The 243,793-nt window shown below is 38.7% G+C and overlaps 4 protein-coding genes across 9 annotated transcripts; 3 read left to right on the top strand and 1 right to left on the bottom strand.

Annotated features, from left to right (window-relative positions):
- Positions 1–62,266: 62,266 nt before the first annotated feature.
- Positions 62,267–82,985, top strand: SLC24A5 (solute carrier family 24 member 5). The gene is made up of 9 exons (XM_012763550.3): positions 62,267–62,411; positions 63,129–63,308; positions 75,112–75,195; positions 75,288–75,391; positions 75,751–75,851; positions 77,568–77,851; positions 79,887–80,093; positions 82,066–82,167; positions 82,663–82,985. Exons 1-9 carry the CDS (start codon positions 62,291–62,293, stop codon positions 82,983–82,985), a joined length of 1,506 nt encoding a protein of 501 aa, XP_012619004.1. The 5' UTR covers positions 62,267–62,290.
- A 119-nt stretch (positions 82,986–83,104) lies between these two features.
- Positions 83,105–120,392, bottom strand: MYEF2 (myelin expression factor 2). Of its 2 annotated transcripts, XM_012763543.3 has the most exons (17): positions 119,427–120,392; positions 111,729–111,937; positions 110,450–110,502; positions 109,218–109,225; positions 109,025–109,118; positions 103,060–103,251; positions 102,253–102,406; positions 101,635–101,684; positions 101,450–101,513; positions 95,680–95,781; positions 94,206–94,256; positions 93,852–93,920; positions 93,440–93,538; positions 93,075–93,146; positions 90,859–91,067; positions 90,728–90,779; positions 83,105–83,718 (listed from the first exon to the last, which is right to left on the bottom strand). In XM_012763543.3, the coding sequence occupies exons 1-17, from the start codon at positions 119,588–119,590 to the stop codon at positions 83,555–83,557; spliced, it is 1,806 nt and encodes a 601-aa protein (XP_012618997.1). In that variant the 5' UTR covers positions 119,591–120,392; the 3' UTR covers positions 83,105–83,554. The 2 variants fall into 2 exon arrangements, with proteins under 2 accessions (XP_012618997.1, XP_012618998.1); XM_012763544.3 differs by lacking the exon at positions 93,075–93,146 and having other exon boundaries at positions 119,427–120,390.
- Positions 120,393–133,942: 13,550 nt separating this feature from the next.
- On the top strand, positions 133,943–145,835 carry CTXN2 (cortexin 2). 3 transcript variants are annotated; one of them, XM_076003635.1, is made up of 4 exons: positions 133,943–134,631; positions 135,785–135,836; positions 136,405–136,439; positions 145,353–145,415. In XM_076003635.1, exons 1-2 carry the CDS (start codon positions 134,320–134,322, stop codon positions 135,791–135,793), a joined length of 321 nt encoding a protein of 106 aa, XP_075859750.1. In that variant the 5' UTR covers positions 133,943–134,319; the 3' UTR covers positions 135,794–135,836; positions 136,405–136,439; positions 145,353–145,415. The 3 variants fall into 3 exon arrangements, with proteins under 3 accessions (XP_075859750.1, XP_012618992.1, XP_012618995.1); XM_012763538.3 differs by having other exon boundaries at positions 133,954–134,631; positions 145,353–145,835; XM_012763541.3 differs by lacking the exons at positions 135,785–135,836; positions 136,405–136,439 and having other exon boundaries at positions 133,955–134,631; positions 145,353–145,835.
- A 4,633-nt stretch (positions 145,836–150,468) lies between these two features.
- SLC12A1 (solute carrier family 12 member 1) lies at positions 150,469–243,068 on the top strand. 3 transcript variants are annotated; one of them, XM_076004333.1, is made up of 27 exons: positions 150,469–150,557; positions 151,825–152,434; positions 162,670–162,801; positions 162,953–163,028; positions 167,674–167,769; positions 171,059–171,198; positions 172,270–172,380; positions 174,319–174,430; positions 176,054–176,181; positions 181,350–181,434; positions 184,280–184,431; positions 185,619–185,726; positions 186,049–186,172; positions 187,932–188,033; positions 190,077–190,232; positions 193,730–193,829; positions 194,545–194,656; positions 203,298–203,438; positions 205,965–206,071; positions 210,784–210,866; positions 223,370–223,513; positions 226,608–226,739; positions 226,979–227,090; positions 231,025–231,111; positions 237,595–237,730; positions 240,121–240,188; positions 241,742–243,068. In XM_076004333.1, the coding sequence occupies exons 2-27, from the start codon at positions 152,015–152,017 to the stop codon at positions 241,875–241,877; spliced, it is 3,300 nt and encodes a 1,099-aa protein (XP_075860448.1). In that variant the 5' UTR covers positions 150,469–150,557; positions 151,825–152,014; the 3' UTR covers positions 241,878–243,068. The 3 variants fall into 3 exon arrangements, with proteins under 3 accessions (XP_075860448.1, XP_075860447.1, XP_012618991.3); XM_076004332.1 differs by lacking the exon at positions 167,674–167,769 and adding an exon at positions 168,304–168,399; XM_012763537.3 differs by lacking the exon at positions 167,674–167,769 and adding an exon at positions 168,930–169,025.
- Positions 243,069–243,793: the final 725 nt, after the last annotated feature.

The raw sequence follows: 243,793 nt of genomic DNA on the forward strand, positions 1-243,793 counted from the left end.
TACTGAAAAATAACATGCAAGAGACAAGAAAATAAATAACCCCAATACACTTTGTTTGTTTGTATGGCAAGATGTTACAAGCATATGTGGCAGAAGAACCTAACTCTACCTTGAGCATGGGTTGGGCAGAGAATGTACCCTGGAAAGGTGACTGGAAAATTGAATAGGAATCTTCTAGCATGGAGAAGCAAGTGGATAATACATATTAGAAGGTGTTCAAAACAAAGAAGGCAAGATGAGGAAACTGAGGCTTGGAGAAGCCAGGCAGCTTGCCCACATTTCTGTAAATCCGAAACTATTCTAAAATTAAAAGCTTATTTAAACAAACACACAAACAAAAATGAAGGTTGACTCAAAGGAAGGAACCAAAAGTCTTAGGACTTACTCCTAGGCCCCAATTCTTAGTGAAAGAATAGCTGACATTTGCCCTGATGGATTTCAGAATTGCTGTTTCTGAAATACCAATGACTTCTTTATGCTTCCAATTTTCCCTCTTTTGAACAGGAATGTCTTTAGCAGTTATGCTATGTCTGTCCCTCTATTATATGTTGGGTGTGGAGAGCAGGTGGTAACTTGCATCTGTAGTCTCACAGGTGAAGAGGAACTGTATGTAGTTGGGCTGTATTTAAGGAACAATACCTGAGAGACTGCAGCTTCTCCTAAACCTGATTTAGACAACAAAAGTCTGGATTTCAAGTGGATGCTTTAAAGAGATGCAACTTGCAGGGGCGGGGGGGCCAGTGTTGAGCAAGAATGAATGATGTACATTGCTTGTGTGAATGATGTGAGTCATTAGAGACCAGAGGGCAGACTATGTAGTCAGCCTCTAAGATAGCCCCCAAGGAACCCACATTCTGTCATTCATACTCTCATGTAGTCCTCTCCCACGTTGTACCAGAGTTGATTTGTATGGCCAATACTATACAGAAAAGATGGTACACCACCTTCCATACCAGGTTATAGAAAATAGAAGCTTCCATCTTGAGCACTCTCTTGCTCACTGGGGAGGAAGCCAGTTGCTATTCTGTGTGAATAGCCTATGAAAGGCCAACATAACAAGGAACTGAAACCTCCAGCAAACAGCCACGTTCATGATTTTTGGAAGTGGACCCTCCAACCCAATCAAGTTTCAGAGGACTGCATTCCTGGCTGACATCTTCACTGCAGCACTGTGAGAGTTTCTGAGTCATAATAACCCAACTAACCCACTTCCAGTTTCCTGGCCCACGGAAACTGTGAAATCATAAATGTCTGTTGTTCCAAGCTGCTAAGTTTGGGGTCATTTGTGACCCAGAAATAGAAAACTATAACATTCACCTTCTACTGCAATCCAAAGTCGGCCTTCTGCAAGCACCTGTGAAACTAAGGTGAGCCGCTAAGTGCAAGGAAGCTGAGTCAGTAACAAATTAGCTGGGAGCAGATAAGGAGGCCAGAAAGGATAGACTTTAAAGCAAGACTCCCAGGAAATTATGGATAAGGATCGATCTGCCTGAAGAACCATAACATACACCTTGCTATAAATCAGGAGCCAGAGATTCCAAACTGTTTTCCAGAGCAAAAGAGTCAGGTAGAAGGTATCAGATAGTTCAATGTAAATAAATAGATACCTGTCCAGTTCTCAGGCTCTAGGCTAATTTAAGGCAGTGATAAATTTTTGAAAATGGGATCTTCATCACTGTCAGGGCGAGAATAGAATTCAATTCAATCCAACAAATTCAATTCAATCCAACTTAGTGGTCACCGTTTCTGGTGCAGAGGAGAACAGCCCGGTGCTCTAAGACAGAAACGGAATCATTGGTGGGTTTGCTACAGAGCATTTAGTCACCCCACTGGGCTGCCCCTTTACATTGATAATAAAAGTGAGCACCTGGGCAGCTATGCTAGGTCATTGCAGTCAGGATTAAAAAGACAAAAATAGGACAAAAAGAGAACACACAACGGGGAAGGCCAGAACTCAGAGGAGGACCTCAAAAAAAAAGGGAGACACCCCCTATGAAGACATAGTGCCAGGAAAAATGTCAAGATCCTAAAAATAGTGCTTAGAGTTGACTCTGGTGTTTCCAAAAGACAAACATAATAGTCATCATCACCATCATCATCATCATCATCATCACAAATGTTACTTCATTCGCCTATGTGCCAGGCATCATTCGAAACGGTTTTCCCAGCTTAATTTATTTAATCCTCACAGTAACCCTATGAGATAGCTAATTCTTTTTTTTTTTTTTTTTCATTTAAAAATCGCTGAAGCATAAAGGCTAAGTAAATTTCCCAGAGTCACAAAGCTGCTAACCAGCAGTGCTAGGATTCAAATCTAGGCTTTCTGACCTCACAACTAGTGCTGGCTGTATTGCCCCTTAGGGAGTCAGTGTGGACTATCGGCCTGTGTCCTTGACCACTTGCCCAACAGAGTCTGTGCTTAGATTTTCACCAAAAGTGAAAGGGCTGACATGGGAATCAAAAGCCCTGAATGTGGGTTTTTGATTCCTACTCAGCAGTCCTGGGTTAGATATGGGTGAAGTCCCATCTAAAAATGCATCTGAGGTCAGCCATGCATGGCTGATGGCCACAGTACACCCCTGTCCCACTGGCACCTGAGGTTTGCCCCTTCCCACCAGGGAAGTTCAATAAAAAGAAATCTCTTAGAGTGCACCCTTTTCTCAGGCCTTGCTGGGAGACCGGCCATTTGAACCCCGTCCAGAGAGCCGGGCTTGCCAAGCTGCTCCAGACCACAGCTTTCAGACTGCGGCACTCAAAAATTCACGGATCTTTACTTTTTAAACTCCATCCTATGTTACATATCTTGAACAAATAATGTTTTAATAATACATACAAGACAACTGGTAATAAAGCAAAATTTATGCCTGTATGTATAAACTGGTATTAAGAGAAAGCTGAAATAGTGTTACTACTAATAATAAAATAAGTAAAACACAGAATAGTTAAGCTGGAAATATAATCATGTATTTCTTCTTGTTCCTTTGGCTTTTTGTTTAGGTGATAGAAAAAAAAATTTTTTTATTCTCTTTTGTTGTTTATACATTTATTCTAGTGACCTTAAGGAAATTGAAAATTGTGCCTCTTTTATAATTCCCTCCTCAACGTTCCAGTAACACCCTTGAGTATATCGTCACCTTCATGTCTTCACATAAACCATGGGCTTGTCTCTTTGGTCGTTCCCCCTCTTAGGCCAGAGGAGGGTAAATATTTGGGGCCCTGTGGTTCATGTAGTCTCTGTCCCAAGTACTCTGCCATTGTACCTTGAATGCAGCCATAAATAGCATATAAATGAATGAGCTTCATTGTGTTTCCATAATACTTTATTTACAAACATTGAAACTTGAATTTCATATAATTTTTACATGTCAGGAAATATTCTTTTGATTTTTTCCTCAACTATTTAAAAATGTAAAAGCCATTCTTAGCTCACAGGCCATACCAAAACATGAGGTGCATTGGATTTTTCCCATGGGCCATACTTGGCTGACTTTTGCCTTAGATGCTAAGCTGCTTACAGGCAGGAACAGGGTCTTATATATCCTCGTATCTCCAGCGATGAATGCAATATCTGTGTCAGAACAGGAGCTCAAGATCTGTATCTTGAAAGGCAGAATAAAATGTAAGTTATAATTCTCCTTTGTGAAGATCTGGGTATAGATCATTTAGATCTTTGCCAATTTAATTATATCTTTGGTGCAAATTCTCATGTTTCTAATTATTGCACCCTAACTTCAACCTCATTTCTAGGTATGGAACTCATCCCAAAATTGTGTCTTGTTGGAAAACTACCTTAAAATAAAAAGTTTATTCTGAAAAAAAAAAAAAAATTGTGTCTTGCCTTTGTGATTGGCTCCTGGCTTGTCTTCCTGTTTATTTCCATAGAATATTAGCCACTCTACCTTGAACTTAGTGTCATTTAGTTTTGGCGTAGTGGCAATATTCCTAAGGCCACCTGCCCAGATTTTCTTAGATAATCTGGTTTTCAAAGATGGATGCATGTGTCACAGGATATTTTAGCCTGGTGGGCTTTGATCTGAGGGGCTCACAATGAGCAGAGGGAGGTGTATCCACTCCCCTTATATGAACTGATGTCCTTAGATTTATGTGGGGCCGAGAAGACCAGATATAGACATCTCAGCTGCAGACATGATTGTGGGAAGAGGCAGAGAGGCTTGAGAAAGAGAATTGAAAGAACTGACTAGCTAAACACTGCGACACTTGCAGCTGAGGCAACCTGCACTCTGTGTGTTGGAAAAGGAGCACATTCACAAGAATGATGTAGGTCACCAGCCCCAGGGCATATGGTGCCATTCCAGTGGCACCAATGTCACAGCCAGAAGGATTTCCAGCCCCACCAGCATTGAGGCTGCAGACATGGAGGCAGCCATGGAAATGGGAGCAATATTTCAGCTCTAACAGCTACTGTATACACTGAGGCTCAAGTCTGCAGACCTCTGGCTTGGCTGGCAGAACAACAAGCAATGGCCAAGGTTGATCAGCAGGCTCCTGGGAGACGTGGGCTCTCTCAGCAATACTCGGGGTCAGAGACTCAGTAACACCTCATTTCCCCAGTAGCTGTGATCACCAGTGTATGTGACTGTGAACTGACAGCGTATCACCCATAGCACATGCCTGGCGTGCAGTTGCCACTCCATCAGCATTTGCTGGCAGAATGATTGAATTCCATCTCCGGGCAGGTGTTTTGTCTGTTTAGTCTATATTGTATTCATCACCAAAACTGTGTCTGGCATAACAATGGCACTCAATAATCATTTGTTGGATGAATCAAAGGTGAGTTTGTGCTTCTTCAGTTCATTTTATTATTTTTTTTCTGTAAATGTGATTTATTGAGAATACTTTTTAAAGTAAATTAAGTAAATTAACAAATCAGGGAAAAGCCCTTTGTCCTGCTTCCTGATTTATGTTTCAAAACATGTGATCACTCTTCCTAATGTTATTCCCGTGATCCACTTTCCTTTGAACCTGCAGCTACCATTATCCCCCTTGTACAGGAGCTTATAAATTAGACCAGCCCGCCATGGATAACAGTGCTGACGATGTCTGAATATCCATTTAATAGCAACTAGTGCTGGCGTTTTTCTTAATGTGGTTTCTCTTGTAATTCTGACAGCGTTATGAATGCTCCAGTAACTTTCAGCTAAATCATCACAGAGTTTCAATTTCCATCTTTAAGCCCCGCAGATAGATCCATAACCATATTATGCTAATAAATAACTGCATTTCAGGTGGATGGTGGAAAATGATCTAAACGAACGTACAAGATAATAATGCAGGGCCTTAAGCTGGAGCCGGCCCTTGTTCACTTATTTCCCCTTCAGTGATCAAAGGCGTATTAGCCAATTAAAAATAAAATTGGTAAATGGTGCTGACATGATTTTATTCTAGCTGTTTACTCTAGAAAGGAGAACATTTCCGGTGAGTCAGTGTTCTCCAGGCAACCTGCTGCCGTTGCAAGCACGGGGGACAGTGGCAAGACTTCGTGGGCAGCTGCGTTTGCAGCAAGAGAAAGAGCAAAGGGACTCTCTGCAGCTATTGTTTAGGGAGCTGACTTTTCCATGCATGGCCCTGGCTCCTCTATGTCTTAAGATGCCCCATATGAAAAACAAAACACAAAAAAGGAATTCTGACCCTCCTGGGATGCCTTTAAGTATTCTTGAGAAATTCTTAGATGTGCATTGTTTACTGGGCTGTCTTCCATTTATTTCAGGGAAACGTGCCTCAAAATGTACTTTTTAAAAAAAAATCCACAGCGTTTCAGTATTTTTAGGGCTTTCAGAGTTTCAAATGTTCGACTGGACCAGGACAAAGTTTTCTATTTTTAAGAGGGGAAAAAAAAAATAAAAACCTCAAAAAAAAAAACCACAAGAGACAACAAAGTCTGTTATGAACAACAAAATGTGTTATGAATGACAACATGTATCTTTCTTTGGAGATCTTTAATTCCTGGCCTCGGAGTCTATCGGGAAAGCTGTAGATAGTGTTTCAGAATACACTGTGCTTAGGAAAATGAATTTGTCATCTCTGTCCAGTAAATTACATAACTCCTTTTGTTCCAAGTGCAGCTTTCTCAGAGGGACTCACTATCGCCTCCAGTCTCCTTGCACTGAATCCTGTCCAACTCTGCTCTACTGCTTAAAAGACTACCAGCCCATCGACAGAGACTTACTGAGTACCAGGGCCATCTAGATGCTGTCCTCATGCTGGCTGAGAGCACATCTTCAGTGTCATGGGCCAAATAGTGGCCTCTAAAAAAATGTATCTATGTCCTAATCCCTGGAACCAGTGAATGTGACCTTATTTGGGAAAAGGGTCTTTGCAGATGGAACTAAGCTAAGGATCTCAAGGATCATCTTGCATTTAGGGTGGGCCCTAAATCCAATGACATGTGTACCTCCTTATCTGAGAAAGGCAGAGGGGGACTTGAGAGACACACAGAGAAGATGGCCATGTAGACATGGAGGCATAGAGTGATGCAGCCTCAAGCCAAGGAACGCCTTGGAGCCACCAAGAGCTGGAAAAGGCAAGGAAGGACTCTCCCCTAGTGAGCACAGAGGGAATTTGGCCCTGGAAACATCTTGATTTTGGCCTTTGGTCTCCAAAACTATGAGAAAATAAATTTCTGTTGTTTTAAAATCACCCAGTTTGTAGTATTTTGTTAATCATCCCTAGAAAACTAAAGCAATGAGGTACCACTTCAACCCCTCATGCTTAAAGACATGTCTAGGATTGGATTCTAATGGATTTATTAGAATCCTTTTTGTTTTGACAAGCGACTCCCCGACTCTGTAATCACTATCACCCTACCATGCTCTGCCAAAAAGAGAAAAAATATCTATTCTTGTATTTACTTTAATCATACACTAACACAGAATGTTACGGGGAATCACTGGCAATTTACTGCTGATAATTAAGTTGTTTAATTATTCCTCTTAGTCTTGGGTGGCCTTTCTTGTCCTTCTGTTTAGGATGAAAAAGATACTGTTGTCATAATATTTCTAGCTGCTCTTTGATGAATCAACAACTCTGAAAGAGAAAGAAGATCCAGAAGGATGAAGTAGAAGAGGGTAAAAGACTAACTCTGGCCTGGCCCCAGCTTTGAGCATCTGAATTTCCATGAATATATTTATGAAACTAAGTAATTTCCATATATTTTCATATATGTCCTGTCACCCACACATTTCATTGTCTCTAAACAGACTTCATAAGGAAAGCAGTGGGAGTTTCACCTCTGGGACAGTGAGTAATTAAAGCAGCCTTCTCAAGGATGTATTATTAACAAAGGTCAAAGCCCGACAGTCGTACTCCGGGCTGGGATGGAGACATCACCTAATCACAGACGTCTTGGCAACTGGTCACAAGCCAGATGGCTTCTAGGCCCGGCGAGAAACCCAGAACATTGTATAACTGAAAACAACTAAACCACAACTTCTAAACCACTTCATTAGATTTCCAACTGTTATGCTTGACTTCATTAACAAAACAAAACAAAACAAAATGCTAGCTATAAACAAGGCCATGCTCGGCCTACGCTGCTTTTGAACAAGACGATAGAACATTCCCCAAACGTGCCCCATGTCCTCTGGCTCCTGGCCCTTGCGCTCACGTTTCTCTCACCAGGAATTCTACCCTCCCTTCCTCCTCCCCCATCTGCCTTTTGAAACCCTGCCCTATGAGATGTCTCTGAAGATGCCCCTCAGCTCCTTCCCCCCGCCCTGCAGAGGGACAAGGACCCCTTTCAGTCCCACACCACAAGCTTTGTGCCCTCCTCCCGGGGCTGGGCCCCTGTGTTCTGGCCGTGCTCCTCTGACCCTCCTCAAAAGCTGGGAGGTCTAGAGCGAGGGTGGAGGGGGGGGAGCATGTTAGAGTCAAAGAAATAGCTACTGAATGAAACAAAGCCAAATGGAATCATTGAACTATCCAGGGCACGCCCAGTGCACTTGGATACCTTTTCCCTCATCTGTACAACAGGAAGGCTATTAAAGAAACTATTTAAAGAAAATATCAATAATCTCTGATCCTCTTTTCCAAAGGGAATAAGGTAGGCCGGCCTAGGTTCTCCTCTAAGTCCCCTTTTTTAATTTTTTAATTTTTTTTTATTTCAGCATGTTAAAGGGGTACAAATGTCTAGGTTACATATGTTGCCTTTGCCCCATCCAAGTCAGAGCTTCAAGAGTGTCCATCCCCCAGACAGCGCACATCACACCCTTTAGATGTGAATATACTCCTCTCCCCTCCCATCTGCCCAACACCCTTTGAATGTTACTACTATATGTGCACTTTGAATGTTACTATTATATTAAGTGTTGGTCAGTTAAATCAGTAATACCAATTTGCTGGTGAGTACATGTGGCGCTTGTTTTTCCATTTTTGTGATACTTCACTTAGTAGAATGGGCTCCAGCTCTATCCCTTTTTTCTGTGGACCCAGTGCTATGTCTTGTTCACCTTTGTTCCTATGTTGCTTATTCTTGCATGAGACACACAGTCAGCACTGATAGATACCTGTGAATACCGAACTGAGGAGCTTCCGGTCGACAGGACCCAGTGTATAGAAGCACAAAATGGCTTCCTGACACCTCAGCTATCTGAGGGGGACGTATCCATCCCCTTCCTCCAAAAAAGTCCCCAGTAAGTCACCAAATTCGGCACAGTCTTCCTCAGGACGATCCCACCATCTCATCTTTTCATTTCTACTCACACTTCTGCCACCACCCTTTTCCTCCCAAGCCGTTGTGTTGATGGTCTTCCCCGTCTAGAGTGGGACTCAGCTTCCAGAAGCACAGTTTGTTGTCACGTTCACTCAGCTGTCTGTTAAAGAATAGCCTTGGAGTTCCACATCGGACCAGCTCAAGTCACAACGCTCGTCTTGCTTCTAAGGCCTTCTGCACCCTTGCCTTGGCAGACCTTTCCAGACTTTTCACGCACTATTCGCCCTCAGAAACCCCAGGCTGTAGCCAAACAAAGCATTATTCGCTTCCCAAATATGCTGGAACCTTCCCATCTCCCTCTGCCTGCTCCGGCCGACTCCAGCCAAGTGCCCACCTTGCTTGTCTGGCTAAGGGGCCCTCACTGTCCTTCAAGGCCAACCCAGTGCCGCCTCTACGTGGACACCTCCCCCAGGCACCGCAGTCAAGGAAGATACTATGCGCCTTTCGTGATTTGTTTAGGGTGTCTCTGTGGCCCTTCAGTCCCTTATATAAGAGTTGCCTACTCAACCCCAGGCCCCGAGTAAGCCACGGGCTCGTGACGTCTGTCCCACCCAGCCTTGTTCCCAGCTCCTCCACCGAGGCCCCAGGCACAGAATGTTCTCAGTGAATATTCACTGAATGAAAGAATAAATTAAAGTGTAAGTCATATATCTGTTCCTGCAAGGAAAAGTCAGCTTTGATCATTTGAAAAAGAAATAAAATATATACCTCCAAAAAGTTAATAAATAGTCCCAGAAAATAGGACCATCCCTTGTGCCTTCTCACCGCCCTCTCCCCGTCCTTGGAGAAGTGACAGCGTGGGAAGACAGAGGACCTTCCCCAGCCCTGGCTCAAAGTGCCAGGGGGGTTTATCTGTACCATGATGGGGTGCTAAGTCTCACACCCCAGATTCACAATGCATCGCCCTCTGACCACTGCCAGCCTCCCAACCTCACCCCGCTGTGGCAAAGGACAGAGCAGGGCAAGGGCTGGGGGCAAGGGGACAGGGTCTGCTAGCCACCAGGTCACAGGTCAGACGACAGACTTTACAGAACCCGTGGTGAGCCAGTGGGGATGGCAAAGGCGGCAGCAGAAACACCAGGAATGTCTGCCCCTTGGCTGCCACTTGGCTGGTTCCTGAGTCTCAAGGGAGGTCTGCCATCAGGGCCGGGCTGGGGCCCCAACATCTCTGACCTCCTTGTCACCATGGGGCATCTGTGAGTCCAGACTCAGAGAATTCTCTCCCACCAACGGCCAGGCCACAGTGCTTTAAGTGGAGGGCTGTGCCCAGCAGTCCTGGCTGGGGCAGCCAGACCAAACACGGTGGTTACACCAGGCTGTGTCAAGCCCTGAGCAAAGGCAGTGGGGAGGGGACCCACATCCTGTGTGGACAGCAACAGTGGAGAGAGCAGAGTGGCAACAGAGCAGCTCAGGGGAGCTGAACCAAACACGAGGAAAAGAGTCCAAACAAGGTGCGGAGGGGGAACCGCCTGCCAAGAGAGGATGGCCCAGCATGTCAGAGGCGTGAGAGCAAGTGCAGCATCTGACGACAGAGGGGAAAAGATGGTCTCCTCACCTGCACCCCAGCCATCCCTTCGTGAGGGGCCACTGGCTGGTGACACAGGGGTTGTGGCTCCCTGGTTTCTCTTGACCAGAACCCAATTTCCAGCTTAGAGGGAATTGCAGGTGAGCTGGGACACAGTTCTTTGGAGAAGACAACCAGCGCCAGTTCTGCTGCGTGAAAAAGGGGGACGAGGTAGAAGAAGACGTCAGAGAAGAAAAATTGTGTGACGGCAGCATGTGGCCAGATCTGGAGGGGAAGGGAGAGCTCCTCAGACCGTGTGGATAGCTGAGCATAGCCAAGGAGCAGGGAAGTCCACGTGTGCTTGGAGGAGACAGCAATTCCTCGTGCAAAGATGAAAAAATTGTCAGGCCTTCAGGGTCAGGGAGGCAGACATGGCCAGTGGGCAGAGGAGCCGAGGAGAGGCAGGATGGGACCTTCCTCCCATATTGGATGCCCAGCTGAGGAATTTGCTCAGTAGACCAGATTCCAGGCTTGCTCAGGGCATTTATTAAAATACAGATCCCCTGGCTCCTACGACAAAAATTCTGATTCCGTAGGTCTGGGTAGGGCCCAGGAACTATGTTAAAACAGCAGGGTCTTTAGGAGTCCATCACAGTAAACACAGCCCTGGTGGCAATCCCGATAATAGTAACTACGACTGCCATCTATTGAACTAGGCTGTATCCAAGCACTGCTGTAAACATGGGAGTTTATGACATCGGATCCACACATCAGACCTATTATTCCCACTATACAGAAGAGAAAACTGAGGCACAGAGAGGGCAAGCCCCTTGCCCAAGGTAGACTGGCTGCATCAGGCGTGACCTCAGGGAATCTGTCTCCAAAGCCCATGCTTTGAGCCACCCTGTTATTCTGCCCCTCGGGGCTGGCCTCCTCTGGCATGCAAGGCTGCCAGGCTCCCGCCCTCGCCTTGCCGTGCCCTGGGGCTCACAGTGCTCCACGTCAGCCCTCTTCATCCTCATTCCCAGCCAGCGCAGCCAGGAGGGATGAGGGCCCCAGCTCGGGAGTCCATGTTTGTCCCTGCACACAGGCGGAAGGCGGCCCCCCCTCTGCTTGACCTCCCCTGTCTTCTTTGTTGATGAAAACTAACATTTCCACAGCAGCATGTGCCATTTTTTCCTTCTGATGTTAATCTAAACAGGTCCCTTATCTCCTTAGGCCAATCAATTGTGCAGACCTGACAGCAAAGAGTCCAGGAATTAAGCACCGGCATCTAGAGATTCAACCAAACCTTCCTTATCTGGGTCAGACACTTCGCCAGGTTTCTCAGCTGCACTTTTTGTAGTTTCTCCCTCTAGGGTTTCTTTAGGATTACTTCCCATTCAAATGTATTCTGCTGAAATTCTTGGTTTTCCCTTGGGTTCTTTCCCCTTGTCTCTAACCTGGATATTCTTGTCTCCTGGCCTCACCCCTAACTGACCATAATGAATTTAAGATGGGGAGGCCATTCCCCCGGGGGATTCAGAAAGATCCTCAGTTTATCTTTCTAGCAGCTGTGGAAGGAGGGCAGCAACTCTGGACTTGGGAACAAAAGGCCAGTGTTGGGAGCCTAGAAAGTGGAAAAGCCACTTCTCAATGTCTCAGGGACAAAATGGGAATGCCGATGTAAAGGTTGAATTAAATAGGCCAGGCATGGTGGCTCACACCTGTAATCCTAGTACTCTGGGAGGCCGAGGCAGGAGGATTGCTCAAGGTCAGGAGTTTGAGACCAGCCTGAGCAAGAGTGAGACCTCTGTCTCTACTAAAAATAGAAAAAAATTAGCTGGAAAACTAAAAATATATAGAAAAAATTAGCCAGGCACAGTGGCTCATGCCTGTAGTCCCAGCTACTCGGGAGACTGAGGCAGAAGGATCGCTTGAGTCCAGGAGTGTGAGGTTGCTGTGAGCTAGGCTGACGCCATAGCACTCTAGCCGGGGCAACAAGTGAGACTCTTGTCTCAAAAAAAAAAAAAAAAAAAGGTTGAATAAAATGATGAGTTACATACATTCTTTATAAGTAGCAAAGCACCATGCAAGTATAAAGCTGTCACCTCCTATCATCCAGTGCCAGGACCAGGACAGTTTACCTAAAAATAAAACACTCCTGGTTCTGGATAGGGTCTATGCCTTGCCTAACATATTTTTTTTCTCTTATATTTTTTCTTTTTTTTTTTCATTTCAGCATATTATGGAGGTACAAATGTTAAGGTTATGTCTATTGCTCATGCTGCCCCTCCCCCCTCAAGTCAGAGCCCCAAATGTGACCATCCCCCAAACGTTGCACATCTCACTCACTATATATGTATATACCCATCCCCTCCTCCCCCCTCCCACCTGCCCGACACCCGATAAATGTTATTCCTATATGTCCACGTAGGTGTTGATCCATTAATACCAATTTGCTGGTGAGTACATGTGGTGCTTGTTTTTCCGGTTGCACCTACTCAGAGAACGTCACCGGTGTCCAAGTTCAAGGGCCTGACCGGTATTCAGGCTGTGACTCAAGAGACCAGACTCAACAGTGGAGTAGAGTAGGAGGAGACTCCACCCCTTGCTTCACAGTTAACCTGTCCTTGAACCAGTAGGTGAGGCTGGGAGGAGTGTCATTCTGACCATGAATGTGGCAAACCAGAAGACAGTTATATTGCTAGGAGGATCTCAGCCCTGTCCCCTCCAACACAGAGACAGGACGAATTGGCCCATTCCATTCCAAGGGCATGTGGGATGCAGAAGCCAGAGCACAAATCATGCCCGTGCATCAGCTCTCGCCCACTAAGCATCAGCGCGCTCGGCAATTGGGAAACACCTGTGCCCAGTAGGGATGATGTTTTGAATGTTTATTAGGCTGGTGGAGGGCTGTCGTTTGTTTCCCAAGAACAAAATTGTCTCATGAAGTTCTTCGCAGTTGCACATATGAGTTCAGAATATGAATATTAATGAAATAAAATGATACACCTTCCACTAAAACTTTATTTGTAGATTTTATTTTCTGCTTACAGGAACATTGATGTTGGTGCTTCGGCCTTTGCTGCATTTAAAGTGCCTCTTTAAAAACCTCATTTGGAGTGAATATTCCATTAATGTTTTGTAGCATTTGGCTTCATTCCTTTGTCTCCTTGTGGTTTGCCTCCCCCTTTCAGGAGAGGGGCAGGAGGAGGGAAAACGGAAGGCAGAGACCAACTGTTGAGAAGACAAGAGATGTGTAATCAGGCAGCAGGGTAGGCTGAAAGGGACAAAGTCCTGCAAGATAAATCTTGTTATTGCAAAGGTGAATCTTGCGGACATTTTTCACTCTCCCCATGGTCTCTCACCACCAACAACCGATTCTTTCTTTTAATTATTCTCTGTATTTATCACCTCACCCTGTTTCAGGATGGATTTTTGGTGGCTTCAAAGAATCATTTTGATTAGCTTATTTTGGTAGTTAATGAAATGATCTCTTGGAGTTGCCAAATCTTTGGCCAAATGAAGTCAGGTCCCTTGGGAGGCAGGTAGGGTATAGAGCCATCTTCCCAAATTAGCTTTAGTGACCCAGGCCAGATCTGTTCAAGGGCTTCTAAAAATAAAACTGTCACTTTGGCTAGGGTCATCCCAGAGTTCGGGTGCAGTACTCCATCAGGCAGAAACCCTGAGGGAAACCCAATCCCTCATTCTTTTCACCAGAGCTCTTTGGAGGGCTGGGGAGTAACTCCCTAATCACAGTCCTGCAAGCCCAAGCAGGCAAGGCCTTAGTGGGAGCCACCCTTTCCCTAAAAGCTCTTTGCAGGACACAAGGGCAGGGGGCACAAGCTCGCCACTTGGTGAGGCAGAGTGCCCTCCCAGGCTGTCACCTCAGGCTGGAGTGCAGTGGCACAGTCATAGCTCACTGCAATCTTGAACTGCTGGGCTCGAGCAATCCTCCTGTCACCCAGGCTCCTGAATAGCTGGGACTACAGGCACATGCCCCCATGCCAGGCTTTTTTGTTTTTTTTTTTCAGTAGAGATGGTTGGTGGGGTGGGGTTATCTCTTGCTATGTTGCTCTGGCTGGTCTCTGACTCCCGGCCTTAAGAAATTCTCCCACCTTGGCCTCCTGGAGCAGAGAGGAGCCTTGCACCATCCCGGGAGCCCCAGGTTACACAGCTAAGACCTGGTGTCTCATAGCTGAGACCTGGTGTCTCATAGCTAACCATACAACATGGCTCTACAGAGAGAAGAAAATAGCCTGGCAGCCAGCTTCAGTCCAGGGCACACTTTGAGGTCGAGGTAGCCGCCGCTGTCCCTAAGCCCCAACCCAAGTAGTTTCTGTGAGTGTCAGAGTCAGTCCACGTATGCGCACGCCTTCTACCGAGAGGCAGTGCGAGGGTGCCGGAGCAATGCGGTGAGAGGCTGATGGGAAGCAGACATGGCCCAGAGCAGTTTGTCCTACTCCATGTGACCATCCGGCTAGCAGCCCCGTCCCCTGGCTAGCCAGGATGTGAAAGATCCTAGAAATCATATAAACACAAAAGGAACAATGTAAAAATTTTGAGGGTGAGGTTCTTGATGTCTCTCCTGTTACCTACCCAGACCTTCCAGAAAGGATATCGTGTCCTTTCCTATCGCAAAGCCTGCCTGGCGGCGGGGAGGAAGAGGCCAGTGACAGCAGAGCTCGCCCCACCTGGCGGGGCCTTTCTCCCAGGCACTAGCAAGCGAGTTCCATGACACGAGGGCTCGTCTGTGTGGTTCAGAGCTGGATCTTCAGTCATAGCAGACTGCCTGGCGATCAGTAAGATATCAGTAACCATCACTAATATCAGTTGAATAAATAAATGAGTGGATGGAGTCTACTCCCAAGAGAAATCTAAAATCCTGCTTCAGCGTACCTTCCACGGATGTATTTGTGGTTAGGGAAGGAAAACTCCAAGGACTGGATGATAAAAGTCAAGTAAGGTCTGAGTTTCTGGGAGCTGAGTTGAACAACCTGAGACAGGCCGGCCAGGCCGCCAGAGGAGGGTGGCAGCGGGCCGGGTAAGGGCAAGGCGCACGGTGTTGCCCGGGAGCCCTCGTGAGCCCACGCTGCTGGGATCTGGACACTAGAAAGGATGGCCATTGCCATCTCCTCCACACTGCCTCTAGAGAAAGGGACTCCTTTCCATGCGATCCCTCACAGTAGGCTAGGAGGAACTGTCCCCAGGCAGAATTCAGGTTGGAAACAGATGGTAAATGACTGCTTGCCTCCCTCCACCCCCTCCAGGTCCTTTCATTTAGGAGTAATATCAGAAGGGTGTTATTTGACTCATCCATTCAACAAATACTTACAGAGTCCAGATACACTGAGGATACAAATGGGTCAAGACCTAAATTCTGGCCTCAATGACCAAGGCAACACTTGCTTTTGTAGAGACAAGGCCTCACCCTGTCACCTGGGGCTGGAGTGCAATGGCACAGTCTTGGCTCACTGCAACCTTGAACTGCTGGGCTAGAGCAATCCTCCGGTCTTGGGCTCCTGAATAGCTGGGACTACAGGCACATGCCACCATGCCAGGCTTTTTTGGTTTTTTTTTTTTTTCAGTAGAGATGGTTGGTGGGGTGGGGGTGTCTCTTGCTATGTTGCTCTGGCTGGTCTTTAACTCCTGGCCTTAAGAAATTCTCCCACCTTGGCCTCCTAAAGTGCTGAGATTACAGGCATGAGCCACTGTGCCCGGCCTGAACAAACTTCTTTATAGTGGGGAGGAGGTAGTCTCCTCCTAGGGTACTAGAACTTAATCATCTGTCACACCTCAAAGTTCCCAGCCAAAGGGCAGCAACCATTAGTCATATTCTCCCCCCAACTTCCTTCTCTTTGCCTTAATCCCTCAGATCAATAGTATAATTACTGCTCTAGTCTGAGGGTCTTTAATTTTCTATTATTCCTGCCGATTGCCAGTCAACTTTTAAAGTTCATTTTTAACGTAATGATTTTTGTAGAGAGATTTTCTGGTTCATTGAAGAGATTTGATTTTGTGGAAGACTTAAAGAAACAAAAGAATATAATTTTACTTGATTTTCTTTTCTGGCTTTCAAATCATAATTTGACGATGTTCGCCAAAGGTAAGTTTCTGTGAGTGGATCTGTTTCCGTGAGCAGTATATCCGTGAAGTTGTGGGAGTTAACTACGAGGCATAGGATTCTGTTTCGTGAAATAACAACTTGGAGTTTCAGGACATGAGGGCAATTCCAGGAGTGAGGATAGAGATGGACTTAATTAGGGGAATTAAGGTATAATAGGGAAAACACAGTCTGGTTTGACTCCCAGCTCTGAGACCTTGAGCAGGCAATTTACTTTACTGAATTTTGCAATTCTCATTTTTCAAAGGATTCCTGCCTAAAAAGGATGTGTCAGCACTCTTGGTAGTGGGCGCGGGCACCAGGTGTTGGCTAGCAGTGGCTCTCACGACAGGGAGCTGCATGGCATGTGGGACTGAGGTGCAAGGGCTGCGGGGATGGTACGTCAGGCCTTGACGTTTGGGGACTGGCTTTCCCCGTGGGATGGCAGGGGCACCCCGGCTGCGATCACACTAGTGTGAACAAGCCTCTGGCATTTCACAAAGACTGAGCTGAGAGTGTGAAGGAGAGGGGCATAATGTTTATCTCAATCTCAGAGAACTGAAAAGAACCTTCCAGAACAAAGAGCCCATTTGATAAGTAAGGCCAACTGCCTGAGAAGGGCTAGAACCCAACACATAACCAATGTGACCCAGAGCTACTTTCACTCCTCCCACCCACTCCCTTGTGCTCCTCAGCCTCCAAACCAGGTGAGATAGCAGAATTACTGCCCAGGTCTACATTATTCCCTGATATTTTAACCTCCCCCCCCCCACACACACACACACACCTATGTAAGCTCACACAGCTCCCATGGAAATCTCTTTAGCACATTTTGGGAAAATTTTGGATGCAAAATCTACACTACCAGCTGTAACAGGGGTTTTCACCAACTCTTCACATCGCACATAGCCCAGCTTGACACAGGAGTGAGTCTGGAATGTTCTTGCTTCTGCTGGCTGCTCCCCAGCCCCAGGGCCCTCTGGCTGAGCTCCTGGGGCAGCCCACGCTCCTGCCCAGCCCCATTCCAGGTCAGAAGGTCCTGCCCCACAGTGCTCTCACCCCAAGCCACTGATTCAAATAGAACCTCTCCCACTTTTCCCAGAGCTGACAAATCCGAATTTATTTGGGAAAAAGGTTTCTTTATTTTTTTTTTATTTGCCCGCAACCTTCTCTTTGGACACCCAGGAATCTTCTTTTGCTCTGTCTGAAAACTCTCAAGTCTAGGATTCACCCGCCTCTTCCCAGCCTCATTGTTAGCAGTCATTTTGTTTTTAAAACCTGTTCATATTTCCTGCCCTTCTCTTCCAGACCATAATCGGTCTCATTCTCTCAAACAAACCGGGTCTAGGGATTCCGAGTGAAACTCTTTCTTATTTTTAACACCATATTTCAAAGCCTTTTTTAAAATTTTTAACACCACCTTAGACCTTCCACTGTCCCTGTCAATTCTCTTCAGCGTCTTTTCCCTTAGGATGCCTTCAGACACAACGGGAGGCCAGTTGGTCCAGGGCCGTGGGCACAATGCAGACCACTTTACTACGGGGAGTGGACTCTGTAAGGCACACACACTCTATTCAACTACATAAAAGTAGATAAATCACAGCTATTCGTTACCCGAAAGCGCCGGCTTTGAATCTGTTTCACTCTCATGTTCTGCTCTTATTTCCGCCTTCTCCCAGCCTGTCCCTCACTCCAGTCCCCTAAAACCCACCCCTTCCTGTCCTCCCTAGCCACACATGGCATCTGTCATGTCTCCGTGGGTCAGGGGGACGTGCAGCCCTCCCTGTCTGGTCTCTCCCATCTCATCATCTTGCGGTTGAATGGAGGTGAGCCTGCACTCCAAGTGGCCTTGCTCTGCGGAAGGGGGATCCTCCCCTGTCTTCTGCAGACTGCTCCCTGGATTCCTTTCCATCTACAATTTTGGCCTCCTCCCTGCTCTCCTAAACTGTCCGTACTGTCCCCTGCAGACTCCCTTGTCTTTGGTCACTCTTGATCACCCTGTAGACATAGTCACATCATTTGGCTTTTGGCTTCCAGTCTCTCAAAAATACTCCCTCTGTTCTTCATCTCTTCCCCACTTTTGGGAGTGCCTTCCCCCAGGCCCGTCATCAGGGCCACAGATGGCAAAGAACGGCCCCCTCTGAGCAGGCAGCGTCTTGGCAAGGGGAAGAACCTGTACTTGTCCCCAGAATGGGCGTCTAATTTCTATAACCATACACAGCAGCCCTGCCCAAGACATAGGCTGAATTTTAGGTGAGGAAACCATAGTAGAAAGTGGAGCCCTCAAGAAGTTGAGTTATTTCCCCAAAGTTATACCTCAATGAGGGGCCAATTCAGAACGAAAGCCTATGTCTCATCCCAGTCCAGGGCTCCAGTATTCTGCAAACATCGGTGATAATCATTCTCTCCTTACATCATTAAGCCATCGTGAAAATGCTGACCTCACATTGAAATTAACTGAGGTTTCTGCCACAGTCAGATTCAGGTCCACGTGCCAGCAATAGCCGAGGGGTAGAAATTCCAAGAGCCCGAGCCCCCGTGGAATAGATACAAGGAGGGGAGTTCTTCGTGTTGGAGAAGGAGAAAGGAAAATGAAGAAACAAAAGGGGGAACAGAGGAACAGAGAGGTCTAAATTTTCATTTCTTTTTTGGGCTAGCATTTTTACAAACATAAAAATGCATTTATTGTAACCCAATTTAATGTCCATTGGCTATTAGGGAAACAAATTTCCGAAGCGATATCTCTTTATGCTCTTCTCCTAAGTCAAAACATCTGGCTTTGTTTGGGAGTTTGGGATTTTGTTTTTTTCTTGTTTTCGTTTCTTTCTTTCTTCCTTTTTTTTTATAGTCCTCAAGACAGCCACCCCAACGCCACAGCGTCATTAACCAGCTGCAGGCTGGATGCTGCCGGCGCTTCACTGCGGGTCCGCAGCTGTTGCCAACACGTCGTCCTGCAGAGAGGTCAGTGGAAGCCCTAACTCACGGCTTGTGGTGCTTGCAAAGATGCCAGGGAACCATCAGCCGGGCTTTCCATATGTGCAAGAAATGCTGAGAACGTTGCTGTGGCAAGGAAGTGAAAAGGAGCGTGCCTCTTGTTGTCTTTATTTGCTTGAGGAATCTTCCCTCCAATGGCCCCTCCAAGAGGAAGAGGAAGTTTCGGGGTGTCTTGACAGCTGGAAAATTGTCTTCTCTTGATGCAAATCCCAGGAGCACCTAGTAGGTACCCAGCACCATGCTGATTGCTCTGCCCATGTTATCTCTCAGTATTTTCCTTATAGTTTCAGGATGAGGCTAAGAGAGAGGAAGTGACTTTGCCTGAAGTCACTTCACCGACAAGAGATAGGCTTGCTTAGGGTGAACTTGTTATATAGGTAAATTAAGTGTGAAAAGGCCCCAGGACGCAAGGTGGGTCATTAGGAAATGAAAGAGGAGAGGAAAAGAGGGAAAATGACCTTATTCACAGGTAGACCTGAAGTATGTGCAGGAACATGAGTTCTCCAATAGCTTGAACTTGATTTCCATCTTGCTCCCTGGTGCTCAGTTGAGATTCAAACGTCCCATGGCTCCTTTTGAAATCCAGCTCTGGGTGAGGCATCAGGTCAGCTAAATCTAAGCGGCCGCCCGCCCAAGCCCCTCTAATCTGGCTTGCTGGCCTGTGTGCACGCGGCTTGCTCCTTGGGACCCAAATTGTTCACATCTGCTTTGTCCAGTATTGTACTAGTATCTCAATGCCTTTCTTCTTCCCACTCCTCAGGGAAGAGACAAACTCCCCATCTGGGGGCTGTTGGCCTCTAGCCCGAAGCTTTATCCCAAATGGATTTGGATCTGTTTGGCCACCCAGGATAGAAAGATGAACTCCATATTTCTAGTTCACCCAGACCATCTGTGCACTTTGCAATAACATTGTCCTCTGGGTCTGAGCTAAGGGACCACTTAAGAAAATGCTGCTTCAGTAACTAAGCACTTTGATGTGAATTTAAGATGATCCTTATTATAACCAACTTGATGTGATAGCCCATAAAATGGTGGTAGGATTCCAAGAGTCCTAATTCTCTCCATAAAAGGAAAGCAAGAAGGAATTAGAAAAGGAGACAGTCTTTTTTTACATCCTACATTGCAACTAAGTCACCACATAAGTAGCAAGGCAGGGTTGCCACCCAACTCACTGATTCCCTCAAGTACTTACTGACTCTCTGCCATGTTCAAAGTTTCCTAGGAAAAACATCAGGAGATACAGTCATGATGAACTGAAACCCTTAGGGATGTTTTATCGGGGTTTCTTGGTGGCAGAAGTGAGGTGGGGTGTTACTTTTCTGAGTAGGGTTTTACTTTCACAGGAGAGAAGTTATAGAGAAGAAGAAAGGAAAAAGTGGACACAAATACTGCCCCATGTAGATATTTGATTGTCTTGCTGGAGAAATTCTACACTTCCATCAATGTGTTGAGAGTGTGGGATTTTTCCGTGGGAATAATGCATGGACATGTTATGTTGGCAGAGGCTGTTAAAAGGGCACAGCCACACGTGTATTGCACAACATAAATAGATGAGGGGCTCCTGCCTTCAAGGAACTTATGATTTGGTAGGATTCGTAAGATAATTAAAAAATAGCGTTGGTGCAGGGGAGAACTTGGTCAGGACCCAAGTTAGGTCCTTTGCACTCAAAGCCATTCAGAGCAGACCAGACATTTGACATTGCTGTTTTTATATCCTAAGTGCCACCTCAGCACTGCATTTTATTGCCCCATCTGGTAAAGTTGGGGGTGGAGAGAATGAGGAACAGTGTGAGGAGGTCTGTCTGGCATCTCATTTGATATGACCTGAAAATGCATGGCTGTAAAAGTAATAGAGGATAACCCGTTATAACCTTGGACTGGGGAGGACTTTTGAGCATTATACCAAAGCCAGAAATAGTAAAGATCGACTTGACGTGATAAACACACACACAAACACACAAACATCAAACAAGTTAAGCAAACAAAAAGACAAACTGGAAAAAGTATTTGCAACGTAGGTCACAGATTGTTGTTTGTTTTTTATTTTTAAATTGGTTTAAGACTGCTCTGATTTTACACTTGGATTCTTACCAAGTTCTGCACTGTGTCAATATAACAATGGTTTATTCAAATCATTAATAAAAAGATATACACCTGAGAAACGGTCATCCATCAATGGAGACATGGTAACTAAATGCAATGTGAGATCCTGGACTGCATCCCAGAACAGAAAAAGAACATAAAGCCCGATAAGAAAATAGACAAAGGATATGTACAGATAATTCAAAGGAAGAAATAAGTAGAAATGAAAATAGTCAATGAAATATGAAGATGTTCAACCGCATCAATTATCAAAGAAAGGAAAACTTTTATATATATATATATATATATATATATAATACATACTATAAATTTTAGATGTATATATACTATGTATTACATAATATATATCAAACATACTCACTTTTGATTGGCAAAGGCAAAAAAGATCAATGATATCCACTTTTGATAGTGGTATAAATTGATAAAATCATACTCTTCCACTCTCCTGTATTTCTGCCTTGACCATCCTGGTCCAAACGATGTACTGTGATCTGTAGTCCAGACCAGTTTGCGCTATTATCATCTGTCTCCCAGACTATGGCAATAGCCTCCTACCTTGTCGACCTGTCTTCATTCTTGCCTCTGTTCATCACTTCTCTCTCTACTCAGCCAAATTTGCCCTTTCAAAACACAAATATGATCCCCAAACCCTGCTTACACCTCTCTTTGCTGTTAGAAAAACAACAAAATCCTTAACCAGACCTACAAATGCACCCATGGTATGCTCTGTGTCCCTGCCTCTGGGCTCACCTTGCCCTACTTTGCTCCATCTTGCCCTCCTCATCTCCACTCCACCCATGCCAGCCATCTTCACCTCCCTGTGCACCCACATTCCCACAGGCTATAGCCGAAGTGTTCTTACCTCCCTTATTAGTTAGGTAACTCCTTTGTTCCTTACCTGAACTGTTACTTCCTCCAGGAAGTCATCCTTGAACTCTCAATGAGGTCAAAGCCTCTCTACCATACTTTCCAAAAGTGCTACGTATCTTTCCCCAGTAACACTGACACCAGACTCCACAAGGCACGGACTGTACCTGGTGTCACTGTCCATCATGCCCTGAGTACTTAGCACATGCTTCTTGGCACATACAATGTTCTCAATTAATACTGTTGAATGACTCATTAATCTTTCCAGAGATGAGTTTGGCAACATTTGTCAAAATTTGAAATATATGTCTTCTTTGACCCAGAAATCTAGGAAATTGATGTTTTCCTTTATTCTACTACACACAGGCATACACACTTATCACACACGCACACATAGGGGAGTGAGTCCTGAGATTTTTCCACTTTTTAAACCCTGTGCATATATCTTATATAATCAGGAAAAGAAAGGAAGATATTTTTATTCTCAGAAGAAAATGTAAGTTAATGATGTCGTAGGTAGATTACATCAAAACAGTTTGCATCAAAGGAATAGTTTGAAAATATCACTGTTGTTCAAGAGACCGCCCCAAATTGCTATGGCGAAAGGGTGACGTCAAAAGTCAGAGAGTTTCATATGTGGATGGGGAATTGTGGAGTGTTCAAGGGTGTTTTCTGGAAAAGCTAGCCCGTGGGTCAGGTTAGGATTCACGTAGATGAGGAAGCAGGGAGACGCTGCAAGTCAGGCAACAGGACCAGCACAAAGAGAGTTATGGAGACAGGAACGTGCTGGGCAGACAGTGTGGGCATTTGCCCCGAGTGTACGAGTACGGAGGGAAGAAGACACGAGAGACACAGGGTAGGCAGACCAGATTACAAAAATTTCCATTGCTGATGGGAAATGATCGGGTGGTTTTAAGCAGAGAATAAACAAACATGGCACGCTCCATGCTTCATTATTGTTTTCGTTTCTTTTTTAAGACGATAAAACATACTATTATACTCAGGGTTGCAATGCATATCTTTATATATTTCTTCAGGCAGAAGTTTAAATATAACTCTAGGAGAAATTCCCGAACGTGCAATTGATATGTGAAAGGGTATGCACGTTCTAAAGTTTTGTAGATATTCTGAAACTGGCCTTTTTTGAAGTTGTATCCATTTACATACCTAAAAATATATATGAATCACTCACTGCACAAGTTCATCAAAATAAGTGGCCAAAAATAGATTTTAAAAATCTTTGGCTATTAGGTGAAAAATGCAGTTTTAATTTACAATTATTGCTTATTGTGTTGAATCTAGGCATCTTTTCAAATACCTAAATACAATTTGTATTTCCTTTTGTGAGCTATTGGTTCATGTCCTTTGCCAATTTTTCTATTAGAGCGTTGATCTTTTTCCTATTGATTTGTAGAAATTCTTTGTATAACAAATTGAGCTCTTCATCTGACATGTTTGTTATAAATATTTTTTCTTTTTTTAGGATTTATATTTTGACTTTATTCATAGCATTTCCTGTCAAGCAGAAATGCTTAATTTTTACCATGCTTAGAAAGGCCTTCTCTACTCTAAGATCACTAAAACTTTTTTTACATTTTTTTCCTAGAACCTCAATAGTTTAATTTTCATGTTGATAGTCCATCTGGCACTTACTTTACTATAAAGAGTTAGGAGAAATACAACTTTTTATTAATATTTTCCAGATGGCTCCCCAATTGTCCCAACACCATGTACTGAATTGCAAAATTTTTCCCCACTGATAAAGATTGGCAAGGTCTATCAAATACTAAATCTTCATTAAGTATTGGTATCAATTTCTGATTCTATCCTGTCTATTGTTCTGCTTGTTTATTCATGCACAATTATTAACTACACTAATGACCATCACTTTGTTATAAATTTACAGTTAGGGTTAGTTTACATTTATCAGTTAGGGTTAGTTCTCCCTTTCCATATCCTCATTTTCAGAGTTTTCCTGGACATTCTGGTATACTTATTTTTCCATTAGTGTCTCAAATTAGCTGGTCTGGTTAGAGAAAAATATTTTAAAAAGCCCTGTTGGCACTTTTACTGGGACCCCACTAAATTTATAGATTAATTTAGGGAGAATTGGCAGCTTTATAATAATTTGTGCTCTTGGCCCTTTCCATTTACAGAGTCTCGTTTGTGTCCCTCTCAGCATCTGCAAGTTTCCCCCACATAGATCTTATGGGCTCCATACTCTACACGGAATATTTGTTAGATGGGAGAGGAAGAAGAGTGAGGCAGGATGGTCAGTTAGGAGAGCACTTCTCAGGCAAGATGTCAAGAGCAATTGAGCCACGTGAAGGCAGTACACTCAAAACGGTAGAATGTTTTACTTATTAAAAATTGGAAGCAAGGAAGAAAGCAGGAATCAAAATCTCCTCCAAGGTTTTGAATGTAAGGGATGGGAAGTTTGGGAGGTGGTATTACCAGAAAAGGGAAACAAGGAAAGAAGAACCAGAGTGTAAGCAGAAAGGTGATGTATTTGGTTTGGGAAATATTGGCCCTCGTGTTTCATCAAGATGTCCAGATGGAAATGGCCATTGAGCAGATGGAAATGAGCGTCCGAATATACAGATATGGACTTGGAAGGCAAACCTTTGGGTGACAGTCAAAATGTCTCCACTTCTCAAGAGGAGAACAAGAGCAGGACCTGGGAGGCATCTTTTTTTGAGAAGAAAAACGAAGGGGTGAGGGATCAGGAGATGAGAAGCCAGAGCAGTGGAAGAAATAGACCAATGCAGAGTCAGGAGAATAGAAGACAAAAGCAGTGAATGAAGCTGTATTTCCCATCCACTAGACTCTTTCATACACTTGCATTAGAGATTGGCCATCTGGGATTCTGTCTTGACCCTGTTAGCTAGGAGTTATAGGACTCCTGGAAAGTTAGTTAAGCTTCTGAGCCTCAGTTTCTTCATCTGGAAAATGGAGATAATAATAGCACCTCTATCAAAGGGTCATCATAATGATTAAAAGAAGTACCTCTGCAAGGACAGCAGGCACTCAGAAATACTAGCTCCCTCCCCAGCACCCAGAGTGGCAAAATTCTAAGCAGCAGAATTTCTTATTGGACTGCACCAGAGCCACCTCACTCTGAAGAACTGCATGGTCAACAATTGGCAGGGACACCAAGGAAGCTGAGGTTTGGCATTTAGGACACTAGAGGTGAGCTAGTAGAAAAACTTTTCTTCAGAACAATGGATACAAAAGCCAGATCCAAGAGCCTAAGAAGTGAGTGGCTTATTCCCCTCTATGGACTGTGTTCTTGCTGTCTCCTCAGCTTACTTTCTTGTGTATCCTTCCAAAATTTCTTGTTGCATATGCAAACAAATATTACAAGGATCTGAAAGGCAGTGCACTGTCCACTCCCTTCTGCACCTGACTTCCACTAACAAATGTCCTGCAGTTCTGTCCAATCTATAAATATATTACAACTTTGTTCTCTATCAACAAACATCTGAGTTTCTTCCAATCTCCAGTTTTTATAAATAATGCTGAAATGGTTAACCATGTACACATGTTATTTCACACAGCAGTTTCTATCTGGAGGATGAATTCCCCAAAGTGAAGTTGCTACAGGACAAAATCTTAATCAGACCTAAAAAAAGAATCAACTCCTGCAAATACGAAAACCAAGGCTGTAATTCTTCTAGGAGATGTCCAGCTTTTAGCACAGGAACAGATAACTAAAAATCCCCATAGGAAAGATATTTCTTACTTCCTCTCTTTATAAAAACAAAAAAACCAAACCAAACACCCATGATGAATGTGCATTTTACTCCCCCATTTAATGTGCTTTACTCCAGATGTTATTGAAATCATCGAACTTGATGAACTCTGTTGTAATTTTTATTCACACTGCTGTTCAAAGTCTTTTGAATAGTATTAGGGAGGTGGCTGGGTTTTGCAGGAATTAATAGACAGAATCCTGGGATGGAGTTGGTTACAATGACAGCTATAGAGCCATTTTATGATCATTACAACTTCAGCAATTGCATATTCCCAAACTGAATTATTGAGTTAGTGGTTGGCAGACATGCAAGTTTAAATTCGTATGCTTCCCCACTCCTTTCCTGGCTGTTCCCAGCACTTTGACCCCATGAACAACTACATAACCCTCATCTACAACAGAGAGCCTCTTCTTCCAGGAGGCCTCAGTACTAAGCCAGCAGTATGTCCATGGCAGCTGGGAGTGAGGATTTGGCACTTCAACTGTGTCGGGTGGAGGAGACAGAAGAAAGAGCCAGGAGATGGCCTGTTCTCCTTATTTCTGACATCAATCATTTCCTTCTAGATGATTCTGACAGTAAAAGAGCTGAGTTCCCAGGGGAGCTCCATCCCGTGTCATGTCCTCGTAGATCAGAATGAGCTGCCCTCCCACCGTCCACACCAAGGACAAGCCCTGTAGACTGAGCAAAAAAGACAGCCCAGGCACCCCAACAGAGAATGCAAGGGGCCCTGCGCCCATGAAGGATTTGAAAAACAAACGAAGAAAAAATGCCAGCCAAGTAGGTGAAAGTACAAAAATACTGGAGTCTTGTGCTTTGTAGCATTCCTAATCAAATTGAACAATAAGAATAAAAAATTAGAAAACTCAGCCCACAGGAAGAAGCGGCAGGCAGATAAACCAGCTAGGTTGGAGGTAGCTAACACCATAGCTCTGAAGATGGTGCCACCTGGTGAAGGTTCAGGGAGACGGCACAGGGTTAAAGAAAACAGCCCAAGCAACTCCAGCAATCTAGGGGACCCTAGAGGAAAGACATCAGAAACCAAAGTGCAGCTGCTCTTTTGTTTGCTGCTTAAATCATTATATATTAGCTGCAAATTTAGTTTGCTGGCCAACACTCAAAAGTGACATATGGCCAATAAAAGGTTTGGTGGAATTGTCCATCTGCTGATCGACTTCACCACGGCCACCATGCATACAGCCCGGTGGCGGAGCAGACTGCAGTTCAGAATCCTGTCATGAGCCATACGCAGGCTGGTATGTGGGCATCATTCTAAACCAGCGCATGCCACCAACCCAGCAGAACGTTTAACAGGTCGATGTGTGCGTTCCCTGAGATCTATCCCACTCTCAGATCCAACCGCCTTCCAGGATTCATAGAACAGAAAGCGCCTGAACGGACGAGCCCTCTGCAATTGCTGCAGGTGGGGATGCCATAAGTCGGTTCCACACTCAGAGTTCCGGGGCATTATCTGGATGTTCAGCAAAAAGACTGTGAGAGACAACTACACTCTGGGTGCTCATCAAAGCCCAAGCCAAATGCAAAGGAACTGGCAAGTGCCAGTGGCTCAGTTTCGGAAACCGTATCCGTTGGCATTAAAATGCAAAGAGAAGAGGTTTATGTTCCTGGCTCTGGGATTGTTCATTGCACCCACCTTGGAACTACAGTTACGTGCAATTGGGCAAATCGAGGCTCGTGGTCCGGTTTGCACTCAGCTTTCACCCGTCAGCAGCCCGTGTGCTCCTTCCTGGTAAATGCTGTGCGGCCACCTCTGCAGCTGATATTCAGTGACATAGTCATGGTCCTGCTGAGCGTCCACTTTTACAGCCACATTGCAACAGGGGTCAAATTTTACCCCAGAAACTTGGAATGAGATGTCCCTCAAAATCATTCTAATCCTTTTCTAATTGTGTTCTTAAAAAAAAAAAATGGACTTGGAGGATGCATGCTATCCACGGTGACTTATTTGTTCAAGTAAAAGAACAAAAACTGTCCCAAAAGGCAATTTCACTGTAACCCAAAGGGATACTAGCGGGAGAGACGACGCTGCACGGAGCCGTGTTTGCTTGCGCCCTGTATCACGCTGTCATTTCTCCTGCCTGCTCCGCACCTGTCAGAATTAGACTGCCAGAGGCAGAGCGAGATTCTGGGCTAGACTCAAAGACAGTCTGTCGCTGACTCCTGTTTCGAATTTGTTGGCAAAGAGATGGCAGAAGGGCAGGCGGGAGACAGGGACAGAAAAGAGACTTTTGAAATACTACGTAGGGATTGATGTAAAAAAATAAAAAGTCCCTGAGTCTGTAAGGAGGTGGCACAAATTATAACAATGAATCATTTGCACAGAAATGGGCCCTCAGTTCTGACAGACAGCGAGGATTTAGGAAGATGGATTCTTCCTGGGTTCAGCAAGAAGCTGAGGAGAGGAGGCCAGCGGCGCTTGGGGTTTGGCAGAGAGTCGCAGGCTCTTCTTCCAGTGTGCTGACTCGGCGAAAACTCCGTCCTCGAGGAGCCAGCCTCTCTGGAGACTGTAACCTTTTTTTTTTTTTTTTTTAACCCATGTGCATTTGAGGGAAAATTTAATCTCTCTGCCTCCTACTCATTTACACTTAACTCATCAAAAAGTTGTTTTGCTTTGGGCTATTTGATGGACAGTAAGTGAAGAGTCTAATTTTAGAAACAGTCTCTGATCCTAGAAAAAGACCCAAACCAAGACCGGAGACTCGGATCCAGCTTCTGCTGTGATCGAAAAGAGTGGGAGGTTATTTTGGGCGGGTAACACTTCAGGGGAAGTGTTCTCTACGTTTCAACTTTTCCCCCAGCTCACCCAGTGCACAAACACACACACTCACACAGACACACAAACTCACACTCACACACTCACACACACATACAAACTCACACACACACTCATTCAACTAAGGAACTGAGTCTGGCCAGAGGTCAAGGGGACAGGGTGCCTGGGTGGCCCTCTTGGCCATGATGAACGTGCAAATAGTAATTAATGGTTAAAACACATCATCCTTGACCATGAACTTAAAGGTGCAGGTCTGCGGCAGATTGCCCTTTTCTCATTGTATCACCTTAGGTAAGTTACTTAATCCTTCCAGGCTTCAGTTTTCTCATTTTTACAACATTGATAATGATAACAGCGTCTGAGGCTGAAATGCGTTGATCCACATATGGTGCTTAGCACACTCACCATACAGGGTAGATACTTACTCAGGGCCTACTGGAAATGAATGAACTGTAACTCTTTTAGCGGGTAGATCAGAAACCCATCTGATTCCTATATGCACCACCACACCTGGTCCTCTGCGCCTCACCTGACTTCCGTCCAGCAGTCACTGCAGTGGCCAGCTCGCCACGTCCTCTGAGCAACTTTATGCAGGTGCAGCATGACAGCACTCGCCACGTGCCTGCGCTGTGCACCTTGCACCTTTGCAAGGGCCTCTCTGTTGCCTTGGGTGGAGTTCTCCCAGAAGCAGATGCTGAGATAAGAAGTTGTAGATGAAGCTAGGAGCACTGATAAGGGAGTAGGAAAGGGAGACCCAGATGAGAAGAAAGCCAATAAAGGATGTGTTCATGGGCAAGTTGTTGCAGCAGGTAACTAGGACCCGATTCCACTAGAAACCTCTGGGAGGCCGGGCGTGGTGGCTCACGCCTGTAATCCTAGCACTCTGGGAGGCCGAGGCGGGCGGATGGCTCGAGGTCAGGAGTTCGAAACCAGCCTGAGCAAGAGCGAGACCCCGTCTCTACTATAAATAGAAATAAATTAATTGGCCAACTAATATATATAGAAAAAATTAGCCGGGCATGGTGGCGCATGCCTGTAGTCCCAGCTACTTGAGAGGCTGAGACAGAAGGATCACTTGAGCCCAGGAGTAGGTTGCTGTGAGCTAGGCTGACGCCATGGCACTCACTCTAGCTTGGGCAACAAAGCGAGACTGTCTCAAAAAAAAAAAAAATAGAAATCTCTGGGAGGCACCACAGCACATACATTATGGTTGGCTCACCCAAGGGACAAGGACACTGGCATATTTAGCCACCAAATCTCACCTCCCAGGTATGTTAACTGCCTGGCATGGGGGTCTGTCATGCACCTGCCACCAGGGAAAGCCTCAAGCAGAGAGCTGCAGGTGTTGCCCTAGAGAGTGAAAGTGCGTGCAGAAATAGGGAGTGACGAGGGGCATGCCGTAAGCATGGACAGAGCGGCTGGGCCTGTGAGCCCTGGGACTTCCAAGGCCCCCACTCAGGGTCTGTGCGTATGTCCAGGAAACACAGGGGAGTTGAGAATGTGTGGCTCAAAACTTTCAGAGGCCAGTGGGGAAAATGGGAGCTAGTGGATAAATTCTTCCCCTTTCTCTCCTCAGGGAGGACTGTCCAGGGACCCAGTTTATGCATCTTCTTGGAAAACGGCCTCGTGAAATCAAGCAATCCATCTCGCTCAAAAGCAGCTAGCACTCCAACCCACCCTTAACTCACCTCTCCTCCTTCCCGCCTCATCCCATCAGCCCCACTCCTGCTCCCTGGAGTTCAGTTGTACCAGCTAGCCTTGGCCTCCAGCTCTGCCTTCTAGGGAACCCAGGGTAAGACAATAGGGCTAATTCCTTATTGCAATAGACTCCCCTTAGCCACGATTTCTCTTGCTGTGGTTTCAGTTACCTGCCATCAACTGCAATTCAAAAATATTAAACAGAAAATTCCAGAAGTAAACAATTCCTAAATTTTGAATTGTGCCCCATTCTGAGTAGTGTGATGAAATCTTCTGCTGTCCTGCTCCATCCTGCCCAGGGTATGACTTATCCCTTTGTCCAGGTATCCATGCTGTGCGGGCTTCCCACCTGTTAGTCACTTATTAGCTGTCTCAGTTATCAGATGAAAAAACATAGAATATATAGGGCTTGGTACTATCTTCATTTCAGGCATCCACTGGGGGTCTTGGGACACATCATGTCCCCTGTGGGTAAGGGGACTACTCTAATTCCAAGTCTCCACCACTTACCAACTTCACAGAGAATGGATCTACCATAGGGTGGTGACAGGCACGATGTGCGATATCAAGTTTTATGGGCACCTATGAAGAAGCTAAGACCTCCTACGTCAGCCAGGAGAAAATATGAGATCCCGGCACTGGGGTACCCCCTAGGAAGGGAAATACAGCTCCTGGAGAGAATGCTCCACAAATGCAAGACCCCTGCTTCTCGAAATTAGAGGAAGCAGAACTTGGGGAGGAGCTGAGGGTTTGTATTTAGTGGCTTCTTGGAATGGAGCTGGAGGCGGGCAACGTCTCTGCAGTCTGGCCATGCGGTTTTGTCCACAGCAACCCCTACCATCCCTCCCCCTGACCAGTGGAAAGCAAGGACTGCATGGTGCACAGTGGTCCTTAACAAAAATGTAATAAAGAAGCAGACGTTGCAGTTAACTTCAAGTGTCAGAAGACTAATTTCGGTTCTTATTATTTTGAACCTAGTTTGAAGGAGACATTAAGTGCCTTCTTTGACGCAAAAATCCATACCCGGCGAAGGAAATAATTCCAGGACACGTAACTGCCCTGCCTCTGTGGCACGGAGGTACAATCCCTGCCTGCCCACTGGCTCCTGCCGGCACAGAGACAGCATCCCCGCCCCAGCTGGGGCTGCCCTGCTGCTTTCAGGCCAGGAAACACTGGCTGCAAAATGAATAATACATCACTTTGTTTCCGTGAGGATGCTTGTCACTCTTGCCAAAGTGCAGATGAATATTCAGCAAGGACTGTAGCCTCTACTGCCTGCCACGAACAGGCAGGGTCAGTAATGACCCCTGTGATGTGATTTCAGAATGCCCCTCCTGCCCAGAACTCACCCCCAGGAAGGAACGTGAAACCCACGGAAGAGGAAATTGGCACTTATTGAGCAGCCGTGCACCAAGTTCTGCACTAGAGACTCTCCACGGATTAACGCGGGAATCCGCAAAGTTATTCTGTGCGGCCCGGGTAGCAGATATTGTATATTTTGTAGTCCACAGGGTCTCGGTGGGCAATCGCTCCCCTCTGCCAGGCTAGCACCAAGGCAGTCACTGATAATAAATACGCGGACGGGTGGAGCTGTGTTCCTATAAAACTTTATTTGCCAAGACAGGATTTGGCCCGCGAGCCCACCCACGTTTGCTGAGCCCTATGCCAGCAATATGCCACCTTCATAAGCACTTGTGCATGGCAAACGTTTTCCTCTTTGTGGCGTTTCTCCTCGAGGGCAGTCACTCCTGGGAGAAATTACACAGCAAGTCCCAAACATCTTAGTATGACTTAAGTTGTCATTAGCTCTTCGAGAGATGAAAAGTGAGGGGAAGAAAGAGAAACAGCTCTTCAGAGTGAACGCTAGTATCAGGAGGTAGCGAGTGGTGAGACGGGGTAGGGTGAGTGCATCGGGGATGGGAGGCAGGTAAGGGGGTGGCTTTGAGGACAAACTGTTACATGATCGCTGCAGCCTCTCACCTTTGACCCGTATCAGACGACAGACAGTGAAAGCAGGGTCTGGGAACCAAGGCATTGACAAAATAGGCTTTGCTTCTGACAGGTGCTGGGACCCTGGCTGAGTCATTAATCCTGGACATCAATTTTCTCATCTGTCAAGTGGGGATCCGGAAGACTGAAGTGAGGATTAAATGAGATAATTCGAGGGAAGGGCTTGGCAGGGTGCCTGGCACAACTTGAGCGCTCAGTAAATGTCGGCTGTTATTATCATTGTTGTTGTATTGTCGTAACCCAGAGTGAGCCCACGGAAGGAAAGGCTACCAGGATGAAAATGCCCAGCATAAACTCATAAATGTTCTTAGCAGATAGTAAGAAACTTACCAGCGAGTCAACTGGACATTCGGAACGAACAATGAGTCGTAAACAGCAACACACACCACAAAACGTGTCCCCTCGACAAACTTGCAACCCATCCATCTCTGCCACTAGGAAGTCTCCCTTCCCCAGCTTCACACGCTTACTCTATTGTGTGTTGGGAGTCGATCACCAATGCTACAGAGTGTGTCCGTGATCAGACCTAAACGCTGGGGCTTGTTTTCTCAGTCATTTGTGTCACCCCTGCTTTCTTGAAGGCTTACACAGAGGCTTGAGTGGAAACACAAGAAAGAGTACAAATTAGATAAAATAGAGTGTTTAGGGTACCTAAGACTAATTGCTTTTTAATTCTCTCTATTTGCATGAAGCCTGGTGAGACTCTGTTCACAGCTCTTGACCCTAAGAGGCCAAAACATGACAAGGACATTTAAGATGGGGATTCAAGTTTCCGGGCAAAAATGTAGCCACCACCAGAAAAACAGAAAAATGTGAATTGGAAATTCAGTGTTTCCCGGGCTGAAAATGCTCATGTACTGTGGAGCCCTGCTGGTCTCGTCACCCCGTCCCAGGCCTGGGGGACCCACACGTCGGCCTCCCGTGGGAAGGAGGCTCGGGCTCACTGCTCTAGCCTGTGCCGGCTCCTGGCCCTTCTCACTGCCTAGGGGACAAACTGCAGGGGCTCTCAGTCCCGGACGCTTAGGAGAATGTAGGGTGCTTAACAATACTAGTGTCTAGAGCCTCCCCCAAAATTCTAACTGATTTGGTCTAGATAGGACAGGGTATCAGAATAGCTTTTTATTAAAATAAAATATATATATACAGAAAAGGGCACATAAATGTTCAGCTCAGTAAATATTCCCAATGGGACACATCCGTGTAACCTGCACACAGCTTGAGACGCAGAACATTATCACCACCCCAGAGCCTCCCTCACATCGTACCCTTTCTGACCCCGCTCCTCCCAGGGTACCATATTGACTTCTAATAATAGATGGATTTTGCCTGTCTTTGTATTGGATATGAATGAAATCAGACAGTATGACTTCTTTATATTTAAGTAAATTATTTTTATTTATTTATTTTATTTTAGCGTATTACGGGGGTACAAGTGTTAATGTTACTTGTATTGCCCATGCCCCCCCTCCCCCTCGAGTAGGAGCTTCAAGCATGTCCATCCCCCAAACACTGCACATCTTACTCGTTGTGGTTGTATACACCCTTCCCCTCCTCCCGCCTCCCACCCTCCCGACACCTGATAAATGTTATTCCTATATGTCCACTGAGGTGTTGATCCGTTAATACCAATTTGCTGGTGAGTACATGTGGTGCTGGTTTTTCCATTCTTGAGATACTTCACTTAGTAGAATGGGTTCCAGCTGTATCCAGGAATATACAAGAGGTGCTATATCACCATTGTTTCTTAAAGCTGAGTAGTACTCCATGGTATACATATACTATATTTTATTAATCCACCCATGAATTGATGGGCACTTGGGTTGTTTCCATAGCTTTGCAATTGTGAATTGTGCTGCTATAAACATTCAAGTGCAGGTGTCTTTTTCATAAAGTGACTTTTGATCTTTTGGGTAGATGCGCAGTAATGGGATTGCTGGATCAAATAGTAGATCTACTTGTATCGCTTTGAGGTATCTCCATATTGCTTTCCACAGAGGTTGAACCAGTTTGCAGTCCCACCAGCAGTGTAGGAGTGTTCCTCTCTCTCCACGTCCACGCCAGCATTTGTTGTTTGGGGACTTTTTGATAAAGGCTATCTCACTGTGGTTTTGATTTACATTTTCCTAACTTTTAGGACACTATTAGACTTACAGAGGAAGTGCAGGTAGTAGAGAGAGTGCCCATACACCTTGCACTGCTTTCCCCTATTGTTAGCATCTCACGTCTCTATGGCATGTGTAAGTGAATGACTCTTTTCTATCTGGTTTCTTTCACTCAGCACTTGACTTAAGGGATTTTTCTATATTTTTATGTTCCGTCGTCGCTCTTTCATTCTCACTGCCGAATGGCACTCCATTATGTGAATGATCCGTAATTACTTATCTATACTACTATTGATGTGCATTTGAATCGCTTCCAGTTTGGAGCTCTTACAAACAATACTGCTATGAACATGGGAGTAGGCATCTGCATTTTTAAAAAGCTCTCCAGGGATTCTAATGTGCAGCCAGAACTGAAAGCCACGGATATAATCTAGCCCAAAGAGTTGATTCCACCTTGGATTGTTGTCCTGTGATTCCGTATCCCCCGGTCTTTCCGTATCCCTCGATCTTTTCTCTTCCGTGGGGCTCTGGCTCCCCCAGTACGTGGTGCAGTGCTGAAGACAAACACCTCTTTCTTGATTAATCAATTGATTATGCTTTCATAGTTCATGTCACCCTCTGTTCCAGGTTTGAGCAAACCAGTTCTAGCAGCCACAGCTCTCCCTCTGATGGAGCAGGTGCTATAGAGCCTCCACCTGGCCCAATGCAGGCCTCTCTGTGCCTGTCAAACAGGCATCCCCCCGTGCACTGGAAAGAGCAAATCCTGAGCACAGGTTTAGCGGGGAGACACGTGCAATGAGCCCTGAGCAACCAGGTGGCTATTGAGTGGTCATCTGCCATTGTTCCTTTGTATACTGATTGCTTCTTTTTTCACTTTTCCAAAAGGCATTTTATCTCTTTCTTATTGACTTTAAAATTATAGCTGTTTACATGTGAGAACGTTAACCCCTTTTTTCTGTCCTATATATGGCAATTATTTTCAGCTTATGGCTTGCCATTGAATGTTGTGTTTTCCAACCTCCGGAAATCCGATGTCCAAGCCTTTTTTCTCCTACCCTCGTCCTCTCCGATACCCACACAAAGCTCTGTTCTGCACGTGGCATCGCGAACATCCCCACCTAATCTCAGCAGTGCATCACACCCAGATTTCTACCGGGAAATGTGGCTGTTCCACTGCTGGGTTTATCTTATGTCTTCATTTATTTCCTAGGGCTGCTGTAACAAATCGCCATCAGCTGAGCGTCTTAAAACAACAGACGTGTATTCATTCACAGCCATGAGGCCAAAGTACAAAATCAGGATCTTGGCAGGCAACCCAGTTGCCTTTCTCTTAACGTCACCTTCATCACTGTGTGTGGGGGTCTCTGTGATGGCTAATTTTGTGTGTCAACTTGGCTGGGCCCCGTTGCCCAGATATTTGGCCAAACGTATTCTGGATGTCCCTGTGTGTGTTCTTTTGCACAAGATTAACATCTGTATCGGTGGGCTTTGGGTAAAGCAGGTTGCCCTCCATAATGTGGGTGGGCACCAGGCAACCAGCTGACGGCCTGAACAGAACAAAAGACTGACCTCAAGGAAGAGGGACTTCCTCCAGCAAGCAGTCTTTTGACCTAAACTGCAACAGTGGCTCTTCTCTCTCCTGCATCTCCAGCCTGCTGGCTCACCCTGCAGATTTTGAACTTGCCAGCCTCCATAATTGCATGAGCCAATTTATTAATATATAATATATATATATTATGTGTATGTGTACACACACACACACACAATTTCCTATTGATTCTGTTACTCTGGAGATCCCTGACTAGCACAGTCTCTGTGTGTCCTCGTCTCTTCTTATAAAGCCACCAGTCATCAAATTTAGGCCAACACTAATCCCGTATGACCTTATCTTAAATAATTACATCCACAAAGACCCCATTTCCAAATCAGGTCACATTCTAAGGTTCTGAGCAGTTGTAAATTTTGCGCGGGGCAGTGTTCAACCCAATACAATCTGCATTTGCTTGGAGTTACTGGATTATAGCCATGGCCCCAGATCTTAGTGGATCCCAGTGCTATCTCCCTTTTCCTACCCATCTTGCAGATGCCATAGCTGTGAAGACCAGAGGTGGCACACCTTGCAGACTTTCAGCACCACCCTGGTCCTCCTTTCCCAGCCATTGCAGGTTGAGCATGTCAGTCTCAGGTATTAATATACTTGTTATGTTTGAGTTGGACCCTTCCTGACTGTGCTGCCTAAACTCAGGATGGTGCCATACACTCGAGTTTTTTTCAGTTCATCGAACACTTACTGGACTGAGCACTGAATTCCTGAGGGCACAAGTGTGGTTTCTGGAGCCACATGGGCTAGGTGTGAATTCTTGTTCTACCCTTTAACTGTGTGATCTTAGACTAGTTATTTTACTTCTCTCTACCATGAAGGATTGTTGTTGGAAAAAAAAAAGAAAAAAGAAATAAAAACACCTTCAGAAAACCAGAGGATGGGTGAGTTTCAATGATTTTCAGTATTTTTATATATATATATATATATATATATATATATATATATATATATATATATACATATACAGGATTCAGATTTCCAGGAAAAAAAGCATTCAATTGGTCTAATTAATTGGCCCAGTACATACCTAGTCTTGACTAGGGGAAATAGTAAAAAATAAAAAATAAAATAAAAACAGAAGACCTGAGAAAAGCACCTGGCAAGAAATGTTAGCTGTTTTTAGATATTATCAGGAAAATAAATGAGACATAGTCCCCACCGGTGGCCCTCTTGCCTCACTTCTTCGTCCTCCCGGTCTTCATACCACATATCCCTCTCCTCCTTGAAAGCCTGCCATGGCCCCCCAGAGCCTCGAGAGTAAGGTCTCGCCCCTAGACCAGCCTCGCTCCCACAGTCTCCCTCTACACACTCTGCAAGCAGGAGCACTCACCACCCACAACCCCAGCCTACTTGTTAGGATACCAGGTTTTAAGGCCGCTCGCGGTGGCTCACGCCTGTAATCCTAGCTCTCTGGGAGGCCAAGGCGGGCGGATTGCTCAAGGTCAGGAGTTCAAAACCAGCCTGAGCAAGAGCGAGACCCCATCTCTACTATAAATAGAAAGAAACTAATTGGCCAACTGATATATATATATAAAAAAAAAAATTAGCCGGGCATGGTGGCGCATGCCTGTAGTCCCAGCTACTCGGGAGGCTGAGACAGAAGGATCGCTCGAGCCCAGGAGTTTGAGGTTGCTGTGAGCTAGGCTGACGCCACGGCACTCACTCTAGCCTGGGCAACAAAGCAAGACTCTGTCTCAAAAAAAAAAAAAGAAAAAAAAAAAAGGATACCAGGTTTTACTCATTCTCTTCACTTTGCCTAGAAGCTGCTTCTTTCCCCTTTAGTTATTTATGTATTCCTTTTTCAAGGCTTCACTCAATTGTTACCAACGTTCTAATGTATTTCTATTTCCCCCAACAATCTTCATGTCTTGTCATCCTCAATTCTGCATCCCTTTCTTTATACTTATTTTATTTTATTCCGTACAATTTCATAATTACTTAGTCTTGTGTCTGTTTCCCTGAAGATGGAAAGTTGGTTGAGAGCAGAATGTGTATTTGATCCCCCAGCCCCGTGCATGATGCATATAGTAGGCGATCATCAGTGTTTGCGTCAGTTGAAAGGGCCACACGAGCTCTGATTGCTGCATGCCAGCTTGAGGTCTACTGTAAGCTTCTCGCTCATCTTATATTATTTGTGTCACATTTCCTAAAATTCTACTGGAGCAAAACCCCTCAACATTTCTTCTCATCACGCTGTATCAGCCACCGGCACTCACCAGGAAAGAACCAAACACCTGGCCACTGTCACCATCCTCACGTGCCATTCTGGGTGGGGCTCAGTCACACCAGCACAGATCAGCCACACCACAGGGCTCTCGTCGTGGCCCTTGGCATTGCCGTTGTGCCCACATTATTGCACAAACATGTTCTCAGCCTATTTAGGATATTGTAAATCTCCCTACCAAGGGTGATCTTGACCTGCCTAATCATAGAGATTAACTAAATTCTTAACTCAAGGATCTTAAAAAAAACACAAGTAGCTGAGACATGACAGAGAATGCCGAAGTGCCTGAGTTCCAGCCCCCAAACAGACGGTAATACACCCGGGTAGTATCACCAAATGGCTAGATACATTTCGTAGGTCCAACATACAGGAAGACAACTGGCATTAAGATTCTTTATGTCTCTGATGAGAGATGATGAAGGATTTACTTCAATTATATTCCTGGATTCTTGGTGCAGCAACGTTTAGGGTTCCTAGCCAGTAAGCATGGTAGAAGCAGACAACCCTGACTTCTTCCTTCAAACCGCCCTCCATTCTGAACTCTGACCACATCTGTCTGCAGATTCAAATGCTCCAAGGCTCCCCACTGCACACAAGCCCGAGTTTCCTCTAGAGAAATGGGTCCCACCACGCGCTCTCACCGTCCCCTCTATGTCCATCACACAGACACACAGGATCTGCCCCGTCCAGGCCCTCCCTCATGCTCTTGCCCTGCCTGCACTGCCCGCTTCTCCTGTCAGTGGACAGAGTAACCATATACCATGCTGCAATGAATCAGAACTGTGAGAAACGTGCTTCAGAAATATGCATGGGCTTTGGGAATGCAAGAACTTCAGTGGAGCCTGGGAGCTCATCCTACGGCAGCCTCCTCCCTTCCCCTCATTCGTGCTGCTCCAGGTGAGCTCGGGGCTGGGTCCCACTGGTGATGGGGGTGGAAACACACAGAATGCCTCCACCGATGGCTTGCCACCAGGGCTTACTCACAGACTCCTGGTACCTTACTGCAGGCAACCAAGTATCCTAATCGGACGCCAAACTCGTCTGAGGGCTGTCACCAAAGCTTTGCTCGCATAAAGCAGGACTTTATAAAGCAGCCAATTTGACTTTTAAAAAATTGGATTTAAAAAAAGTTAATCAGAACAACACACAATCCTGATTCTTACTCCTCCTCTCAGCCTCACCCATCACCAGACTCCCCGCCACCCATGCCTCTCCCTGAACCTCACTGTATCCTTTTCTCCCACCTTCTCCTTTTTCTTGCCCTTAATGGGGTGAGGGTCAGAGTGGTTGTGGAGAAAGAACTGATTAGAAGGGAGGAGGTAGGGAGTGCAGTGGTACACTGTGTATTATTTGATAACTTTTTTTTTTTGAGACAGAGTCTTGCTATGTCACCCCATGTAGAGTGCAGTGGCATCATCATAGGTCATTGCAACCTCAAACTCCTGGGCTTGAGCAATCCTCCTGCCTCAGTCTCCCAAGTAGCTTGGACTACAGGCAGCTACCAACACATGCTGCTAATTTTTCTATTTTTGTAGAGACAAGGTCTCAAACTCTTGACCTCAAGTGATCCTCCCACCTCAGCCTCCCAAAGAACTAGATTATAGGTGTGAGCCACTGTGTTGGGCCCCCCCTGATAATATTTTTAAAGGTGAAAGTTTAAGCATTTATTTATGATATTTTTTTACTCAGGATATTATGGAGGTACAAACATTTTGGTTACATGTAATGCTGTTTGCCTTGCCCAAGCCAGGGCTACAAGCGTGTCCCTCCTCCATACAGTGCATTCTGCTTCCATTAGTTGTGGGTTTACACCGTTTGCCCCCACCTGACCAGCACCCAGTGAGTACTACTACCATGTGAACGCCTTAGTGTTGGTCAGTTAGTACCAATTCGATGGTGAGTACACGTGGTGCATGTTTTTCCATCCTTGTGATATCTTACTTCAAAGGATGAGGTCAGTCTCCACCCAGGATAATATAAGAGATGCTAGATCACCATTGTTTTTTGTAGTCGAGTAGTATTCCATGGTATATACATACCACATTTTTATTAATTCACTCATGTAATGATGGGCACTTGGGTTGTTTCCACTTCTCTGCAATTGTGAATTGTACTGTTATAAACATTTGAGTGCAGATGTCTTTATTATAGAATGTCTTTTTTTTCCTTTGGATAGATGCCTAGTAGTGGGATTGCTGGATCAAATGGTATTTCTATTTTTAACTCTTGGAGATGTCTTCAAATTACCTTCCACAGGAGTTGCACCAATTTTCAGTCCCACCAGCACTGTAAGAGTGTTCCTGTCTCTCCACAACCATGCCAGCATTTGTTGTTTGGGGACTTTTTGATAAGGGCCATTCTCACTAAAGTTAGATGATATCTCATTGTAGTTTTGATTTGCATTTCCCTAATGATTAGAGATGTTGAGTACTTTTTTATATGTTTGCTGATTATTCAAAATATTCTGATATCAAATCACCTGAATCAAGATGTTATGTGACACAAGAAAAGGACAACAGTAATTGCTGTGGCCAGGGGCTGGGGTTGGAGGGACTCTTATGACTCATGCCCTTTGCATTGTGCATTGTGTGCCTGCGTTATCTTTTCACCAAAACATAAATGAGTTTTCTTTAAGGTCATGCATGCCCTTACAGATCCATTGCATTAGGGTCCAAAAGAACGGTGCACACCAACTCCAGGGGTGCAAGGTTAAAATCTCCATTAATTCCAATGTATTTAGACCAGAGTTTCTTTAGAAATAAAAACCTGAAAGCTATCTTAGTAGCATTCTCTCTTTCTAGTATTGGACGTGGAGTCTACAATTGCCTATGACTTATAAATAACAATAACACAGGATACAGGTTCAAGATCAGTCTGGAAGTGTTATCAAAATATGTCTCTGAGAAGCAAAGGTACATTTAGGAATGCAGGCTCATGTTTCCCTGATTGGTGAATAAATATTACAGTCCTGTAACTCAAGACACACAGCCAACAATCTTGCAATAGTAGAGTTTATTGGCTTATTTATTTTTCAGAAACTAAACCAGCAAAATACAACATGCTGCAGATTTGTTTTATTTGCTCTCTTCAGTCAACTCCAGGCAAGTTATAAGAGCATTACTCTTTTACAGGCTATCAATAGTTTTTCCATCAGAAAGCTATTTTAATTCATTATTGATGTTTTTTTTTAAAAAAAATGCCACTGTCTAACCACTACCCTATCGATGGCAGAAGATAAAGGAGAAAATACATGGGGAAATGCAAGAAAATCCTGTGAGTGCAGCCACTGCTTTTGTTTTAATATGGTTCATTAAGTTATCTTCTGGTGCAAGTAAGCTAAGTAATGCCTCCATTACCCACCAGAATGCTGGAAGCACTAACAGAAATTCCCTGCATACACTCCTGCTGTTTTCTCCTGAAATCAGTCTGGCATAAGAATTAAGCTTTGGGGTTCTGAAATCTGACTTCAATGCTACACTAACTACTAGATTAAAACCTTGGCCAATTTTCTCAACTTTTCTACCTAAGTTCCTTCGTCTGTAAAATTGGGATAGCAGCTGTACCTCCCACGTGGGGTAGTTATATGGAGTAAATAAGACAATGCATTGTAAAGAGGTTGGCAGTGAATGAGCACTCAATAAGTATTAGCTATTGTGTTTACATAGTGATGCAGCAGCCCGACCCATTGTGGGTACATCTGGGATCTTCTTGACCCAGGCGCTTTTGCTGTTTGGTCATTGCCTCATTGATGATCCATGCGTGGAGAGCAAGCTTCTATCGATGGCAAGTTCCCTACATTTCACTCCCCCATTCTGCCTTGTTGCCACATTCAGTATTATCTTAGTCTGTTTGTGCTGCTATAACAAAATGCCTGAGACTAGGTAATTTTTAAGAATAGAAATTTATTCCTTACAGTCCTGGAGGCTGAGAAGTCCAAGGTCAAGGCACCAATCAGATTTGGTGTCTGGTGAGGGCTGCTCTTTGCTCCAGAGATGGCACCTTGTTGCTGTTCCTTCTCATAGCAGGAGGCAGAAGTGCAAAGGGGCCTAGCTGGTTCCCCCTAGCCCTTCTACAAGGCACTAGTCTCATTCATGAGGGTAGAGCTCTCAGATCTAAATGCCTTCTAAAGGCCCCACTGCTTGATACTACCATATTGGGTTTTAGGTTGCAACATGTGAATTTTGGAGTGACACATACGTTCGAATCAGAGCAGGTGCCCAGCAATTGCTGAGCAACTTGGAGATCTTGACTCTTTTCTACCCTCTTCTCTCCTGTGCCCTGCTACACTGATGCTGCTCCTAAACATAGGCAGAATAGTGAGGACCCGTGCAGTTTCATTTCAAGGGATAAAGGAGGTCTCAAGCCTCCGCTCATCCCCAATCATACCTGAGCTCTGGGGACTGCCTGAACTTACGCCATTGGCTCAGTTAAATCTTCAGTTAAAAGGAAAGAAAAGGAGAAAGGAAATGGAATTAAAACTCTTCTAAAAAGATATGGAACATGATTTCACCTTGTTTCAAACTACCTCATTCTCAGGCTTAAGCTATGATGGAGAATTAAGACAGATTGGGTTGCCTGTGACATATGGATTACCTTGTCTCCTTCTGCTTACCCAAATCCTACCCATTATTCAAGACTATTCTACAAATATTCCATCTAGGAATAAATGCTCCCTTCCTTAAATGCTTGTAATGCCTTGTAACTTGATTCTAGCCCTTCTCAATTCCCACCTTATTTTAAGTTATTCATGTGTTATTTTTGTTGTTGTTGACCATGTTCTAACTTTTCTGCTGGGCTGTCAGAAACCTGAGCTCAGAGCTCCTGCCTGTATTTCTCGTGAATGGTTTGCAATCCATGCTCCTTTTCATGTCGTGCTGTCCTTCTAGCTCCAGCCTGCATCAATGGCCCTGTTTGCTGCAGGGGCAACAACTATTAGAGCCCCAAACTTACAATGTCTTAGACACAGTGACATTATATCACAGCCTTGGAAACCATGACATAAACCAAGGAATAATCAATGCCATAGTTTTTAATAGTGCAGCTAAAAATGGATTGCCTGCTCCTCAGCATAGGGAAACAATTATAGCTGGAGCTGCTATAGAGGGGAGGAACGATGTTTAATAATATGATATAGGCAATCTCATGATACCACAAAAATGGATCATCTATTTTTAGCTTCAATCTGGATGTGACTTTTCTCACACAAAGGGGTTATAAACCTCATCTGTTACCACAGCCCTTAAAATTTCAGATTCTAGCCCCCAAAGTACTAATATTCACAGAGGGAATGCAGTTGTCCAACCAATCTTCTTGGAGCCACAACACTCAGGAATCTATATGAACATGGGATGCATGTTGGAGGAACATTGAAGGGAAACAAGGTTTTCTAAAGGATCTGATGATCACAGAGCCAGTGATACCAGAGCAAGAAACATCATTTCCTTTGTTTTCTTTTCATCAACTTAAATCTACCTCCAAGTTCATGTGACTCAGGGCTGGGGATACATGGCCTCTTAGGCTGTATTCCCGTGTCTTTATTCTCCAGTATTGAGAAGATTTACAAAGACCCCTGAGCATAGGAGCAGGTTCTCATTGCCCTAATGGTTCCTTCCGGCACCTTCAAGGTTTCACATTTTGAAGTTTAACATGGCCCCTTGAAGTCTATCTGTCCCAAAGCAGAAAACCTCACCCCATCTTGCCCAGGTGCTCAGCAGCTCTGGGGAGCAGGGTATGGGTCCAGCCGCTCTCTGACTGCTGGTCTCCAGACCCTACTTAGTCCCTGGGACTTGTCCTCCGAGGTGTGCCTCTTTTCTCCACCCAGCACAATCGCTTTGATATGTGATGTTCAGTGCTTTATAAAGCACTGGAGGACTTTGGCCCTCAAGCAGCTTCTCCTCTCTGCTCTACAAAAATTTTCAGGATAAAGTAACACAAATGTCTTGTTTCCCATCTGAAACAGGGAAGGAGGAAAAACCAGAAAATACACCCACCAATTAGTATCTCAATTCTTTATTCTTCCATAAACAAAGACTCTGTAATAAAGACATAAGTGGAATACAGGTATTCCAGGGAAGATCAGAACTTTCCAGATAAGAGCAACATGAAATATGCAGAAAAGAAACCAGTTTGGACCAGACTTAGTAAAAGGTGATTTTAAAGTTCCTTAGTGAAGAAAACAGAGGAGAAAAGGGCTAGATCTGCTGCATATCTTATTATTCCTGCTTGAAGTCTACACATAAGAACAGTGAATGGTGTTTTGATTCTGTCTCATCTTCACAAAGCCCACCTCAGACACCTTCCTAAAAGTGTTAGAAACAGATGCAAGGTTTAGATGATACCCACTTGATCATCAGAGTCAAAATAGCATGCAAAACCAGATAAGCAACTCCCCCTGAGAGTACTGCCTTAACCACAGATTATTTCCATCTGCATATGCAGAATATGAAAGTCATACAGCTTTTGAGAGGGAATCCAGGTATCCGGGTGAAACTTTTGCACAGCAGAGATGTTTTGAAAAGTAGCAGATGCTTTCTTCCAACTTATTACACTACTCAGTTACTAAGGAAATGGAAATTTTGGAAGCTGGCCAGCCATGTTTAATCTAAAGATTTGTGCTTTCCAAAAAGGAGCGGAGATAAGCCATGCTTATCTTTCCCATCACAAGCACAACCTACATAAGCCAGAAGTTTCCCAGCCACAATATATGGTCCCAAAACTTTACTTTTACTTCCCACCTCTAGTTGTTGGCCAAATGGTCCCGAATGGAACCACAGAAGAATCATAAATAGGTGTGATGAACAGGCAGGCAGCCAGTTTGTACACACATGGAGAAATAATGTATCATTTTATATTGTTCAAGTAACCCAGTAATACATGTTTATTGTTAAACAAAAAAACTAGAAATCATATAGATAAGCCAATAGTAGAAATTAGGAATTGCTTATTATCCTATCACCTGGTAATAACCACTATTAATATCTTGGCATATATTTGCCTGGACTTTTTTAATGCACACATAAATAGAATATACATCTAATTTGTATAAGAATGGGGTCGCTGTACATTTTATTTCCTAACCTATTTTTAATTTAGGAATATATTTCCATATAAACAAATAAACTTCTATGTAATCCTTTTAACATCTACAGAGCACTCCATTGTACCATAATTATTTTATTAGAAAATCTAGGTTATGTTCAGTTTTTTGACATTATTAACAATATTACCATGAATGCATATACTCTAGATGTATTTCTAGCCATTCTCTTAGTACAAGTTCTTTCAAAAGGAACTTGAGGTCAAAGCTGTTCGGATTTCATAGGTTCTTTTTATGTACGTTGCCAAATTGCCATTCAGAAGAACTATTCCAATTTACTCCCACCTGTGTGGAGTGGGTGAGTGTCCAACACATTAATCTTAATGCTGTGCAGTAAACTCACTGACAGACCCAACTTTTTATGACTATAAGAATCTGAAGCCCTGGCCAAGAGCGGTGGCTCACACCGCGCACTCTGAGAGGCCCAGGAGAGAGGATTGCTTGAGCTCAGGAGTTCAAGACCAGCCTGAGCAAGAGTGAGACCCCGCCTCTACCAAAAATAGAAAAATCAGCCGGGCATGGTGGTGTCCACCTGTAGTCTCAGCTACTCGGGAGGCTGAGGCAGGAGGATTGCTTGAGCCCAGGAGTTTGAGGTTGCAGTGAGCTAGCATGATGCCACTGTACTCTACCTGGGATGACAGAGGGAGATTCTGTCTCAAAAAAGAAGAAGAAGAAGAAAGAATCTGAAGCCCTTACAACATGTTGTCTATCATTCTGCACACAAGCACACGTTTTGTACAAAATGTTTAAGTCCTCAGGAGACTGTCACTTGGCAATAATTCCTAAATCATATTCTATTTTTAAAAATCTAAGTTTAATGAAATCAACATCTGAGTCTCGGGTTCTTTATCAACTAGGTGTTCTCTAAGGTCCCTGGTGTCCTAAAACTATGTTTCCCTCCAGAAAGGGGGAGATAAAAAGGCCAGGTCCTTTATCTGGCCCAGGATCCTCTCCAGCCGTCCCTCCTCCACTTCCCCTCTGGACACCTTTGTGCTGCTGAGCTGTTTCCTGAGCCAGCCAGGCTGTTTCTGAGTTCTGAGTCTTTGGACACACTATCCCCTCCATCTTAAAATATTACCCTTCTTTTATTCCTCCCCTGTCAAATTCTGCTCCTCCTTGAAGATCCACCCCAGTAGCATCCTCTCAATGAAGATATTTGGGTTCTCCAGCAGCCACTCTTGGCTTTTCCCACATCAGCCAGTTTATGCCTCTTTTGCAACACGTAGCACTGAATGCAGTGAGCTGGTGCCTATCTGTCTCTTCCATGAGACCCTCTGCTCTCTTCATCTCCTGGGTTAAGAACTATGTGGTGCATATTAAAGATGTTTATTAAGTACTTGATGAATGTGCAGGTGAGCAAGTGAAACAACAGGTTACAGTTTTTCAGAGTCCATCTGTGACATCTCCAAAAACTTCAGAGATTTTTATGCAAATCTACATCAACTTGAAGTTGTCATTTTACACATCTAAGGGCCAGACTCCTCTCGATAGGATACTTTTCTTCCTTCCTAATAAACAAGCACCTACTACCAGTTCTCATCCCTGGACTAGGGAAGAAGGTGGTTAAAGTCCAATGTGTATACACAGTGCCACGGGCCCAACCAGGTACTATATGCCAACCATAGTGAGGGTACCAGGAGAGAGAAGGGAAGGTTACAGGAATTCTAGTTGAACAAAGAAAAGCTGGTAAATGTAAAGGGGACAGGGTCTTTGCATTCCCGTCTAGCAGCAACTATAGCAAGACAGGAAAAATAAAAGAGAGGAAGTAAAGGGAGAAGTGTATTTCCATTTCTGTTTAGACTCAGGCCAAGGACACAATGTGAGTTATCCTCACGCAATGTGAACATTCTGTAGGTCTGTCATCAAGCAACGCTTTAGAAGTTCTTAACACAGAACAATATGGTTCCCAAAGACATTCTCCTCCACTATATTTACACAGCAAAGCAGATTCCCAGCTGGTTTTGAAAACTGATCTAATCAAAGACATGTTTATCTATTTTCCTTGAAATTGCAGCCTAGCCAGACTGCAGTGGCCATAGCAAGACCACCACTGAGCACTGGTGAGCAGGAAGTCCTGACTTCGGTAGTTGGAATTCCAGGAGTTGAGATCATACATTCAAAACTGCCCTCTATGCCAGCAGTGAAATCAGTCTAGAACTTTTGGGCTAATACATATAATATGGATGTATGTATGTATAATAATTAAAAGTGAAGGTTCCAGGGTTTCACACCCTAAGCTTAAATTATAGCTCTGCCATTTGCTATTTGTGTGAACTTTGGCAAGTTACTTAGCCTTTTTTGCATCTGTGTTACTTCTTTTATAAAATGTCTTACTTTTTCTTACTGTATACAAGTGTCTTCTCAAATGTCATCTCCTCAGAGAGGCACCTCCAGACCACCCTGCCTAAAATGGTGCTTCCTGTCACTATCCATCATTTTCTTGTCTATTTTAACATTCCTCCTGGTATTTATTACAACCAATATTCTGTAAAATTATTTGTTTATTGTATTCTATTAGTAGGAAAGCACCAAGAAAGCAAGTTCTTTGTCTCACTCATTCTAGAAACACATTGTGAATCCAATAAATATTTGTTGAACAAATGAATGAATGGGAATATTAATTGCATCTGTTATTGGATTATTGTGAGGATTAAATAATGCACAAAAATGTTTAGCATATTTCTTATCATATTATGAACATACAATGTCTGATAGCTAATAGTTCTAATAATATTATTAATAATAATAAACATTACATTACCAGAGTCATTTTTAAAAAATCTAATAGTGAAAATGTGACTTTCTATAGTCTTATTTTAGGTAGACCTTAATGAATAACTCAGCTTCTCCCAAGAAAGAATTTCAGGTAGCTTATAAAAATATGTAATACTACCTGGACCAACATAACTTAAACAATTCTAGAAGATTTTTATAGTCATTGATACAATTTTAATGCATTTTATTTACTTGTTCATACATTTCATGGCAAATGCAATTAACAATCTCATTCTTCTCATTTACAACACTAAATGAATCTTAGGAGAAAGAAGCATGCCGTTGTCCCTGACCAAATTCCAAGCAATGGTGTGGTCTCCATCCCAAGGTAGGAGGACCAGTGTTGAGCTGTACTCATGTAGCATGCTTTGTCCTTGCAGGCTTCACATCTGTGTCTGCTGAAAACAGCACTTGTATAGCAGGTGTCTCAACTAGGGTTCTGGAATAAATTTCCCATAATGACAGTATTTAATATGCTTATTCAATGTATTTAGTGACTCTCAACTATCATGTACTGTAGAGCTCACAGCTGTAATACATTTCCTCTGTTTTTCCCTCTTATTATATTTTCTATATCATGTAGATTTTTGTGTCTGGTATTCCCATGTGGTTAGTCCTATAGAGTTTCACATCCTTTTCCATTTCCATTCATTTTTCTCTGTCTGCAGTGGCCTCTGTCCATACTTGTCATCTTGATCTCTGCTTTGCTACTATATTTGCATTTCTTATAAGGTTTCCAGAGTCCTTACTCATAATTTGTTTCTCTTCATACTTCTTAATTTATTTGACTAAACAAATACATGCTTGAAAAAGATCATAGGTGTCTTAATTAAATTAACAAAGGCTCAGCCTTTGATTTGATAAATGCTTAGAAATGCTTTACTTCTTGTCAGCAATTTTGTGCCCACTATTAGTAGAAAACAGGTGACATTTTGACATTATATGCTGTAGAAATTCTAAGCTTTGCTCAAAAAGATTAGCTGAATAAATTCTCAGAAACATGTATTGCTTATAAATGGTCATAATATGAATTTTTACTATCGCATACTATAAAAAACAAACAACCTCTATTTCTAACAGTTTATTCCAATTTTACTTCTACCCACCAAACTCTATTGAAGCTGCTCCAAAGGACACTCACGATCTCTGTGCAGCTAAATATAATGGACTGCTTTGTATTTTACCTTAACCTCTAATGATGCCCTCCTTTAAGGCTGTCCATCTTCCCCTCTGCAATACCACACTCCCCTGGTTGTGCTCCTGCCTCAGTGACCCTCTTTCTGAAGTCCCCTTGCTGGGTCTTCCTCTCCTAGCAGGCTGTGCCTCTGAGCCATGTACTCCTATATCCAACTGCCCATTGACACACAGGTGTTGGAAGGACAGTGGGCTGCAGGGTGGCAAGTTGGGTGACAAGGGACAGGTCAGGAGGCCATTGCAGAACGCTGGGCAGCAGACAGTGGTGGCAGTGGATGTGGAGCAGAGTGCGTTGACTCAGGGATGTTTAGGAGGAAGAGTGATCTGGATTTGGTGCCTGATAGATGTGGTAAGTGATGGAAGGAGTAGGAGTCAAGGATGGCAGCCAAGGTGGTCTCACTCACTGAGAGTGGGAACTTGGAAGGATCATGGGCTCCATATACTACAACCTTTAGAAATTTTTCAGAAACCCAGTTTCTCCCAACTGAGCTTTTAAAAGAAGAATTAGGCAGCAGAGGGTTTGAGGTTTATTTCCCTGGGGAAAAAAAAAAAAAAACAAGCTAAAAGCTGATATGCAGGTATTGGACATCAAGAGCCACCTGCTCTGACCATCCTTGACTTCCAAAAGTACAGGGACCAGGTCTGTTTGCTCAGCACTCTGCCCCCTGTGCTGGTATATGGCAGGTGCTCGGTGAATAGTTACTCAGCAACTGAAAGGAAAATGCAGTTGGCAACTCCTTATGAACAGTTAGGGACCAAACCAGAACGGATGCCTTTTACTTAACTTCTGTATGCTTCTCTTTCCTCATGCATAAAACTAGAATATTAGTGGCAACTTTCTCTTAAGAGTTATTGTAGCATTAAATACAGCAATAACCATAAAGGTTTAGGACAGTGCATGGCTCATGGTGGATGCTCAAAAAAGCTATTTTTATTAATAATATATATATATCTTTTAGGAAACTTCTACTATGCCATGTTGAAGGGCCAATTGACTTTTATGACATTTTTTAAAAGAAAACTGTGGGTCTTAAGTAAGACTTGAGACTTGGGTGGAACGTCTGACCTCTGCTTCAGACTCCCAGGCACATAAAGACCAGGACTCCAAGAAGCACAGTCCTCCGAGAGGCCCAACTCATGGCAGCCCCTGTCCGTGCTTCCCTCGGCGACCCCCTCAGAGGAAGCCACGTTTGCTAGGGGAATGGGTGCTGGGTGAATGCTGAGTGTTGCGATGAAGCAGCATTCCTTCGAAAGGGAATCCGAGGCAGCTTGTCCTTTGAGGTTCTCTGATGGTCACACCCTACAGTGACAGGAGTGTGAGTCCATCTGCAGGGCTTCCCAGTCAGGCTCAAAAGGTAAGCACAGAAGGAAGGCACAGGAAGAGAGCCTGCCCTTTGAAACTGAACCTCTTGTCCCCTTTGTATCCGGGAGCAAAATGTGCAAACCTCAAGATTGGAGGGATCCTCCAGAATCACAAAAATAAGCATGAGTTTACAGGAGAATAGAAAGCGTGGTGCACAAGCATCCCAGCCTTCCAAACTACCCAGAACGACGGAGTCTCTGAGAAAGAGAAGACGAGGCCGTGTTCAGTGGCTGGCACGCAACACGGCTGGGGGACAGCACCCATCTACCAATAACAGCCAACGTCTGCCTGCTGCTCTGGAGCTTACAAAACTCTTTAATATGGATGTAATGGAGATAATGTTTTCAAAATACTTTCCAACATGTTTTACATTTCCGTTTGCCCTGTGGTTACCCGCCCATTGAATCCATGGCTTTTACTGCTTCAAGTAAAGGGCAGCCACAGCCTAGAACAAAGGAGTCATTCCTCAACTTTGAGTTTCAAGTGCAATTTTTTTTTCTTCTATTCATAGAGGAAAACAGTTTTGAAAGCCAAGATTTGTGAAAGGAAAGAAGCATTTTCTAAAATCTAAAACTCACTGTTTACATATCAAGGGTGAAGGTTGGAAGACTGAACACAGAACTCTCCCAAGCTACCAGGCGGGCTAGCACCTACCAGTGAGACAAAGTCACTGAAGACAGGGCTCTTCAGAAACTGTCACTGAGATGGAGTTGGGGGTGGAGATGTTTGCTGGGGCTCAGCACCTGTGAAATGTCAAAGAAATTCCAATGAAGTGTTGGCCAAACCCGTGGGGAGCTCTGAAATGTGTATTTCCCACCAGAGTTTTCTGTGTCCGAAAACTGGGATTTTATGTCCCTGCCCTACTTAGATGTGGGCTGCCTGTGCATGGTGAATGTCGCACCCTTAGGTAAGGTGGCCCCTCTCGCTCTCTGGCTGAGGCAGACAACGAAGGGGCTGAGGGCTGGAGTCTGTCTGCTGCCAGCAAGCCCAACTGCTGGGAAGACATTCCTTCCTCAAGGGGGATCTGGGCAGACCATGTCCATGCAGGCCACAGTGTCCTAATAGTTAGAAGAAGCTGGAAAACAAAGGAGAGAAGGGCAAAAGGGGGGATATGTGTGTCCTCAAGCTCTAGAAAAACATAATGTAGTTCTAGATCCTTGAGAATATTAACCAAGGACGGGGCAGACTGAGTAGCCCAGCAGTCCACAGTGCAAGGGCCCTTGTCACAAAGACTTCTGCACGTTGTGCACTCAAGAGATTGACTTACCAGGAGTGATGGTGGCCCCAGTCCCAAGAACAGTCTTGGACGACATGGGCATGATGTGTTAAGCTACTCAGATTACAGTGGTCAATCTTTATAGTCCACTCCCCTACTTCTCCAGCTCCACCCCACCCCACCTCTGCCACAACAACAACAACAGAGCTATGACAACCTCCATCTCTGATTGCTAAGAAAGGACTTCGAAGCACGTTAAGTAATGTTCACAGCCTACCCCGGCACAGAAGGCGTAACAAAGCATTTATTTGCTTTCTCTCTTCAGGACCAGACTCTCTCATGCTCAGCTCTTATGACCAGGCCTCTGGAGTTCCAAACCTAGGGAAGAACTTCTAAGCCCAGCAAATTCTGAAGCATCCCTGATGAATTCCTTCATCCTGATTATTTATAGTAAAGGTGGCATTAATCTCCCCATATAGGGACGGCAGCCTTCACACAGCAGACTAAGGAAAAATGGTGATGCTAACTCAGGCCCTGAGGGGGTTTATGATATTAAAGTGAGAAAAACAAATATCACACTCTATCATGTTTGAGTCGGGGCCCCTCCACTTCTTATTCTCACTCGCCCCCGCCCCCACGCTCAGAACTCCCCAGCGAAACAGAGCTAGAGGAGAAAACAGCAACACCAAGCCAGAGACAGGCCTTTTTCCAGATCACTCATGAAACCACCAAGTGCTGAGACACCCAGGGAAGCCTTTCATCTACACCCAGAGAACAAAGGCAGAGTAAGGTGAGCACAAATGAAGTGGGAGTCCCAAGTATCAAAAAGCAGGCTAAATGTCAAATTCCATTTGGTGTAAATATAGCTAAATGAAAATCCCTTATCTGTTCATTTTTTTCCCCAGCCTGATGGCCTGCCCAGTGCGTTCCATTTCACTGAGAGCTGAGCACTCTGCCACGTTCTAGTAGCATGCGCTCTCAAGACGTTAGGGTGCAGCCGGAGAGGAGACCCACATTGACGTTCTCTGTCTTTAACCACACAGCCTGAAACTGCGTGCTGTATCCCCACTGACTGTTTTGGAAAGTATGGGGCAAGAGGAGTTTAACCCAGATTTGGCTAATTCTAAAAGCATTTACACCCTAAAATTTTGTTTATATTAAAAAATATGTGATCTAACTAAACTTGAATACTACCAAATAATTTGAATTCCCCATTACCACCAGACCGGGTCCCTTGCCCACTGCCCAGGTAAAGGGCAATACACTGAGACAGCAGGAGTCGAAGCACAGTTTAACATTTCAAGGCACCAGATGAGGAGTTGGAAGTAATTTCTCAATCCAACTCCCGGAGAATTTTGGAGCTAAGATTGTTAAAGGTGGTTTAGTGAACAAAGGGCTGGGGAATTGGGTCTGCTGATTGGCTGGGGAAGAACGCACAGAGGTGGGAAGCAGAAATTGTCTGGGTAGGTAGGGGGTTGCAAGACTTGTTGGATCTGTTCCCACACATGGCCACTGGTCCAGGTGATGTCAGTTGTCCCCCGCCCCCACCCTCACCACCACCCAATGCAAACTCTGGAAAATATCTCAAAGACCAGTCTTAGGTTTGCAACGGCACTGTTACCTATAGAAGCAGTTGGGGAAGTCACAAATCTTGCATCTGTGAAAGAGACGCGACCCTTAAGCTGTGGGCAGCTAATAGCAATAGGAAGTTAAGGAATAATGGCTGGTGGTGCAGGAAATTAGAAATATTTTATCCCAAAATGTGGCATTTTGACATACTGGACTAACTGAAGAAGGCTCGAGATCTCTCTGACCTCTCCCCCCACCATGGGATCTCCCAAAGTCATTGAAGTTTCTTTGTTTGTCTGAGATACAGACCCACCTAGGAGAACAATTGCTCTTGTCTTTCCCTCCCTATAAGACCACAAATGTGAATACACCTGAACAGACTCTTAAAGAAGATAATGGCCCCTCTCTCAGACTCATTTGAATTCCGTAGAGAATTATGTACCAGTTAATCTTCGTTCCCCCTCCGGCCATCCTCCCTAGCAATCCCTTATTGCCCCTGGACAGAATCCTCTTTTCCCCCATCCCATAACCAATTGTACCAGAAAGGCATATATACTTCTAAACCCTGTTGGGGAGTTGAATCTTCATTCTGAGGGTTCCTGAGTAGACACATTCAATAAATTTCTATCATTTCCCTCCTATTAATCAATCTGCCTCATGTCAGTGATTTTTCAGTGAACCTTGGGGGTGAGGGGGAAGAGCCTTGCTCCCTATAAGAGGATTGGAAAATGCCTTTCAGTGAAATTTTTAAAAAGTACAAACTTTGAGAAGGCTATGAAGTCCTTCTAGGAATTGAAAATGTTTTAGACAATTTTCACAGAGTTGGATGCATACAACAGTGGAATGGACCCATCAGAACTGGGTTGAAAATTAGGAAAGGTCACTCATGCTCTAAACCAGAGCTCAACCCAGTTTTTGTGCCCACCCTTAGTGATATGTTGGGAAATTTACTATAGTTGAGGATATGGGAAAGTTGGCAGGTATCTTGTGACTATATGGACCATTGAATGAAATGCTACTCAACACTCAGTCATGGCTGTGGATCAACTTAGCAACTCACATGATAGTGAGAGGCAAAAGATGAAAGATCTCAGCAGGCTAAGCTGAAAGCTCCCAGGCCTGCTGCAGCAGCCTGAAGCCACTCATGGGACAGCAGCAATTGAAAGACTGAAGATTCTACACAACAATGCATTTACATTCAGTATTCACTCTGCTCCAGCTCTTAGCATGGTGACAATCAATCACTTACCTTATTAAAGGTTACCCAGGTGACTTGACTCTGTATATTTAAATTGCAAAAGGTAATGGCAAAACATGTGTGCTCTTCTGTATGTATATTGTCTATTCCAGTAAAAAAAATTAAAAATAAAAGGGTAAGATTAATCAGCTGGATTCAAAGGATGGAAACAGCCCTAGCCATCTGCTTCCTTTCTCTTCCTCAATCTTCATAGTAATTATGAAAACCTTCATTTCGGGGGGTAACCAGCTTTTCTCGCTCTTGTTCAATGGCGAGTCAAACTATCTTTTCAAATGATAGATTTCACAGGTTTCCTAATAGTACATTTTCCTGTATTCCCTCTACCAGGAAGCTGGGAAAGCCCATTCTGTGTTGAGGCATCAGCAGGTGGAGCTGAAGAGCTAACTGAGCCACTGAATTAGGGGACTTCTTGGACAAATGCTGAGAGAACTGAGCAGATGGCATTTTGGATGAGACAAAAAGGCAGACTTACAAAAGATTCAGTGTATTCTTACAGGGTCCTGTGGACATTGTCAAGGAAAAATGCAATGTAGAATACCTTACTGATTTATTAAAATTTCATTCATTCATTCAACAACATTTATTAGATACCCCATGTGCCTGGCACTGTGTTATACACTGAAATTGCAGTAGAAAATTACGCAGACATGGTTTTGCCCTCATGAAACTTAGATTCTGAAGGGTCAGCTCAGCTTAGTGGTTAAGGGTGTTCATGCCCTTGACATTAGACAGATTTTTGTCTCCATCCCAGCTCTGTCACTTAGAGAAAATATGTAACCTCAGATCTTAGGCAATTGACTAAATCTATCATCTATAGAGCAAGGATAGCAATATTCACCTATATATGTAGTCTTCCACTCTCCTAAAATCATCTGGGATTTTTTTACAAATACCCATGCCTGAGCAATCCCTACAGATTTTTATTCATTGGTCTAAGTAAGTACCAAATCATCAGTAACTTAAAAAGCCACCAGGTACTTCTACTGAGCAGCCAATGAGAACTACTTCTCTATTCATTGTGGCTGGGTGAGAATTGCACTGAATAATACATATGGACCCCTCAAAGCTCGTGTAACTGTTGGCTTTGATTCCCAAGCATAACAGGTGCTGCTGAACTCAGCAGAGGTCTAGGTATCTGGGATAAGACTGTTAACCTAAAGCTGGTCAGTGAGTAAGGAAGAGCTAAAGATAATTCTGATGGTCTTGTTACTTTTTTAAAAAAGTGGCTCCCAGTCTCTAACTTGCTCACATCTCAATAACCATCTCTCCACTGATTTTAACGAGTGAATTTAATTGGCTATTTTGAAAGAGGGCTTGTTCTGGGGTTGTTTTTTTTTTTTCACTTCTTTTAATTTCTATTTTTAGTACAAACCACTCAGATCTTAATAATGTTTAATACTAGCAAGCATTAATAAGGGAAAGAATTAAGAACATATTTTAGGATCATATCTAGCCCAGAACTTTCATTTCACAAACGAAGAGGAATAAGGAAGCCCTAAGAAATGAAGTGATTTTCATAAGATCAAACATCCAATAGGTTCACAGTTTTGTTTTGTTTGATCTCAGCATGAATCTATATAACAATTTAGCTGTAGGCAACTTTATATAATACAGATGCTCCTCAACTTACAATGGGGTTACATCCTGATAAACCCATTGTAAGTTGAAAATATCATGAGTCAAAAATGAATCTAAGGCTGGCAACACAACATAGATGGGTTTCTTTCTGGTTGTACAGAGACTCTTTGTAAAGCAAACCATGTGTTCACTGCACTAAAAGAAACTTCTTATTAAAAAATACAACTATGAATCCCCTTGGTTAAAAACAAAAAACAAATATGGAGACAGCAGTGGCATGGTTTTTCAATCTCTCCAAATCCCTGCATAAAAACAGACAAAGCAAATAGACAGCAAATGCAAAGACCCATGGACAAATTTAAAATATCATTGGGTCAAGCTATCCCTATGAACCCCAAATACAAATGAGTAGGAAAAAGATACCCTCATAACACCAAGGGTGCATAGTACCAGCTTCTGTGCAGGAGAAAATATAGGGAAGGCATAGGGAATCTGACTGACCTGAGAACTAGAGACCCCAAAATAGACAGCGCGTATTCACAAAAGTACAAGAAGGCAATTTGAGAACAGCAGCTAAAACTGAAAACAAAACAAAACAACAACAACAACAACAAAAATGCTTGGCTCATTCAATGGTGTATGAATATAGTGGTCACAGTAAGATCTGACCCATATGAACTCTCAAAACTGATCATCCAGAGTTGGGTTCTCTTCCAGCACAGAGCCCAGGGCATGAAGATTTGAAACTACATATTGAAACTGCTAGTTATGGAACAAAAGCTAAGCAGGATAGAGACAATAGAGAAAAAAAGGAAGAAAAGGACAAGATAAACATAGGGGTGGAGGACTGGGCCAGTACACCTAAGAAAGCAAGCCACGTGATTTTTTAATACTGCGAGAAAACAAAAGAAGAGGTAGTTCTGTGAGTTGAGAAACGGTGTAATGAGTAACATCTTCCTCTAAATGTGCAAGAAAAATTAATTTAATATAAAAATGAAAAAAGTGTGGAGGTCAAAGCCCACAAACATTTATTAAAAGAGTAAAAGGAAATAAGGGGCAGAATAACATCTCTCCAGACAGTGGAGGCATGCCATGAAGACACACCCACAGAACCAGATCAAAACTGTAACCTAGAACCAAAAAGACATGAGGAAAATCATACCAGACATAAAGAACAACATAAATCAGAATTAGGGACAAACCTAGAAATGAAGTGGTAAAACTCAGGAAAGAATTAGACATAATAGGAAAAAAGCCATTTGAAAAATGAATATTAAACTAGAAGGGACATAAAAGCATTAACACCATAAAATAATGTCTTAAGAGAAATAGAAGAGAAAAAGCATGAAAATTTTTAAAATCTAAAAAGAAATAAAGAGATAAAAAGGAAAAGAACATTCCTGAAATAAAGAGATTTGAATCTAATAGTGAAAGGGTACACTACATGCCTAAGAATATTGACCTAGAATGACCAATACTATGATATATTCTAGTAAAATTACTAAACTTTAAAGGAAAAAAATCCTTCAGGTATATAGAAAAAAGAGCATGTGACTTGTAAAAGGAAGAAAATTATCAACTTGTCAACACCATGCTTTATGGTAGAAGAAAATAGAATATCTCAGATATTTAAGGGAAAACATGTGAGCCAATGATTTTGTATACAGCAAAGCAGATTTTCAAAGCATCAAGATCAATGACAAAGTGTTAGCAACATGAAAGAACTCAAGAAATATTGTTCCCATGAGTCCTTCCAAGGAATCTACTGGAAAATAAGTTTCAGGCATCAAAATATCTAGAGAAACAACAGCCTAAGGACTAGTGACAAGGATTAAACATGTAGTTACTTGTAGAATCAAGATTAAATAAGGGTTAAATGGAAAAACAGTGCATTTGTCTATGTCTATACACTCAGGCAATGTAGAGAGACTTCTGCTCTTAAAACGAATAGGAGGAGAATGGAAGAATATACGCAAAAATAATTAACTCTTCTCATAACTATATTGGTACTGATAGTACCAATGTTAATTGAGACTGGTATATAGGAAATATGGGACTAGTAAAATTATAAATTGTAAAATATCAGATATTCTAATTCTATCATCTCTTATGTTCTTGAGAATCAGAACCCTTGATATGAAAGGGGATATAGAGTTAGTACCGAAAATGTTCAAATTAAAATAAAAAGCTATAGTTCTGATTTGAATGAGAAGTATCAGTATGAACTTAAGAAGTATTTTATTAAGAGGTAGGAGAATGTGTGTGTGTGTGTGTGTGTGTGTGTGTGTGTGTGTGTGTGTGTGTAGAGAGAGAGAGACAGAGATTTAGAAACAATGACCAATCCAATTGCAATAAGCATCTCTAGCAATCCAGATTCTTAGATCATGGTCTTGAAATACTTTCCACTTAAAAAATAAAGATTTTGAAGAAACAGGTGCTGTCATGTATAATACGAACCTGGAACATCTCTTTATACCATATAGTGAAGAAGCTATCAAAGATGCTTAAGATCATGTCAAAGATGCTCAGAAACCACCTTGAAGAGACTCCCACTGGCTAAACATGAAATAATGTGAGCTTCAAAAAGGACAATAATTGCAATTGATTGGAACCCATCAAACATATTTAAATACATTAATTCATAGTAATTTTAATCTAATTGATTATTTTTAGAGGAAAATGGGGAACTGATTGTCTTGAGAACCAGTAACTGAAGGGAAAGAATCAAGCATGTGTCTAGTTTTTCCTACATAAACTGGGTATTCTTGGGTACCCAAAGAGTAGATGATAAAAATCATCTCTTTATGAAGTATCCCATTTAGTAAATTAAGGATAAATTATAGAATTAGAATGCCACCCCTTCACAATCCCCAAAGAATTAATGGATCTAGGTAATGAGCATGAATGGCTGCTCACATTACAAAAAGATGAGCCTCTGAACACACTACTATCTACAGTCTTGCTGGAGGGACAGAACCAATTCTGATCAAGCCTCTGCATCCAGCTGCCAGTCTACAAAAAGATAGAAAACAGAGGAACATATTGAAGTATACCATATGGATACAATCATCAAAATCAGGACTGTGGGGAAACTCTACAGATCAAATGCCCTGAGCTCTTCTGACAGATAAATTATAAGGAAACGAAGAGGGAGGAGGGGAGATCCATAGACGAAAGAAATTTAAAAAATATTTTTAACACAAAACTAAGCTATAACATCCTAAAGATGCACCCAATTAGGTGATAAACTATGAAACACACACACACACACACACATACACACACAAACATACATGAGCAAAAGGAAGTGATTCCTATACAAGTCAGAAGAGGGATTACTTTCAGACCAGGGGAGGAGATGAGACTGAGGGACATGAAGGGGCTTCTAGGCGGCTGGAAAAGTTCTATCCTCTTGAACTGGGGTGTTTACAAAGTTGTTCATCTGATTAAAAAAATAATAATAATATGATAAACTATAAATGTGTGGGGCTTTATCTGTGTTTTATTTTACAATAAAAAAGATTTTTAAGATCCTTTTGCAAAATGAAGAATAAGTGTGCCAAGCAAATCTAATAAGCCTCCTAAATTCTCTTTTCTTGGTAAATCCATATTTAATTGGATAATTTGTTTACACCAAGTGCATGCCTGGCCTGGGAGTGTTTTCAAGAATCATTACAGTGTACTCAATCAACAAGTGTTGACTGGATACCTACTAGGTGCAAAGCACTCCTGGTCCACTGCAATTGGCTTGTGCCTTCAGGCACTTGCTCCCACTCTTGGTTTAGTTGACAATGTGCATTGTAAGTTTTCACTGTGGGTTTGAGTTTTTGCTATTGTTGGTGATGTATTTGCTTATGATGTCTTGTTTTGTGAAGTCATTGAAATACTGCATGTTGAAGAGAAGAGGCTCCTGAGACACTTTCACTCAGCACAAAACTAAGTGGCCTCTTTCCCTAGTCTGAACCAAGGCTGTTGCTGAGACCACAGGCCAGCGATCCAGGGTGCCACTTCCTGTGGGTGTCAGCAGCTGGGACTCGGATTGTTGAGAATCTTCTCTGTTACGGGGCTATGCTTTGGTGACTCATCATCCCAGCCTCACAACCACACCACACATATGAATATCTAGTTCCTAGAAATGACAGTTTCAGAGTGGTTTATAATGGGTAGCAATTCCCAGCAAAACAGAGGATGTTTGAGAATTTTTACCAACCTAGGATCACAAATATCAGGAAACAACCTAGTCCTTTCCACCAGATAAAGCCAGTTTATAAATCTAAAACTTTGCAAGCACATCAATTTTTTATTATTATTATTTTTTATTTTGGCATATTATGGGGGTACAGGTTTTAAGGTTTCAATAAATGCCCATTTCCCCCGTCCCCCCACAAGTCTGAGTCTCCAGCATGACCATCCCCCAGATGGTGCACATCTCACTCATTATATATGTATATACCCGCCCCTCTCCCCCCTCCCACCTGCCCAATACCCTATTACTATAGTACCTATGTGACCACTTAGGTGCTGTTCAGTTAATACCAATTTGCTGGTGAGTATATGTGGTGCTTGTTTTTCCATTCTTGGGAAACTTCACTTAATAGTATGGGTTCCAGCTCTATGGCACATCAATTTTTATGCTTTTTCTGCACAGAAAAGGAACTATGAAAGCTGCAAAATTATGAAATTTTTTATAACCAAACAAGCTTCTATTTCAATCAAGAGTAATAAATAATGGAAAGAAGAAAGAAAAGAAAAGAAAATTAAAGAAAAGAACTTAACTACATGGCAGAGGCTACTCTAAGCAAATTGCATGCATTCATTTGTATACTGCTCACCACAACCCAAATAAAGGCGATCCCTACTTCACAGATAGTGGAACAGTGGAGCAGAGGTTAAGTACCTTGCACAAGGTCACAAAACTAGTAAGCAGCAGTGCTAGGACTCAAACCATGTGGTCTGGTTCCCCAGCCTGTGCTGTTAGCCAGCCACAGGTTACTTACTATACTGCCACAAGCTCTTAACATCTTGGCAAGCTTCTTAAATGCTAGATAGTAGTCTATATTTGAACGCTACCTGGCTTGCTAAAATTGCATTTTAGATAGCTCCCTCTGACAGAAAGCATGGCTAATCAATAATCAAACAGGATCCACTTTATCTCCTTAATAGATCTTGACGCTGTTGGCTTCTCTCCATCTTCATTGCCACTGCCTTGGCTCAAGCCACCATCATATCTTGGCTAGATTATTGCAATCACCTCCTAACTGGCTTTCCTTCCTTTAGTCCTAAATGAAAATGAAGACTAGAGGCCAAAAAAGAATTATAAAAGGGTGCCAAGCTAGCAAAAGAATATACAAACATCAGCCCCAACAACTTCTAGGAGCTAGGGCTGGAGAGAGAACAGTGGAAGCAGTTACAAACTCAGGTCTTCATGAATCTAGAGAAAGTCAAAAGCAGAGCCAGTATGGAGACATTAACTAAAACCATGCATTTTTATAAACAGCAAGCTGCCTGGCTCTGCCATCAGAGATTGGAAGCCATAGAAATAGCTGCTGGTAATGGTTGTCTGATCCCTCCCTACATCCTCCAGCCTCCCTGGGGCTTGGGTCTCCTGGTCAGAGAAGCTTGGCTTGCTCCAATCTCCCTGTCTCCTGTGCTGGTCTTGCTGAGATGTGCCCTGGGCAGGGCATTGGGCAGGAAGGAGACTCCTCACATGATCCAGCTTAATCCTCCTTTCCTCCCTCCTTCCTGAAGCTGCACACTGCAGTGAGAGCACAGCAGAAATGCAGACAAAAGGGGGCCCAAAATGGACAAGAAGGGTTCTACTGCTCGGCATCCTCTGGACCACCACACACCTGCCTCTCCCAGGAGCCTCCTTGCCCCAACGTCTCCCAAGGGCCACAGGTAGGTGGACATTGGGGTCACTTACCTCTGCTGCCGTTGCTGCTACTGCTGCTACCACATACAGAGGAAGGGACAAAGATAGGGAAATTCTCACATAACTCTTACTTATGCTTCCTGCTTGAAATTTGCTCTAAATTTTAGAATTTAGAAAGATATCAAACACTTTTGATGCCTCAAATAAGTTCTTAAAGATAGTTCTGAAGTAATTCACAGAGATCATGAAGTAAGCAAGTCTCCAGTTCTTATCGCTGGAGACTTCATCATGGAAAAAAAACATCTTTTATCCTAGAAACTCTGCAGTAACAGATGATTCTTTGCAGACCTGTGGACAACTTAGGCTCTGAAATGAATGAAATTGTACAGATATTAGAAATCTTTACTCATCAGAGATACAGTTTTTACTTAGGGAAGGAAAGGAGTTAAGAATTCCCTTTTAGAAATAAAGCAGACAAGGAGGAGTGATTTCATGATTTCTCCTTTTTAATTCTTATACCATCATCATCATATTTCATTAAAGCATCTCTTGCTGGTCCCAAAAACTAATTTTTAAGGCTCTACAACTGTATCATATTTCGAAGTATGTTATACATTTTCACTGGGTTCTTAAAATTCTACCCAGATATCCGACACTTACAGTTTTTTTAAGGACGCTCTCTTAGTAGGCTCAGAATGTGTGACTCCAAATTCTTCAAACTTTCATCTCCTCTTCCTTACCAGAAAATAGCACCCAATGTGTTATTTCTCCATCATCGGAGTTTCCCGAAGGGTTTTTCACAAAACAGGAGCGCAGAGATGGTGGCATCATAATCTACTTCCTAATTATCCTTTACATGTTCCTGGCTGTGTCTGTTGTCTGTGAAGAGTACTTCTTACCCTCCCTGGAAATCATCAGTGAATGTAAGTGGCTGGAAAGCTCCCCTCTAACCTTCAGGAAGAGTGTGTCGCACAGATAAGGCTCTCTTTGAAACAGCTCAGCAATAATTCTCTCCATCTCAACTGGTTACAGAGCAGTGACTTCTGTTTTATGGGGTCCTGTGTCTTAAGGAATTGGTCAAGTGTGGTTTTTCTTGGTAGTTAACATGCATCAGAGCATCTATAAGTTGGTACCCATCAGTTATTATTATACTGCCTATTTCCAGAAACTTCCCGTTTGTCTACTGCTTAGCTGTTTGTTATGAGAACTCTTCCAAGATTTCACTTGTATGCATTTTGTATGTACTGCTAAGACAATGTAATTCCTAATACTTTCCATTTTATACTTCAAAAAACGTTTTTCATTTTTATTCTAAGATCATTATAACTTTATTAAATTTTTATTAACTTTATTAACTTTTTATTATTAACTTTAAAGAGGTAAGTGACAAATGCAATTAAGGACCACCTTCCCCTCTTCCTTTCCCAGCATGTTGCCATTAAGGAAACTAATTGATAAATTTAAGAATCAGTCAATAAATAAATAAAACAGTTAATCCTTCATCCTATGTAAAGTGACTTCAGGCATCAGATAATTATAAATTCAGTTATTAAAAATTAAGCTCCAGTACTGGTTTCTGAAAATAAGATCAGCCAGTCCAAGCCCTGAGTTCTCCTCCTTCAGCAGCGTAAGTTGCCCAGCATTCTGAGGATAGACCTTCACTGGCACACTGGTCCCTAAAATCAGGATATCTGTGGTGTTTTACGCTATTTAAGCGAAAGTGCCCGTGTTTCCAGTCTCTGTCTCCCACTTGGTTAGTTAATTGGTTGAGTGTGCTAACTTCCCAGTAATGTCAAAGCTAAGGGTTGGGTTCCCTAGTACATATCCACAGGACTGCACAGAAACGAAAGCACCCTCAACATCCACCCGCCACACATATGCATTGCTACCATTTCTTCACAAAGGGAAAGAACATGAATGCATGCTCTCCTTTTTCTCATCACCCTACTCCTGCTAACAGGCAAGGCAAGTTATTTTGTCTCCTGCTCACTGCAGTCTAGCAGTATCTTTAGGATAAGTTCACAGTAACTGGCAAAAGCAGAGGCACTCAACACCCATTTCTCTAATGAAAAAAATCTATAGAATAGGTTAACCTAAGTTTGTTACAATTATTATTTAACTTAATAGATGTAAATATATACTTTTTTACATTGACATTACAGCTTACCTTGACATTATTTACTTTAATATGGATTAAATTACTTTAACATATTATTTTTATGTAGATTAATGAAATATAAGAAAAATAGAAGAAAAAGGTAAAATCTCCGATGTTTCCATCACACTGAGGTCACCATAGTTACCACTTGATATATTTTCTTTAAATCTTTTGAATCTTCAACGTGTTGGGTCTTTCTTTTTCCTCATGTAATATTTTAATGTGCACATTTCCCTATATCATTAAATACTCTTCAAAAACATTATTTTTAATAGGGGCATGATAGTCTGTGATTCAACAAATGATTTAAAGCACCTGACACTGGTCTTTAATACATAGTAGGCACCCAGTAGAAATTTATGATAATTTTTAAAAGTATTCTCATTGGACATTTGATTTGCTTAAACTTTTTGTTAAATAATGTTATGCCCATACTTGTATAAAATCTCTGCACACTTCTTTGATCATTTCCTAATTAAGAGGCAGAACTACACATATTTTAAGTTTTATGATCTATAATTGCCAAAAGGCATTCCACATCGGGTGTGCCAATTTAAGCCTCCATAATGCATGGCAGCATCCATTCCAGAAAACCATGGAAAATATATTTGAAATATCTTTGTTAATTGCTTTAAAATGGAACTTTATTTTATAAAACTTGTATTTGTCTTATTATTCATGAGAGTGAATATTTTACATGTTTATTAAATTTTGTGGTTTTGTTTTTGTGGGGGTTTTGTCCATATTCTACTGGGGGGTATTAGCCTTTTCTTATTGATTTTCCAGACTTTAAAAAAAAATAAATATACTGGAAAGGCCTGGTGGCTCATGCCTGTAATCCTAGCACTCTGGGAGGCCGAGGCGGGCGGATTGCTCAAGGTCAGGAGTTCGAAACCAGCCTGAGCGAGACCCCATCTCTACCAAAAATAGAAAGAAATTAATTGACCAACTAAAAATATATATACAAAAAATTAGCTGGGCACAGTGGAACATGTCTGTAGTCCCAGCTCTTCGGGACGCTGAGACAGGAGGATCACTTGAGCCCAGGAGATTGAGGTTGCTGTGAGCTAGGCTGATGCCATGGCACTCACTCTAGCCTGGGCAACAAAGTAAGATTCTGTCTCAAAATAAATAAATAAATAAATATATTAATAATTTTTCTAATATAATCTTTATATCATGTGTTTTCATAGTTTGTTGTTTGCTTTTGTATTTTGTGTTTATCACACTGAAGTTAAAATATTTTTAAGTAAATTTATAAATTTTTCCTTTATAATTCTCCTTTTGGTTTTATACTTAGAAAGATCTTTTTATCCCTATGTCAGAAAGAATGTCATATTTTCTTCTACTTATATTACAGATTTTTTACACATATTTATTTCTTCCACTGAGAATTTGTCTTGCTATAGGATAAAATGGATTTTCCAAAAGTTGATCAATTTTCATATACTAAATTCTTATATACACGTGAATCTGTTTCTTTACTCCCAAATCTATCCTAATAATATATTTATTCATTCTTGTGTCTGGATCACACTTCTAATTAGAAAATGTAAAAAGCTAGAAATTAAAAATATTAATCATATAAAATTAGGAAAATTTAATGTTAAGGTATTATTATATACATTATAAACAATGAATTTACTGAACAATGGCATGACTGAAAAAATTAATTCATCAAGAATTTTAATTATAAAAAACTATCTTGGGAGTGGTAAAAAGTAAATAAACTTTTCTAGCCCTATAAATAAAACTACTGCATTAAAATTTCGATTATGGCTTTGAAATAATCTTCATTAAGTGACTTCATATGTCTAAAATAATGACTTCCACCCTGCCACTTGTGAAATTACTTTGAAACATCATCAGCAAAATTGCATTTCTCAGTGAGTCACTCTGTCCTAAAATATGATATGGTAGTTATTATAGATGTGTGATTGATAGATACCTAGGCAACTGCCAAATCTTCAGCCATTAAAAACTGACCCTGGTCTTCAGTGTCAAAAATACTGGGAACAAAATGAGATAGAAATAGTGCTAGCTCAAAATTTTTTAAGTGCCTATAAATTAATTCTGCCATTTCTCTTTTCAAAGTCTAGCATGGTCTTATCCAAATTATTACTTCAGCAATAAAAAACAAGTCCCCTGCAATTTGTTCACTTCCACAGAAACTGGCTTCAAAAGAGTCTGCAAACACTTTGCATTTCCTTGATAAGCACTGAGTTGTAGTAGTTCCAGCCATTTTGTCCATTAATAATTATTAACATAATCCCCAAAACATTTCACTAAAGCCTTCAGAACAGTTCAAAACAGGTCACAAAACAGTTCATGTAGTAAGCCTGTCTTAGGAACCAGTCCTTGATTTGTGCAATTAGTCAAATTACCCTGTAGTCATAACTGGTATGGTTTGCTTGGGGCATTTTCCACATATTCTGTATCTCTATGTTGATACATACTTGCTGAATGGCCTATGACAATGCTAGAACACCGCCATCCTCTGCTCTAGCGCCATGCTCCTACAGTGAGATGGTGGAAAGTGACCATCCTGGAGACAGACACAGCCAAGGTTCTAATCCTGGCTCTGCCATTTGCTAGCTCTGTGACCTTGGGCAAAGTGCTTAACTTTTCTCTGCTTCAGCTATCTTAGCTGTGAAAGAGGATGATTACAGCCCTTAGTTCACAGTGCTCTGTGCCAAGTACATGAGAAAACATAAGTGAACGGCTTACACAGGTACCTAGCACATAGAAAACATTCACTGAATATTCGTTGTTACATAAGGACAGACTACAAAGGTTAGAATCCTTTACTCAGGAAAGATGCAAATGGAGAGGTGAACGATCAAAGTCAATATAAATGAGTTTGGAGCAAATAACCAAATATATATTGCATCTGCTAGAGCTTGAAAACCAAGTTTAAGGTAACTAAAAGCAAGGACTATTTTACAAGGCAGGAAGTAAGCTCATGAAACTCATTCTTTTATTTCATCTGATAAGCCATGTGGCAACTTTATACTTTAGGCCGGGCGAGGTGGCTCACGCCTGTAATCCTAACTCTCTGGGTGGTCGAGGCGGGCAGATTGAGTTCAGGAGTTCGAAACCAACCTGAGCAAGAGCGAGACCCCATCTCTACTATAAATAGAAAGAAATTAATTGGCCAACTAATATATATAGAAAAAATTAGCCAGGCATGGTGGCACATGCCTGTAGTCCCAGCTACTTGGGAGGCTGAGGCAGCAGGATTGCTTGAGCCCAGGAGTTTGAGGTTGCTGTGAGCTAGGCTGACGCCATGGCACTCACTCTAGCCTGGGTAACAAAGCGAGACTCTGTCTCAAAACAAACAAACAAAAAAAACTATACTTTAAATATCTCTGGAATATTCTGTTTAAAGTTCCTTTTATTTATTTTACATTAGCACCAATACCATTTTATTCCATCTTTACCAATGTTTTATTGCTTAGAAAGTGATACTTTTAAATTATGTTTAATTTAAACATACACCAACATATGTAAGTTTAAAATATAACATAAACCATATTATCTTAAAGGCCAAATAGAACTATTATCATTCATCTCTATAAGCAATTCATTTTTATAAAAGTTAACAAAAAATGAAAACAAAATATCCTTTTGATATGCAATGGGAATCTCAGAGGTATTGAACCACTGTTTGAGTAGCTTTCTTCATATTTTTCCAAGATATATAGAAAATTCCAAAAACTCCTTAAGATCGGTCATTTGAGAGAGCCCAAATTCCACATTAAGTTAGCTATGAAATTTTTCTTTTTAAATGTTACACTAATATGCTATTCAATTAGAAATTATAATCCTCTACCATGCTGATACCTTTGAGTTATAACATGTCTTAAGTAAAAATGATCTTAATAAGATTTGGGTGAAATATGCTTAAATAAAATATTTATATTTTTATTAAAAAATAATTTTTACTTACTGTCCTTTGAACTAATATTTGCCTATGTTCTACTTCGTGTTTCAGAAATAGACAATAAGAAAGAAATGCAAGTTTTAATTCCAGGTAGACTTGTTTCCGAATTGATAAAACTAGGAGTCTAATAATTCTGTGACTATGGCATTTGGATAGCCTACAGTTTCAGGGAGTTGTTTGATTCTTAATCCTCATGAAATTTACAGAAGCAAAAACTTCCCAAAGAACAAAGAATCTAAGAATAGTGCTTTCTCCTTGTTACATAGACACTCATCCTCCTAAGAGCATTTCATCCTCTTTGTTATTCTTTTCTCTCTGATCTAAATTGTGGTCCCCTTGGATTATAGCTAAATCTACACCAGGCATAAGGATCTAAGTAAGTGCTAAGTAGTCTGTGTATTACCAAGATGCTAATGCATGAAAAAGTAACAATAATCATGATAAAGCTATATATTAATCTCTTTACTTTGCCCACAAAGATAACTAAAAGAGCAGCTTCTTGGTGTCAAAAAGATCTAGGTTTCCATCCCACCTCTGCATTGTGACCTTGGACAAATTATGCAGATCCAAAACTCAGGTAATTGTAAGGTTTGGAAGTAAAGGGTCTTGCATATACTTTATATGCTAGGTTCAGGGCAGGTGGAAATTCACTGTAATATTATAGCTATTAGATTGGGAGGGGGGAGAGTCCTTCTTCTTCAGTGGAATCTAGCCTTTACAAGCATTATACTGAGTTTCAGAATTCATTCCTTCATAGCTCAGATAAAATATGAGGTGGTAAATATAAGGCAATCAAATTGTTTTTATTTATTATTAAAAACACCACAGAGCATATACATGCAGATATGTATTCCTAACTCCCAGTAACTATTTTTCCCCCTAGGCACAATAATGCTGATTTCACTGAAAATATTTCTAGAAATACATTTGAAATTAATTGCAGAGCCAGTTTTTCAAATCATAAAAAAAATTTAGTTTGCTGTCACATTTTGTTTTGGAGCCTAAAGAGAATTATTCAGCATGACTGCTCATCTTAGTTACTAGAGTTGGGTCTGAATGACTTTTGATTGTTTCCAAAACTCTAATCCATTCACAAAGCACAAAAATTTACAGGCTTAAAAATTGTGCCAGAGGACACCAAATTGTATCCAGCATGGTTGTAGCTATATTAAAATGTGCATTGTGAAAAGGACTGGAAAGACATTAAAATGATAGCAGTGGTTAAAATACAATGGTAAAAGTATAAGTGACTCTTCCTCCCTGTATTTTCCTCTCCATCCTCTAAATTTTCAATAATGTAGGATTGAGGTTTTTTCAAATTATAGAAGAAATTTCATTAAAAATAAAGAGTAGGGTAGAGTCTTAAGGAATTCATATTCTACATTTTGAGTAAAGACTAAAAAAATTAGATGATATCTTAAAGACTGTATAGTCCAACTCTCCATATTACAGATTGCAAAATATGAGGCTTATCTACATGACTTATCTAAAGTCTCATCAAGTTACTGGCAGGCCAGAATCCAGGTCTCAGTTATAGTTTAATATACTTCCTACTATATCATATTTCCAGAAGACTTTCAAAAACTTATAAACTTTCCAACATGGCATCACAGAACACACTTGAGAAAAAGTCTGATGAATTTTAATAATGAGCTCATTACAATGAAGTTGCACTTTATAAAAACAATGTATTGGTACCTAAACCTATAGAGAAATCTCATCTTGAACATTTCTACTATACCCTGAAGGAAATGTGATTATTCCTTTAGAGTAATAGAGGGGGGGAGAAGAGTAATAGCGATAGAGGGAAAAAAAAAACCAGAAGAATTTATCTTTAATAATAAACTATAGCAGAGAGAAATTCTACCTAAAAGGTCAGGGAAGACAAAGCCAATCTATTCTAAAGTTCAAAGGTATAAACCATTTAACAAAATATTCTTAGAACCTTAAGATTCAATTTGTTAAAATATCTTCAAAGTTTTATACATCCATCTACACAAAATCTTTTTTCATAATTTAATTAGAGCTAAGTGAATAGCAACAAGCTTCATTACTGCCATTTGAGATGGAAAGAGTTCTAAAGCGCCACCTATTTTTCTACCTTGCAACAGCCCAATAGATCACCTTTTCTCTCTCTTGAGATTGAATTTTTCTAAAGTATCATTCTTCAACTAGTGCTAACAAAGATTGGTCAGTATTCACAGAGCACCAAGTCTGAACAGTTATTTCAAGATAATGCATTCTGTTCTTTTTCATTTTCTTCCACAGATTATCTAGCCCTGATTTTATTTGGGAAGATAATTCATGATAATATCCAGTAGCACTAAATTTATAAATTCTCTAGAATATGCTACAAAACTTCCAAAGTACTCCTAACTCCTGGTAACTACTTTTTCCCCTAGGAAAAAAATGGAATGGCATGGTTATGATGCCAGCACCACGAAGCAGGGGCTAAAAAATGATTCAATCACCCATCAAGTTATAATCAGCCTAAGTGCCATTCTTGTATTAGGTTTCTGTGCAAAACAGAAACATTGGACCTAGAATCAAGACACAGGGTTTATGCTCTAACTCCCCACATTTAAGACCCTTACTATCCATGTGACTTAGAGTTACTTAAACTCCTGGACCTCTTTATCCATAAAATGGAATACATACCACCACTCATATCTAAGGATAGTTGATATTATTAATACTAAATTATATATATGAAAGTGAATTGTATACCATGAATGTATATGTGGTTTATATTATTTTGAAGTAAATTCCTAAAATGGAAAAAAAAGTTAATCACTGAGCAGTCTGCTTTATCTTTTTGTTCTATTTTTATGGCCAGTTGTTCTTACTACAGATCACAGAGTTGTAATTAGAATACAGTATATATATTTGTGTATATTTATGTGTGTGTTCATATATATATATATATCATATATATATATATATGAACACACTCACACACACACACATACTGGTTAGAGCAATTATATGTATGTATACACACTCACCAAGAAAATAAATACTATGAAATGTGCTATGGTTCAGATATTTGGTTCCTCCTAACCTCATGTTGAAATTTGATCCCCAATGTTGTAGGTGGGGCCTAACAGGAGGTATTTGGGTCATGAGAGTAGATCCCTCCTGACTAGATTAATGCTCTCTTTCTGGGGGTGAGTTCTCATTCCCTCTACTAGTTCCCTTCCAGAGCTGTTTGTTAAAAAGAATCAGGCACCTCCCCCTTCTTGCTTCCTCTTACCATATGATCTCTGCACACACTGGCTCCCTGTCATCTTCCACCATGAGTGGAAGCAGCCTAAGGCCCTCACCAGATCCCCAGTCTTGAGTTTTTTCAGGCATCAGATTCATGAGCCAAATAAATCTTTTGTTTTTATACATTGCCCAGCCTCAGGTATTCCTTTATGGCAACACAAAACTAAGACAATGTATAAGCTACACAGATCATTACTTCTCTCCCTTCATTAGTCAATGCAGGTAGATGTTCATCAAGTGACATGACCAAAGGCAAATAGTGAGATATACAATAAAGGGCCTGGATTAGATAATTCTATCCTGAGAGAACCTTTCACAATGGTTAATCAAGTGTCAAAACAGCTCCATTAGAGCTAGTTGGGCCTCTGAGACCAAATAACCCTGAGGGATCAAACCAATGACTGGGGCTGGTATCATCAGAAGGCAATATGTAGATGACTTTCCAACCACTTCCCATATCTTTCAGAATAAAAGCCAAAGTCCTTACTAGGATCCATTAAGTCCTTATGTGGTCTATTACCTTAAATCTCAACACCTACTGATCTCCCTTCACACTGGTCATTAAAGATACATAGGTCTTCTGTTTCTTTTTTTGAGACAGAGTCTCACTTTGTTGCCCAGGCTAGAGTGAGTGCCGTGGCGTCAGCCTGGCTCACAGCAACCTCAATCTCCGGGGCTCAGCGATCCTACTGCCTCAGCCTCCCGAGTAGCTGGGACTACAGGCATGCGCCACCATGCCCGGCTAATTTTTTGTATATATATTTTTAGTTGGTCAATTAATTTCTATTTTTGGTAGAGACGGGGTCTCGCTCAGGCTGGTTTCGAACTCCTGACCTTGAGCAATCCGCCCGCCTTGGCCTCCCAAAGTGCTAGGATTACAGGCGTGAGCCACCACGCCCGGCCAGGTCTTCTGTTTCTTGAACACATATGCTAGCTTCCATCTCAGAACCTCTGCAGTCATTTATTCTCCCTAGGATACTCTTATCCCAGGTATACAAGTGGCTAGCTCCTCACTTCAGTCTTTGGTTACTTTCTGTTAACTCCTTTCTGGTTACCCAATCTAAAATTTCAATACTTTCTCCATGACACTTTATATCCCCACTCCCTGCCTTTACTCCTTGCTACTTATCTCTAACGTAATACACATTTTATCTGGTTTGTCTGTTTCCCCCTACTAGAATTAAAGCTCCACGAGAGGAGGAACATGTCTGTATTCATTGCCATATCCCTAAGCACATAAAAAAAAATCTGGCAGATATTAGGTACTTAATAAATGTAACAAATAAATGAACAATAGCCAGATGACTATATATTGCTGTTAAACAAATCACTTTATTACCTTTCACAGTCCTGGAGGTTTACTGGGCTCAGCTAGGTGGTTTGGTTCTTGCTCAGGCTCTCTCTCATGTAGTTACAGTCAGAGGATGGGGCTGGGATCATCTGAAAGCTCACTCCCTCACATTTCTGGCACCTAGGCTGTGAAGAGTCAAAATCTGGGAAATGAAACAGCCAGAGTTTCTCAGGCATCTCTATTTCTTTATGGGGTATTCATGAGGTCTCTCCAGTATGGGGTTTCAAGGTAGCAGGACTTCTTATGTGATGGCTTAGGACAAATGCCCCAAGAGAGGAAATTGTATCACCTTTTATGTCCTAGCCTCACAAATAAATGGCTCTGCCATAGCCCTACTCTATTAGTCAAAGTCACAAAAACGCATTCAGATTCAGGAGGTGAAGACAAACTCTCCTTTTTTCCTTTTTTTTTTTTAAACAGGGAATAGAAAGGTTCTGGAAATGCATGTGGGGCAGAAATATTATAGCTATTATTGTAAAATACAATCTGCCACACCAAGAAACAAAAAAGGAATCAGTAAGCTCAAGGGCCAATGTCCTAGTAGAGAATGAGATGGACCCGGGAGCAGGCAACAGGTGACGGTCCCACAGATAAGAATAAGAAGGAAATATCGACCACCCGTAACAGGAACTCAAACAAGCACACCAGAGTGTGAGGGTCTGGGAAGACTTAACTACCAAGCATCCATAGGTAAACAACAACAAACATCAACAAATAACCGCCATCAAATCTTGAAAACCTGACTTTTAGTTCTGACTTTGACTTTCACTTTGTGACCTAAGGTAGATAATAATTACTTAACATCTAGCATGCTACCTCTACTGACAAGTTAGCCCACCAGTAAGGCCTGGTTAGAGATTTCTGATGCTACCTTATGTAGACTTTCTCAAAGCAAAGACAGAGTAGTTTATTCAAGGCTTTCTCTTTTCCTTTTTCCAAAGTGGGTCCCTCAGCTCTAAAATTGAAAGGTTCAAAGATTTCTTAAGACTTTCATCCTGTCAATGACTGAAGTTAATGGACTTGCATGCTTATAAGTCTGGATGATATACACAAACTATTTGAATAGTATTGCAATGTTTTCTTTTATTTCCTACTCTAGAGCAAAGTTTTAACAGGTCCATGTTTTAAATCAACAGGCTGTATTTGTACAGTATCAGACTTACTGGGCTTTTAGTTAACTAAATTATTTCTTCTCATCTGTAATTAGATAAGGTTGAAATTGCAAATTTGTGAACAAGCTCAATACAGCTTCATTTACAGATCTTAAAAACTACTAAATATAGGCCGGGCGCGGTGGCTCACGCCTGTAATCCTAGCTCTCTGGGAGGCCGAGGCGGGCGGATCGCTCGAGGTCGGGAGTTCGAAACCAGCCTGAGCAAGAGTGAGACCCCGTCTCTACTATAAATAGAAAGAAACTAATTGGCCAACTAATATATATACAAAAAATTAGCCGGGCATGGTGGCTCATGCCTGTAGTCCCAGCTACTTGGGAGGCTGAGGCAGGAGGATTGCTTGAGCCCAGGAGTTTGAGGTTGCTGTGAGCTAGGCTGACGCCACGGCACTCACTCTAGCCTAGGCAACAAAGCAAGACTCTGTCTCAAAAAAAAAAAAAACTACTAAATATCCTTTGTCCCCTCTTTCAAGTTGGGTTGGGATTCCCAAATAATTATACTGTTGCTACTCACCTACAAGCCCTACCAGTTAGAAAGGAGTCACTTTTCTGGGTTCCAAGTGACCCCATATATTGGCACTCAGGATACTGAGTTGCAGTTCCTCCCAATAGTCTCCTGGCCTTCTCATCTTTTCTATAGAACCATCAAGTGATGAATTCATAAAGAAACCAACAATGGATTCCTTTATTTTTTAACCTTCATATTTTAGTTTTCCAGCTTAAGTCAGTATTAGTGTTTTTATGTACAGCTGTAGTTTTGAGTACCTGTTGTATTTAGTTATAAAGACATACTCTTTCACTTTATCAGGCATAACAATAATTTCATTTATGTTCAGCCCTTGGATTGTCTCAGGATGTTGCAGGTGCAACTTTCATGGCAGCGGGTAGTTCAGCTCCTGAATTAGTTACTGCTTTCCTAGGTAAATATTGCTTTTTATACTTTTTGCTTACTCAATGTGATTTTATTATATTCAAGTTAACACTAACTTAGCTACTACTATCTTGCACATAGGTGTATTTATCACAAAGGGAGATATTGGCATTAGCACCATTCTTGGATCTGCAATTTATAATCTCCTTGGCATCTGTGCAGCCTGTGGCTTGCTGTCTAATGTGGTATGTAAGGAAAACTTCAACAAAATTCATTGTCTTGACAGAGTCTAAAAATAACTTTTTATAGTCTGAGACAAACAACAAGGCACTAGTAATGTGTTCAATCAAATTTATTAATCAGTAGAAAAACATGTATTCAATTTAAAGTTAACCCACAAATAAATAGCTCTTGGTCAAATTTATGAAAGTCAGTGTAGGTTTAGAAACACAATTGTTCTTTAAAACTCCTTTTCCTCTAAGCAATATGCAAAAGGTAACAATATGTAACTACAAATATACACGCAATTTTAGTATTAAACTAAGCATTGTACTTGAAGAAGTTACACTATGATGGAAACAATAACTTAACTATCACTTTACAGGTTTCAACGCTCTCATGTTGGCCCCTATTCAGAGACTGTGCAGCATATGCAATTAGTGTAGCAGCAGTTCTTGGCATAATATTTGACAACCAAGTTTACTGGTAAGCTTGAGATAACTGTCACTCTTATATAAAGCACAATTACAGAAAGGGATTTTATGAAATTCTGATGGTTCAGAAATTTTTTGTTCAGAAATATTATTTCAATCTGCCACTTCCACACCGTATTCCAATGAGTCTCTGAACTAACTTACTCATTATAAAACTAGTTGGGTTCTTCTCATTACTTTGCAATTTCTTTTTAGTCACCTCAAGTCTCCTTTTTTCTCTCATTAGTTACTGGAGACCACCACTCCTCCTTCTCTCCACTGGCTGCCTGTTCTGAAAGTATACCAACATTTGTTGTCTGTTGAAGTCCCAATAGTTGGCTTTTTCCCTTCTGCTGGGTTATTGCTTACCTTGCCTTGATTAGAAGTGGTCATTGTCACAAAAGATTGGAGAAAGATGGTGTAGGAAGTAAAGAAGTCCCTTTATATTCCTCCAAACTTCTCTCTGATGCTCATTTAGCAGGAGGAACTACAGCCTTTGTCTTCTAAGACCAACAATGTTTAGCTTTCAATATTAAAAATTGTTTTTCCTGTAATCTCTCTGTGCCCAGCTGGTCCAAGAAAATGAAAAAGGGGGCAACTTAGTGCACAGACATCAACTTTTTCAACTAATGAGCACCAGGCATCTACTAGGTGTCTATTACTATGCTAGGCATCATAAGGGATAAAGAAATGTAAAACTCACAGCCCCACAGGTTGTACACTGCACAACCCCCAGAGGACACCAGAAAAACAGAAAACAATGTAAAGGTGCCCATCTGGAGTAACACGACTTAAGAATACTGTATAATACCTGCTATTAAGACACTGAAAATTTAATAGGGAGCAGAATTTCTAAATTAATCATCCAGTCATCTACATCTAGTCTTTTCCCCAAAGACAGACTGTGTTGGTGAACTGGGAATCCTTCTGGAATTGAGCAGTTTTCTGTAAGGGACAGTGACTGTGAGAGTATCCAAGCTAAGGCTTCCACCATAAGGGAAATCAGAAACTCTGTTCTTTCAGCTGTAGCAGAGAGAGATTTATAGCTACAAAATAACAAGTAAATGCAAGGTTCAAATGTGATAACATTAGCTAACTGCCAGAATATAAATAGTTCTTGGAACCTAAGTAGCAGTTTTTTGTAATGTCCTTATTTTCTTGTGAATACAAACCAAATTCAATATATTACAATCATCAAAAAAATCTCTGTATAACAAACTGAAAAGCCTCAGCCAAAGCCTTACATATTCTGAATATTTTACACAAAGTTCCTATAGCAGAAAATTTGAATGGACATAATTGAAATGAATTAACAGATACTATATTCTCTTATAGTTGTTATGTATTTGGGAAATGTATCATGTCAATGAACTGAGGTAGAAAATGTCCACCACTATTCATTAGTTTTACTTTCATTTTAAAAATCTCCAATTATTATTTTCCAGGCATTTTTTTATGCCTACCATTTGGAAAGAGTTTATACATAAAGACAATGAATTATAATCTTCTTTTTTAAATACAGAAAGAAGTATCAGGCTCTTATCAATAAATATATAGTAATGTTATAACCAACTGGACAAATCTACAAAACAAAAAATACCTAGAAATGTTTGATCATTCTAATGCTGCTTCTGTTAGAAAATCATTAGATACTGCCCAAAAGCTATTAACTTTAAAATGACTTTCTTTTTTAATTTAAAAACACAAATTTATCTTCTTTAATCTATAGGTATGAAGGAACTTTATTGCTTTTGATATATGGATTATATGTATTAGTGCTGTGTTTTGACATTAAAATTAACCAATATATTATAAAGAAATGCAGTCCTTGCTGCACCTGCCTTGCCAAAGCTCTGGAGGAGAGAAGTGAACAACAGCCACTGATGGGATGGGAAGATGAGGGTCAACCATTCGTTCGTCGGCAATCAAGAACTGACAGTGGAATATTTCATGAAGATTCTGGCTACTCTCAGCTCTCTATAAGTTTACATGGTCTTAGTCAGATTTCTGAAGGTAATAACTACATCCTGCCCACCATTAAGTCTAGAAAAATTTAAGCATCTCATTTCAATTTGGCAAGTATTATGTTCTTATTATGTAAAAGGTGAGGAGATTAAGAGTTAATAAAGAGGAAGTCCCTACCCTTAAGGAACTTCAAATATTGCAGGAAAAAGAAAGCAAAACAGCTAAAATATGAAGGTATATAATACCATAAAAAGATAAAGTGTAACTGTGATTCATAAATAGAACACAGTGTACAAAATTTAGTGAAGAGAGTTAGGAGATTATCACAAAGCATTTAAACTTAGCCTTGCCAGATAGGTAAGATTTTAACTAATGACCTGATGTTATGACCAATAAGTAACGGCTACTGAAGTCTTTATATTGTATCAATGATGCAAAGAATAAAGTGTTAATATATAGCACATCATCTGCACAGTAAGGAAGCAGAGGAGGAATGGACAGAAAGGAATAGGATATGAAGTATCTTAAATGCTGGTGTTAAGAATCTTAGGTTTTTGAGGAGGAAAATTATTACGACTGTTAATTTAGGAATATTATTCTGAACTGATGTTCATAAAAGAACTGAAATATGAGGTAACAGACAAGGAGATCTGACAGAACACATCTAGCTAATGTGTTCACTAGATGCCTAGGTAGAGTAAAAGCAGTGGGGAAAAAAGAGAACAGATGTGAGACAATACAGAGAAAGCATCGGCAAGACTTGTCAATTGAGAGACTAGACAAAGCCAGAAAAGGGAAAAAAGACAACTCCAAGGTTTTGATCTTGACGGAGAAAATGGGAACACCACTTATAAAACTGGAAATTCTAGGAAAGAGCCTGGTTTGGAAGAAAAAAAAGAAGAAAACAGTTGAGATTTAAACATCATTAGAAGCAGTAGCAAAACATTAGATAAATATGTTCAATAGGAGGTCAAATTCAGGTAGGGCCAAAATTGTAAGTTTGTGAGTTACTTTTTTATGAAGTGGTTGTATAAAATAGATACTAATTTTAACTAAATGCATTAGTAAGGGAATATGTTCTAATTTGCTATTTAAAAAACTTAAAACATCACTTTTTCCCCTTCTTACAAAAAGTATAGCTTCTAGTCTTTCAGGTACAAGAGTTATGGATTTCTAAGTTAAATTTGTAACAAGAAATTAAAAAGAACCAGTCCAAATTCTTTGATTACATTACAATTATTTCTAATATTACTTAATGGTACATTGGTTAAGGCTTGGCAGACTTTTTTATGAGTTATTTTACTAGCATTAGTTGTAATGTGATCTAATATATGAGTACATTATTTTGTCAATGCCATACAAATTTTAAACAATTTTAAATTCCCCTTTTTATCCAATATATTATCGTTATCCTTGTCTTCCACTAACTTAAACTGAATAAAGGAACATACTCAACTTTCATTAAGTTACACTATAGAATATCCTACCTCCTATTTTCTTAATGTTCTTTCTAAGAATTTGGTAAAGTATGAATTTAGTAAATAAAAGAATAATGAAACAGACCAAAAAACCCCACTTATAAGTAGAATGACATATGTAACTTAATAAAAGGATTATGCAAAAGTTATTTTATATTCCCTAAGTATGCATTACCTGATACATAGGGCAGGCAGAGGCACCATCAATATAGTGGAGACAACTCCAGTACCTGGGTTAGAAGTCAAGTTAATCCCATAAGCAAACAGTCACTGAAGACAACCCATATTGTAGAAAACCAAAAGATAGCCAACTGATACTTCATAAACGCTATCTCTAACATAATTTAGTGAGTGAGCCAAGACATTTTGATGTATTTAAGGCCCCAAATCAAGAAATGCTGAGTATCACATCTTACATTATCTGCCCTAAAGTTTCAATTAGTTTCTTTTTGCCAACAATATCAGTAATGAGGTATTCAACTGTTTTAAGTAGCCTTTTAAAATCTGATACAGCTAATTTATTTCAATATAGCTTTCTAAATGGGCATTTTTAACTTAATTGGCAATTTGAGAAAACTCAAAACTGTTTAATTTTTCCACAACAGATCCACCAAGTGTTTTCAACATGCCTGAAGCAGACATAAAAAGAATTTTTTGGGTATTATCTCTTCCTATTATTACATTACTTTTTCTAACCATACCAGATTGTAGAAAAACATTTTGGAAAAACTACTTTGTGATAACCTTTTTCATGTCTGCACTATGGATATCTGCATTTACATATATCCTGGTTTGGATGGTCACAATTACTGGTATGTATTTTAAGTATAATAGCACAATTTAAAAAGAAAATAATTTCATATGAGAACAAATTGCATATGTTCACTTCAAGTAGTCTAGAGCTAGGCAGCAAATTTCTTTTTCAACAAGACTAAAGATTAATGCTATTTACAAAATGATTAAATATTAATATATTAATAACAACAAGAACACTCAGGTTTTGTGAGTTGCATATTGCATATCAATTATATTTCTCACTACTATACACCCTAGGGTACAAGTCAAGGGATCATCTTAAAAATGCAATCAAATTCACAGGATGTCTATTATGATAATAATTAAATCACATTGAATGGAGTCCACAATAAACTCCTCATATTGAATTCCATTCCATAATGAAAAACAGAGTGAGGAGCCAGTGTTTTGAGAAAATAATGGGTACTATTCAACTGGATTCTGTTTTATTTTGCTTTAGAATATGGCAAAATAAACATATTATGAAATGAGTGAAAAGGGCATAAAATAAAGTTTCATTGTAGGTTTCTACTACCTTTATAAATTAAGACGTTAAGTAATAGTTAATATTACTGTTTAACTGTTACTGCTGGCCATAATCTGCTTTAGTCTCCAAAGGAAAAACTAATTTATAAACACAGACCAAAAAATCAGGAATTTCTCTCAAAATGGTTAACCTGAATTGACTCATATTAACAGCGAACAAACTACTGTCTGTGCCAAAATTACCCAACTTGTTTTTATTAGTAAAGTTTTACTGAATACAGTCATGCCCATTTATTCATATTTTATCTGTGACTGCTTTCAAACTCTACTGGTGGAGCTGAATAACTGCAACAGACATCAAAGTAATTACTATCTGGCCCTTCACAAAAAACAAACAAACAAATAAAAACAAAACTCCTTACCCCTGACTTTTCCCAAATTAGAATATAATATATAAGTCTTAGAATAGTATACTAGCAAAAAGTAGAATATTGGGGTTTTTTTAAATGATAAAGATAAAAAGTCCAATTAGCCTGCATGTTATATCTATCCAGATTTTCTCAGCCAGAACATATTTGATATTAGGAAAATAAAAAGAGCAAAATCAAGTAATAGATCACAGAACAGCTACTAAGATGTAAATATTAGTGTTATTTATGTACATATGAATTCTAGCAAAGCCAGTAACAAAAATTAACCAATTCCAATTCGAGAATCAACATGTAAACATGCAATAAATAAGCAACTTTCTAATTAAGTTCTTTTAATTGGCATTTTAAGGAAAAAAAAAAAGAAAAAGATCCTAAACCAAGTTGTCAACTATAACATTAAAAAACAGTTAAATATCTTTTTTTTTAACTTCCCTCTGGTTCTGTTTCCCATAATGAATACATTTCTGAAAAATGTTGAACTGACATCAAATTTAACAGAAGTATTAATAAATTGGGACCATATGTTAGAAAGACTCGAGTAGAAAACAAATAGGTTTTGTTTTCCTCAAGAGATTTATGGACTTTCCCAAGAAATACACTAAATTAAGGTACATCACTAAAGCAGAACTTTAAAAATGTATATATACATGTTAACACATTTATAGCTTAAAGGTAGCTATAAATAATTTGCTTAACTCTGACTACTTTTGAAGACACTGTTTTAGAAAAGAAAATGAGGACATGATCAGTCTCATTAGCATATATTAAACAACAGCCCTGATGCGAAAAAAGATGGACATCTACAACCTCTATAAGAATACCAAATAGGGCAATTTCTCATTAGTAACATTTTGGCTGCTAAATATCTTCTGTTAAAAATCTGTGCTACATTGGTTGCCCAAACTGCCAACCCGATTCAAATATTTTGCTAACTTAAAAACTAAGTAAAACTCATATTGGTTCTGAAATCTAAATGTGCCTATTTTATTTTTGTTCTGGAAGAAAATATCTATAAAGACTGGTTAAATCAATCTATAAGATTTGTAACTTGTAATGTCTATGTTTATTACAGGGGAAACACTAGAAATTCCAGATACAGTAATGGGCCTTACTTTATTAGCAGCGGGAACAAGCATACCAGACACAATTTCAAGTGTGTTGGTTGCAAGAAAAGGTAAGAACTAGATTCCTCAAGCTGCAGAGCCCATTCGTCAATCCTGGCTGGAATAGACTGAGTAAAGGTAGCTTTAAAAATATTTATTTCCTCAGTAACATACTTTGAAGGAAAAAAAAAGTGACTCTAGAGGAAGAGTTTACTATTTAATAGATTAATTTCACTTACTCTAATCCCCCAAATAATATTCACCTGAAATGTGCATTAAATAGTAATTAACCATGTTAAATTTGAATGAAAAGCAACAAGTAAGCTACATACCTTATTAAAAAATGGTTTAATAAATAAAGATAATTATTATTAAATAAATGTTAAGACTATAAATACTAACTCAAGAAAAATTTTAAAATACAAATTCAATAAGACTTTTGCTCTAATAACAATATACCAAAACCAACCAACAACAAAAAGTATCCAGTGTTTTTTCCTTATGAAGACTATTAATAAAATACAGTACTGGTATGCACATTTTAACAACATATTTTTCTTTTGTAGGTAAAGGAGATATGGCTATGTCTAACATCGTGGGATCCAATGTATTTGATATGCTATGTCTTGGTGTTCCATGGTTTATTAAAACTGCATTTATGAATGCATCAGCTCCTATAGAAGTGAACAGCAGAGGACTAACTTACATAACCATCTCTCTCAACATTTCAATTATTTTTCTCTTTTTAGCAGTTCACTTTAATGGCTGGAAACTAGACAAAAAGTTGGGAGGAGTTTGCCTAGTATTATACTTGGGGCTTGCTACACTATCAATTCTATATGAACTTGGAATTATTGGAAATAATAAAATAAGGGGTTGCGGAGGTTGATATTATTAATAGTGTTATGTGGGAAATGTGAATGGCAGGGAGGGGAAGAGAGGGAAAAATCCATTTCTTCGTTTAAATCAAATAAAAAACATACTAAACTTCAGAATCTAAAACTTACAGTAATTCTTCATCACCAAAGTAACTCAAAACCAACCAAAATCACATCCTAATTTGTCTGAGCCCTTTCTTCTCATGAGCAATTACATATTATAAAACAGAAGTTTTGAAAAAAACATCTATGTTTTACCTCACAATAAGTCGATAAAAGCTGAGGAAACTAGAACAAATCCCACTATGTAGTACTGAAAACAACAACAAAATGGCTTATTTCATTAAAAACAGTATAACCATTCATTTAAACTGAATGACCAGACTTGCTGTCTTTAAAAACCCAAACTTGAGATTAACAAAAATCACAGTATATTTTTAACATTATACTGTTAAAAGCTGGTGGGAGTTTTAAAAGTACATTTTTACAGTTTTTGTAAGCATACAGTGTTACTTAAAAATGACTTCTACTAGGAGATTCAGCAAAACAGATGTAGGAATGTTCCAACCATGGTTTGAAATTATGCATTACGATCCAAGCGAACATCGATTTCTCTGCCACTGATTTTTATGCCATTCATTATTCTGCAGGCTTTTTCAGCTGATTCTGGGGAGTCAAATCTCACTGTTCCACAGCCTTTCGACTTTCCATTCTCCATTTTTATTTCTGCAAACATTACATGACCTATAAAAGAAAAGCCATAGAGTTATTAGTCAGTTTAAATGGGTTCCATTTCACTATACAGGTTTAAAATTCCCCATAGCCAATGAAGTAAAAAGTAATTCGATTAAGAACATTAATATTAATGATTTAAAAATTACAAATCACATAAGCATTATTATCATTTTATATTTTGAATATAACACAATTCACATAAAGTAATAAACAGATACATATTAGAATATACATAATTGGAAATCAGGATAGATTTGTTTAAGATTTAATACATATTATTTATGTTAAATCCCTAATTTCTGAAGTGAATTTTATAGCAGTAGGTCAAGCTAGCACAAAATGCCACCAACTGACCATGCCCCAAAACAAACTTAGATATTTAAACAAAATTATTTTTAGAATTAAATGGCTGCTTACTGCCCAATCCCCCAATTTCTCTTCTTTTCCTTTTATCCTCATTTCACTCCTTCATCCCCTGCAAATAAGTGCAACTGCCCAGAAATCTAACTTCTATCAGGCCACAAAGGGCCTCAACTAATTCACCTGTTCAACCAATGCCAAAGCCATTTACTCACTATCACAATTTGAGCTCAAAGTCCAAGAATGGCACCAAATATGTTATGGAAATAGTCATGGAAGAGATAGCATAAATTTAAATCAATAACAGTAAAAATAGTAATATTAACAGCACAAAGGAGAACCTCAGAGAAATTTCAGGAAGAAAGATGAAAACCAGACAATTATTCCTTGTACAGTTAATAACACTACTAACTATAGAGACTGGTATTTGAAGTAAACCAATACCATTTATAAAAATATAAAGTGGCCATAAAAATTCATTATCTAAACTAGAACACTTCTGAGAATAAAAGGAGGCGTTATCAATAATTACACGTAAGTAACAGATGTAAAGTGAGACTATCCTCAGGCAAACTGGAATGCATGATCACCCAATCCAAACAGGTCATAAATTTCCTTAGGTGTGACTACTTACCATATTTCCCTCCCCTCTAGATGTATGTGTCCAAACAAATCAAGTTAGAGAACTTCAAATAGTATAGTTGCCAGATCACTATAAGCTAATTTAGTCTGACAACCAAATCAGACAACCAGATATATTCAGTTCCATAAAGGGAGGGAAAAAAGGAAAAAGGGGAAAGGTCAAAACAGAGGGCCCATGAAAAAACTGCATAATCCCTTTCCAGGTGACAGAATCAGTTTTTAATCTCAATGCATGAGTTTGATTTTTTTTCCCTTTGAAATCATGATCTGAATGATCTCTTATCTACAATACCCTGGGATACTTTTCTATTTTTGTTTTTTCATCCACCCACATTGGTGGGTTTCTTTTTAAAACCAAATGGTAGTCAACTCCTCACCTACTAAACATGAATCAAATGGTCTAAGATAATGAATGTCATACTGAGCCAAAACCATGCTTTTTTTTTTTTTTTAGACAGAGTCTCACTCCGTTGCCTGGGCTAGAGTTGCCATGGTGTCAGCCTAGCTCATAGCAACCTCACACTCCTGGGCTCAAGCAATCCTGCTGCCTCAGCCTCCCGAGTAGCTGGGACTACAGGCATGCACCACCATGCCCAGCTAATTTTTTCTATATATATTAATTGGCCAATTAATTTCTTTCTATTTTTAGTAGAGACAGGGGTCTCCCTCTTGCTCAGGCTGGTTTCAAACTCCTGACCTTGAGCAATCCTCCCACCTCAGCCTCCTAGAGAGCTAGGATTACAGGCGTGAGCCACACGCCCACCTGGCCCAAAACCATGATCTTGTTACCTAAGCCAGGCAGGCTTTAAATATGTTCTGAAAGTTATAAAACTGTCTAATTAATCTCCAGAGAAATTACATTATAATGGTTAAAATAGACCCAGGTAATATTTAACCTACAACTGGGATAAAAGAAGAAAAAAAAAAAAACATAGCAATCATACTTTCTAATAAACATCATAAAATGAAACTGGAAAATATATTTTTTAAAAAAACTTTAAAGATAAATGCAGCACAGTTTTCAGTCCTCTTAATATCTTGAATGCTCATACTTGAAAAAAAGCAAGTTGAATTAAAGAAGCCCACCTTGGTAAATGGCAGCACTTAATAGTGATTTTGAAAGGGACTGTATAATTTTCAAGGGCAGGTTAAAGGTGCTTCCTTATTCTAATTTTACCTAAAAACTTAGGGTTTTTCTTAACATAAGTATCCCATCATAGGTTTATTATCAATAGTAAAGTTCACCCAAGCAAGAAATCTTCGAAACTTTTAAGGAAAATATGTCACTACCTTTTACATAATCTCTCAATCTGTCAAAACAAGTTTCTCTTTCTTTTTTGTTTTCTTCATAAATTGTCTCCCTTAGTTTAGGAATCAGTACTCAAGACCTCCGCATTCCTGACCTGACAATGATCTCAAGAATTTTCTAGCTGACAAGGCCCCTCAGCTAAGATACTTGAACCTTCTTACAATTTGGACATTCAGGCTATACAGAGAGTAGTCCACAGATACTTGTTTCACGGTTTGACTGTCACCAAAAAATCCCAGAAGGATGGAACCAGAAAGAATTGTAAATTTTCTAAGTTTCTTCCTAATCTTATAAAAATACCAATTGATATATTTTCTAAAGATAACGCAGGAAAAAAATAGTTTCAAATAATTGATTAATATCAGGCCTACCTTTTCACATACTGAAGATTTCCTCAACTGACTTAAATATCTACTGATCTTGTATGATTCCATGAAAACAAAAATAGGACTGCTGTTTTAGCAACAGTAAAGGATAAAACAGCATGCCACGAGAAACCAGTATCACAGAATAAGCAAACACACTGCTGCTACATATACTAGTAATAGAAATGACTTATCCTACAGTAAGAAAAACCTTTCCACTTTATTTAACCCAGCCTATTAACATCTGTGGGGTACACTTTGGGAAATGCTGATAAAAGAGCATACCTAAAGATAGACCAAGTTAAAGCATTTATGAATAAATAACTGGTTCAATAAAATCTAGTGCCTAAGTAAAGCTGTAACATAACCACAGGAGAAAAAAGGAAAATCAGACATTCTACCATAAGAAGCATAATTAAGACATAATGGACAAAATACAAAGTTTTAGTGTTTCTTTATAAATAAAAGAAAGTGACTATCAATGAATATAATTAAATATAATTGAGAGATTATAATATATTCTTCATATATTATTTTTATTGTTACCAAATTATTTTACTGTTAAGTTATTCTAGAGTTAAAGTCCACTCATCATGCTTGAAGCAGCAAGTGCTTAGTAAATAAAATTTACCCCAAGTCTCCATTTTCCATGTGGTTAACTGATATAGAAATACAACACAATGGAAATTTGTGGAACAAAATTATTAATATATTTGTTTATATGTCTTACAGCAAGAATAGCTGGGAACAAGCTTTCCTTGCACTGAAATTCTAAAATGTTATAGTCCTGTAACATACCGAGCCAGAAGGCCAGAATTCAGCTAACATATATAGACAACATGAGAGCAAGTTTGAAAGACTATGCCTATTTGACCCCATTAGCACAAGCCAAACTAATGTGGGGTCCAACTTTGGATAGGTCAGTTAATTTATTTTTACTCAGCCTTCTTGAAAATGCATGTCACTGAGGAATTATACAGGGCAGGATAAAAAGAGAGATATTTTTTACTATAGGAAAGATGTGTGTCTCATTGGCCTGGGGTCCAAAACATTGTCTTTGGGGGCTTATTGGAATTAGAAGGAATTGAAAAATAACAGTTATATTAACTTATTGCTCATCTTGTTATATTTGGGAAGATCTAAAAACACCTTTTCCTGAATTTATAAAGGCTGAGAAAATGTTGTATTGAGGTTATAATCCATAAATAACGTTTTCTCAGCCTTTGTAATTGCTCCATCAAGGACAGCTAATCACTAGAGACATTTTATGAGCAGGAAGGATTGCCAGTGGGACCATTTACTGGCATATATAGTGTAGGAGAGATGCATGGAGTACCACTAGACTCTTATTAAGAAGCAAGCAAGAGAATATACTTACTCACTTTGGGCTCGGGGAAAAAACAAAGAAACAAAACTGCCTTTACTGCCAACGAGGCCATTACTGACTCACAGTAGGTTAAAAAGAAACATCCCATACTAAGAAAAATCGTAAGACTTATAAATAAAGTGATGTGCCAGAAAAATGGATGGTTTAGTTCATATTAGCCAGATAATTTCCATAGTTGTCAATAGCTGGACACTAAATTCTATATTATTATAACTTTCTTTCCCATCAATGCAATTCAGGTTAAAAATAAGAGAGATTAGGGAATTTTATAAATATGCTATTACTGTAATATAAAATCTAAAAGTCAGAAGTTTTTACAATAAATTGAGAATAAACAAATATCATTAATCTTAAGGTATAACTATAGATTGATCAAAAAGGGATATAAGAATATAGCTAAAATAACAAAGTAAAGAATAACTTAACCATTATTTTATATGTCTAAAATACTCTAGAAATTTTTCAAATGTCGATTTGGATGCTTTTTCCTTTCAGAAAATGTCTTTCAACTGGTGATATCCTTCTGTCAAAACAATGCCACTCCAACCAGAAGAAGCCGGCCAAAAGACCAAATTTGCTGCAAGCCTTACTCACACCTGACCTCAAGGAAATCCGCCTGTATAAGATAATGAACAGTCAACTCAATATTGCTCAAATTTTCATTGTAATTTATTTGCCCCCATTTTCTCTTTATCTTGTTAAATCATTTCTACTTTTTAAAATAATGTCACATCTCATTTGGAGATGCTTTTTTCATTGAAACTACATCAACAGAAATTATCCATACATGCTGCCACTGATTCTCTATTTGATGTATTTGACTAAGGCTCTAATATGTTCTTTCCTCTGTAGTCTGGGATTCATGGCCAGATGTTGCTTATACAATCTGGCAGATCTTCTTACTCCTACAAAGACAGCCAATAACTCAAAACAACTTTACTACTTTGCTTTCTCTTAGTGACAAATATTTATGAGTTACCTTTGTTTGCAACAAATTTTTTAATTGAAAAATGTTATTTTTCTTCCTTGAATTTTAGATTAGAGCAAAATAAAAGGATGCTCAACAAAGGGAGTCAACAGAACATCCTAGACAAATTCATGCTGTTTATTCTTGAGGGCAGGGATATCTGAAATTGTTCCACCTTCATAATTCTAGTGCCTACAAACTGCAAAAAATATAATATCTATAGATTTAATGAATGAATAACTGAACAAATTAATCAAGATCTATCTAAAACACTTAACTTATAAATATTTCATAAACTCTTAATATATGGACAGAGATAATGAAAGTTGCTATGATAAAGAGATGACAGTTCTTGCCCTCAAGAGCCTCCATCTGGGATGGAGGAAAACATGAACAAATAATAACAATACAATAAAAACTCATAGTATATGTACACAGGCAATGAAAGGTGCTAGGATAAAAAGATGGCAGTTCTTGCCCTCACAAGCCTCCATCTAGAATGGAAACAAATGTGAACAAATAATTACAATATAATAAAAGCCACAACAGAGTTACATATAAAGAACTATGAGAACCTAGTAGATAATATTATCTCTGATAGCAGCCACAAAGGCTATTTTTATGAGAGAACACTAAACTTATGATATCCCCTTCATGACCTATCCCCTGATTCTATCCCCTTATACTATCCCCTTCATTAATGATATATTCCAAATACTCTTAGCTTTCTGTTAACTCTAATAGGCTGAATGTACCACTTTTAGCCCTTCATCATTATTTGCTACCTTTGTAGTTTACTATTGTGATTATGGTCTCTGGGATTATAATCTTCGCTGTTCCAGGTAACAGCAGAAAAATACTATCAAAAAATCTGTTACTTAGTGACACTCACACTAATTCTCTCAGCATGACAAAAGAAAAGCTAGAATTTTATAGATTAAAATATTTTGTAACAAAATTATTTTTGTTACAAAGTTATTTTTGTATGGTACATAAAAGGATCTCATTTATTTATTATTTATTTATTTATTTATGAGACAGAGTCTCACTTTGTCGCCCAGGCTAGAGTGAGTGCCGTGGCGCCAGCCTAGCTCACAGCAACCTCACACTCCTGGGCTCAAGCAATCCTGCTGCCTCAGCTTCCCAAGTATCTGGGACTACAGGCATGTGCCACCATGCCTGGCTAATTTTTTCTATATATATTAGTTGGCCAATTAATTTCTTTCTATTTATAGTAGAGATGGGGTCTCACTCTTGCTCAGGCTGGTTTTGAACTCCTGACCTTGAGCAATCCCCCTGTCTCAGCCTCCCAGAGTGCTAGGATTACAGGTGTGAGCCATTGCACCCAGCCCAGGATCTCTTTTAAAGGTAATAAATCACCTAATCTTCTACAGACTTAAGAAACACATTAAGGTTGTATAAGCAGCATCATTATAGTTAAGAACAGTTTAAAAAAGAATTAGAAAGGCAACCAAAATATACCTATGTCTAAGGCATTCCTGGTAGTGGCTTCTATGCTACCAGCTAAGTTTCCTATTTTAGGCAGGCAGCGCAGTGTATGCATTGCCTATTAACTACATATCAGTTGGATGTCAGTATCTTACCTGGTCATGCTGACAATCCACTGTACTACACTATAAACAAGAAAGTAAATATACCACTTGTTAATATTTCTCATAAGAAAAAACTTTTTAATGTAAACGATGACATGTTAACCTTTTAAAACTGAGCTAATAAAATAAGCCCTTGTTGACAGGAGACAATGACAAGCTATAACCTAAACCCTATTATTTAGTAGTAATTTGTACTGCTCTAAGTTAGAAAATAGCAAAATAATTCGTTTAAAGTGGAATTGGACCTGACACAATATCCAGACTATCCAGGAATAAACATCTGGACAGATAATGGGCTAAACACGTGTCTAAAAGTTTAAAACCAACGTTTCTCCATAATTATATCAACATATCTACAGTCATTGGCATACTTACCACACTGACTGAATTTCTCTTTTAGTTTCTGCCAAGTCAAGTCAAAAGGCAGCTAGAATGAAAAAAGGTATTAGTAACATATATACAAGAAAAAAAAGAATTTTATTTGTCCTTTACATTTATTTGCTTACATTTCTGACAAATATCTGGTTGCCTTTGGAGCCTATTCTGTCTCTCATTCCGCTTCCCATTGGACCCGATAAAAATCCTCGATCCATATCGATGCTCCTTTCCAGTATAGCTCCTATACCTGGTCCCATTCTATCAAAGCTGGAACTCATCCGGTCCAGTCCTATCCCCATTCCTCCAGTCACACTGTTCATGCCACCCATTCCACCACCTGGATTTTCAAAAAGGGAAGGGAGGATTTGGGAGTTTTGTGTTTGGGTTTCAAAAACATAAGAAAAAGAAGAAGAAAGAGAAGGAAAAAGGGAAAGAAGAGTCATTTTTGAGAGAAAAATTCTTTTATATAATTAAATATTTATAAACATAAAATCATTTTCATACAATTTTCCAAGGAAGAGAATTCACTCTGGTATACAATTGGTTGAGAAATTATAATTCCAGCCAATATATAAATACATTATATAGATATATCTCTATATAATTATATTCTGATCATAAAACACATCATATAAATTATACCAATCACTTTATCCATTAATATTACAGTGGTTTTTAATCCTTATTTTTCATTTTCTAATAATATCAAGCATAATTGCTAAAACAAAGGTATATAGAGATAAATTCAAATTATTACAACTCCAGCACACATGCTACCCTCATTATACTCTACATGTAAATATTCCTTTCCTAGCTTACTTTTTACCTCAGTATCTTCACCTCTGTTTCCCATACAGTTTTTCTTTACACTGCTAATCAATTTTCAATATACAAGAAAATCATAACAACACACAACTTTTAATCTCAATATTATACAGAACTTGTGAAGGGAACAACAAAAGATGGTGCAACTCCCATTTAGCAAGAGCTTGAGAATTTAGCTTCTGGCTCATACCTACCATTTTTATGCACTCTTTCCTGTCCCCTTTATTACAATCTTACCCATTCTCAAAAATATTGTTTCTCATACCTAATATCCCCATACATGGAAATTCTAAAAATTAACATCATCCTCAAATTGGCTTTCTGTGAATAACAAATATAAAATTAGGGAAACAGAAGTATAAACACTGAGATAAAAGAAGAGGGTAAGAACGTTAGGATTAACAGGAAAATGGTGAAGGCTAAAAGATGATAAAAAGAAAAAGGAATAAAATGAGGGGCAGGATATAGTGGAAGTAGATGTCTTCAGCTGATAGGATTTTAGAATTCACTCTTAGAGTAGGTTGTATTCCTATTTGTGAATTTCATCAATTAAACAAAGTCAACATGGGAGGACAAGGCGGGAGGATTGCTTGAGGCCAGGAGTTTGAGACCAGCCAGAGCAAGAACAAGACCCCGTCTCTACAAAACATAGAAAAATTAGCCAGGCATAATAGCATACGCCTATGGTCCCAGCCACTCAGGAGACTGAGGCAGGAGGATTACTTCAGCCCAGGAATTTCAGATTGCAGTGAGCTATTGATGATGCCACTACACTCTAGCCCGGGCAACAGAGTGAGACCCTATCTCAAAAAATAAATTAATTAATTAACGAAGTCAATAAAGTATGGAGAGCTCACAGATATATGGCCCAGTAAGCAACAGAGGTTAAAAAAAAAGGGGGCGGGGGGACAAGAAACCTAAGCCATGTATTAAGGCTTACTGTAAGGCCTAAAATGTGGTACTGGAAATAGATGGGAAACACAGCATTCCCCAGTGTTGCAACTACCTTTGATTCTATCAAAGAAAAGGTTTAAGAGGAAAGGAAATAAGCACCTCTTTCAACCTTAGCTGTCAACCTCAGGAGGTCTCTAAAAGTGTTATATCTACACTTAACAAAAGATGCGAGATGTTCACAGATGAAATGAGCTAGTCACTAACAGCTGTTACAGAAAGTAAGCAAGGAAACAAAGTTGGTGCTAAAGCAAAAGTTGTTCCTGACACACAATCAGAGAAATCCCCAGATTCCTTAATTGGAAAGAAGGTTCTTGGATTGGCTTGTTAACACATACTGTGGTGTTAGTTTAGAGACATCAAAGAAGTAAAATTCAAACAGCTAATTTAGAAATTTCAAACAATGATCAGAAAGGCTTAGCTCAATAACTATCAAAGTTTCTCAAATTATTACAAGACATATTAACACATATGAACAAAGTATTACTATACTACAGTAACTATTCTTGCAAAGTTTTTGCAAGCACTCAAATATTACTAAATAAATTCTAGTAAAATTTAAACCTACTTATTCCAGATCCTACTGGACCCATGTTAGAAGCTCCTATTCTTCCTGCAAACCCTCCAATCATTGCACTGCCTAAACAAGGACGGAAAGATAATATACTAATTAATTTAAATAATCATACTTTAAAATTCCCAAGGTACTATGCTCTCAGAAGATGTACAATAACTGAAAAGTATAAAGTCTTCTGGAAATAGGGTTCAAATGTGTAAGACATGAAAAAGAGAGCAAGTACATTAAAATTCCTAAAATGTTTTAAGTAATAAGTTGCATGAAACATTATAAATTTCTAATTTTTCACAAAAAAGAACAAATTTTAAAAAGTGTAAGCTGTGAAACGAAAAGGAGAAGTATACAGCCAACCCTACCAAGTCTACCAAAGGAATCTCCAAAGCCTCGATTTATTCCAATATCACCACGTCCAAAATCTCGCTCCATGCTACTAGTCATCGCACCACGGTATAGCTCTGAAAAAATTGTGCAACAAATTAACCCTTTTTCAAGTATATCAATGCATGGTAAAACACTCAGGAACATATATCTAAACTAAACTGAAAAGACAGTATAAGTCACAAATACAAAAGTCTGCAATTTACCCAACTTACCTTACATGCCACATAAACCATGCCCATTCCCGCCATACCTGCTCTTATCCCCTTAGTGCCCAAATGCTATCTGAAGACATCTATACCTCCCATTCCTAAGTGATGGGGGGGAGGCAGTTTAATAATAGGGAAAACTAAACACAGCACACACATCCCACTCCATACATTTACCTACCTCCCATTCGGCCAACTCCTCCAAATCCTCCCACGCTATTCATTGCTTCCAGACCACCAAACCCAATTCCTATGGAATAAAGATTAACTTTGAAATGTGACTGTCAGTTATATAACTGAAAGGTACATTTTGTAAATGTTATGTCTCAATAAGCTCTCCAGCCACTCTACCTGTGTAGCTACTTCTTAACACATCACCTATCCTTAAATATGTACTGAGCTCAATTTCTGCTAGCAGCCTTTAGAACATGAGTCAACAATAAACCAAGACTTTTTTTTTCTTTGAATTCTCAAGAGTTCTCAGTTTATTAAAAATGGTGATGGGTACATACAAAAAACAAATGCTTATACATACCTCCTCCAATTCTATTCATTCCTCCAAAACCTGGACCATCCATTCCCATACCTCAAATAAAATACACAGTGCGTACTTTGAGTAAATTTTATTTTTATGACTAAAGAATGACATAATGCATTATAACAAAATAGATACCATTGGTCTAGCCACAATGAAACACTAGAGAAGCAGCAGGGTAGAGGAAGGATGGTTTAAAGTATTATGCCATAGCAGTTTTCTAATCATGAGTCTTCAAAAAGGCTTCTTTGAACATTTATTAGACAAGAAAGCAAAATTCACTAGTCACACCTACAACAATCAGTTAAAGAATATCTAGGACTAGGGTGATTTTGTTTCAGAACAGACACAGAAAGATCACTATAGCAGATTTAGAGATTAGGCCAGAATGTAAGGACTCCTCTTAACATGGCAGTTAAGGGAGTTATAAAAAATTTAAAGATATAAATAGTATGTGTTTAGGACAGTGGGGGGAGAAAATTTGCTTGAATCAGAATGATTGTTATAATTACTCTCAACAAAAGTAGGATTCTGACATTTATCAGTCCATTAATTAAAATAGTAATTCTCAAAGTATGATCTGGGGACCCTTGAGGGTTCAATAGGTCAAAACTATTTCAGTCATCAAATACTACTATGACATTGACTATTTCACTCTCATTCTCTCATAAGTTTAAGGTGTCATTTTTCAGAGACTGTATGATATATATTATCACAATAAACTGAATGCAGAAACAGATAAAACAGCATGGGCTGTCTTGTATTAAGCCAAACATTAAAGAAATATGTGAAAAGGTAAAACAATGCCACTTTTCTCACTAATTGTTCTACATTGGAAAATACAGTTCATTTTCTTAAAAATTATATTTATGTTAACAGATAATGGGTTTATTATTGTTATTTTTAAATAAATATGTAATTTTTTACATTTCTAAGTTTTCATTTATAATACAGTAAATATTGCTAAATATAAGCACATGAACAAAACATTATGGTCCTCAACAAATTTTGAGAATATAAAAGGGTTCTGACACCAGAAAGTTTGAAAACCAATCTCCCAAAATGAACTATGAGTTAGTACAGTTGAACAGCCAAATAGCTACCTGAAAAGCTACCTTCCCAACTAGATACACAAATTTAAGTTGCCTATGATATGGTAGCATTTCAGCCATTTCACAAATACTCTGTGTCCCTCATACATTCTCCTTCTGCCTTAATGACATTTCAAAATCCATGTGGCTAAAAGGCTAGCTACAATATGGCTGGCCCCAGAGGCACCCTCCTGACCTTTGCCTACTCTCTTTCATGTTAGCTGCTTTTAAGGTTTCTTTTCTTTTTCAGACTGAAGTGACACCCTAAATATATCACTATAAAAATAGAGTCCTTTAAACATTATTACAGATTAGTAAATGTTAAGCTTTATTATCTAGCAAATGTATCATTTAAAAAGAAGTAACAAAGTTAGAATACTCACCACTTGGACCTAAATTTCCCATCACACCACCTATATTCAACTGGCTGGCACTAATAGGCTGTCCACCTGGACCAAGTCCCATTCCAATACCTCCAAGACCACCTAAAACACAAAAAAGAAATTAAATAAATGTCTTCTGCAGCAATGGATGGAACTGGAAGCCATTATCCTAAGTGAAATCACACAAGAATAGAAAACCAAATACCACATGTTCTCATTTATAACTGGGAGCTAAACTACCGGTACACAGGGGCATACAAAGTGGTCTAATGGGCACTGGAGACTCAGAAAGGGGGAGAACAGGAGGAGAGTAAGAGAAGAAAAAATATCCATTGGGCACAAGGTACACTGTTCGGTGGTGGGTATACTAAAAACCCAGACATCACCACTATATAATTCATCCATGTTACCAAAAACCACTTGTACCCCCAAATCTATCAAAATTTTTTTAAAAGGCAAAAAAAAAAAAAAAAGAAAGAAAAAAGAACAATATTAGCAAGATCCATATATGATTAAGTAACTGGCACCAAAATTTCAAAAAAAAACTATATGTGTGTAATAGTATCTCTAAAATTTTGCAAATTTGCCAATAAGAGCACTGGTTCTTGCTTTCATTTAGAAAGCAGCACACTGAAGCCTGACTATAATACCATTTATTAAGGAGAAGTGTTTTGTGAAACAGGTCCATTTTATATCCCACTTAACGGTATACCGAAATGACTACCAAAATAGCAAGAGGATTTTGAATAATATCACATCACTTTATAAATGGAATACACATCTAAAAATGAGTATCTTGCCCAAATTTATAGAACCACCTAAAATCTTAGAATCACTTTTAAGATGATTCAAATCAAACTAAAAAGTGAACAATGAAACATAACAATGAATAAATCAAATATTACATTACCCAGTTGTCTCACTGACATATGTATTTTATATACATGTGATACCTTAAGTGTTTACACATCTACTACCCATATAGATGAGGAAATTTTTGAGACCTCTAGTTACTTCTATACAATGTCATTTAGCTATGTGATTAAGCTAAGACTAGAATTTAAGTCTTCTTTCTCTAAATCCAGCATTCTTTTTACTATTTCTCTTAAAATAATTAAATTCTATTTACATATATTAATATGTATTTAATTAAATTGAAATAATTACATGAGTTTGAAAGACTTTAAAAAGTATAATTTGATGACCTTAAAAACAGTAAAACTAATTAACATATAGATGGGGACTATTTTTAGTCCACTAAATCTGAGTATGGTTTTAATGTTCTTGCTAGGAACAAGAATTTATTATAAATTAATAAGTCTTAGGGGCTTAGAAAACCATACACTACATTTAATTTTATAAAATTAGAGTACAGAGCATTTTGTTATTAAACTGTAAAAGATCAACAAAGAAAGAAATATCTTCTTCCCACTCACTCCCTTAAAATGGTCCACTTGAAAGCAATAGCATATCTGACCATCTGACCATCACCAATGCTTATGTGTACACCAAGCACCCAATTTTCATCTCTATCATTCTTCACTAAGAGAACCAGGGCTCCTTGAAGGCAGGTCAATCCCATGTCTTAAAACAAGAAAAATCAAAATGGATCTGGGAAATCTTGTTTTTACCAAAAAGCAAGAATACCAGAAGCATAGGGAATGAGGTTCCCACTTGCCAAGTTATAATTTGATCAAAGGAAAGGAGGGAAGTAAGGAAAGAGGAAAAAAATTATTTGGCAGGGGGGTTATAATGATTAACTTAACTAAAACAAACTGATTTTGTCAAAAATCCATGAGTACATGCTATGTATATCAATAGAGAAGAGTATATAAAAATGTAAAACTCAAGAAGAATAGATATAACATAAAAGTATGAATATAATAGTATAGGGTTTTAATCTAAACAAATAGAAGAATATTAATAGTGAGAAAGTAAATTAGAAGCCCCTGCATAAAGCTAGGATCTTGAAAGATGACACCCTAACTAGGTAATTAGGTAAACCTAATTAGGTAAACCTGGGGAAGAGGAAAAGTACTGTCCTATAAAGGTCAAAAGAGCAATATTCAAAGACATAGCTGACAGATTTTTGACATTTATTTTTTTTTTTTTTTTTTTTTTTTTTTGAGACAGAGTCTCGCTTTTGTTGCCCAGGCTAGAGTGAGTGCCGTGGCGTCAGCCTAGCTCACAGCAACCTCAAACTCCTGGGCTCAAGCAATCCTCCTGCCTCAGCCTCCTGAGTAGCTGGGACTACAGGCACGCGCCACCATGCCCGGCTAATTTTATATATATATATTAGTTGGCCAATTAATTTCTTTCTATTTTTTTTTTATAGTAGAGACAGGGTCTCGCTCAGGCTGGTTTTGAACTCCTAACCTTGAGCAATCCGCCTGCCTCGGCCTCCCAGAGTGCTAGGATTACAAGCGTGAGCCACCACGCCCGGCCTGACATTTATTTTTGAAACTGAATTCTCAGATTGTGAAAGCCCAATAAATAGTAAACTACACCCACACTACAGGAAAACTGCACACCAAAGACAAAGATCTTAAAATCAGCTACATAAAGAATACAGATTACCTATAAAGAAATGACAATTCAGTAGATAGATGACTTAATAGCAACAATGGAAACCAGAAGACTGGAATATTTTCAAAGTGCTGAGAGAAAATAATTACCAATCTTAAACTATACAACAAGTGACACTATCTTTGAAGAGATTTATAGGCAAACCAAAATTGAGAGAAGTTACTAACAGATCCTCATTAAAGGAATTTTTAAAATAAATATTCCAGAGGAAAAAAATTAGTGCCAGTATCTATAAAAGCAGAAGAATGATGACACAAGAAAATAGTATATAATAATAACGTCTAATTTGTGGTACAGGGGAAAAAAAGCAATATAGAACTAAAACACTGAGCAATAATAGCATATAATTCCATAGGAAAATGATGAGAATTAAAGCGTTTGAAGGTCCCTCTACTAGTAAGTGAGAGAATAATTATCTTAACGTCAGGCTTTATACAGACATATTGCAATATCCAGAATAGCCACTAAAAAAGAAAGATAGGAGAAAAATACTTGTAAAACATAGAAAAATAGAACAAAAAAATAACAGAAATTAACCAAATGAACCAATAAATGTAATAAACTCTTTGATTTCATGGAAAGGTCTGTCAAATTGACTTTTAAAAAATCTAATCCTAGCTATAACACTATTTATAAAGGGCACGTGTAAAACAGTAAAAACTAAAAGAGACAGAAAAAAATGTAGCAAGCAAATACTAAATAAAGCTGTTATACTTACATTAACATTAGACAAAAGACTTAAAGGTAATTACTATAGTTAAAAATCACTCTAATGATAAAATTTTTGATTCACGAGGAAAATATATCAATTTAATCTTGGATGCGTCTACCAGTTAGCTTCAAAATATTTAAGTAAAAACAAGAAAAAATAGACAAATCCACAATTATTTGTTTTTTGTTTGTTTTGAGACAGGAATCTCTTTGTTTCCTGGACTAGAGTACAGTGGGGTAATCACAGCTCACGGCAACTTCAAACTCCTGGGCTCAAACAATCCACCTGCATCTGCCTCCCAAGTAGCTGGGACTATAAGCATGTGCCACCATGCCCTGCTAATTTTTCTAGACGAGTCTCCTATGTTGCTTAGGCTGGTCTCAAACTCCTGGCCTAAAGCAATCCTCCCACCTCAGCCTTCCAAAGTGCTGGGATTACAGGTGTGAGCCACCACACCTAGCCCAAATCCAACCATTCTAATGGGAGATTTTCACCAGACACATTTCTCAATAATTGATAGCACAAGTAAACAAAATTATTAGTAAGGATCTATGACAATTTAAATAATTAACAAATTTGATTTAATGGACACATACAGAACACTACACTCACCAAGGACACCTGGAATACTTATAAAAATGTGTCATAGGGTAGGTCATCCATATTCAAGTCAAATTAATTCCAAAGAACCACAATCATATAGACCATGTTCACTGACGACAATGAAGTTAGAAATTAATAAGAAAAAAAATCTGATGCATTTGAAAATTCAAAAATTATATTTTCAAATAATACATGGCTCAAATCATAATCATAATTTTAAATACTTTAAAAACTGAACCATAATAAAAATACTCCATAGCAAAACCTGTGTACACTGGCTAACTTCAGTCATAACTGCTTATATTAGAAAAGAGAGGCTGCAAATTACTGAAGTAAGGATTCAACTTAAGGAGTTAGGACAAGAATAAGAACTAAACTCAAAGAAATAGAAAGAAAAAAATTGTAAAACTAAGAGCAGAAATTAAAGATATAGAAAACAATATTCGGTTCTTTGAAAACACTAACAAAACTGACAATCTCTAGCAAAATGACAAAGAAAAATTGCAAACATTCAGAATTTAAAAGACAAACTATAGATGTGACAGAAATGTAAGAGACAATTTTATGCCAATAAATTTGAAAATGGCAAAAATAGACATACCCTTAGAAAAACAGAAATTACTAAAATTTACTCAAACAGCAATACAGAGAAATATGGTCAATCAGTAGTTAAAAATTCTACCCAAAACAATATATGAAGGCCAAGACAGTTTTACACTCTATTTCTAGCAAATATTAAGAGAACAGATAATTCTAATAAAAAAACAAATACTCCCCAACCCAGTATAGTTTCTAATAACTAAACATTAGAAAAACCTAAAAAACAGAAAAATGTATAAAATGTGGTATCACCAGTTAAAATAAACTAGAGCTATATCTATCAACATAAATGAATTTCAAATACAATTTTAAATAAAAACAAGTTATATAACAATATACAATATTATGTCACTCATACCAAATTTTAAATACAGCAAAACAATTCATATGTTTATGATTTATAAATGTATACTCCAATTATAAAAAAAAACCCAAGTGATAAATACTATATTCATAAGTTGTTTCCTCTGGGTGAAGCATATGTTGAAAAGCGAGTAAAGGAGAGGGGAAATCTCCACTTTATATGTAAAATTTTATTTAAAGAAAAAATATATACAACAAATATGACATGATAGCTATAGAATAGTTTTATCTATATATTTAAAATATTTTATGATAAAAAATTGTAATAATAACCAGAGAAAGTACAGTGAAATAGTAAGACAATAGCTAATATTTCTTGAGTGCTTACATTATGCCAGAAAGGTTCTAAATGCTTTACACATATTGCCTCATGTAATATTCAAGCCAATCCTATGAAATAGGAACTATTATTACCCTCATTTTTCAAATGAGGCATTGAGTCACAGATACTAAGTACATTGCATTGTTGCTTTTTAATCCTTTGGAAAACAGTTTAATGAAACTAATCAATGGACATACACTGAGAACTGCACATATACTTCAGAATATCTATCTTAAGGAAATAACCAAAAACATAACAAAGATTTATATGCAAAAAAGCATGCATTACTCTGTTGGTTATCAAAGGAAATAAAAGTTAAAATACCAAAACAGTGAATTACTTTAGGGCAGCGGTCCCCAACCTTTTTGTCACCAGGGACCATTTTTATGACAATTTTTCCATGGACCCAGGGTGGGGGGTTGAGGGGTTGGTTTCGGGATGATTCAAGTGCATTACATATATTATGTACTTTATTTCTATTATTACTACATTGCAGTATATAATGAAAGAACACAACTCATCATAGGTTGGGGACCCCTGCTTTATGGAGGTCTGTGTTGTTTCTAATACTAGCTTTTACTTACGTGGTAGTTGTGGTGTTTTACTGTCATGTGAACGGTACTCTTCATGAGGAACAGACTTGTCATCCTAATTGCAAAAAAAGTTTATTAATATGGTTAGTATATTACCAAAAAGAACTGTAATGTAGAGGAGAGCAGATAAAAGATTTAAAGAGGCTGGAGGGTTGAAGTGATATATAGCAACTCACCATTTTCACATGCATAGGTCTATCAAATAAAAACTGTCCATTGAACATAGCTGTTGGTTCAGTCAAGGAAAGACAGTTAACTATAAAATTATACCTGAACACAAACTAATTTCTAATAATTTTAAAGTCCAACTATCTCTAATATTTTAATTAACATCTTTAATAGCTATTGGTATTAGCCACTCCTATATACTCAAAAAAAATCTTTAATTCTTTGCTTTATACTTTTATTGCATAAACAAGATACATTCTTTCAAAAACAAAAAAGAAAAAAAAGATATGTTCTTTCAATTCAACCATTAAAAAAAGAAAATTAACAAGGCTTCATTGAAAGCAATTGCATTAATGTGCAATGGATGACATAACTGTCAAAAGTATGTATACATATGATTAGCTCTGGTAGGAAAAGAGAGTAGAAAAAACTTCATACCAGCCTTATAAAAATTGCTAATTCAAGTTTTAAGAGTGACTTTAGTACTTGGACATAGTAAAGGTTTTATGTGCTGGAGACTAAAGTCTAACTTATCTCTAAGCCAGGCAACCTTAAATTCTATTACCCCCACAAAATGGTATCAAGCTTCAACTTCATAAATAATGCTAAAATGTAAATCAGGATACAAATTGCTTGAACTGCTTCAATTGCTTGCTCAAAAGTGACAGTGCCCATTCCTCTGCTCTTGCCATCTTTGTCTTCTTTAATATCTGCCCGCTTTACAGTTCCAGCTATGCTGAACACTTCCTTTAGCTTCTTCCAACCAACTTTGAAGTCAAGCTTAACATAAAATTGTATAAAGTTACAAACCTAATAAATCCCTTTCCCCATTTATAAATACAAAATAATCTTTTCTAAATCCTCAAAACTATAAAGAACTATAATTCTTATTCAATAGTACATCAATAATTTTCAAATAAACATCATCTGTTTAAAATCAGTTAAGCTACCTCTATGTTGTCCTTATCCTTATCATTTTTAATTTCCAAAATCATCTCTCAAGTGCTCAAATCTTTTTTGTACATTTGAAACCTGCATATTTATTTTTACCAAGAGAAATTCAGATTTTAAAAAGTATTAATTTCACCGACTTCCAAAAGCTTAGAACAAATGACAAACCAACCAACTATTATATGCACATTCACAATAATCAAGGCTACAAGAAATCCATTTACCAATATGCAACAAAATACCTATTAAAGTAAACAATTTCAAGAACTGCTTATATGTATATAAATTCTACAGTTCTCTGTTTAAAAATCCAAACAGTCATACTTAAACTCCAATCTTATATGTATATAGACTTAAACTGGATTTGAGAAAAAATAAGGAAAATGTTCTATAAACCTGTAAGTCATTCATCTAATTAAATTACCAAATGATCAGAACTAAGTATCTAAATAACAAAATTTTAAACTAAAGCTTAAACTTACATTAGCAACAAAAATTGTGGAACCAAGTCTACCAGCCTGCAAATTACTGATAACCTCAGGAGGAATGTTTGGATTATTGAGAATGGAAGGTGGTAAATTCATCAACCCCGATCCCATATCAGGGACATGTCCTCCTGGAAATGATCCTCCTGTTCGTTGCAATGCCCTACGAGCATTTTCTCCGTCAGGATCCTATAACACATATTGAATGTTAAATGCCACTAAATACATCAGTAAATCTATATAATTAAAATACAACTTCAAATTCTACAGTAACTATCCCATTTGGCTCAAATTATTGACCCTTTTGAAGAGTGAGCTTTTTTTCTCATCCAGAGAATTGAGTCCCATAAAAACCTGTGGACAGACAAAAGATTTCAGTCTCCAGAGATGTCAGTTAAATACCTCTTTCCAACCACTAAAGTCACTTAAGAACTTGAAATTAGTTTAATTTTGCCCTCATATTAGTGTACAAGTATATGGCACATATATATATATATATATATGAGAGCAAGTACTCACTGTGACTCTTTTCTTTCCAAAATGTAGAAATGGTAAATTCTTACCACTAGATGCCCAATGAAATGCCAAGTTAAGACTAATTCAAAGCTTTTCAATAATGGAACACACAGTTATAAAACCTAGGAATATTGGGGTAGAGAGAGACCTACTATAATCTATAAATTTCATTCCTGAACAATTATCTATCTTCTAACCTCTTACCTTCCTCAGTAATGATTATGATCTGAGATGGGGGCAAAGGAGAGATAAAGGAAGGCTAACTGTCCAAATGGAGAATGATATTAAACATTGTTTTTTGTTAATTTCATTAATTTTATGAGAGAAATACCCTATGTTTAAACAAAACCAAAAAAAAGCAAGTTTAAATGTACTTCTCACTCATTCCGCTATGTGGAATGCAAAAAAAAAAAAAAAAAAAAAAGCAAAGAACCACATAAACAACATTGATAGACTAACATTTGCAATACCAAAGATTATGTTAAAAAGGTAACCATCAAATCTACTCTTCTGGTCTTAGTCTGTGAATACAATACTAATGAAAAGAAAGTTGGATGACCCCAACAAATTCTCTAGGACGGCTGTTCTCTAGGAGAATAAAAGGTGAATGCAAGGATAAAGTTACTCTGGATTCCAATGTATTTCTTCACATGAAGGAATAAAAGGGATTACAAAAGTAAAGAAATAAATGCTATAAAATGTTTAAATAAACAAATAATAAATTCTTTAGGCCAGAGGATTCAAAAACTTATACAAAGTTAGAATAGTAGTTACCTATAGGGAAGGAAGACAACACTATGGGGAAGGTGTTTTTTGAACTACTAAGATATATAGGCTGTGCTTATTACATTAATAAAGCATATTGCTATTTTTTATTTGTCTTTTATATATATGACAAATATATATACACATAATACATGCACATATACATATATAATATATAAAATTTACATAAAACAAATCACCTACTGGATGACTTGGCTCTTATTCCTCTGTTCCCTCACTGTCAGCCTGACAGTCACTGACTGCTATTGCTTTTAGAGGGCTCATAATACATTTACAACTACTACTAATCCCCATTTAATTAAATGAAAATTGTAATTCTTGGATCTGTTAAGGAACATTGGAAATATACTTTCCTTGGACTTCCATCTCAGTAGTAGTTCACCCTAGCCACCCAACTAACTGTAAATCCCAGGAAAGGAACTGCCTGTTGTAATGTTAATACAAAAAAGTTAACTGAATAAATCCCTGATCATTTAGCCAGGCCAAATTTGACCATTTTATCTCTTTAAAAAGTTAAAAATGGAGGCATCCTATATCAACTTGGATCATATAACTTTACTCAAGGGCTTCCAAAATATTACTGAAGATCTACAATGTGCTGCTAAAATTAAAAGAAAGAAATAACGTGGCCCTGGCTTTTAACATCCAATAACGTTTTTTCGAATTAAAAAAAAAAAAAAAGACACTGAGAATCTATAATACTTGTCCTTTGATGAGAAATAGGAAACATAAAATAGCAAATTATAATCCTCAAAATAATCATTCTGGGGATTATAAGAGAAAAGAGAAATTATTCAAGATACCAACAAATATCTGAAAAATTGGCCCTAGCTTATACATAAAAACCACAAATAAATGGCCAACACAAGCTACAACAGTCTAAACTTTTTCTACCAATTCTCCATGTCCCTGTCAAAAAATTTTCAAAAATAGTAATAACCCCCAGGGGCTCTAATAGGATTAGAAGAATTTGGAAGCTAGCTCTAATAGAGATATAGGATACATGTATATATGTTGTAGCAAGGCCTTTAATGTCAAGCTATCATCACATCATGCTCAGGAACAAGACACCAAGCACTCATGGACAGGATTAACAACAATCATTACTATTACTGCTAACATTTTTAGGTAGTTATAGTATTTTGGGCACTGTGCTAAGTGCTTTATATAAATATAATAAATAGCTCACAATTAATTGCTTTATATGTATTAACTCTTTGAGTCCTTATAACACTATTAGGTAGGTTCTATTATTATTATTCCCATTTTAGTTATAAGGAAACAGTGAGGTTAAGTGATTTGCCCAGAGTTGCATAGTCTCTGATGCCAGAGACTGAATTCTTTACCATGTATCTCATTTAATCCTCATAAAAACCCTATTAGGTAAATACAGACATATCTCATTTTATTGTGCTTCATAATATTGTGCTTCACAGATACTGCGTTTTTTACAAATTGAAGGTTTGTGTCAACCCTGTGTCAAGCAAGTCTATTGGAGCCATTTTTCCAACAGCACATGCTCACTTTGGTGCAAAATCTCAAACTTTTTCACTATTATTACATCTGTTATGGTGATTTGAGATCAGTGATCTTTGATGTTTTAATTGTTTTGGGCTACCATCAATCATGTCCACAAACGACAATGAACTAATTAGTAATTGTTAAATGTGTTCTGACTGCTTCACTGACTGGCCATTCCCCTTGTCTCTCTCCCTCTCCTCAGGCCTCCCTCTTCCCTGAGATACAATATTGAGATTAGGCCAATTAATAACATTACAATGACCTCTAAGTGTTCCAGTGAAAGGAAGAGTCTCATGTCTCTCACTTTAAATCAAATGCTAGAAATTATTAAAGCTTAGTAAGGAAGGCATGTTGAAAGCCAAAACAGGTGAACGCTGGGCCTTCTATGCCCCACAGTAAACAGAGTTGTAAATGCAAAGAAAAAGTTCTTGAAGAAAATTTAAAGTAGTACTCCAGTGAACACATGCATAAGAAAGCAAAACAGCCATATTGCTGATATGGATAAAGTTTTAGTGGTCTAGATACATTAAATCAGCCACAACATTCCCTTAACCAAACAAAGCCTAATCCAGAGCAAGACCCTAAACCTCTTTAATTCTACATATGCTGAGAGTAGGGGGAAAAGCTGAAGAAGAAAAATCTGAAGCTAGCAGAGGTTGGCTCACGAAGTTTAAGGAGAGAAGCTGTCTCCATAACATAAAAGTGCAAGGTGAAGCAGCAAGTGCTGATGTAGAAGCTGTAGCAATTGAACCAGAAGATCTAGCTAAAGATCACTGATGAAGGTGGTAAAACTAAACAACAAGTTTTCAGTGTAGATGAAATAGCCTTCTATTGGAAGAAGATGTCATCTAGGACTTTCATAGCTAGAGAGGAGAAGTCAATGCCTGAATTCAAAGCTTCAAAGGGCAGGCTGACTCTTTTGTTAGAGATTAACGCAGTTGGTGACTTTAAGTTGAAGCCAATGCTCATTTCACATTTTGAAAATCCTAGGGCCCAAGAATTACACTAAGTCTACTGTGCCTGTACCCTATAAATAGAACAAAGCCTGGATGACAGCACATTTGTTTACAGCATAGTTTACTGAATATTTTAAGTTCACTGTTGAGACCTATTGCCCAGGGGAAAAAAAAAATTCCTTTCAAAGTATTTCTGCTCACTGCCAATGTACCTAGTCATCTCACCTAAGCTCTGATGGAGATGCACAAGGAGATAAATGTTGTTTTCATGCTCATTAACACAACATCCATTCTGCTGCCACGAATCAAGGAGTAATTTTGACTTCGAAGGTCTTAAGAAATATATTTTGTAAGGCTATAGCTGCCACAGATAGTGATTCCTTTGATGGACCTGGGCAAAGTCAATCGAAGCCTTCTGGAAAAGATTTGCCATTCTAGATGCCATTAAGAACATTCATGATTCGTGGGAGGAGGTCAAAGTATCAACACTAACATAAGTTTAGAAGAAGCTGATTCCAATTCTCATAAATGACTTTGAGAGGTTCAAGACTTCAGTGGAGGATGTAAATGCAGATGTGGTGGAAATAGCAAGAGAAGCAGAATTAGAATTGGAGCCTCAAGATATAACTAAATTACTGCAATCTCATAATAAAACTTAAACAGATGAGGAGTTGTTTCTTACGGATGAGCAAAGAAAGTTTCTAGAGATGTAATGTATTCTTGGTGAAAATACTGTGAACACTGTCAAAAAGACAGCAAAAGATTTATATATTACATAACTTTGTTGATAAAGCAGCAACAGGGTTGGAGGAGTGACTCCAATTCTGAAAGAAGTTCTACTGTGAGTAAAATGGTATCAAGCAGCATTGTATGCTATAAAGAAATATTTCCTGTAAGGAAGAGTCAATCAGTGCAATAAACTTCATTGCTGTCTTATTTTACAAAATTGCCACAGCCACCCCAGCTTTCAGCAGCCACGACCATCCTGATTAGTCAGCAGCCATTAACATCAAAGCAAGACCCTCCACCAAGCAAAAAGATTAAGACTTGCTGAAGACTAATTATCATTACCATTTTCTGCAATAAAGTATTTTTTAATGGAGGTATGTATATTGTGTTTTTAGACATAATGCTATTACACATTTAAAAGACTATAGTATATGTAAACATAACTTTTATGTGCACTGAAAAACCAAAAAATTCATACGACTTGCTTTATTGCGATACTCCCTTTTATTGTAACCAAACCCGCAGTATCTCTGATATATGCCTGTATTATCAGTAGTAGTATTACAGTTACTGAGGTTTATCAAGTTAAGTAACATACCTACTCACATAGCTAGAAACTGATGGAGGTGGGACTCAAATCACTTGTTAAATGCCAAGGCATACAGACAGTACTGCTGTACAATCAACAATTAGCACAGTGTTAGTAAAGAATCTTCAGCATCCCAAAGTTAAATCATCTCTCTCTCTTAGCACAGACTTTATTAGCAAGGATATGTGTATAACTGGTATGTAATCAAACTATTAGGATAAGAATAATACAAAGCTGACCATGAAAATTAGTGCTTTACAAACTAATAATTCCAATGTCAATTATACCTAACTGTAAATAATATTTTTATGTATCTTCTGGTTATTTTTTTGCCAACCTATTTATATGCAACAATTCCATATAAAGAGAACATTTCCACTTTAGGGGTTTCTGAGTTCTAGTTATCAATTTCACTAATAAAGTTATAACTTTCCTTAAATTTTTAAATGGAAGTTCCCAAGTTAATTTTATTAAAAGTGAACATCAATTTTATTCAAATCCCTAAGATATTTGCATTATTAAGCAATCTTTAATTATCAACTACAACACAATCTAAAATTTAAAATGTCTACACCAAATAAAGTCAGCACTTTGAGTTTGTCATCTTTAAATTTCTGGGTCCTGAAATATTTTTAAATTTCATACCTCTGTTTATAATAACTTGAAATAAATTAAAATATATAGAATAACTGCTTAAGGGCAAATAGAAAATCATGGACAAGTAAAACTATTACCAAGATACAATGCTTTATAACCATCTATGCATAAAAAAAGTTGTAGCTCAAATACATTACCAAAAATGAAAGTCCAAAGAAAGCATGTCCTTATAGTCAAATGTTTAAATTCCAAATATAAGAAATCTTACCTCTTTAATATTCAAGGGTCTTCCACTAAGATCATATTTGTTCATAGTTTCTAGTGCTTTCTTTACAAATTCTTCATCTTTGAATTCAACCACACTTAATGGGGGAAAAATGTATAGTAAATGTTTATGTACTAATTTTTTTCCAATCAGAAGTTTAATTTGACTTAAGATACTTAAAGAAAAAAATTCTTACCCACAACCCTATATCCAGGTAGATTTGTCAAAATATGCAAAAGAAAAAAAAGTTTTAGATCAGTAGATGAAGGTAATGGTAGATTCTAACATTTAAATCATTAAAAGTAACAATATAGTACAGTAATATAGTACAATGACTTTTCATCTTTTACACCTCCAGGACATAACAGGCAAGTGACCACAAATTTTCAGTAAATCTTTAAATCTATCTAAGATAGAATATAGCATGTAACAAGCTTGGAGCACATTTTTACTTTCAGATAACTCTTAAGTTAAAACTAATGTCACTGCACAAATAACTTACTATTCAATCAATAGTAAGTTAAGGAAACAACTGAAGGCTCCAATATACCTACCCTTACATAGTAATAAATATTTTCCAAAAATGTATTGTGTACAATATATTTTTCAACTCTATTAAAATCAAAATAGCAAATAGCAATTTAATTTTGAACAAAGTTCTCTATTAGATTAAAACTGGCTGTATATAATTTTAACAGCACCCAGCTGTAAATATGTAAAAATTATCTATGCTAAAGAAACTAATTTGTAGAATCATTTTTAAAAATACTTCCTTATGATTACTGTTCAAAATGTCATTCGAATATGATGACAAAGTTTTTATTTCTCATGCACCTGACTAGTTTTTTAATATAATTAAACACTGTAAAGAGCTTTCATTGTATTCTTCAGTATATTGCATTCTCGTTGCTAAAAATCAAAATCTACTATCAACCAATTTCTTTTATGTCAATTTATTCATAAATGTCATTCATACCAATTGGTCAGAGCACTGCCTCTTATGTAGTCCTGCAGGCTACCAAACTAAGCTTTTCAGTAAAAGTTTCAAATATACATTCTGATTGACACCTTTAAGCTATAGGCCTCTCAAAAAACTCTTAAAGAATAATATCAACTCAGTATTTTTAAAATTTCCTTGAAGACATCAAAATACAACAGAAATCCTATATTGAACTCTTATTAGCTAAAAAGAAGCATTACCTTAGAACATTAGAAAAGTGAATGCCCTTTATGAGCATTTAAAAAACCCATCCCTAGCTAGTTTGGTTTGGATAAGTGTCAGACTTGCTAGTATAAAGCCTCAAATCTTGCATAATAAAGTAAAACAAAATGAAACTTAAGTTTCCGAAAACTGGTACAAGTATTATACAAAAGTAAACTGCTGAGGAACTTTTAAACCTCAAGCAGATTATTGCCCACAGCACTTACCCTTGATTTTCCTTCCGCATCCTTAAAGAGCTCCACGTATGTAACCTCACCAACTACATAAGACATACAAAAGGAAGATACCAAGAAACAATACATTTAAACACCAATATCTTGCTTTACTGCACACCTGTGCACAACTCTACAAAGAAGCACCTATTATTCACCAACAATCAAAACCAGACCAACATACCTCCTATCAATGGCTAGGTAAATTTAACTAATTTTCAGAAATGTACATCATCCACATTCTCTAAAAAAAAGCTAACAACCATATTAACCTAATTCATACTACAGATCATATTTTGGCCAGCATGATATAGTTGGTGAACAAATGCACATATACATACAAATGATCCCTTAGCCTATCATATTAAAAAACATCAACATTAGCACTTTTCAAATAACTTTGGTCAGCCTACACACAACAGCTGTTTTAAGGTGACTTTCTACCTGAATGTCTTCAATCATGTTTGCCATCAGTAAACTAAATTTACAAGTCATGCTTCACAGCAAACCACACACTTTCTAAATAAAGTCAATGAATAAAACCAATCAAATAGTTGTCACCTTACAACAGATACACCAATGCAAATTTTTAAAAATGTATTAGAAGAGATCAGCCTCAAAGCCAAGTACATAGTTTGCAGGACTGTTGAAACTCAATTTTTCAAGAGATAACTAAACTAACTTTTACAAGATCAAATATTAAAATTATTTTTCCCCAAAACCAACCATGTATATAAGATGAAGGTTTTCAGATTATTCTGAAAACTGACACAGCAGTAATGCAATTTTAATATAGAACTGCAAAGACAGCATCATGGCAGTCATGACAATGCAAACAAAATAATTCCACACCCAGATTCCAGACTCCACCAAGATAATAACAAAACAGCTTTTGGAAAAAAAATAATCAGACCTTATTATTCATACTTTAACACGCTAAATGTATTGCTTAACTAATGCAGTAGTCCTTTAAAAATCTATAAAAACTTCAACTAGACAAAGCAATCACTTTAACAAAATTCTTGGTGGCATGCATATGCTGGCTAGCTACTAACCCACTAAAATGGCAAAAAGAAAAATACTTCATTTATCCATACTACCTTGTAATGAAATTGTGTCAAATGAAAGAAGAGGAAAAGATTAATTCACATATCAAGAAATAAAAATCAATTTTTGAGTCTGTGTGGTTCCAGAAGAATAAAAAAGTTTGCTTAGTTCCCTCCCCTTTCTATATGAAGATTATCCAACAGTGGTTTATTTCAGAGATAGTTACCTTTTTCTCTCATTAGATCTTTAATTGCTTGCCATTTCATGTCATATGGGATATTGCTAATGAAAACTCTGTTACGATTTGGACCCTTCTTTTCTCCAGTGCCTGAATTCTTGTCTTTTGAATAAGGATGAAATCTATTTGCCTTCTTATTTCCTGTAGATTTTTCTTTTAAGTCAGACTTCTCTTCTTTGACTGATTCATCATTCTCCCTATGAATTTAAAACAAACAAAATCCTCAGTTGTGCTTCTAAGAACGTAAGTCTATATTAAATAGTTTGTACATATCACTTCACAAAACTCTCCACTAAGCTAGATCTCAACAAAGTAGCTGGAGAGTCAGTCTGATAGCTTTGAAATTACCAAATGCCATTTCAAAGCAAGGGTTTGAGCATATTACCAAACTTCTCATTTAAAAATCCTCATTTTTTTCTATGTTAAATAGTTGCAAGCATCCAAACAACCAATTAGTTTTTCCCATCATACTACTTAATAAATAAATGTTACTAGAGTCGGGAGCAGGGGGTAGACATAGGTAATTATATTTCTATAATATGTAAAACAGCCACCTATAATGAAGACTTAACTTTCTGGGCTTCATTCAAAACTCTAAAAAGCTAATTTATAAAATGATACCGTGAAAAAGTTCCCAAAACTTTCTCCTCCCTTGCTTAAAAACATAACAACATATGGAGCTATGTCTACACATCTACATCTATATATGTACATACTCACAAAAACTCTCAATTTTTTTCTATTCCTAATTTTGATCAACACAGAAAATTTACAAGGCACCCTAATCTTTTTATGTTTAACATTTTCTGTTTTAACCTATAAACTAGGACAGGGTACTTCATCAACTCACACCATTTTTATTAGTAATATTACCTATAATGAGGGAATGGGCTGAAGAAGAGAAGCAGTACTTTAATGCAACTTAAACAAAATTTTATAAATCTACTTTTTAATGAGGCCCTAAGTGGGAAAAAATTTAATTTTATAAGACCGTAATCACAACACAACTATATGATGCTATACACCAATCATCCCTAATATGTAGGTATGCACTCAAAGTAAATCCTATAGATAAAAATCTGGATTTATATTTAAAAATGCAATTTACTTTTCAAAAGGAATCTTTTTTTACAAAAGTAACAATAAATTTCTTTCAAATCACTAATTGCTCCAGTGAATTTAAAACTATTTTAACAATAAACTTCAATTTTAAAGCAATATTTCACAAACATTTCTAATAAAAACCTCTAGGAATGACATCCAGGAATCTAAATATTTTTAAGCTTCCTGGAGTATTCTGACAACCATGTAAGTTTCATAACCCAGGCTTTAAATTATCTTTTAAGCCAAGCAATTCTGGGAATCTGTACATTGCAGTGCTATACACATATACCTCTAACTATAGTCACCCATTACACAGCACAGTAAATTTCTTAGACACTACTCATCTGAGCAGGTAACAACACAGCCACAAATATAGTACATAAACTCTGTGAGAACAAAAACTGTCTGCTTTCAGCAGCACCTAGCATGGTGACTGCATATAACATGTGCTGGATAAATAGTAATTTTTGAATGAATGAACAGTCTATTAAGAACCCATACTCATCTGAGCACAGATGTTGCCACTGTCTGCCAGAAAAGCTGCTAAAATAAAGAAAGAGATATTAGGGCCAAACTTGCTTTGCCACCTTTTCAGACCTTGACAGGGACATCTTCACTATCAAAAATTCTCTCATCAGAAATAGCATGGCCTAGAAGGGGTTATCTCAAGTGTTCAACTCTAGAGTACCTACCTGTCTGAAGAAAGTGGCACTTCTGAAAATGACAGCAAGCAGCCAAAAGGCATAGAGGCCTTTTCTCTGGTTTCTGGGTAGAGCAGATACAAGAACAAACCCTTCTTTTTAATCCCCCAAAGGACCTATTTACATAATAGGGTTAGGCTAAATTCAATGAATAGTCTCTGTTTAGGTGAGCATCTACCTAGATAAATACTCCTTCCCCTGCCTATTTTCTTCCTGGATGAAACCAATTGTAAAAATTACACAAAGTTCTGCTGTACTTATGACATTCTATCTTGACCTAAGTGGGGGTTACATGGATGTTGTATACATTTGCTTACAATAATCTGACAATTCCATTAAAAAGCAGTAATATATAAACCTTCTTTAAAATATTTACTTGAATGATTGAACTAGAGAGTAATTTCTTCAAGTTTTCTCCAATTAGTAGCATTTTAAAAAATACTGCTAAACTGCTTATTTACAGTGTATGAACTGAGAATATCTATGGAAGGCATATCAGTTTAGAGACTAGCACAATGATCTATTAAGAAACTAAGCCATACTTACACAATTTCTGAACTATTTCTATGTCATAAATACACTATGGAAGAGAAAGTAAAAAATTAGTGAAAACTCTTAAGGAAATGATGCTACATAATACAAAAATATTGGCACTATATCCAGAATTCCATGTACTAATTCCCCAAACTATTCATTTAGGCAAACCCCCCCAATGTATTTAAAGCCTCTAGAATAGTTACAAAAATGTTATCTGCTCATAAGAGTGAATTAATTATGCCTACCCAAATTATAACATAAATTTCCAAAAAAATCAATATCCAACATCAAATGAAGAAACACTTTAATGTGTGATTTAAAAAGTATAAGTGTATAATATGAGATCCCAAATCAATCCCAGTTCCAGAGGAAAACTACCAGAAAGAAGTGCATAGCAATAAATGCCTACATGAAGATAAAAGAAAGATCTCCAACAACCTACCTTTACACCTCAAGGAACTAGAAAAAAGAACAAATTAAGCCCGAAGTTAGTAGATGGAAGAAAATAACAAGAACTAGAGAAAAAAAAAATACACTAGAAAAACAATAGAAAAGATCAACAAAATTAAGAGTTGCTTTTTGAGAAAATAAACAAAATTGACAAAGATTAAGCTAGACTAAGGAAAAAAGAAGAATCAGAAATAAAAGAAGAGGCATTAGAACTGATACCAAAGAAATACAAAGGATCATAGGAGATTACTATAATTATATGCCAACAAACTGGATAATCCAGAAGAAATGAATAAATTCCTAAAGATATACAACTCACCAAGTCTGAATTATGAAGAAACAGAAAATCTGAACATATCAATAATGAGAAAGGAGACTGAAACAGTAATCAAAAATCTCACCCCCCCCCCCAAAAAAAGCCCAGAACCTGATGGCTTCACTGGTAAATTCCACCAAACATTAAAGAACTAATACCAATCCTTCTCAAACTCTTCCAAAAAATTGAAACTGAGGGAATGAATTCAAATCATTTTACAAGGCCAGCATTAGCCTGATACCAAAGGATACTACAAGCAAATTATAGGCCAATATCCCTGATGAACATGGATGCAAAAATTCTCAACAAACCAAATTCAACAGCACATTAAAAGGATTATACACCATGATTAAGTGGTATTTATCCCAAGGATGCAAGGAAGAATTAATATACCTAAGTCAATAAATATCATACACCACATTAACAGAATGAAGGACAAAAAGAGCAAATGATCATCTCAATAGATGCAGAAAATGCATTTGACAAAATTCAACATCATTTAATGATGAAAACTCTCAACAAATTAGGTATAGAAGAAATGTTCCTCAAAATAATAATGGTCATTTATGACAAGCCCAGAGCTAACATCATACTCAACAGTGAAAAGTTGAAAGCTATAACAAGATAAGATGCCTACTCTCATCACTTCTATTCAACAATGTACTGAAAGTCATAGAGCAATCAAACAAGAAAAAGAAACAAAAGGCTTCAAATTGGAAAAGAAGAAATTATCTGTTTGCAGATGACATGATCTTACACATAGAAAACCTTAAAGACTCCACACACAAAAAAAACAACTGTTAAAACTAATACACAAATTCAGTAGTAATAGGGTACAAAATCAACATGCAAAAATTAATTGTGTTTTTACAAACTAACAACAAACTATCCAAAAATGAATTAAGAACACAAGCCCACTGACAATAGCATTAAAAAGAATAAAATACCTAGGAATAAATTTAACCAAGGAAGTGAAAGATCTGTGCACAGAAAAATATAAAACACTGATAAAAAGAAATTGAAGATAATAAAAAAAATGGAAAGATATCCCATGTTCATGGATCAGAATTGTCAAAATGTCCATACTACCCAAGATGACCTATGGATTTCACGCAATCCCTATTAAATTTCAATGGAATTTTTCATAGGAAATGGGAAAAGTACCTGAATAGACATTTTTCCAAAGAAGACATACAAATGACCAATAGGTATATGAAAAAGTACTCAACATCACTAATCATCAGGAAAATGCAACTCAAAACCACAATGAGATATAACTTCACACCTGTTAGGATGACTATCAAAAAGTCAAGAGATAAGTATTGGTGAGGATGTGGAGATAGGGGAACCCTTATACAAATACATATTGGTATAGCTATTATGGAAAACAGTATGGGGGGACTGGTTCCTCAAAAACTTAAATACATAGCTACCATATGATCCAGAATGTCATTTCTGGGTATATTTGCAAAGGAAATAAAATCAGTCTCAAAGAGATATCTGTACTCCCATGTTCACTGCAGCATTCACAATAGCCAACATATGGAAACAATCTTAAGTGTCTGTTTACAGATAAATGAATTTAAAAATGTGGAGTATACATATAGGTATACACTCATAATGGAATATTATTCAGCCCTTAAAAAGAGGGAAATCTTGCCATTTGCAACAATGTGGATGAACCTGGAGGACATTATACTAAGTGAAGTAAGCTAGAATCAGAAATAAAAATAGTGCATGATCTCACTTGTATGTGGAATCTAAAAATGTCCAACTCATAGAAGCAGAGAGTAGAAGGGTCTTTAACAGAGGGGGCGAGAGAGATGCTATTCTATGGGTCCAAACTCTCAGTTGTAAGATATATAAGTTCTGTAGATCTAATGTACAGTACAGTGACTATAATTAATAATAATATACTTACTTTACACTCGAAATGTGCTAAAAGAGATCTGAAGTATTCTCACTATAAAAAAAAATAGTAACTACATGAAGTGATGGATATGTTAATTAGCTTGATTATGGTAATCATTTCACAATGTATTTATATATCAAAACATCACATTGTACACCTTAAATATATACAATTTTTATTTGTCAATTATACTTCAATAAAGCTGGGGGGGAAATTAAGCCCAGTTCCAATCTTAGTCCTAATAAAAATGACTAGTATACTAAGGAATGCTTCACCTTGCTCCAATGCCTAATATTTTATAAGTACCCTAATATAACTCTCAAACTCCACTTACTACAAGGTATTGCTTAATCACACATGAACAATTGTTTTAAGAGTACTGGTATTTTCCCTCCTATTCACTTTTAAGAAAAGCAGAGCTAGTATATTATTTTGGCATAAAAGAAAATACTAGATCTAGGGAAACATCTTTAATTTCTCACCTAAAGATGTGCACATGCCATCTAAATTCTCTGTATATGAGTTTCATAATCATAAAAGTTCACTTCTGCATTTCTTCAACAACTACTTACTGGGCCTTTTTAAAATGGCTTTGAGATGAATAAGACACAGTAGTCTCCCAGCATCAACGACTATGGATTAATCTCACCAAAAGTCATTTCAATGCTAATGACAAACAGAGTACTCTATTCACTTCTAACCAATATACATTTTAGGGCAATATTTGGTCATTTTTATCATCAACAGTGAATTCTTATCATCAAAAACATGTAGTAATCAATTCAAAGTTTATGTGTTGGGGTTGTTAACTACTCCTACTAGTTCACAGAGTCAAAAAGGTTTAGGTACCTAGTTATTCAGTGTGAGTGACTTATGCTAGACCATAGTATGTTATATGTTCTTATGGCATAGACAATACAAGAAAATCTGTGAGAGTAAACTAGCCTCGACTCAACTTCTGGGAAAAGAGCAAGGGAGAGAGATGAATTGTAAGCAATATGGAAAGAATCTGTATTTACTAGTAATATTTCCTAATTTCTTCACCTTATATTTTTCTCTTCCTAAATGAGAAAAGGATTCTTTCCATACCTCTCTACTCCATCTTTTCCTGTCTTGCTAAACCATGATGAGACTTTTAATGGGACTGGACTTTTAGATCTAACATAGATTTATTTAAGCATCAGCTTCACCTGTACCAACACTATCACACTAATCATACCGAAGTATATATTTAAGGCTGTGCTTTTTGTTCAGGAAAAAGATAGCACATATGCCCACGGTAAGATACGAACTAATAGCACATACTTTTAAGTTCATCATTCCAGGATTTTCATTTCTGTTCTTTAATGCCAAATAAAATCCCAGAAAGCCCACAATTTTGGCAGCCATGGTATAAAGTACCTCATTCACTTTCTGGTTCCTCAACTACTAAGGTGTACCACTATCCATCCAGGAACAAATTCTGTGAGTTTTCGAAGATGCTGCCTATCATATTCAATCAATTTAAGGGCAGGAAATGTCATTATGGAGCTGGAGAGAGCTACCCCCTTCATCTGCAATCAACTCTTACACAGGATGGTCCAGATCTTATGATACTCATTCAAACATTTTTATGCAAGAGAAAAATCAGACGTTTCCCTTTTCTACTTTAGTGTGAGCACGTGTTTACTGCTTTCTACTCTGAGGCATAACAGAGAAGGAAAAGGATGTTTTCACTAAACTAACATACTTTCGACTTCAGGTTTAAAGAGCCGAAAATAAATGCTTGACTTCATACCCCCCACAAGACAGGAACAAAGAGGAGCATAGTATTTCCCTGTAACAACATTTCCTTATAACAAGAAATTATTATGGATCTGAGTCAATGGAATTCTTTATAGGTACTGATGACAGCTGTAACCTTAAAAGTGGGTTTTCTTCTATTTAAAACAAAAAACAAAACAAAAAAACCCTATATTACCATTAGACCAAGATTAAGACCATCACAACCTGAGTTTCTAAAATAGCCTGCACAACTGACAAATGTTAGCGAGTGGGTGGAGAAACAACCCACATTCCTTTTTAAAAAGTAATGAATAAAGTCTAGCCAATTCAAGGGTAACACAATAGATTAAGTCTAACAGCACATTATTAAACTTCCCCTCCATATCAGTTCAAAAATGAATACACATTTTAGAAAACAACAAAACGCTAAACTTGTAAAGCTCAAAAGAAGGCCAGGGATATTCCTTTTGAGTGCGTTCTCCGTGGCTAAAAGGAAATGTCCGATGATGTCATCCCTAGATACCCCCTAGTGATGAACACTAACTATTGGCCCTTAAAAGGGGGACCATTTTCCTGCAAAACGTGGCGGTCTCCAGGCTTTGCTCAAAGGTTCTCCAGTTGAAGTCAGGGAAGAAGGGGTGTCCCGCGGTCTCGGGCCAGAAATCGGGGAGGAAGGCAGACCCCCTAACCCCCCGACCCTCCGCCCCGGCTCACCGGGCCGCACCAGGCCCGAGACAGGAAGGGAAAGGCCTGGGAGCCGCCCGGCTGCACCTGCTCCTCGGGCGGCCAACGGCTAGGGGCTGCGGGGCTGTTGTCCCCCATCAAGGCCTAGCCCAGGCTCCGGTCCCCCGGCCGAATCCCGCCCCCCACCTCGCCCCAATCCCCCGAGGAAAAGACAATACATTTTCACGCCATTGGAGCTGCTGCTGTGCTGCTGCGGCTGCTGCTTCTCCGCCTCCGGGGGATGCGGTTCTCGCCGCGCCTCGCCCGGCGGCTCCGCCGGCTGCTGATGCGGGCTGTCGTCGCCAGTGGCCCCGGGCACCTCGGGCTTGTCGGCGTCCGCCATCCCGCCGCCGCTGCCTCCGCCTCGGCCGCCTGCGCTGAGGGGCTCCGAGCGCGACAATGGCGGCGGCCAGGGAAGCGGTAACGGATCCCGATTTGAAAAGGCCCCGAGCGCTCAGTTGCCCGGATCTCGCGAGAACCGGTCGAGGCTGGGCGACTGGGAGACGGTGTGTGCGCGTGCGGGGGGGAGTAGGTGTACGGGGAACCGGGGTAGGGGCGACGTTGGGGCAGAGGGGAGACGGAGAGGCAAGGGTCAGGGCCGCCCTTGCTGCAGTCGGCCTAGTACCTGCCCGGGGAGGGCTTGACCAGTCCTGATGCCCCAGGTGATGCCATGTTCTGACCACCATGCCTCCTGTCGCTTGGCACCCAATGGAGTCTTCGCTTACAAAGAGGGATTAGAAACATCTGGAGTTGACTCCCAGACTGTTCAATTCTTTCCATGTGGGGACAATTTAAGTTAGAGAAGCACACACCATTTTGCATCTTTAAAGGCGTCTGCAGATCTTCAGGCTCCCCTTAGAAATCCTTTGAATGATTTGCTACCTCTTCAATGCCTAGGCACCCTGTGGACATTCAATAATTGTTGATGATTGATTGCAATTCACCAAATTGGATAGCTTTGAATTTCTTTAACAATTGGAAGAGTGAGGATTTCCTTGGAACTCAGCTATCAGCTTAGTAAAAGAAAATTGAAGTTTTTTTAATTCTCTGGGCAGCAATCAATGGGAGGAATCTATAATTTTCATGAGACATCTTCTAGATTGGCTAATAATGGACATTTTGGTTTTTGGTTATGTGTTTATAACATGCTGGTGGAAACATGTGAAGCAGTTACAGGCCCTCGAATAAATTTAATTACCGTGTGGAGTTTTAAAATATAGTAATAGATTTTTCCCCCTTTGTATGAAAAAGAAGCCCATTAAATTTAATCAGCTCCTAACTCTTGAGTACTATAATAATATTTCACACTGAAATAACCTTTCCAGCAGAAAAATTCAAACACCTTCCCAAACATTTCTTTTCATAAAGAAGCAAACATACATGGTTTACATGCTCTGCAGAGTGTCATACACAGCGTTAGTGGTAAAGCTGTAGTTAGAAGGTAATATTCAAGTAATGCGTACTTTCTTCAATTTACCCCTGTTCTTTGGCATTTCAATATGTAGGTTCCTACCCTCTACCAAAAATACCATAAAACATTCCATCCTGTGCCTGAAGAGTTGAGCTACTTCATCAGTCACACACACACAAAATCAGAACATTTTAATCTGAATGAGAATGTTTGATGAAATACTGCTGTTAGGATGCTGCCTACATTGTTTTATAAGCACAGCAAATGCTATTATAGTTGTATAAATCATTTCTCATCCAACCCCAAGATACAGTGTTTAGAGCAGCAGAAAAGAGGCTTGATTTTGACAGACAAAATTTGAGTTAGAACCAACCCCAGCTCTGCCACTTTCTGTGCATAACTCCTTTGGCAAATCACTTTGCTTCATAATCTCTCCACAATAATTCAAATAACAATACCTACCTTGCAGGACTGAGGTGAGGATTAAAAGAGAGAACTTTATGTAGGAAAAAGTGCTATACAAACATAAAGTAGTATTACAATTCCTTGTCTCTCCCAGCTCAGGAGGGTTTAAGTCAAAGAGAATCTAAGTGATTTTCCGGCAGCACTAAATTATAAGTACTTTCAAAATAGTCATCATTCTGTTACTCTTTTGCTATAGTTGAACTTAACAATGAAAATTAAACCCCACACTCCCTAGTACAGTATATTCTTGCAAAAATCCCTTAATTCAATTCAGTATTTTTTAAGAGGGCTTTATGTTTAAAACAGAGTAGTAGGCACATGAGGCATACAAAAATGAGCATGGCCCTGTTGGGAGAGGACTATTATAAAAAGCACAATTTGAGTGCCATAATAGAGATAAAGCAAAGTATAATTAAAAATGTATTTACAAAAACAGGAGACTGGCCTGCGGGTATTAGTGTGCCTATTAAAATATTTATCTTGACTACTGAGCTTTTGAGCTCCCCTTTAAATTTTGTACCCAAGACAAATGCCTCACTCACAGTAGCTTAGTCTTCCTAGTCCTGATAAATGTATTAAGAGTGAAGGTTAATTCCTACTGGGGCATCGGTGAGGGCTTTGTAGAAGATCTGGATTTTAAAAGATGGAAGGAATTGGGGCAATTTCTGAAGAGAAGAAAATGATTAATCCTTATCAGTCCATCTAACTGCTCTATAGCTTGATCTTTTCTCCCTCTCTTGCTGTTAATAATGTACTTACCTTAGCTAAATCTGCAAAAGATAAAGAAAAATAGTTATTAACATTCTATTGCTGAATTCCATTTCTATATTTTCTGTTATTCCTCTATACTGTTTTTTTTAGTACGTGTATTCACTTTGAAAAATTCTTTTTTTTTTTTTTTTGAAACAGAGTCTTACTCTGTTGCCCAGGCTAGAGCTCTGTGGTATCAGCCTAGCTCACAGTAACCTCAAACTCCTGGGCTCAAGCGATCCTCCTCCTTCAGCCTCCCGAGTAACTGGGACTACAGGCATGCGCCACCATGCCCAACTAAGTTTTTCTCTATATATATTTTTTAGTTGTCCAGCTAATTTCTTTCTATTTTTTTAGTAGACACAGGGTCTTGCTCTTACTCAGACTGGTCTCGAACTCCTGAGCTCAAATGATTCCCCCGCCTCAGCTTCTCAGAGTGCTAGGATTACAGGCATGAGCCACTGTGCCCAGCCAAAAAATTCTTAAGTAATATTCAAGTTCTTATTTTCCCACAGTTCCCACTGCAAAAGTGTTATCCTTTACAATCACACAAAATATATTACTGGCACAACTTCATGTAGCCACTTAGTTTTCTTTCTTACAAATTGGAGTGTGTGTGTGTGTGTGTGTGTGTGTGTGTGTGTGTGTGTGTGAAAGAGAGAGAGAGAGAGAGAGAGAGAGAGAGAGAAAGAGAGAGAGAGAGGCCATTATACTTACCTAGAAATGTAAGCCTAAAATTCCAAAATATTTAAATATTTTCCATTCAATAAATACCTTAATTTGTGTGTCATTTAGAAATTGTGTTCACCCACTAGTAAAAGCAAGTGGAAATAATAGTGTGTTAAACAAGGTAGACGTTATTACTCTCAAGTAAGGAAGTGCAGAGGCAGCATCCCAAAATAGGTATGGTACCCACAGTCATCATGGACTCAGGTTCCTGCTGCCTTAATCTTTCACTATTGTAACATGAGGCTTCCATTCTTAATGTTGCCCTTCAGCCCAAGATGGCTGCTGGAGGTCTAGGCATCTTGTCTGCATTGTAGGTCAAGCGTCCAGAAAAGAAGGATCCTACCCTGAAGTCTCACACAACACTTCCACTTAAGGGCCAGAACTTAGTCATGTGACACACTTAACTGAAGGAGGGGTTGGCAAACACTTGTGGGCTGGGCTCACTGCTGGGATCCTGTTACAAAAGAAGAGCATGGAATGGCAAGTAGAATGTAATCATTCTTTTTCCTTGCCTTTAAGAATTAAAAGGCAAAGAACAACAATAGGAAGAAAATATAGTATGATTTTTAAGTCAATTTGCTTGACTATGTAAATTAAATGGATGGATTTGATGGCACTAAATTCTCTCTTTTTTGAAGCTTAAGGAGGAATTTAAAACTTTAAAAAATACTATGGGTTATATTTAAAGTCTAACATGTATTTACCTTTATTCTAAAAAGTTCATCCTATGATGAAAATGTGGCTATTGGTTATTGTCAGTAGAAAGAGAAGTTTAATCTTATTCTGACTATTAACTACTTATTATTCTCACTTTCCCTCTCTCTTTCTGTGCGTCTCTCTCTCTCTCTCTGTCCCCTCCCCTCAATCACCCCACACTCCCCCCGGCTCTGCTTAATTTAAGAGTCAATTTTTTAGCCTTTAGCATTCCAAAAATACATCCATCCTGTATAAAGTCTCCATCAGCCAAGTGAAGTTTAGAATTAAAACAATTTTCTGAATAATCCATACAGAAAGTCCACTTTCACTTGTATTATTCAAATAATTCAGATAACACCAAGAGTTTTGCTAGAATTTCTTTGGTAATTGTTTTGCTTTTCAACTTTACAATCCCAGGGTCATTGCCCAATAACAGATTTAATTTTGATTTTTGTAAGCAATATTGGGATTTTTTTTCCTTGAAGACTCCTATAATTCCCAGATATTTGAGTCTCAACTTTTTAACCACTTTCTAATTTTTTAACTTTAATCACTCTGCCTTTTCCTCAGTCTCACCCCAGTAACCCCAATAAAGGCAGATTAGAAGAGCAAATTTCCAAGAGCCCTGCCCTACTTTCCTTCTTAAGAACATAGCTACTCCCTCCTCTTTAGTAATTCCATGAATTGGGCTTCCTTTGTCCAAAGCCATAGGTATTATTTGGAAATATTTTTAACTATCCTGAGTTTGGCAACCCAATTCAGAGTATTAATGAAAATGATTGCTTTATATCAATTTTTTAATTTAAATAATAATCTTTTTCTCAACATTCTCAGTTTTCAATTACAACATTTGGAAGAAAAAATAGATTTCTTACATTGATGAATTATATAGTGTTTAATCCATATACTATCCTGCATATTTGAAGATAATCCTATAAATGGTGATGACAGAGATAGTAACTGACACAATCCATCTCCTTCTTTTTATTTAGTAATAGAAAACCAATTTATTATAGTGGCTATGAATATTACTAAAATCCACATTTTCTAGTCTCACTTGCAACCAAATATGCTGCTGCTGGTTTGCAATAGAGAGATGATGTCTGTAAGAAAACAACCCTATTAGACCATGAAGTGACCTTGTAATTGGAACCTAAGTGCTGAGAATGGTGGAGCAAGACAATATAATCCAGGTCTCTGATGACATCATGAAGTCACAGTAACAACCCTGATGTTCCTACCCCTACACTTGTTCTCAAGAGAAAGAAAGACATTTCTATCCAGAAAAACTGCTGTTGTTTGGGGTCTTTCTATCAAATACAACTGATCCTTATCCTGATGACTATTAATTAAATTGAAATGACTGATTTCCTTCAGTAGTTTCTTTTACTCTGTGATCACACATGCACTACTTTAAAATGTTTTCCTGAAGGCATCCTTGACAGTGGTTTGTGTTTTCTCTTTTGCTTTATGCTGTAGTTTTCCATATGATATCCATTCTCTATTTTTTTACTTAACGACAGAACCACAATTTTGTTTAAGGTAGCCATGTGCCCAGCTTAAAAACTAGGAGTGACCATAGAACACATATCTACCCAGTGACTTGTAAGAAGTAATATACTAGGGATTCTGGGAGGGTCTTTATTTTCCTAATAAGTTCTTTGCCTTTCTTCCTTCCTGTGAGTCTAGAGGGTAGAATATCCATCTTGAAACCAAAAGTCAACAGATATAAAAACAAATGTCACAAGCTAAGGATGACAGATCAGAAAGATGTTAATAAGAAACTAAAACATTGGTCATCTCAGTCATTGCATAAGCCCTGGACTGCCTACATCCAAACTTCTTGTTCGAGGAGAAAAGTAATCTCCATTGCCTTTAGGCATTGCCATTGGATTTCCATTGCCTCAGTTTCATGAAACTGAACAGAATTAAAAAAAATTATACCGTATTACAGCACTTTTCAACAAGGGCCACACCATTCCTGTTGACTGCTAATGAGCCTAGTTTGCTAGAAGCAATGGTTTTTCCATAGTATACCACGGTGATACATTTTTGCCATGGTATATTGCAGAATGGTAGATTGAAGTAATTTCATATCACTATATACTAATTTTTCAATTCACAAACTGTTTATACATGCTCAATATCTATATATATGTTCAATATGTATATAAACAAACTTGATAAGGTATATTTCCAAGATTTTTATTTCTAACATTTTTCAGCAATCAGCAAAAGAAATAAAGCTTTTGATTCAGTCAAACACTACGGATATTTCATGTAGGAAAGGATTTAATGCAAAGTCTTAAAGGTTTATACAATAATTAGTAGGGCTGGGAGACAAAGGTCCAGGGGCTATTGCTAGAGTTTGAAAAATTAGGAAGGGCAGGAATTACAAGGAACCACCACCAATGATGTCTCTTACTTGTGGCGACAAGGTAAGTCTCAGGACGTCCTTATGCCCAGAAGCTGCTGACATAATGTTCCGTCTGCCATTTGCTGAGAGTAAAGGTTTCTTTTTCTCATCCTCCTCCCAAATTTTGCAACAGTGCCTCTCATTAGCAGAATTTATTTTGGTGCAGTCTCTAAGCCATTTGACATACTTTCTGGGGTACTTGAATACAAAGAAGAGAATTGTTCTATGTATTTGTTCATTCAGCCTGTCAAAAATAAAATCAGGTCAAATTAAATATTTTTAAAGTTTATCATACATGCAAAAGAACAGAGTGCAGCCTGGGAAACCCCAGACTGAAAGTGGTGAGAGGAAGCACATAAGTTGGCTTATGATGCAAAAATGAGGAAGTTGTTTAACTTTTACAATAATAGGTTATTACCGTGAGCTAGCACCGTTTATGTTATCCTGGATTAAGCTTAAGCCCGTAATACAAAGCGAGAGGACACAAGATCTGGAAAATGGGCTACACATCTACTCGCCATCAAATTGGTACTGCCTGACTAAAACTATGGTGGTCAAAAAACGGTAGTGTTCAACAAGGATTTGGGGGGGAGACGCACATCTTAAGGAAGTGGCGAGCATTGTGTGGGGGGGAAAGGATTACTCCTATCCCTTTTTAGGGAGAGGTAAAGATATATATTGTAACCAAAATGTCTGAAAAAAAATCTGTAATCGGGAAGTGGGCAGGTGGGGGGAGGGGAAGGGCATGTACTTACACAGTGGGTTCGGTGTGCACCACTTGGAGGCTGGACATGCTAGAAGCTCTGGCATAGCGGGATGGGGGAGAGGGGACAGGGGCTAGATATGTAACCCCAACAATATCTGTATCCCCATAATATGAAGTAATAAAAAAAAAGGAAAAAAAAATAATTGGTTATTACCATGGGGGTTTTCAGATGGCAGAGAAATGGTTCAAAGTGATCCTCTTTTACCATTTTTAGAAGGTAAGTTAAGTTGAATTTATGGTTGTTCGAGGCATTTACAAGAAATAATTTAAGTTTTGCTTATGTGGCCAAACTGGTTTTATCTGCTCAGAAGATTCTCAAGTTTAGTCACCATTTTATTTTGTTTTAACAATCCATTCATTCATTGAGTCTGTTAGATTGAGAAATGCCTGCCCCTCTAAATAAGATAAAGTATGTAAAAATACTTGTGACATATATTATTCCTTTAACTCCATTGACAAATCTCAAGTATGAGTTCCCTGCAATATCCTTCAGGTTACTAAGGAGACCGCATGGCATTTCTGTCAGGGTAGATGTTCTGACAGTCCCAAAGCCACAGAGCAAATGTCAGCTTGCATAAGTGTCCATGTACTTCAAACCAGATTTTGGCATCTGGCCTCCTAAGATTTCTGAAAACCAGTATCAATAACATTTCTGAAAAATCAGACTTTATTCTTCCCAATTGCTTATTGCTTTAAGCATCATCTAAAGTCCCAGGGAGAGTCACATAGGACTACTGAGAATATAGAGTATTACATAAAAATTATTAAAATTAATCAGTCCTCAAACATTAGGGTTTGTGTTTTCTCCTTGAAATCTTCATATTTTTAAACTACTCTTTTAAACTATAGCCACTAAGTTAAACTTATTTTACACTGAGTTTTAGGTAGTATTGAAAGATAAGGCCTCTTTTTGGCCTTTCTAATTGTCTTCTATAGTTGTATAAAGTGCTTTACATCTTCCTGGGTAAATATTCATTCTGTTTAGCTTTACTTAAAATTTGAGAGGTGTGAGTTTTATTTGGCTAGCTTAGTTATACTAATCTAATATCAAGTGTACAGGTGTTTCTTCTTTAACAATGCACACACTCCTGGAAAAAAAAACACACACATTCTACAAAATAATGCATTAAAAGTACCTGACAACTTAAGAAAATAGAAGGATAAGCCACAGACTGGGATAAAAATTTTAGCAAAAAATATATCTGATAAAGGACTTATCCAAAATATACAAAGAACTCTTAAAACTCAACAATAAGAACACAACCCAATTAAAAAGTGGAAAGCTCTGAATAGACATATAACAAAAGAAGATATGCAGATAGAAAATAATCATATAAAATGACCAAGCCATTATATACCCATTAGAATGGCTACAATCCCAAAACACTAACATTGCCAAATGCTGAGGAAGATATGGAGTAACATTGCTGGTGGAAATACAAAATGGTATAGCTGCTTTGGAAGACAGTATGGTAGTTTCTTATAATGCTAAACATTACCTTATCATACAATCCAGTAATCATGCTCTTAGTTATTTACCAAAATGAGTTAAACATTTTATGTCTACGCAAATGCTTATAGCATATTTATTTCATAATTGCCCCAAATTGGAAGCAACCAACATATCTTTTAATAGGTAAATGGATAAACAAACTGTGATATATCCACACAATGCAATATTACTGAGAAATAAAAAGAAATGAGCTATCAAGCCACAAAAAGTCATGAAGGAAGTTTAAATGCATATTGCTAAATGACAGAAGCCAGTCTGAAAAAGCAAAAGGGTCTCTACGATGCTATACATATAATCTGGAAAAGACAAAGCCATAGAGATGTTAAAAAGATCACTGGTTTCCAGGGATATGAGACTATTTTGTATGAAAATATAATGATGGATACATGGCATAATGCATTTGTCATAACTTATAGAACTGACCAACACAAAGAATAAGCTCCAATGTAAAGTATGGACTTTAGTTAATAACAATGTAACAGCATTCATTTATCAATTGTTAACAAATGTACCACACTTTTGTAAGATGTTAATAATAGTTGAAAGTGTGGGGTAAAGGGAAGGGAGAAATATGGGAACTTTCTGTACTCTCTGCTTGACTTTTCTGTAATCCTAAAATTGCACTAAAAAAATTGTTTATTCAGTAAAAAAAATAATGGGCAAGACTTAGGGAGAAAATCGTGTTGGGGAAAAACCAACAAAAATCCTACACAACATCACAACCAGAGTGCTACAAAGACATTTATGAACCTAATAAAAATGCTAGCACAGCTAAAAACACAAGTTAAGATATATATTACAATATATCTTTAGAATTTCACAAATGTGTTTTAGTGAAGAAAGAATGATGGGACAAGTACAAGGAAAGGTTGCGTTATGAAAAGAAGGACAAATGCACAAAGATCAGGAAGAATTATGCAACACACGTTTTCAAGACAGAGCATGTGGTCAAACTGAGCCAGGAGGAAAAAGTGTTCATGAATGGCATTGTGTATGCATTGTGCTTTCCTCCACAGCTTATTGCATTCAGCTGTGTTAGTGGATTTAGCGTTCAGCTGCATTCACTTGATAGTCAAAACATTAATGTAGTGGGGAAAATCGTGTATAAAACAATTGATTTCTACATTCTATTGACATCCCTATTTGCCAATTATGTATTAACTGACTCATTACAGAAACATACATTATAACAGGAAAAAAAACTTTTTGTTTCTCTGCTTCTTTAGCCAAGCAAAATAACGTAAGCTAATTATCATATATTATATTGTAGTTATGGCTCACACATTCACGGAGATTGTGCCCAGGGTATCCTATCATACTCATTAGATTCAATAGTAAATATAGTAGAGGGCTGGAAGTACATTTTAAATGAAACAATTTAAGGCTATGGGCAGGAAAATTAAAACCAATTAATTAAATGAAACTTCATTTAAATGGATTACTTTGAACTGAAACATTTAGTGCATTTTTCTTTGCAGAAAAGTTTAGCAGCAGACATAACATCTCATTTTCAATGGGACTCATCAAATAGACCAGCAATAGATCATTAACTACACTGAAGAGTCATCATGCTCAATTCACTTATGAGTCCACACACTTAGATAATTTCTTTACTGTTGACAAAATTCCACTCAGTCATTTTCTAATCAAATCTAATCATCCTATTACTGTACTCTCTAATCTTATTTCAGCACATTCAACATTGACTACTCTCAAGATATCAGATGGTAAAATGACTTAAAGAAGAACTCCAAGGAAAAAAATAGAAAACTAATAGGGTGGTTGACAAAATATATAGGACTTTAAGCCATCCAGTACTTAATTGCAAAACTGGGAATGAGATCATGAACCATTTATTTATAGCAGATTTTTAATTAGGTTCCTTGAATTACTTGGGATTATAGAAATGAATTTCCAGAAGTCCTTGAGCTGTGAGCAGAATACCTGCATGTATGTATTTTTAGAGAGATGGCGCATATTTCTTAGTGAAATTTCAAAATCATTCTTACTCCTTTCCCTAAAAATAAATATTAAAACCACTTATGTAGAAAAAAATCATGGGTAGATAAAAATGACACTCAAAATAGATAGGAATGCATTTTTTAAAAAAAAACAAACAATTGACTTCTGAATATGGCTAAGTATTTAATATCATCTAAAGCCAAATAAGTATTATATTAATCTTTAAAAATAGTTATATCAACACTAATATGTATTTTTTGTTAATACTTTTTAAAACTTTTTTTGCATTCGAGAGTGCATGTGGTGGCTCAGGCTTGTAATCCTAGTACTTTCGGAGGCTGAGGCAGGAGGATTGCTTCAGGCCAGAAGTTGAGGTTACGGTAAGCTATGATGACAGCACTGGACTCTAGCCTGGGCAACAGAGTGAGACCCTGTCTCAAAACAAACAAAACAAAACAAAACAAAACAAAAAGCTATAAATTTTTTTGTTTTTTGTGTTTGAAAAATGTGGTATCCAATGTTTGATTTTATAGCAATATTCTAATAAAAAGGCACAACTACATTAAAATATTTTAGCTCAGGAAGAATAATCAAACTTCTACCAGAACAATGTAGATTTCCATGAAAAGTTGAAGGTAATTTTTGGCCTAATAGGTTCAAGAAGTGATCTCACTTTACAAGAAGTCAACTGGAGCCAGGGTGGCAAGAATTCATACAAGAAAAATTTTCCTCTGATAAGAATCCTGAGCTGCCTTGTTAGAGAAAATTCTTGCTTTCAGTTTCTTTGTGACACCCCAATTCTAGAGTGTATTCACTATAGTGGGGCTGTCATGCTGTCTAAATTCCTATAGTTACCATGATCTCTAACGAGGTGGATAATACTTCCCATCCTCTAACATAATTAAAAAGTCTTAGTAATAGAAGAGACATTATTTATTGTGTAGAAGGAGAAACAAAAACAAAGTGATTTGAAGTTAAGATGATCTGTAATTATATAAATGGAAAATTTCTTCTGCCACCTTAACCTTTTAATATTTAGCCATTATAATTTAGATTTTTACCTTTATAGCTAATTAGATGATATATTTTTCTATATTTTAGTATCCTACTTAAAATAAATTTATAAAACAACTATATACACTCACCCAATAGTCAACATACTTTGGCTAAAAAGTAGAGAAATTTACTTATTTATTTACTCCACTACTGATTTTATGAGGACATTTACATAAGGTCATACATTAACATAGAGAATTCAAAGAAAATAATATATCATTACCTAAGAAAACAAAATTCTAGTAGTTAAGGTGATAGAGAAAGAACACAGATATAAAAGCCTTAATCTCTTGTGTAGTTATTAATCTTTTGGTGTTAATTTCACTCTGGCATGCCTGGCAACTAAAAGAATTGGTAAATGTGATCAGTAACATGATTTTCATTCTAAGTAGGAGAAGAATAAACCATTTACCCTGGGTTGGTTTAAGCGAGCATTCAATTCATGAAATTGGTATCGAAAGAAATATTTTGGCAGGAATGTCTATGGGATCTAAAGTACTGAGGCATTTTTATATAAGACATAGTAAGTGATTGTTGACCAATTCTTCAGTAACAGCCCCATAGCAGACATAGAACAGGCTATGTAAGCTGGGAGTTGTTCCATACAGAATATTTGTATATAAGCTGAGAGCACAATGTCAAAGCATAGTAAAAGCAATTCTGTCTGAGGGAGGTCTAAACAATGCCACTCACATTTTTACCTTTGTAGTAATTTGAATTGTCTTTAAAATAAACCATACACTTTCCAGAAGTATAGGTTAACCATATGTGCTTTAGAAAAGTATTTATATATTTTATTTCTTTCAACAATTTTTTATAAAAGTTGGGCAGCAGATATTGTCAAGGACCTGAAGTGCTCTGTGTTTTACCTTTTTGTGATTCTTCACCACTTCTTTGGCAGTGGAGAATAAAATATCAATAGCATATTAATCTCCGTGCTTCCACAGAACTTTGTAGAACTTGCCATGTTGTTTTGCAATGTTTCTCCTCAAGGGCAGGGACCAAATCTCATTTATTTTTGTATCCCAGCATCTAACAAAGTATTTTAATCCATTATGCTTTCCTGAATGGGCCATTTTGCAGCCTTTTGAGAGCATCACCACCTTTCATATAGTTTGAAAAGGGTCAAGGTCATGCACCAACTAACACCAAGGAATATAATTTATAGTGAAAGCATTCCTTTGGCATCAATTCAAAAGCATTAACTGGAAACATTGTATCAAATAATGTAGGCATGGATTTTTTAAAAAAACATCAGAAAACCATCCAGAGCAACCTTCAAAATATAAGCATGTGTGCATGATGTCAATGACCTGACAAATCAAAAATCACACCAATGATCTGTGAAACAGTAGTCCTATCCCACTTTCTAAATGAAGTGAGAATTAAATATGTATTGTCCAGATTTTTAAAATCAGCTCCATGGGCATTTACTATGGAGCCATATTTAAAGTCATAAAATGACAAGTCAAAGTCCCTAACCACAATAATAAATTCTTGGAGGTCCATACGTCAGTAGCGGAATCATATAACTTAGTTCTCTGTTCCCTTGAGCTGGGTTTTCAAAGAGAATGAATGATTGCAGATCACAGCATGGAAATATAGAGTGGGGTCAACTGTACCATGGGACCAGACAGTATCAAAATCAAAATTAGATGAAACAAATTCATAAACAGTTTGTTAATCTTGTGCAAACAAGATGTTTACATGATTAACTTCTGAGCTGATTTTAATAAATTATTTTTGTGATAGACTAGAAACATACATAGAATAATAGATGGAAGAAAATTACCTCCTTACCCACACTGTGCGTGACTGCATTGCCAGACTACAGGATCTGCAGTACCTTGCTACTTGAAATGGTCCCAAGACTAGCAAACTCTGGCATCACCTGGGATATTGTTAAGAAGGCAGAATCTGAGACCCAACCTCACATCTACTGAATCAGAATCAGCATTTTAGCAAGACCATTAGGGTATTCATTACACACTAAATTTCAAGAATCACTGTTGCAGCGCAGAATACTAATAAAGGATGTGGCCTTTAGCAAGTTTAAAAAGAGTCAGTAAAACCATTTGCTATGAAAATGTCATTAAAAGAAGATATGTTTTCCATTCTCTTCCATAGTAGAGGATTATTTCACCTATATTTTAGGACATTTTAATCATTTTAAATGAAAAACTATAACTTTTTTTAGTGTGGTCTTATATGAACTTACAGTTATACCTTGCCCATGTTTTCGTAAGACCATCAAGTTCCTAAATTAATAAGTACCCTAAATAACCATAAAGTTTGTCTTCACTTCATTATTGAACCTGATTACACTTACACTATGTATTTTCAGTCTTTTTTTCTTTTTACATGAACGATGTCCCAAGTCAGTACCTACATTTTACCCAACCACATGACAATACAATAGTCCATAAGGTGAATAATTAAGTTTATAGGCAATCTACAGGTACTTGCAACTCGTAGGTTCTGGATACCGTATCAAAACATAAATAGAATTGGGAACCTTATAACTGAGTTCGGAGTAACCACCAGACCCCTAAAATAGGGATGAGAAGGGAGGTTTCTGTTGTTTTGTTTTGCTCTGCTTTGCCTTGCTTTGCTTTGCCTTGCTTGCCCTGCTTTGCTTTGCTTTGCTTTCATCGTGGTTTATGTTTGGAATCTACATATTCAACACTGTGTAGAAAACGTGTCTGGCAGCAATCTAGGGCATTATCAGAGCATTCCTCGACACTATTTTGGGAGAGAGGTCTCGCCGCTCAACATTTCAGCACTAAGGACAGCGCTCAGGAGCCTAGCCCTAGAAACCGTGAGGAATTCAGTTATTTGTGTGGAAGAGGAAAAGGAAAGAGCCGGGGGCGAAAGAACTCCAAATGACGCAGTCAGTCTTCAGTTAAACCAACACACCTTTCACTCCCATCTTTTCCCCGACCGGATGAGAAGAAACATGGAAGAATTTAGCACCTCCTGTTCGACTGTGACCGCTGCCACGGAGCACAGTAAAATGCCCGCGGCACAGCCAGGAATGCAGCAAGGAGAGGAAAACAAGGATTTCAGCAACAAATGAATCAAAGCCCCAGTGCTTTGGGAAGTAAAGATTGTGATGGACCCTGATTGCTCACCTGCAGGGGTGTGATCTAAGCGAAAAGGAGAGCTTATCTTTTTCTTTCTTTTTTCCTTTCTTTGTTTTAGCAGATTGGAAAAATAGAGCCTGTTGCTGCTGCAGCGGATTCCTTTGCCCCTCTCATTTCCCACCGCCTTTGGGTGTCACGTATAGACGCGGGCAAACGCTCCCTCACATGCACAACTCGAGCGCGCATAAATGTTTTGCACCGCCACGCCGAGGAAACCCAGGCACATTTTCCTGCAAACACACGCGCGCGCGCACACGTACTTCGGGCGGGCGCCCACGTCCTCTGTCCCTCACCGACCAGGCACAGACATTGACACGCGTAGGCCAGGGGAGCGCTAACCGCCGTCCCGAGACTCCACGCAGGTGCCCAGAACGCGCCTCTCACGTTGTGCCTGGAACCGGTCAGCCAACGCAGACAAACCTGCCGGCACTTAAGTCCACTCGCTGGATTTCGTCTCCATGGCAACAAGCATGGAAGGTGAGACGTCGCTGCCTGCGAAGTAACTTTCTCCCCCGTTCCCTCCGCATTGACTGACAGGGTTCCAAATGCAGGTCCAGATGGGAAGTACGTCCTCATTCTCTTGCATTTGTGAAGCCAGGGAACCAGAGGTGGGGTTGGGGGTTTGGGGGAGCCTGCAAGTCAGATGAGTTCAGATTCTGAAGGGGAGAGAGCGGCCCTAATGCTTCCGCCGCTGCTGATGCTGCTGCCAAAAAAAAAAAAAAAAAAAAAAAATCAAAGGATGTGTTGCGTGTGTGCAGATTGCTGATGCTTCTCCCATAATGTTTTGTAGGAACTTTCCATGCTTCCTCGGTTTCATATGTAGAAAGAGAACTGGAGGCAAACAACGCAGCATGATAATGATGGCCTAGGTTGCTCTAGTGAGACATTTTGAGAATTTTCAGACCAGGTTTCCCAGTGCTTTGGAAGGAATGAGTATCAGAGTCCTTGAAGAGCCCTCCAGAGATTCTCTTAAGAGATAAATTCTCTTAAGGTTGAAATCTGATGGTTTTGGGGTGGATTCTGGCAGATCCCCAGGTTTTGGATCTCTGGAAAACCCTGAAATGTATGCACTTCACTATGATGAAGACATCTGGGTTTGTAATTTAATTTAATTTGATTTCGACACTTTCCATTCCTTATGATTAACTAACTCTGCAGCTGTGGATTCAAAAATGCTCAATTTTTCTCTTTACTTTTAATAAGATTTAATGATCTTGTATATTTTATGTGGGATGTATATGTATATGGTGTATGTATGGGAGGGTTCATTATTTTTTAAGCTTGAGTTTTCTTATACATCTCATTTCATGAAATTATGACTGTCATATCATTATCATTAGAGATTATTATATCTAATGACCAATACTAAAGTACTTTTTACCCAGAACATTATATTCCACTCTAATAGTTACTATTTCAGATTTATTGTCTGGAATGTCATTACTAGATAAATAAACAAGGGGGAAAAAAACCTGTTGATTAAAAAAAACCAGGAGTTTCTTTAATTGGTACATACGTTTTAGCATTGGCTTCTGCAATTATGCATTCTTGCATACAAATTAGACAACTTTATCTGAAAAGTAAATTTTTATATCTTCTAACCAGTAAACTTATTTTACTTATTTCACAGAAGAAATAAACATCACATACAACATTTATGAATATAACAGGCTATATATCAGGTATAAAAATACTGTTATCTTTTCTTGAGTACTTACAGTGGTATAATTTGTAATAATTGATCACAAAAAGATGGCTTTTTATTTATTGATTGCTAACTAGGAGCCAACTTCATGAGATTTGGGCCTTTTAATATCTACAGGTAGACCCTTAGTCCAATCTTATGACTCATCGGGACTTAGATATCTCAGTGCCTGACAATTGCCATAAAATAAATGATGTACTTTCAACTGAGTGGCTCATTTCTAAAGTATCTAAACATTTATATCAGTAAATATGGCTCAAAGCAGTCTTTTATCATTTGCAGTAGTATGATAAAAATATACTTAAGTATTTTAATCACAATACATATTGATCCTGATATTTAAATTATGCAATGTTGATTTTTCCCTTTTTTGTAGTGTAGCATATTTAAAATAATTTTACCACTACCCGATTTTACATTCTACTTTTGTTTTGAAAATTCATTTTTTTTCTTAACTATTTTTTCCTCCTATTTTTTTAAAATTTACAGTTTTGTAACTCCTTAATATAAATTTTCTCATATTTCTTTCATTTTCTATTTCCCAGTACACAAGATATTAAGATGATGTTTTCCTCCTGAGGTAGGCATTACAATGTTTTATAGAACCTAATGATTTTTTACTTTCCAATCTCTGCCAGTGATTAAAGTGAAAATGCATCTTTTATCTATAATTGTCAAATATTTTGGATGCCTTATTAATTATGAAAAAGTCAGTGTTGTAACTGAAGACTTTTGTTTTTAATAATATTTTGTTATTAACAATATTTTTATATCATATTATGCTCTGCATCAATAGAAAGTCACAAAAGTCAGCACTTAGCAGTATATCCTCAAAAACTTTAGACTTAGTATTGAAATGAGACAAATTCATTTCAGAGAGCAAGTAAAATAGAAATTTGGGGCAATTATTTGAAAAATTTAGGCCTGAAATACAGATATTCCAACTGCTACATATATGGTATAAATTAGCTAGACCATCTATTTGCTGAACATATTGTTAGGCAATTGCTAAATTTTTACTTTTATTTGCTTATTTAGATATAGTCTGCAGTAATGGCCAGACTTCTTTTCAACTTTTTATTATTATACTTTCAGTTGTTCTCCTTCACCTGTATTTTGTTTTTATATTTGGTATAAAGCAGAAATTTAAGATGAGTATAGAAGTCGAAATTTTTCCTTTTAAAATATTAATAATACATCTGTTCCTTCTCAGCCCAATTTTTTTTTGTTAAAAATGGAAATTCATAGTTCGTTGGATCCCAGATGAATTTATTTGGCTATTCTTTTAAAAACTGAATATTCAGTCATGTACTTACTATTGAAAATGATTAGTCTAATCACTTAAACTTCTGCACCTTTAACTTTTGTGCAAGTAAAATTGTTTTCGGAAGTTTCTTTACCAGCTGACTCCATTTTCTCATTACCCATCACTCCTAAATCCCCTTCAATTTATTGTCCCTCCTGGACATTCAACTAAATTTTTGTAATGATACAGTTCTGAATGCCAAACCCAAGGCCCTGGTTTTCAGTGCTTAGATTCTATTGCCACTGCAGAATTTGACCTTGTTTACCAGCATCTCCTTCTATTAATAGAAACCCTAGCCTCGTTTCTTACAGGAGAACTTCTTACTACAGACTTACTCATGATCCTGAGCACTTCTTATATAACTCCACCAGGAGATCTTGTTTTTTCTTTTTAGGAGAGGCATTCCTTGAAATTCATTGCTATGTTTCTTCCATCTTCAGTCCTTTCTGGTAAGAGCAAATAGAGCTTAATCAAATTACAACAAAATAGTCCTCTGGATCAATCTAGGACAAGTCTATCTGGCTTTCTACAAGATAATGCTTTAAATCATTGAATTCACCTATTATCTTCCTAGGTCTTACCTTTACTAGGCAAAACTCAACAATATTTTCCTTCTCTTAAGTTTTGATCTGCAAATACTTTTATGTACTGAGATATCTCTATCTTGGACAAATTCTTCTACGCAAACTTTGATGACAACACTCTTAAGATATTCTCCCCATCAAAAGTTTTATGCTGAACAAAATGATCTGGATTCATTTATTTAAAACTGTCTATTGATTTTCTACTGTGTGCCATGCATGAGTACCATAAATTCACCAAGTCCAGAATAAAATTCCTCATTTACTTACTAAATCTATACTTTGCTCTTATTTTCCTTACTTTGGTTAATGAAAACACTCTCTTTACACTTGTCCAGGCTTAAGAGAGTGGTGTCATCTTTGATGTCTCTGTCTCTCCATGTCCTACCTGTATTCCATCAGTTGCCAAATCCTATCCCTCCTATTTTTCTAAATATCTTCCAAACCCATACCCTCTTCTCCTATACATCTACTGCCTAGTGTAGACCCTCATTGCTTCCCACCTGAACTATTTCTTTTTGATGATGCTCTCTCCCTCAAACTTATGTCTACTTCAATCTCATCATCTAGCCATTCAACCTTTATGCAAATAAATTTCAAACTTTTACCCCAGCCATCAAAATTCTTCAAAATTGGGCTCCAATCTCCCTTTTCAACATTTTGTTTTCCATACTCCCCTTTGCATGAACCAAATTGCTCACTGTCCTCTGTACAAACCCAGCACTATTCTGCCTTCATATTTGATGCCATGCTCTTTTCTTCTTCACATACATAAATTTTTCTATCTTTCAAGACTCAGTTCAAATACGATCTCTTACAAGAAAAATTTTCCTGATTCCCAAAGGGGTGAAATCTCTATTCCTTCCGTATTTGTTTATCCTCTTTGAATCTCCCTTTTTTCAGCATGTTGAAAATAATAATATCATAACCATATGGCTGTTATCAGGATTAAATAAAATCATATATGTAAAGTAGTATTTGATACATAGTAGATTTTTAAATACAAGTTTGTTTCTACCTCCCTTTTTTATTGCTTTTATATACATTGTTTTATTCTTGTTTATATGTGGCTCCTCTTCCTTACTAGTTGGAATCTCTTTGAATAGAGAAATATACTAAAATATAGTAACAACTGAATAAATATGTTTGGATGAAAGTATAGTGAATATATAGAGTATTACTTTACATATGACTTGACATACCTAATAATAGTATTATTACTTTCTATCATTTGCACCACATTCAATTTAAGACAACATTGACCTTTTCAGGCAACCACCTCACATCTTTGACTCCTACTAACTTTTGATTAATTGCAGTTTACAGACTTATTTTACATGAACTGCCAAGTCATGTCTCCTCTATTTGGAGTTGGTGCATCTCCCTCCCTTTCACTTAAACACAGGGATTTAGAAGTATTTCTATTAAATGTTATGCTCTGGTTTTAACCCAGAATTTTGATCATCAGAATTATTTTGAATCTTGATTCTGCATGTTACCATATAGTTTCAGCCAAGCTTTCCATCAAATTTAATAATCATTACTTCAATGTCTTCAACCTAGTCACTGTTCAAAAACACTAAAGGGGATATAGATGAAGTTAGATCTTTGTGATACTATGTTGGAGACCCATCTCCATGATTGCAGACCCCAATATTTATTAGGGTAGTTCAGTCAACTAGGAATCTGCATTAAAATACTATTATCCAGATATAGCTCATGTCTTTCCCCACAAAGATATCATGGGAGACTATTAAATGCATTGCCAAAATCACTAAACCATGTCCATACTATTTTTCTGATTCGCCATGTTAGTAGCAAACTTTCAAAAAGGAAGTGAATTTGGCACTACTTATTAAACTGATGTTAACTTTTAGTGACTTCTTAAATGTTAACAAATTACCTGTTAAATAATTAATTATGGATTTGCAACAAAGATTATACTGATATATAACTTTCACAATTCCCCCTTAGTCCTTTTGAAAATTGAGACATTTGTCCATGTCCTTACTTCTGGCAGCTTTCCCATGGTTAGTAATTTCTCAAAGGTCTTGAAAGTACATCTGCAAGTTATAAATCATCTGATCTTGGGAGTTTTAACTCATTTAATGTGGTTAAACATTATTCCACTACATCTTTGTGATAATTATTCTACTACATCCTTGTCCACTTATACCGTTTGGTGTTTCGTTTTGTTTTTTTCATTTCTAAAGACCATTCTACATTGGTTAAAAAGGCAAAAGTAGATTAAGTAATTTTGCCTTTCCTTTGTCATTTGATAGCATTAACCACCTTGCCCAAGTAAGGGGTTTACTCTCTTATTGGTCAATTTCTTGATCTGAACATATCACATATGAAACTGTCCCACCTTGAAGACTTTGCAATGGCCATTTCCTCAAACTTTAATGCTATTGCTTCAGATATTTTCATGGCCCTCTCCAAGACATCATTCAGGCTTGGGTCAAGTGTTAGCCCCCTAGAGAGGCCTTTGCTGATCTCTTTAACTAAAGGAGTGCCCCTCATCCACCATCATTTTCTTTTCTCTAAACTTGCTTTGCCTTCTTTCTTAGCATTTATGACTATAACTTCCTGCTTTATCATATAGATATACATATAGAGAGATAGGCATTTTAAAATAATCATATCTATTTTCTCCACTGGGATGTAATGCTCAGTATGGCAGGTACACATTCTTATCTACTTTGCCACTGTACTCTAGTACCAAGAACAGTACTGGCATATAACAGATACTCAATATATATTTGTTCATTGAATAAATTAAAATATTATTATATGTTCCCTACAGCTTTTTAAACTTCCTGACAGCATCCTTAAAAGTTTTGGGTCACTTCTTAGCATTTTTCCTAGTTACACTGCATTTCTTCTATATTTTTACCAATAATAGAAGAACAAAAAGTGCTTATAAATTATGTTTAAAGCCACGAAATAGCCATTTTTTCTATTCCTCCAAGGCAGTGTAAAAATAGTGACTTTATTTATTAACAGTGACTCTGTATTTATTGTTTAGAGCCCTACCTGATTCCAAAAGCTTTTGAAATATCTTAAAACATTTTCTTAGCTAAGAATAACACCCAAGTATGTAGAGAGCAGGGTCAAAGGAAGAAGGGATAATTATACTAGAAATCTTAAAGTCACCAGAATTGAATACAAAATTTAACTCTGTACTTTCAGATACAGATTGATGCCAAAGTAATATGACGACTACATACCTTTCCTTAGAAAGCAGAAGGAAAGATTCATTTTCACTACTTTGAATACTAAAAATCATGTGAGTCTTTCTGAGGATACTAAATAAATTTGATAGGAAAGAACAGAAACACCGAACTCTGAAAGAGCTACCAAATTTTGATATTTATTTTCAAGGCCAATTTTTGAAATCCAATAAAAATTTTCTTTTTCATTTTTAATTGAATAAATGTCATGTTTTCTGAATATTTAAAAATTAGATTTTTTAAAATAATAACTTTATTCAACAGAAATTACATTCTTCAACATATTTAATTTAACTCACTTCAAATGCTTATTAAATACCTATAGTATGCCAAGAACTATAGTCACTCTTTGAGAAGTAATTATTTTTCCATTAAACCTAATAAATAACTCACTAACCCACATATTTTCTAAAACTCTAAGAACAAAACATCTGTTATAGGTTAAACAAATTATAATATAAAATATAAGGGATTTTATATGCCTAACTAGGAAAATATCTTGTTTTAATTTAATAGTAGCAAATGAGAAGTGTATTTTATTGCTACCTCAACAAAATGCGTCTTTTATTTATTTGTTTGGTTTGTTAGTAGGTTTTAAGAAAAATAACAGACTCTAGTGGATTAATCACCGGCGAACAGACCTAACTCCTTGAGTGATCAGCAATGATGTTGTGTCTGTCTACATTATAATTTTTAAAAACACCTAAATAAATTTAGCTAACATCTTAACTATAATGATTTTAGGCTATTTTTACATGATAACAAAATGAACTAGCTGAAAAATGAATAAATCCTTAAAACTGCCCAGGTATTTAACTTTTGTGATGCCAATTGTTGAAAGTTGAGTACCCAAGCACCAGACTTTTGAGACAGAGTTTAGTTTGCTAGATGCTTATTTATTTGTTTGTTTATTTTACTTTTTGAGACATTCTCACTCTGTTGCCCCGGCTAAAGCACAGTGATGTCATCATAGCTCACTGCAACCTCAAACTCCTGAGCTAGAACAATCCTCCTGCCTCAGCCTCCCAAGTAGGTGGTCCTATAGGCCTGTGCCACAATGCCCAGCTAATTTTTTTATTTTTTGTAGAGACAGGGTCTTGCTCTTGCTCAGGCTGGTCTTGAACTCCTGACCTCAAGCGATCCTCCAGCCTTGGCCTCCCAGTGTGCTAGGATTACAGGTGTGAGCCACCGTGCTAGTTTAAGGAGGGTCCTTGGAATGCTCAACACCTATGGAAGAAGGGAGACTCAAGCAGGAGTGGGCAGAAGTTGAGCTGTGATATGAACCCAATGAGACAGCCTCAGCTGACCCCATTTGGAACTCTGGAGCTAGAATGGTCCTTCAGACTTGTCCCCCTTTGAGTCAAGATGGACAGGACTTTATATTATCACATCAATTAATTATTGAATATGGTCTTCCCTTGGAAGGGCCATGACCTTCCATGAGGCAGCTCACTCCAACTGAGGCAATCAGTGAAAGGCATTGACAGCTGAAGACTGTTTTGTGGCAATATTCCTTGCTGCTGGGCAACGAATTCTTCATTGAAGGGACTCTGTTGGACAAAACACAGTGTCCACCAATAAACCAGTCTTATTGCCTCTTTTTACCCACATAGCCCCTGACATAGCCAACTATTGTAGCCTAGCAAGGTTATACTCTAGTTTAAAAATAATTTGAACAAGTTATTTAGCTGAATCAATCTTACATGAAGATGCTTGGTCCAGCATCTCCATGTAGAAATATCATGCTATTCAGTTTCTCTGTTCATTAAACAAATGAGCCAGAGAGTGTATGGATCTCAACAGATGACCTTTAATCGACAAAAGCAAGAAAATTAGCAGTTTAGTTAGAAAAATTAACTTCAATTCCAGTTAAGTCTCAGAGTCATTAGATACTCATTCTAGTCTCTTATGAATTTTACAAGACAGTGCAGCAAGAACTCAATCTTCAGAAAGCTCATTCTGAGCCACTTAAATGTTCTTAAGCTTAAAAAATAAATTAAAGCATTTTCACTATACAATGTTTAGTAGGGCAGAAAAATGATTTAATGGAAAGAAATTCAACAGGGGCTTGAATAATATTTTTCCCTTTTATTGAACAAAAGTAAAAAAATATTATACCCCAGAACATTGCATATATCTGCCACTTAAAGTTTGAGGATAAAGCTCTTTTGCAATCCAAACTGTTATAAAACAAAACATTGATTGCATTAATTGGTATATTATTTGCAGAATGATTTTTTCTTTTTTTGAAACAGAGTCTCACTTTGTTGCCCAGGCTAGAGTGAGTGCCGTGGCGTCAGCCTAGCTCACAGCAACCTCAAACTCCTAGGCTCAAGCAATCCTTCTGCCTCAGCCTTCCAAGTAGCTGGGACTACAGGCATGCGCCACCATGCCTGGCTAATTTTTTGTACATATATTAGTTGGTCAATTAATTTCTTTCTATTTATAGTAGAGACAGGGTCTCACTGTTGCTCAGGCTAGTTTCAAACTCCTGACCTTGAGCAATCCGCCCACCTCGGCCTCCCAGAATGCTAGGATTGCAGGCGTGAGCCACCACGCCTGGCCTATTTGCAGAATATTTTTGAAAACTACAAGGACTAATACTTTTATTCTGCATTCCTTACCTACCATCCCTTATTCTGTCTCAGTTGCTTTCTGAAAATTGAGTCCAAAAAAATCTCAAGCATCAATTATTTTAATAAACATAATTCTAAGAAATAATCAGAAGCAGCAACAATAAAAAAGAAAATACCAACAATCTATCATTCTCATTTATTGGATGACAAATTTTGGTGATAGTTCTCTCAAAAAAGATGTCTGTACATTAGTAATCATTTAATTTAATTAACTAATTTTTTATTTTGGTTGATTTAATTCATTTATTAAGACATCAAGTGGGAAAAAACAGTTTTGTTTCAATTCAACATATACTTTCTAAACATTTTAGTTGTAGTTTTACAATCTCAACATTGTAGGGGCTTAAGAATAGAAACCAACTGGGAGGGAGAATGGGGTGCTTGTCTTGAAGCCGAGTTTGCAGAGAAAACACGCTGTTGTTTAACTTGGATTTTATGTTTATTTAAGGTGTTCTGAGAGCTAATGGCGATGGTGGGGAGGCGCCTAATGGCCATGGCTACTGCTGCTTGTTACTTGCAAGCTGCTATGTTGGGCACTGCTTGTGTTAATATAATTTCAAAAACATAATTTCTCTCTTTAAGAAACGGACATTTAGGCCGGGCGCGGTGGCTCACACTTGTAATCCTAGCACTCTGGGAGGCCGAGGTAGGTGGGTAGTTTGAGCTCAGGAGTTCGAGACCAGCCTGAGCAAGAGTGAGACCCCATCTCTACTAAAAATAGAAAAAAAAATAGCTGGACAACTAAAAATATATATAAAAAATTAGCCGGGCATGGTGGCGCATGCCTGTAGTCCAAACTACTCAGGAGGCTGAGGCAGGAGGATCGCTTGAGCCCAGGAGTTTGAGGTTGCTGTGAGCTCTGCTGATACCACGGCACTCTAGCTAGGGGAACAGAGTGAGACTCTGTCTCAAGGAACAAAAATAAAAATAAATAAAAATTAAAAAAAAAAAAGAAATTGACATTTAGTGTATGACGTGGCAGTGGAAAAGAAAATGAAAGGACATAAGTATAAAAGCTACGGTAGTGAAAAAGAGAGATGACATTATATCCATTTAAAAGGATCAGGCCTTGTACCCTGTAGTCCCAGCTACTGGGTAGGCTGAGGCAAGAGGATCCCTTATTCCAGGAGCCCAGGAGTTGTAGGCTGTAGTGAGCTATGATCTATGACCACAACCCTGCTCTCCAGCCTGGGCGACAGAGCAAGACCTTGTCTTTAAAAAAAAATAAAAACTTTAATTTAATTTAAAAATAAATAAATAAATAAAATAAAAGTATCAAAATCTGTGTCAGACAAAATGGCATTGGAGATAGACCTTGAAGTATAGGCTTTAAACAGCTTGACCAGTTTATGCTCCATGATTATTTATGTTACATTTACACGTGCAAAACAGAAGTGAAAATTAGATGACAATTGAGATCAAAGAAGCAGGGACTTAACCATCTAGCAATGAATCAAAAGCTATTAGGGTTCGCTATTTGATATTCACCTTCATACTGGATTTTATATTTAGAGTATATAGGCACAGTTTTATGTGTCCACAAAGGCAATGCCATGACTACTACAGTAGAAGTAGCATCTCCAATATTAATTTCACTCTGATCAGTATCTGATGTTTCCAAACGTCTTATGTGGGAGTTCAGTCAAGAGGGTTTAAAAAATGCCATATTTTGTGAAACAACTGCCTACCCAATTCCATACAAGGGTGAGACTAAACTGAGTCCAATTTTGTACCTAGGCGAAGAGGTGATTCCAGCAGGAATTGTGAAGAGCTGCAACCATGCACCCGTGAATAATGAGTAGTACCTACTGCGGCAACTCTTCAGCTAAGATGAGTGTCAACGAAGTATCAGCTTTCTCACTGACTCTGGAGCAAAAGACTGGCTTTGCTTTTGTTGGGATTTTGTGTATCTTCCTGGGACTTCTTATCATTAGATGCTTCAAAATCCTGTTAGACCCATATAGTAGCATGCCTTCCTCTACCTGGGAGGATGAAGTTGAAGAGTTTGATAAAGGGACATTTGAATATGCACTGGCGTGAGAGTTCCAGCTTGATAGGTTTGATGGTTATGCCATTGGGACACGTGGTGGATACATTTGCAATTACCTTGAGTGGGCGGGAGAGCAGTTCAGTTAGTTCACTGAGTTCAATAAACATCTGTGATTAATTTCTCCACCATGCTGAGTAAATAATAAACCATCGTTGGAATTTGTCATTTTCCTCTGTCTCCAAATGGAGGTGTCTAATGACTAGAGTATAAGGATTGCTGGAGCCATATATACCATTTGTATTCTTATTGCAAACATCTGCTTTGAATTTCTGCTTCCTTTCTTGTGCTAATAAACTATGCTAGAGCCTCCCTGCTTTCTCTCCTCTGCAAAGGTCAGGCATCCTTTCCACGTTCCAGATTCAGCTCCCCTTTAGCTTCAGAGAATCAGGTCTTAAACATAAGGAGCCTTCAGTCCAAAGAATAAATAGAATATGAGTTTTCTAATAATAGCCATAGGTCAGAAAGTTTCACGGGTTAAGAAAACTAACACCCAACTATTACAAGTAGCCACAGGGCCTAGAAGTCCCCAAATCTCACAAAGCTCTGATCCTTCTAGTTCTTCTCTTTGTTGAATCTCTTGCGATAAAATGTTATAGCTTGGGATCCAAACCAGACCTCCCTCATACTGGTATTCCTTCTCCTGCCCCTTGTCTAAATAGAATTAAAAAGGGAGTTTCTGGCATGACCTGGTAGAAAGAGACTCTCCCAGAAACAAGAAGTACAGTCTCCACGCTGCCACCATTGGAGCTGTGCAACCTTGGGCTAGTCATCTAATCCCTGTGGACTTCAGTGAGAGAGCTAACCAGAGGATTTCTAATGTTCTTTTCAACTTTAGTGCCCTGTGAATGCTATAAATGTACCTAGAAACTCAGAGATATGAGATGAATGAGGACTTTAAGATATCATGAAAAGTTTTTCAGATCCGGAGCCTAAACTCAGAGATTTGAATTCCAATATTGGCCCAGCCAAGAACTAGCTTTACGACCTAGAAAGTTTCTACATCTGTAAAACAAGGATAAAGACACCCATCCTTCATATCTTCAGGAATATTGAGAAGACCAATGAGATATAATGAATGTGAAAGCAATTTACAAACTATAAAACAGTGATTAGGCCAGGCGCCGTGGCTCACGCCTGTAATCCTAGCACTCTGGGAGGCTGAGGCAGGCGGATCATCTGGGCTCAGGAGTTCAAGACCACCCTGAGCAAGTGTGAGACCCCTGTCTCTACTAAAAATAGAAAGAAATTAGCTGGGCAACTAAAAATGTATAGAAAAAAAATTAGCTGGGCATGGTGGCAAATGCCTGTAGTCCCAGCTACTCAGGATGCTGAAGCTGGAGGATCGCTTAAGCCCAGGAGTTTGAGGTTGCTGTGAGCTAAGCTGGCACCACGGCACTCTAGCTGGGGCAACAGAGAGAGACTCTGTCTCAAAAAAACAAAACAAAAAAACCCACCAAAAAACAAAAAAGCAGTGCTTAAACATAACTTGCTGTCATTATTTATTATCCTCATCATCAATAGTAATAGAGATTTTCAAACCCTAAGAAGCAGTGTTAATGTCTCCAATCTTTATTCTTTTTATTTGAGAAATAAATGAAAAGGGAGAACTATACACTTCTAAAATTCTTTCCAGCTACGAAAGTCTGACTAGAGTCAGAATGAAGGAATACAGCAAGAGATAAATAAATATAAAAATATTTATGTCACTTGAGAACACAGAACTGCCAAACATATCAAGAAGGAATAAGACTAATATTTACAGAGAGCACTAAATTAGGTGCTTTCCATGTGTTTGATACTCTTATCAAGCCATTGAGTTTGGGACAACTATTTCCATTTTATTTTTTTGTCAACTTCACAGATAAGGAACTGAAACTGAGAGGTTAAGTAATTTTCCAAGGTCACCAAGCTAGGGCATGGCTGTGTTAAGAATTGAAGCTGGGCAGACTAATGTCTGCTGTACTCCTAAACACAGTCCTCCATGCTTCTACCTATCTTAAAAACATGATTACTGTTCAGGTCTATGGCACTCCCAGACCAGATGTCTTAGTGAAATTCCTTGATGCTTTCCATCTCAGAGTAGATTTAGAACATATCACTATTGGCTGTGGCTCTTCTGGACCAAACTCTCATCTCAGTGAGACTCTATGTACCCCAGTTGGTACAAAAGTGTAGACCTAGAACACCTCATAGCCAGTTAGTAATCTGGCCCTTAAACACCTCATTGGGCCACGCTCAGCTGAACACATTGAAAGTTGTATATGCTAGGAGATTCGGCATCTGTTTTGTGACCAAGGCTTTTAAAGTACTCTCCAAGATACACATTCAAGTACCACGAGTTCCATTTTTCTCCTAAAGAAGACACCCACCAAGACCCTCTATTTTGGTGACTAGAAAAAAACAAGGGCAGGTCTTTATTTCAAAAGAAGAAAGGTGCATAAAACCAAAAGACAAGAAAACTTTATGAAATATGATCATTGTTTCTGAAAATTCAACTCCCATAAGCTTTTCAGATATCACCAACTCCACAATATTATCTTCAATCCCACTGAAAAGAAATTCTATTAACCAAAAGTGTCTTTATCCATGGTTTTATTTGTGTACCTTAGACGTGTGTGTGTGTGTGTGTGTGTGTGTGTGTGTGTGTGTGTGCACGTTGGCGGAGGCAAGAAGGGTCAGCATCTGTATTTTTTTTTTCAGAACTAGCAATAATATAAAAAAATAGAAAAGGTTGGTTACAGTACAGATACAAGGTGGAAATTTTATTAAATGCTAATTCTTCTAGGAATAAATGCCCAATGCCATAGCCAGATCAGCCTCTAGTTTTGCCTTCCCAAGAGCCTCGTCAGGGAGGACAAGAGGAAAGACAGAGGCGTGGACCTCCACCCAGCTTGCCCCTGTCACCTCACCCACATGTCTGAAAGGCTTAAATCAGGTTCCCCTTTCAAGGTTGCCTTTATGGATGGTGTAATTTCTTCCGTATCCCCCAAACCATCTCCCATCTGCTCCAGAATGTCTGAATTCCCTTAATAGAGAACAAAGACTTTCATTTCACAGTTAGAGATAAAAGGCTTAGAATGAAAATGTCTAGTTGATGTAAGACCAAGACTAAAACTAATTCGCGCTACAGCGAAGTCAGGCAGTCAGTCAGTGAGAAAAAGGAAATTGACTGGTATCAGAGACATTCACAGTCTTCGGGAGAGGGATGAGGTTACAGAATAAATAGGTGGCTCCTGAAAGGTGTAGAAGGTGTTAGTTCACAGCTCCTGTCCTGGTTGGCTGGACAGAACTTGTTTGGGAACCCAGCCCCATCCTAGCTGTCCCCAGTCCTGATCTAAATAACCAGCCTCTCCCAGCTGAGTCTGAAATGTGACTAACTCCTATGCCTAAAACCCTTCTACATGGGGAGCTAGAATCCTTTGTTGAATAGATAAATGTCTTGTGCTGGTGGCCTTTAAGAGCAGAATGAGTTCAGGTACATACTTATAATTCTGTCTCTATTTCTGGTACAGCCTCACGACATTAGACTGATTGGTTACCATGACATTTACCTAAGAGAACTGAAGGGGTTTTACTTGGGTATCTCCAGATTCTTTTACCTCCTGTATCTGTTTGCTAACTTACCTTTACCTTTCTTTTAAGAGGCAAAGATATAATACCTATCCCAGTCTCTAACGATTCTTAGAATCTTAGATAGGGCTAAGTGAAAGTCTCCAGCCAGTTGTAAATAATGCTGAAATAGTAGAAGCAAGCACTGCCTATAAACTGTTTATGTTCTAAACCCTATACACAAATTAACTCATTTAGTCTTCAAAATAACTCCACAACAAGGTGGGTACCATTATTATCCATATTTGCATTTGTAAATGAGAAAATTAAGGCACAAGGAGATTGAGTAACTTGACTGAGTTCAAACAGATAGGAAGTGGCAGGGCCAGGATATAAATTGAACATTCTGACTTCAGAGTCTTCTCTTAACCACTATATTACACCACAACCAACCTACTCAGACAACTGAGAATCACTTAGTTTCTTATAAGACACAAGGAAGACTCGTTCAATCATCCTGATTGAAAACCAGTGACAGAACCTGCAGGGAGGAATTGTTTGTGCTGTGTTAATAATCACCTACTCACAGATTTGGAAAAAAAAAAACAAAAAACAAAAAAAAACCTTTCCTCCGCAAAACTCAAAAACCAGATTTGATAAAAAATGTTTTGCCAGTTGGAGACAAAAAGGTCATTTAGTAGCGCCACTGGGAAACAAACCCACAGTTTTATTCCTGCTTGAAACAGTTTTCCCACTGGGCAGAAATATTTTCAATAAATCATTGATTTCACTCTCAATCTGCTCACTTCCCATGAAGAGAGGATTCAAGGTAGTATCTACTACAAGCAAGAGAAAATAATTTCAGATGCCATTTTCTAGTTACAAAGTACAGACATTATCTCTGGAGGACTATATTTTGGTGCACATACTAAACAATAGGAGATCACTAGGGCTCATCTGAAATAAGACAATGGGACGCAATTTATTTAGCCCCAAACGGCTAAGGCAACACTCACATTTTTTGCATGATTGGAGTTAAAGCAATCTAATTATCCTTATGAATTAAAGAGGCTTTTTTTTTTTTTTTACTTTCTGTCTAAAAGGATTAATGGTTTACTGCTAGTTGCCAGTTGATGTGGTACTTAAAGTTTGTTCCTCAGGGCTAATGACTGGGTGGGGCTTACAGTGCCATTCCAGGCCAATCACTGCACAGTCATCTCTTTCAAGAAAGGTTCTAACCAATCAGAAGAAGCCTAACGATCTGGGCTGAAAGCTAAGTTCCCCATATATTCCCCGGTGATGCTGAAGTGGCATACGCTTTCTCCGAAGAAGGCTCCTTGGTGGTAAGTTAAACATTTCTGGGCATGGTAAAAAAAAAAAAAAATCACACTTAATATAGTGCCGTAAAGTAGATTCTGAGGAGTGGAGTAAAGGTGAGGACATCAAGGAAGGGCAGTGATGTTTTTAGAGAAACTAAAAAGATAACAACTTCACTTATAATTTCTCCAGGAAAGGTTATTTGAGAGTTGAAGTTGAGATTTTTTTTTTTTATTCAAAGAAATAGCTTTAGTAACTGTTTGAGAGAGGCAATTTTTTGTTTATATTTATCTCATCTTTCTAGAATGTTCTTTGAAAAGCCAAATTTCAAGAGATCGATAAAGAAATATCATTCTAAATAAAGTATTTTAATTGGTTCATAGGGTACTTTAAAAAAATAAAGTATTTTAAGACAGGCCAATACTGTGGAATTGTGAAAATTATTATAAAGTCTATTCATCTCGCAATTAAATATAAACCTCTCAATTATTAAAGGCCTTTCATTAAAGGGAGTTAGTAGAGCATGATTATTTTACCTAAATATAGCACACAGCTTCATTAAGGGCTATGACTTATGTCCTTACCCCCAAATATTCATGTATTTCTATTAAAGTTTACATAATTTGTTTGCAAAACAAACAAATATATGAGCAAATGAAACATTTTGAAGGATAGTAAAAGATCCAAGAATTTACAGAGACATCAGCTTGACAGGATATGTTTTTTAAATTCACATTCTAAAATACAGTTTTTCACTTGTTACATAGGTAACAAAACATTTCTAGAACAATTTTATTACTTGAACAGACACAGATTTTTCTAAACTAGCAAGAACATATTTTAGAAGCTTTTTTATTTCTTTTCATTTTATTTGTTGTATAATTTATATTCCTATCAATCATAAAGTATCTTGCAATTTAAGCATGTAGTGCTATCAACGAACTGTTTTTCAGGCTCAGAATATTCTAATCAGTTCTTACTGTAGTCAGTTGGTAGAGTTGTATCTTTTCTAAAGTCATATTGAATTCAAGTGCAGTGAATCCAAGCAAATACTACAAACCCACATGAAGTTTTCGTGACTTCATTGGAAGTTCTGTTTGCTGAAGCAAGTCTCCAGTTATTTATTACACAATTTAATTGCTCAGGTGACTAACGTTCCTGAACAGGCATTTTTTAGTGAAATGAATTTAAAATTGTATGTTTTGTAAAAGAAAACTATTTCCTCTTGCCCCACCCCTACTTAAATATATTTGCATTGCTTGGAACAAGCTTAATTTTCTTTTGCAATGACAGCTTTGAAGAACACCCTGAAGATTATATAGGAGACAATATATCAAGAATCTATTTATTGAGTCCATCTAAAACAAAAGCCAGGAGCTCCCTAATGTAACCACTAGTGTTTATTTCGAGAAGAGAAATATACAGATTTTTCTTTTCATGATCACAAAGTAGATAGTTTAGTCCAAAAAATCCATTTTGGAAGATGTCACTGAACAACTCTTCCAACGTATTTCTGGATTCGGTACCCAGTAACACCACTCGCTTTCAAGTCAATGTCATAAATGAGAGCCATGAGGGCAGTGGGGCTGTGAATGACAACGCCGACCCGCCACATTATGAAGAGACCTCGTTTGGGGAGGAAGCCCAGAACAGACTCAGAATCAGCTTTAGGCCTGGGAATCAGGAGTGCTACGACAACTTCCTCCAAAATGGAGAAACTGCTAAAACAGATGCCAGTTTCCATGCTTACGATTCTCATACCAACACATATTACCTACAAACCTTTGGCCACAACACCATGGATGCTGTTCCCAAGATCGAGTACTATCGCAACACCGGCAGCATCAGTGGGCCCAAGGTCAACCGACCTAGCCTGCTTGAGATCCATGAGCAACTTGCAAAGGTAAGCTTGAAGGACGCGGGCAAGTACCCTCCTTTATTCATTCCTTCAGGTCATTCCCTCCTCTCTCATAAATGCCATGAATGTGAAACAGTCAAAGGAAGAGGTCTGTTCCAAACCATCCATCTTACTTATATAACTGTCTCAAGTTCCCCCCTAAACAGAAAATATACAAGAAAGTGTTTCCCAAATGTTTACTTTGGGAATGTTTACTTTTCCCAAATGTTTACCTTAGGATAGAGAACTAAAGAATTAACTCTAAAAGTTGGGCAATATGTCATATCTTGTTTACAATTTTAGTCTACTCGATTCACACTTGGTTAAACATGTCAAACTGAATCCTAAGTTGGTTCCACCTCAGTGTTAATGCCTCTATACCAACTATTTACAAAAAAATCACTTGTGCTTGCAATAGTTAATACCCTGGGTGCCAATCTTTAGTGTGCATGGGCATTTTTTTTTTATTATTTAAAGGGAGAGTAGAGATTCTTATGAGTCTGCATTTTATCCCTTCCTCTTTAAAACTTTGCCTAAGCCTCCTGAACACACTTAAGCATATAAAATAACTAAATTAAATTTACATACAGAAGCTGCAGAAGTGGCTAAACTTTTCATTATTTAAGAAATATAGCCAGGGTTCCCAGATCTGCTAGAAGTATGAGGCAGCATTTTTTGCTGATCTTGTAGCAAATCATTTAGAAGCTTATTAGATTTCTTCTTCCATAGCTTGCTCTAAAATATGTTGATGGACTTTATCTTCCTACTCTTCTGGAACACAGTTTGGAATGAGTATCATCCTTTATGGAATACAACTACTTGCTAAAAAGAATATTTAGATGTCACATATTCAAATGGGTTTACTCTTGACCAGGTTTTGAGTAGAGGGGGAAAAAATGATGAAAACAGTTCGTTTCATATTCATTCATTCAATAATTTTTTACTAAATGATTACCCACTCCAGAGATGCTAGTAGTAATACTGCTCTCAGGAAAGATGCAAATAAAGGCAAAAAAAATCTCTCTTTAGTTTCTGCTCATCCTTCCTTCCATCTCCAAAACTTATTCCCCTTGGCTGCTAGGGTCCCTGATTCTAGGTCCTCCTGCAAGGGACTGAGTGACTTGCTGAGGAGGTGCCCATGTTCTCAACTTTGTTCCCTGTCCCCTCTCCCCATCACACCTTGCTTGTCGTATATGCCATCCATACCAGTCACGCTCTGTTGAATGGCTGGTTTCTTTATAGACATAAGATTTAGATTTTATCTGGAATACTTGGTGCTTTAATCAAAAGAAGTTAGCAATACGGCCATTTCAGACAAAACAGCAGCCCCCAAGAAGAGTTTTGAGAAGGGAGGCAATTTGAAACTCCTGAAATCAGACTGAGGTGTCACTTTCCTTTTCTATGTGAGGGGAGAGGAAAGGAAAATGGCAAAAGAGAGAAAAAGGAGAAGGAAAGGAAAAAGAAGGTTGACAGTCCCAGGCACAAGGAATTTCCAAGATGTGGAAGGGGCAGAAAGAGAAATTTAGGGCTTTATAAAGAGATTTTGATTTATTCTGAAGAAGTAAATTGAACTAAAGTTCTTTAAAAAAAAAAAAAAAAGACCTAAAATTCTATCCCACAATAGTTTACCACATTACACGTGACAATTTTTAAAACTGCCTCCTTCATTAAAATTAGTATCAAAATTAAATACTCTCCTTCATCTCCAATTTACCACAAAAGAAAATAGAATTTTAACTCTATTAAACAGGAAATGGAGTAAACTCATATCGTTCTTAGGACTGACATTCTAGAGAGAGAGAAGTAGCTTATTTTTAATTTCTAAAGTCATGGCTTATATAATCATTCAATAAAGGGAGAAAAGCCCTGAAAGAACAGTTGTTTAGAAAACCATCCCCCGAATGACCATGCAATAGAAATATGACAACTGCATTTGACAAATTTGATAGCTATTTAGGATATCATTCCACCTTTGAAGAGATAAAATGAGACTAAGGACTTAACATTGACTTACAGGACTTTTTTTCTCAGACACAAAGGAATGGAAAATTAAATATATTAAAATCTAAGTTTAAGCTCAAGTCCCTAAATGATCATTTTGAACCAGTATAGTAAAAAGTTATCCTGCTTATAAACTTGACCCTCACTTATCTAGGGTACTTCATCCTGATTAAATCAGGTAGAGGTATCCACATTATGTTATGTTTGTTTGTTTGTTAACATGTAGTCAAGTTGCCAAACATTAAACCCACATAAATCAATGTATTAAATGCTTATCCTTTATGAAAGGACAAAAATATACAAATGTTTTCCCTAAAAAATAATCTTTTCTTAAGCATTTCAAAGTTCAAATTCATAACTTTAGCATTCAAATCTGGGATATCTAAAATTAGTAATAATTTTAATAATTGGAGTGGAATTCAAATTTAACCATGGAATCTACAATGTGCACGTTCCTGCAACCACTAGCAGATTCCAGTGTTGCTGAAGGTGTATGGACCAGTCTGCCTCTCCTTGTGTCTTCTTTGCTAGTGAATTTGATTTAACTGTTTTCTCCCCCTCACGTAACAGATGAAGACCTGCAAAGCAAGGTAGCTTTGCTGCCACCTCCTGTGGTCCTTGACACTTTCACGGTAGTTCCTCAAATTGCAGCTAGAAATCATCAATAAAATAAACATTACAAAATTATACTCAGACACTTCATAGATTTGGTATGCAAAAAATATAAATAATAGTATTTATTTAAATCATTTAAAAGTGCAAAGTATTGACATAGTAAAAGTAAGGCAATATTTTTTATACCCATGATTATAATGCTATTAAAAACCAGATAGCGATGACACATTCATACTGAATAACAGACTATTTTTAGACAGACTACCAGTTGAATTTTTGTGCAAATCCTGGTTATAATTTCCAAGCCAGAAAAAAAAATTACATGACTAGATTATTCTAATAGGCAAAATGAAAAATAGGCTAAAAGACTTTATTTGAAGCCTCTGCCTTACGTGAAACTCTAGGTATGATAGATATTGACAAAATTTGTAATCCTAATGATTCGAGATTCTCATTGAAGAAATGCTTTTCTTTTTCTATGGAGGAATGAGCTAAATGCTTATATTGGTGGCTATTAATTATGGATTTCTGAAAATTCTAATTAAAAGCAGATAAAAACACTGTCATTTATTTACTCTGCAATATTGTACAAACTACATAACTTCTATTTATCTTGCAAGATGCTAGTATTAGTTTATGTGCATATAAAGTTATAAAGTCTAGCTCAGTGCTTATAATGGGTAAGAATTCTATAAATGGCTGTTGATGTTGATAGTGGCAATTTTTATACTAGCTTTTTATTTAAAAAGTAAAATATACCTGGATAAAATATTGAACAAGTACTAAAAAATATACAGTAAAATGTGCCTCATCTAACATGAATCTTTCAGTTATTCTTTCCAGGGTAATCATTACTGACAGTTTCTAGTAAATCCTTCTGGAAATTTCCTAGGCTTATATGAACATTTCTAAGTATCTATATTCATATCTAACTTTTTGCCTGTATTATTTTTCCAAACATGTATTGAAACATATTTTACACATTGTTCTGCACTTTGCTGTTTCTAACAATGTACTTTATCTTTCCTCATATGAAATCAAAACATATGAAATGATTATTTGATATCTGGCAAAGATTAATCTAGTAACTTTACTTTGTAAAGAGAATTCTGCTTTTAGTATCCAACCTTTTCACACACAATTCCAAACTACAGGACTAACTGAAATAGAACTCCTTTTCAGCATTGCTAACCACCATTGCTAGTATTTCAGAAAAAAGATATAATTACAAAGGATTCATGAAAATATATAGATAGCCTTTATATCAAAATCATGTGCTATGATGTCATTGAAATAAACCATCTATTAAAAACATAAAATATTATAAATATTAAGACAGAAATATTATTTTTAATGAGGCCAACCATATGGAAACTGATCCAAAACAGAAACAATGGGATGACTTCACAATTGGGCCATTAGGCTGTTAACAACTAAAAATAATTTGTAAATAAAAGCATTAAGATTAACTTCAGGGTGATAATAGCCAAACTTTCATTGAGACTTTTTCATGCGTCAGACGCTATGCTCACAATGTAAAAATTTCTCATTCAATCCTTACAACAACCTCTCAAGGTGTAGGTACTATTATTATTGCTATTTTATAGATGGTGACCATTTTATAAAAATGCTATGGATCTTTTAGAAGAGAAAACAAAAACTTGGGGAAGTCAATGAACTTCCAAGGTCACAAGGCCAAGGTTAGATGGCTAATAAATTGAGTGCATGTCTGCATGACTCCAGAGTCTTTGCTATTTATCACTACTTTCCTTCCTCAGTCTACTCTCCCATGGCACTTTGCCTTAGCTCATTCAACAGCCATAGAGAATGGTCGAACTCAGACACAAAGAAGAAAAATCACAGCTCAGTTATGATGGGCTGAGCAGGAGGTCCTTCCTTATTTCAGTCCTGTTTCTGGGACTGTGCCAAGAGATCATACTGCTTGTCCTACAGAATTATAGGTCTCAATCATTTTCATGGTCATCGTAAAAAGCATTTATTAAGTATTTATTTACAAGAGCTACTGTATAAAGGGCGCTAAAGAGATTTGACCTCTTCCTTCTAGAATTTTATGATATAAGTCAAATGACGTTGTTATGAATAGAAATAAAGGACATGTAGTCAAGTTGACAAACATTAAACCCACATAAATCAATTTATTAAATGCTTATCCTTTATGAAAAGACAAAAATGTGCAAATGTTTTCTGTAAAAAGTAATCTTTTCTAAAGCATGTCAAAGCTCAAATTTGTTAACTTTAGCATCCAAATTTGGGATATCTAAAATTAGAAATAATCACTAAGCTAACAGCAGCGAAATAAACATTAAAATTGAAGTAATAAATGCCTTACAGGCCAGTGGTGACCAGAAGCCACCCCTAATATAGTTGTTGGAGTAAAATTCTGCAACTAAGGGTTCATTCTGATACTTGTTAGATTTTCTTAGTATTCAAGGACACTTCCCCTCACACTATTAAAATAATCTGTGGGAAAAAAAACAAAAACAAAAAAGTATAATTTCCCATTATAAATAGTTCAGTAATGGATGGTGAGAAAAATAGGAGTTCTTGTAAAGGTATACTTGGAAAATATTAAGAACCTTTTAATTTTCTTTTTTCATATACCAGTTTATTTCACATAGCTAACTTCTGGCCTGAGTTATTAAACATACATCAATTTGTGTGTGAGATATATATCTTCAGATATAGGAAAATTCTATTATTGCAAATTGTGACCATTGGTAGTAAATATAGGCATAGTTTGCATTAACTTTTAAAACAAGAAAAACAAACCTCTCATTTTCATCATTTAAAATACTAGCCTTTATCACAAATGGATAGAAACACACAAACATAATAATATTGATCAATAAGATAGGAAAATATGGTTAGAATCACATGCTTTCTATTATGAAATGAACCTTACGAATTATCTAGGTCTTAGTGGGATTGGTTTTTAAATAATTCACTGCCAAAAGTGAGAGGGGTTTAGATAGAATAAGACTGGCCATATGTTAATAATTGTTGAACCTGGGTGATAAGTACATGAGATTTATTATACTATTATCCTTACTTTGGCATATGTTTAAATGTGTCAATAATAAAAGAAAGTTTAAAACAATGGGAGATCATCTAGGCCTAAATATTTAGGGAACTATTTCTCAATAATGGTCTAAGAATTCTATCACCCTGAGATTAAAGGCTCAAAACTTGAATGCATGCATAAATAGCAAATATTATCTAGTTGGAATTAAAGAATAAACACATTTATTTCCTCTGCTTCGATGATACCTAGAAAGATATTTGTTATTTTTCTGGAGCCTGAAAAATCATATTACATGTTAAATAAAATAATTTAATCTTTCTTCTTACAACTCTTTAGTCATTTGCCATTTAAACCACGCATGATTAAAGATTCACTAGTTTACCAGTATTGGAAAGGAAAAAGTCTTTTTATCAAATGATCTTTCTTTTTTTAAATGTACTTTATTTTAGCTTCTCTGAATCCTTAATGCTCAGGTAAAACTCTTGGTAAATAAATAATCATTCCCTAAAGCTACACATTTAAAATGCGTTTATAAAAGGTTACAGGTCATCATTTATGGTAATGGAGTGTGAACAAACAAATCAATTCAAAGTGTGAAGGAAAAAACTAGTTTCAAGGCAGCAATCATAAAACTTTTAGTTTCTGAGAATTTGGTCTCAAGAACATGAACCAGTTGGGAATCTGAAAGCCACTGGTTATAGCTCATACCCACCAAGTCTCCACAAACCCTCAACCCAAAGTCATATTCAGTACTTTGATGATAAGTTGAATTTATAATTGCTGTTCTGACTTACAAATGAGGCATTTATTAAAAAGTGAAACCAAGATTTGCTTTGCCATGCCAGAACAGGAAGATGGCAAACACAGAAAAATGATTTTGACTTAGAGTAAACTGGTTCAAAATAAAATTTTTGGAAAACTCACTGGATTTATTCTCATTGGCAGTATCAAAGAAAGATAAAACAACTTGCTGGAGGACACACCCTGAGTTGATTGCACAGCCAAAATTGGATCCTAAGTCTCCTAGTTTATATGGTGCAGGATTTTTTGGCTCCTACATGATAGTGAGCAATGGAAATGGTTTCTATGCTTATAAATTTTCTCTCAGATCTTAATAGTCAACAAGAGAAGTATGCATTCAAGGTGTTTTTTCCTTGTCTATGGTCTAAATATATTTAAAACTTTGAAACTCTAGCAGGTTGAACATATTTACCTAAGGGAGAGTTGAGCATCATACACTGACTATTTTTTTTAATAATTTAGAAAATGTTGCTTTACTAATTTCTGTTTCTGTATATGGTAGTTTCTCTGCCCTGTTCTCAGTGAATATTCTTGCATCATATTGTAAAGTCCTAGTGATAAATTGAAGAACCATTAAACTATGACCAGGAGAGGCATCTATCAGGAAGCAATGTTCATTTAAGGGGAAATTTTAAATATATTATTCATCCTTTAGCCTACTTTGTAAGATTTTTTTTTATAGTCATTGGTATTCTCATTAATTCAGATCTAAGAGTCACAGTCAGCATTGAAGTTCATCAGGTAGCAGAGTAATTTCCTGGACCTTCCTTCAAGTTCAGGTTTAATCAGAAAACATGGGTTTTATTCCCAAGACTTCTTTAAAAAGACAAGTGACTAAGGCTACATCTCATGGGATCCTCAATTAATCTAGGCAAGGAAAATTGCCTTTTCCCCAAATAAGTAGTTGCTGTTGGTCTGGCTATGGAACCTTGATTAACTAGAATATTGACAATTAAAAAAAAGTTATTCTCAAATCAAGGCAAATAAACATATCTCCTAACCAAATAATATCTTCAACATTCATGGACATTTTAACACATTCCTCAATTCCCTGCTCTCATTGATTATACGTTTCAGTTATGAAAAATGAAAGTTACATTTGACCCATTCAGCTGCCTTATGTGTGTAGAATTCTTTCAGAGAAAAAAAGTGTTTTTAATTGACTGGAAAACAGCCCCAAATGTTTCATCCATCTGAAATCGACTGTATTGTATAGATCTATGCTGTTCAATATTGTAGCATTTCAATTGCTCATGTGGCTATTGAGCATTTGAAATGCAGCTAGTCCAAATTGAGATGTGCTGTCAGTGAAATATATACACTGGATTTCAAGGACTTAGTATGAAAAAAAAGAGTATAAAATAGTTCACTAATATTTTTATACTGATTATATGTTGAAATAATATTTTATATAGATTCTATTAAGCAAAATATATTTTTAAAACACTCTGTAATTTAGTTCCCTCCTACAAATTGGGGCACAACTACTGCTAACAAATATTTATATTGCAAATATTAGAAATATGATATTCTACAAAGATTAAATATATTTTTAAAATTTAGGAGTCCATATCTAAACCCAAGTTATTTACCCAATTTCTTTTTACTTTTTAAAAAGTAGCTACTAGAAAATCTTTGCATTATATACGTGGCTTGTATTTGTAGCTGATATAGATCACTTGTTTCTGCTCTGCCAGCTCAGCCTCAATTTCTTTGGACTTTGTTTATACATATCTTACATTGGTATGAATATATGATGTCAGTTTTCAATTATTTGTGCAAATAGGGACTGGTGATGCTTAAGATTAACATATTCCTCAGGTAATTCAAAACTAAATTTTAACTATGAATTTTAATCTCCTCTGTCATTCAACTTTTTCCCAATGCTGTCAAAAAATAATAAGATAACCTGGCTTGGGATTCATTCTCTTTATCTCCCTTTTGAAATGTGGTTTGCACAGAGTAAACAATAAGAAATGGACAGCCCCACAGGGAAGAAAGGGAAAAGAAATAGGCGGCAAGAATGGATAAGAAACTAGGGTGTCTGCTCCCAAATGGTAGAGATCAGGGACTTTCAAGTCCACCTGAGGGATTCAGCATTGTTTATTGACAGTTTGCTATATGGCAAGCCCTTCACTGACACTAAGGAAAGTAATCCACAACACAGAATGACTACTAGCATTCTGTAATAATGGCAATTAAATGTTAAATCTTTCACCAATTCAGTTGTCATACAATGACTCTTAGTACATTGATTAATTTAGTTATCCAAGTGTCACTATGGTACTATGAACAAAGTCTCCTGGGAGAAGAAAGTCAGGGAGAAATCCTTGCTTAGGTAGAAAAGAACAGGTTGGAAGAAAAAGACAAGAAGTCAGTGACATGGAGTAAATAGCCCAAATTAAGGTCAGTTTATAGTGGGTATGCTAATGACACAGTAAAGGCCAAAGAAAGAAGAGCCCTTGAGGATGGCAAGTGCAAGAGCATCAATCATCCTAAAACAAAACAAAAAAAGAGAAGACTTTATAATAAATACTGAATGTTTATTTCACACCAGTCCCATTTTAGAGGGGAAAAAATGCTCTTATCCAAGACTTTCTAGCTAGTGATGTCAGAACATATCATCTTAGACTTAAACCAATTTAGACCACTTAAATACGATAAAATTATTCAATAAAGATGGTAATTAAGTGCTGAATCTGAGAGACTTCTCCAATGGTTTCAAAACCATTCCTAGAAAAGGAAGCTTTGTCCAGAGCTCAAAGAGGTGTATGGTCTACCCAAAGAGCCAGGTAGGAGCCAGATAAGCTAAATGAAGTAGGTTCATCTGAAATTATTCAAAGTCACATCTAAAGGGAAATTAGAGATTGAGAGTTATTCTTAATTTGAAAGAAACAGAGCTGTTTTCTCCCTCATTGACCTCAGAGACTATCCTATTGAGAAGGATGATCTTTTTCAGAATTAAGCCACAGGAATAAAATGACATAAAAGTTCAAACCCTTATTTATACTACTTCTTATTTCTACTCAACTAGTCTTTCTAGTAGTCGGTTATGAGACTTCTTATCTTCTATACAATAGTACATTCAACAATTCTCAGGCAAAGGCGTATGGAATCTGAGAGAAACTTCCCCTATAGGAATAACATTCTTGTAGTCAGCCATCCAGTGACTTTAAACTTTTGCAGAATATTTTAAACTTTTTTTTTTTAGAAGACAGTTCTATGTGCTCTTCAACTGAATCTTCTTAAAGATCCTCTGAGACGAGTATAGAAATTTTATCATCATGATTTTAGATGAATAAAACGAAGCTTAGGGAGGTTAATGGAAAGAAGTCCAGAGACTCTGCATAACTGAGGAAAGTTCTCTCTCTGTCCCACCTAACAGGCCTTCTAAAGACTCTCATCCACTCTTTCTGGGCTTTCCCTCCTTGCATCCCTTCTTCTCTTTTTCGTTCATTTTGTGTTCTGAATTTATCTCAATCTGACCACTTTCACCAAAGGAAATTTTCTCACTAGTGGAAGAACTGCTCAGGGTCCCTCCACTATCCCTGCAGTCTTAGTCATGCCTAAAAAATCACTCACAAAAGGAACTCATCAGCTCCTAACGCGCAAAAAAAAAAAATTCTAAAATTACCAAAATATATTTTCCCCCACACTTTTTTTTGGGGGGAATGGGGTGTCCAAAGTTTTATGGCAATTGTTTTGATTTACCTTTAAATGTGTTATGGAACAGTTTGTTTGGTGACCAACTATTGTATTTTTGCTATCTATGACAATGCAGAATGTGGCGGTGGCCCCAGGTTCGGCTGACAGGGTTGCTAACGGTGATGGGGTGCCTGGAGATGAACAAGCAGAGAACAAGGAAGAAGATCAAGGCGGTGCTGTGAAGTTTGGATGGGTGAAAGGTGTGCTGGTGAGAAAGCTCCTCTGTTTACAATGGGAACTGTCCATTCAATGCTGTAGCAGATTAGGTGTTCACAAGGCCGGGACACCAGCATTACAAACATGGGTCTTGCCCCACTGTCACTTCTCATGTCTTCTTTCACTGTCCCTTCAACCCACAGGTCAGATGCATGCTCAATATCTGGGGGGTCATGCTCTTCATTCGCCTCTCGTGGATTGTTGGAGAAGCTGGCATTGGTAAGTATTTTTCCTGAATAATTTTTTAATATCAATTATAAGCTCAGTAAGCAGCTTGCTTTCACCATGAATGCTAAATGTGAGATGAAGGTCACAGAAATAATTTACACTTGGGCTCTTTGTACTTTGCCTCTTTGACAATGTTTGGCAGAGAGGAAAGGTGAAGAGCTAACTCCTGTGAGACTGGAATTTTCCAGCTTGCCAAACAGGTGAATGCTCAAGTGACTATTTCCATCTTTTGAAAGACTTTTAGGTGCATATAAAAGCATATTCATTTTAGATGACAATATTCATATTTTGGGACATATCAACATTTGCCTCTCATTTGTCACAGAGTATCCCTATAGTGATGATTGGCAAAAGTTCACTAAATAAAAATAACTTGTGGGAAAACCGGTAAAAATGTGACCTGACTAATAAAAAATGCTGAGTTGTTGAACATTTTCCAAAGAAAACACTTGTGTTACTTTCAGTTACCAGCAGTTAGAGAACAAAGGTTAATAAAATATTGCCAGCTATAAGCTTAAAATGATAGGTGAAATAACTCAGATAATGTATATTTCTAATGTTTTTTTTTCCCTAAATGGGAAATGAATGATAATGACATTATTTTAAGAGTGACGATTTAAAAGTTTTTAAATATTATATTGCATTTAAAATATTATTTCTTCTGGCAAATCTTTTTGTGTTAAGAGTAAATTAGTAAAATTTATATGAAAAATTTATTTGAATTTTATCAAAGCTCCCGATTGAATGTGATAAAAATTAATGCTGTTCTACTCCGTATATGGAAAAAAATTATAAATTCACTTTCAGGGGAAGACTTAGCATCAAGAACATAGACGTTCAAATGTGCTTTCAGATACATTTCCAGAAGGTATCTCAATTCACATTTTTAAAGGTAGTTGGTCACTATTTATTGCCTTCGCTCCTCAAAACACATTTAGAATCACCAGAAAGCTAAGTCGAAAAAGAAAGGGCTAAGCTGTAAATTGACAAATTGGCACCAGTTCCCATAGTTTTTCCGAGTTTCATGTTTGGCAACTGCTGGGTTCCTGACAAAGGGCTGCTTGCCGGTTTTATGGTGCATATCAAATGAGTGCATACAGCCACAGGGTCCAAAATAAGTATATGCTGTTCCATGGAAAATCTGCATCTTAATATTGCCAAGGTTTTGCTCCAGGGTTTCATGCAAAATTAGGTTTTTAAGGGCAGTTTAGTAACTTATTGAGATCATCAAGAAACATTACTTTGTTTGGAGGTGTGAGAGTAGCCAAGGGCAAGAATAATTCTTTTTAATGCAACTTATTTAACATCCATATGTTTGGGCAATAATCTGAACTTTAATCAGATCTTACATTACTCTTCATAGTCAACCCAGTTTCAAGTTTATTGCAAAATTGTAAAATACGAAATAGCTTATTACACTGTCGGACACTATCCTTGTTTTAATAAGGATTTTTTATTTAAGTAGTTAAATTATATGTTAGAAGAGATTAGCATTCTACCTGATGAGTGTTCAGTGGGTTTTTCTTTGAATGGAGGTTTGTGTTTTGTTGTTTTCTTTTCTTTTAAATTCTCAAAGGATAGACTTTAGTGAGTAGTAGAAACTTATTATCAACCTTAGTTTTACAGACCTTTGCTGTGAACCTAAAGCTAAATGAGTTAAGTCACTCTCTGGGCACCATTTGGGTTGCCTTTATTGGCAAAGAAAAGAAACAAATGCAAGTATTTTCCTCTCGCTTTGGGCATAGTTTGGGGAAGAAGTCTGAATACATTTGCAAGTACAGACCTTGGGAATAAAGCCAAAGGGAACCTGGAGCCAGAAATCACAGTAGCTACAGCCCTTGAGTAACCATTCTGGGGCTAAAAGTTGTGGCTGTCTTGTTCCCAAAAGCAAGTGGTAGAATGAGCTGATAATGCTGTCTAGTTGTTCTCTCTCTCGGAGACCTGGGCTGGGGCAAGATGGTTTCCAAAAAGGTACACACTAAACAGGGAAGTCGGGTGTGAAAAGCAGGTATATGGCCTGAAGCCAGTCAATTGTACTCTGTGAATTTCACTATCTCTTCTAAAACTTAGGGAGAGGGTTAGAGTTAATCCTTTCCCAATCAATTCTTTGAAGATAAAGCTAAAGAAGCTTTCTGAACAGGCATACACAAGTTGAGATAGGCGGAGGGTAGCTTAGTCATCTTACTGTGGAGTGCATAGAAATTATCTGGGAAGTTGGGTTAGGAAACTGCAGAATCCTGGGATTCACTCTTAAAGATCCAAATTCAGTAGGTGTGGACATTTTTAATAAGCACCCCAGGCATTTCCTGAAGCAAGTGGTTCAAGGACCACACTTTGAGAAAACAATGGACTGAGTATTCTCTAAGCTGCATTTTCCCCTAGGATTTTATTATGTTTGACTGTGAGAGAAGCAAATCCTTTGTTGCTTAAAAGTATGAAACTTTGTTCCAAGATTTCAAATGGTTTACAGAAACATGTGCAATGCAGCAGGATGAATTAAGAATTCTTGAGAAAATAAGAGGCAAAGGGAAAATAACAGTGGGAAATAATATTAAGTTAGAGTAGATTTAATGTCATGAAATGCAAACTATATGTTCCTGTACAGTTTCTGGGGTGTGCTAAACATTTGATATCAGATGTCCTCAAAACAAAGTCAAGAACAAAATAAATGCAAAAGATAAAAATAAATCACATTTAGTGGCACAAGGAGGTGAAGACACATAGTGAAACAGAGGTGATTCTCACCACAGCATCCCTGCAATAGATATGAAGAATTTAGTGCAACTATTTCTTACAACCCCTAGCTTTTAAGAGTCTACAGGGGCCAAAGCAATATGGTCCAAGTTTGCAGCTCATACCCAACAGTTACACTCTTCCCACTGCACTTTAATCTGCAAGATAGCACAGAGGCTTCTGCTAGAGCCAGGGTAGAGCTGGGAGCATTAAAGGAGCCAGCCTCTAGTACCAGATTCCCATTTCTGTCCTTTATCTCTTTCCTCTTCCCCTTCTCCTGGGACATAGCCAGACAGATCACAACCTCTCTTGACTCACTACCATTCTAACCATCCATGGGACAAGACAGTCTGCCAACACTATGGGGCATTTTCTTTATATAAGGGAGCACATCAAACAGCCCAGACCAGAGCATTCTGGATGGAGCCATGGTCAGTTCAGTGGCTGTGACCTCACAACCTTCTCCCTGAATCCTGGATCCGCCTCTATTGGAGAGGGTATTATAGGGGAGGAAAAGCTGTTTCCCTCTAACCCACCTTAGGTTCATTGGCCAGGACCCTATGAATGAGACTGACCAAAGTCAGATTAACAAGAGAAAAACAAACAGAAGGTTATTGGCATGTTCATGGTGCATTCAATGATAAGGTACTCAGGGTAGTGGTTAGAACATGGGTTTATATGCCATTTTAACCAAAGGACAATAAAATTGGAGAGAAGTGACAAGACAAGGAAAAAGACCTTTTGTTCCCAGCGTGGCAAACTGTGGGAAGGTAAATAGATGGGGAAGCTAATGGATGAAAAGGGTTTGTTTTGTCGATTCCTGTGGTGCTTTTCTTCAGGCTAAATAAGGGTCTTAAGTTGTCTCTCATGATTAGCTGCTGTTTTTCCTGGTAGAGAGGGAGGAGGGACACATGTACAAATTTACATCCTGCCTTTAAGCAAATAGGAAAGGGACCAAGGAGTTTTTCTTATATCTGCTCCTTTTCAATTGCCTTCAGCGCAAAACAGTCCTTACGGCAAAGTGGCATGTTCTGCTACCCTTCAGTCTCCTCCTGGCTGTGTGTTTCTTGCAGCTGAGAGCAGTCTCACCTTTCTCGAGTTCCGGCCTCTACTGCTTCCTCCCTCTCCAAATACTCATCACCCTTCTATACCATAAGATCCTTAAGGACAGCTCTTTCATTTCATTTTATTTGCTCATTGCATCTCTCACACTGCCTGCCACGCAGCTGGACATATAGTAGGCTTCTAAAAAGCAAGAGCTATTATGACTATTTTAGATAGGACCAAAAAGCAGTACCACTGACTGTGTTCTGTGTTCCGTGCTCCATGCTAACCACTTTACACATGTGTTCTTTCTAATTCCATTGCCAATTTTGGCTCAGAAAGTGAGTAACTCGCCAGAGATCCTACAGCCAATAAGTTAATATAGTTTAATTTGATTCTGTCCACTCTACCCATCTGCCGGATGAACAATTTGCTATATACTGTGTGTAATTTTCCACCCCTACATAACCATATGTACATAAAAAGGTAGTTACTTGGGAGGATGAACATTTAGTCTCCCCTTATATTGACAGCTTGGAACTGTAGACCAAATATTATGTTTGTAGGTGTGCAGAACTTCATCAAAGAGGGGGTGGTCATTAAATTTTGACCAGACATAGTCGTCTTGTTGCAGACAACTTAGGAGTGCACGTTTTAGCTCTTGAGTTTCTCGAAACCCGAGCTATTACTGGCAGAAAACTTCAAAGCTGAGCACTCGCTCTCTGTGTGATTTCCCGGCCAACATCTTGAACTCAAATGTGATTTTTCAGTGATTGCCCTAGATTTGCTGGCGATTATGTAAATAATCTAAGGGATTGTTCCACCATTTAATGCCTTTATTTTTCCTCTCTCAACTGAGGTCTTGGTGTGATTATCATCGGCTTAGCCGTGACAGTGACTGCTATCACTGGTTTATCCACCTCTGCTATTGCCACAAATGGATATGTCAGAGGAGGTAATTAAATTTGTGACCTGCACCGTCATTTGTAAGGTAAAGCCAACGCAGGCTCTAATAGTTCACCACTGACCTTTCGGGAGTGTTTGCAAAGGTAATGCGAGAGTTACCTGCTCCTTCTCCCCTCCCCCAGGCAAAGGGATGCGAGAAAAACGGAGAAGGTTTTTAACCTTTGTCAAACCCCCAACTTCCTCATTCAGGTTCCTCAGAAGTAAGAAAGAAGGTCAAGTGTCATGTTTTCTCTTTTCACAGCCAGGGTAGTTTCTCTCCCAGGATACCCACGTAAGTCAACTTCTCCTTTCCAGGGCTGCGGTTTCGATTGTGTTTGTTTTAGAAACCATCCTTCATCCTGATGAGCTGTTCTCCTCCGACTTGATCTTTATGCCTGGCATACCAGTTTCCCCTTAGCACAAAGAAACCCCTTTGGGGCCCAAGGCATGGACCTGAAAACGTAAAGGCAATCTAGTTTGCAGCACTAGGGAATCCAAGGAAGAAAAGTAAAACGTAGTATCTTCTATCTTTCATTGCTAACAGGTCTCGGAGTTCTCATAATTCTCCTTTCCACCATGGTAACTTCTATTACTGGGTTGTCAACTTCTGCGATAGCAACTAACGGGTTTGTTCGTGGAGGTAAAATCTCTAAGATATCTAATGCCCTCATCACTCGTTACGGGTAGGCAAAAACTTTTTATATACTTCTTTTTGCTGGGGAACGAGAAAGTAGCCCAATGTTCTTGAAGCCTGGCTAAGTATTCGGAGGAGCCAGATGCAGAAGAAAACACAAGGCCTGGTGAGTAGAGTCCCTCTCTGCGCTGGTCACATCTGGTCTTGTTTCTAACGGACCTCTCTGGTACATTTCAGGTCATGCCTTACCGATGCACAAGTCCCTTGAGTAAACGGTTTAATTTTCAGGCAGGTCTGCACCCCTCTCGCCAGTGCTTCTTGGAGAGTGATTCCTGGACATGGCTTCAGTTTTAAAGTTTAGTACATTTCAGGTGCTTGCTAGACCTTCGTGGACCAGGATCTTTTAGAACATTTCAGGTTTTCGTGGGGAGGCTGATCCTCCTGTGACAAGATTCAGACAGCTGCCTCCTGAAGTCCCTACCAGTGACTTCTCCCTCAGTACTGGAGCCAAACACCTTTCTTGGGGGATTTTGCAGGTCTCGGATTCGTCATCATCGGCCTTAGCGTGGTGGTGACGACACTGACAGGTATTTCTATGTCTGCTATTTGCACAAACGGAGTAGTGAGAGGAGGTAAGCCAATTCGTTCACTTATGGCTACAGGCTTGACTGCTAGTAATGTCTAGAGTTGGTTTAATATTGGAAGTGAGTGTTGCATATTGCTAGTTAGTCCCCAAAGTCTTAAAATAAAATAAAAGAACCCAAATTTAAACAGCAAGGCAAAATGCTTCTCGGTTAAAATTAGGAGATCTCCAGAAAAGGTTTTTTCACCCATTTCCTATGATGAAAGGTGTTTATAAAGTGGAGAGTGACTATGTGCTTAGTAAGAAGACATGGATTATTCCAGCAAAATGCATGGTTTCTTTGTACCTTGGATGAGCCCCGCTGGCTCTCTCTGGGGTCCCCTCAGTGTGGGTCTCTTTCAGCGCCCCAGTGGGCACTACTGACAGTCCCACTCAGTAAACCACTTCTGCACCCAGCCCTCAGGGTTGGCCCCAAACCCTGCACTCGCAGGGGCCAGCAGGCACGGGAAGACCATTAAAAAGAAAAAATAAATAAATAAATGGAGAGTTACTTCCAAAACATCTAGGAGCAGGCAGGCCCAGGCAGAAAAGGAAGTGGATAAAGTTTATCATTGTTCTTCTAACTTCCTTTCTTTGGTTCTTCTGGTCCTGTACTTGGGAAGTTTATCTCAGAGCCTTCTAAAACACTACCCCTCCCACAACACACCTCCACCCCCAGCTTCTACCTGGCTCTCATTTTGACCAAGCCCACCTAGGTAACTAGGGGCTAGCTAATGTGTTCAATGCAATCTGTATAAAGGAAACAATGGGAATTTACCCTACCCAGATAATATGTTGCATTTTTTAGAGAGGACTTTGACCCCAAACCCAAAGGAATTACTACAGCGAAAGAAATTTCCTCACAGCCAAAAGTAATTTTATTTTGTTTTTAGCTGAATTTATTCAGTGTCATTCTTCTGCCTACTCGGTCCACCTTTAAGACCAGCTCAGTATAAGAAGTCATTAATTTACTATGGTCTGTGATAATCAGACTTCTTGATACTTTTCTTTTCTTTTTTCTTTTTTTTTTTTTTTTGAGACACAGTCTCACTCTGTCAACCTGAGTACAGTGCCAAGCTGTCAGCCTAGCTCACGGCAACCTCAAACACCTGGGCTCAAGCAAGCCTCCTGCCTCAGCCTCCCAAGTAGTTGGGACTACAGGCATTTACCACCACACACGGCTCATTTTTCTATTTTTAATAGAAACGGGGTCTTACTCTTGCTCAGCCTGGTCTCGAACTCCTGACCTCAAGAGATCCTCCCGCCTCGGCCTCCCAGAGTGCTAGGATTACAGGCATGAGCCAATCAGACCTCTTAACATTTAATATTTTCATTTGCAGTAACCTACTGTAGGTACCCTCTAGGCAGTTGACCAATCTAGTCCCGTGTTTCATGCGCACAGACGTAGGCAGCCATATATAGAACTACATTCCAATGTGCAAGGAAGAGGCAATTGTTCCAAGTCCTCCTTATGTTTCTTCCCACTTGCCGCCCCCACACACATATGAGTATTTGGCAATAATCATGCCTTCTCTAGCTAAAAACATTAAAAACCAACTCTGATTTATAGATGAATAATACATAGCACTACACAGATACCTTGTTTTATGCAGCAAATGTATACCAAAAAATTATATATACTTCACCCACTTCATTTTCTACCCAGGCTTTCCCATTCCTGGAAATTCTGAATATAAAATTTTACCAAAGTCGCTTTATTAATTTGAATACTCCGATGATATTTTTTAAAGAGAAAACATTTTGGGGGTAAAGTTTGCTGTGTTCTTATTTGTAGCATTCTTTTTATATTTAGGTTTCAATAAGTTGGGTTTTATTAAGTCAGGCTACTTCTGTTGTATATTATACAGTACAAAGAAGGGTTAAGTTGTTCATTAGGACGACACAGGATTCCTAAAACTATTAGAAAGTTGTAATATTTTTATGAGAATAATTAATGTTTCAAATGCTCTCAGACATTTAAAACCATTTGTTCATATAAATTAGCAACTCCTTGACATAAAGCATGTTCATTTCTTGTTTCAGGTGGGGCCTATTATCTTATTTCCAGGAGTTTAGGCCCCGAGTTCGGTGGGTCAATAGGCTTGATCTTCGCTTTTGCCAATGCAGTGGCTGTTGCCATGTACGTGGTAGGATTTGCTGAGACTGTGGTAGATCTTCTTAAGGTAATTAAAAGCTTCTCTGTTTTTCAGCCAAGCAAGATAATTCAGTTTAGTTTGCTTTTTGGGGGGCCCTAGGGGATATTATTATGGCAAGATGAGAGGAAAAAGTTGGATATAGTAGAAGAAGCCTGAGCTTAGCATAAGAATATCTGGCTTTGAGTCCTGGCTCTCAAATTTACCAGCCAAGAGACTTTGGATCAGTTCCTCTATTAACTTAAACCCTGCTCTCCAAATCTATAATAAAGGTTAATAATGCCGTTCGATGTATTTCATGGAAGTGTGCTACAAAGCAAACTAAATAATGTACATGAAATACTGGGTAAAATTTGAAACATTGAATAAATAACGGGTATTACGATTAGCAGTTATACTCTGATTATGGTTGTAGATTTCCAAAGGGAAACAAAGTTGAAAGGTTAAAAATAACTCCCTGCAGAAAACTAGGTATTCCCTAGTTTAGGCGTCAGTCTAGGATGATGTATACAGAAGCACAGTAATTAGCTAGTATACCAACTAACTTCTAGTCCTTGTCTTGTGGTAAAGATAGCATTCACTGAATTCAATTGGTAAAAGCACCTATATTTGAAAATTAGATAAATAAATGAGCTTGCAGTTCATAAAGTGTGTTATCTTTAAGAGATGCATTATCAGGTTTGTGTGGTCTGTTCCTAAATTAAACAGCACTTAATTTCTAATATTCATACCATGAGCCACGCATTTTTATTCCTCTAGGATTCCCCTTGACACACAAAAATAATTAGTCATTCTTCTGAAACAAAACACAATGTATGTGTGTACACACACTTTCACCTAGTGGTATCATATCTTCAAAAGTAATGGCTAGAATGAATCTCTAAAATTTCTAACTTTTAACTGTGGCTATCAAAGTTCTATTATCGCAGAAAAAAAATAGTACTAAGTTATCTTCTGAAATGCATGAACACTCCATTTTTATATTATCCTATATGGCCCCAGGTGTCAGTGTATGATATCTCTTTTAACTGTTATGTGCTACAATAAGACACACACCCCAAAAGCTGTATCTGTAACCATTTAACCAATTTCTCCCCACAGGAGAGTGATTCGATGATGGTGGATCCAACCAACGACATCCGGATTATAGGCACCATCACTGTGGTGATTCTTTTAGGAATTTCGGTAGCTGGAATGGAATGGGAAGCAAAGGTGAATTTCTCAAAAATGATGTTACCAAGAACTGCTGGTCAGGTCCTGAACGATTGCAGGAATAGAAAGAACCCCATATTCAAAAAGAATTGCTGTTATTATTTGCTATGGTGACAGGAGCAGCTTAGCGCCAGAGGGAACATGACACCTGCAAAGCAGGAAGTCCAGGCAGTCGTGACTCACAGCTCCTGAGTCACACGACAGAGCCTGTGTTTTGTCCTTTCTGCTACCATTGCAGTGACACAGCCACCAAGGGGGCTGCCATCTTCATGCATAGACCCTTTACGATCATCGCAGTGGTGCACGCTGGCAGCCTGTGTCTCTCAATCACAAACCCTGGTGTCCCCTTTCAAGCTGCCCGTGGGTGCTGCTGAAGCCCAGAAGAAATGGCAAGTGTGTTAGGAGAAAGTAATAGAAGCAGAACTATCATTCCTTTCTGAAACCCAGTATTTCACCAGCAAGTTTGAAGACACCATAGGCTTTGAAACCAGAAAACATCCGGATTGAACTAGTAGTAAAAGAGTAAATTTCTAAATGATGGGAAGCCTGTCTTCTGCCTCCTTTGTAACTCCTTGCAGTGACTGGTGCACTTGAAAATGTTCCTCTGTGCCTGGACATTGAAGTGACTAGATTTCCAGTGGTCACAAGAAATGAAAGCTGAAGCCTCTCACCTATATAAGGTGATAGGAAACATTCCTACATGGCATTTATTTGTGGATGACACATTCACACATTAACTAAAAGTTAATTAAGTGCCTACATGCACTGAGCATTCTAACAGGCGCTAGATGCTCAGTTGTGACCAAAACAGTCGGAATCCCTGCTCTAGTTCAGCAAATGGTCTATGGATAGATGAGTAATAAAGAAGTAAACAAAGAAATAAATATAAAATGGTAAATTGTGAAAAGTACTGTGAAGGAAATAAACAAGACCCCGAGATAAAAAAAAACAAAAAAAACAAAAACAGAAGAAACCTACTTTATTACTGGATTCTAGGAGGGAGGTAGTGAAGTTTAGTGGCAATAGAAGGTAGTATTTAAATCTCCAGCTTTGTGGTTAGAGTGCCCGGATTTGAATCTGTTTTATATTTCTGTGACCTTAAGTAAATTATTTAACTTTTCTGTGCCTCAGTTTCTTTATCTTTAAAATGGAGATAATAAAATTACCTGCTTCTTAGTGTTGTTAGTTAGTGGTATTATTTACCTAAAAGAATACAGGTAAAGTGAAATCTGTTCTATTGTAAGCTCTCAGGGACCAAATAGCTGTCGTTATTTAGATGAAGTGGTCAAGAAAGGCCTCCCAGAAAGGTAACTGAGACTTAAAGGATGATAAGGAAATGGCTTCATGGAGGAGGATGAAGTGTGTTCCAGGTAGAGGAAAGGGCATGTGGTAACACCAAGCCAGTAAACACCTTGAAATGGTGGAGAAACTAAAGGGAGACCATTTAGACGGTCACCCTTGCAGAGGGCTTGTGCTGAGCACATAGCGGCAGCCTGCGGTCAAGTGCACTGGACATCCCAGGAATTCTATGAATCGTCCCGTGTTCTCATACTCCTGCACGTAGCACTGGGAAGAGGAAGAACCCATAGGTACTCTGCCTAGAGGAAAACTCAAGTCTATCGGTGTTAAAACTTTTGGCTCCATTTACATTCCTGGGACCATTGTGATAGTTACCCAACTGCTATTTGGGATGTTTTTGAAATGTAACCCTCAAGTGCCCAAGCACGTGCTCCCATTGAAAATGTAGCATCAACATCCAGGAAGAATAAGGTTTATTAAGATGCTATTCTGTAAGCATGCACTTATGTACTCTGGGTAGCAGAGTCTTCACTAGAATAATCGGTGCCTTTCTCCAGTGGACAACGAAACAACTTTTATAATTACGTAAAAAGTTGTCAAATATGTCTAATTTGGTCTCCTTTTACTTTGCCATTCCAGGCACAGGTGATTCTTCTGGTCATTCTTCTCATTGCTATTGCAAACTTCTTCATTGGAACTGTCATTCCATCCAACAACGAGAAGAAGTCCAGAGGTTTCTTTAATTACCAAGGTACATGTTACCAATCAGCTGCTTGTCAGTAAATGGTTCTCCATTGCCCCCCATCACCACCCCTATCCCCCTGACCCCAGCCATGGGAAAGCCAGTGTGGTCCAGGGAAAAGTCTGGAGTTGGATTCAGGAGACCCAGAGCTGGGTCTCACCTCTTCCACTTACCAGCTGGACAGATCCTAGCATGTTCAGGTCTCAGATTCTCCTGCTAAAGTGTAGGTGATGATAATAACCTCCTGAAGGAATTTTGAGAAGCAAATGAGATAGTGGATGTGAATGTGTCTTGCAAACCTTAAAGTGCTGGACAAATTGTTGCCCCTATCAAATAGAAGAAACAGAGAACATACTCACTGAAAGAGAATAGCTTGAACACCCACTGGAAGTGGTGGGGGGAACCTCTGGCAGGTGAAAAAAAAGAATAGTTTGAACAAATTGTTCAATTATTCCAGAGCACTAAAGTCAAATATAGTCTTTTTTCTCTTCTTGCTAGAATTTTTGCACCTTGACTTCCTACAGCATTACTTACTTAAGCAACACTGTCAAGTTTTCAGGCATAAAAGATTGTAGGAGTTACTTAGTGTAGCATCCTGTGATGATGTCACTGAGCATGAAAGCTAACTTCTTTTCCTCCTATTCTGCTCCTCCCCTCCACTCCTTCCTACCTTTCTCCTCTAGCTTACTCAGGAATCCACTGCTGAGGTTTTATACATATATATATTTACTCAGTTGATACTATTTGTTTCCTTTTTGTATCACATCATCTCTTTCTTCCTAATTCTTTTTCTTCATAAAGATTGTCTTGTTTGCTTTACATGTTAGCATCCTTTTCTATTCTATTCTTTTCCTTCCTTCCCACTTCGACTGTATATTTTGACGTTTTAAGATTTTCTTCCTTATTTTGTACCTCAGATTGTTTTGTTCACATTTTTCTTCCTCCTCTTTTCTTCTTTTTCCTTTCTGTTTTTCTTCTAGATTGTTCTCTTTTATTTAGGTAATTTGATGACAGTCTGTGGGATAGTATTATGTTATGAACAAAATCCCTTAGTATGTTATTTTCCCTTACTGATGATATGGTATAAGGATCTAAAATCCAGTTTCTGAGAGAGAGAGGAGTAAAGAGGTTAGGACATTAGTAGCAAAATTGTAAAGTAGCCTCACCCACAAGGTTCTTCAACAATTAGAAAAAAAAAAGGCACCAAAAAGCAGTGTGTTGATTGTTTAAGCTATTTACGCAGGTGAGAATGTAGTTGTGTGTGTGGCTGTGTGTATGTGCATGTGTGTGGTATATTTGTAAGTGTGCCAGTGTGGTATGTTGAGAGAGTGCCTCATCTCCTCCTCTATTCCAGATTCTTAAAAAATCAGCCAGCCTGGGTCTCTGGTGGCACAAAAATTATTGATTTTTAGAGCTATGTCCTAGAAATCGAAAACCTCATGATACATATTTTGATTCTTGGTAAATATTAACATAAGGTTAATCAGGAGTATACCAACATCTTCAAGTTCATTTCATGTACCATATAGGAATATAATTGCATTTAGGGCTATGGAAGACAAAGGTAACTTTACCTCCTACTCTGTTAAAGAAGAAGTCTACATAATAATTTTCTCATAATTTGTGTTTCAGCATCAATATTTGCAGAAAATTTTGGACCAAGCTTCACAAAGGGTGAAGGCTTCTTCTCTGTCTTTGCCATTTTTTTCCCAGCAGCTACTGGGATTCTTGCTGGTGCTAATATTTCAGGAGATTTGGAGGTATGTTGTTTTCTCTGCTTTGCAGCCCTAACGGTGGTGTAATTGATGGGTAACACAAAGAGCTATAGAGATTGAATGTGACCATATCTCCCTACAGATTCACAACTATAAAATTTCTGCAAAATGTCCTGGTTATTTAAAAGTTCTCTCTTTTAATGCCAAATTTGGATTTGTATTCCAGATAGTTCTTCCAAAAGTTTTATTCAGTAATATAAGAATAATGGAGTATATTGATAATGTGTCATAATTCTAAAAAAATAAGTATAATTCAGTGAAAAAATATCAGAACCACACTTTCTCTTTTAAAACCTTAATGAATGAGAATAAGAAAGATTCATGAAAAAGTAAAAACAAAACAAAGCAAAATAACCACATTATTACTGAGCACTCTATCCATATCATTGTATGTTAAGTACAGTAAGGAATACTGTTTGAGTTAGAATATTAGCATGTTATAAAAGACCAATAACAGTGGGCTAAACAAGATAAGAGCTTGTTTTTCCAGTGCATAAAAATTCGAGCTCAGTCAGGCATGGTGGTGCACACCTCTAGTCCCAGCCACTCAAGAGACTGAAGCTTGAACCCAGGAGTTTGAGGCCAGCCTGGGCAGCACAGCAAGATCCTTTTTCTAAAAAAAAAAAAAAAAAAATCAAGCTCATGGACCATCCAATGGAGTAAGAAAGGTCTGCTCCAAAAGGTAGCCCAGGAACCAAGATGACCTCTCTTGTTTCACCATTACTTTAGGGTTTACCCCCATCTGCAAGGTCCGAGATGATCATTTCCAAGATCACATCCCAGTCCACAGGAAGGGGAATAGGGAAGTAGAGGGTAAGCAATTCCTGGAAGTTACACATATCACTCTTGCTGACACTCCATTGGCCAGAATTTAGACCTGTGGACTTACCTACTTGCAAAGGAGCCTGGGAAATGTAGTTTCTAGCTGGGTAGCCACAGTCCCCAGAGAAAATTTTAGAGAGTTCTAGTATTAAAAGGAGGAAAATGAGGATGGATATTAGGGGACAATAAACAGTCTCTACCACACACAGAAAAAAGTAGGGAGACACAGATTTTTACCTCAGTAAATGTATAATCAACTTTAGAAGACAGGAAATATTTTCAAGAGTCATCAGAAGATATGTATAAATGAAAACCATATGCACTGTCCAAGTGGGTTGTGATATACAAATACTGAACAAATAATTGTTAAGTGAGTCAGGGAAGGATGGCTTCCTCAAGGAAGTAACTTTTGAACCTGAATTGAAAGCAAAGGCTAGATGCTGACTATTGAAGAGGATTTATTTTTATAAGAGTATTCCAGGGAGAGAAGACAACAGGACGGGTCAGGCATGAGGAGACTGAGAACAGCAAGGAGTCCCTTGCGCTTCGACTGGAGAAATCCTGATGAGGCAGGATCACCTTTAAGGCAAGGGCAAACAGTTAGAGGATAGCCAACTCTCCGAGTGAGAGTTGCTTGCCCTAGAGTATAACTCCATGAAAGTGAAGACTTTGCCTTTGATTTTGTTCATTGCTGTATCCTCAGAGATAGTAAGTATTCAATAAATATTTATTGAGTGAATAAATAAAGGCAGTTACATTTGTTATATTATTTATGGGAGCCACAGTGCTGTGGTAAATTCTTGAGGAAAGATATGTCATGAAACAGATTGTGCTGAAGTATAAGAAAGTTAAGACACTTATTCAAAATGATTCAAGGAGTAAGCATCGCTGCTTTAATGAAACTTAGCTGTGGGTGTTGAACTCCTGGGTTCTCGGCTCTGGAAAAGTGTCAGAGGTCACTGATTTAAATTTCTGCCAACTGGAAGCATACCTTTACATTAAAGAATATTGTGCTTTCCCTGGACTCCTTAAAAACAAGTTTGTATCAGATGCTCAGGAGTTAGTTCACCCTACCAACACCTGCTAAGTCCTGCTGACACCAGGCACTGCAAAAGCAAAGAGCTTCATCCTTCCCTCAAGGAGCTCCTAGTCTAAGGGGAGACAGACTTACTCTGGCTGAGTTAGAAAAAGCAAGAACAGAATCATGTGCAAGGGAAACAGGAAATAGTAATTACCACCCCCCCCCAAAAAAAAAGTAAGGGAGGACTTTCAGGGGAGGAGACACTCACTCCAGATTTCAAAGGGTGAAAAGGAGTCAATAAGACAAAGAGGAGAGGGGCATTTGGAACCGAAGGAATGGGACATCAAAATGCACAGAAGATGCTACTTATGGGAATTGTTTTATGTGTGAAGTGAGGTACATAGTAAAATCATTTTTTTTTTTTTTTTGAGACAGAGTCTCACTTTCTTGCCTAGGCTAGAGTGAGTGCCATGGCGTCAGCCTAGCTCACAGCAACCTCAAACTCCTGGGCTCAAGCGATCCTCCTGCCTCAGCCTCCCGAGTAGCTGGGACTACAGGCACGAGCCACCATGCCTGGCTGATATATATATATATATATATGTATATATATATATATATATATATATATATATTAGTTGGCCAATTAATTTCTTTCTATTTTTATGGTAGAGACGGGGTCTCGCTCAGGCTGGTTTTGAACTCCTGACCTTGAGCAATCCGCCTGCCTCGGCCTCCCAGAGTGCTAGGATTACAGGCGTGAGCCACCGCACCCGGCAGTAAAATCATTTTATTAAAATATTAATAAGCACATTTATAAAGAATCTTCTGTGTCTTAGGCACCCTGGGAGTAAGTAAAGAATTAAAAGATATTATCCCCATCTAAAAAGGCAAAACTTAAAATTCTCTTCTCCCAAAATAAGTGTTAATTTGCTTTAAGGTTGTTATGTTAGTCGAGAATTGTATTTATTTATCAATCTGTTCTAAGAAATCTCTGATTTTGAGTTTGCACATAAAGAAAGTACAGAGTATGGCCTGTCATGATTTTCAGGGCATGCATAGTCATAATATTATTGCAGAATGTTGCATTCATTCCATTCGAAAATAATTTTATGATTTTTCAATTAAGCTTAACTTGTAATACATACACTACTATATACCATAGACTTTTGCTTTATACTGAATTTCAAATAGAATTCAAAGGTCCTTTAAACTACCAACAGTAGAGTTTGGATATTATTTCCAAACTAGCTAGATGAGGGATTACCATGATTAGATATGTGTTTTAGAGAGAGCCCACTAACGGACTGTGAAAGACAGGTTAAAAGGCAGGGGAAGGCGGGCATAGGTAGGAAGACTGGAGACAGAAAGATCAATTAGGAAATATCCCAGTAGTCTGGACACAAGATGACATGGGCCTGAATTAAGGCCATGCAGAGGAAAAGGATGAAAGGGGTCAGCTTTTGTTAGAGTTAGAAGAGGAAACAGAAAGAATGTTTTTTTTTTTACTATGATCCGCAGTAAGAAGACATACATCATAACCAAGTAAGCTTTTGTGTTTCCAGAACAAGACTGCCTTCCATCTTCATTTCTCTTATCTTTACATATATATATATATATATTATATTTCCCTTCTTCCCACTTAACTCAGTTCTTTACATTTCACTCAGATCTCAAGAAATTCTTTTTTTTTTCTGGAGACAGAGTCTCACTCTATTGCCTGGGCTAGAGTGCCGTGGCATCATCCTAGCTCACAGCAACCTCAAACTCCTGGGCTCAAGCAATCCTTCTGCTTCAAGCCTTCCAAGTAGCTGGAACTACAGGCATGCACCACCATGCCAGCTACTTTTTTAGTTGGCCAGCTAATTTCTTCCTGTTTTCAGTAGAGATGGGTCTTGCTCTTGCCCAGGCTGGTTTCCAACTCCTGACCTCGAGCAATCCTCCCGCCTCAGCCTCCCCGAGTGCTAGGATTACAGGCATGAGACACCACGCCCAGCCAGATCTCAAGAAAGTCTTATGCAATAAAATAAATTTTGAAACATAACATGAATTAGGGGATTGAGTGGGGCCCACTTCTGCCACAATTGCCATCTTCTTCCTTCCATGTGCTGCTCCATTATACACACCTGCCCCACTGACTTTTGAAGATAATAGTTTGGAAGGAAGAGACTGGGTCTGCATGTATCAGAACAAACCCTTTGTGCAGAAATTCCTAGAAGAGTAGGGAGAAATTAATGATCACAGAGTGTCTCCACAGGCCTGGTTTACTCCCATGTGGGGCAGGTTTGCTTGAATCTGTTATGATTCCCAGCCATCAAGTTCAGTCTGCATTCACCATGAGTGACCTTTCTCATGGACTTGATCAGTGTATTGCAAGTTTTTTTAAAAAAAGCTCAAACTTTGCTTGACTGTATTGACTGCTTATTTGTATTGATGGGTCTCATATTCTCTGGTGGGAGGACTAATGCCTACTGCAATTGTGCTTTTCTCAATTCAATATTTATTGACTCCTACTATATGCCAGGCACTGGCCTGTATACACAGTGAATACATTAAAATTTCTATTTAATAATCCCTGTTAAATTGAATTGAATATAATGCAATATGCTCCTTGGGAATTGATTTGGTATGATTGAGCCCCCAAAATAGGACATAAAATGATAAATTAAATATGATGTCAACTCAACTCAGTGAATGTATATACATTTATGCGTAAGAGAAAAGCCCATTTTCTGGTATAAGCTTGAATTTGCCTCTTTCTTTATGCCTGCTTATGGAAATTAAATATCTCCCATTGCAGTCATTTCTGAACTAGATTCCAAATGAGGAATTTAAGGGATTGAAGAATTTAGTAGATCATACTTTTTGCTCAGTCAAAAGTGATTTTTTGTAATGCAATCCCAAGCTCAGTATAATACAAATGCACATAAACAGAGAGATATCATCAATAAGCCAAATATGTTTGTATATTGTCCCCTAACACTTCAAGGTCTAGGATACAACTTCATGAAATTCACAGGAGGTAAACAGAAGGGAGAGGTCTGAGTGAATGAACTACACCTAATATTAAAACTTCCTTCTGGACAGTTAGAGTTCTCTCCTGTTCAGCTCAAAGTTTTACAGATTTCTTTATTCACTCTGAACACCTTTTCTTTGTCCAAAAAGAACTTGAGCCTTGCCATTTGCTTGATCTTTTCTTTAGAACTTGTCTCTGGAAGGATAGCCTAAAAATTTGAAAATACAGAAATAACTCCAAGTGATCTGTTTCTTATTCTTCCCTGTATTCTCCTACCTCCACCTTATTTTTCCAAAGGATCCCCAAGATGCCATCCCCAGAGGAACCATGCTGGCCATTTTCATCACCACCGTTGCCTACCTAGCTGTTGCTATCTGTGTAGGTAAGTGGTACGTCTCTGGTGTCAGAAAGTCAGAATTACAAGGGGTGCAGTTGTTCTTCATGTCTAGTGAGCTTTCCATGCAGCATAAGTAGAAAGTTTTATAAAAGGCAACAATTTTTGTTTTCTTCTTGGTACCTTCATGTTAATGATTTGGATGCTTTGGGGGTTTAAATGCAATGAAGCTGTAATGTAGGCATCTCTGAGTCAGGGCTAGAGTATAGCTCATCAAACTGTCATTCTACCTGAACACAAAGAGGGTCCCATTTTACTACCCTAGGTGATAATCCGAATGCTAAGGAAGCTACCATTTCCAGCACACACTTCCCTTGCCCTATGAGGCAGCTGAAAAACAGAGCAAAGAAGCAAAAAACAAACAAACAAAAAACAGCCTTAAGGAAGCATAAAAGATGTAGATTTTCTGACTTTGTCACATCCTTGCAGTGCTTCCCCCTGATGTGGAAATGTCAGTGTCACCAATTGGCAGGAAATCAGAACAAGAAAAGACCCAGCTGCTGGCAGTGTGGGCGGCCAGCCCCTACATTGCTCAGTGAACAGAAAATATGTGTATTCACCTGCTGTTCCTGAGGCTGACTTTGCTTTCACCTGCTGCCTACAGCCACACCTCCTCCTGGTTGGGAGCGCCTCATATTTCTGCCTTAGCAGCAGAGGAAGAAATGTGGTTTCCCAACATCCAGAGAAGAGAACTTTTTTTATGTCCACTAGGGAGTATAGCTCCAGGCTGGACCAATATGGAAACCAAAAGGTAGATCCCAATCCTCCTCTGCTTACTGTAAGGGAAATTGGGAAAGTGCATATATCTGGAACTAGTTTCTGGAGATAAATGCAAAAAAAATTAATCTAGATTCTTGCCTGCCTCTTATTGGAGGAAACTGGATAAGTTTGTTAAGTGTATTGTTGTGGCAGTTCCAAGTTTAGTTACATGCAAAGAAATTTCTTTCCAATATTTAGAAAAATCAACACATTTTTAAATGACATTGGAATCTAAAGTTAAATGTCCCAAATGGTTTTCTTTTCTTTTCTTTTTTACCCACAGTAAAAATAAGGGAATGAGTAAAGTTATAGTTCTAATCTCAGAGATGCTTCTAGTTTTTGCCCCCATGGGTGGGAAAATCTGCGTTTCTGCACTTTTCCCAGGGTAAGAAAACAGGCATGGGGTCAATGGCCTGTCATTAGTGCCAATGATGACTCGTGGTCTGGATCATGGGAATTTGGAGAGATCGGTTACTCAGAGGTTAAAATACAGGATTCAGAAAAGTCAATTCAACATACATGAACAATGCAAAGAGGTAAAATCTGGGATAGATAGTTCAGCTTGGTAATCAACAGCCATACTCTTAAGTGTTTAAGCAGAGGCTGGTAAGCCACCTCTCAACACTGTGATAAAAAGGATTCCCTCACTGATTATTTTAAATGGCTCTTTCCCAGATTAAAAGAATGTGAATTCCATGGCTCACATTGAGGGTTCCCAGTAGCTCCTGTCACTGGGGCCTGTCTTAAAGTTATTAGCAAGGAATGGGAATCCACCCTGGGTGGAGTTTGAAAAGCAAATTGAACAGTTTTATTGGCTGGCATTTAGTTTGTAAAATATTTATCCTCATGTAGTTCAGGAAAGTTTATATATATTTCATATGTATATTCAAATATTTCAAATAATCTTATCAAATACATAATGGCAAAGATTACGGTTAGAAAAACTCATAAGGAAAGTCAGTGATTTCAAGAGGCTTGAATATTTTTGAATGTTCATAATTCCATTTCGGAGAATCTATCCTAGAGAAATATTTTGAAGTACAGAAGAAAAAGTTTATGCATAAAGATGTGCATCATAGAATGTTTATAATAGAAAATAACAGAAACACTCAAATGTATGAAAATAATGGTATGGATAAACTGAGATAAATATTTGATAAATATTATTTGACCATTGCCTAGGAAATCTTATCATTTTATCCTAAATGATAAATGATAAAATATAATTTTTCTTTATTATTTAAACCATTAAATTTGTATGTAAAGTACAACTACAATTCTGTTTAAAAAATTATGCAAGGAATATCATTAGTTGACAACAAGGGCTTTGTTTTCTAAACTAGAATTCCATAATGCCATCCCCTGGTTCTCTTGCAGATAAGGAAACAAATCCTTCTACTTGAAAAGCACCCAGTCAGTAACACTAGGCCAGAAATATGAATTGAGTATGCATTATGCCCAAAGTACCGGCTAAGTGTACTTTAAGACATCAGAAATTAAGACAGTCTCAACACCCAAGTCTCCCACCACCCACCCAAACCTAAACCACACCAGCAGTTGAAATGGCAGCCAGTTACAGACAGGGGGCGCTCGCAGGGCCTGGGGAATGAGAGACTCCAGTTACCAAGTCTCAAGAAGCATTGGCAGGCGAGTTGGCTCACGCCGCTAATCCTAGCACTCTGGGAGGCTGAGGCAGGCAGATTGCTCGACGTCACGAGTTCGAAACCAGCCTGAGCAAGAGCAACTATAAATAGAAAGAAATTAATATGTATAGAAAAAATAAGCCGGGCATGGTGGCACATGCCTGTAGTCCCAGCTACTTGGGAGGCTGAGGCAGGAGGATTGCTTGAGACCAGGATTTCGAGGTTGCTGTGAGCTAGGCTGACGCCACGGCACTCACTCTAGCCTGGACAACAAAGCGAGACTCTGTCTCAAAAAGACAAAAAAATAAAAAGAAGCATTGGCAGTGAGCAGAGGCTAGGAAATGGACCTGTAAACTAAGTGTGTTTTCAGAAGAAAACCCTAAGAGAGCAGAACTCTTACAAAGAATGACAAGCCATGGTTGTTTCTACAGGAGCCTGCGTGGTCCGAGATGCCACTGGGAGCATGAATGACACCATCATTTCTGGGATGAACTGCAATGGTTCAGCAGCCTGTGGGCTGGGCTATGACTTCTCCAGATGTCAGCATGAACCGTGTCAATACGGACTGATGAACAATTTCCAGGTTCAAACTTCAAAAAAAAAAAAAAAATCATGTTTATTGCTATTGTTTTCACGTTTAGAACATCACGTACAGTAAAACGTCTGAATCTGCAACTGATTGGTTATTAACTGATATGAATTCAGCAAGGACTAATTTGTGTGAGAGGAGAGAAACGATGCAGGCATGATGTCATGATGTAGTAGCAAATGTTGCGGTTACATTTACTGTGGCGATGGGAGAGCAACAGGCAGCGGTATATGAATTGTGTCACTAGGGAGAGATCGCCACCTGGCACTATGCGTCTTCCAATCAGTTGTGCAAGATTTCATAGTGGGAAAGAAGTTCAGATTAGTTAGCACCCGGAGTGCATTTCATGCATGGGCTTCCACTTAGGAAAAGCCTATGAGTTGGCCCTGGAGAGCCCAAAAGACCAGGCTGAGACAGACAGAAATGGTGAGTGCCAGAGTGGGGCGGTAAATGAGAGGGAAGGAACAAGGGAAGTTGGGAAAAACCGTAGGACTTGAAAGATTAATTTGTCTGCATGATTGGTGAGCAGAGGGAGAAGTAAATTTGTCATGAAACCCTCATTCATCTATTTTAACAACCAACAAAGAGAAATTAACTCAGCTGAAGTCATTATTCCAAAATATGACTTAAAGTGATAGAATCTCATCATGTCTCAGATCTAACATTACGTTTAATGAGCACAGAAAAAGCAAAGGCTCTAAAGGCCTCCGTGTGCAGAAAGAAGAAGAAAGGTTAATGTCTTTTTAAAAGACTAGTAAACAGCTGGAGCCCCTCCCCAAACCTTATTAAAATAGTACTTTCTGCTAGATAGAATTTCCTATCATCAAAGAAACACATAACTACAAAGAACAGAGGATTTATTAAAATCAAGGATTTGTTAAAATCCTTGAAACCATTTCCTTCTTTATTCTTTCCAGTATCTTCTGGATATATTGTGGTGAGCATTTATTATTTTATAAATAACACAAAGGGCCATTTCCATTTTGAAAAAAAATAAAATTAAGAACTTGAGAATGAAGCAGGTGGGGGGGGGGAATCTGGTTAGAAGCAATTAGCTTATACAAGAGATTCCAATTCCCAGCAAGTAGAAAGGGAAGCATTTGCATCAAAATTTGGCTAATTTTTTTTTTTTTTTTACTGTCTCTTGGATGAGACTCCTGACTTGAACCTCTCTTCCCAAGGTCATGAGCATGGTGTCAGGGTTCGGCCCCCTCATCACTGCTGGAATCTTTTCCGCAACGCTCTCCTCCGCCCTGGCTTCCCTTGTCAGTGCGCCCAAAGTGTTCCAGGTAATACAGGCACAAGACCCCGTGCTCCTCCTTATTGCTGTTTGCACCGAACGTGGCTCAAGCCGAGACATTCATTCTCACCGGCAATCATTTTCCATCATTTTCTGAAACAGTTAATGTTTGCATCTGGCTCAAGTGCGATGTCTGCCACATAGTCAAGATCGATTCAGATAATATAAAGAATGATGAACGGCAGTGTTAACTTGTGCCTCATATTGTGTGTCACTTAATCTTTCCCCAAATATTCTTGTTTGAATCACCTAGAGAAAATGACTGTGCACAGATATATAAATGACAAATTTCTCCTCTTCTTTTCCATCAGGCTCTGTGCAAGGACAACATCTACAAAGCCCTGCAGTTCTTTGCAAAGGGATACGGGAAAAACAATGAACCCCTGAGAGGATATATTCTCACTTTTTTTATAGCCATGGCGTTTATTCTTATTGGTTTGTACATTTCTTGTTCTTACTGAAAGCCAAAGAATTCTTCTGATTCCTTGTAGGGTTTTCCTCTTAGTTTGAGAAATTACCCATTTTATGCTTAAGATCCCATTTGGGAATACTAGAGTCTGTCTAAGAAGGAAATGAGAAATCCTTGTGTGCGGAGGGCCTTTGAGGAACTTGAGGTAGACTTTGGACTTTAATCTCTTCTTTAAATCTGAGTGTTGGAAATCCACCAACCAAATGCAACTGAATCCTTTCTCCAACCTGCCCGATGCTGTCTAATTCCAGAGTCTCCCCCAGCTGCTGTATCTACTGGTCTGATGTTACTATTCCCAAAATGTGGTCCATTAACCATCTATATCACAGTAACCCGGGGTGCTTGTCAATGTGCCGAGATTTGAGGCTCAATTCTAGGGTTACTGAGTCAGAATCTCTGAGGATACAGAATCTGCCTTTTACAAGCTCCTCAAGAGATTCACAGGCCACTAGTATTTGAGAAACACTTACCTAGACTGTAATCTCTGCTTCCTCTCCCCAAGCGATGCAGAAACAGCCACACAATCTTAGAGAGGTACATTCATCAACTTCAGCCTGCACAGTCCTCGTTCCTCCCTAAGGCCCACCTCTCTGATGAGCACATGAGAGGAAAAGAAGCAAAGGTCAAAGGACAACAGGAACCACACGGAGGCAGGCCGAGCCTTCCTCAGCTCAGCAGAACCGAGCAATGAGAGCTCCGCATCATTACATATTAAACTCAGGAAGGGATGATAATTCGTAAATCCTCATAAAATTTCTATGAAGCAGAAGAAGGGACTATATAACCCTCTCTGATTGTTAGCTGTATTAGAATTAAATAAAAAGTGATTACATACAGAGATATTTCAATTTTATACTTTAGGCTTTAAGACCTCATCATTGCCCTACGCCACGTATGAGTGATTAAACAACCAAAGTTTTAAAAGTTTTGTATAAATTAAATAATATCCTCTAAAAAAATCACTCTTTCAGATAAATGCAAACGAGCTTCATGCACAAGCTTTGTGGCAGCTGTTTGTGGCTACTTTCTTGTTCGTATCCATGCTCTGTAATCACACCCAGCTGCCTGCATTTGCCTTATTGAGGTTGATAGATGTCTGACCTTCAGATAAAAGAGGAAGTCTCTATATTTTTTCTTATATCACGCAGTAAATAATCCAGCTTGGAATAAATCATACAGGATATTTAGCCATGGAGGCAAAAGTACTTTTGGCAAGCCTTAAGAAGTGGAACTCTCTAGAGATATGGAAAAATAGAAGTGAATAACAAGAGTCCTGAAAGTCAGAGAAAGCATACTGTGTACCTACAGAGATATTTCCATCTGGGAGTTTCTGGTGCGCTGCTATTAAACTGATACCCTGCAGAGTCTTTTGATTGTATACGTAGCCGGTAAAGAACACAGGATTTGCTGCCTCCAGAATAGCTACAGGGGAGTTTATCATATGCTCAGTCCCCAAACCACCTCCCCACTCCTACTTGAATTTTTTGTAGGTCAAGGTCTTGAGTCTCTATTTTCGGATTGGTAGGCTTTCTTACTTACTTTATGGAAACCTTGGCTAAGACAATGTATGTAGCCCCCAAAGAAAAATCACCAACTTCCTAAACTTTGACAGATGCTAGCTATGTTTTCAGTTTCCAAATAAAGTCAAGCTTCCAGGATATAACAGCTGTTCCGGCCCTGCTCTCATCACTCATACGTGCATGTTCCATTCTGCTTCTTTTACAGCGGAACTGAACACCATCGCTCCCATCATCTCCAACTTTTTCCTGGCCTCATATGCACTTATTAATTTCTCCTGCTTCCATGCCTCTTATGCCAAATCTCCAGGTAAGCTGACTTTCCAAAAGCTAAAATGCACCTAAGCAAACAGTTAGTGTGTCTCAATAAAAAGAAATAAGTCCGTGAGAAGTGTTCAATCTGTGTTTATATGTTTCCTTATATCCTAGTGGGAAGTGTAATCCACTTTATTTTAGTGAGTTGGGGGATGACTTCTGAAATAGAAAAAGAATCATTTGAGCAATGGCCTTTTTGACCAACCGTAAAGTCAATTTTCTCCTGCGGCAATAAATTATTCATTGCAAGAGAAACCACATTTATTTTAGCAGTAGAAAAACACCACTATTTATTTCCAGGGTGAAAGTGACCACAGAAGTGGAATTAATGTATATATTTGAAACTTCCTTACTATCAATTTGTTTCCTGCCCGTGGTGCAGAAGAGAAGGATGAGTAGTTCCCATAATTACCTGCTGAGTGCTGGCAATGCAAATACACATTGGGCTTCGTCACATTGATGCCGGTGGCATCAGGGCACCAATTGCTTGAAAATTGGTCAACATTTCACACCAGTGAACCTTCCCCTTTCTAGTCACCCCTCTTCTTTGTTTCCGTTGTCCAATAGAGTTTTTCCTGCCTTTCCAAAAGAGTAGAGACTTGTAATTATCAACATTCAGAAGGTCTCTGCCACAAGGACTTTTAACTGGGATGTAAACACATTTCCACTCTTTTAGGATCTGCCAAGATCTCAAGTCTCCTTTGGAAAACCTGGTGCCAATAAGAAAAGATAATAGATGGAAGGGGATCCTTTATCCACCCAATACTAGGCTACAGAAGATAGTGAAAAGAATTTCTTTTCTGTTTTGTTGTGTTCTTTTAACACATACAAATGTGTGACTCCATGCCACATTATGGCCATTTTTGAAAAACAAGGTGAATTAGTAGAGGCAGGCAGGGTAAAGAGTGAAAAAGGAGGAAAGGAAAGAGGGAGAGAGAAAAAGAAAGAGGAAAAGTAGAAAAGCATATAGAGGAAGACATATGGACACACAAACCCAGAAACTCTCTCTCTTTCTCACACGTGTACACACACACACACACACACACACACACACACACACACACACAAACACACAGCCAGAGTCAGGGAAAAATAAGGTCATTTGCAGTGATGTTCTTGAAGTGCTGTTTCCATCTTGTGGCCATTTGGGAAATTGCTTCTGAAGACTCTTAAAGGTCGTTGTGTTTTGGCAACTCCTAATTTAAAATGTACTTTACTTAAAAATGAAATGTTCTCTTCAACTCAGAGCTCCCCCATCCTGACCATGCTGTCTCCCAGTTTCTTTCATTTCAGGGACCTGATAGAACACAGAAACCCCCATGCATGTTCGCACAGTGAGAAATATTTCCATTGCAAAATGCATGATATATTAATGCATTGGGTCTAAGAATCCATTGCTAGCCATTTGTTGTTGTTTTCATTATTATTTCAGGATATTATGGGGGTACAAATGTTTAGGTTACATGTGTTGTCTTGCCTCCTCCCCCTCCATTGGTTTTAAGCATTTGTCCCTCTTTTCCATAGATCATTATTTCTGAAAGGGCAAGCGGGATCCTCCAAGGGTAATGGAAGGGCTACTGGGAAGCCATGATGATTGACTATTGCTGGCTTCTCTGCATTTTCCATGGGAACAAAAAGCCCATTGTCTTAACCTTCTCTTTCTTGAACTACCAAGACATTCCTCCTTCCTACTCCTTTCCATCTCTCCTGCTTCTTTTCACCCAATGGCATGGAATTAGATGCTTATGATTTGGTATTAATAGATAGGGGAGAAATCAGGGGACATGCAGAAACTATGCAGGAATCATGAGTGGCACATTTTCTAGGTGCTTAATACTTATAAATTTCACAGCATCCTATTTAGCATAAGTAGCACCTTCATAAAGCAGGGGCCCCAAGGTCATAGGAAAACAGTGACAGAGTTAGGAAACTGACCTAAAAGTTCTAATTCTTTAAAGACATATTATATTCTTATAATATTCAGTGGCATGAGAGTAGTAGCATGGAAGTTTTTCTTCACCTTTTTTTTAATTTTCAGGATGGAGACCTGCATACGGAGTTTACAACATGTGGGTATCTCTTTTTGGAGCTGTTCTGTGCTGTGCAGTCATGTTTATCATCAACTGGTGGGCAGCTGTCATCACTTATGTCATTGAGTTCTTCCTCTATATCTACGTGACTTATAAGAAGCCAGGTAAGATCAGAAGGACCGTATAGGATGGGGTTTCCAAATCTCTTGCTCACTACTTATTTATTAAGCACTTATTGAGCAGCTTCTCTGTGCTTAGGTGAGTCATATGTAAGGTGGATATTAATAACTTAATGTAATACAATAATAACAGTAGTTAATGTTGTTGAGTACATATTAGATCTCATGCACTCATTTCATCCTCACAATAATGCTGTACGTTAGTTATTATTAATCCCATTTTACAGATGAAGAAACTAGGGCTCAAAGGGTTGACCACTTGCCAAAGTAATAGTCAGGATGCAATGCAGCTGACATTTTAACCAGAGCGTGTATGATACCACAAGTTCTCTGTTACCTCTTCTTCTGCCTCTAATGTCCTGATGAATGAGATATAGTCCCTGTACTCAGGGAGTTCACAGACTCACACTTAAGCATTTAACTATAATACAATATAGTAAATACCATGAGAGCAGTCTGAACGAATTTCTGAGGAGAAGGGAGGGAGTGGTTACCTTTGATTAGAGTTGCCCAGGAAAACTTTCCTGGCTCATGGCTTGTGTTTCCAGGGCCAGACACTCAGTAGACACTTAATAAATATTTGTTGAATGAACAAATAATCTAGGTTTCAAAAAATCAAGTGACTAAGGGTCAGTAAATTGAACAGAGTCAGGGCATGATCTTTTAGGCAAAGGCAAAGCAGGAACGAAGTCAAAGACACGTACAAGCACATAGTGGCATATTTGGGAAGTGTCAGGCCATTAGCACACGTGAAGTTCTTGAGCGCTAAGGAGAAGGGGCACAGAGTGAGCCTGGGAGAATGGCTAGGGGCCAGATAAATAAGAAACTTAAATGTTATGCTAAAGAATCTGATGATGTGAGCAACAAGATGGTGCCAGAGGTTACTCATTTGGAGAAATATAATTGGATCTGAACTTTGGATGCTGACTGTAGAATCAGGTGGATTGAAGCTGGGGGAGACAAGAGACCACAGAGCACAGTGCTGAGAGGCCAAGAACCACCCCACACTTCCTTCCCCTCATTCTGCCAGTAAAGAAGAGATCATAGTAACTACCTTGGAGGATTCTGTTTGCTTTGTTTTTCTTTATCACGTTATATATTTTTAACATCAGGTATAACTTACATATGGTAAAATTCACCCCTTTTAGATGTGCAAACTTATACAATCTCATAATCATTATCATGATCAAGATATAGGATATTTTGATTATCCCCAAAAGTTTCCTTACACCCCTATGTAATCAATCTCTTCTCTCCAACTTAGTCCCTGGTAACTGCTTTTCTGATGCCTGATCCTATAGCTTTGCTTTTTCCAGAATATCATGTGAACAGAATCATGTATTATATGGTATGCCTTCTTTCACTTAGCTAGCATAATGCTTTTAGGTTTTTCCATGTTGGTGCATGTATAGTTTTTTCTTTTGTACTGTTGAGTAGTATTCTACTGTAGGGATATATGGCAAATCTTTAAAAATTCTATTCACCAGTTGATGAACATCTGGGTTGTTTCCAGTTTAGGGTGATTATATGAAAAGTTGCTATAAATATTCACTCACAGGACTTTATGTGGACCTATGTTTTCATTTCTCTCCAGTAAATATCTAGGAGTGGGATTTCTGATTATATAGTATAATAAGTGTATATATAACTTTATAAGAAACTGCCAAACTTTTCTCCATAGTAGCAGTATCACTTTCCAGTTCTACCAGCCATGAATGAGAGCCCTAATTGCTCTCTACATCTTTGTTATTAATAGCATGTAGTATCGTCAGTTGTTTTTATAAAAAGCCATTCCAATAGATGTATAGTGCTATCTCATTGTGGCTTAATTTGCATTTTCCCAATGACTAATGATGTTGAACATCTTGTTTGCTACCCATACATCTTCTTTAGTCAAGTGTCAGTTTAAATCTTTCGCTCATTTTTTAGTTGTTTGCTTTCTTATTATTCGTTATGAGGGTTCTTTATATATTCTGGATGCAAATCCTTTGGCATTTTGTGTTTTGCAAATATTTTCTCCTGATCCATGGATTCTCTTTTTATTTTCCTTATAACTTGTTTGGAAGAACAAAAGTTCTTAATTTTTATGAAGTCTAACTTATCTTTTTTTTTTTTTCTTTTGCGGTTTGTGCTGTTGCATCTGATCTAAAACATCTTTCCCTAAGCCAAGATCACACACCTCTTCTAGAAGTTTTAGTGCATTTGGGAATTATATTTACATCTGTTATCCATTTTGAGTTAATTTTTGCATATGGTATGGGTATGCTTCAAGGTTCATTCTTTACATATAAATGTCCTTATAAAAATATTTTATTGGCATAAAATAAATAGCCTATGCTATGCTTAATGCCTGGTACACAGCCAACACTTAATCAATATTAGTCTTCTCTATCTCCAGATGATTATCCCCCACCTATTTCCTTGACTTTCCAGAGCAAGACTGAGGAGAAGTAGCTCTGTCTGTCATCTGGGGTGTATCTGTACATTCCTATCGGGGACTTCATCTCATAAAACTTAAAGGATCCATTTAATATTTAAATTTGTAAAAGAACAAAATACAGGCCGGGTGTGGTGGCTCACGCCTGTAATCCTAGCACTCTGGGAGGCGGAGGCAGGCGGATTGCTTCAGGTCAGGAGTTTGAAACCAGCCTGAGCAAGAGCAAGACCCCGTCTCTACTAAAAATAGAAAGAAATTAATTGGCCAACTAATATGTATAGAAAAAATTAGCTGGGCATGGTGGCACATGCCTGTAGTCTCAGCTACGTGGGAGGCTGAGGCAGGATTGCTTGAGCCCAGGAGTCTGAGGTTGCTGTGAGCTAGGCTGACGCCATGACACTCACTCTAGCCTGGGCAACAAAGCGAGACTCTGTCTCAAAAAAAAACAACAAAAAAAAAGAACAAAATACAACAACAACAACAAAAGACAAGAGATAGTGGAGCTAACCTCCCTTTTGATGAAGATTAAGTTTTAAAAGTTCAAACTAAAGTGCTTGCTAAGGAACCTTGACCCTGTTCATGGAAGTAAGAATTTCTGAGCTATTTAGTTTTACTGTTCAAAATATAAAGATTACTACACACTATTTGTGTATGCAAAAATGCTGCTTTTCCTTTCAATTTAAAAATTAGTGAAGATACCTTGCATTTATTAAGGGGTTGACTGTTCTCCTGAGTCCAGCTGCCTGCAATGTGGTTAGCACACAGCCTCTCCCACCAAACCAGATTCCTGGGACTGCAGCCTTCCAGTCTGAATCTTCATTGGAAAAAAAAAAAAAAATCTCATTTCTGAGGATTCACGTGGTGTTCCTAGCAGGACACAGTGTGCCTTTTAGGAAATACTACGTTATATTTTCTCTGATTTGGACACTCATCACTGCCGGCATGGCCAAGGAAAATCACAGAAGGGAATGGCTTGTGCAAATTATTGCTGGTATACAGAGGAAAGGTCAATGCTGATTATGCCATTTTCCTCCTTTGTCCGCAGATGTGAACTGGGGCTCCTCCACACAGGCTCTCTCCTACGTGAGCGCTTTGGACAACGCTCTGGAATTAACTACAGTGGAAGACCATGTAAAAAATTTCAGGTAAAGTTGGCGTCTCGGACATCGAGGTGATGTTTCACGGCGAAAGTAGTTTTCATTTTGGGGAAACAAGTGCATCAGAGTAGTTACAAGCTTTATGGGTATTTTCTACAAGTAAGTACTCATAACAAAACTGCCACATTTTAACATTTTCTTTCCTTCCACACTGAGCTATGCCCACCCCAAGCCATAGCCCCTCCAAGTGCCCCTTCCCTGCGTGGAGACAGAAAGGTGACCTAAGTGGCGTCACATCAGAGAAATGTCCCCGAATCCCCACACACCTTACTCATTGGTATTGTCTCCATTCAGCTGAAGGCTTTTATGGCCTACTGAATTCTCTTAGAAATAACACTTTTAGCTCTTCATTAGTGGTATCTGAGTTTGCAAGGAGAATTAAGGAAAGCAGCGTAAAAATACTGGTTGGAGACGGATAGGTTGTGTTGGGATTTGGGGTAAGGTAGTGTCCAGTGGAAAAAAGACAAGAGGAGCACAAGACCACCTTTTCCTCGCGTCACACTTTTGCTGTAACTAAGTGAACTAAGAATGCAAAGATTTCAAGGTAGCCAGGCGGGATGATTCAAGAATTCTGACAGGAAAGCCAAGACACCGTTAGGGGAGAGGTTGACCCACTTTTCCAAGCTTTCTGTCCCTGGGTTGGTTCTGGGCTCCCAAGCTTTTCGCAGTGGCCAATTTCCCGCCTTCTCTTCTCCACTTTCAGGCCCCAGTGCATCGTCTTAACAGGCGGACCCATGACGAGACCCGCTCTCTTGGACATAACTCACGCCTTCACCAAGAACAGCGGCCTTTGCATCTGCTGTGAAGTCTTTGTGGTAAGAGCCACTCCACCCAGGGGAAGCGCTTTCTCCTCCCTGCTCACCTTGGGTTATTTTAGGTGAGCAGGGAGGTGCATGCAGTGAGAGAAAAATGGCGAAACAGTTTGGACAAGAGCCTTCTTCTACCTGACTCACAGAACAAGGGCTGGTAAGGGCCCATGATCCTGAATTTAAATGAGTAAATGAAATGCACTTCAGGTTTCATAAGAGACCAACTAACAGGGATAAATATTTCCAAATGACGGTCTTTGAGTCAAGAAAAAGAGAACTGGCTCAGAAATAAAATGAAGGCATGTGGGGTGATGACTGTCTACAGAAATATAAAAGGATGGAATGAGCCAGATAGAGCACTAGTGTATAGATGAACTGATGAGGAAATACATGATGGCCTTAAATGATGGTACATAGAATTTAGATTAAATATTTGGATAAACTTGATGACACCACAGGTACCTAGGGAGTTAAACCAAGTTTTCCATGCCTTAGATAAACACTCAGAGCTAAATGAATTCCTCTTTGTTCAGGAAGTATATGGTGGACTAATAATAACTTATTGGTGGTTTTCCTAGGAGGTATTCAAAGTAGGTACTAAAAATTTAACCATAATTATTGACCAATTTTTCCAGTGTGGAGAAAGCATTAAAAGTACAAAATAAGGCCGGGCGCGGTGGCTCACGCCTGTAATCCTAACACTCTTGGAGGCTGAGGCGGGTAGATTGCTCCAGGTCAGGAGTTTGAAACCAGCCTGAGCAAGAGACCCCATCTCTACTATAAATAGAAAGAAATTAATTGGCCAACTAATATATATAGAAAAAATTCAGCCGGGCATGGTGGCACATGCCTGTAGTCCCAGCTACTTGGGAGGCCGAGGCAGCAGGTTTGCTTGAGCCCAGGAGTTTGAGGTTGCTGTGAGCTAGACTGACGCCATGGCACTCACCCTAGCCTGGGCAACAAAGCGAGACTGTGTCTCAAAAAAATAAAATTAAATTAAATTAAAAAGTACAAAATAATAAGTCTAGCCAATCTCTATTTGCATTCTCATAATACACTCCTTTCTCTCTGTCTTTCTATCCGGCTCCCTCCCACATACACACACACACCCCATTCAAAATCCTCAGCTATCAATGTGTTTTTCTAGTATTTAAGTACTTACCTATCCTTCAAAGTGTTTTCCTACGGTTTTCTTATTCGCGCCACACAATAGCCTCGTGAGGCAGGAAAGAAAAGAAGCCCTGTTCTTATTTTACTGATTGGGAAAATGAGATTCAGGAAAATTCAATTATTGCCCTGGATCACATGACAAGAAAGTGGCAGAGCCAGGATGTGAGTCCAGGCCACCTGAGGGTGCTCCGTATCATACCGTGAGGAGAAAGCCTTAGCAGACTTGTATCCTTGGGAGTACCATCAGACTGACATCTCCAATAGCTGAGGAATAGGGCTGTCAGGAAGTCATGTGACCCTCGAGCCAGTCAACTCTGCCATCATGCTGGGGGCTAATTCACCACATGTCACCATGACCAGCACTTAAGCATCCTGCTAGACTTGGCAATATTCTAAATGCTCTATGAAGCCAGTTGTTCCTATTCTCTTCCCTCTCAGTGCTAATATGACAGTAACTCACACAATATAACTCAATGCAATTATCCAGTGGGGCGTGGAGAGACTCCTACTGAATACGTAAGATTGACAGGTTAAGTAATGACCAACCGTGACTCCAGAGGATTTTTTAAAATCTTATCAAGTACCCCTCTCTCATATTATCAACTTTGGTGCCCTGGATCGGTGGATTTCATTTTGGCCAATACAATAATAGGAGTCAGTTTTGATGGAATAAGCAGTTTGGGGTGTTTCTCTTCTCCAGCAATTTAGAGAAAACTTAGTTTAGCAGGCAATAAAATATCTTTAGGACTGGAGAAATGAACTGGGAGTATAAACAGTCATCTATTGGCAAAGGAGAAAAAGTCTTCTTAGAGACAAGAAATATTGCTTTTAATTAACTCTTTGATGCTTTAACTATGATAAAGGAGCATGATGCTGGAATATCATTTCATCAGAAGTAGCTTCCTTAGTCGGTGCCTCCAATGGCCCTGGTTGGACCACATTATACATTACCATGCTGGTCTCTCCATGGAGGGCCCAAGAGTCTTGCTCCCGGGTGCCAGGGTTCTCTTGGGGACAGAAAATAGTTACTGCATCAGTTAATGACTTTCCAGTTAGTTACTTTCTGTGAGCTCCTGGGGCTGCAGATGTTGTCAGCATTTCTAGACTCCAGGCTGAGTCGTCAATCATCTTTGCAAAGAAACAGATGGAAGGGGATGTGGAGGCAGTCAGCATACCATTAGAAATTTTTTTTTTCCCAAAAGCACCATGGGTGATGTTTCGGCCAACTTTGTGGAAAATGTTAAATAGTAATGATGATTAAGAGAATGACAATTTTGTGTTTAACTCTAGGAAGCTGGTGCTTATAGGCTTTTGAGAATAACAGTCAGGTTCACTGTTTCCGAATCACATATTAGCTGTGAGTCCCTTAGGCACACAATTTTGGTCTCTCTGGCCTCAATTTTTCTCAGTTATAAAATGAAAATAATAAAAATAGCACCTGTGTCACAAGATTGCTGTGAGAATTATATAAGCTTTCTAGTGCTGAGTTTGATGTCTGTCAAATAGTAAATGCTCACTTAATTTTAGTTGTTCTTGTTGATATTGTTATTGTCATTATCATTATTTTTGGTGTGCTGCAGTCGCCATTTTCATTCCAGAAATATATTACCATCTACAAAAACCTAAAGCATACCCTCTTGCAGGAAAAAAAAAAAAAAAAAAAAAAACAGGTCCAGACACTGGATTTTGAGGTTGTTAGGTATGCAGCAGTTTGATCATGATGGAACAGTGAGAAATGTACTCCCACCCAATTAATCATGGGACAGCAGGCTCTGTGCCCCATCACTCTGGTGGCCTTCAGCTACTGAAGTGCTTGCTCAAAGTGCTGTCACACTACCAAAAAGGAGCCAGACCCAGAACCCACTGGCATTTTAATGTTGGTGGGCAGATGGAAAGCTTGTGGCCTCTGCTGCCATTTCCTGCACCCATGGTGTTTGTAAAGGGCCAGAGGTCACGGCCCTTGAAGCTGCTGAAATTGAGATTAAGAAATTTAAACTCTTTGCTGGGCCCCAAGCACCTGCTTTGGCCTTGCAACTATCCAACTAATGCTCACAGCCATCAGAACTCCTCCCTCTTCCTGCCTTTTTCCTACTCAGCCTACGGATTTCAAATGCGGGGCCCTTCATCAAGACAAAGGGGACTCATTTTAAAGAATTCAACTTGGTAATTTTTAAAATATTGTCTATCCTTCTCCTTTGAACTAAAGGGTTGGAGAAAATAAATAAATGATATACTTGTATCTCAAGTGGCTTTATATTCAATATGTAAGTAATTTTGCTCTTCTGTTCCTCATTTCTATCACTAGGAAGACTAGAGGGAGTAGGACTCCACCTTGTAGTATCCCCTAATGTTTCTGAGCATATCCAAGTTCAGCGGGTTCAGCAAAAGGCAAGTATTCAGTCAAGAGTTGCAAATAGGACAGGCACAGTGGGTGATACCTGTAATCCCAGCACTCTGGGAGGCCAGGGTGGTAGAGTCTTTTGAGGCCAGGAGTTCAAGACCAGCCTGAGCAACATAATGATTCCTGGTCTCTACAAAAAAATAGGAAAAAATTAGCTGGACACATAGTGGCATGTGCCCGTAGTCCCAGCTACTCAGGAGACTGAGGTATCCTGATATACACAAGCACTGCCTTTGTCTATGAGATTCCTCATTTATGTCATTTATAGTAGATGGAAAAAGAATCAAACCAATCATCACAGATAACTTAGTTTGAGTTTATGTGCCCTTAATTTTCTGGGCACATCACCTCTAAAAATCTCATGGTATCCGCTCACACTTGTGTTTCCCATGTGAGAAGGCCTCACGCTGCAGCAGCCCCTCTCTCCCATAATTATGTTTTGCATTTAAAGGCAAGGATTTTTTTCAGTTAGAACAAATTAAAGGCCGGGTGTGATGGCTCATGCCTGTAATCCTAGCACTCTGGGAGGCCAAGGCGGGTGGATCGCTCAAGGTCAGGAGTTCGAAACCAGTCTGAGCAAGAGTGAGACCCCATCTCTACTGAAAAATAAAAAGAAATTAATTGGCCAACTAAAAATATATAGAAAAAATTAGCCAGGCATGGTGGCACATGCCTGTAGTCCCAGCTGCACGGGAGGCTGAGGCAGGAGAATCACTTGAGCCCAGGAGTTTGAGGTTGCTGTGAGCTAGGCTGACGCCAAAGCACTCTAGCCAGGGCAACAGAGTGACACTCTGTCTCAAAAAAAAAAAAAATTCAAAAATTGATATACTTTTAAAGATCGAAAGTTGATTTATCTGGGATTGTTGACTAATCTGGGATTGTTGACTAATTGTTGACTAATTTATCTGGGAAAGTTGACTAATCTGGGATTTGGAACTCAAATCAGATAAAGCCATTATTCTCCAGAAATATGCCACTTACCTCTTTTCTGGATTTTTTTTTTCTTAAAATTACAAAAGGCTTTTAAGTCTACAAGTGGTGTCTTTTTTGTTGGTGGCTGGAAAATAAGATTTAAAAAAAAAAATCGATTCTTTTTTATTTTTGAAACATTACGAAAATATTAATTAAGTTGAATCATGTGAAAATTGCATTTTTGAAGAGCAAAACTGTTAAATTCCGACAATTTCATATGGCTCCACTATATAAAATCAAATGAGATTTATAGTCTACCTCTCTTAATTAATAACTGTTAACATTTTTGTTCAAAAATGCTTCCACTCACCATTTAAGTGAAATAAACCATCACATGTCAAGCTGAAGTCCCCTGTATGACCACTTCAGACCCCCAGCTCTCTCTCTCTCTCTAGGGGCAATGTTGTCTGAGTTTTATGCGTATTCTTCTTGTCCTTTCACACATGGGTACCAAGATGTAAATCTATTTTGATTCATGTTTTTCCCACTCTTTAACATTGCTTTAAACTTCGATTGTCTTCCCGAATTGTCAAGGAGAAGATGGGTTAACTTCTGACCAGCTTCCTCATGCAGAGCCCCTCTTAAAATTTCACTCTTACTGTTTCCCTTGCTTTTTTTTTCCTAAAAATTTATAAAATATCCCTTCATGAAACCTAAAGCTCTCTTTGAGAATTTCTCAAGAAAACTCAAAGGAGACACCCATCTCCTGACTCTGCAGGGATATGGAGGGCAAAGTCAAACCCAGATAACACAGAGGAAACTCAAATTCTCATTTTTTGCTTCTAACTTCAACCTCCTCTTAATCCCAACTTTCACATTCACCAAAACAAAATGTATTCTTTTCAGATGCATGTATTCTCCTTTCATCAATGAGCCTCTGTTCTGATTTTAATAAAGTAGTGACATGACCAAATACAGAAAAAATAAAATGACCTACAAATGGGCACCAGGATTTCATGGTGACATAAAATATGGACCCAATCAGTAAGGGAAAAATTCTCTTTTCCACAATTCCAACCAGAGCACCAATGAAAACAAAGGCAGACAAGATTCTCAATGTTTTAAAAGATAAAATTGGAAAGAACATTGCACTTGGCCCAAATTCCTCTGTTTGATCTTAATGGTGTAGGAACTTCTTTGCAAACTATTTTTCATAATATTCATTTATTTGAAGTAGTGTCACATCAACTCCTTCTCCAGAGGAAATTAGAAATTCTTTAGCCCTTTCTCCCATCCAAGTACTAACCAGGCCTGACCTTGCTTAGCTTCCAAGATCAGATGAGATTGGGCATGTTCAGGATGGTATGAATGTAGACTACCCCTTTCTCAATCAATGTCAAAGTTATAATATATACAAGATTTTTAAAGCTTCTTTGTTCAAATCCTAAATTAATTTATATACTCATAATTTGGATTCCAATAGAAACTAATCTGTATAATATTATAATAGGGTAGTAAAATCCATTTGTAAAATCCATTTTTGTGACTATGACATATTTGAATGTTGAATAATTGCATTCCAGTATGCCTTCCCTCTTTGTTAGTTTGTTTTATTCTTACTACATTTGTATTGCAGCCTTCCTTGCCTCACATTAATAAGTGAACTACAAGGATATTATAATCGCTTTTAGCAAAGAAAGATTCTGCATGAAATATTTTTATGACTTCTCAATATGGCAAATGTAGGCATTAAAGTAAATCTCTCTGTCACAATTAATGTTTTATCTGGATTTTTGTAATACTAATAGACATACATTAGACTGTATTTATATAAATAAATGCCATTTTCCCCAGGGGTTCATAGTCAATGTGATACAACTCAATATACTGATGATCCAACATCTTTCCTAGATGTTGGTTATTCTTCTATCTAATAGCTGTTGTTACCGCTGAGATTCCTTGAATAAAATATTCTTTCTTTTTGCAGTTGAAGTCTAGAATACCCAAGGAAAAACTAGTGACTCAAAATTTATTCAGAGTCTGGAAACCTGAGCTAAATTTGATTTATAATGACATATCTTTTCTCAGACTAGGTCGTCTGGTTTAGTAACTATCCTCCCTATCTCTCTGCCTTTTTCATCTTCATTGAATTTTTTTGGTTTTTTTTTAACTTTCCTTTAATTGTAAAGTTATCCAAACTGTTTTCGAAAAGCTATCAGGATCTGGAATATATACTGAAAAAAATAAATATATAAAGAAACTGATCCAATTTAAATAGAATATTAAAATTAAAGGAACACCAGAGATCATCTATGATTAAAATAACAGAAATATAATATGTGCCACATAGGTAACTTAAAAATTTCTAGTAGCCAATTAAAAAGGAAAAAAGAAATGGTTTTTTTTAACCCTATACATTCAAAATACTATCATTGCAACATGCAATGAATCTATTGCAATATGCAATAAATCTATCAATGAATATAACATTAATGAGATATATATATATTATATATTTTCTGGTACTTTGAAATCCAACATGTATTTTATGCTTCTGGCTCATCTCAGTGTGGACCAGCCACATTTCAAATACGCAATAGCAACCTATGGCTATGGGCTATCATACTGGGCAGTGTTAACCCAGGCAATTGCCTTATTTTCATAGATGTAGAACGTATGTCAAGCGAGGACAAATGACATACCCAGGCTATCAATCAGTCAGTGCCAAAGCCAGATCTAAACCTAACATCCTGACTCCCAGTTCAATGTTCTTTCAGCTCTGTTAGAGAACAAACACAGTGATGGAATTAGGTCTAGGGCTTCGATGAGATTGTAAACACTCATTTAAGATAATAAAAATCAGCTTTAGATGAGTAATTAAAATTTTCCAGACATTGTACTAGGTACCTTATTATTACTACCTAAAACAATCTTGCAGCATAGAGTTTGTCCCCATTGTCAGAATAAGATATCAAAGCTCAGAGATAATCAATTACCTCTGAAGTGGCCACGCTTAGATTTGAGAACAGTTCTGCCTGACCCCAAAGCCTGGACCTTTTCCTCATGCATCGCTATGCCTTTTCTCTCCAACCCAAGACCCTCTGAGACTGCAACTCAAGTGTGGTCTAAGGACCGGCAGCATCCCTGTCACCTGTTAGAAATGCAAGATCTGGAGCCCCACCCTAGACCCACAGACTGCGTTTAATCAAGATCCCAGGCGATTCATATGAAATCTAAAACATCTCAACAAAATTCAGATTTCTCTATGAATTAAAAGAATTTCCTGGGAAAATAGTAGATTAATACCTTTTCAGACACCCAGTAGACAGCCAGAAATATATTTTGGGTTGAATTAAAACATGAGAAAGAAAGAGCTAGCTTGTATTCTTAAGGAAGTAGAAACAAAAATAGAAGTTTTAGTTGAAAATGAGTTTCCAGAACTAAATCTTGAAATTATAAAGTATAAATTATCTACCATCACAACACCTGCCTCCTTCTTTCTTCACTCCTTCCACTCTTCTTCTGTCATAGGTATGTGAGCTTTTGCTCCCCACCAAATGCATTGAATGACAAGGAAATGCTAGCTTATTTGAGTGGAAATGTGTCTACGTTACACAGGGAAACGTGGTACAAGGATATTTTTACCACACAAAAAAGCAAAGCATTAGCCAAATAGAATTGTCAAGGTGTGCAACTCACAGCCGGGTTTGCAGCTCACCATGTTCTGCCTCGCAAGAGCCCTGTTCGTTTTCTTGAAAATGGCCTCTAGCTGAGATCTTTGATGTTCCTAAAAGCGGCTCTGGCTGCTGGGTCAAAGGTTGATTGTGTATTCATCCTGAACCTCTGAGCCTCTTCACTCCTGTTTTTAGTATTTCCTCACCTGTGATCATGCCCCCAGCTCTTCCTCTCATTCAGAGCAAGGCAGTTAATTAAGCAGGTGTTAATGGGTCTGGGTATTTTGGGTGGAAAGTGAACGGTGTTAAGTAGCACAGGTCCTCTCTAAAAGGTTGGATCCCTGTGAACTCTGGTTAGCAAGGTGTTTTCCCCTCTTTCCCGTGTCTTAACTCAATGGGGCATTGCTGGCTATGTTTGTGCTTTAGGAAACAACAGCGGTGTGATGTATAACAGCAGGGCTTCTCAACAATATTTCATTGTGTCGGACAGGGACCACGCAAGCTGTGTGTTAAGGAGATGAACAGTGGCATGGCGAAGAAACAGGATTGGCTTATAAAGAACAAAATCAAGGCTTTTTATGCTGCGGTGGCAGCGGACTGTTTCAGAGATGGTGTCCGAAGTCTCCTTCAGGTAAGGCCGGCGTTGAGGGAATGAGCACAGAGGCAAAAAACAATTAGTGCTCCATGTTAATAAGGCTGTCAAAGTGAGTGGCTATGGTTAGGCAGCCCAGCATCGGAGATCAATGCTGATGGTTAAGGAATTCATTTCGAATTCCTGGGGATGGGCAAAGCTGGAACAAAAGCAGAGAAGTTCTATTACAATGAACTATGAATGATACACCAGAAATGGGAAATTAAGTTGCCTTTGGCCACCAGCATACATTCTGCCCCCATATGTATTGAAATGCAAATTTGTTCTGGTGGTTGACGACATTCAGGATTCTATTGAAACTTCAAACTATTTTTACATCTCCTATTGCTTATAGCAACCCTCAAGTCAGGCATTCTTTTCCTTTTTTCTTTTGCAAATGGTGTGAGGGCAGCTGCTAGGCTCAACTAAATGAATGCATGGTGATCTGGGCGTAAAATCTCCCTATCCTCCTGAATTATTTCCAGAATGTTGAATAAAATGTAATAATCTCTACAGCTCAACCTTAAATCCCACAGTCTTTTCTCCCTTGTTCGTTCCTTTTTCCTCTCCTTCTTTATCTCTTCAATAGTAAGTATATGAAAACTTTTTCTCTTTGCAATCTTCATAAATTTAGAGTGCCAAAGAATCCTTAAAGCAATCCAACAGGCCCTCAGAAATTGTAGAGCTTGCCTTTCTAAACATTTTGGCTTTAATATGGTTGAAAAGTCCTGATTCTTTTTATACCAAATGGTGCATTTGGCTTTCAGAGTTGCCATGTTTAGGAGTGTCAGGATTCAGGACTGTATCCAGGTAACTCTGATGCTTATGCAGGCAGGAAAGAAAAAATATTGGTTAAACTACACTATTGTGGAGATTAAGAGTACGCGATGTATTCCTGTCTCTAATGTCCCTTAAGAACACTTTCGAAGTAGCTGCACATGCAAAGAAGCCATTTCTGAAAGACCTATTACCCCCAATGAGCCTCTTTTCATCTGTTATTAATTTACTAAACCATGGAAATAGGTGTTATTGCAAGATGCTGATTTTTCTTTCAGTAGCGCGTTACTTTTCAGCAGCTCTTTAAATATGTTGGAAGGGCTACACATTTAATATAAAATTGTCACAGAAAATATTTGTAAAATAAGAACATTTTCAACTAGGAATGGGAATATAGACATAGAATAAGAGTAGGGAGAGAAAATACATAGGTATAGATAAGAAATCTTATATTAATCTGGAAGAAATGGTGAAAAAAAATAATTGAACATGCATAAATTCACACACATTTCTTCAAATAAAATTGGAATACAGAGGGGTCAGGGCAAAAGGCAGGACAGAGTGGTATTAAAGGAAGCACTGCCGACTACATCAGTTTGGGTAAAGCCTTCTTTTCATCTAAGAAATGATGGCACACGTTACCACATCCTCATGGAAAGACTATATATATCCATGCTGCCACACATTTGCCAAGGCCCAGATAATGCTCTAAGGAGCTGCTGGGCTAAGAGCAACACACTGTTGGAGACAAAGTTTATTTCAGCAACCTTCCATCACTGCCCATCTCCTTCCACTTGCCACTGTCTCCTCTAAATGTCAAACTCCGGTCACTTCTTTCACTATTCCCTTGACTCAGAATGGTCTTCTGTCACTCCCACTGCTCTCCTTATCTTCACCCACCAACATCTAATCATCCTGCAAGACTCAGAACAAATGCCATGTTCCCTCCCACGAAACTGACCGTGAATCCTGGTTCAAGTTTTCTTCCTTTGTGCTTCCATATGCATTTCTATTGCATTTCTACTTATGTTAGAATTATTTGTGTATGTCTTGTCCCTTCCACCATATCTGGCCCCTTAAGTCCAAAGAATGTGCCTAACTACTCTCACACCACACCTAATGAAGCACTTTGCAATTAATAGGTGCTTCATATTATTGCCAAATTAAATTTGATTAATTGGAAGCCATATCCTGTCATCTAATGGGGAGAAACAAAACTTCTGACATAGAAGATGTCTATTAATGATACTGTCATGCAAGAGGATCAGGTTTGGGAAACATAGTTCAGTCACTCTTCAATAAATAATATAAGTAGAGTTTTCAGTGATCCTTTTATGTAAGAATTTTCCAAACATGAATTTTATTGCTAATGACATTACGGATATAGCAGGTGGAAACGAGCTTTGAACCACTAAGTTACAACATGCATAGCAACAGTTAAGCTGACCCTCCCTTGATTTTAAATTATTGAACCATTTTAATGAGTGTGTCAGAAGAAATGCAAATGACTGCTAATTTAGAAAAGTTACATTTCTGTCATCTAAAATCCATTTATGGCTGAGATGATTTAGAACTAATCTCTCTATTTTATGGTTGAGTACGGGCATGAAGGACATGCACTAAAATGTAATCTAATCTTCAGAATCTTCAGAACATTACTTCAGTGCTCTTTGGGATATTATTTTTCATTCGTGGTGGTAGCTCCCCAGTACGGTAAGGATTACCCATGTGTTTATGTCCTCTGTTTAGGCCTCAGGCTTAGGAAGAATGAAACCAAACACTCTGGTGGTTGGATATAAAAAAAACTGGAGGAAGGCTCCGCTGACAGAGATTGAGAACTACGTGGGAATCATCCAGTAAGTGATGGCTTCCGAGACACGGTCTTGTTTATAAAGCACTAATCGGGGCAGTACATAACTTGTACTCCGCATCACACTGTTGTGCTGGATTAAATTGCCTGAGAAGAGCACATTCCCCTGATGCTCTGAATCCTTCCCCAAAGTGAAAAAAAAACATCACTAATAATAGAACTTGAGGGAATCAGAGTGTCAGAGGAGGCAGGGTGGGAGAAGCATTAGTGTCAAAGAGAAAAGTAAATGTTTAGAGTTATAACTTTAAAATCTATTCACAAGATTAAAAGCAAAGGACCGCTAGGTAAGGAGAAATTTTTCCTTCAAAACACCTGGAATCTTGTGTTGGCTGGTGTGCCCAACTCAGTCATTGTCTTCTTCCGAGCCTTGGATAATTCATTTACTGTCCCAGAGACCCATTATGTCTCTATCTCTCTCTGCTGATAGGAGGCTCCCATTTGCCAGGTGCTTCTGCTACCAGGTGTAGCAGCGTCGGATTGGGTGCAGAATGAGAGTCTTAGATGGTACGTGACCATCTAATAGCTAAATATTTGAAGAGTCTTAGGGCACAGGTAATAATGATAGATCTTACAATAGCGCTGCCCAAATTTTTTGGCACCAGGGACCGGTGTCATGGAAAACAATTATTCCACAGACAGGGTGGTTTTAGGTGGTTCAGAAAGTGTGGTTTCAGGAAGATTCAAGCGCATGACATTAATTGTGCACTTTGTTTCTATTATTATTACATTGTAATAGATAATGAAATAATTATACAACTCATCATAGTGTAGAATCAGTGGGAGCCCTGAGCTCATTTGGCTGCAACTAGACAGTCCCATCTGTGGGTGATGGGAGACAGTAACTATAAATACCAAATGAAACTGCTCACTCACACACTGCTCACCTCCAGTCTGTGGCCTGAGATTTGGGGACCGCAGCCTCAGAGGACTAGCAGGCACCAGGTTAACATACTTAACATGAATGATTCCATTTAATTCTTATAAGAAGCCTTTGAAGGCCGAGCGGTAGCTCACGCCTGTAATCCTAGCACTCTGGGAGGCCGAGGCGGGAGGATTGCTCAAGGTCAGGAGTTCGAAACCAGCCTGAGCAAGAGCGAGACCCCGTCTCTACTAAAAAATAGAAAGAAATCAATTGACCAACTACTATATATAGAAAAACTTAGCCGGGCATGGTGGCACATGCTTGTAGTCCCAGCTACTCGGGAGGCTGAGGCAGAAGGATTGCTTGAGCCCAGGAGTTTGAGGTTGCTGTGAGCTAGGCTGACGCCATGGCACTCACTCTAGCCTGGGCAACAAAGCGAGACTCTGTCTCAAAAAAAAAAAAAAAGAAGCCTTTGAAGTAAATACAATTATTGGTCCCATTTTATAAGTGGAGACATAAATGTTAAAAATTAGGTAACCTGTTAAAAAAATCACAAAGTGTAGTAAATGATGGAGCTGAGATTTCTACCCAGGACTATCTGAATTCAAAGTTTAAACTCATGACTATAGTACTATGCTGCCTCTAAAAGCACATATATACCCAAAGTATTACCTGGATTGGTTCCTTCTGTTGAATAAGAGAAAATAAATTACACATAGGAAGAGAAACATTCTAGAAACTTTAGACTTTCTTGTAGGCTTGAAAATACTCAACCAGAAACAAGAGGGGCAGTGTAAGCTATATCCAAGAGGCCATCTTTTTATCTAAAAACCTCTGGAAATGGAAGGTTTTCTGTGTCTGGGATCTGGCTGCCTTCTGATTTCACGCTACAGGACACAGAACAGGCCCTGAGAGGTACGGCTGCACTTAAGAGTCCATACTACACAGGGGAGAAGTTCTCACACCTTCGAAACAAGCGTATGCTTAGTGTTTCTTATAGCAGTTTATCTCCTCTGCTCCTGTTAGAATGAGCATCACATTTATCATTATTTGGGGCAGATTTACAAAACACATTAACGAAAGCATTCTTTGTTCTATTGAAAAGAAGCATAAGAAAATAATTTTCATTTTCTGAAATTATAGGCATTACTGACCAAACAGAAATTCACTTAACAGTCTTTCTAATGTGAGGAGACTATGTATTAAGTGTACTGTGTTTCCCAGATATATAAACCCTGAATGTCATGTGCTGCCATCTGGCTCCTGCTGGTGGTATAAGTTCAGTAGGTTAAAGCTAAACCAGGTCATCAGGATCAGTTTTACCAGGTGCAGCAAATAGCATATTTACGTATTTAGAATCACTGTCAGTTGCTAACCAGACATTCTTGGAAATGGATTAGGTCTGCCCTCTGTTATCCAGATTTTTCATCTTCATTTCATCCTCTTGGAAAAGAAAAGGGTAGAGGGAAAAGAATTAAGTAAATAGGAAGAAATGTGTAAATCTTCAAACAAAGAGCCCATTATTTGGTACAGAATTACCTGGGATTGTCTGCCAACCTTTCCACCACCCTAAACATTCTAGAAATGAAAAGGGACCAAAATAATCAAACCCAGTAATACTGAACCAAGGGAGCCTCTGGGTTTTACAACAAATTAATAATTGGTCTTCTCAGCGGTAGTAAAGTTCATTCCTAAGGTGGCTCAAATTTGTAGTAACATAAAACTTAGCTGAGTTAGTAAAGTTAGTATGACTTTAGTTAGTATTAGTAAAGTTAAATGACTTCACTACCATAGCAGTGGGATTAATACAGAAGGAAGGCAATCCTGCATCTGTATTCCACTTCCCTTCCCAATATTTTGTTGCTTTATGACTTAAAGTAAAGCACGGTACTATTGTTAACCAGGAATATTTTGTAACGGTATAGTATTTTACTGTTTTTATTTGACTAAAACATGTTACATCTCTGTTATAGTTGTAAGTATGTTCTAATTTAAATTAGAATCTGGATATATTAGTTTTCAATGGCTGCAAACACAAATTACTTCAAATGAGGCAGCTTAAAACAATACAACTTTATTTTCTTACAGTGCTATGGGCTAGAAGTCTGACATGGGTCTCACTGAGCTGAAATTATGGTGTGGGCTAGGCTGCATTTCCTTTGGGAGGCTCTAGAATAAATGTCTTACCTTGCCTTTTCTAGCTTCTAGAAGCTTCCCTCAGATAGGCATGGCTAAGGTCCCCTTCCTCAATCTCTAAAGCCAGCAGTGGCCAGTCAAGTCCTTCTCATATCACATTGCTCTGACTTCCTCTTCTGCCTCTTAATTTCACTTTTAGGTACCCTTGTATAATCCAGAATAATCTCCCCATTCCAAAGTCCTTAACCTAACTGCACCTACAAAGTCTCTTTTGCTGCGCAAAAAACATATTCACAGATCCCAGGGATTAGGCTGTCTTTGGAAGCCATTGTTCTACCTAACCTAACCTAACAGAATCCAGGGGGTTTTTTTGTTTGTGTGTTTGTTTTTTGTGGAGCACACTGTGTAATCATGGACAATTAGAAACAAGATTTGTGTTTGAAGAATTTGCTTTGTGGCAACTTGTATTAGAGTGGAGCTATTTTGCTAAGTAAAGATTGTTTATGGCTTGAATCGTGAGTAGATATTCATATTGCACTGAACTTATTTATATCATTATCTGAAAAATTCAGGTGTACTTTGATTGTTGGAAACATGTTTGCATGCGGTGGAACAATCACAAACTTCATTGTTTCTGGGGGAAAATGACCTACTGGCAAGGGGTCCCAGGTTTCAGGTCCACGGAAGATTGAACAAAAGAACTCTCAAAGAAAAAGTTTCAAATGACTCAAATTATTAATTGACGTGCTTTCAGATTTAAGACCAGAAAAAATATATGCCACAAGAACAAAGATAAAGGAAAGAGAGACTTTCTTTCTCTTCTATATAATCTAATTCCATTGAATTAGATATAGAGAAGGCACAGGAACCAGCCACATAGTGTTGCCATGAAAAAGTGTTTTTCCAAATGGACTGTCCAGAGTCAATGGTAAAAGTTCCTTAGAGGAACTGGAGATGTTTTCAACCATGAACTTGATGTCAGAAATGTTGCAGGTGGAGGTAATCCTGGCATTCTGGGAGACTGGGGTGGGAGGATTGCTCAATCCCAGACCAACCTAAAGCAAGATCCCCATGTTTACAAAAAATAAAAAAACTTATCTGGGCATGGTAGCATGCATCTGTAGTCACAGCTACTATGGAGGCTGAGTTAGGAGGATTGCTGGACCCAAGAGTTTGAGGCTGCTATGAGCTATGATGATGCCACTGTACACTAGCCCAGGTAACAGAGTAAAATTCTGTCTCAAAAAAGAAAAAAAAAAGGAGTCATCCTTGGAGAGGTTGGCTAATAATTCCAAAGGGTTTTTGCAGCCTAGAAACTCTCTGTTATAAATATATCATTGATTATTTTGCTCATTTATAAAAGATTCAATTATTTTGTAAGTATGTGACAAGCTCTTAATCAAAATTCTAGATGACAGTCTCATTTGAATAAATTGGTCACAGAGTGAATGATTTAGTTACCTCTACCCAGAATATATTTTTAAAAGACACAAAGGGAAAACAAACAAACGCAAAAGGCATCAGCTCTTGGCTATAACCTAAAGTGGATTTTAATAGTGGATAGTGGATTTAATAGTGGATTTTAAAGTGGATTTTAATTTTCATTACATCAAAATCCTAGAAATATGTGTAATATTAATGCAAATCTTGAGGATGGAAGGAGCTGTTCAAAACACTAACCACTTTGCTTCTTCTTTCAGCGATGCTTTCGATTTTGAGATTGGCGTGGTCATAGTCAGAATCAGCCAAGGGTTTGACATCTCTCAGGTTCTTCAGGTTCAAGGTATGTACTTTCTTTATTCAACCAGCGAGTGTTTATTGAGAACCTACTCTGTGCCTGGCATTGTTCTAGATGGTGAGGCTAGAGCAGTGCACAGTACAAACCTTCCTAACAACGGATCTCACGTTCTAGTGCTGGCCCATGGCACATACACGTCCTCCGTGACCTTCTCCATTGCTAACACAAGTAGCCTTGGACGTGCTAACCAGGAATACAGAGTAATTCAAAGTGGTCATCAATTATTGTTCTTATCACAAAACCTCAAAGCCAACATCAAGGAAAATAAACGCCTTCAGTAAAATAACCTGCCAAATTAATCTCTGCAAGATGTTTCAGAAAATGAAGATTAATTTTTTCCTCAGAAAAACATGTATTTTGCTTTTAAGAATCTATGAACTGGTTTGTAGCTAACATGGAAATGAGCCTGAATGTATCATGCTGTGAATCACTAATCTAAGTCAGAGGCAGAAACACTAATTCAGATTAGTGACTCTCTTGTTTTTTCCCTGTAGAGAACTGGTATACTTGCTTAGTCGTAGAATTTAAACATACTCTCTAGCGTATAAAATAAAGAACACGTTTAAGGAGTTACTTGAAGATTGGAACAGGACACAAATTCATGACTTATCTGGTCAGCTGAACTTCACAACAGAGTCCACTTAAGCCATGACATTAAGACAAAAGCGTGCCTTTTGAGTTGCCAATTATGTACCAGGCATAATAGGGGTACAGGTACTGGGTGGACTAAGTTTATTAAATTCTGTATATACCCTTAAAGAGTATCACAGCCTAATAGGGGAAGTGGTATATTATTAGTGTGATAATAGGTATAAATAAGAAAGTAAGAGAAAGAAAGAGGGAGTACCTAATGCCAAAAGGTCTTTCTCAGGGGAGTTCCCTTTGATTTGAGATTTGTTAGATAATAAGAGTTAACAAGGCAATGTTGATGAAGAGAAAAATAGGAGAGAGTTTGGGGAATGAATTCCTGGCAAAGAGGAGAGTACCCGCAAAGGTGAAGACATGGGATCACAGAGGAGTGGGACACATGGGCAGTCAAATGCAGTTTAGTGTCACTGAAGTGAAAAGCATGAAGTAGACAGTAGTGAAACATGCGGCTGACGATATCAGGAGGATCCAGGCTTTAAAAGCCTCATTTGCTATATTAAAAAGTATGGACCATATATGTAGATGATGAGGGACCATCAAAGAGATTTAAGTGAGAGAGTGACATGGTCAAGCTTGGGTTTTAGATCTCATACTCTTTCAGTTACACGGGGCATGGACTCAGGACTAGAATGGAAACAGAGACGCACCAAGAAGAATTCGTGATAATCAAAGCAAGAGAAGGTGACAGCTTGAACTAGGGCAGCCACAGGAAGGATGGAGTGAAAAGGACAGAATTGAGAGGTAGTTCAGAGGTACAAAGAGTAGCATTTGGGAATTGATTGGATATATGGGATATGGGAAAAGGAGGAATGAACAAAAACTCCTTGGCCAACTGGGGGAATACCAATGGAAATGGGAAACACAAGAGGAAGGATATGATTTATTGAGCAGATGTCTCACTCAATTTTAAACAATCTCCTATGGAAAAATCCTACTGGAAATGTCCAATGGGCAAATAGATAGTCCTAGTTTTGAAGGAGAAATCTAAGCTAGAGATATAGATTTAGGAGATGCTATGGGCTGAATTATGTCCTCCACCACCGAACTCACATGTTGAAGTTCTGACCCCCCATACCTCAGAATGCCACTGTATTTGGAGATAGGGTCTTCAACACATCGACTGCCATGGGAATTGTATTTAACTCAGGCTAGTTTTGAGCCCAGGAACTCATGAAGCAAAACACTGCAGTTGGTTCACGAAAATCTTAATTGTTGATGTCCTTATTGTTACAATTAATATTGACAATTTAATTCTAAAAACATAGATTGCATGGCATGTGACTCACCCACAGAAAACAATAAAAAATAATAAATTAGGCCGGGCGCGGTGGCTCACGCCTGTAATCCTAGCTCTCTGGGAGGCCGAGGCGGGAGGATTGCTCGAGGTCAGGAGTTCGAAACCAGCCTGAGCAAGAGCGAGACCCCGTCTCTACTATAAAATAGAAAGAAATTAATTGGCCAACTAATATATATACAAAAAATTAGCTGGGCATGGTGGCGAATGCCTGTAGTCCCAGCTACTCGGGAGGCTGAGGCAGGAGGATTGCTTGAGCCAGGAGTTTGAGGTTGCTATGAGCTAGGCTGACGCCATGGCACTCACTCTAGCCTGGGCAACAAAGCGAGACTCTGTCTCAAAAAAAAAACAAAAAAAAAAAACTAAAAAAAAAAATAATAATAATAAATTAGAAAGGATCATTTTGTTTTAATAAAACATCATGGCCCCAGGGAAAAAAATTGTTTTTCTAATGTGGCGGTCAATGTGTTAAAGAGGTAATTAATGTAAAATGAGGTCATATGGGTGCGCCCTAATCCAATATTAGTGGTGTCCTTATGAAAAGAGGAGATTAGGACACAAACCAAGGGGCAATCATGTGAGGGCATGGCAAGAAGGCAGCCACTTTCAGGCCAAGGAGACTGGCCTCAGAATGATATCAGTCCTGCTGATGCCTTGATCTTGGACTTCCAGCCTCCAGGACTTTGAGAGAATAAATTTCTGTTGTTTAAGCCACCCAGTCTGTGGTATTTGTTATAGCAGCTGGAGCCGATTAACAGAGAAGACATCATAGTTAAGGTGAAAATTGAAACCACGACCCTGGAAAATATAACTCAAAGAGTTTGTGTAGTTGATAGCTCCAAGGCACAGGAAAAAGGCCCCCAGGAAGGGACGGGAGGTCAGAAAACTAATCAGGAGTCTGGGTGTCTCCCATGTCAGCCATGGGAGTAGAGTGCTCAAAATGGGGAGAAGAATCAACATTGTTAAATCCAGCAGAAAAGCAAAGTAAGGTAAATAAAATGTAATTGACATGACACAGACACTCTCAGTGAGAGCAATCTCTGTAGAGCAATGTGGTCAGAATCCAGATTGCAGTGGGTTGAGGAGGGAATGTGAGATGGACAAGCAGAGAGTGTGCATGTAGCCAACTATTTTGAGAAGTTTGGATGGTAAGGACAGGAATGAGATTGAGGAGATTTACTATGGAGACTTACAGACCTTAGAATGGGAGACTGAGTCATGTTTCCAGACTGGGGAAATGGGCACGAGAGAATGGCAGGGATGTAAGATGTAAGCAAAGGAAGGGACGGCCCATAAAGTAAGGACCCAGGAGGGACAAGGAATCAAGGGGGAGGCATGGATGGAAGAGGTGGCCTGAAACAAGAATAATCTTTCATCTTCTAACAGTAGCGTAAAGGAGACGAGGACTGATGATGAGTCACACGGGTTGTGAGAATGGAGTGGTAAATCGACAGGGATCATGCACAGGGTCTCAATTCTTTCTCTGAAGCTGGAGCAATGGTATTCTTCCAAAAACAAGAGAGACATGGTCTCATTGAGGATGAGAAGATACTACTGAGAGTTTTTTAAAAGTCATGATGGGGAATGAAAGAGAGCAGAAGAGTCCAGCAAGTGATCGGCTTACAACGGTGAAAACCCAGTTGTGGCTGTCTGGTTTTCTCAGGCAGCATTTGGTCTCCAAGGTCCAGGAGCGTTGGGGTGTCGCTGGGTAGGTTCAGCAGGAAGAAAAAGGGATTTGTGAAGGATTTTGCCCGATGGATCCAGATTCCATTTGTTGTTTCCTGATTGTCTCCATCGTAGCAAGAGAATATGCATGGATTAGGTGAATTTTGTCACACAGCCATTCTGGCATGATTTAGGGGAGGAAGAGGAAGAAGGCAAAACTAGAGATAAAATGTCTGTATAAGAGAGCCACTATCTGATGATATATACTCCATGATTACAAAGAGCTTTAAAAAATAAAACTGAGAGTAGAGTCCATCCTGTGCAAAATTGCAGCATAAAGGCTGTCTTCTGGTACCTTTAGCCTCCCTTTTTATGCCTCTTTTCTCTTTCACAGACCTTTTTACGTCTCTAGATCAGATATACTAGCTCCCACTTGGTGTTCATTATTAATTTATATTTCTTCCTAGTAGGACTAAATACATGAGTAGCAAAAATAGTTAACATTTTTGAGCACTTAGGAGCCATCTATTATGTTTATGCTTCATGTTCACATGTAACATCCATCGTCCCAACCCCCCTATGAAGAAATTATCCCCATTTTATAGCTGATAAAAATTGAAGCTTACCCAAGATTCACAAGGCTAGTAATTAGTAGAGCTTCTATGCAAACCTCTGTCTGTTTGAAGCCACTATTCTGCCTTTTAAAATGCAGGGCTGGGCCCTGCACGGTGGCTCACGCTGTAGTCCTAGCACTCTGGGAGGCCGAGGCGGGCGGATTGCTCGAGTTCGAAACCGGCCTGAGCAAGAGCGAGACCCCCGTCTCTAATATAAATAGAAAGAAATTAATTGGCCAACTAATATATATAGATAGGAAAAAAAAATTAGCCGGGCATGGGGGCGCATGCCTGTAGTCCCAGCTACTCGGGAGGCTGAGGCAGGAGGATCCCTTGAGCCCAGGAGTCTGAGGTTGCTGTGAGCCAGGCTGGTGCCACAGCACTCACTCTAGCCTGGGCAACAAAGTGAGACTCTGTCTCAAAATTAATTAATTAATTAATTTAAAAAATGCAGGGCTAGAGAGAACAACTACTAACCTAATGAGAGGCAGTCATGAAATCTGAAAGATGGGAATGGGCAAAGGTGTTGCCATGTATTCCTAAGACAACATAGAGGCTGCCTATCTACGATAAGATAAACCCGACTTTGAGGGCAATTACAAGAACCTAATATTAGGAGCCCTTTCCTGTTGTTAACTTCCTAGGTTTCACTTTAATTGTTTTTTCTCGCCTTCATGCTGTAATGTTTTCCCATCTAAAAAATTACAAGGCAAAGTACAATTTGTATTTAGATTATACATTTGCTTGGTATGTTATGTTGATCTCTTCAAGCCGAAAGATGTGATGTAGCTGAAAAATATCACTTCCACCCCTCAATGTTCCATCTGCCAAAAGGCACCATCAATTTATTTCTATAAAGCAATACAGCAAACAAATTTTCTAGTATTTCTCAAAGAATCCTGGCAGTGAACTACATCCCCTTTTAATTTCCCAAGGGATGTATCCTATTTAAATCAACTTTGATGTTTGAAATATTTCTGCATCTTAGTCAAGAAAGGGAAAATACAGTTGGATGCTAATAAAATAATTATAAGTGCTGACTATCTAGGGTAAAGAAAAAAAGCAATGTTACACAAATACATGAAGAACAGGCAGAAAAACAACAGCGTAATGATAGAAATTAACTTTACACCACATTTCCATGCATTGTTTTGAAGTTTATGTAATTTACGACACAAACCTCATATTAGATTTTTGAATTGGAAGAAATAGGCTTGCATTTCATTATATTAGGCTCTAATTCAGGGCTTAATAAGAGCCTGATAAATCTTAAGTATTGCATTATGCTATGTTAATGATTATCATCATGGCTTTTCCAACACAGGCACCACAGTGTCATCACAGATTATAATTTAAAGGAAATATTAGCAATTCAGAATGCCCATATACTGTAGTTAATAAAGCAGTGAATAGAAATCAGCTTTATAGGTAATTTACCCGCTAATGACAATTATTTCTATATTGTATCACAGGCTTATGTGAGAAGAATAAGTTTGTATGAATAAGATCGATGCTCATAACATTCTAACTTGTGCACTGCAACCACTCATCCAATACTGATGACTGATAGTGTCTCTTAATAAATTAATTTATTGCCTGACGACACTAAAAAAAAAACACGGTATTTTATATTGCTTACTTCCCAGGGGTATTTAGCAAGTTTGCCAACTACAACAAAGAATCCCAGTTGTACTGGTAGGAAATAAAGTGATGAAACGTGATTTGCAATATATTGCGGTCAAGTGTTCTGTGTAAGTACAGCACGATTTATGGCCATCTCAGAGCACGGGGATACTGCTGTGTCTGATCGGGTGGCTTAGCGAAATAAAGACAGATGGCAGTGTAGTAAATAATTACTTGATTGGAAGGCAACCGCTGCAGGATTGCTTCCTGCCTTCAATTCAACTAGACTTCACCTGGGGTACGGCACATTGATTCACATGAGCATTTACAGCTTTGAGTTGATTGACCAAGGAAAGAATCGCCATTTAATAATTAATAAAGAAAAAGGATGCTGCAAAGTGGGAGGGGGGCGATTCCCCAGTGGATTTCCCTTCTCTCCCTTCTGCTGTCAGATAATTGACTACTCGCTACCTTTACGATGCAAAGCAGATTGTCATTTGCAGACCCCTGCCTGTTTCTGAAAGACATTTTTGTTTTTTAGAAAAGACTGAGGGCAGAACATTTTAAGCCATCTAGACAACTAAGTTGAATTTTCGAATAGAGCCACTCCATTTGGTTACCACACAATCAATTTACATAGCATTTGAAAATACAGTAACTACTGTTCAAAGAGGTTTGGCATTTGCATGAAGATGGAACCCTGGAGTCACTCTCTGTTCTCATTATGAGCACCGTTAGGGATGAGTATGGTGGAAATTGGTTAGAACCGACCCCCAACCAGAGAACCTGGAGGTCTAAGCTTTTTCTTCTACCATTAATACCTCAGGGATTCCCTTAAAATCTTGAAAAGAGAGAAGTTCAGGGTCTCATGCACGCTCTCTCTCTCTCTCTCTCTCTCTCTCTCTCTCTCTCTCTCTCTCTGTCTCTCTGGCTTTATAAATCATGCTGCACTGTGGAATTATCCAGCATAGAAGGTTCGAATCCCCGTAGGTGGCACAACCTGGTTCTCCTTCCTCACACTCTTCTGATGTCTCCCCTGTCCTGCCTTCTGTCCACTGCAGCCCGGCTGGTCCAGCAGCCCCAGCAGCTGCTCTTTGGATAACTTCATATACAGTATTCACTTCTTTCAAGCCTTGTCTTTTGTACCTACCCACCCAACGCACACACTTCTCACGCGCCCATCCCAGACATTCTCCACTTGTTTTTCTTCTTTGATAAAGATAATGCTCTCAAAAGTATTGCTTTGACCTGTTCTGTTCTTTATTCCAACAAATGATCCTTGAGCACTTACTATGCTCAGCGGTGGCGCCAGGCACCAGCAGGGAGGTGCAGGCACAACTAAAAATGCGGGAGAGAGATGTGAAGTCCCGGCAGAGGCTTTGGAATAGAAAACACCCAGGTTTAAACCCTAGCTTTGACGCTTCTTGACTGTGTGGCCTTCGTCAAATTATTCATCCTCTCCGTGTTTCACTTTTCACCTTTCCAGATGGGAATAACTATGGTATCTACCTCCCAGATTTCCTCTTTTGAATTAAAGAATATGGTGACTGCAAAGTGTTTGGCATAGTACTGGGCACACGGTCAATTCTCAACGAGTGCTGGAAATGAAATGTGGCTTAAGCTCTGCCCTCCAGGAGCCTGCAGTCTACCAGAGATAAAATAGGCATCTGCGTCACACAGTTACAGTTGCCTATAAAGGTTTGAGCAGGGCGTTATGGAAACATAGAGGAGATTGATTCTAATCGAGAAATTTGGGGATGGTTTCTTGAAGACATGCAGAATGGCAGCTATGAGGCATAGTACTTAAGAAAAAAGGTGAAGAGAGATAAACACGAGGATTGGACGCAGAGGACTCAGGTCACTAGCTGCATGACCTTGGACAAATCACTTGAACTTCCTGAGCCCAAGTTTCCTTTTCAATAAAACTGGGTGAATAATACCACCTCTGCCTGCATCCCAATATTGGTATCAGATGAGATACTCTGTGGGAAGAGCTTTGTAATTTCTGAATGTTAAAAATGTAGGAGCAATGGTGGTGGAGGTGGTGGTGATGCAATGAATAATTTTTATCATCAGCCTAGTGGAAATCAATTTATATCTATCCATTTGCACTGCCTTGGCTTGTTTCCCCTTGGGGCTAATGGTACACTTTTGCAAGTCAGCTGGCCAGTATTCTTGTCGAAAGAAATACTTTGACAAAGTCTACTCTTAATTTCTCGTGCACACCAGATAGATAATTCAGAAGAACAGACAAGCAAAACATCACTTCTACTTAGCACTGGAATGTGAAAAGGAGGGAGTGCACAGAAGGAGGCCTTAGATCACCTACGAAGTGAATAATTAAGAATTAAACTCTAATAAGAACTCGCAAAATCACCGTGCAAGTGGAGATCACACCACAGTGTGGATCTGAAAATCCAAGATGGCAAAGCAGGCAGGTCTTAGCCCTTAGAATTCACTCTCTCTGTCAGCCTCTGTCTCTGTCATCTTCGAGGGAACCGCCGAACCGAAGCATGCTAGCAAACTTTGGTTCTGCCTCTGGGGCCTGGGATTTTGCAGTTTGCTCTGTCCTGGATGGGCTGTGTGCATACCTTCAAGCAAACTGTTGGCGTAGCTCCCGGTCCACTCAGCCAGCTGACTTTGTTACAAAGGAGGATTTATCTTTTTTCCTCCTTTGTCCAAACTAGAGGACAAAGAGCATGGCAAATAGTGGCTGATCACAGGGTCCGCTGGAGCCTGCCCATAAAAGAAAAAAAGAAGAACTCTCCCCGCCCAGGGCAGTCCTTACAGTTGCCCCCAAAGAAGCTCACAAGTATGCACCTTCCAGTGCACCAGAGGGCTGCAAAGAGTGGGCTATCCCACAGCTGGCCCCAAGCAACACCCCAGAAAGCTACATAATAGCCATGATCCTGTCACCAGGGCAGTGACAACAAAGTCTGCTGCCCATGCTGCTGCTCTGGGGCATCCTGCCATGTAGACCTGATCTTTAGTGTCCTCTCTTTAAAATGACATGTTGCAGGGGCCATCGTTTGGGGAGTTTAACTTGGCATCACATCATGTGCCTGAGAGTATATAGATTCATCTGATGATGAAGAATTGGAAGTTAATAAAACAACTCCGGGCCAGGTGTGTTGGCTTATGCCTGTAATCCTAGCACTCTTGGAGGCCGAGGCAGGAGGATCACTTGAGCCCAGGAGTTTGAGGTTGCTGTGAGCTAGGCAGATACCACAGCACTGTACTCAGGGCAACACAGTGAGACTCTGTCTCGAAAGAAAAGAAAAAAGAGGAGAGGAGAGGAGAGGAGAGGAGGGGAGGGGAGGGGAGGGGAGGGGAGGGGAGGGGAGGGGAGGGGAGGGGAGAAGAAGAGAAGAGAAGAGAAGAGAAGAGAAGAGAAGAGAAGAGAAGAGAAGAGAAGAGAAGAGAAGAGAAGAGAAGAGAAGAGAAGAGAAGAGAAGAGAAGAAGAGAAGAACTCAGAAATATTAATAATGGCAATAAGCCACAAGAAGAAAGTCTTCACAGCGGGAAGCATACAGGATTTGGAGTCAAGCAGACGTCTTTGCATTTGAACCTTGTAACTTGCTGGGTGAGATCAGATAAGCTTAACCTCTCTGAGCTTCAGTTTCTTCATCTACAAAATGAGGGTAATAACACTAATTATCACAGAGTTGTTTGGGAAGAAATAAAATTCAGCACAATCCCTGGCACTCAAAGAGTATGCAATAAATAGTAACTGCTAAAATAACTCCTAGGTTTCTCAAAATGGTCAGTTTGCTTGGCATGACTAAGCCCATTTCTAAAAGGTGCATAAATATACTGTCTACAGAATGCAGTCATTGCTCTGTTCTTTAAGGAGCTCCAAAACACTATTGTTGTTTCTTCTTTTTTGCAAAGCTAGGAGGGTGGGAAAGGGAAGGGTTACAATTTTCCATTTCACAGACAGGAAATCTGAGGCATGAAAAAAGTAAATTACTTGCCTAATGTCACATAAAGCCAGCAGCAGAGCTGTAATCGGTCATGACCCCCAGTGCAATGCAGCTTGTCTTCACCTTTCAAAAGTCAGGGGTAAGCAACTCCTGTCTGAGCTCTAATACCATCAGTCTAATTTCTCGGATTTTCTATAGCTGCTGATCTTGAGAACCTTTGAAGCTGTGGGGAAATCACATGGGTGATTTGACCTTAAATCTCATGCCACTGGCAAAAGATTAATTGCTAAGACCTGGAAAGGGGCCAGATAACTTCTGTGTAGCTGAATAACAGCATCGTCTAGGGATGTGCCGGTCCTGACAGATTTAGTTAGTACTTAATTGATAAATCTAGAGTTTGTATAGCTTCACTTTGCAGACAGATAAGGCAACAGGCTCCGAGGGTTGATGTTTTCAGAAGCTCTAACTGCGTTTTATAACACTGAATCCAGTTTTCTACCCTCTTCCTCGGAGCACTGGCTCATTCTCTAAGGCTCTGTTGCAGCAGGCAGGAAGAGGAGGGGACCTGACAAAGCGCCACCTGGCACCATAGTGTTAATCACTCAGTACCAATTTGATGGCGAGTACATGCGGAGCCCATTATTCTGATCTTGTGTCGCCTCACTTCAGATAATGGGCTCAAGCTCCATCCAGGATAATAGAAGCGGTGCTAGTTCACTGTCATTTCTTAGAATTGAGTAATATTCCATTGTAAACATATACCAAATTTTAATTAGCCACTCATGAATTGACTGGCACTTGGGTTGTTTCCATGTCCTTGCAATAGTGAATTGTGCCGCCATAAACATTCGGGTGCAGATGTCTTTATTATAGAATGTCTTCTGCTCTTTTGGGTAAATGCCTAATAATGCTATTGCTGGATCGAATGGTATTTCTATTTTTAGCTCTTTGAGGTATCTCTAAATTCTTTTCCACAAACGTTGCACTAATTTGCAGTCCCACCAGCAGTGTAAGAGTGTTCCTGTCTTTCCACAACCTTGCCAGCATTTGTTGTTTTGGGATTTTTTTTTTTTTTTTTTTGATAGAGGCCAATCTCACTGGGGTTAGGTGATATCTCATTGTGGTTTTGATTTGTATTTCTCCAATGATTAGAGATGTTGAGCATTTTTTATATGTTTGTTGGCCATTATTCTGTCTTCTTTGGATAAGTTTCTGGTCATTTCTGTTGCCTATTTCTTGATGGGGTTGTTTGATTTTTTCTTGTTAATTCTTTTGAGTTCTAGATATATTCTTGTTATCAGACCTTTATCGGAAATGTAAAGAGCAAATATTTTCTCCCATTCTGTAGGTGGTCTATTACTGACTAATTAACACTATGGTGCTCAAATGGTGGTGGTGTTCACCAGGGATTTGGGGGGAGGGTAGACCCACATCTGAGGGATGCACTGAGCATTGTGGAGGGGAAGGGCATACCTCTAACCCTTGCTAGGGAGAGGCAAAGATATAAAATGCAACCAAAATGTTTGTACTCTCATATTTTCTTGAAATAAAAAATAAAATAAAATAAAATAATAAGCTTCTATTCTGCTTTGCACAATGGTATTAAAAGTCCTATTGCTCTATGTTTTGAAATAAAAATATCATATTTAGAGTCCAAAAAATAATAAATTTATGAAAAAAAATTAAAAATTATATAATAGACAATCCAGCTAATTTACTATTTTAAAATGCACCCACAGTTTGAAGCTATGAATAAACATTTATTATAATGCAAAAAAAAAAAGAGTGCCACCTTGCCCGGTGTAAGCAAGAAGACTCATCAGGTTAGCACTGTCACGTGACTGCTTTGAAAGTCTTATTTACACTGATGCGATGCAGGGCTGAGGTCAAAGAGGGACCCAACGCATTACATAGCAGCTAGAAAATTTTCTTCACCATCAGAATCCAAAAAAGATAAAAGGCAGCCAGTCACAGCATCAAAGCCTGGACAAGTGGGTCTAAACCTTGGTCAGGAAATTTTACACAGCTTGACTCTTGTTCCAGACTCCAGTGTCATGAGACCCTTTTGAGTGATTTGAACTCTGGCAGACACACAGAGACCTCAGCTTTTATTTCTTTGACTTTGGTCACCCACTCCGCAAAGTACTTCACTTATCAGAGGGGATTCGTGGCGGGTATTTTTCACTGTGATTTGTATTCTGAGCCCGTTGAGTTAATTTTAAGATCCGGTTATCTTTCTGTAATTCTGGCTCTGTAGTTTTAGGTTTCAATTCCAGAGGCGTCGTTGTGTGCCTGATATATACCCAGTGTACTTCTGTAATTTTGTCACTTCCAGTTGTAAAACATGTGACCCAGAAGCTTAGGTCAGTAAATCAGTGGCTCACAGTGTACAAGATTTTATACACAGTGGATCAGGTTGTTTTGCTTTTTGGATGGTAGCGAATAAGGGATGGCATTGAATAGCCTCTCTTGTCCTTACAAATAAAAATCCAGTAACTTCATGTATTCTAGCACATAGTGCCATTTTTCTGAGTTGTTACTATTTTCTGAATACAATTTACTGAAACATTACTTTTTAATAATCATTTAGAAAAAGAATTATGTATAAATAATCATTGTATTACATGTACAGCATTTTGAATATTAAAAGAGTTTATAAGATTGTCCCTGGAAACTTTGTGGCTCTGTGTTAAGTAGATGATTTTATCTTCTTTTATCAGATGAATTAGAGAAATTGGAACAGGAGAGACTGGCTTTGGAAGCCACCATCAAAGATAATGACTGCGAAGAAGGAAGTGGAGGCATCCGAGGCTTGTTTAACAAAGCTCGCAAGCTGAACATTACTAAGCCAACACCTAAAAAGGGTAAGCACTTTTGAAAAGGTACAAGGAAGTACAAGATGAGTCACTACTTGAGTATCCATAGGAGTCAGAAGTCGGCAGGCATCTGAGTGCAGGTATGGACCGACAGATTTCCGTTGAGAGGGTGGTACGGCTGAAAGGTAGAAGCTATTGTCATTTATCAACATCATTAAGTACTTTGTACTATCTACTGTAAAAAAAAATTTATTGTAGCAGAGTAATATTTGGTTTGGGAGTTATATAGTGCTTAAGAAGATTGAGTGCCATAAAATAGAAAGTTCTCGGTTAAGATGGAAAGGGGATAGAAATGTAAGAGCCACTACCCAAACTATTTAATCTACACCCCGCTTACCTTGCTGACCTTTCGGGGTACTGAAAGTTGACTAGTATAGGTAAATGGGGGATCCAGCTAGAACTGTAATTTTGAAAAAAAGCATCCTTATCACAAACCAGAATGCAGGACTTGGAACTTCACGGATACTAATTACTTGTAGATTTGGGCTAATGGGTACACTCATCTCTGATCGTCTGGTGTACATTCGAGGACAGAAGACTAGAGGATGAGCGAGCTTGTTATAAGTTTTATAAACAGGTGATTCAAACGTCTGATTTTTTTTCCAAATTTGCACTCTTTTCAAAACACCACAGGTTTGAGTTTAATGAGGTCCACAGTGACCTCTGCTGGTGGAAAATTAGAATGCCAGCACACATTTCTTCATGCACAAACGTCCTACAGTTAACGAAGGCAAACACTAGCGTGAGGCCAGGAAAAGATCGTTTCTCTGTGAGGATCTCCAAGTCAAAGCTGAGATCCACGTTGAGACTTAGCAGGCCTCTGGTCTAGGTTGACCAGAGCCAATCCTTCAAAAAGGCCGTCTTCTACCCTGCAAATGGTTTGGCTCCTGTTTGCTTGTTCTCCTACTATAGCCCAAGGGTGAAATTTCACCTATAATATAATATTTTTTATGTATTTACAGAGAATGGTAGGAAATTCACATATTGCCCCACTTTAAATACTAGAGGTACACTCGGGTTCCAGGGATATCTCATGGGCCATGGAAGAGCCTACTACTTACTACCCACCTCAAAATGACATAAATGATGTGTTTGAATCTAAGTTGGTGCTACATCAGGACTTTCAGGATGCAGAAATTAAAATAAAACTGTTATGGATGCTAACTACCATCTTCTTTCCTTTCCAAGTATTTGGTCTATTAAATCTGCTCTATTAAGTGTTACAGTCTGGAAAAAACAATGGGACATTCAAAAGTCACAGTCCAATAATGGGGAGGCAGAAGCATTCGTGTCCTTATTAATGAAAACAAGACTTGTTGTTACTATTTATTCTGAAGCCTATTTCTGCATCACAGTACTCATTTGGGCAAAAAAAAAAAAAAAATATGTATTCTTCTGAAAGTCAGCATGCCCCATTGTTCAGAAAAGCAAAATAATAAGTGTTATGCGCTATTTTCAAGACCTAGAGGCTTAACCACAGCTCCAAAGTGGGCGCATTCACTACTTCGGGCTTTAGTTGGTTGGCAGCTTTTCTGAGTTCTAGACCAGGACCAACCCTGCCTCCCTCATGTGAAAGTCCTCTGGTTGCTTTGATTTGCAGAGTTTAGTCAATTTTGTAAATAAGTTTTCCTCCCTCAGTGGTCCTAGAGACATAGAAACAATATAAGATAACTGCTTCAGAACTGACAGACCCCAAACACGGCAAACAGCGAGAAAGACAGAACAAAGAAGCTTCAGAAGCTCTTAGATCAGAGAGGAAGCTCTGAAGAGACTGTCAGCTCCACTCCGAGCCCTACACTGATACCTCCTCTTTGAGAGAGAGCGCGGGAGTCGCCACTTCCAAAGGCACGGAAATGAGAAATAACACACACGGCGTGGCAGCGAAACCCCTACTGGCAAACAGGAACAGGGTCCTGCTCAAGCACTGGCCTGCTTTCCTGGTACCCTTTCACTGCGTCCGTGCCAACGTGGAAATTGCATTTTACAAAACCGTTTTTTAAGTATGTCATGCGCACCCTTGATTATAACTGGAGTAAAGGTATTTTGTCGTTCCATATATGCTGGCTTTTTTTTTTTTTTTTTCATCTCATTCCCAAAGATTCAAATAGCTCAAGTGGCTTTACCTTAGCTTCCCAAGATTCCTTAAAAAGAAAATGGAGAAGCCAGGCCAACCATGGGACCAAACAGCCATAGAGAATTCCAGACGCACGTGGTTTCTGGCAAACGTTATAATCCAGACCTTAACTGTGCTTCACGAATGAATTCCTGAACAGAAGAATCCCCCGAGTCTATTGCTTATTTCTGGAAAACCAATCACAACATGTTCTACTTCTAAGTAATTCTGAAAATACTAAGTTGATTTGTAGCTGAGATTAGGGAAAATTGGGATAGGTTGGCTACCATATCAGATGATTTAGCATTGTTACATGCCTAAATAATAATTCCACGCTCAGACAGACAGGATCAGAAAATAATCCACTGCTTTACAATAAATACTACATTCATAAAACCAATGTCAAATTTTTTTTTTTTTTTTTTTTTTGAGACAGAGTCTCGCTTTGTTGACCAGGCTAGAGTGAGTGCCGTGGCGTCAGCCTAGCTCACAGCAACCTCAAACTCCTGGGCTTGAGTGATCCTTCTGCCTCAGTCCCAGTAGCTGGGACTACAGGCATGAGCCACCATGCCCGGCTAATTTTTTTTTTTATATATATATCAGTTGGCCAATTAATTTCTTTCTATTTATAGTAGAGACGGGGTCTCGCTCTTGCTCAGGCTGGTTTTGAACTCCTTCCTGACCTTGAGCAATCCGCCCGCCTCAGCCTCCCAAGAGCTAGGATTACAGGCGTGAGCCACCGCGCCCGGCCTCAAATTTTTGTTTAAGTATTGAAAGTGATCTAATTATTATTGTGGGATTCGACCTTTATCTCCCCTTTTTGGAAAACAGAGCTCACTATCAATAGGTACAATAAACATGAATTCATGACCTTTTCTTTATGTTCACCAGTAGATTTATTGGAAAGTTGTTTTGTTTCTGTCTCAAAAAAAAAAAAATAATAATGCATCACTCTCTCTTTCATTTCAGAAAGCAGCATTAACACAATCCAGTCGATGCATGTGGGAGAGTTCAACCAGAAACTGGTGGAAGCCAGCACTCAATTTAAAAAGAAACAAGGAAAAGGCACAATTGATGTTTGGTGGTTATTTGATGATGGAGGTAAAAACTTCTACAGCATATACCAGGCAGCAGAATTTCTACTTTGATAAATTTAACAAACTGCATGGGAAGGTAGATGAAAACAAGACTGATTAAAGACTAACATTTCTGTGTTCTCCAAAGATTGTGAATTATTGAAGAGCTATGAATGTGGGAATGAATAAAGATATAAAGCTATTCATTTCCTTTCAGTTAGGCGTACTCATCCTTTCTGTCATAATTTTTATTCTTTATTCCAGGGTTAACTCTTCTTATCCCCTATATCTTGACTCTCAGAAAAAAATGGAAAGACTGTAAATTGAGAATCTATGTCGGAGGGAAGATCAACCGCATTGAAGAAGAAAAAATCGCGTAAGTAGTTTACTACTCATGTGCTAGTTCATTTCAGATGTTCGTTGCTTTTAATGCTTTAATTCTAAGAACATTTAAGTTTCTTTGAGGCACAATAGATTTAAAAACAAAGGCTCCAGGATAGGCCCTGTGTTTACTTGGTTTTCTGGTCAAAAAATTGGATGTGTATTTTTTCTAATCACTGTCTTCAAGTCCTCTTATGCCTTGCCACAGATGCTTTCAAAAAGGAATTCAGCACAGAAACCTCATCTCAAGTCTTGAATGGGAGTTTCATTATCTTGCATATTGTTTATTTCGTTCTGACTAGTAAATGTACCCAAGAAAGGAAGAGCCTGATGGAATTTATGTCCAGTTGTTTCTTTTGGGGAAATCAAAACCTGCTAATTCATGGTGTCACTCTCAGCACCGCATATGTAAAAGAGAACTAAATCGAGGGACCGCACCTGGGTCCTCACCCCAGCCCTGCCACTAAGGGGAGCTGCAGGACTTTGCAACAATCACTAAACATATCTGGGCCCCCAGTTTCTCCTGTGTAGTTTGGAAGCGTTTAAAGACTATTGAGGGCCCACGCGATGGCTCACGCCTGTAATCCTAGCACTCTGGGAGGCCAAGGCGGGAGGATTGCTCGAGGTCAGGAGTTTGAAACCAGCCCGAGCAAGAACAAGACCCCGTGTCTACTATAAATAGAAAGAAATTAATTGGCCAACTAATATATATATAGAAAAAATTAGCCAGGCATGGTGGTGCATGCCTGTAGTCCCAGCTACTTGGGAGGCTGAGGCAGGAGGATCGCTTGAGCCCAGGAGTTTGAGGTTGGTGTGAGCTAGGCTGATGCCACGGCACTCATCCTAGCCTGGGCAACAAAGCAAGACTCTGTCTCAAAAAAAATAAAAAATAAAAAAAATAAAGACTGTTGAGAACTCTTCTAGATCAGGCGTGGTGGCTCACGCCTGTAATCCTGGCACTCTGGGAGGCTGAGACAGGTGGATCACTCAAGGTCAGGAGTTCTAAACCAGCCTGAGCAAGAGCGAGACCCCATCTCTACTAAAAATAGAAAGAAATCAATTGCCCAACTAAAAATATATAGAAAAAACTAGCCAGGCATGGTGGCGCATGCCTGTAGTCCCAGCTACTCGGAGGCTGAGGCAAAAGGATTGCTTGAGCCCAGGAGTTTGAGGTTGCTGTGAGGTGGGCTGACGCCACGACACTCTAGCCCAGGCAGCAGAGTGAGACTGTCTCAAAAAAAGAAAAAGAAAAAAATGAGAGAACTCTTCTAATTACAAAAGAAATGTCGCATGGTATAAGTCTGTATGTTTCTCATTCATTTAGCCATTGAGCTCTGATGTGTAGTGGTGAGAATGACAAGCATGCTGAGAAGATGGCATACTCAGAGGTCTCTGGTGAAAATCTGGAGAACCACCTTCAGCAGCTCTTGGTCCCTCAGGGAATACTTAAGCCCTGAGCCCTTCTTGGAACCACTGCTTCTAGAAGTCACAAAATAATGACAGACTTATATTCTGTAATTTTTAATATTTTCTCTTCCCTTTCAGGAGAATGTGATTGTGGTATATATGTGTGTGTGTGTATATATATAGTCATTCATCACTTAACAACAGGGATATGCTCTGAGAAATGCATCATTAGGCAATTTCATTGTTGTGCAAATATCATAGAGTGTACTCACACAAATCTAAATGATATAGCCTACTACACACCTGGGCTATATATTATAGGATGGCCTATTGCTCCTAGATATGAACCAATATAGCATATTAACTGTACTGAATACTGTAGGCAATTGTAACACAATGATAAGTATTTCTGTATCAAAACATAGAAAAGGTACAGTAAAAATACAGTATAAAAGATAAAAAATGCACACCCTTTTAGGGCACTTACCATGAATGGAGCTTGCAGGACTGGCAGTTGCTCTGGGTGAGTCAGGGAGTGAGTGGGGAGTGGATATGAAGGCCTAGGAGATCACTGTACACTACTGTAGACTTTACAAACACCGCACACTTAAGCTACACTAAATTTATAAAAAGTATATTTCTTTCTTCAATAATAAATTAACCTTAGCTTACTATAATTTTTTTACTTTATAAACTTAAAAATTTTTTTTTAAACTTTGACTCTTTTGTAATAGCACTTAGCTTAAAAAACACAAACATATTGTACAGCTGTATACAAATATTTTCTTTCTTTATATCCTTATTCTATAGGATTTTTGCTATTTTTAAAATTTGTGGGATTTTTTTTTTTTTACTTTTTAAACTTTTATGCTCAAAACCAAGACACAAACTCAAACATTAGGCTAGGCCTACACAGAGTCAGTGTTACCAGTGTCACTGTCTTTCACCTCCGCATCTTGTCCCACCAAAATGTCTTCAGAGACAATAACATAAACATGGAGCTGTCATTTCCTGTGCTGACAATGCCTTCTTCTGGAATACTTCCCGGAGGACCTGCCTGAGGCTGTTTTACAGCTAATTTTTTTTTATATAAGTAGGAACATACTCTAAAATAATGATAAAAACTGTAATATAGTAAATATATAAAGCAGTAACATAGTTGTTTATTATCATTATCAAGTACTATGTTCTGTATATAATTCTATGTGCTATACTTTTCTATGACTGGCAGTGCAATAGGTTTGTTTGCACTAGCATCACCACTAACACGCCAGTAATGTGTTGCACTATGACATTGTAACCTCATTAAGTGATAGGAATTTTTCAGCTCCGTTATTATCTTATGGGACCACCATCACATATGAGTTCCATCATTGACCAAAAGGATATTATACAGCACGTTATTGTATATTTACAATATTATTAAATATTGTATAGTTACTCATATATTTATCTTCAATTAAAGCAATATGTATTGATAATATTTATAATATTATAATATATTTATAATGTTTGAATATATATTATTTATATACGTATGGATATATATTTATGTGTATATATATATCCATACTCCATATACTCATATATTTATTTTTTATTAAAGCAATATTCATATATATTGTTATATATATTTAATTACTCCAAAGAGAGTAATATTTATAATAAAATGGAAAGTAACATGATGTCTATAATAATTTCTATTACTTAAAGCCTCCAGTATTTTATTGGGACAATTGATGAAATTTGAAGATTGTTTATGGATTAGAGGATAGTATGGCATCAATGTTAAGTTTTCCCTTTTGAAAAGCTGTACTCTGTTTATATAAGAGAATGTCCTTATTCTGTGGAAATGCTCATTGAAATATTAAATATTTAGGGACAAAGGGAACTGATATCTGCAATTGACTTTAAAATAGCAAATAAGTAGATAGAGAAGTAGATAGATAGATATAAAGAGGGAGAAACAGAGAATGACAAACCAAATGGGGCAAAATATTAACAACTGGTGAATCTGGGAGTGCTTTGCACTCTCTTTGCAACTGTTCTATAATTTTGAAATTATGTCAAAGTTATCAGTTGCTATGAAAAAAAAACCTCTAATATAACCATACAATATATGATAATTATTAGTTTGTCAGTAGTTTTTCAGTAACTCTGTAAAAGTTATCAGCAAGATAATAGTCAATAAGTATTTAGACTTGCTGTCTTTCTTTCAAATAATAAGGGAATGTAGACAGCTTTGCATTATCTTCCCTGAAACATGAATGCAGAGTTAGAGTTGCTGTTTCCAATATGGGCACCTACAGGGGTTTCTTTATGCCATCAGCAGAGTAGCTTGGTCCACACTTAAACGTGTCTGTCAAGCACCAAAATGAAAATCAAACACTGACCAAAAAGCATCTGAAAGCTAAGCTGAAAAAAAGCACCATTGCTTTTGATATCTTAACGCAAACACAAAGACCGTTTGATTGAAAATACTTAAATATGCGATAATGTAATGTTTTTTCTTATATTTTCAGAATGGCTTCCCTTCTGAGCAAATTTAGGATAAAATTTGCAGACATCCATATCATTGGCGACATCAACATTAAACCAAACAAAGAGAGGTATGAAACATTTAACAAGATTCACTGATTACCTACTGTACTCTCTCATTCTCTTTTGTGTTGCTTATCAGAGGGGAAAAAAGTGTTATATTTACTGCAGTGACTGCTTGATAGGATACAATAAGAAGGGCCTTCCAATAATCATGACATAGAACTATCAAGTACATTCTAATGAGGGAAAAGAGTTTTATAGTGAAGATAAGCCTGAGAAGGAGAATTACTGAAATATAGGACAGTTAGCATTTTAGAATTGCTCTTGGTTTCTATGGTGCCAAGAGTGGCAAGAGTAGCAAGAAGCATAAGGTCCAACTATTCTGACCTGAGCAATCAGGGCAAGTTTCATTGTGCAAAGCTGCTCACAGGGCATCCTGGATGGGGCGCTTTGCAGAGAAGGTGCAGAAATAGCTTGTGTCTTCTTGGCACAATGACAGTACCAACCCTCTGAGGCCATTTTAGCTTTTGGACACTGAGGGCCCAACAGTTAGGGCCTATGAACTTTTGGGTAACCTCTAAAACTATCTGAAGCCTAGAAAGAAAGCATTTGGCTCCAAAAATTTTTTAAATGACAAAATTAAAATAATCATTTAAATATCTTCAAAAGGTAACATCATTTTAACCTTGTTAATTTTACCAATTCCATTATTGGCTTAGTCAGCTCAGGCTACTATAAGAAAATACCATAGACTGGGGGGCTTAAACGATAGACATTTATTTCTCACAGTTCTAGAGGCTGGGAAGTCCAAGATCAAGGTGCTGGCTGATTCAGTTCCTGGTGAGGCCCCTCTTCCTGGCCTGCAGAGGGCGACCTCCTGGCTATGTCTTCACGTGGTAGAGAGAAAGAGTACTCGGGTCTCTCTTTCTCTTCTTATAAGGGCACTAATCCCATAATGGGGCCCCATGTTCATGACCTCATCTAAACCTAATCACTCATCAAAATCCCCACCTCCAAATACCATCGCATTGGAGGGTAGGGTTTCAACTTATGAATTTTGCAGGGACACAAACATTCAATCCATTACAATATTTGAAAACAATTTGTAGGTTAGACTTTCACAGGCGTTCCCAAGGGTGTCATAGCCAATTGTAAATTAGATTATGTGACTTAGAGGTATAAATTAACAATTATAAAATGCTCTTAATGATTTACAGTCCAAAGTCACATTTACTGTTGCATTCAGATACAATTTAATACATTTAATTTGGTGTGGAGAGAGACCTCCAAGAGTCATCGTACAGAGGAACACAAAGGTCTCAGATGGCTCAGGTCCTCCCTGTCCTGCCAGACCACTTCCCTTTACTCTTGGCCAGCATTGTTCCTTCCTTTTGCAATTCTTTTTTTTTTTTTTTTGAGACAGAGTCTCACTTTGTTGCCCAGGCTAGAGTGAGTGCCGTGGCGTCAGCCTAGCTCACAGCAACCTCAAACTCCTGGGCTCAAGCGATCCTTCTGTCTCAGCCTCCCAAGTAGCTGGGACTACAGGCATGCGCCACCATGCCCGGCTAATTTTTTCTATATATATTAGTTGGCCAATTAGTTTCTTTCTATTTATAGTAGAGACGGGGTCTCGCTCTTGCTCAGGCTGGTTTCGAACTCCTGACCTCGAGCAATCCGCCCGCCTCGGCCTCCCAGAGAGCTAGGATTACAGGCGTGAGCCACTGCGCCCGGCCTCCTTTTGCAATTCTTGATGGGTGGTATTAAATGATTCCATATTTCTCAACTTTTCTTGCCTCTTCCCTTCTTTTTATTTATTGTTATTCTGAATGAGCTTAATAACTAACTGAAAATTATTCAGATTTAAAAATGTATTCTTATTGACCAAACAACCTTGAACTTCCTATTCTTTGAAGGTATTCACGACTCCTCTAAGGCAGTCAGTCAAAATGGGTCAGTCAAAATGACTTTACAAAAGCACCTTAATTTTTAATAAGAAAACTACAATCGACAGAGTTGAACTGATTACTACTTTGTAATATTTCCTTGCATCATACATACCTCTAAGGCCTCATGTTCTTATATTTCTACAGTTATAAATGCTTAAGAAAAATTAAGAACACATTTATAATTCTCCTTAGTAAATGGAATTAACTTTCTGATACGAATTGAGTTGTTATACAATCATCTCTGGTGGCCTTCTACATTTTATTGGAAGAATTTTAATTCCCTAAGCCGTTGCCTCTTGGCATTTGCAGCGATGTGATCAAACAGGCTCATCCTGTGACTCCAATTGGTGGAAATGTACTCTCTTTCATAGCACATCAGGTCCAAGGATTCTTTAGCATGTGCCACTCAGCAACAGGGCAGAGCCTGCCAATGCTCTGCAAGAGAGGAACACTTTCTGTTGTCTAGAGGGTAGTCCCTGTGTCTCCTACTGACTTGGGATTTTCTATAAGCCCTGGCTTAATGCTGGGCACAAATCAGTCATTTGTAGGCAAATTCTTCTTGCTGTTGTCTTGTCTTATCAACAGCTAAAAACTATGTTTGTTTGCTAATTTATTCGTTCCTATATTCCTTCGTCTCTTTGCCCATTAATCAGGATTTCTCTACCAAGTCCTTTTTTCCTTCCTCTTCTTTCATACCAGTTTCTATACAGCTGCCAAGGTCACCACCCTGCTTACCCATCTGTTCTGTCCTACCACTGAGGATGCTGATGTACCTGTTCCATTAACCAAGCCTCAGCATTCTTTGAGTACCTGTTGTAGTCCAGATGTTCTTCGCCTTACTGCCCTGACCTTTGTCTCATGGTGTCCTCTTCTCAGGAAGCAAAATTCTATGGGCAGTAGTAATAAACGAAGTACAGAGCCATTTTTGCTTTTGTTCTGGCATCTAAATATGATTTTAGACACCATTTTAATGTGATGTTTCTTACATGTCCTCACCATCCTGCAATGAAGAGAATTACTTTCCTTCCTCAGGAAATAAATGAATTAGTTTTCAAAACTTTGAAGATTTTCTCTTTGCTATTTCAAGGTCTTGAGGAAGATGCAGGGGGGAAAAAATCTATCCTTAGTGAAATAGAAGAATCCTTTTGGCCAGTGCTCCCTGGTGCAAGGACAAAAGGCCATCAGAAGGGGTGTGCTGGGAGAGCCATCCTCTTCTCTTCAGCCTCTACCATAACTCATGTCATGCCACATTATAAAGCAGTCACATATCTGATATTGGCAATGGCTATTCCAATACATGAAAGTAACCCCATCTTACAACAAAGGATGTTCATAGTAAATCTCACAGGTGGCCACTGGTAGCACATCTGGCACATTTGTAATACCTTAAATAAGGGAACTCCTTGGGGTGGTACAATTAGGGAAAGAGAACTCTTTCTCTGGGATGTTACAGCCTGGACCCCAGGAGCTAAGGCTTAGTGAGTAGAACACTGGCTCAATTTCAGTTCCCACATGGGCCTTCTTGGCAGCCCTTGTCTACCATTGACAACTATACCCTGATCACTATTCTTTCTTGGTCACCAGGTGATGCACAATGTCAAAAATAGTTTGTCAATGATTTCCACGTTGGAGGCTAATGTCAAATGCCGTTACATTCATTGCCTTCAGTAAATCTTTTGACTACCCATAAAACATCAGTAAGTCTTGGTGGAGGCATTTTATCATATAAACATTATCTATAAATATGGTAGGGCAAGGGTGAAAGGGAGTACAAAGGCAAAGTTAATGAGAAAATAATTGAGCCAGTAGAAACTGAAAAGCTTTTGTGGTTAAATTCTGTTTTTTATTTGTAGAGACTGCATTAAAAGTCATAGTACAAAAAGAAAACAATCTTATATAAAATCAAAAAGAAACTAAAAGCAATTAGCTAGATAATTTAAAGATGCTAGAGTAGTCACAAAAACAACTGGTACCTTACTTTGAGAGAAGAGATCTTTGTGGACTTGGAGGAAAATTTTATGCAATTAAAAAAATTAAAAACTTAGTTATGAGGAACAAGGATGGGGAAGGCATGGCATCTGTTATTTTTCAAAATTAAATTAATTCTTATTTATATTTGATAGCATGCAATACTTGGCTTATTCTAGAGTCAATTAAAAAGTACTTCTAATAAAAATCAGATTTAAAGAGAATCAAAATAGAAATCTTGAGCTACCTCAGGATCACCTAGCTAGGAGAGTGGAAAACAGCCAGCTCAGAGATGAGCCCTACAAGGAACAAATCAAAGATGAACAAAAACAAAGAGTAGAGTTCAAAGAAAAGGAATGGGCAAATACACTCTCATTATCACCTACTGTGCCGCTTAGCATGTTTCAACTGCAAGTAAAAGAAAAAAAGTAACTCACAGTGATTTAGATGGTGGGAATTATTGTCTACATAACTTAAAAATACAAATATAGTTTGGCTTTCAGGCTAAGCTTGATTTAAGTAAGTTTTGTAATCAAGGACTAATTCTTTCAGTCTCTCTACCTTCCATTATGAAATCATCAGTCTAAGTTGATTTATCTTATAAAAGCAAGATGACTGCCGATAGCAACCAGGACTACATACTTCCTCCTGTATGTTTAGTAGGAGATAAAGTTTGCCTCTTTCTGAGTCATTGAACTCAGGTCTAGGGCTCCATTCAGTTTTCACTAACCTAAGTGACTGAGCCACTCACTGTGGTCAGCATAACACTGGGAGCTTACTGGTTCCAGCCCTCCTGATTTATGTGCCCACCCTGGCCAATCACTCTGACAGAGGCTGTGGAATTGTGCTGATTGGCTGATGTTGAGGATGGAGTCATTGTGAATTGTGCTGATTGGCTGATGTTGAGGATGGAGTCATTCCTGCTTAAACTACAATGGGGGAAAGCACAATGTGGATGCTGGGAAGAGAACCAACAACCTTCACTTCTCCTTCTATTTCTTAGGAGACTATATTTGTACCATACTTTCTAACACAGATCTGGGCTGAGATGCAAAGAAACTCTTATCCTGAACAAAATAAGTATATGAAGGGCTTAAACAAAGAGCCTCTCAGTTGCTCACCTCAATCCTATGCCTGTTTAGTAAAGCGAATGCCTTGCTTTTACAAGGCACTGCACACTTTGCAGAGCACTGTCACCCAAGTCATCACACTGACTTTCAAACCAGCCCCTAGCAGCCATCGTTACTCCCATTTTATAGCCTGTGTTATCCAGGCAAAGGAGGACAAAGGAAGAGGTAGAGCAAGAACCCAGGCTCTTCTCTCTGAGGCCAGCGCCTTTCTATAATACTGACCACTGCCAAGGGTCTCTAAAGGCAGAACACTGTTGGAATAATAGCAAATAAAAGTACTGTGTGGTTGGAAGAATAACAGGGCCTGTCAGTCTTATTTTTTCTCTGTCTTCCTCTACCTTTTTAAATAACTCAACGCAATAGGAACCCACTGAATGAAGTGTCTCTTCAGTCCCTTAAACAAAGGCTCACTGGTAGGGACAAGCCTACTCCTTTGTACTCACTGCACTATTATCTGCAAATCCTGAATCAGGCCAACTGATGATAATTGAACTCATCGCTTCATATTTCCATTTCTTAAGCTAACAGTATATTGATTCTAATTATCACTCGTTCCAAACTTACTAAATTATAAGTAAGCTACATTATGTAAAACCAAAGAAAATTGTTCATACTTGAGATCGTCTTAAAGTAGCGTACTGAAGACAACTACTGCCAGAAATCATGAGATTTACTTTGTGCTATTGTTTTTTTAAAAAAATAAATCTTATGAGATTCTTAGATAAGACAAGTGAGATTTTTTTCAGCAATTTAAAAATGTTCTATAGCTCTTAGAACCTGCTGTTAGTTTTCTCCTCAATGATTGCTTTTTAAATGCTCTAACATGTCCTCAGATTTTTAGGCATTCAAACATTGATTTTTGTTCTTACCTCTAACATACACCTGAGTAATACTCATTTGAAAATAGTCAGCAACATCAAACACCAAAAGGACAAGGGCTGCATTACTTGCAGCAAATGTACAAATTGTTCTATAACCATTAAACTTGGGAGAGTCCTTGTTATTCTCCTCCTGCCTGACCCCAACTTCCTGCCATGAGTGGGAGTTGCCATGTGGACTAAAGGTGAGGGTGGCCCTATCCAGCTCCCAATGAACCTAGTTCATCTCTTGCATTAATTGATGAATGTCTCCTATAGAGTGTGTGTAATAGCCAGATGAAAACACATTTGTGGGCTGAAATGTCTACATTACAGCTGTGTCTTTGAGTACACTATGCAGAAAATGTATTTGCGGAACAATTTCTATGTATTTGGGCGTTAATATTGGAGATCTAATACCTAGTATGCTAACAAGGCGTCAGACACGTTAAGGCCTTTCTCAGGTAGGGAGGGAACACTGTAACCATGGTTTTACTCACAGTAAGTTCCCCCACAAAGATAATTCTTAGAAGATTTGCATGACATTCAGCTCTGATTCTGCAGCCAGCAGAGCCAGTCATACCTGGAGTATCTGTGAAATAATGAGTTAGTTTCCCACTGTGAGGCCTCCTTTATAATTCAAATTTCAGCTGGAAAGTCTTTGAAGAGATGATTGAACCATATCGTCTCCATGAAAGCTGCAAAGATTTAACAACCGCTGAGAAATTAAAAAGAGAGACTCCATGGAAAATTACAGATGCGGAACTGGAAGCAGTCAAGGAAAAGGTAAAGACTTTTCTTCCTTAATTTTTACTTTGCTGTGTAACTAGCTGAAAAAGCAAACAGTGGTTGATTTAAAGATCAAGAAGCAATGCATTTATTATCCAATTTTATTATTCAAGATCCAGGGTTTCTTCATTTTTCAAGGATTTTTCAATCATTTATTAGATATGAGGATTTAGAAAACTGTTTTCTTTTTTTTTCTATAAAGTCAATTATTTTTTTTTAAGTTTTAAAAACAGGTTATTGGCACATATTGTAAAGTCTCCTTTCAAATTTAATTTTAAAGAACAGGAGGCAGACCCATCAACCTAAAATAATTTGTCTATATGTGTACAAAGGAGATCAGAGGTAGATTGACTCACAATTTAACACAATAACAAAGAATTTTAACCTGATGCAGATGGCTATGGAAAAGTAACAAAGGTGTCTGAGGAAATATATGATGTGTGATTGGGACAATGAATATGAAAGGTGGGTCTAGCACGTGTAAAATGGATGAAAAACTTAATGAGGTTTTCTAGAGAGCCCAGTGGGGAGGTAGGAGTTACTTTCTTCTGATCTGAGCTAAATGAAGTAGGTCATAGTGAGAATGATGAAAAGGAAGGACTCAAGAATTAGGTAGAATTGACATCAAGAAAAAAGACCATAAGACCTTCTAAACTACAAGATCTAAACAAACTATGTTAGGAATTGAACTTGGAAAAATTAGACAAGAAATACTAGAAACCTTTCAGATTCAGTAAAAAAAAAAACACTGAATTAGAATCATAAACTCTATGTAATAAACTGCCCAGTTCTAACACAGATTTATCAGATTATTGAGTAAATCACATATCTGAACCTCTCTGAACCAGTGAAACATAATAGTAAATATTAAATCACTGCAAAATAATTAATAATAGTTATTTTTCCAAGTGAGTCTTTCAGTGGCTTTTTAATTAAAGCCAGTTCCTTGTGCTTATAAAATATCCAGAGAGCTTAAAGAAAGGTAGACTAGGAAATAAATCTATGTTCTTAGGATATCAAGTTGGTATCAAGATTCTGCCATCCAAAAGACCACCGGGATGGTTAGATAGTAGAATGGAGAGCTTTATTAATGCAGTGTCAGTTTGCAAACTGGGAAGAGATAGTCTCTAATATGGACGAAGGTGCTCTCTCTTCAAAGAGGGAAAGGGCAGGTTGGGTTTTATGCCTCACAGGGTCTGTATCATACAGTAGAGTCACACATATTCAGCAGGTTTGGGGGAAAGCTATGCATATTTAAATGGGGGTAAAGCGCATGTGCAACGGATAAACATATATGTAACATACATTCCATGTTCACTTTGGGGCAGGGTTTTAACATTAAAATGAGGTGGAATTTGGCTCTTTACCGCAAAAGGTAACCTATAGGACACAGAGATAGTTTGTGTGCAGTCTCTGTAAGCTGGCTGAAACTGGCTTCAGGTCAGCAGCTGCTCATCAGAAAAGAGTATTTATGGCCGGGTGTGGTGGCTCACGTCTGTAATCCTAGCACTCTGGGAGGCCGAGGAGGGAGGATCGCTCAAGGTCAGGAGTTCAAAACCAGCCTGAGCAAGAGTGATACCCCATCTCTACTATAAATAGAAAGAAATTAGTTGGCCAACTAAAAATATATACAGAAAAATTAGCCAGGCATGGTGGCCGCATGCCTGTAGTCCCAGCTACTTGAGAGGCTAAGGCAGAAGGATCCCTTGAGCCCAGGAATTTGAGATTGCTGTGAGCTAGGCTGATGCCACGGCACTCTAGCCTGGGCAACACAGAGAGATTGTCTCAAAAAAATAAAAAATAAATAGAAAAGAGTATCTATGAGGCTGTCCTTCATCCTATCATAGTTATAGTGATCTGGTCGTAAATAAGAGTTAGGAGGGGTCTGATAGTTCCAATTGTTAGAGACTTTGGCAAGAGCATAGTTTTTCTTATAGTCATAGGAATTTAGAAATTTGCCATGCCAGCTGGGCCCTGAACCCTCAACCCATAGATAACTTTTGTTTCTTTAACCTTAGCATCCATCTTAGTTGATAAAGGGGCATTTATTTTGGTTTCTCAGATCATAATTGTATTGGTTTTCTTTAACCAAAAACCTATTGCCCCAAACGGGCCATTCTCATCCTCCTTTCTACTGTTATCCATATTGTCCACCCCCCTCAAAAAATTTAATAAGTCACTATAGCACAATGCAAATCTGGTCTTATTTTTTACATTTCTAAAATTATTCATGAGGTTCTAAATTACGTCAAGTTTCCAAACCTGAAAAAATAATTGCAATTTTTAAATGAGATTTTCTGCTTGTCCGTGATTTGAGGTAAGAAGATAAATTCTCATCCATAATCCTGGTAGAACTGTACTCAACAAAATCTGAATGTTGTCCACAGAGTTACCGCCAAGTTCGACTGAATGAACTCCTACAAGAGCACTCAAGAGCTGCTAATCTCATTGTCCTGTAAGTATCACTGCAGGCATTTAAGAATGTTAGAAAAAAAATCTTAGGGTAAATGGGCTAATCAATTTAAAAGCTCATGATTCTTCATTTGGAAAATTTTTTGGTTTTTTTTGTTTTTAATTGAAATGTGAGATTTTAGATAGTAAAGAAAGATAGTGTCTCCCCCCACCCCCAACCCTGATGACTGGGGCCATGAGTGTTCGAGGGCCTTGCTTAGACCTACTGCCAGTCCTGCCATCCCCACAGGGCCAGGGGCACATGCCTACCTAGCACCCAGGCTTCCTTCTGGGACCATGCTCCAGGAGCCCGAGACCCTGGTGTGCCCTCCCCGGCAGCCCCAAGTCAGCCATCAAGCCTCAAGCCTCTTCCCTGGGTGGGTGTTTCTGAGCTGCTGTGTCCACGGCAGGCAGCGACCTTTTCCATTTCCACTCTCTGCACTCTGGCCCTACAAATGGTAGGGGAGTGTCCACTGAAAATATTAATGTCCGTTTACTTTAAAGATTGGTAGCTACATACATATGAAAACCTCCAACTAATTTTACATTTATACCTCATGTACTGACTTCCTATGTGTGAAGATAACCATGTCTCCAAGCACAGTCTAGATTTGAGGAGTTTCCATCAAAAATATTGTAAAATGGTCCCCTGAATTGGGTGGTCAGATTCCTATACTTGGTTCCTGAGATTTCTCCCAAGTACAAGTGTTAGAGCGGGAAACCACAGTACCACAGAACAAAGAGACAGAGTCACTGAGGTTGAAATCATCAAAAGGAGTTTTATTGACTAGCTTGAGCTAGGGTCCGAGTCTCAGAGCGCCAATCACAGTGGCCTCTATTCTGACGAGGACCCCAGCTTGGGTTACGGGTATCCCTTAAGTAGTTTTCCCCCTCCCCCCTCCCGCAGTTTCCTTCAGCAGTTTATTTCATCTCTTTTCTGGTTGGTTCCTCTTACCAGCTGATTGGTTCTGGTGTTAGGGCTTTCCCTCTGCATTTTATTTCAGTATTTTACTGCAGAGTCATCTGGTGTTTGGCCCTCCCTACCCCTCATCCTGGGGCTTTTCAACCTCTTATTAGGAAATGACCTGAGGTTACCACATTTGGGGCCCAGCACCTAGTGAAGCCTGTCATGGCTTCACTTAAGCTATATATTGTAAGCAAGCAAGCTGAGGGGACAGAAGCTAAGCTGTTAGCTCTGAGCTTTTCTTATAATTTCCATTTCTTACACAAGAGATTAAAGCTATTGGAAAAAAAAAAAATTACACCAAAAGGGGGAGGTGGTATCAGTTGATCAAATTTTTTATTTAAAGAAGAGTGAACATTTATGCTTCTGTTTTGTCTTTGCAATGCCCAATCCTATTTTTCTGGTTTATAGATATTCGAAATATCTGAGAAATATGTCAGTTTAATACCTATATGCAAAATAATGTCATGCTTTCGTTTGGAGGGAGGATAAGAGTTTTAGCCACTAGTTATCAAATAGCTCAGAAATGCTGGTGATGTGACTGCCTGTAGTAATTTTCACTTTCATTTTTTCCTTTTCTTCCATGTCATCAGGAGCCTTCCAGTGGCAAGAAAAGGATCTATATCGGATTTGTTGTATTTGGCTTGGTTGGAAATCCTCACAAAGAACCTCCCTCCTGTCTTACTAGTTAGAGGAAATCACAAAAATGTCTTGACATTTTATTCTTAATCCGTGAAAGATTAGAATATATTTTAACTTCATGTATGAATAATTAAGAAACATTTCCCAGTACTTGATGTTGTAAATCTGATCTATGGATACACAAATCTCTGGAGACTATTGCAACAGATTCTACATAGATTTCATCATTTTTTATTATTAGTTAATCGGAACCATTTTTTTTTTTTTACTATCAGTTTAAGGGGGTGTCAAAGCCAATGCTACCCCTAGAAAAACATTCTTATCATTGCTGTTGATAAACAAAAAAAATTAAGCAAATCCATGCTGGTTCGTGCTCATAGAAACCACCAATTTGATTTCAACTTCTCCATGCAAATGTAATCTTTTGTTTCTAGGGCGTTTGCTTCTCAGCCCTGGCTTAGGTCTCAGCCCCACAGCAGGTTCTCAATATATGCCATTGACAGTTTGGTATGGTAACCATAGGTGGTCATCAAAGGAAAAGACCAACTGGGTAGGGAACGTGATTATGCTTGGTCTCCTGAGAGGCTTATACCTACAAAGAAGATTTAAAAATCAATAACTGAAAACTTTAAGAAGTACATGAGTCTACAAAATGTTGAAAGCAGTTACCTAAATAAGGTTATTTAATGCAACCGATTATATACTTAGAGTGATCTGAGCAATCTTTGATAACATACACCTTGAATTTGCTGCTGACTGAAACATATTATATATGAACTAGATTAGAAGACAACATACATTCCAATTAAATGAAATACATTTTATTCTTAGCATATAAACTTTAATTGTGCTCCCTGCTACATATTTTGAAATTTCCATCATAGCATTACTTTGCATATTTTTTTCTAATTAAGTGGCTAGCACAGATGAAATCTTTATGGATGTCTAATTGAAAACCAAGCACCACAAATTTTCAAACCATTCTTAAAAAATATATCCTGAATCATCAATTTAGTTACTTTCTATAATGATTGTATGGATTTTAAGGAATAATTAAAATGTGAAGCGGAAAGATTTTGCAAATTTAGAATATACAGGTATTGATTTTTTTCATTTTTATTAGTATACCTCTAATACTTAATCACATTGACAAACCAACAAAAAGTTGTTTTTCTGATGAATGGCCTGATTTTTCTTCTTGACATATTTTGACTGTTTATTCTACCTGAGAAAATATATGGGGAAAATGAACCTGAAATAAAAAGCACTCAAATTCTACTGCTTTGGCCTAGGTCATGTTTTTACTTTTCAATCGCCCAAATCATGATGCAATGGTATATCAGATGTGAGCCTGAAAATTTCACTCAGTGCCCTTGCCTGCGGGTTATTTAAAGCTGGAATGCAAGATTAAAGTTTCCGAGCACAGCCTCTCTGCTCAGAAGGACGACTGCAGGAAAAGAGAGACCATCAGCAAAGCTCAAAGAGCTGGCGGTCCCCATTCCAAATCCAGGGACCTTTTACTTAACTCTGCCGTCCATTGAACCCTCTCTCTTGAGCCCTCGTACCTGAAATCCAAATGCCTAGACTTGGTCCTGGGCACCAGGGACCCAGCTTCGTCTGTGCCTGACACTTCTCTGAAATACTTGAGAGGCTCTCTGGGAAAGGGGAGAAAGTAATATGGTTTCTGTAATGGATAATTCTGGCTCTTGTTTCTTGCACAGCTGTTGCAAGGTGGGTTCCCTAGGAAACAAACTCCCAGACAGAGTTGAGCGTGTAGTGCCCTAGGGACCAACACTGAGGAAACAAGGAGCTGTGATGCAAGCCCAGAGACAGCCTCGCAGACCACGCAGGAAGTAGTCCCAAGCAGGGCAGAGAGGGCCAGGCTTCTGTGCTCCGCAATGATCAGTCATTGGATGTGGGCTGCTTGGGAGGGGGCATGACCTCAGGTGAGGCAGCCCTGTGCAGCGGAGGCAGTCCCTGAAGGGCCTGGGAGCTGAAGTCGG

The sequence above is a fragment of the Microcebus murinus genome, chromosome 6 (genome assembly GCF_040939455.1).
Source record: "Microcebus murinus isolate Inina chromosome 6, M.murinus_Inina_mat1.0, whole genome shotgun sequence".
NCBI lineage: Eukaryota > Metazoa > Chordata > Mammalia > Primates > Cheirogaleidae > Microcebus > Microcebus murinus.

Bases quoted from the DNA above. Each gene is read 5' to 3' on its own strand.
- SLC24A5 (XM_012763550.3), top strand. From the start codon at position 62,291: ATGCAGACAAAAGGGGGCCCAAAATGGACAAGAAGGGTTCTACTGCTC. The intron at 75,392-75,750 runs GTATGTAAGGAA...ATCACTTTACAG, and splicing joins GTGGCTTGCTGTCTAATGTG to GTTTCAACGCTCTCATGTTG. The intron at 82,168-82,662 runs GTAAGAACTAGA...TTTCTTTTGTAG, and splicing joins TGTGTTGGTTGCAAGAAAAG to GTAAAGGAGATATGGCTATG.
- MYEF2 (XM_012763543.3), bottom strand. From the start codon at position 119,590: ATGGCGGACGCCGACAAGCCCGAGGTGCCCGGGGCCACTGGCGACGAC. The intron at 93,539-93,851 runs GTAGGTAAATGT...CAATTTTTTCAG, and splicing joins AGGAGTTGGCCGAATGGGAG to AGCTATACCGTGGTGCGATG. The intron at 91,068-93,074 runs GTAGGTTTAAAT...TTGAAAATCCAG, and splicing joins TCCAGTAGGATCTGGAATAA to GTGGTGGAATGGGTGGCATG.
- CTXN2 (XM_076003635.1), top strand. From the start codon at position 134,320: ATGCACAACTCGAGCGCGCATAAATGTTTTGCACCGCCACGCCGAGGA.
- SLC12A1 (XM_076004333.1), top strand. From the start codon at position 152,015: ATGTCACTGAACAACTCTTCCAACGTATTTCTGGATTCGGTACCCAGT. The intron at 237,731-240,120 runs GTAAAGACTTTT...TGTTGTCCACAG, and splicing joins TGGAAGCAGTCAAGGAAAAG to AGTTACCGCCAAGTTCGACT. The intron at 240,189-241,741 runs GTAAGTATCACT...CCATGTCATCAG, and splicing joins GCTGCTAATCTCATTGTCCT to GAGCCTTCCAGTGGCAAGAA.